The sequence below is a fragment of the Siniperca chuatsi genome, linkage group LG21 (genome assembly GCF_020085105.1).
Source record: "Siniperca chuatsi isolate FFG_IHB_CAS linkage group LG21, ASM2008510v1, whole genome shotgun sequence".
NCBI lineage: Eukaryota > Metazoa > Chordata > Actinopteri > Centrarchiformes > Sinipercidae > Siniperca > Siniperca chuatsi.
Window position 1 is genome coordinate 18,767,593 of NC_058062.1, and position 288,358 is coordinate 19,055,950.

The 288,358-nt window shown below is 41.9% G+C and overlaps 5 protein-coding genes and 2 long non-coding RNA genes across 33 annotated transcripts in view; 4 read left to right on the forward strand and 3 right to left on the reverse strand.

Annotated features, from left to right (window-relative positions):
* Positions 1-10,630: 10,630 nt before the first annotated feature.
* LOC122869330 lies at positions 10,631-12,194 on the forward strand. Its single transcript, XR_006376300.1, has 3 exons — positions 10,631-10,847; positions 11,884-11,954; positions 12,055-12,194. It is a non-coding gene; the product is annotated as an uncharacterized LOC122869330 (long non-coding RNA).
* Positions 12,195-24,196: 12,002 nt separating this feature from the next.
* nfixb (nuclear factor I/Xb) lies at positions 24,197-165,728 on the forward strand. 18 transcript variants are annotated; one of them, XM_044182219.1, is made up of 15 exons: positions 24,197-25,117; positions 33,932-34,015; positions 41,625-41,660; positions 65,097-65,628; positions 132,199-132,264; positions 134,560-134,634; positions 135,955-136,075; positions 136,384-136,419; positions 137,131-137,261; positions 140,615-140,689; positions 146,885-147,013; positions 151,186-151,361; positions 153,518-153,665; positions 155,463-155,554; positions 159,291-165,728. In XM_044182219.1, exons 1-15 carry the CDS (start codon positions 25,115-25,117, stop codon positions 159,303-159,305), a joined length of 1,719 nt encoding a protein of 572 aa, XP_044038154.1. In that variant the 5' UTR covers positions 24,197-25,114; the 3' UTR covers positions 159,306-165,728. The 18 variants fall into 18 exon arrangements, with proteins under 18 accessions (XP_044038154.1, XP_044038158.1, XP_044038153.1 ...); XM_044182223.1 differs by lacking the exon at positions 41,625-41,660; XM_044182225.1 differs by lacking the exons at positions 24,197-25,117; positions 33,932-34,015 and adding an exon at positions 36,643-38,221.
* Positions 165,729-170,380: 4,652 nt separating this feature from the next.
* On the reverse strand, positions 170,381-178,726 carry rad23aa (RAD23 homolog A, nucleotide excision repair protein a). Of its 2 annotated transcripts, none has more exons than XM_044182237.1 (9): positions 178,576-178,726; positions 176,745-176,906; positions 176,360-176,562; positions 175,076-175,119; positions 174,228-174,355; positions 173,157-173,247; positions 171,842-171,972; positions 171,410-171,571; positions 170,381-171,266 (listed from the first exon to the last, which is right to left on the reverse strand). In XM_044182237.1, the coding sequence occupies exons 1-9, from the start codon at positions 178,639-178,641 to the stop codon at positions 171,153-171,155; spliced, it is 1,101 nt and encodes a 366-aa protein (XP_044038172.1). In that variant the 5' UTR covers positions 178,642-178,726; the 3' UTR covers positions 170,381-171,152. The 2 variants fall into 2 exon arrangements, with proteins under 2 accessions (XP_044038172.1, XP_044038171.1); XM_044182236.1 differs by lacking the exon at positions 178,576-178,726 and adding an exon at positions 177,858-178,132.
* A 20,263-nt stretch (positions 178,727-198,989) lies between these two features.
* gng13b (guanine nucleotide binding protein (G protein), gamma 13b) lies at positions 198,990-215,860 on the reverse strand. The gene is made up of 3 exons (XM_044182238.1): positions 215,416-215,860; positions 204,765-204,891; positions 198,990-202,935 (listed from the first exon to the last, which is right to left on the reverse strand). The coding sequence occupies exons 2-3, from the start codon at positions 204,860-204,862 to the stop codon at positions 202,830-202,832; spliced, it is 204 nt and encodes a 67-aa protein (XP_044038173.1). The 5' UTR covers positions 204,863-204,891; positions 215,416-215,860; the 3' UTR covers positions 198,990-202,829.
* A 13,614-nt stretch (positions 215,861-229,474) lies between these two features.
* Positions 229,475-245,460, forward strand: traf7 (TNF receptor-associated factor 7). Of its 2 annotated transcripts, none has more exons than XM_044181433.1 (22): positions 229,475-229,626; positions 231,449-231,587; positions 231,756-231,813; positions 231,930-232,021; positions 232,342-232,458; positions 232,631-232,723; positions 233,293-233,326; positions 233,494-233,716; positions 233,854-233,988; positions 234,267-234,362; positions 234,628-234,749; positions 235,306-235,379; positions 235,570-235,618; positions 235,949-236,076; positions 236,548-236,630; positions 236,752-236,791; positions 236,923-237,039; positions 238,843-238,965; positions 242,940-243,059; positions 243,441-243,572; positions 244,582-244,701; positions 245,242-245,460. In XM_044181433.1, exons 3-22 carry the CDS (start codon positions 231,762-231,764, stop codon positions 245,254-245,256), a joined length of 1,965 nt encoding a protein of 654 aa, XP_044037368.1. In that variant the 5' UTR covers positions 229,475-229,626; positions 231,449-231,587; positions 231,756-231,761; the 3' UTR covers positions 245,257-245,460. The 2 variants fall into 2 exon arrangements, with proteins under 2 accessions (XP_044037368.1, XP_044037369.1); XM_044181434.1 differs by having other exon boundaries at positions 231,933-232,021.
* A 4,757-nt stretch (positions 245,461-250,217) lies between these two features.
* Positions 250,218-288,358, reverse strand: part of caskin1 (CASK interacting protein 1) — a 111,180-nt gene continuing 73,039 nt past the window's right edge. The window contains exons 5-24 of one of the 8 annotated variants that reach the window (XM_044181255.1): positions 288,068-288,163; positions 287,809-287,939; positions 284,897-285,005; positions 282,946-283,054; positions 281,993-282,087; positions 280,859-280,976; positions 277,242-277,487; positions 272,724-272,828; positions 271,778-271,896; positions 269,049-269,130; positions 268,364-268,473; positions 265,994-266,104; positions 262,697-262,798; positions 262,412-262,550; positions 260,250-260,393; positions 258,852-260,056; positions 258,401-258,706; positions 257,577-258,171; positions 256,099-256,603; positions 250,218-255,264 (exon numbers count right to left, since the gene is read on the reverse strand). In XM_044181255.1, the coding sequence (XP_044037190.1) occupies positions 255,168-255,264; positions 256,099-256,603; positions 257,577-258,171; positions 258,401-258,706; positions 258,852-260,056; positions 260,250-260,393; positions 262,412-262,550; positions 262,697-262,798; positions 265,994-266,104; positions 268,364-268,473; positions 269,049-269,130; positions 271,778-271,896; positions 272,724-272,828; positions 277,242-277,487; positions 280,859-280,976; positions 281,993-282,087; positions 282,946-283,054; positions 284,897-285,005; positions 287,809-287,939; positions 288,068-288,163 (4,524 nt within the window). In that variant the 3' untranslated portion in view covers positions 250,218-255,167. Of the gene's footprint in view, positions 255,265-256,098; positions 256,604-257,576; positions 258,172-258,400; positions 258,707-258,851; positions 260,057-260,249; positions 260,394-262,411; positions 262,551-262,696; positions 262,799-265,993; positions 266,105-268,363; positions 268,477-269,048; positions 269,131-271,777; positions 271,897-272,723; positions 272,829-277,241; positions 277,488-280,858; positions 280,977-281,992; positions 282,088-282,945; positions 283,055-284,896; positions 285,006-287,808; positions 287,940-288,067; positions 288,164-288,358 lie in introns of all 8 variants that reach the window. The other 7 variants (XM_044181253.1, XM_044181256.1, XM_044181260.1 and 4 more) reach the window with 7 other exon arrangements.
* LOC122868859 lies at positions 277,500-283,010 on the forward strand. The gene is made up of 3 exons (XR_006376192.1): positions 277,500-278,697; positions 278,983-279,091; positions 282,885-283,010. It is a non-coding gene; the product is annotated as an uncharacterized LOC122868859 (long non-coding RNA).

Consider the following 288,358-nt stretch of genomic DNA (forward strand, 5'->3'; position numbering starts at 1 on the left):
TGATTTCTATGAAATCTCCTGCCAGAAGCACTGAATATGCTTTCTTGCTGCTATATTACCAGAGTAGTGACCACTGATAAAGCAGTTAGGGATAATATGACCTTTAGAGATTTCCACCACAGTGAGTGAAAGACCGATGCTTTTAGCACCAAGAAGCTCCTCCAGATTCACCGAAAACCACAAAATTGACTGTTCGCTAAACCCCTCTCCCAAACAATGATTGTCCAATCATAGCTTAGTAACTGTAACTAGGCATGTACGGACAGACCTGTCAAACTTTGGATTTTTCTGCACGCCGAAGCTATGTGCATGGGGTGTAGTGAGATTCTGTAGAGACTGCATTCAAGGAGTTTTGGAGGGTAATGTCTTGTTTTTTAGCCTTTCCAAAATCAAAAACACAAATGTGTAAGGAATAGATTAAACAGTGTGTTTATCTGCTCTAACGTAAGCTGCAAACATTAGCATGTCTGGCTAACTCTTACCTACAGTAGTAACCAGCGTTACTTCCAAGGCCAAGGTGCATTTCACCAACTGCATTACTTTGTGGGGTTAAAAGATACATTTCCGACTCCCCACATCCATAGTGCAGTATTTTCCAACTGTGTGGAAGACGGTTCTGGAAGAGTTTAGGCTAACGTTAGCGGCTCGATGCTGCTCTTTATTGGATTTAGGGAGGTTTACACTAGCAAACCCAGCCAACATTACCCAAGTTACTTTTACGTTTGCCAAACAAATCAGTAAGTCCTATCCTAAAAGCTTTTCTCTTCTAACATTAAAAGTGAAACATACAGTCCAAAAAGTCGGCTCTTACTTTCCTTATTACATTTATAATACTAACACTAACTAGCTCTACACTGCAATACAAGAACAATGCTACATGGATCATAAACTGGTGAGGATGCTGACGTTTTGCCAGGAACATGTAGCTTTAGCCTCAGTCTTTAAACACGACAACATGCTAGTAGCTATCCAGTGCATATTTAAGACCCTTTTACAGGGTTCTTGTTTTAACAAGAGTCAGCTTGAAACATGAAAAAATCAGCCGGAGACAGCGTTTTTAACCCTTGGAGCTAGCATTACCTTAATTAGCTAGCTAGGTACAGCTGATTAAAATCTGCCAATGGCAATTATCATATCAGTCGGCAAAAACTGTCGGCCGCTGGCTAGAAATGAGAAGTCTGCTTTGGTCTGCCTCTGTCTGAAATCAAGGACCCATTGTTTCAGAAATTACTAAGATTTGTGATGGTAAATCTGCCACTGTTATCATTGTAAACTGCATATGTGCCCTGCAATGGAACGCTTAATAAGTGTAGCGTAGCAACAGTAACTAAGGGGGGTGGGCCTTGTGAGGTCAAATTGAACGACTGGTCAATTTGACCTCATGAGCTTTCTGTGACCTCCTCATGTGAGAAAGTGGAGGGAACAAAGGGAACAAACTCCAAGCTGCCACCTGATTTAGCCATGATCGCCGTGATCCAGACACATGGGACACACATTGTGTTGTAGCTGTGCAGTCCCTTGAGCCCTGACCGCAGGGTGCTGAGTCACTGCACACTGTGCACATTCACATTCAGTTAGATATTCACACACAGGAACGAACACATACACACAGCTATACACCCCTCATTTTAGGAGATTTTGGGATGGGGGACTCTGCAGTACAGAGGGGGAATGTAAGAGGGAGGGGGAGTGCATGTGGCACCAGCCTGGCGCAGACATCATTCCCGTTGCTCCCTTAGCTACGTCGGCGCCATCTGTCATCTGCGTGAACATCTGCAAACCCAAGGTGCCCTTGTCACCCAATGTTAGAGCAGTATGTTTGGCTTTTCTATTAAGGAAACCTGGAGTGATTCACCAGAACAAAACCTATTAGACTGGATGGTGTAGTGGTGAATCAGCTGGGTTGCAGAGACACATTAAATAGTAGGATTCCTCCTCAGGCAACGCCGCCCGCCTGTCTACCATGTCTGGCTAGCATGACATCTCATCTACTGGGTTGCATCTAATAACTGACTGACAATCTGGCCTGAGTCTGCCATTTCTATTTGAGCCTCCGCTCCATGGATGCGGGAAGTAGGGGTACTGAGGAGGCTGCAGCACCCCCTAAAATCAAGCCTAATAAAAACCATCAGTTAATAAAAAGGTTAAATGTATGTATTTCCCCTTTTTTACTGTTATATATGTGTGTTGTCCATCGGTATTTGTGGCAGGAAAGAGGTTTTAGGGTTTTTTTTCATCCGTTTATTATCAATATGTATTAGTCTATTTTAATACTTCCTGCAAAGTGATGCGACTCGCAGCACGTCGGACATTTTCTATTGCTCGTGAACACATTGAGGTGTTTTGGAGAGTTTAGAGTTTCCCACTGAATCAAAGTAACCAAAGACGTCAGGGCACTGATCATCCTGTCAGATAGACCCCTGGAGAGAGTTCAATCCAGTCAGCTACAGCTAGAGGATGTGAGTTAACTGTAATTACTGCCGCTGCACAGTGACACTTATAGGCCAGTTGTACAATAAGAACATTTGAGCAGTTGGAGGTTTGGCAGATTATTCTTTTAATAATGTGTAAACATCATCTAGCCTAATGTAACTATATAATTCTCAGGTTTATCAGTGAAGCGTATGAACTACACTGCAGACTGGATTGAATGCGCATCAGTAGATCCACATGTACGCTCATCTCCTGTGTGAAATGGCTGTATCCTCACTGCCCTGCATTATTATAAACTACGATGCACTGATCATAGGCTACATCTCTCATCTCATGGCGTCCGATGTATTAAACCCAACAAAATAGATAAATCCTTTGTATGTCCAGTGTACAGCTGGTGGGGCGGCCTCATAGTCCCAAGCACTGAAAGCATAGTTTTGTTCCTTTTCAGAAAGAAGTAACTCTCAGTTTTCATGCTGACTTCAGTGTTGTTGCCTGTGTAGTTGCTGTAGCTGCTTTGACATACAGTATGTTGGTGTTTGCTGTCTGTTGTAGTGTAAAACGTTCTAAAATTGATTTAAAATGTAAATAACTATTAGATATAAATGACCCCTGCCATTCAAACTAATGCAGAAACCATGAATGTTGCGCAGCATTTAGTATGACATCATTATATAGACTGACTTATTCTCCGCACCCCCAACTTTGACTGAATTCCAGCGTCCCTGCCCGGCTCCTCCAGATTTCTTCCTCTGTCTCTCTGATTCTACCGCAAAACAGATGGCTTCACCCCATCCTCATTTTTAATCTATCTCCTCTCTGTGCACTCGAGGTTATGACCAAAATTGAAATCATATTCATATTAAACTCCAGGAGACTCGAATGGCCGTACCATGTTGTGGTTTGATTTGTAGTTGCATTTTGGCATCATCCTGAATAAAAATGAACAAAAACAGATTGAGAATATACTGTAATATGCTGCCTCAGAGATGATTGTAGTGGAGATATTTTCAGACACAGAGAGCCGGTGGCAGATGGATTGCTGTGCCAAGACTGGACAGTGTATTATTCACTACTGCAGCTCTCTGGAGAGCATTGCCGTCTATTGCATATGGTGCTGAGCTGGATTACGGCAACAAGATCACAACAATATGCTCATTGTCCACCATGCAGGGATATAATCTCAAGGATTACTCTCCGATGATGCAGAGTGATATGGGAGATTTTTGGCGAGCCTTGACCGGGAGCATCCTTTTTGGAGATTCAGACTCCAGAGTTTTATTTCAATTGTGCTCCTCTTTGTTGCCTGCACATGAAGCTGGACGCAGCAGTGGGCAAAGCTTTGCCTCCCACAGCTGCCTCTCCAAAAGAAATTGGGCAAACACGCGCACACGCGAACAGCAAGCTCGCTACCATCTGCTGCAGTGAATGAGTGAGGATGCTGCTGTCGAGTTAGTTGTGAATTCGAAACAGCAGCTGAGAGGACACACTGTGTGCCCTGACCACACAGAGTGGCACCGCTGCTGCCCGGCTGCCTGGCACAACAAGCTCCATCTGACACACTGATGATTTCACACAGACACACACACACACGAGGAAAGATTGTGCGCCAAAATCACGGACAGGATTTTAATCTTGTGTGAAACTGAAAAGCTATTTTTAATTGAGATCTTAATGCAGCAGCTTGTGGAGTAAAATAAGTGAATTGTCCAAAGAATGACTTATGAAATCAGAATCATATAGATTTATAGTAATGAATTGTTTGCAGTGTGGATTTTGTCTGGGCCATGACTATACAAGGCTTGCGAAACTTGTGACTAAGTCTCCTGTTGCTTCTTTCCTTTTTCTTTTCGTGAATGGAAAAACTGACCGACGCTCTTTGTGAGCAGGTTATATGTTTTGGAAAGCCTCACAAGCGTTCTCTGAGAAAATGTGCTCTTAAGTAACAGAAGAAAAAGAGGAATAGGTATCAAGCAGGCATAGACACTAAGCATACAAAACAGAACCCAAACAAACACCCCGGGAGCCCAACATTCAACACCGGCCAAGAAGTGCCCAGCGGAGAGGGCTGCCTTTGAAAAGAGCACCTGCATGCTATAAGAGTCTCAAAAACAAAAAGTCTAGCCTCAACAACTCTTTACAGCACTGACAGTCACTGGTTTTCTTGTGAGTTTGTATGCGTGGACAGAACCTCCATCTAGGCTACTTGATGTTCGCTCTTTTTTTGCAATTTGTCACCTGGCTTGTTTACTTTTCTTTCCGCTCATTTAGAACTCACCTTTGTCCTAACGGGCTCATTAGCAGCGGCCTCATTCCAGGAAGGAACCACCAGGTTAAAGCCCCACATTTCTGAACCGAGCGACGCGGCTCAGGCGCCGCATTTTAAATGAGGCTTGGCCCCCGTTCTCATGGGGAAGCTGCAGAGAGACGAGCCAACAATGTGTTTTCACTTTTATGTATTTTCATAAGTCATCTAGTTGGCCATTAAAGTTGATGATTTTCACAAGCAATTGCATCTTTTCCAAAAAGAAACATGCTTGCGCTAAAATTGAATTCCCCTTCTCCGGGGATGCTCAGTAGCCTGCTGCATATAAGAGTTTTTTACAACACATTTCATGCAGGAGCAGGTTTGTACAATGGAACATCATTTTAAAGTCACAGAGGTTTCCCCACCTGGCAGCTGCTGTCTTTCCTCCTAGTTTCCTAATAGACAGACCTAAAATACAGTGTGGGGACAAAGAACAGTACCTTTATGTAGTGCACGGGTGGTGCATGTAAAAGCCCCCCCCCATACCAACAAATGTTTTTTTCACCATGTTAACTAAGTTTCCAGGTCACATCTAATTTACAAAATTTGTCTTGTATTTTTGTGTTAACTATTCTATTTTCACCCAGTGAAACGCTTTATCCTTTATTTTATGTTCAGTTTTGCCATTTTACAAATCAAGAGGAAAGACATAATAGAGTAACGCTGAGAAAAAAAAGAACATATACATAATTAAAAAGGAAAAACAACACACAGTTTTTAAAAATGAGTTCAAAAGGGAGGGAAGTGAGCTGTACCCATTAAAAGAAATAAAATGAATGAAATCAATAGATGAAAAATAAATATATGTGCAATGGCAATGAAGTGGAATCTAATCTAATGTAGGTTCAGGTTTTCACCAGGCAGTCAAGAAAAGGCCCCCAAACATCCAAAACACTTTTCTCCGTTTCAGAGAAAAATGGCTGTAGCCATTTGAACGATAAAAAGCATCTTGTTTAAACATGAAGAATCTGATCGTTTCCTATGTAAGACATTATGCCCCACATTAATGCTTGTTGATGGCTATACGAAAACTCTTTACCATCTCAAAATAACCAAAGATTCTCAAGAAGAGTTCTGATTGGATCTCTTTTTTAAAACCATGTGAATACTTTCAGCCAATAATCACACGAGACAGGACAAAACCAGAATCAATGAGTGACCCTTCAGCCAATTTGTGTTATGGTATACCGGGGGTTGGGCCCAAAAGCACTACCGGGACAGCGAGTGTGCAGTAGTAGGTTCCGTTTGTTTAGAAGAACACACAATGAGGAACCAGGAGTGTGGAGGTAAGGCTGGAAGGCAGGAAGGACTGGAGGCAGACAGCAGACCGCCACGAGGCTGAGCCAGGAATGCAGTCCGAGGCAAGGCAGGAGAGAGCTGTGGTGAAGTCCTCCTGGAAAGCCAGTGGGCAATGCAGAGGCAGGTGACACGAGCAAACCTGGGCACAGGAAGTTAAACAGGTCAATCAGGTGTTCTGATAACATGCAGGTAATTACTGAGAGGTGTAGACAAGAGCCGAGGAGTTATACCACTGAGGTCAACGGACGATCTGGCGAAGACCGGCGAGAAGAGCCGGGTAGATATACTGTCAGGTGTGATTGTGGATGGGGAACAGGTGAGCAGCAGTAGATGGTTTACAGGTGATTGGCAGTACCTCGCACACCACAGCATACACACACACACACACACACACACACAAGGAGACTAACAGGGGACAGACAGACAGGAACACTAGGACTGGTACAGCCGTACCATGACAATTTGCACCTAATGTGTTGCATAATGGTGACACTGATAGATAGATATTACTCCGTTTAGTTTAGAATAGTGGAGCCTGTGAATGACTTTAAACTGTGTTCAGTGTTTTGGTCATGTTGAAGAAAGTCTGTCTAACTCCTTTCCAGAGCTTCAAAAACTGAGCACAGATGCACACAGACAAACTGTAGGGCACAATGCAAAGTGAGCGACCATCGTTCTCGAAAGGTGTGGTGCAGGCTTTATGTTCTCAAAGCAGGGCTATTCTGTTGATAAACAGTGAATTTGCTTTACAATTTTACTGTAGGTTTGCTAGCCTAAATATGCACTGTGCAGCTGCATCGTATAGGAAACAATGAAGAAAAATATAATAAAAAATAAACCAAGATTGGAAGCTACTCAATATTAAAACACTCAGATACATATCAAGAGTGACCAGGACCTTGACTGAGCCTCTGACTTTCCAACAAGACAGTAGATCTTGTTAACAGTTGCTTCCAACAGAACTTAGGGACCGCTTGACCCCTTGCCCATAGAGTAAGGGACTGAAAATTATTGGGGTGGTGAGAGGGCTGAATCTTGTATTTCATACTCCCTTGCGTTATTAATTTTTTCTTTGGACCAACCCCTTGACTCGGAAAAAAACTAACAATACCCTTCCTCTAATATCTCAACACAATATATTTATGGCAAACATTAGAAAATGATACCAAAGGCAAAGAAAACTGCCACTAATGATTTTTGAAAAAGAGCTGCTAAATAAACGGACTCGCCGAATGAGGGAAAATAAAATGATCTTATAATTAAATGATTATGTGTTTTCTTTTTACAATAAACCTCACAAGTGAAGGATGAAGTATAAAATAAATCAAGGAATGAGAAAAAGTTAGAAGACTCTCTCTGGCTCTCCCAAAAATGTTTTGACTACCGTCCCTTCAACCAAAACAATCGTCATATGTGTATATGCATTTACTTGCACATTTAATACCCAATATTTCCCACAGATGTCATACCTGAAGTTACCCCCCACTTTTAATTTCTTCCAGGTACCTAAAGGGTGTGTGCCAGTGCATGATGGGGAGGGTGTCAAACTGATTTGATTGGTGGGAAAGGGAAAAGGAGAGAGAGAGAGATGGATGAATCGGGACAGTGGAGAGAGGAGGGGATCGGCTGAGAGCAGACAGACAGGGAGGTAAAACTGAAAGCAGATGGCAGAGCTGGCACCTGTCTTACACTAAAATCTGTTTGGAGCCGTTTTCCACATGTCTTTTTAAAAAAAAAAAAAAAAAAGCCAATTCTGCACATTATGCCAAAAAAAAAGACACTCTCAGGTTTTAACCCTTTGTGAACATGCCCTCCCTTAGCTTCTCACTCATAATGGGATAGTGCCCTCCCCCCGCCACCCCCTCCTAAACAGGAGGAGATACAAAAACCCTCTCAAATCCTTCCACTCTGTCTCACCCGGGCCTTGTAAGCAAACAGAGGGGGCATTCAGAACAGGAGAGAGTCTCATTTAAAGCGTTAATCTGTGGGCCACATGCTGCACAACAGCAGAGGACCAAATGAGCACCACAGTAACAGACCTGACAACACACACACACACACACACACACACACACACTCAGAGCAGCCAGGCTTGCCCAGGCTAAGCATGGCATGTATTTGGCAAGTGAGGAAGTCCGTTCCAGGTGGCTGCATATATAAGATGCGATCAGTTTGAACCCTCTTAGGTCGCTCTCCTTCACATGACCATACTGGTACTTGTACGTGTTTGAGTACTTTAGATTAGTGCCAAAACATACCATAGTTTGGGAGATTTTTTGATGTGCTTCTCTTTCCTCCCAGACAGAAAATCAACTTGCAAAGACTTCAAACTGGTATTTTTGTTTCTGTCAAAGTTGGTATTATAATGCCTGAAATGCAGACTGTTTTGAAAAGTCTGCAACTGCATTATGTGATGATAAAGTTTGACTTTAGATATTCACCGTTGATTCAGCTATCTCAAGCAATTTCAAAGTCTGCAAGCTGATGATTTTCAAACTGTATGAAGGAATGAAAACCAGCGGTGGCCAGCAACACAGAATAAAAACACTTAAAAATCTAAAAAAAACAGTATATGTTTTGCAGTGTATGGGGGCAGACCAGGTAAAACCAACATGTGGTGTTTGCTTTTTGTAGTTACATGGAAAGCTCTTAGATTTATTGTTAATGTATCAGTGGATCATTTTAGGGCTATTACTGTCAATTATGCAAACGTTTTCCAGTGTGACTTTGTGTCGTAGAACAAACACTTTGCTCGAGAAGAAGTGGAAGGAATTTTATGAACAAATTCAGTAACTCTGTATAACAAGAGTGCAAAACATATTCTTAGCTAATACACAACCAATGCATGAACACATAGAAAAGGTTATTTCAGATCCATGTATGTGATCAGTACCTGTTCCCATAGAAATATGGAGCATTTTTTAAATTTAATTTAATCAAATATGAGGATGCAGTGGGAACTATGGGTTTACTTTGTCTATGAGTGGTAGGCTGTGTGTGTGTGTGTGAAATTCCCTTTTCTGTGTAACCGGATTCCAGCTTATTTGGTGGAATAAAAAAACGAATAAAATAACTGAATCAACATCCATTAAGCGTTAATTAATCACATAATTTCATGGGGAGGTGATCATTTCTTAATGGTGAGCAACGGGAATTTGGGATGGGTCTACATCCTGCATGAATTCATACATGAAATCGTCGTGAGTCACTGAGTCTCGCATTAATGATACATTAGTTGAGTGTTTTAAAGCACAAATGCTTTAAACCTTTTCTCCAAAACGACTGAGACTCGGCATTAGCACGAGTGTTTGTAGTTCTCCAAACGCACCAGCAGAGTGCGCCAGAGGACCCGCATCTCTTATTCCATACTTAATCTGCAGCCCACAACTCTCCACACATTCAGGCCGTAACTCCAACACAAAGGTTGCAGTGAGCCAGAGAGCGGACACCTGTCAAAGGTTGTTGTCACCCACGCCTTTCAACTCCCACCAAAACTTTTATAAACTGAAAATAGCTCCTTTCCTTCCCTCCTCTCACTTCTTTAGTTTTTTTTTCCAAGGGAACCACAAATTGTGTCCAGATTTTCACACATAGTAACTTAGTGTTTTGGGCTATTTGGAACTGAAACAATTACAAACAAACCCCTTCTCCGCTAATGGCTCTGACTAGAAAAGACAAGAAAATAAAGCGTTTCTGTTTTCCCCCTCAGGTTATTTTAGATTGCGGGCTCATTTTCTAATTATGGTGGCCATTCTTTAAGCATGCAGTGCATGTTTCTCAGTCATTTTCTAGCTTTAACGAAAATCTGCACACACCACTGCACAGAATAATGCACACTCCAGATCATTCCTGATTTGCTAACCTTTGACAACACTTTGCTTTTGTATTTGGGGATGATAAATCGTGATCTGAGTAACAATTATGGGATCTTTCAGTTTCTTTGCAGCATGCTGACAGACTTACAGGCTCGGTGGAAAATTTTGTGTGTGTGTGTGTGTGTGAGTAGATATTAAATCAGAATAAAACGGATCAAAAAGACGGAGAAAAGTTCATGTTTATGTTGTATTGCAGGCTGGCACTGCCCTGTGCAAGATTTGAGCTTCTTGCTGGTGCTGGTAGTGCCCAGAGGTTGTTGCCATGCAACTCAATGTGGCAGACACACACACACACACACACACACACGCACGCACACACAAGCACCAACAATGGTCTGCTTTATGAGGTGCCCACTGATGCCATGGTAACCTCCTCGTTCTGGGCAAGACGGGCAGAGCGGTGTGCCAAAAAAATGCCATGGTTCCTTTTTTTTCCCTCTTTCTCAAACCACGTTGCCCAGAAACCTTTTGAAACTTAATAAGTGAAACCAGTGGGCAGACAAATTACGACGGGAGTGTGTGAGGGAGAGCGGGGGAGAGGGTCAACTTTGGAGTTTTAGTGTATCCTGTCTCTCAAGCATAAATTTAACCGTGAGTGGGAAAATGACGCTGGATGATCCGAAATACGCAGTGACTCCAGAAGGCCGCAGAACTCCGTTAGAACAGAACGTTCACTTCATAACGCGCGCCAGACCGGTTCAGCTGGCGTGCAAAAGCGAGAGTGCGCACAGGTAAGCGCGGTGCACGTTTCACCAGAAGTCTTCAGAAACTTCTCCGAGTGGCGCACTGCAGGGTGAGCTCTTGACCTGCGGTGTGAGCACGCAAGAGGGAATCTGGTGCAGTTACATAACGCCGGCCTTTCTGCAGAGGAGCAAGGGACAAAAGGGCTTCACAGAGGGCAGAGTGTTGCTCTGTTGGCACAGACATTTCAGGTGAAACAGCTCTGATGGAAATTTAGAGCCGACTGGCTGTGTGTGTGTGTGTGTGTGTGTGTGTGTGTGTGTGTGTGTGTGAGTAAGTGCCTCAGAGTGTGTGTGAGTGGGTCCGCGAGGGACTGTGAGTGGTGGCTGCTCTATCCATTTCCATATTACCGGGGGTCATCTAGGCATTGCGCCCAGTCCCTGTGCTTTTAGGCCCCGCTGAGGCCTGGCGAGATTAAAAACAGGATTGAATCATGACTGGAAGGTAGCGATGGATTGGGGGGGGCGCAGGCAGAGAGATGGGGTCACAACAGAGCCCCGTCTAGTGCTTTTAAATTCCGTTAAAATACGGATCCATGCCAAGCGTGGCCCGTCGAGCAGGCTATCACACCATAACTGGCCCTGTAATTGCCACTCGTCGTCTCCCCCCACCCCCCTCCTTCACTACGGTCACCCACCACGCATGTAAAACAGAGACAGAGCGCAACACTCACTGCAGGATCACCACTTGGGAATACATGCGATGTTAATGGCACTCTCCTTCACAAGCTGTCAGTGGCTGTTAATGAACCCATACATAAACATACAGGTCTGCGCTGTCTGTCTCTCTGTCTGTCTGTCTGCACTCAGACAGACAGACAGACAGACAGACAGGCTGGCAGGTACGCGGACAGCGAGGACAGCTCAGCGGACAGACAGACCGACCGAGAGGTGGAGGGACAGACAGCTCTGGGAGACGCGGAGACAGAAAGAAAAGCAGAGCGACAAATAAATAAAGACAGCGTCATGTGTTGGCGAGCGGACAGGCAAGGACAGGCGGACTGATCAAATAGATACAATGCATCAGATAAAATGTGCCGTTCCATTGGATTGAGCACAGAACTCAAACAAAAAGGCAAACCCAATTTTGCTCTCAGACGTTTCTTTTTATTTTCTATAATAAGCATGACTAAATAAAATCCACAATAATGCTGTCCTCATGTGAAATGACTAACTGTTTATACCACAGAAGAAAATGACTTTCGTTTGTTTTTATTATGTTCATCAGCAACAGATTTCCCTCTGGTTTGCATGCACACAACGAGGAGAAGAGAAACACGGTGCTTGGTGATGTGAACGGTACTGAAAACTACTTGGTGGACGGGTTTTCTTTTTTTATATATATATATATCAAACTGAGCACAAACGGACCCGTTTTTTGTTTTTGTTTTTACCACAGGCGGCCATGCTAAAAGATGACTTGCAGTCGTGCTGTTGATGTACTACAAACCACAAAATTGGTTGCAACACACAATCAGTACATGGTGGAGCAGAAAAGCATGGCAACCCAAGAGAAGGTGTTTAACCATTAGATGCATAAGTGGGTCAGTCTGTTTGTTTGTTTGTTTGTTTTCACACAAAAATCTTGTTTTTGAAATGTTTTATTTACCTACTTTTTCAGACGTTTTGGTATAATTACCCCAACTCCCAAAATGACCTAAATGCATTTTCTACACAAATCCAGAGCAGCAGTTATCAGTTATCTCTGTCAGGTACATACAGTATTACTGTGAACAGCACCTCCTGTGTCCTTAGTGTCACCACTCACCTACATTATTTACACAGCAAGACAATTTTACACTTCATACATAAAGTATTATCTATATATTTTATTTATTTCAAATGCTATCACTAAACAGATTCACACATTGATTACAAGTATGTAATCTGCTGTTACAGTTTACAAGCCAAGTAGCTGTATTCTGGAGAGACAGACTCTCACTGTAATATTTGCTTTCAACAGCAAAGTGATTCACATAAAACATAAAAAAAAACATTAAGACAAGATTTAAAAGACAATATAAAAAGACAGAAATGCAGGATTTTAAAAGAGTAAAATGAAATAGAAGATAGACATAAGCGAAAATAGACAGATTAAACAGTAGAATAAAATTCACAGCACAGGTACAGTGCAGTGTGAGATATGAATAAATACGCTTAAAAAAAGGCAGTGGCAAACTGAAAAGTCTTGATTTCAACGAACTGAGAGTTGGAGCAGACTTCAAATTCGTTCCAGATATGCGGTGCATAAAAGCTGAATGCTGCTTCTCCGTGTTTAGTTTTTGACCCTGGGGACGGTAAGCACACCTGATCCCAGACCATCTGAGAGGTCTGGGTGCTTCATAACGGAGCAGAAGATCAGAAATGTACCAAAACCATTCAGTGCTTTATGAACCAACAGTAGTATTATAAAGTCAGATATCTGACAAACAGGAAGCCAGTGCAAACATCATCACATCATTCTCTTGATTTTGTAGTTCTTTATATGTAGTTCTGACATGGCTGCTACAGTATACACAGAGCTGAAATGGTCTGATGAGGAATCAGTGACGGAGTTTAGACTTAGAATCCGACAACACGGGTGAAGGCGACCCAGCCTGTCACTGTCACTAAACTGATCGCAGTGTTTCTTCAGCTCCTCACATGAGGAGTTGACCGGAAGGCTTCACCCCAACTATCAAACCAGCTCACAGTGTGTGTGTGTGTGTGTGTGTGTGTGTGTGCCGTACAAGTGACCATAGAGTCAACAATTGTGTAAAATGAACAAATCAGCAGTACAAATCTTCAGTAATTTTTGTGGACTTATGGAAGAGTGCAGTTTCCAATAACCTATGCATCTAAGGGTTGAGTAGACATTACATTTTACTATTCTATAGTATAGTAATTCTATATTTATATTTACAATTGAAGTGATGTAACTGAGCACTATCAATGAGAAAAATAGTTGATTATAGGGTACATGATTCTGATAACCAGCTTTGTTTTCAGTCTGCCGTGTTGAGTGTCCAATCGAAGCCCTTCAGTAACCTGGCTCAGACATCTGAGCCTGGCCCGCGGCCTCCTGGAAAATGTATATCAGCACAGAGCACAGCAGACAGAAATGATTGTTTCTGAGTGGTAATGTGACTCGTAAATGTGTTAGGAATATGCATAGTGCGAGGATATGACCATACCACACAGGTGCAAGTCTCTACGTGTGTGCAAACGTGTGTGTGTACCTCAGCGTTTGGTGCAGAGTTGGTGGCTCCGTGAGTCTGCCCATGGCAGCGGGAGCAGTTGGACTGGCGAAGCGAGAGGCACAGCTGCTTGGAGAGGGCTCCGTGGCATTTCTGTGTCTGTGTCCCCTCTCCCTCCAAATACACACACACACACACACACACACACACACACACACACACCAGAGCATACATACAGTATATACCCACACATACACACACCCTCTCTATCACTCACACCGCAGCATCATCCTGGTAACAGATAGCTCCTGATTGGTGACTCCATCCGTATTTTTCCCCTCATTGACTGTGTTTTATATATTTATATATTTATCAGCAGTCCCAGGAAGAGGATTCTGGCGTGGTAGAGGCAGCGTGGCAGTGTGTGGAATGGCGTGGGAGAGGCAGAGTGACCCCGGGCTCAGGTGGCAGCTGTGTTATGACTTCTCTGCCAGGTCATGGTGGATGGTAGGATGGATGCTCCCTGTCTCAATCGATCCGTCTGTCTCTGTTCTGTTTTTTTGTTACATTCTTCTGCTCTCTTTTGCACTCAGTTGCAACCCATCTTGTTTTGGATGCAATATCCCTCTGCTGCAGAATGTGACATAATGTTTACATGTTGTGCACGCTGCATGTTTCCACACGGTGCATCTGAAATGACTGCGCTCAGTCACTTGCTAAGTGTGTGTACAAGGTGTTTTGGTGCTTAAGGCCAAAGAAAAGCCAACTGTAGAGTGAGTCAGTAGTCTACTTTTAGAAAATGAGACAAGTTAAGCCTCTGATGCAGTCGTTTAAAAATCATTCATTTATATTTGTGTAAACCTGAATGAAGTGATGATGGTGATATATATTACAATGTATTTTACATTTGGCAAATTTCTTCAAGCTATAATAGTGACGGAGATGCTTGCCCAAAAATGTACTTAGTTTTTCTTCCTAAATTCTAATCACAAGATAATTTGGGTGATTGACACCATCAAAGATATCTAGGACTTATCCCAAAGGATAGGGGTTTTTAATTAAAACCTGTTTTTGCCACCAGAGGAAATGATTCAGAATTTTATTAAGGCCATGATACACTTTTGAGGCAACATTGATAGGCCCTTTTCTCCTTATGACCAGCACTATTTTAAACCTTAATTGATGTTTTTCTACCTGTAGTGTGGGCATTGTTGCCTTGAGATTCAGACTTTTTAATAAGAAATATGTTACGATTGGTGTTTGACTTTAATTTACAGTATAACTGCAAATCAGTGCATCTGAGTTCACCTTGTGTTAAGTGTAAAAAAGTAATTGCTGTAGTCGCTGTCTTCTGACCTTCAGCTTTTTTTGCGACACAAACATCCACAGTTTGGATCAGATCAGAGAGCTAATTTATTCCAGATTTCACATATTGACAACATCAATCACTCCAATCTCTTGGTAGCAGTTGCGTTATTATTTCCTCTCATGTGGCAATCGGTGTTGATCACAGAGGTGTCTCGAGGCCTGACACAGTTTGTAAACCCGAGGGTTCCTCTCAGCGCCAGCCTGCTGCGTTCGCTGCTATGTAGGGCAGAGCTAGACCCTCTGCCTGGGTGGGAATGGGGAGGGGGATGGTGGGGAGGGAGATGCGGGAGGGAGAGGGGGAGTAAGGGAGGGATGGCAGCCAGCATTGGGGCCCCATGCAGGGATGCAGGAGATGGAGAGCAGGGAGGAGGGGTTACAGGGTGCTACAGGGGGCAGAGAGAGGGGCACAGGCTGGGCATGGCTGGCAAAGGAGCATTCCCTCCGTCTGTGGACATGTAGTGTCTCATACACAAAGCCGGGGGGTGTCGGGGGCGGGTTTCATTGGGATTATTATTTTCAGAATTTTTGTTTTCTTGACATACAACTCGTTCAATTTTTAAGATTTTCTTTGCGATTTTACTCCTGATAGAATTGCTGAATTTGTTCTGAGACAAAGGCAAGGATGCAGTGCGAGGTCAACCCATTCTATCCGGCTGTAGAGTTATCCACATTTTAAGGTTGCCATGTAAAATAAACTGATTCAAAGGGGGACTCCACCAACTGAGGCAGCAGAGGCGCAGATATCCAGACTTTATAGTATGGGTCAATCTCCAAAAACACTGGTTCCTACAATTCCCATAATGAATAGAGTCTTTCATTCGACCCTCACTGCCTCCTAAAAGTTCACCAACCCCACACCTGTGGTTTGTAATGTAGACTTTCTGTTATAAAAAATTTAGCCCAAGCTGAGAAATCTGACATCCCTACGACATCATCAGGGTCATTTTTTCAGCCTTTAGAGAGCTCCCCCCACAGCCATGGAAAGACATTATACAGCTGTTTTCACAGGCTGAGTAGTACTCCTCCTTGTGATATGTAAACTGAACCTCATGTGTAAAATTGATGGAGTGCCCCTTTAAGTTACAGGTCCTGATGAAAATGAATGTGAATCAGTGCTTTTTGACAGTGTACCCACCTTCGTTCATTTTCCTCCACATCAGCGATTTCCCAGATTCTTTGGCTTCCATCAGCTGCTTAACATCTGCTTGTGACCCTTCATCGCAGGTCTTATAGGGTGAACGCGACAGTGTGAGCAGTTCAACCAAAGAGAAATTCTTTTTCATTAGAAGGATTTTAACTGGCCTGATGAGTTCAGTCAGAAAGAAAAAGAACACATTTTGGGGTAACTGGTAAATGTTTTTTTCTTTCCTCCCTGTAATCACCTTGTGACCAGAGCTGCAGCTCCCACTGAGGACACAGTGGTCGTGTCCTTGGTGGTATTTCTGGGAAATTTTGGTCAGTAGCTTGTCAAAAGTTTCTTTGGTGGGATGAAACCTGTTTGGTACTTTGGACTGCTTGGGGATAATCGCTTCTTTTTATTCTACACGAGCACTAAAGGTGTGGGACATCCCTCCATCCTCTCGTCTCCCCTGCTGTCTCTGTACAGGTTTTTGTCTCTTATATTCAGATGCCCGCTTCTGCCTCCCTCCCTCTCTGTCTCACTCTCTCCCATCTTCTGTCAATCTGTCTCTCTCTCCATCCCCAGACAGACCCTCCCATCAGTGCCCGTTTCCCTCCGTCTGGCTCGTCCCCTTCCTTTTCACCCAGATGACCCTGCCACCGCCCCGTTCCTTCTGTCTGTCTGGCTCTCCTTTACCTAGATGCCCCCGAACCACTGCCCATTACATACCATCCTTCCTCTATCTCTACATCTATCTGTCTATCTCTTCCCCCCCTTTTGTCTCTTCATCTCTGTCCTCTTTATCTGTTTCTAACAGTGTCTCGTCGGTCTCTCTTTTCCTCGTACTCTCCCACTGCACAGATGCCTGGCTTGGTTTGCAACAGCTGTCTCGCCATGTGCCACTACCAAGTGTTGCCTTCGACTGCAGGGCCGAGATGGGGGGTGGTGTTGGTGGTGGTGGTGGTGGTGGTTTGGGGGTGGAGGGCGCAGAGTGAATTAGTCATGAATATTAATGTTCTCTTGTATGTACTACCAAACAGAAAATGGGACCACAGAGGAGACTCCACCCATCACAAAAACAAGGAGGCGGGGGGTGAGGACGGAGGGAGGAAAGGAAGGAGGAAACAGGGAGCAGGAAGGATAGGGAGACTCAGGGAAAATGATGGAAGAGTATGGGAAATGGAGGCAGACGGAGAGAGGGGAAGGGACCAGACTGAATGGCAGGGATCCATAAAATGAAAGCCCCCCCTCAGAGGTGTGAAAGAGAGAGCGCAGTGAGAGGAGGGCATGGGAGGAAGTGGTAAAGGAAAAGCGGAGTGGGAAATTTAGGAAACAAGACGGGGACATTTTGTACTTTGACGACTTTGCTTAAAATCTCCTGATGCAATCAAATATCTATGAAAAAGTTGGAGAGGCTGGTGAACCAAGAGCCATGCTAGCAGCTCTGTGAAGCTGTACTAAGCTAAATGCTAACATCAGCATGCTAACAGCTCACAGTGACAATGCTTGCACGCTGATGTTTAGCAGGTGTAATGTTTGTCATGTTGTTCACCATCTTAGTTTTGCATGTTAGCATGCTAACATGTGCTAATTAGCAATAGACACAAAGTACAGCTGAAGCTGGTGGAAATGTCATTAGTTTCGCACATATTTGGTCCTAAACCGAAGTACTGAACAAATTCAAATTTTGACCTGATTGTGGCGCTAGAGGAGAAGTCAGGGGATCACCAAAGTCAGTAGGATTCATCCTGTGGGGACCGTGAATGACATGAATTTCAGGACAATGTATCCAATAGCTGGATGGCTAAAAGCAATAACTGGGAATGTGAGAAATGCTACACGATGAGCAAACTAAATGCATGACTGATAAAGTGTGATGTGACTATAGGGAGATCCTGGATGAGCAAATAAAGCGAAGGATGAAGAGCAGGAACAAGAGAGGGACAGATAGGCACGGAAAAAGAGGGGAGTGAGGAGACAGCAGATAGAAGATAGGCAGTTGGGGTGAGGGGCAGCAGATCTGAGCGGACCGAGGCTCTGGAGGCTCTTCCTCTCTCTTTCATGGAGAGCCAGGAAAAGAGATTATAGCAGCCCTGTTTTCTCCTATGGGGGGTGACCACACTTTTCCCTTTACCACCTCCCCCTCATTTCCCTCCCCCCTCAGACGATGACACTCTCTGGTGGTACCGGCTGGACCCAAACCAGAGCAAATCACATCACTGAGCACCGCTCTGTCACATGGAGGAGTGTGTGCTCCACTCATCACGATGACAAATGGTGCAATTTGATATAGATTTTACAAAGGAGGGTGCTTTTGTTTAAATTTATTTTGGAGCTTTGTAATGCATCACAACGAGTTTGCTTTTGAAGGACGCTGTGTGTGGGTTTTTTTTTATTTTTTTTTTACGCTCAACACTCAACCCCTCGCTTTGTGTTACTTCCTGGGTGCCTCTGAGCCTCTGAAGAGCTACGATTCACTGAGGGAACAAGAGGTTTTGGGTGTGTGTGTGTGTGTGTGTGTGTGTGTCTGTGTGTCATCCTTCACTGTGTGGTTCACCAAGTGCTTACTGCTCTTAAGTAAACACCTTTCTCACACTCACATCCACTTACCCAGCCACCACTGCATACACAAACACACACACGTCTACAATACACAATAATACACCCCAGCTCTCTCTTCTTTTCTCATATACACAACACATACAAACAGTGAGTTAATCAGACCTATAAACCCTCCTTGCCGGTAGAAGATAAGCGGTGCGCTGGTAACCCTGCCCTCCTGAGAGCAGCACTCCTCTAGCGGTGCCGTGGAGCTGCCTGATAAGGCAGGGGAGTGTGGGATACCCTAAGAGATCCAGGCACACACACACACACACACTCCGCTCGGCATCAGTTAGCCAGATCCTCTACTGAGCCAATCAGCGGTTCGCAGGGCCCGAGGCTCCACCAATCATCCTTCTCCATCAGGCGTTGTTAATCTCACCGCTCAGCCTGCAGGTGGATGTATTTGCTGTGCGGGTTTGTGTTTAGCAAACACACCATCTTATGCTAATGCAAACGACTGCATGTGAGAAAATTGATTAGAGTGCAAGATCTATTTTTGCCGCCCGACAGTAAAATAAAAACCTGGTTCTCCTGTAGATGGGACGAAATTCAGAAAGAGATTGTTTCTCCTACCTATAATTATTATCAAAAACCCTAATCAATAAAAAAAAAACCTTTGTTCTCCAATGAGTAAACACTACAGTATTTGAAGTAAGTGACTTGTAATCTAATCCTTCTTAACAGTGTTTTCCTACCTTGATGTACAAAGGGCCAACACACTTTCTCATGGGTCTTTTGGTAATTAAGTACCGTTTCTAATCAAGCCTCAACCTGTATTTCAAAGGCCCTTTGGGATTCAGTTACTTTCCCAGATGAATCAGTATAAGGTGCGAAATATGGAAATACTGCATTTCAACATCACAAGTTATTTGAAAAGTCGTGTCGGTAAAGGAATCTATAGAATGATCTATTTTAATATCAAAGCTCCAACCTCTCTCCGGAGCTTTCTGAAAAGAAGATTCAGAAAGAGTGAGATAAATATATAAGTAAACTATATCGGTGATCCTGCGAGTCTCTACAGCTCTGCACACCTACAGGGTCCAGTGCAAGTTTTCAAAAGCAGAAAGTCAAGCTTACAAAGCTTCAAGTCTTTAGACTTTCATCGGGAGAAATCTCGGTCTTTTGCTCGTGTGTGTGTGTGTTTTTGTTTGTTTTTCCTCGGGCCCCTCAGCACTTCGTTGTGCAGTGCGGTGATAAAGTGATGGGGCCATTTTAGGGCCCATCAACCCTAAAATCAATGTAAAACTCTGTAGGACTGTAATGTATTGTAATCTCCAGTAGTGAGTGCACCTTACCTATGTACTTCTGTAATAATGGGAACATAGAGTGTTATGTCCATAGGGATCTATACGTTTACTCAAGTACTGTACTTTTATTTGCGTGTTTCCATTTTAAGATACTTTATACTTCATTACATGTGAGAGTGAAATATGGTACTTTTTGCTCCGCTACATTTATCCGGCAGTTTTAGTTACTTTGAAGATTTTAGATACAAAATATGTGGCGAGCCACAAACAATGATGTATTGTTCTAGATGAAACTTCCCAAATAGTTTAAAAGTCCTCCATCTCAAGCAGAGAAAACATTAGAGGAACATTAAAATGTGGTTATTAATAATGACCCAGTAATATATGCCTGATGAGTACTGTTCATTTTGATGAACTAAACTAAACATGAACTACATTTTTGCTGCTGATGCTTTTGTATTTTTAAAATTATGTTTTTTTTCTTGTAATGGAGTATTTTTTACAGTGAAGCCATGTTATTTTTACTTCATATCTCAATACTTCTTGCACTCCTATTTATTTTACTTAGCTCTATTTTTTTAATTGATTTTATAATAGTCATGCAGTGTCTTCCCAAACGCATGGAATTTGTGGTGACCTTAATGCACCTGATGGTATTTCTTGTTTGCTGGTCTTGGTTTGGTCATCATACATACACTGTACTAACAGAGTAGATGGCGAATTTCAGATGACCGTGGTATTCTTTACATCTTGTAACGCTGTCCTATGAATTAATGTTTCTACTCCTCCAAACGTCATCTCAGGATTGCAGCAGCAGCCTGTAGCTACATGGCTCCGGCATGCCTCTAACCACCGTGGCACCTCTTGGAAGTTGGCGCAGGTCAAATGCGTCTTAATTCAAACCAAAAGAAATGAGAGAATGGCCGTGAGTCGGGCCGGTTCCACTGGCCATGCCAAGGTCAGCATTCCTCGACAGGCCGTTGCCTAGTGGAACTTTTGTTTCACAGTTTGTGTAAACCTCCAGGGAGAGACGGTGTATAGGAGCGGGAGAGAGGAGAGACCAAAGAAAGGACTTTGCAAATGAGCGCAAGCTGGTGTTTGGACGAATATGGAGGCGCTTGGTGCGCGCAGGATGTATGGAAAGGTATAGACTCTCGCCACATTTTAGCCTGTAGGAAAGTCCCAATGTGGATTTGTAGTTTTAGGGGGCAAAATATCGAGATCTATTTAGAATCACATCTCAAATAAATTAAAAAAAAAAGTCCAATTACAGAAACATGTAGAGCCAGTGGACGGAATAGTTTGGTGACCATTCATCTCACTGAACAAATAGCCTAATAATATCAGTCAGTAGTGATTGTTCACTACTGTGTACCTCGGCGACCTAAGCGAGTTTAAAGGTTTTGGAGATGCAATTAGACGCCATGGCCTAGTTTTCGGTCAGTGATTTGACGCCTTGATCTTCATGCAGCTACTGTACCAAATGCGTCTGTACAAACAAAGATTATTGGTCTGTTAAGAACATAACAGCCACTTTTAGTCTTTCTAAATTGATCATATGTTCAAATGAATCCATCCTTTAATTCACAGAGATTCACAAAGATTTTCTTTCCAATAAAATAAACGGGTTTTTAAAATTCCGAGCATTTCAGCAGCACATTAACACAACGCAAAATTCAACCCAGGTCCTAAAACAGGCCGCATGTTCAAGGAAGGGCAAATAAATAAGACTACAACAACGCCTTTTTAAGGTCAAACATCAGGTCAAGTCAAAACTAAAATGAGCCAACTGCCTGAGGCGAATTTGTATCAGAGTAATAAGATGCGTGTGTGTGTATCTTACACACGTTTTAGTGCACATTTGAACGTTTATCTCGCATTACTCATCACGTAGCAGCCTTCGTGTTTAGGCAGAAATTACACAGCAGTGAAAAAGATTGTGCAGGTTGAATTGAAAGACCAAAATGTGGCGTTCACGGCGCACGTCCGCGCACCTGAAAATAACCAAACGCACCTTAGCAAATGATTGTGCTCGCACAGGCCCGAAGACAAGTCATGGTGAAGACTCTGCCTCTCCTGCAGGCCGCTCACTTGAAAAGGCCACACACACACACACACACACACATTCAAATGTCATTTATCAGACGTATTTCGTTGGGACACTCCTAATCCATGACTGAATTTGGGCCCTAAATTTGTTGCCTGATAACTAAAAAATATATAATAAAATGAAATAAAGTGACAGGATTAGCAGTTACTTCTTCCTGGTGCTTTTGTAGCCTTTTTACAAATGTTTCGGAATTTTTAAAGCCCCCAAAAAAAACCCGACATCGATACATTTGTCCCCACTGTCACATAGCTTAATTATTCACATAAGCCTATTTTAAGTTACAAGGAAAATACTTGAGGCCGAAACTAATTATTTGTCATGTAACTGTATTTTATTGTGTGCTGTAAACCCTTTAAAAACGACGAATAATCGCATTTTTTCGGTTACAGAAACGACAGTTATTGTTGTATATATGTTATAAATATCCAAGGGAGCCTGCTGTGACAACTCTGATATTTAATTACGCATTAACTGAGGACGGTTTCACATAAAATAAGGGTCAAATGTACCTGCCTGTTGAGAATTGTGGACAGATATTGTAGTCAAGAAATGCAAAATGGGAAACTTAGCAAATAGATCTGTATGTTGATGTATTGACAAAACAAATCTGGCCATTAAAACTTGAAACATTCTTGTTTTCAATCAATAGATCCAGCATTCCTATTATTACAATCTGAATCCGATGTCTTTTCTTTTTATTTATTTATTCCAAAGTCAATCTAAATCTAAATAAAAGTAGGAATTTCATTCATCTTTCCATTTTGCGTTATTGGTGAAGAAATCTGAGGCTTCAGTGAATTAAAACATTTGGATATTGAAGCTGCTTCTCGATGAACTAGTTCACCTGCGTGCCTCTCTGGGAGGAACAACTCTAAGTCAATAAGCTTTTTATTTGTCTGTTTGTAAAGTGATAAAGTTAAACCAATACAGGCTAAATTGGTGGCAGGTGGGATCCATTTTGACAGTGCTCATCATTTCATTGCATGACGTCTGCAGCTGCGCACTTCCGTGAAGTGCTTCTTTCTCCCCATAAAAGGTCAAAACGTTACTTTGGCAATTTATTCATGACTAGGCTAGTCTCTCTTGAAGGCGTGTCTGCTGAGATTCCACGTAAATTTCCGGAGTTTTAATTTGATATTTGTGGTGAATAAATATCGTGTTCATACTCCAGCCAGGAGTCATGCACCTGCTCTTTCTAACTGCCCAAACCCATTGCTTTATTCATGACAAAATAAACAGAGACGTTTTTTTTTTCCATGAGTGTGAACTATAAGGCCTGCAGTCCAGCAGTGTGGAGTGGTGGCTGTGCGTAAAAACTGGAAAATATAGCAAATACAAAGGTGTTACAAATCTGTAAAATAAGGCCAGACACATGACAGATTAATGGCTGCTGAAACCTCTCACATTATTCCCACCGCAGGCATGACATAATATAGATCTGTCCAATCATTAGCCATGAGAATTAAATCAACCGTGGGCAGTAGAGCTTTAACCCACCTAGGCTCAGTTTAATCTCTTTTAAAATTAAATATAAAAAATGCAATTTTTTTTGTTTCAATTGTCAGGTTGTTGCTGACCAGCTGGAGGTCACATTTGACCGACCTTTTCCTGCACGGCTGAATATAAAGTTTGCAGCTTCAGTCTCTTTTTATTTAACACACTCCGAACATATTTGGGTTTTATCATAACCTATAGCACCACGGCTGCCTCCCCCACCGCTCCCTCCCGCCCTCTCTGTCGGCCCCGAGCTGCCCCTACACTTTTGCCGGTGAGAGCTACTAATCCCCTGCGTCCATGGTTTACTCTGAGCCCGTATTTAATTCCTCTAAACCCCCAGCTGCCGCCCTGGTTACTCGCTGAACACGACAGACTGTGAACCGCTCTGGTTATTAATAATTCACCAGCCCTCCGCTCCGCTTCTCCGGCCGCAGGACACCGCACGTCCTCACTGGTGCGTGCGTGCAGCCACGCTGTGTTTTCACTTCTAGCATTTGTGTACTTAAATGTGGCTGCTCGGCGTCTCCACGGGGACACGCACATTTCACCTCCTTGTCACTGTGTTCAGCCTATAGGCAGTCCCGGCTGGCACTGCCAACTCAGCCCCGCTAGTCTCTGATGTTGCGACATCCGCGCTGCCGCGTGGTGGGTTTTGTTTTAGACGCCGTTCTCTCCGCAACTTTCTCCGGACACTGAGGAACAGGTGGGGTGGGGGGGCGAAGCACCGAGGAGGAACTTCACATTTTCATATCAGCAAAGCCGGAGCATGCACAAGGGAAAGGAAAGCGCGTCGTCCCCTTCTACAGGAGCAACAGCTGATTCGGTGAGCGCGTAAGCAGAGAGTGCAAGCTACTTACTGTCGGTGCACGGCCAGACTCCTGCTCTGTCACTCGGGCTCAGACGGTGACTGTGTCGGTAGCGCAGAGCGCGGCGAATCGGTGGACATTACGGTACCGGGGACAGAGAGAGAGAGAGAGAGAGAGCAGCGCGCACAGCCAGGCGATTTTCATGGAAATATCACGAGCTGAAAGCGAACATAAACACCTTGCGTGAAGAAGTCGGGAAGCAGACGACTTGGATTATACGGCTCTGTCCTCATTTGCCTTGACTGAGAAGAGTTCACTAGAAATTACAACAACAAAAAAAATGTTCACCGGGCAGCAGGCCGTGTATTAGGGCTCTTTTGCTTCCGGTATAAGGCCCAGCTGAACAAGAATCCGAGCAGTTTTCTCTCTCCCACACATTTTTTTTTTTTTTTTTTTTTTTTTTTGGGAAGCCGAACTTTTGAGAGTGGAAAATGGGTCTTTGAGAGTGTTGGCACACTTCCCTACACCACAATGGTACGTGCTATGTAAACCAATAATTTGCTCATTTATGCAGTCAGCTTTCAGATTCATTGTAGTTGTTCATAGATTTAATGATACACAGAAAGAACTTTAAAGTAAAGTTTAGTGGGCTGAGTTACCCGCTTTTAATTCATGTGTGTTATTATTTACTTGCGTAGCTAATGGGTAACAGACACCAAAGAGTGTGCCAAGTCCTTCCACCTACCTTTATATGTTTTCTGTCACAGTTAGACTTGTTATGGTACTATGGTTATTTTTAAATTAGGAGCCCGCCATGCTGAAATATTGCATGTACATTTAAATTTATGTCGCTGTTTGGAAAACAGAATGCACCTTATTTTAATAGTTAGATTCCACGTTGCCAGAATTTCTTTCCAACCTCCTGGCCAAATCAGTGTCCAACCCTCCCAGTTCACCGCCCGATGCCCACTGCCTTCTGCCGTTTCATCCACATGGAGAACATGACTCCTCACATTGCAGTGGTCTCTGATGTGGGCCAGTCTGTAGACTATTTATAGCCACATATATGATACGCGCTATCGCATATCATCCAGTGTGAGCAGCTAATAAAGAGGCGTCATACTGCACTTATAAAGGTAACATGGCGACACGTGAAGAGCTCCTAAAGGCAAAGTTTAACAGAGTGTGGAAATTTGGCTATAAGATGATGGAACTTTTTTTTTGCGCCAACATTCAATTATGTTTGCCTATTTGATGTGTGCGTAATTACGCACAGCGGTTTAGACAAATTCCCTCATTATGCAGGCGATTTATTTGTGCAATTCAGAGAAATCCTGTGACATCACAAAGCCAAAGTTTGTAAAGCTTGACCTCGCAGTCTGCTCACTTTTTGCATTCTTTTAGGATCCAACCACATTTGAGCTTTTCTTTGTGGTTTCTATATAATTTGAATTGGCTGAGCACTTTCATAAGAAAATCTGTGATTGTTTCCTGTTTTATCCCCATTTGCCCCTAACAGGATATTTGTTTAATCTGGCAAATGTATTCCATGTGAGGTTGTGAAAACATGCATTCGAATGCAGTGGTTGTAGGTTTCAAAATTAGTGATAAAACGTCTGTTTTATACAGAATTCTGATATTTAGCTCACACATCCTTGACCCTTAGATATTCTTCTTTTTTTTTTGGCAATAAATGAATCAAGTCAGGCAATAGTTAGGGGAACCTCCCACATACAACCTTGAAGCTGCTTAGATACCAGGAAGGGATCTTATTTGCACATGAATATGGAAGATTATTAGTATGAATAATTATTTGTTTACGAGCATCCTAGCTGACATGGCAGCTGCCCAAGAAGCTCATCAGTAAAAATGATACAGAATTTAGGACATGCCTCACATGGGATTATCTCGACTTGTTATTCTCCTACTTATAGCTGCAACTCACCTCTTTTTTTCTTTTTTTTTTGAAGGAAAGGCTATATTGTGAATTTGTGCCAAATATTTCAGTTGCATGTTAGTTTAGTCAAAATGCACTGGAGGCATCTGTCAGTCAGTGTCAGGATTCCGTCAGCTTCCCCCGAGGCTGATGCTCCGGCTTTGATACACAAATTAACACTTGTCTGTAGAGGTGATCTGTATCTGTGGCACTACAGGTTATCGATTTTTCCGAATATGTTGGAAACCAAAAAGGAAATGTGACCCATCATCATGAAATTGTATACATGACACATGATCCCAAATTATAGTTTACATACAGTATATTAGACCTTCATAATAAAAAATGTTAGTCATACTTTAAATATATAGGTATATTAAAATTCTCCACTGCTCTCTTATGTGATGTACAGTATGGAGCATAAGAAACAAATACAGTAATCATGAAGTGCTGTGAAAATAGTTGGGGTAATTGTATCCCGCACTGTGTGTGTGTGTGTGTGTGTGTGTGTGTGTGTGTGTGTGTGTGAAGCCTGCCACATGATGATCAGACAAGCGGTTTTCCAGTCTTGTGTGATCTCCCACTTGGCTGTTGCTGCCAGTGATGTCATCCCTCACTGTATACAGAATATTATGCTATTATGTTTGTCCTGGCCTTGACATTTCCCTGGAAAAATAAATAAGGCTTCAAGCAGACCACGATAGCTTATGTGATGTGTAAGCTTTTGCCGTAGTTTAAAGATGGAAACTCTGATATACGCTCAAACAGCGTAAATATTAGGAGAGTGAGATCAGATGGGCTTGTCAGGTTGATTGGTTTTTGAGCTGTTGTAACTATTGTAGCATGGCTTAGCAGAGTGGCTATCGAGGACACATCGAGGGGCGTAACCATGTGACGCACTCTTTGATGTGACATTCACGTTGCACTAAATGAATCAAAAGAAAAAGAAAGAAAATGTGTCACTTTTGACAGTCAAAGAGCCGTGGGCCTGAATTGTTTGCATGTTTCTTTTTTAAAAGGCAAGCAACTGGTTGAAGCAGAAAAACTTCAGATTTTAAAGGGGCACCCCAGTGATTTAGTATTGCACTTGCATAAAATTGGGGGACTTATGAGAGACCGATTAAAAGCAGAATGGTCAAAAGTGAAGCAGCAGAGGCTCTTTCACACTCTGTGGTACGGAGCCCCCTAAAGGTCACGGCGAGAATTTTTTTGAGGACTACTTTTGCATTCCCTCACAATATGTTTTGCGTTACCTCGGAATATTTTGCGTTAACTCGCAATACTTTTCTTCTTCCATTCCATCAGGGCCATATGTCTATTTCTGCTCAGCTGCTCCCTGCACAATGCCCCAGTATACCAGCTCATTGAATTCACTTTGAACTGGGCATTAAGTATGCTGATATAGTATTACTGCTCAACAGGCATGCGTGGTTATGTAATTAGTGAAAGTAAACTTAAACTAATTCTTAGATCAAGAGGTCTCTCCAGAAGAAAGCAGTACAGTAATCTGTAGGATGCTATCGGCTCTGTACTGTACTGGACCCCAGAGGGGTTTCACTGAGGAAAAGGGGGGCGTCTCCAGAGGCACAAATACAGATGTGCAGTTGAATCTACCTCATAAAGCTAATGTGCTGTATTTGTAGCAGTCAAAAAAAGCAACAAACAAGAAGGTGACTGTAACGCTGCCCTATACACACAGCTCCTACCCAGAAGTTTGATAATGCTCTATCTGATAACTTCTTTACAGTGGACATCATATAAGGCGATGTGTCCATAAACAATGCTAAATGCATTAACTTGAGAATCTTCACACTGCCTTCCATTCCAAACAGACACATGGCTCCGAAGGAATGAAGAAAGAAGAAAAGTATTGCGAGGTAACGCAAAATTTATTGCGAGAGAACTCAAAACATATTGCGAGGGAATGCAACAGTAGTCCTCAAAAAAATTCAACATATAGTCAAGCCTCTAGAACCACATTAGGAGCAGGTGAGATTACTCACTCCAGTGTTTTTCTTTTCACCACTGTTTTTCTTTTCACTTCTGTACATTTTGTAACCAAGGCTTTCTGTCAAATCTTTGAAGTCAGGCTTAATTCAAGACAACCCTGATGACATCACTATGACATCATCAAGGTTATTTTCTCAGGCTTCAGAAAGACATTATACCACTGTTTTCACATGCTGAGTAGTACTCTCAGTGATGAATAAACTGACCTTTATATGGAAAATCAGTGGAGTGCCCCTTTAATTTTCAGGTTAATGAGCGTAAGTGTCACTATTTTTATTTTTATCATTATGAGTACAGCTGAAAAAGAAACACGTTTTACAGGCCAACAAAAACACATAAGTACAGGCAGCTCAAAACTCCTCTTGGTTTTTATTTGCCAATATTCCAGGTCAGCCCTCTTCAGGGTCACCTTGAAACATTTGTAAAATAGCATGCAATATACTTTTGCATGCATTTCAATTAAAACAGACATTCTCACAAGGACAGAAAGCTGCTTTCATGAGTGGCACCTCTCATGGAGTATTTACTCTTGAAACAATGAATGGTACTTTTAAATCAAAAGTGCTGTGATGAACTTGCCAGGTGAAAGCTGCAAGGTCCCCCTCGCAGCCTGTCTTCATGACTTGTTTAAGCGAGTAGTGAAAATGTACAGAAGTGAAAAGAAAAACACTGGAGTGAGTAATCTCACCTGTTCCCAATGTAGTTCTAGAGGTTTGACTATATGTTGAAATAAAGCAGACGCGTGAGGATATGACGTACGAGGATAATTTGACTTCAGATCAGACCAGATTAGTTCGCTTTGGAAACGACAGCACACGCCAGACAACACTGACAGATTTCTCTCAGTTGTTTGAACAAAAATACAATGCTAAGTCTCTGAGGTGGATATTTTTTTGCAGTGTAAAGGAAGTCTTACTTTGTCTCATCAAGCTCAGGCTGATCGCATAACACTCCTAACTCTTCCATCTTATTTCTAACCCTGCCTCAATTACTTTATCAAGCCTTAACCCTCGCATTAATTGGTTTCACAAGACACCCCAGACTGCACACCAGCTGTGTAACCGAGTAATTTGAATCTACTTAATTTGGGAAGGTGTTGGTATCTTCTGAGTTTAATTTGGGGAGGAAAAAAAAAAAATCACAACAACAATACATGTATTTTCTCTCTTCACTTTCCTCTTTAGGGCCTTAATGAGGAATTAGAGCCAATAGCATTATTCATTAAACTGAGCTTGCCAGCTATTTATCACTGTAACAATATTAGCATATTTGTTTGAATTTTCAACACTTTTTTTTTTTTTTTTGGCGTTTCGTAACCAGGTTCAGCATTTTTAATAATCTGGCATCGAATGCATCGTACCAAATTGAATGCTGAAAAAGAACCAGTGGCAAGCCCCAGAAACATACTAAAAATCCTTTAGAAACACACACACGCATGCACGCACACAAATGCACACACACTCCTCTAATTACCGCCTCCCCTGCTCCCTGTCTCATTCCTCACCTCCTGAGATGCAGGTGTAAAATATCACATTTTTCCAGCATTTCTCCCTGAGGTGGCGCTGGCTTGGACTCACACAACGCAAATTTCCTCTTTCATATTCCCCCACACATTTTTTTCTACAAACAAGTTCCCCCTCCCATCCCTCCCTCTCTTTGATGTGCTTGCCACATCTGCACAGGTTTGTTAGCTTGTTACCAGGTGAAGAATGAGGATACAATTAAAGCTGAATGGAGTGAGACTGGGTAGGATGTCAGCTATGTTTTGCAGTAGAAGAGAAGCCTCTGCTGCTCAAGAAACTGTTGAGTCGGTTCTGCAAATGATTAGGACGCTACAGTGGAAGGATCAGAAGGTGGTTAATCAGTGATTGTGAGGATACCTGCCTCTCATGGATTGTTGTGTATCCAGAAATATGAGACCCAGGTGGTTTCTGAGCTGGTGTGTGTCTGTGTATGATTAAGAGAATGAGAGAGACAGGGGAAGGTGGGCCATATGTATATGTGATCTAATATATCCAATGCCAAGAGACAGCAAATGTGAGCACCTCCCCGTTAGATCTGACTTATTGTATATACATCAGAGAGAAGTGAGCAGGCAGAGTGCAGCTGAGGTACCGTAGAGGTCAAGATTCATGTTTATTGTCCCCCTTAGCATGCCTGTGAGAGTACATTGGTCAATCGACGGGTTTAACAACCCGCAGGGATTAGAAAACAGTATAGCAGTTGGGAAATTCCCTTATTTGCTTTCTTTCTGAGATTGAGCTTAGCCTAGCTTAGCATAAAGACTGGACATAGGGGAAACAGCTAACCTGGCTCTGTCCAAGTAAAGTTAAAAAAAAAAAAAAAGCCAACCAACAGCAATAAATCTTACTAATTAACACAGAAATGTGACAACGGCTAGATGTGTTTTTAGGGGAGATATATGCTTGAACTATTTCTTGGTGATCAACACCCAGGCGCAGTGACTGTGTGTCTTCTGAAGTCTCTCTCTGACAGGTTGCCAGGTTTGGCACCATCGTGCCTTTTTACATGCATGCTTATGTACGGGTTTAACAAACAAAATACATTGAGCAAGTAAGACAGCTTTAGAGGTGTTGGTAGTTGTATTGTTCTACTTTAGACAGAGCCAGGCTAGCTGTTTCCCCCCGCTGCTAGTCGTTATGTTTTACCCCCTGACTCCAGGTCCGTACTTTCCGTACAACGCCTCAGTTGTGACCTTATTGGTTACCAATGCAAACATTACAGGTAAAATCAAAACCTTAATTTTTACCTGTTATCCAGCAGCGTTTTACATCTTTAAACCTGTCCTTAAACCTTATATCAGTCTTCTCGGCTCACTCGCAGAAAGAAAGCACAAGGGCGAATTTCCCAAATCATTGAACTATCTCTTTAATGCATCATACATACATAATATGGAGACTTGAACTGTAGCATTGACCAAGAAAACCGATGTTCTCTTCCGTCCTTTGGCCTGGGCTTTCGCCATCCTCTTTTCCACTTTGTGATTGTTTGCAGTCATTCTCTGCACTCTCCATCGATAAAATCTGACAACCATTTCAGTGTTGTATTACATTCCGTCCCGGTCACCGAAAAAGTCAACATCCCAGACATCAAATGATTTCTAGAGCTTTTTAAGTGTTAATTACACGAGGCTCTGCGTCTATTTTAGCTCTAGGCTGGCCATATGTATTGGGCATATGCTGCATATGTATAGAAAAACACTTATATATAATTGATACCATGCTCCATAAAAACTGTCAGAGAGGGGGGAAAACGGGCCAGTGCTGCAGGGAGCTACATCAAACAATCAGTCTCGAACAAACGATGCCCCTTTCTGAGGGTTGGAGACAGTGAGAGGTAGATCCTTTCCTTATCCTTTCATTTATTATTGTTTTGTCATCTTGAGCCTGAACTCCATTGTCTGCGCCGTACAGACCCTTTTTCAACTTTAAATGACTAAAACCTGTCACAAAGAGGCAACTAGAACTACCAGCGAGCCTTGTTCTGAGCTACATTGTGATTATCAACAGAGTAAAATATATCCTTCAGCTGGAGCGGGCAGTTTAAGAGCTTAACAGAAAGCCCAGGGAGCTTGACAAGGGCACCATTTAGTGGGACAAATGGTTTCAAATGGTTTTCCTCCAGTGTTTCCCCACATATTAATGATGACAGGCCAGAGGTTGGATGCTGAGTCGTGTTTTCTTAGTCACTTGGATGACTTGAATTCTAACTTTGTTTAACCGAGTGAACGCTTCATGTGGCCCTTGCTAAACGTACTGGGAGCGAGAGAGGCTATGCTGAACAAAACCAATGTTAATCTTATGTTAATCAATCCCCCTGCTAGACCTTTTGCTACAGAGATCGGGTGAAGTCACACACACACACACACACACAGACACAGATGCCCTTCCCGTGTTACGGTGAAAGGGAAAGGGAAAAGACTCGAGCTGTAACCTCTCATTCTGAAGGATATGAATAGCCTGTGTCTCCAGCCGCAGCTTGGTTAGCCCAAGTCTGGGACTTATTATAGTGCTGTGTGTTTATGCATGTGTCTGCGCATGTATTTGTTCAAGTGCGATCCCATGTCACCGTGTGCGTGTGTGTATTTCTGTGCACATGCAAATGCTTAAGTAACCTAATGTCTGTTTGAATCCCCTAAAAAATTGTTTACCTCACCTGCCAGTTTAAATAGTATAACTTTACATTTTGTTACTGGCTACGAGCAATGTTTGTTCCTGTTTGGGGTTCATGTTTGTTTCTGCTTATGGTATGTTAAGAGATGAGAACGTAAAGTTCTGGAAAACAGGATTATTTCCCCTCTTCTCCGCTCTCCAGGAACTAAACTTAAAGCTCCTGGTCCCATTGTGAGTCAAACTTCCTTCCACTAACCCACTGAGTTATTTTCATTAACCTAGGAATTTTTAGCCCTCGCCTAACAGGTTTAGTTGATTTCCAAAACAGACATTCAAATTTAGCCTGGCAAAAACCAATTTGTACCAGTTTGGACTTAAAAGTAATAGCCACGGGCTAGCTAACCAGCCAGAACTCCCATCCCTGATCCAGATCTTCAGTCTGTGGTTCCCTCCCATCCATGTTGTCTGGCCTGGCTGCCTCAATTGACAGCAGAACAGCAATGGATGCTCATTCAGAGCCCAAGTCTCTGCTGGTGCGTCCCACGGCATACAAATGAACCGCGCTGAATAGAAACAAACACTTAGAATAAATACTTTAGCTGCATCTATCAGTGAATGCGGTGTTGGCCCCGCAGTGTAGCCACAGCCAAGGGTTTGTGTTGGTATGTGTGTCTGTTCATGTGGCCAGACGTATGGCCTCTGTATGTGCGAGTCCGTGACGAATGTGTGTAGTATGTGACTGTGCGTATGAGTGTGTGTGTGTGTGTGTGTGTGTGTGTGTGTGTGTGAATGATTTGTGCTGAATCAGTGCACGCTGACAGAAAAGTGACCATGCAGGTGAAACAGCAGGGACAGGAAATGCCATTGTGTTGGAGTATTGTGTGCGGGTCCGGCAGCTAAACACTTTGCTCCCCATTCAAGTGGTGGTGACTGGCAGGGCCGGGCCTCAGGCCTGTACAGCATATGGGTTCAGGCAGGCAGCCCACACCGTGAACTGTGTGTGTGAGAGAGAGAGAGAGAGAGTGTGTGTGTGTGTGTGTGTGCAGAATGTAAAGATGAAAGACATTGTTTCTCAAGTAGTTATCTGGTGGTGGGACTTGAGGATGACTAATAAATAGGTCAATATGAGAAGCAGCGGGATGAGGAGGATTCTCACATCCAAAGTCTGCGTTTACAGCTTTGCAGCCAGCTTTTCTGTGTGTTTTTAAATTCCCTGAACACAAAGACAGTGTCAACTAATGAATCAATGACTGTTGTGTTACATTTCAGGCAACCGAAACCTTTCTGTTGAACGAAGAACCCTCCAGAGGTCCTGGGATGCCTGAATGCTTTGTAGTATCAGATTCATACAGGGTATGCATCTATTATTATTATTATTATTATTATTATTATTATTATTATTTCATGTGTTGGTATTAAATGTGTTATTTGAGTCATTACTCATTACTATGACTGACAGTCTGTTTTCATGCTCTTGGTAATTGCACCGCAATCATAATGTCATTCACAGCTCCTCTACTCAGCTGCAAACCATTACAATCATTATTTCCACACGCACATTTAAGAAAAAAAAAAAAAAAAAGGGGGGGGGAGCCTTTGCAACTCCGCTGAAGCGCCCTCGCCTCATGGGAGTGCAAATTATGACGATAATGTGCAGCATGCCTAGTTGTATAAAAACCAAAGGGATACAAAGTTAAAGAAAGTGAGCAGATTTCCTTAAAAAAAAAGAAAGAAAGAAAGAAACATCCACCCAGCGAGCGCAGTGGATTTACGACGATCAACGTGATATAAAATGGGAATAAAAACAGAGGGGTGGGGATGGGGAGGGTGCGAGGAGAACTGGAGGGGGGGGGTGCGCATGACTGAAAATGTGATTGTTAACGAGGTGGGAGCCAGTTTTCTAGGCTACAGTCTTTGTTTCCCAGAGGTAAGACTTACGCCAGGTCTCGCAGAGAATCTGGGTTGCTACAGTGTATCGTGTGTCTCGGGGTGCAGAAATGAACCATTATGGCTGTAATTGAGTAGCACTGCTGGTGGAGGAGAGAGTTTTGGAGAGGGGGAGGAGCGTCGGTGGAGCTGTATTGGATTCCAGGGGCAGCGAGTTCAAGAACATCCACAGGAGGGTGTCCACCTCCAACTTCTCACCAGGAGGTCTGCTGTTGGAGGCTTAGATTTGTATAAAGTGCATCATAGCTCCCTTCTTTCTCTGTCTTTATTTCTGCGTGTGTGTCTGTGTGTGTGTGTGCTTGGCTCACATGTCAGGGTTCCCGAGGATGAGGATTTGAAAATATATTAAAACTGAACGGAGATATTCATTTAACACCCTGTTTTAGAAGTGGCACGATCCTAAAGAGAAGGATGTTGCAAGTCTCGTTGTTTAGTTCTTTCGGCCCCGACCCCTTTTTTGGATTGCGACTCCTTTAAAAATGAAGACGTTTGAAGGTTTTTGAGAGGATTTCACAAGAAAAAGCATCTCCATCTTATCAAGTCGTTTCTGTCTAGAATTAAATCCTAAAAAAAAACCTAATTTTCTTCAAACAAGTGACAGAAGCTGGTACGGTGAGATTTTCAATCTGTTTCCAATAGAAATCAACTTGTCTCAAAGACTGGCTTGAAATAAGTGGAACAAGACAGAGCAAGGCAGGGCCCTGCTGTAGAATGAGGGAAAGTGTAGCGTGATTTTAGACAATGCTTGAAATGGAAAGAAAAGAAAGAATCCCGCACACTGTCCGTCGCTTTACTGACGACGTCTCGGGCCTTCGGGACTTCAATCAGGCCAAGTTCCTGCAGACAGCACCACACACACCCAGGCCACAGGCCCTCACCGGGCAGACCAGAGGACTGCAGCTCCTTCCGGTATGCATGCAAATGAAGGCCAATGAGCTCTTCAAGTATAAAAACAAATGTGATACTGAGCTCTGGTAAATTTAGCAATATTATGGAAAGTAGGATCACATCATACATTTAGGTCCTCTAGTGACATTAAACTGTTTTTTGTTTGTTTGTTTGTTTGTTTGTTTTACAATGGGATCAATCAATTAACACAATGTAGCCCATAATCTACACAGCCCAACAGAAACAAAATTCATTCACGAAATGGTGACCATAAAAATACTTCAAGCTCTTTCATTTCACTGGAAAATCGTGGAAATATTCTTGTTTTGTTGAAGAACATACGACTTTAAAGACTCAAGAAGTTACACACACACACACACACACACACACACACACACACAGAGGTAGGGAACCGCTTCTCCCCTGCCTGTTCGCTGTATGTAAACTGTGGGCCGCTACAGTTGACATCTGCTCAGCCAAACAGCAAAAACCACACTGCTGCTTATCTGCGCCGTGTCCCGTCTCCCCTCTCACACTGCGCAGACAGCCAGGTGTGGCATCCCCTCCTCCCGCACCGCGCGTCACCGTTCCACGCAAATGTGCGGTTTGCTATCATTCGTGAACAACCCGTTTTGCAGACCTGCAGCTTCCCCGGAGTAGCCAGCACGGGGATGAATTACACAGCAGATCTCTCTCGGATCATTTCTTGGTGGAAGCCGAAGCTGATGGGTGAAGCCATCGCGGCGCTGGCCGCTGTGGAGCAGTGGGAAATATGTATATTCGGAGCGTGTGAAAAAGCAGAGCCGCGACAGACCCACCAACCGTAGCATATGGCTCTGCCATGTGTTACTTAATGAGAGATTTACTCACACAGACCACTAAATGTGTGGCTCATTTAAGGAGCCACGGCAGAGGAGTGTTTGCGTGTGTTGCATGCAAGTCGACTCTATAAAGGAGAGGGGGGGGTTGATCCCTGTCTAACCGCTCGCTGTAACCTTTTGCACTTGTGGTGCTTTTAATGACTCCACTGCAAAACAGCAAAGCACATCCCTCCAATGTAGCAGGCAACGGTTATGAAGTCAGTACACCTGCCTAAAGGGGAACCAAAAGGTGTGTGTGTGTGTGTGTGTGTGTGTGTGTGATATATAGGGTGTGTCTGTGTGTTTCATATGAATCACGTATCATATTCACAGAAAGGAATGCTGGCATTCGAAGCTTGTGTGGCGGTGAGGACAGGAGGTTGCACTTTTGTGGCGCACATCCACCCCTGACCACACACTGCCTCCCTCCCTGCCTGCGTCTCTGGCTCGCGGCTCTGGCCGTGTGCAGTAATTGGCCACACAGAGCCCAGATCTCTTTGTTTCGCCTGCAGAGGCTTGCGGTAGACATGCACAAGCAGTAGGCCTCGTAAATCTGTGGGACTCCAGGGTCAGGCCCAAGATTTCAGCTCCGCTCCTTTACAATGACTTCACTCCCACCCAAATTCCCACTGTACCACACTCAGGACCCAGGCCAAGAGGCTTCATCTTCTGACTTTTATGTGATATGTGTATCACTCACTTGTTTGTGTGTGTGTGTGTGTGTGTGTGTGTGACAGAGACTTGCTGTTTCCTCGCACACCCCCGATTTAGCACAGTTTAGTATTTTGATACTGCTCCGAGGCTGTGATTATATGTCTGTCTTCACTGTTTGCTAGTTTTCTACTTCATAGTGAATGCTGCACTCACTGTTTGGCTTGGACTCACTTCACTGGGGTTTTTAAAACTGTGGGTTCCAGACTGGGTCAAATATGGTTCAGTAAATAAATAGTCTTAACTTTACAGCCCTGATGAGATAATGCGTTGATTCAAACGCCTGCGAATGAATTTAAGTATATAATCCAGTGCAAACTTTAGCTTTTAATGCATGAGACTTAAGAGCTGAAATCCTCACACCAGGAGCTGTAACAGAATATTTGATTCATGCAGCTGAACTGTGCTTACAGTACATATACATTATTATCAATGTTTTAGTGAAATGAGAGACGTTCATCTCTCTAGAGGGTGGGTCCACGTCGCTGTTTCTCTCACCTTATACCCCCCCCCCGCAGCTGTTACACCACTCTGATCCATTCTGATGATGCGTTTACGTGTTTCCTTCAAGTCAAAACGTAACAACAGTGTAACTCCAAATACATCAAACACGTACTGACTCATCTACCCTCTGATCATTATTTGCATTTCCATAACACGGAACGGAAGGGTCAGTAAACGCAACTAAAGCTCAACATTACCATGTAAAGGTGTAGGGACGCGCGGGTGCAGCCTATAGGCTCCTGCGCAGCGGCTCAGATAGATTAATCGAAAGAGTTATATCATTTCAAAAGTCAAACGTTCTGCCAACAACACCTTGATGAGTCTGCAGAAAGATTGGGGGGTAAAAAAAAAAAAAAAAAAAAAAAAAAAAAAAAGGCCGCCTTGAAGGAGAATCCGTTGCAAAGAGGAGAGCGATAAAAGTCCTGCAAGAGGCGAGGAGAGGGGAGGGAGGCAAAGTTTTTTCCCTGAAAGTTTGTGCAAGCTTTCACTTTCTAGGCGGGGTTACTGTAAGCTGCAGCAGCATGGAGTGAGAAACAGGACGGCGAGCGATTGCAATGCAGCACTATACCGAGCTTCCATCCAACTTAAATAAGCTCTCCAATCCTCCTTTCTAAAAATAACCATGTACTCCCCGTACTGCTTGACACAGGTAAATTGTCTTATCTTACTCCATTGTTTTGGGTGGGCTGTAGTGGGGACGCCGGGGTTGTTTTTTTTGTTATTGCGCTGCCTCTGTGTATTATTTTACATGTGTTTGTTTGTTGTGTTTGAGCGTCTTTCTGCTCTCTGACTCAGTCTGAAACTTCGCCTCAACTCTCCGACGCTCGTCCCGTCTCGGAGCGCGTTTCCGCCGCAGGAAACGTTCTTGTGCGTTTCCATCGCACATGGTTTTGGAGAGAAAATGGCGCTTCTCCCGAAATGTATTTCATATAAAAAAAAAAAAAAGGAAGGAGGGGAGCCCGCAGGAGGAGGAGAAAGCAGGGCGCAGGGACAGACAGACTGTGGACCGGAGTTCAATATTACTGCTGGAAGATTTTTCCAAGAGTCGAGGCTCGCAAGAGTTTTTGGCCGGTGAGAGGAGTTGCAGGAGAGCAGGGCGCACCGCCGCCTTTAGGGCTGCTTTCATGTGGAGCTGAGACCGGGAAAGGAGGCATTGGAGCTGGCGTGTGTGTGCGTGTGTATGCGCGCGTGTGTGTGTGTGTGTATGTGTGTGTGTGTGTATTATATACTGTGAACAGCGCAGACGTTCTGCATCTTTTGAGATAGGTGTTTTATTGGAGCTCACTTTCTCTCACTTGAATGCAACACGTGCTCACGTGTGTGGTTACAGGTTAACAGGAGACACGGGAACTACATTGATTGTATATTTATACCCCCCCCACCCCCACCCCACCCCTCCCATGGACTGAGTGTAGACAGCAGTGTGCAGTTGCTTGTCATGGCACAGCTCATTTAGACCAACACTACAAAATAAATGTCACTGTTCTTTCATGTAAAATTGCTTCCTCTAACATCTTGCTGCATCTCATCACTTTTGAAACACTAATCTTGCCTTTTCCAAGCTATTCATATAAAAAAAAGTGGTGTTAGGTTTTAGAAAGAATTGCTCCAACATCATATTTAACACAGGCTAGTTTTATTGTCAAGGAAATGATAAGTGTCAGGGAATAACATGAGTGCGGAGTAGCCGTTTGAACTCGTTTTTGTGTGTGTGTGTGTGTGTGTGACAGTGTGTGGTGTCTCTTCAGGTGTGAGGCGTCTATACTAAATGTTGCCTTTTGACCACTTCATGTTTCAACTGTTTTTATTTTATTTGCTTTAGGCGTCCTATTAAAACCTCCATTTAAAATAAAAAACAACATTAATCTTAGCCTTTTGCAACAGAGGGGGAGAGTGAGCTGAGAAAATATAGGCTAACGCTGCTTGCAGAACTTTTTCATGCAGCTTTTTTTTTGCAGCATTTTGGTGCGTGCAGCTTCGTGAAGTGCACCACAGCCGTACAAAAAAAAATGTCCAATTTCACAATGCAAACATCCAGCACGCTTAGCAAACTGTCATTAGTCCTCTCCCCAGCATTTTGCAAAGCAATTTTAAATCCTAAATTTAAAAAAATATATATATATATAACCCTGTAATGTTTCCTTCCAGCACCTTGTTTTTCAGAGAGCCTCTTTTTCCTCCAGCTCTGTACGGTTTTTGAAGGTTTTCCCTTCATTTAACGGCAGCGACCTGCCCAAGTTATACAGCTGCTGGGAGCCTTTACTCTTATAAAGCAGACTTGTTTATCCCTCATTGGCTTCGTCTGACAGCGGACTGCCAGGGTGCGCTTGATGTGTAATTCATTCCTGATTTTTACAGTGGCTTTATTAAAAGACTTTTCCTCCCATCACTTGCCTCTGACGACTGCTACCAGAGGCTGAGGGGATGTTTTCGGCTCCTCTCGTGCGGGCCCAAGTCATGTCTGGTTTCCATTTCAAAACATTAGCAGCTAGGATCATAATGTCGTCCTCTCGTTGACACCAGAAAGGGAAAGCAGATTTTTATTATTTTCCCTTTATTCTCCATTTTATTGAAGAAACCATGATGGGCTCCTTAGTGTGTTGACTTAAGGCTCAGAGGGGTGAAAGTGACTGATTCTATCTTAGAGATGGAGAGAAAATACGAACAGATTGGTAAATCATGATTACAGTCATCACACATATTGCCTATAGATTCGGATATGCTGTGTGCGTAAAATGGCTCACTTGTGGATGTTGTTTAAAATGGCTCTGAGTTGTCCGGCCTGCACTTCCAAACGGGCCTTTAGAGTTGATGACTTTATCTGTAATTGATAATAATAATTAAAAAAAAAAAGTCTTTCACAGCAGATAATCCCTGAACAAAAGAAGCACATATTTAGCTGCATAAATTCCCCTTAATCAAAACGAATTGATTGGCAACAGACGCTCATACAGTGTAATGTAGTGCACATGTTGCACACACTGTAATGGTAACGCGCAGTGTGTCACTGGCTGGGCAGGAAGCGCGTTTGCAGCACGGAAAAGCCCCTCATACTGTTACTTGTCATTATGATTATTATTATTATTTTATTTTGTACCCTTATGTTTGTGTTGTGTAGAGAAGAAACAACTTCCCTCTCCGTGCAAACAGCACCAGCAGTCCTCTCTCTCTCTCTCTCTCTCTCCACACACACACACACACACACACACACACACACACAGACTCACAGCATTCCCTTGCAGCTCCGTCTGCAGACGGAAAGGCACATTTTGTTTATTTAATTGCTGTTAATAATTAAAAATTCGAGCTTGGACCTCGGATATGGCAACGACTGTAAACAATCGAATGAATTATTAACTGTGATAAAAGCCTTGCTGGAGAGAAGCAGCGTGCTGGGATGTGACGGACGGTGCGTAATGGAAGCAAATTACGGGGAGAGACCCTGAGAGGAGTGTGTGTGTGTTTGTGTGTGTGTGTGCTGTGTTAATTCTAGTGTGTGTGTGGTTTTTTTTTTATGCTGATCTAATTTAGGGATAAAATGACATCTATATTTAGGCCTTTTTAATGTAAAACAGATATTACACTTTTGTCAAGAGAAGTGGAAGCCATCCACTGCATTATCTCATATATATATTTTTTTATTTCCCATTCATTCTTAAAAAACACATCTGAAGTCTATAATTGCAATTGTCTGCTGAAATTGCCTTTGACATTATTTTCTCTTGTTATTTTCAATTGATGATTCTATTTATTTTGCTTTTTTTTGTTGTTGTCCGTCTTTGTTGCTTTCTCCAGACCTAGTGTCCGTTCCCTGCAGGCCACAATGACGCAAATCTGCACTTTAAAAAAAGCAGCCTTTTTTTTTTTTTTTTTTTGGTTTCATTGCATTTTTCAATGTGTTCAGTGGTACTATTGTGCAGCTCGTAATGTTGTCATCTCAGATTGTTTTCACTGGTGCGACATTTTAACTTATTCCTTCCCTCTGCCCCCTCTGCCCGCCTGGACGCTGACCCCTGCTCTCCTCGCCTCTTAACACCCTCTCGACACTAAAGTATTACCCTACTCACCTTCTAAACAATGCCTTAGTGGTAAGTCCTATTTAGTCCCTATTTATTAGGTGTATGTGTTTTCATATATTCCATCTTGAGAAAATGTTTTGGGGTTTTTTTTGTGACACTCCTGCAGGGCCTCTCACGCTGACCTGCAGCTGGAATCGTTATAGGCCCGTGCAGGAAAGAGCAGAAACTCTATGAAAAGTTGCATTTCCTCTCTGTGTGTTTTGTAGTTATTGGCAATATGGTCTGACCAGACGACACCTTTTTCCCCCTCCACCCACCCACCCCACCCCGACCTCCCTCCCTCCCTCCTCTCATTGCAATGATGCAGCGCAAACAGACCAAAAAACACACTGGCTGCAGCTCCGACCACTTAGTGTTTTACATCCCAAATATTACCTCTGAGCTAGATCTTAGGAAGGCCAGATGCTTGCCGTGTTAAAAAAAAAAAAAAGTTATACATTCATTTTAAAATACCAGCCTGCATTTGCAATGTGTCCTTTTTTAAATCTTAAATGAAATCAGACTGCATCAGAGTGCAAACTATACCTTTGCGCTGCGCTTTTCCTTTAGGCAGCGAGTTCCTATTTGCTTTGGTGTAGGCAAATTCTCGGACAGTCTATGACAAACGTTTTTTTGTTGTTTTTTTTTTTCGTTGTCTGTCGTCTTTGTCCGTCTCTAACAGCCAGCGGACACCTCTGCTTCGAGGTCACCGTCTCTGCGCACATGACTTATTGCTTTGTCCTCCCTGGCTGAGCTGCGCGGTTTTCTTTATCGGCGCTATATGTTGCTCCAAGAGGATGTATTATATTTTTCTTACGTCACCACCAATCCTTCTCACTCGTTATCAGAGAGCAGTGTTTTCAGTGAAAATATCAAAGCAGTATTTAGAGGGGGCTAGTATGAGCTAGTTTGTTTTATCTGTAAATCTGATTAAATGAATGTAATCAATTCCTGATTTCAGGCATTAACTTTACATTCACACATATTTGGTGAGGTGGCCCTTACACCCCCTCCCACCCCCTCTGCTCCCCTCTCTGTCTCTTCCCAAGGCCTGCAAAATGAGTTGGAACAGCTGTTCAGAGGATTAAAATCTGATGGAACCGCAGTCTGAATAAACAGAAAATGTTGGATTTTTCAGAATTAAAGGCACGCAGTGCACATAGACGAGGCGTGCGCGCGCACCAGTGTACACAGGGACATGCAAACATGCACCTAAAACCTTTGGTGCCATGTCTTCATGCCAATTAGGCCTGTGAGTGGTTATCGCTGGATTAGCCGGGATGCCAGTTTCCATGCGACTGTGTCTCACCTTTATCCTTAAAAAAAAAAAAAAAAAAATCACTTACAGGCCAATCGCTGCAGTTTCATTTTAAAAGCAGGCACCAAAGTCACATTGCAAGGAGTTAAGAATTGGTCTTATTGCCTGTATTACTTTTCTCAGATAGGTATATTGAATTATGGTATCACTGTGGGTTTTGGTTCACTTGCACACAAGTTTAATTGTCTAAATTCTATACAGTCCCAATGTAACTCATTGAGGCCAAACAGCAAAAAGAAGTATAGTTCGTGTGGATATTTGTGCGGAAAAGTGACCCGGCAGCCAGTAAAGCACTCTGCTTTTGGCCACCAGACAGAAGAATGAACTCATAGTACATTTGATTGACAGGTAGGGCTGATCTATTGTGCTCTCTTGTAACTGAGTGGTGTGCGCACACGTGTAAGAGGGGAAGACAAGGCAGGCAGTACGGGGTGAAATCGGAGTACCTGATTGGCCGTGCTGCTGTTTTGTGCTGTACAGGCAGCGCCGGATCTTTTCCCCTCATCACAGGACACCAGGAGGTCATAATGCCAGCCGCTTGCCTGGGACACCGTGTTCCTTTTACTTATTCATTCATACAGCGCCGCCAGTTAGCAATCCACTGCAAAAACCACCATCATCATTAGACACTCAAGTATTTTACACATTGCACTCTGGCCTGACTCATTTAAGGTGGCATTTTTGTGTATTTGTGCCCTCCTGCCAATGAGCCACCAAAGGCCACAAGCCTAAAACAAGGAGGTAGACATCCCAAAGTTTCAAATGTAAGCTTTTTGTTATCTTTGCGGCTTCAAAATTGGTAGCATGTTGTGGATTATTTGCATTCTAAGTAATTGCTGGATTTCTAAGCATATAACAGAGAGGGTTATGAAGGTTTCCGTGATTAATGTCTTTGTCAGTGATATACATTTTCTGCGTTTATTGTCAGCTGGTGACTGGGGGCCACCATGCGTCAGCGGGAGCGAATTTACAGCAATTTTTGCAAAGAAATTCAGAGCGCTCTTTGGTGGCGAGGACAAAGACGAGATGAGCTGGGCGCATTTTGGCAGCAGGCGATATAGATTTGAATTAAGTAGCATGTAGTTTTTATCTCGAGTCGCATGCAGAGAGAGGCAGAACCAACTGTGTCTCATTCAATATCAGCACAGCTGTCCCAGCATCCGTGGAGAATGGATTCCTACTGCTACTGCCATGGGAGGCTCCAGCCAAGAAGAATGGGAGGATATCCAGTGTGTGCGCTTGTGTTTTAAAAGGAAGGCGAGGAGTGAGAGGAGATAGTAATACGCTGGTGTGTCTGTGTCTGTCTGTGTGTGTGTGTGTGTGTGTGTGTGTGTGTGTGTGTGATTTTGCATGTGTGTGTCATGCTGTCTCCGCCCGCCTCACTTTTCCTTCGCTCATGTCACCTCTGGCATGGATTAGTCTTTGGCACAACCCTGGCAGTGCCCACGGCCCCAGTGCGGTTCTGTGGTCGCCGATATGTTGTGCTGTTGCCATGGCTACTGAACACACACACGCACACACACACACACACGGGTGCTAAATTACATAATTGAGCTAGAACATACAGAGGAACACAAAATACTTAGTGTACAATATGAGAGCAGAGAAAGGGAAAAGGCAGGGGGTATAGAGTGTAGTGTGTATGGGGATCTCAATTTAGAAACCACCGAGACAAAGTGTGCCTTTACCAGAACGGACCATGAGCAGAAAACAGAAATACGTTGGTGAATATTTGAGAGCTTTGTCATAGCTGAGCTTTAGACATCGGTACAGCGTGTTCTTTCCTCTGATTTTGAGTCATAAATCTAAATAACAGTGCCGCCATTATGTGGGTATTTGGAACGTTGTGACAACCAATCTGAGGATAAGGTGTTTGTGGTGACACACAAGTGGTGTTTGTGTGTGTGACAGAATGAGACACAGAGAGAGAAATCTACAGTGTTTGTATGAGGAGAGGGTGTGGCAGCCAAGTTATACACAGATACACCATGAGGCACACACACACACACGTATTTCTTTCTCTACCCCTCCTCCTTCAGTTTGTTTTAAAATAGATCTTGTATCTGTGAGTATCAGCGATATGTCAAATTTCAGCCACCATTTCTGTCACACTTGGCTTGCACTGGAGTGGGCTTCAAGGGCAAAACCTTTGAACTGCAAAGTGGCGTATCATTTCGGCTTGATGAGCCTGTTGTAGTCATTTAAAGACCCCCTCCAGAATTGTTTGAAGACATACAAGAATGCTCTGCTTTGAAAAATTATTTGTGCCTGATATGTTTTGTTTTTTCCCCCACAAAAAATTCAATGACCTTGTTAAAAATCTTTAAAATGACATCTGCTCCCTCTCCCTCAAGTTGCATATTGAACCATAATTGGCTCCCAGACTCGTGATGTCACAAAATAATGCTCATACGTACACGCTTTGAACTGAGACTTAAGGTGAGCACAGAGAAACTGTCCCGACCTGCAGCAGATGGATGTGAACGCAGGCTTTAAAACTCTGCACAGTGAAGATCAAACATGCAGGAGAAGTGACAATAAGCAAAACACCTTTTTGAGTGGAGGAGGCCCTAAAAAAAACAGACAACAAAATGGAACAATGGATCCGTAGAAGAAGCTCTACTGTGTTAATCTGATATTACCTACTACATGTTAATTCATGATTGCAAAATTAATACGAGAATCAATTATTCATTTTCACCAGTGTGAGGCCAGTAGCACACAACTGTCATTGCTATAAAGGATTTCAGTCACTAAAGTCATGTTGCGGATTGTAAAATGAATAAATGTTGTACATTTTGCAGTGTTCAGTTAGTTTTGTTCCGTGTCTAGTGCTACAGAAGACAGACTGAGAAATGTGTCAGAGAGTGTGCTTTGTTCTTGCATTGAATACATTTGAACTAATGCCAGTATCAACACACGGAGCGAACGTTGACAATAATTCATTCTCTGTTCTTTCTTTTTAATCAACAAGTAACATTTCCGTAAAGACAAGCTGTACGATATTGAATTTCCAAGATCTTTTTGTGTTCTGCAAAGAGGAACGTGAGGGCTCTAACTTGTGACCGAGCAAAACATGGAGCATGCAAAGCCATTGTATCAGTTCTGTCAGGTCAACAGAAATAGATGTTGTTGTTGCGGATCATTGACAGTCCACTCAAGGTCACTTCGGTGTGGGCAATCTGGGCATGTTGTTTGCCTGTCTGACCTACATCTCACTGCACTGGCTAAATATATACAGTAGACCCCTCATTACAAAGCTTCCAGATTAATCTGGATGAAATCTGAGCACCGTTTCGCTCTCTGTGTGTTTGACTGCAGTCTTCTCTTCACAAGTTTCCCCAGGCTGACTTTCCATCCCAGTCGGTCTCTCAGACATGCACTCACTATCCCCAAAAAAGAAAAAAAAAAAAAAAATGGCAGATGCAGCCATTCACACAAACATGGCACACACATACACATGATCATCTTGTGAATAAGACAGGAGCTGTAGGCGTGTTAGGTCTACCCATTCAGAAACAAACCCTCTCTACATTTGGAGTGTACAGTGTGTCTGTTTGAATTCAAGCCTAACTATGTATACAAGCTATATTTTGTGGTGCCTCATTCATAACGCACCTGCACATACGTAATCACATGAGGCACAGGTGTGCATTCTTTCAGGAAAAAAAAATCACACCCAGTACGACTGCGTTACAGCAAGAGAGTGTGTGTATGTGATATAGGACAGTGGTTCCCAACCTTTTTTTGTCTGATGTACCCCCCCAAGCCCTGTCAGGTGAACTCAAGTCCCCCTTCATTGACCCCACCTGTCATGTTCCAAATGTGTTTATTTGAATTGATTTTTAAATTGGATGTTACTCAACACTACTGATTTTGTAAAAGTGAGTAGGGCCTATTATTACAAAATGTTTTTTCCAGTTTGGTCAAATTTAAACTTGTAGGCCAACTACTACCACTAGGAGTGGCAGAAGTTGAACATTTCAACCATTTTTATCCATTACTGTTAGCTAACGGTTTCGACCATTTTTATCCATTACTGTTAGCTAACCGTTTCAACCATTTTTATCCATTACTGTTAGCTAACGGTTTCGACCATTTTTATCCATTACTGTTAGCTAACCGTTTCAACCATTTTTATCCATTACTGTTAGCTAACCGTTTCAACCATTTTTATCCATTACTGTTAGCTAACCGTTTCAACCATTTTTATCCATTACTGTTAGTAACCCTGGTTGGGAATCACTGATATAGGAAGCCAGCAAAACACACATTCAGCAATCCATCTAATGCCCTATGTCCTATGTTCCCTCCCTCCATCCATCCATTCATCCATCCTTTTTTTACTAGGCAAAACAAACATCTCTGCACACCTGGTGAAGTCTGGAGAGGCAATTACAATAATTTGGACACAAAGGACAAAGACTTAATCGGGCTAATTGGGAAGTGACGTGGTGTTGGGGATTGTTCTGTTGTCAAGGGATGACATCACGCAGTGATGCCACTCGATGATGTCATAGCATTCATTATCCTTTCACCGCTTCTTTGGCTTTCCTTTAAGTAGAGGAGGAATAAAGAGGCATTGATTGGCTCGTTGATTGTACCTCAAATTTCCTGAGGCTTTCTTTCATCATCACACTACATTACCTCATGCTGTAGCAGAGGCAAAAGTTCCAAGTAGAGTCCTGGCTATGGTGATCCTGCACAGGAGATGAAAATAGCGACCATGTAGGAGTATAATCCACAATGGCTATTTAGCAGATAAGATTATGATCCCGGCAATGATTATATCCATGACTTAAACTTAGCGTCAAGATTTGAGAGCTGCTTTTATTCTCTTTCACCGGGAACATGGCTTAAAGTTTGTGATTGGGCTTAATAGGCATTTATTGGGTTAATGTTGGAGGGAAAATCTTTTCCTGTCTTGGGGGTGGGTGGAGGAACGTTGACGCTCGGAGGCTTATGAACCCGCAAGTCAAACAGTAATGAAAACAGTTGTGACCTGATTTCAAGTGCCGGGGAAAAAGACATAGAGTAGATGGGGAAGGAGGATTTTAAGTTACAGACAAAGAACCACAGACAACATTGACAAAGATGCATGCTTTTCTTTCTTTCTTTTTGCTTTTCCTCGTCTTTTCTCGCCTGCTTTCTTCCTTGCCTGCTTGATTCCCTTTCATTTCCCTTTCATTTCTTCCTGTTACCTGTCCTCTCTGTTTCTGTCTGTGTATCTAATTCGGCCATCCCGTCCGGCAAGGAATAGCTGTCACTCCAGGGAACAAAGCGCTAGATCTTGCTCTTTGGAGCAGAAAGTTGGAACGGGGCCAAGGGTGGAAAATCTATACTCGGTTGCATAATATAACATATCTTTACCTCAGATGAACTCTGAGGAGGCCTGGCAGCTGTGAGCAAACAGAGCTGGAGGGCGGGAGTTTGTGTGTTATTAACTGACTCTGTTTGTGTGGAAGTGTCTGTGTATGTGTTGGGTATGAGTGCGCGCTCTATGCTGCTTGTGACTTGTGTTTGCTGGCTGGTGCTGCAGGCCCGAGGCTGTTTGAGACCCCCTTGATGGGCAAGCAGAGTACAGTAGAGTCAAATAGACCCTTGTTGAAATAAAAAGCGAGGATCAGAGTAGAGTAGAGCAGAGGAGACCGAGGCCAAGCAGGGCTCAGGGTTAGACTCAAACACAACTCTGTGGCTTCTCCTTTTGGCCCAGCCAGCCAGTAACTACTATCCCAACTACAGCTGCGCCGTACTCTGTGAGGGAATTCAGATATAAACTTTCTGCTCTGTTTAGGCTCAGAGAAATAGCTGCAGGATTAGTGTGCGTTACATGGAAAGTTGTATATTTGACTGGAAAATTCAGTGCAGGATGAGGATTTCATGTCACTGCTAAAATATAAAACACAGATGGGCCAGATTTAACTTTACTCCGCGAGTTCATGGAGTGGGATGATTTCGGCTCCTCAAACGCTCACTATGACAGTTTATAAATTCACTTCCATGCTGCACTCAACCCTCCTCTCTGCTGTTATTAAGATGTCTAGCTGGCCTAGATAGTCCCTGAATCAAAAATCTTATAGGAGCCCTTGTTGTGATGTGATCGCCTGCAACCGTAATGGAGAAACAGTGTGCGCCGCGCAGCTCCTCTTTTGTGGCTGCAGTTTCTCCAGCTCTGTCGAAACGGGACGTGGAGGGAATGGACCCAAAAGCGGTCGGCTGTCTGACGTGTCAAGCTGCTGCCGGTCTCTTCAGCACGCACGACGTCTTGAGAAAAGTCCCGTGAAACTCAAACTGGGCTCATTATGGTCATCATCTGGAATAAAGCGCAATCATCTCCGCCACCTGTGGCAAGCTGCGGTGGAGAAAAGACTCTTGTAGGCCTTATGGACCTGTCTGTTAGAGTCGCGTATCAATTCACACACATTTATTCTATTTCTGTGGGGGGTTTGTATCCCTCTGTCTTGTTTTTCCTCTCCATCTGCACACCTGAATAGAAGTATTTCCAAGCTAGAGTTAGGACTCATATGGGGACCACAAATTGACTGTATATTGCAGCCAGGCTGTGGAGATTTATGATGAAAGTGAAGAGGGATGGTGTGGGCGGGTATGCAGAGGTGCATATTATGGTGCTTTTCTTTTTTTTTTTTTGTTTTTTTTTTAATACTTGGAGGAGCTGAAGGCCTTCGGAGTGGTGTAGAGGGGTGAAACAACAGCCGAAATATTTTTCTCTTTCAGCTCAGAAAGACAGAAAGATTATAGAAAGAAATAATGCGCAAAGAGAAAAAGAAGGGACAGGGAAAGAAGAGAGGGAAATGGGCGGGAATGAAAGGGGCCATAGTCTGTGTATTGTAAATACAGTAGACTGGGGAGCACTCTATGTCCTTTTATTTTTTCTAGCAGCATGATTTGTTTGATTTACTCTCTATCAATCTGCGGAGGATGTATTTAAACGAACTTGAAGTATATTTGAGAAAGCCTCTTTATAGCTGTGGCTGTTTGTATTCTCCTTTTACTTTCCTTGGAAGCAGACCGTGATTAAAACAGACGATATAGGCGTATTGTATTTCCTAGGGGATTGGAAGGAATGCAAATGCATCATAACCATATTATACTAGTTAGGAGCGGTGTGTGTTGCCAAGCCTCTGGATACAGGAGAGAGTAGACGCAGTTACACTAAAGGGAACCGAGTCCCACAAAGAGCCAGAATCCCACAACTGCAACAACATGAGAGGATATCTGACACTGTTGGACTATATTTGACATTTCATAGGATACACACAGAACCGAAGCATCTGCAGCGTAAAAATCCAGGTTTTTCTCTCTGTGCAAAAGTTAACAGAGGAAACCCCAAAAAAGTTTTTCTGTCTCTCTGTGTGTGTGTGTGGATGTGTGTCTGAACGCCGCAGAATCCGTTTGGCATTTTTGTTGTGAGGGAAGCATGTTGCTGGTGGGACTTTGGCCTGCACAATCCCTCCTCTGTTAAAACAATGCGGCAGTTGTCCTCCCTAACCTAATTACTCCCTCCCGGGGGAGAAAGGCAACAGCACCAAATCCCATAGTTAGGAGCTCTGATCTGGACCCTGCTGTAAGAAAAGGCCTCATTCATTTCCCTCTCTCCTTCCACCACACATGCAGAGACACACACACTTTCTATTTTTCACTGCGATTGGGTTTGGCTTGATAGAAGTTAATTACGCTCTAATATATCCTGATATTTCTCTTGATATCTGTTTTTCTTGTCGTCGAAGCATTTTATTATCGTTGTAAGTTTGTTCACGCTGAGGACATAATTGCATCTAAAAGTTGGGTATTGTCGTCATGACCTTTGAGCCATGAGTTCAGTCTACTGATGTATACACTAAAAAAACTGTTTGGGTCAATATACTTGTAGCACCAACGCAATACTGGATTAACTTTACCCAGTACCAATGGGTTGTTTTGACCCAGTGTGTGATGTGTTTATATATTATATATATATATATATATATATGTGTTAAATGTATTGTTAGTTGTACAAAGCGATAAGCATGTGACATTCAAAGTACTATATTGACCCAAAATGGACCCAGTGTGGGTCAATATAACACGGACGCAATGATCAGAATCAGAATCAGAAATACTTTATTGATCCCCGAGGGGAAACTCTTTTGCTACAGCAGCTCACTATCACGTCACTGCACACAGGAATCGAAGTACCAAGCAAAAAATATAATACACTATAATACAGGTCAGAAAATAAATTAAATAAATACCAAGGGGGTATAACTATAAATAGTGGGTTAACTTTACCAAGTGGGTAGAAAACCACCCAAGACAAGGGGTTTTGATCCTGTAACCCAACAATAATATAAAACACTGGGTCAAAACACCCCATGGGCACCACTGCAGGTAAAGTTAACACAGTATTGCAGTGGTGCTTTAGTGGTGCACACTGGGTCCATTTTTAACCCGGTGATTTTTAGTGTGTAAACTGGTAAGACTACCAAAATACAACTTGTGTTTCATCTTATTACCTAATTATGTGTAAAAAAAAAAAAAAAAAAAGAAATACACAAGTTTGAAACAAACCGTCTTATTTCTGTTGATGGTGCATTCATCAGAGTAATTTGTAGGAAGTACCTTTAAACATTTAAACTTAAAAAAAAAAAAAAGCGTTCTTTCATCAAAGACTTCTGTGTGGATGATGCTTTTATAGCTTCACGTCGATCCTTTGTTTTGCCTTTCTCACCCTCCCTAACCTCTCGTCCCTCACTGCTGCCCGCCGTCACTTACTGGCACCGCGTAGGGTTTTGAAGAAAACTTTATTACTGTAACTTCAGACAGACAGGGAAGTCTGCAGAGGAAGAGGGGAAAGGGATGTGTGTGTGTGTGTGTGTGTGTGTGTGTGTGTAGTGGCATTCACTGAAGAGAGCACAAGGCGTTAAAGTCTTAATTCTCTCTCAACCAACCTGTTTGGATTTGTTTATTTGTCTATCCTCTCTCAGGAAGATTAGAACAGCCATTGTGTGGAGGCTTGGGAAATAAAGCTTGAAGTTTATATTTGGAGATTGTTGCGGTGCTACGTTGTTGGTCTAGACTGTTAGAGTTTAGACGTCTTTGTTTGTTTATCTGGAAAAAGAAAATTCCATTTGTTGCCGCTGAGATAAAGATTTCTTTTGCGAGGGAGACTTGTTCACGTATAACACAGCATAAAAAAAAAAAAAAATGATATTACTGGAGAGCATTCATTTGCATTTTCTATGTGACCTTTCAAATAGATTGACTTTGTGGCCATTTTTGCTCTGTCTATTCCACACTTGAAAGTGGAAGTGTAACAGACCACATGTCCTGGTATACTCGGGGCATATAAGGAAACAGTGTTTGTGTTTGTGTATGTGTGTGTATGTGTGTGTGTGTGTGTGTGTGTGTCTGGTCATGCAGTGTTTGTCTTAGGGCCGAGCTCCTTTCCTGTGGTGTGTGTGGGCTTGAATGTGTCCAGCTTGTGTGGACCCTGCGCCCTGTTTGTGCGGCTCGACACTCGCCCTACGGCAGAAGCGGAAGCTCTGCTTTAACAGCATTAGCAGGGCTCTTCCTTCAGCCTCCAGCCCACTCCGTTAACCCTTTCACTGTCCTCACGCTCTCCTGTTATATTCCCTTTTGTGTTCATTCGTTGGACTCCTTATCTTTTGTTCGCAGTTTATAGATTTAAATTTTCCGTATGTTTTCTAAAAAAAAAAGTCTTAATTTACGTTCGCTCAGTTCTCTGTCTTTATTAACTCTTTAGGTCCTGCCAGTCTTTTGTTCGGATCTCTGTTTACTGCTAATTTATTAACCTGTCCTGTTAATTCAGCCCCAGTGCCAACTTGTAAAACGGCAGCCAGTCAGTGGCAGCCATGATTCAGTCACATTATTAACCCCTTCGTTCCCATTTAAGCTAGCAGTACGTTTATTAAAGCCTCATTATGCTTTAGTTCAGGACCCTGAAAATGGGCTGCGGGTGTTCTTTTGTGTTTTTTACTTGAATTTGGACCCCACACGTACTTATTTCTTTACAAACCTAATCTTAACAACATCAAAGTGACCCCTTTTCTTTGCTGCGATGTGACCCTGGTGCTTAAAGGGAGCAGCTTTCACTAAATATGTTTCTGAAGAGGTTTTAAAGAATGTAAATGTAATGCAAAAAGTAGTGACTAATTGCAGGAAATTCTCCCCTTATTCTTTTATCCTTTTTGTTTTGCCTCTTCCCTGCCCTGCCTCCTGTACTTTGTCTTTATTCTATTCTTTTTGCCAGGAGATGTCCTTCTTTATCAGGGCTCGTACAGACACATACAACCACACCTCTGTCAAATATTCACCCCTGGTTGGTGCTTTCTGCCCACGGAGGGCACCAAACAAAGTACAGGCCTGAAGGCTGCGCACTGAGCTTTTCGCTTCATTCAAGAATCCATACAGGCAGGACCTCAGATCATCAAGGTTTAGTTAATAACTTATGGCTATGGCTTAAGCTCAGTTACTTGGCTAATTTAAATGGGAATGTATAAAGATAAAAAAAAAAAGAAAATATAGACAGGAGGCCATAAATGGGGGGGTGCACAGACGTGGAGGGTACGACAGTGGGGGTTGTTAGTTAGGGATTGCGGCAAAGCATTTGCATAGAGGGCAGGGCAGCATGCCCAATGGTGGAAAAGGTTGGCATCACGCCTTTCAGACTGGTAGAGAGGGGAGACTGGAGAGAGAGACAGAGAGAGAGGGGGTATAGTCAATAGTGCATCCCTTGTTCAGAAAGAGGAGGTCCCTAGCTGTTGGCAGGAGAGCAGGCTAAATCTCTAGTTTGATTGTGTGCTAGATTGCCCCTTTATTTGTCTGATTGCAAAGCGTTCAACACTGCATTAGTAGTGGGCTTTACTTTCCTGGAGCCTTTATGCAGGAGGGAGTTTTTCTGTCTTGGCCTGGTCTGTGATTGTCGCTACACATATGTCTCGGAGTTTATATTGTGTGCAATCAGCACATCGGGCAGTTTGGGGAAGTTTCTGTTTTCTCAAGTCTGCGTTGGCCTCCACCCTTCATCCGAGAACATCCAACTAAGGTTAACGACAGTGTTGATTTAGCTTGACGCCATATTCAGATGTGTTCTCAACAATTAACAATTTGCACAGGGCACACAGACAAATACAGGCCTGAAGACGACTGCAGAGAGACAGCCAGTGGCTATCTTTATCTTTTATATTTGTCTATCTGTGTGTGTGTGTGTGTGTGTGTGTGTGTGTGTGTGTGTGTGTGTGTGTGTCTCCTACCCTCTGTCTCTGAGAGCCACAACACTGCTGTTCCCCTCATGCCGGCTGTGGTTGTGGTGATGTCATGGTAGCAGGGAGTGAAAGGGACGATTATTTAGCGTGGGCCTGTTATTTCTGGCCCTGCGTTGGCCCTTGGCGCTCTCCACGTCACTGGCCACCCGTGGTCATTATGACCACTAAGAGTGTGATGTCTGCAAACTCACTGTGTCCATAAACCTTGATAACCCTTTTAATGTAGGGCTCTGTGGATGCTAACTTACAGTGGCGATGTGAAGTTACTGTATAGGGATATTAGCAGGCGTAAAGGGATTTTTATATAATGTCCACCATAATTTTGTCCGACCAGAAGTCAGAAAAATCTAAATTTAATTAAATGATATGAAAGGGAGAAGGATTTTCTTTCTTTTTTTTCATGATTTGCAGCCAACATTTTCCTAGTAGCCATCACAAAATTTCCAAAGTAACCAAATATGTCAGACTGATTTGGTGGGAGGGGGGGCTTTGTACAAAATGATGCACAAGACATCAGGAATATTTCCATTTGCTGGAAGGTTGCAGCCATGAAAAACATGGTGTGTTGGCTTCAGTGAGGGAAGAAGCATTCGAATCCTTTACTTAAGTAAAAGTACCAACACAAGAATGTAAAAAATACTCCATTACAAGTCAAATCCTTGCATTCAAAATCAGAATGAATTAAAGATAAAAAAAAGTATTTATCAGCATAATGTACTTACAATATGAAAGTAAAAGCACTCATCCCCACTGATATTATTACATGTGACATTATTAGATTGTTAATACAGATCCATCAGTGCAGCAGCAGCATTTTAATGTTGGATCTGGTCGAAAGTGGAGCTACTTTTAACGACTTTAAATGCTATTATGTAGTCCGGTGTTTCTCAACCTGGGGGGCGGGCCTCCTCCGAAGGGTCACCAGATAAATCTGAGGGGACGTGAGATGATTAATGGGGTCAGAAAGAAGAAAAAACAAAAAATTGCTGATATACAAATTTGTATTCATTTTTTGGACATTTCTCTAATCATTGCTTTTTTGTGAAATATTGGATCATTTGACCTTGCTGGCAGTCATTTAAATGAAACCATCTAAAAAGTTCAGAGGGGGAAAATCACTATTTGGTGGAACTGCTAGCTCAGCCCCAACCAGACGCTAATCTGTCACAATGCTTTGTATTTTATACATTTATCATGTGTTTTTTTTATGTAAAATCTTTATCTGCAAAATAACCAGTAACTATAGCTGTCAAATAAATGTAGTGGAGAAAAAAGTACAATATGTCTCACTGAAATGGAGTGAAGTAGTAAAAAGTGGCATTAAATGGAAATAAAGTAAAGTACAAGTAACTGTACCTAAGTATAGTACTTGAGTAAATGTAGTTAGTTACTTTCCACCACTGGTTGGGTTTGAGTATTTCACTCATGCAGCTTCAGAGAAGAGCTGGAGACGGATAATACAGAAAAAGTGATACTGTTGGATTATGTGGAATAAGAGGATTCTTCCAACTTTAAAGCTAATTAAAGGGAAAATTGAGAAAATTGTACACATGAAACCGTTGTTTCAGCACTGATCAAAAACTCAGGTCAGAAAGTGCATCACTTTGCTTTAAGATAATGTATTGTAGTGTGTCATAACACCAACTTAAGGCTTCAAGGAGTGCTAATAGAGTGCTTGTGCTCTGGTAAATCAGCGTGAACCCAAACGTCACGCACCTGGTGAGTGGAGGGTGGAGACAAAGCAGTATTACTCAACTGTACACGAAGCTCAAACCTTGCAGGAGCAAGTATGCATTTTCCAAACTTTGCAAATTGAGTATTAATTGTGATGTAGGTTTCAGACGATCAGAAGCATGTTTCAAATCTCTTTTGGTGCCACAACACTGTTTGCAGTCGGGTTTACCTTCTTCAAACGGGCAACAAACACCAGCGTTCTGTTCGAGCGCGCCACTCGTCTCGGGTTTGAAAACACACACTCGTGTTGTTTCAGCTCACTTTCTTCTTCCAGCAGTGTGTGAAAGGCTGACTTTGGCATTTCACACTCATCTCTTTGAAAAGAGGAGTAAAGCCCTACAGCTTTGTTAAGCGGCAAGTTAACGCATGAACCTGAAGATCCTTTTCATTTCAGGCGGTGTTGAAATTCTATTTCCAAATGCAAAGGGCTCTTTTCATAATGGTGTAACATCCCTCTGCTTTGAGCCTATTGATAAATCAATGCGCTTGTAACTCTGTGTGATGTGTGTCAGCCGGACTATGTAGATCAAAGATAATGTGATATATGGTGTAGGCCGCCAGGCCCTGGCTGCTTATATACTGTTATAATGATATGATATCTCACTTCTAGTATGATAAAATGCTTCTGACGTGTTCATCAAAAATGCATCACCTTCCAGCAAACCAAAATGGGAATGCAGGATCAAAGAGAATGAATTTGCTAAATGCATTTCTTTGTTGCAGGCCAGGCGCACCGTGTTTGCCGATTACAGAGCTGGTTTTTACCAGGGTAGAAAATTAACACCCAGCACCAGCCAAATGCTGCTAAAAGCTGGCTGTGGTTTTGTAAGTTTGCCTCCTCTACCTGCCACTTTGGCAGGATTATTATTTGGATCTTGGTTGATGAAATTGTGGGAATCGGCTGGTGTATTTATTTATTTTTTTTTTTTTCGACGTACGAGTTTAAATTATTTAAATTATTTAAATCTAGAGAGATAAGGCAAAGGCAATAAAAAGGGCATAACGTCTTGATCCAGTCAGTAGTATCAGTGTTACTCAGTCTGCACTGGCAGCAGTGTGAGCAGCAGTAGTCTGTTGGCTGGCACAGTGAGAAAACACTCAGTCATGGCTGTTGTGGTGCTGAGTCGGCCTGCCCAGGCATGGCCAGTCGCTCACGTGCAAACACACACACACACACACACATGCACTCACGTCAGAGAGACGCAGGGCGGTTCCTTCATCCAACAGCACATTCTTTCAAGACAGCGGCAGGCAGCTCGATGGGGGGGGGGGGGTTGAGTGTGTGTGTGCATGTGTGTGTGTGTTGTGAGGCAGAGGTGAGCCTTGATTTCATAGGTGAGTCCGGAGCGTGACGTCAGCAGCGTCGTGATCCATGTCGACGGACATCAAGTTTGGGTGGAATATATGTCAGTGTGTTCCTCCACTCCTCCCGCCCCGCTCATCGATACTGTCATCTTCATCCAAGAAGATCTGCACGCCTCAACACGTATACCTCCTTGAGCAGGAACAGATATTGTTTTCTAAAATTTCTAAAGAGAATCACCGAAACAAAATAGCCGGGTAATCTGGTTTACCTTTGATCTCGTTGCTTCTAGAGCTTAATGTGTTTCTTTTATTTGTCGGCGCACAAAACCCCTCAGCGTTTCTCATGTGAATTTGCGTCTGTGTTGCATAGTTTGATGTGAAGTGTGAGATTAATCAGTATCTGCTGGAACCAGGCCTCCATGTCATTAAAAAAATGTAATATTGTAGTTGATGTTGGTGGGAGTTGCAGGGGGGATAAACCAGGGGCTCCAGAGCCAGAGGTCGGAAGGGCCCAGTTGGTTTTGCAGTGCAGCCAGGCAGCGGAGCTTCTTTGTGGGACTGGAATGTGCCGTGCGTGCCTCTTCCTCGGCTCCCCCACCCCACCCGCCACCCCTCCCACCCCCTCCCTCCCACACGGCCCACCCTGGGCACGTTAGCACGCAGCCACCGCAAATTGCTTGCAGATTTTTCACACATAGTAACGTGCTGGTTTGTAAACTCAGAGAAGTGCAACCAACGCAAGGCGCTGAGCTCCGTGGATCTTCACGCACAACAGTAACAGAGAGTGTGGGGTGTTCTGAGGGACTGCCCCCCCCGCCTGTTTCTAATGTTTAACAGGAATGATTACTGTGTGATAACAATGGAGGGTGATGCAGCAGGCACTGTAGCTTGTTCTGATTACAGTATAAAACCACAGCAAGCTACAGAGGACATGATTTCTATGGCATCAGGAAACACTTTGGTTAGTTTTGGATGAAACCAGGGAACACACCTGCCATCTTCTAAATGGCAGTTTCATAAGGTTTCTTAATTTGGTAGAAACTTACATCAGGTTTTAAGATTACATGAGACCAGTTTTCAATAAACTATCCACACCTGGGTGAATCCGAAATCCAAATGCTTTGTTTTTGAGGTTTCACTGATCGTTTCAGCCCCCTTCACCACCACTCACACAAGCCTCTCTAGCATCTCTGCACTCTTGAGCGAATGACTCCCTCCTAACTCTGTCGTCCTCCCTCCCCCGCTCTGGCTCTCTGACAGCGGTCCGAGCCGGGGTCAGAGGGAGCCGGGGTCAGGCTGCGTCCGGGGTCAGGGACACTCAGCTGGGCAGGGGAGGACAGAGCCGAGCCCCACCAGCGCAGAGCTGCGCTAATGAAGGGCCAGGCGGCTGCTGAGGCCCTCAGGTCATGCAGACCGTGGTTTAATTGGTCTAATGAGATGCAGCATATCCTCTGCGAGGTTAGGTACCACAGGACGGAGCAGGACAAAGCAGGGCGGAGAGGCCTACTGCCGGGCATTGTGGGTCAGAAAGAGGAAGAGACTTCAATCACGGCCTGAGTTTATTGAGCTTTTCTTAAGTTAAAGATATTCGCCAGTGATGTAGAAAACTCTGGGCATTCGAAAGGGCTGACATTATTTAGATGAAACATTTAAATGTTGGTTGGAAAATAAAACATTCAAATCAAGGATTTTTCATAACAAAAAAATAATGCATTTCACTGTGCCAGAGTTTTGATTATTTGGCTTGAGGATCTGGACTTTAGAGCAGGGCTCACTTTTACCTCCATCATTTCTTGGAAAGTGAGACAAGGTTGCCTGAAAGAAAACTAAACAAATACTTCCAATTGCTCTGTCATTTTAATTGCATCCATTTTATTTGCCTTCATTTTACATGCATTGATGTAGAGAGGTTCGCTCTTTAGGCAGGCAGGACGGCCTCCTGCTCGGTGCTTTATTAAGAAACTAATACTGATTCATTTATTTGCAGCATTGCAGTATTTTCAAACAACATGAAAACATGTAAGAAAATAGAATGAGTATTTACCACATATTATCTGATGACTGACAGTCTGACGTGTAGACCTGCAGGAGTGATCCACATTGAACGGGCTGGAAAAAATAGAAAAAACTCATTCTGATCAACATTGTTAGACCTAAATTAAATTCCAATATTGTTTCTAGATCAACTTTTGATTCAAAAACAATAAAATGTCAATTATTGAGGCGTTAAATAGAAAAATAGCAACCATTAAAAAAATAGGATCATTTTTAAGGCTGTTCATGCAAAGTAATAAAACATGGCAAAATATCTACTATTTGAAACGACGTTCGCCCAAATGGAGCTGAACATGCAAAGAGTTTCACAGGCGAACTAATGAACCCAACTCCGGGGTTTCAGAGGAAAGGCTCTTTTCTCTCCTCGCTGAAAGAGTTAATCTGAAGTTGGCAGCCAACTCCACAGTCTCGCTCAGACGTGCGGAGAATTGGAAAATAAAGGACTTCAAAATCATTTCTTTTGTCTCGTCATAGACATGTTTAAATCCAGCTGAGGGTTTTAAACGCAGCACATTTTGGAAACCGGAATCGACGCTTTTGCAGTGGAAAGGCAGTTTGGGGCTTGAAATGTGATTTTTTTTTTTTTTTTTTTTGATTGAAAAACACAAACTACAGGCTAATATAACAACACACGTTTAGATATTTGGGTTTATTTCCTTTTGTTTAATAATAAATAAATACATAAATAAATAAATAAAAATCTTTTTTAAAGAACATTACTCAATGGGTGAGACACACAGCAAAGTAGAACTACTTTCATCCTTTGAACGTCGCATCTTCCGCAGCTCCCCCGGGTCATTCAGGGCCTTACAGGAAAAGTGCGCCTCGTTTCCTCCACAGAAAGCGCCTTCTACACATCTTTCCACGTGTTTGGGTCTCCTCTCCCAGTATTACTTGACGTCGGGTTTTAGTAACGGTGCAGCACAAATGTGTCGCATGTCGGAATGCCAGCCCGTCTCTTTCTCCCCCCCTCTCCTCCAGCTTTTTTCATTTCCATGTTACTGCTGGGCTGGCAGACTCCATCGATGATGTCTTCACTCTGTTTTAAGTAGGCTATTCATGTTTTAAGTGCCCTGAGAGAAGAGAGAGAGAGAGGGGGGAGAGGGGAGTCAAGAAGTGATGGTGCATTTTTAATAGTTTTGGCTGAGTTTTTCCGTCTTATTAACGGAGTCTGGATGACATTTGAGGGAATTAGCCAGAGAAAACATGTTGGTGGAAAATAATCCATGACTTTAATTGGGTGAATATCGGTCTATTAGAGAAACTCGCGCAGGGATTGTTTGGCGTTTCTTAATTTCCAGGCCTGAAATGTGACCCATAATGCATCATAGGCAGACTGGATGCAGATTGGTCGCAGCAGATGTCTTTCTTTTTTTTTTTTAATTATTATTATTTCCTGGGACTTTTAAGGTGAAGGCAATGCTATCAAACACCGGAAAACTCGTGCTCACCTTTTCTTTGAAGGTGGGAACTGTGTTTGTTTGTAAAGAACACCGGCAGTTCCGGCTGCTAATTGATAAGAAGCCCGAATTAAAGCTAAAGGCCAAGCGCGTGTGGCCTTGATTTCATTTCCAGGTAAGGAGATAAACCGAGAGACGCCTCCCATGATGGGTTTAAGGTGCTCCGATAACCTAAAGAAGCGCACTTTTCAGTCCAGCAGCCCGAGCAGTATACGGGCCGAGTGTGTGCAGACTTGCAAAGCTTCACTTCAGCTCACCCACGGAGAGCTCGAGCGATCGGTTTTCTCCCTCCAGATTTGGCAGTTTGAAAGAATCTGCATAACAGTTATTCCTGGAAAATAAATATGTGACTTTTTTTTTTTCGGCCCATGGAAGGCAAAAAGCATAGCAAAGGAAAATGACTTAAACCCCCTTGTAGTCAAATTCCAGTGGCGTTTGAATGGTGGTTTATTTGCATTTTGGCAGAGTCACCCAGAGAAGCTTAATTTCTTACTGAAAGGCAGACACACAGGATCACATTCAAGTGCCAGTTAAGTTTCCTGATTTTTGTACTGCAGGTGGTGATGGAAGCAGAAATATATTTAACTCTGATGCCTTTCACACACACACACACACACACACACACACACACCACAGTGAGATGTGTTGAATGCCTTGGCTTCCTTTTGTTGCTTTATCTAACCATACATCAAACTTTGGCCTCGGCCAATGGCACACAAAGCGAGTGGGGATGAAGGTGGAGGTGTGTTGTCCTTCACTGCGTGAACAGGTGACGGGGGGGAGTCGCCTCTTCATCAGGCTGATGTTCACGACTCGAGGATGGAGCAGCAGTGCACTGCTGTTTGGAGGGAGACTGTGATGTTTATTAGTGAGAGAGTGGTGGTGTGTGTGTGTGTGTGTTTGTCTGTTTGAGTGCCTCCACCTTTTGTTTGCATGATGCAGTTTTTAGTTAAATGAGGATTTCAATAACCATTATTTAAATAATGTAGACGTCCTTCTTTTTAAGAGTCTAATCTCTGGCGGCTTTCTGGGCGCTGCGACGGCACCTCGTCATTTTCTTATGAACAGGGAGAGAAATCTATGAATTCAAATAATTTGTGAAAACAGCTCCAACATTATCGGTTTAATCTGTCGATGACTTTCTCGATCAAACTTTTTGTCTATAAAATGCCAGAAAGGTGTGAAAACATGGTTTTACAGTAACCAAGGTGATTTCTTTGACTTCTTCTTTTTCTGACCGTCCAGAACTCTAAAGATGTTCACTTTAGTGTCATACATGACAAAGGAAAGCATCAAATCCTCATCTTTGAGAAGTTGGAACCAAGGAAATGTTTGAGCATTTTTGCTTGGAAACATGACCGAAGCGATTAGTTGCTTATCGAAATAGTCGCAGGATAATTTTCTATCGATTTGATCGTGTCAGCTCTGCACACATTCCTTGTTGACTCCACGTGATTCTAAGTGGAGCAAGTCTCTAGGTGACACTGGATAGGTTTTGTTGCCTTGGATTCCAGCATTGGCGGAGTTGTGAATGATGTGAACGGCACATGAGCTGAGGAAGCGTATGATCTGTGTACATGCAGAATTTTCCTTCTTGTCTGTAGTTTTTTTTTTTTTTTTTTGTTGTTGTTGTTTGGCGTCACGAGCCTCTGTTGCCGGTCTGTGCTTCAGCAGCACTCGCGCCTTCAGCCTGGCTGCCTGCGGAGCAGGTGCAACCCTGTGAGTGACATGCTTCACGGTGAGGCAACATGGCAGCCGTCTCCGCTCGCGGACCCAACGCCAAATCCTCCCGGGAGTTCAGGAGGAAAGCGCGGCGCAAATTTTGGGAGTGGGGATTTGGTGGGAGACGTTAACACTCTAGCTGACCATTTATCTTCTGCTCGCAGTGCTGCTCAATACATCTGAGGCGTATTCTGTTTCCTCTGCCTGCTGCCTTCCCTCCTTAAATTCTGCAGCCATTTCTGTATTTTGCATCTAAATCATCTCGTCATTGATTGCTGTGTGTGCAGCCAGAGGAGTGTGGCTGCCTGGGTTTGTTTCTCCCTCTTTGTTTGCTGTGGTAAACCCATGAGCAGCTGCCGGTGGTGGGGTCTGGAGGGATTCTGAAGCTGTGTGTCCTCTCTTTGCCATCCTCTGCCAAGGTGGCATTATGCAAGCAGAGAGAAGGGTAGAGAGAGACAGAGAAGCGCGGAGGAAGGCGGGGTGTGTGTGTGTGTGTGTGTGTGTGTGTGTGTGTGTGTGGGGCGGGTGGGGGGATGAGGGAGACGAGGTGATGGCGGCCATAGTAAAGATGGAGGCAGGCTGCGGGGATTGGTGGGTGCAGGAGAAGACTTGCTCCCCTGAACTTTGCCTCCGTGTCAGAGTGGAACTTGTCGATTTGGCAAATTGTGCGGCGTCGGACAAGGCTGCTCGCTCTCTTACACTCCCACCTGCTCCCTCTCTCTCTCCCTCTCTCTCTCTCCCCCATTGCTCCCCCTCCACACACACACACTCTCCCCTCCCCTCTCCTCTTTCTCTTTTCCCTCCCTTTCAGCTCTTGAAGCGAACGCATTGGCTGGGCTACAGGCATCTTGTTGCCAAATAGGTGGGCCCTACTCGTGTTGGCAAAGACTCAAGCAATGGTTAGGGAAAGAACGCGGAGAGGACGAGAGACGGCGAGCGAGAAACAGAAAGGGAAAGAGAGAGAGTTGGAGAGAAAAGGGGAAAAAAGAAGCAGCACTCGGCTTTGCCAGCGGTCGTATGCGCTCGTCCAACATTGATTCGGCTCTCTATTTTTTTTTTTTTTTTCCCTATTCTGTGCTCTGCTCTCCCTGGCCCCCCCATCTGTGTGTGTGTGTGTGTGTGTGTGTGAGAGAGAGTCTTGCGCCGGGCCCAGGGATCAGAACAGACACCACTACCAATTACACTTTGCCAAGGATTTTTTTTTTTTTTTTTTTCAAGGTTCATTTTTTTGTTTTTTGGAATGCACAAAGGACTGTTTATTTTAAGTGCATCTCTCCCTGTTGTTGAAGTTCTTTTTTTCTAACAGTGCAATACTGTTAATATTTCTAGTTTTACTTGATCTTTCTTTTTTGTGCTACAAGTTTTTTTTTTTTTATCTGTCTCTTTTGTCATTTTTTGCTTTTGTCTAATGAGCTGCTGGCCGCGGTCCTACTGCAGTGAATTTTCTCCTTCCTGAAATCTTGGGGTTATTTTTTACATTTTTTTTTTTTGTTTAGGTTTTAAACTTTGGCCCGCTGTTTTTAGTGAGCAGCAAATTCTGCTAATTATTTTTTTTACAACCCCCCAAGTTTTTTTCATCTGCTAATTCTCCACACCCTGCCAAACCAGCACTTGCTTTACATTGGGGAGCGCGGGAGGAAAAAAAAAAAAAAAAACTGGTGCAGGAGATTTTTTTTTCACTTTAAACGCTGTGCCAAATTTATGATGAGAGTGCAAAATGGTAACTACCAGGCCGTCTGTCTTCCTCTAGCAGTGTGGTTTTCTGTGGTGATTTCTGTCTGCTTTCAGTTTGTTGTGGAAATGTGAGTCTGGTTGGAGCTCCCTTGCATGGTAGCAGAGATAGGAAATGGTATGGCTGATCTTTTAGCAGCACATTTCAACAGTGGTCTTGTGGCGGCAAAGCTTGGCGGTGGTGAGCGACCGGTGTGTGGCAACCCTGGCACAGGAACGCTGTGGCGAGATCTGGGCTTTGTTGCCCAGAGATATGTAGTGAAGGTATTATGGTACAGCAGAATAACTTTTTCTTTTTACAGCAGAACACCGGGAGCGCTAACTTAGCTCAGCTTGTCAGTTGCTTTTGGATTTGAATTCATGCTTCTTTTTTTTTAATTTTTTAATTTTTTTTTTATTTGTTGTCTTGAATGTATTTGTGTTTTATTTATAAAAAAGGAGGCTTTGCATCTTAGAGTTAAGATTAATTTCCTTTTTTTTTTAAATTGCTGCATATTTATTTAGATTTGATCTGAATCGTAATAATGATTAAATATTTTGACATTTTTAGATGAGAATATTTATTTGAATTTTTTTGGGGGGGGGATTTAAATGTTTTAGGAAATTCTAATTACATTTTAAATGAACAATTATAGTAATAATTAACATATAGGCTATAAGTAATTAGAATTTTGATTTGACTAACAATACAATCACTGTAATATCATATTTTATTACATTTGAACTATTACCCTATTGCCTCTTTTTCATTGAAAATTGTCTAAATGTTTTAACAGCTTTATTTGATAGATTTGCATGCTTTCTTTCAAACCTTTTATTCAGGCTCCTAACACCACATCTTTCTCTCTGTCATCAGGATGAATTTCATCCCTTCATTGAGGCCCTCCTCCCCCATGTCCGTGCCTTCTCCTACACCTGGTTCAACCTGCAGGCCCGTAAGCGCAAGTACTTCAAGAAGCACGAAAAGAGGATGACCAAGGACGAGGAACGCGCGGTGAAGGACGAGCTGCTGGGGGAGAAGCCAGAGATCAAGCAGAAGTGGGCCTCGCGCCTGCTGGCCAAGCTCCGCAAGGACATCCGGCCAGAGTTCCGCGAGGACTTTGTGCTCACCATCACGGGGAAGAAGGCCCCCTGCTGCGTGCTGTCCAACCCCGACCAGAAGGGCAAGATCCGCCGCATCGACTGCCTCCGCCAGGCCGACAAGGTGTGGCGGCTGGACCTGGTGATGGTCATCCTGTTCAAGGGCAGCCCCCTGGAGAGCACGGACGGGGAGCGGCTGGTCAAGTCGCCCCAGTGCTCCAACCACGGTCTGTGTGTCCAGCCGCACCACATTGGAGTGGCGGTCAAGGAGCTGGACCTCTACCTGGCCTACTTCGTCCACTCACCAGGTATGTGGGCAGATTTACTGTAGTCACCCATATCACACACACACACACACAGGTCAGCATGTAATGTGTCACACACACTTTGGCAGGTCACAGATTAGACCCTGCCCTTCACTATTTACCAAGCTGAGCCAATGCCAGGCATTGATAAACACAGTCAGGACTAAGATAACGACAACGTCTTGACATTTGAAGGGCCAGTCTGCGCGCTCTAATCTTTAAAAAAAAAAAAAAAAAAATGTGTTTCAGATAGATGTTCCTATCTGGTTTAAAGACATTCTGAGAATTTGACAGTCAGGCTTAAAACCTGTGTTTACCTAGAGATATGTTTGCACTGGTACATTTGTTCAAGTATTTGTGTGCAAATTTGTCTAAATCCAAATGTGCATGTTTTCCGGTGCCATCTGTAAACAAAAGCATCTGCAAACCTGTTTATCTGTGTGTGCATGCGTGTGCAGACGTGTATGTGTGTGCGAGGCAGTTTGTCATGTGTCTGTAATCCATGTGTATGTTATTGTGAGATTGGTGTGTATCAATAGAAGTGTGGTGTGTGTCTGTGGGTTCTTTGTGTGTGTGTGTGTGTGTGTGTGTGTGTGTGTGTGTGTGTGTGTGGTGGTCTGGAGAGTGCAGTGACAGCTGGCCTGGTCCCAGGTAGTTTAGAAGGCAGGGAGAGTCAGCCTGTCTGCAGCCTCAGCCGCCTCAGCCTTACGCCACTCTGCGCGCGTACACACACACACACACACACACACACACACACAAGTGGACACACTCATAACCTGACGCACCCAAGCTGCCCCGTTCGTTTTTCATCTGATTGTACTGATCTCACACACACACACACACACAAGTTGAGACTTTTCTGTTTATGACAGCATGCCTCTGCCTCTGGTTGTTTATGGGATGTTTTATTTTTCCATATTCGGTACATGTGTTTCCTGCTGAGACCATAAAGTTAAAATAGAGGCGGTGAAAATATTTTAGTGTAACGTGAAAACAAACCCGAATGCATTCGTCTCTGGGGGCAATTTGACACTGTGAAATGTAATAGTCAGAATCTTCACTTTGTTAGATTTTGCGAAAAACAGATATAGATATAAATTTTATTTTATATGTAATTTCAGCAAGAATGATTATTTAGTGTAAATGGCAATACTAAAATATTAACGCTAAATTAACTACGTTTTTTTTTTTTGGATTGCTTTTGCAACAAAAAAAAAATAAAGGAACCCTTTTTCTGATGTAAAACAAGATTATATTTTGTTATAGTCAGTTCAAGCAATTAAAATGTTGTTTTCTTGGGGTTTTACTGCAGTGGTCTGGGGAGAACAGAACTGTTATTCATTGCAAATAATCCACTTTCATTGCAGCAAATCTAAATCATTAGAATCACATTTCTTTTTTTAGGTGTGCATATGTCATGTGATTTTGTGTTTTTTAAAAATGTGGGGAAAAATGGCTTTCAATCCAATGCAATTGAAAAGAGCTACTGCATCAGTGATACTGTAAGTGTGTCAGGCAAACAGTAGCACTCATATTTGTAGATGCTTGAAATTAGCTGTGTCCTATATGCGACTTATTAGTGTCATTTAGTGTCTCATATTCACTGTTGTCGCACAGCTGTACCACGACTGCTTGAACTGTGCTGTGACTCCAGTTTTAGCAGCAATAATTTACAATTTGATACAATGTGCAAATATATGTTTTGCCTTTTCGATCATTAAGCCACTTTACAGTTACAGTCCAGTTGTCTGCTTCCATGATTCAGGTGTTTTGCAGGTAGAGTCAGGTGTAAACACTGGCTGTCACACACACACACACACACACGCACACACACACAGTTACAGACCCTTTCTCTGCCCTTTACTATTATCCCGGGTCTTTTACCACAGACTAGCATACAGTTACAGGACCTTAATTCTTCTCCTTGGCAGGGAGGTGCAGCGTTCCTCTGTGACAGAGAACCCCTTGCCAGGCTCCTTTCAGCCCAGTGTGTTACTCTGCTTGAGTTTGCGGGGCCTCCCATGAGCGCCTCTTCCTGTTCCACAATGCGCCGTGGCGAACCGCGGCTCAGATTAGCTCCCAGCGCAGCCTGGTGCCCCTTGGAGTAAAGCCTTCCTTTTTTTTTTTTTTTTTTAACTCTGTGCCAGAATCCAGCAAGCCACTCACCCCCGTACATACGCTGGACTAGCCTTCATCCTGCTGATTTGTGTGTGTTTGTACATCACATTTGTATCTCTTTTTGTACATATATGAGCATTCTTGTATAAATCTGTCTCAAATATCTTTTTTTCAGTGGTGAGCACACCCTTAATTGATTATAAGCATTTTTTTTATTTTTTTATTGGAAAAGGCTTGTGTTCACATCATGAATGAAGTATTGCTAGTTGTTGTCTTTCCTGCTCGTGTCTAAAAAAAAAAAAGAAAGAAAGAAGAAGCAAAAAATGCATTTAGAGCTGCATCTGCTGACAAAGGCGCAAGTCCACTGCTGTGGGTGGGGAGACGGTTTCCAATTCTGATCCTGCTCAGCTTTTCCACAGCAACCTCAAAGGCAGTCTGTGCAGCACCTTGCACATGTGAGTAGAATGGAATAGAGAGAACATTAGGAAACAACTCAAATAAAAAAAAAAAAAAAACATCCACTTGTATAAGCTCAAATTGCTCTGTTTTCCAGGAGTCTGGCTGGGGTTAACCAGAGTTTACAGAGGACAGAGAGACAGTGGCTCCATTCTAACCTTTGGGGTGGCAGCGTTACAGTTTTATTCTTAGCTCCCCATTCCAGGGTGTCTGTGTCTTGCGGAAGCTATCAGTTGCCAGGCCTGATGATTGGACCGCAGCCGTCTCACCCGCCTGTCCCCGCCGCGGCGTTTCAGTTCTCTTGTCCCACTCATGTCACTGTCGCCAGCTGCGGGCGAGGTGGGGTGGGGGGGGGCTCTGCTTTCAAGCGCCATGATTGACAGAACAGGAGATACACCCCCCGCCCTGCAAAACACTAACCCCCTCCTCTGTTTCTGCTTCCCTACAGTACTGTATGTGTCTTTGCTTTTGTCCAATTATAGACTTGGGCCCTTCCAGGCGGGGCAGTGAGAGCTGGGACAGATCACAGCCGCTGTACTCTGATCTGCACTTCTGCTCTGCAGCTGCAAAGCAAGATTCCACTACCAAAAAGAGCCTGATCGCATTCTCTTTTGATAAATAATACCACACACACACACACACACACACACACACACACACACACACACACACAGATCACGATATAATTGTCACGGACTGATGAGAGTCGACCCTAAAAGTCGTTCCTTTTCTCTTCATGGATTCTGCTGCATCTGATGATGATAACAATAATGGTTCAGGGATGTGGAGGAAGTGAGGGAGATCTGATCTCATCTTTGATCACATGTCTGTCGAAACCAAAGTCTGGCTCGCCAGTTGGGGCGTTGAGGGCCTTCCTCCACCTAGAGACCCCGGATCGGCTCATGTTTTTCGAGCGTTGTGTTCCATATTTGTCAGTCTGACGAAGCCACACGGTTCCAGCATTAGTCATGTTTGGAGCCCGAGCTGCCTCATACAGTTTTCATTACTTGAGCTGTTATGATAAAAAGATGTTTCTGAGAGTGCAACCTCCATATCTGTTCTCTGTGCTGGAGACAGACGGACCAGAGAGGTGCCTGGGCCAGGTCTGAAAGCCAACTGTGTGTGTTTGTGTGTGTGTGTGTGTGTATATGCCAGGCTGCACCGTATCTTCATGCTGCTATGATGTTCATTTACCCATCAATGTGTCTCTGCGTCGTAGTCCCGACATTACAAATGGCCAAGAGAATATCTTTTAATAGAGGCGAACAAAGAGAGGAATTGAAAGGGAGACAGACGGCCAGACTGAGAGACTTAACGCCTTCACGTCACGCTAATCCATCAAACGCATCTTATCTGCTTTGCCCAATATCCTGAGCTTCAAAAGGAGGGAACGTTATCAGATGCAGGTACATAATGAAGAAGAGACCAAACAGGACAGAGTGGGATTTGTTTTGTTTTTTTTACACACCGAGATATATCTGTGTGTGGTGGTTTATAGAGGCTATACATTGTGGCACTATTTTAGCAGAATATATGCAGTATATCAGATTACACCAGCAGTAAAACTCCTGTACTGTCAGGTTATGTTGTCCTGTCAGTTGCTGAGTGTTTGCAGAAGAAGAAAATAGGGAATCATAAAGATTTAAAAGCAAGAAAAAAATAATAATAAATCGCCCCCCCCCCCTCAGATTTGTGCTCCAGCGTTCTGGCACCGGTCCGTTACCCGGGCCGACAGAGAAATAGAGAGTGTCTGCGCCGAGGGAGCCGCATTCATCTGGTGTGAAAAACACTGCTGGTCCGACACTTTCAACGGAAACTTTCTTACGCTTTGTTGTCATTTGAAGTAATGTGCCCAATAAAGTTTGAGCTTCGGCGAGCCCCTCTCATGACGGGACAGCGTCAGTGACACTGTGGTGTTTTTTAATATGCACTGAGGCATAGGGGCCTCCAACAGCCCCAGCTTGGCCCGTTTTCAGAGCCCCCGGTTTTTCCAGTTGCTTTTTGCAATGTGTGTGTGTGTGTCGTAGGAGGGAGAGAGAAAAGAAGAGTGGAGTGTGCGGAGTGTAAGGAATTGCTGGTAAACAGATTATTCCAGTATGATCGGGCTTCCAAGTAAATCGGTGAAAATACGCGAACCGTTGTGCTGCCGCTCGGCCCGATCCTCTGACCTCCTTTAACCGATCTCTCACAACTTTCCACCACTCTATAGGTCCGACTGCTGAGCAGCTCTATGGGCTTTGGTAGCAGGCCAACCTGCTTCATATTTACTGTAATTATCCAGTTTAGTGAATAATACTGGAAAAGATACACAAAAGACTGACTATGTGATTGAATTAAGTCTAATTTTGAAACAAAGGTCAGGTCTTAGCTTTGCAAATAGAAAAATCCCTTGTACCAGAAAGTGCCTATTGTGGGCAACATGGATTAGCTTTATTTCCTAATTTCACTGTACAGTGATTTTTAATTATTTGCGTAATTAAGGTTAATAAATAAATTTTATGGTGTCTCTTTTAGCAATTTAGCAGCCCAGCTCGGTTCACTTTTTTTTTTTTTTATACTTGCTTAGCAAACGGTAGCTGACCTTTAACACACAGAAATGTTTTTATTTCTCAAGAAATTACATTAGTTACTAATATGCATTAAAACAACATTAATGAATATAGTGAACACATGCAACAAAATAAAGGTATATCCTGTATAGAGCCTGTATATATCTATTGAGCAATTACTGCATTTATTTTACTGTATTCCTGAATTGTTTTCTCCTCTTTTAAAAACAGCAAGACAACGGGAACACGCAATAGGCGCACATTTTCACTTTTTATTTTTGGTCTCTAGCACTGTCTCGTTTCAGTGTGGGAATTAGCATGACCAGTCCTCTCTTTCTCTCTACAGGCGCCAGGCCTGAAATCTGTCTGTCCCCTAAAAACATACGTATCCCCGCACAGGAGGGGTGGCTTGGCTTCTCAGCTGCTTGAGCCGAGGGGCAAAGAGCAGGAGGAGAGGAGAGGAGAGGAGAGGTGAAGACAGCAGAGGGGTAGAAAGGAGAGGAAGAGAGAGCATCTTTTCTGGGCCGATTCCCAGCAGCCAGATTCTGATCAGTCCGCCTTGTTCCCTCGGTCCAGTGAAGCAGAGCACGGGGAGACTGCCCTGTAATTGGGACAGCTCTTTCTTTCCATACGGAAAACGGGACCGGAACACCACGACACCGCCGAGTACAGATCCCCCGTCTCCATGTGGATTTTTCTTTTGCTTTAAAACCGTCTCAAATTCAAAAATTAGCAATTAAACGCAAACAAAATCCCCTTACATTAAAAAACAAACAAACAAACAAATAAAATCCTTGAAATGAACACTAATAATGAATAGCTGAATAAATATCTCCCGTTTAATATTTCCCCTGCCTTATTTACTCTCTCATTTAATGGTAATAAATGTCAATCACTGCTGTTAGGGTGATATTGAGCGCTGATATAAAGTCAAAAGAAAAGCGTAGAATAAAGATGATGCAAAATGCCATGCTGAAAACAAAGAGAGAGGGAGGGCAGATATTCAGGCTAGTGGGGCTGGTTGGCAGCATTTGGCACCCAAAGCTGCAGCTCTGTTTAGAAGGTGCCAGCTTTTTCAAACCGACACAGTCTCTGCCAACTTCTCTCCTTCTGATCCTTTTCTTTCTCTCTCATTTTAACATTTTTCCCCCCATATCCTTGTTTTCGCTTAACACGACTTCGCCTCTGCGCGTCCCCTTACGCCCTTACCACCACTCCTATGGTTGCTTTTTCAGCAGGTTGCCCGAAAAAAGCGAGCGTCAGGATATGTAAACTTAAGTCTTATTTTGTGGCGATGCCGGCGCGTAGAATAAAATGGCTCTCATGTTACCAGGCATGTTCTTTTTTTTGTTTGGTTTTTTTGTTTGGTTTTTTTCTTCCTCCAGAATATTTTCCTCGGGCTTTAAGCAGAGCGAATATTGTTACTCGGTGTGATGGTGCTGCTGTGGATTCAGGTCCAAAACAAAATGGAGGATAAAGCGCTGCTCCTCTCCAATCAGAGGACAGAATGATTCCACATGTGTGTGTGGGGGGGGATGTCACTGGCAAATTCACAATCCTGAATGATTTTATGTAAATAGAATTTTTGCCTTTGCATATTTTTTAACGTTTGCTAAATGTCTTCATAGATGTCTTCATAGGCAGAGCAGGAAATGGTAGTCAGGATTAAGGACTGATGGGTTTAGAGGAAATGGAGAACATGTATTATACATCATTCAGGACAGAGACCTGGGGGCCCTTCGGAGACAAGAACGTGGTGCCGTGAGTGATTGGAAAAAGCGTTTAATGCTGGGTGTGGGGGTGGATGGAATTACTCAATAATGATCAGAAAATTAGAGCCATTATTGAGGGAGAGTAAACAGGCCTCTCTAAGTGTGAAAGGCCCCTATTCAACCAGGAGCAGGACTCTTTTCTTCCTTTCATGGATCCACCCATGGCCTCGAGAGCCCCGCTTTTGTTCCCTGAAATAACAGAGTGAATATATGGGGTCGCAGGGGTGGGGGTCCTGTTCCCAGTGCTAAGCACAGTATGGAATAAAGCTACTGGTACACTCCATATTTATCCATCCTTTATTTTTGCATTATTTTCTACTTATTTTAATGGCAAATTGAGCTTTTCCTGCTCTCCATACTTGCAGCTTTTAATCAGACTAACTTGTGTAATTGACTTGTCTGTCTGATGTATTTAAATATGTCAGTGTCGCTGAGTTCAGAAATTCTGGCAGAGTGCGTTTAAGTGTTTTTGTGTGTCTACAAGTGCACCTGTTCTCCGTTATCGTCACTTTAAAAAAAAAAAAAAAAAAAAAAAAAAAAAAGAAAAAGGCAGCACTTGTTTCTTCCCTCGACTTCTGCGAGAGTCGATGGTCTGGGGAAGGCGGGTGCGAACTAGGCGCTGATGCGACTACTTCCATGTTTGTCAGCGCAAAGGCTCTAATTAATGGGAAACGGATAAATAAATGAACTCGCCATGTCTCTGAGCAGCTGAACTGCAAATGCGGCGCTCAGACGGGGACAAAGAAATGAAGAGAGGGATTTACACTTTGAACAAGCCGTTGGAGAGAATAAAGGAGACTGTGTTTCGTGTTTGTTTGGTTTTTCCTCGAATTACTGTAGTCAGGGCCGGACCTAGCACCCCCCCCACCCCCATCAAATACTTGAATAAAATTTTTTGGGGGCAATCAAGTAAATGTATTACTTTTTTAAACTTTCAGATATTACAATCAAAACTTTATTTTTACTTTCTTACATCGCCTATAATTAAGCCCAGCCCCGTCGCAGCTCTATTTAATAGTTCATCCTTCAATCAGGTCTCCCTCCTTCATACTTCCTCTAAGGACACTCTCCAGGGCAGGGCTCCGTCCAGCTCTGGGCTCCTGCTCAAAAAAAATCACCAAATCACCTGACACGTTCACTCACTTTCTCCGTCTGTTTGCTTTTCATATGGACGGCCAGCTCCATTTCACAGGCATAATTTTGGATGGTAACATTCTCATTATACCCGTCAACTGTCAGCGCTCAACTCTCTCGTCTATAATTTCAGACTCATTTGAATTCTTATTGGCAGCTTCGATGCATAAATTTCATAAAAGATAGAAAAACAACACGTTTTTTTTCTCCCTCTCTCCCTTGTGAGCAATAAAAATATGGAAGAGATTAGGGGGAAAGAAGTTTATGAAAATTGCATTGTTTGGATTTTTTTTTATCAGAATAACACATGTTCAATATTATAATTTTAGTTTCATACATTTCATGTTTATGTCCTGGAAAAAAAAGTTGCGTGTCGACTTAAAGCTCACAACAAAAACATTATCATGCTTTCGGTGCGTAAATGGCCTTACTGTATCTGTGCATTGGGTAGCTGTCCAGAAAGGCCGATGACTAGAGTTGCCATGGCCACGTAGCTTTTTAATTATTTTTTTTTGCTCAGTGTACCTTTCCTGGGTGATATCCAAGGACTGTCAGCGACTGGCCTGGTTGGCACGGCGAGTGGCCATGCAGTGCTGGGCCATTTCCGTGGCACTCTGGCCCGCTGTGTAGGCAACCAGAGCACAGAGCTCAGCCAGAGGAATCCACTCAGATCACTTTCACTGTATAGAGGGCATCCCCACACTTATGCAAATGGATAAGCGGATACCTATACAGTACAGTTGAGCAGGCCTGTGCATAAACAAAGTAACGTCACAGGTAGCTGCTATAGTACGTACTAACTATGTCAACATTAGGGGTTTTTACAGTCGGAGTGTGATTTTTGCTTCAAAGGAGTCATTTGTATTCCTTTGGGGGGGAAAGGATATTAGATTTTCTTAGCGTTATGATATACTATTTCTGGATATACAAAACACTTGTCATTGGATGTGGACCAAGTGAGACATATGAAAATGTCAAACTGTAATTTTAGAGCAGATTTTTCCAATGTTATTCACACATTTTTGTTAGGCTTAGTTCAGTCCAGGGGGCTTACACGTGAGTTTTATGCTCAAAGTACCCTTTTTGAGATGGCAGCTCAGTTATTTAAAAAGCAGGGGAGCTTGGGAGGTAAAAGACTCCTCTGCAGGGAAACAAAACGGCTTTAACCCTTGTTTTTAGTTGACATTGCCTTTACTCCCTTTGCTGAATATATGAAAATAATCAAATATTTGCAAAATCAACCAATTTATTTCCCTTTTCAAATGTATTTTTTCTTTTCTTCTGACCTTTATTGAAACCCAGTATGTAGAAAAGTATTAAAATGGTAACCCTTTCATTTGCCACAAACTGAGCTCATTTGCACATTTGATGAAGGTGACAAAATGAAATGACCAGAACGAGTTGTTAGGAAGGAAATATTTCATGTTCAATTTTATACTGGCTGTGCATGAAGTAATATATATTACTTTTGTTTGCCAAAAAGTAATTGGCAGACAAAGAGGTGTACAGTCTTATCCAACACAGTGATGATACTTTATGTTTGGAGTCAGTTAGACCCCAGAAAGGTCAAACTTCCCGTAAGACCTCTTATAAAGAAATTGTTGTAAAACTCCAATAACAGAGATCCAAACACACTCATTTGGGATTTTGGAAGGATGGAGCTGCGTAAAAAGTCCTGTCAACACCAATCACAGATATATAGAGAGCAGCAGTCCATTGTACAAACAGAAGCAATGCTCAGTTTTCTGTAACAGACTTCTGAAACACGTCATGCTTATATGCAATTCTTATATAATGACGAAAACTCACAAAGTTTCAAGCTGATAAGACAATGTTTTTGAGCTGTTAAAGATGATCTGGAGTCTCCAGGACCCCAAACAGAACATTAGGGTTAGGTGAAACACTAAAATAATGGAGTGACGGCCGTGAGAAGGTTCAGATGGGCAAATTGAGTCACATCGGCAGCCTATTTAAGCCACCATGCTCACTCACTCACTTTTTTTTTTCTTCTTCTTCTTCATCTGAGGCTGCTCCACCCCTGCATCCACCTGTAGCCTGATTGTTTCCCATGAAGGAGGGTAGGGGATTTGTTATCGTCACTCCCCAGTCTTTCTCAGTGCAGTCTTAAAGGTATGCAATGGGGAGTGACATGGTCAGAGCCTAGACGGCAAACATTAAGCACAGTATACATACTCTGTATTCGCATATTAATACAGCTGTTGCATGTGAGTTGGCCGACTGAATTGTTATCATTCATAAACACGAGCCTGCATCCCTTCCCCTTTCATTTTTCAAATGCAATCTGCTTTTCCTCTTTAAAAGATTAAGCCTACATCCCCAGTGGCTGTCTTTTAAGTCCATAGGAGTGAAGTGTGTGTGTGTGTGTGTGTGTGTGTGTGTGTGTGTGTGTGTGTGTGTGTGAAGTATGTTTTTAGGTGTTGTTTGTGTATGTACTCTGAGTGTATGTGTGCCTCCATGCATATGCTCATGTGCGCCATAGAAGCAGGCCGCGCGACAACAAACGCTGACTGAAGCAGAGCATATGAGTGTCCTCACTGGACTCACCCAGCACCTGAACCCCCTTCACACCTGATGCCTGTGGGCCTTGTATGTATGAATACATGAAGAGGAACAACCACATTTGCAAGCAAGCGTGCACAAAAATGTACATGCCCTGATATGACCCAGCTGTCCTGTGGCAGGCGTGGGTCCTGGGATTAGACTGCGGGGTGCGCAGTCCTCAGAGGGTAGGTAAACCAGGCCCCTACTGGGTCCCCCCTTTACTGGTCCTTGACTGGGTGCAATCTGTCACCGCAAAAGTAGAAAGTTATAAAACCATATGGTCTTTATTCTTGAAATTTAATCAGAATCCTATTCTGCTCAGAAATTATTTTGAAATTGGGAAGTTGTAGGGGCTGAATATTGCAATTACACTTAATGGTGAATATTTTCACTTTCTCTGGTATCCCTCTCAGCAGCAGCAGCAGCAGCAATGGAGCTGATCTACTCTGTTATTTGCCCTTTGTGCGGTAACATTTGATTGGTGTATTATTAGACACAGACCACCCTGCTTCTGAGCCCTACTTGAGTTTCCATTCTTCTGCTGCTCAGCTTTAATGCGCGGCTCTCCTCCAGCAACCCAAACATACAGGGGTGCAGACACACACACACACACAGAGAATTAACATAAAGACAGAAAGAGAGAGGAGCGAGGCACAGTCCCTGCAAGTGCGTTCTGCTTCAGTGGAAAGGTGATAGAGAAGGTAATCCAAGCCTCTGTGTTTATTTTAAGAGCTGATGATCTAGAGATGGCCATTAAAAGCAGAGGGCAAACAATTTAAGAGCGGTGAATCTGAATGGAGGAGAGCAGTGGGTGTGGGCTTACGGGGAGGGAAGGAGGGAGGATAGGGGTTCTCTCTGCCACACTCTCTCCCTCCACGCAAAAAAAAAAACATAAAATAAAATACTTGAGATGACAGTGAATTAGAGAAATCTGGCCTTCATTCTGCGGTTAGATTTTTATCTGCGGTTTTGGCCCCGAGAGCATCTCCGATCCCTGCTTTCTTTTTTCCTGCCTGCTCTTTTATTGTTGTTTCTGTTCTTTTCATCTGAGTTTACTTCCCCTCAGGCCTGGCTGTAAAACGGACCCTAACAAGATACTATTCACACTGAAAGGCATCAGGAATGGTCCCATTATCCCCACTACCTTGATCCAGGGTGGTTTTCCTCCACCAGGACCTAAACACACAAGCTAATGTGATTTACTCCAAGGCCAAGTTTTCTGTTTTTGATACATGCTTAGAATCCCACCCCCACCCCCACCCCCCACCCCCCATCTCTGATCGACTGAAAGATTTTGTCTTTGGGCATGGATTCAAACTACACAATCCTGGCAGCTACATAGGGAAATCCTTATGATAAGAGCCATGATTATCCGAGTTAACGAAAGATGGCTTACACAGAGAGCTCCTTCACGGTCTTTCAGCATTCAATATCGCAACATCACTTTTAGACATAAAACGGCCCTCAGTTCAGTTACACTTTCAAGATACATCCAAGACCAGATACTGTATTTAAGTTATTCCCAAACAGGGGTTCCTGTACCCCAGAGGGTACTTCTACAGTTAGCTGGGTGCATGGTACATGGGGTTGCATGGAAAGATTGTGGAGTAGTACCACATGTTGAGAGTGCCTGAAAACTAGTTCAGAACTAGCGAGAAGACTGGCAGTAATGGGTAAATGGTGAATAGCTTAAAGTAGTTGATAGATGGTTAAAATGTCACTAAAAGCGATGAATAAACGGTTGAAATAGTTAGCTAAAAGTAATGGGTAACTGGTGAATAGCTAAAAGTAAGTAGCAGTAAGGAAATGGTTGAAAGAAATGGTGATATTGATGAAGGAGTATTTGAGTTCATCTGACCGGGCTGTGGGGGTACTTCTGTCAAAAGTTTGGGAACCACTGCTCTACATCTTTATCTCCTTGCCAAATAGTTGGCTGTAACTGTTTGATTGATGTTGATTGGCGCTGTCTTTTTGGCACTGGAGCATTTTTTTTTGGGGGGGGGCTCACATTTTTTTCACTGTGCTTTGCTGACGCTGCTGTCCCAGTGAGACACATTTGATATGTTACCCAAAACCCAACTTATAAAAAAAATTGTGGTTCCTCCCCAGCCCAGTCCCCCCCCCCAGACTCTCACCCATCTCCTTTTCATTGGGCTTTAGATGTGTGATGAAGTAATCCTGACATATTTTATATCCTAATGCAAAACAAACAGTCAGATTACACACATTCTTCCCCCATACTGATTTGTGGAAGAAATAAAGCTACCTATTCTCTTTCGCTCTTTCCATCTCACTTGTGCTCTCAGTGGATCTGTCCCGGCTAGAACTCTTAACTGAAATAGCCTCAAGCACAGAGCCTCTTTTGTGGTCAGGCTTTATTTTTTTCAACAAGGTGTTTGTGAAAAAGAACAGGATTTTCTCTCCTGGGCTCAGGTCCCTCCATTGCTCCACTGCTGCCTGTCTGGCTTTCTTTGTCCAGGTCTGCTCTGGTAAACAGCCGTGTCCTACACACGCTGTTTATCACACTCGAGGGTGAAACTTTGCTGATGTTATTTTGGACATGCTCAGGTTTTGCTTGGAATATAGTTCAACTGTTCCTTGGCTGCTTTCGTTATAAGCTCCTGTTTTTTTGGGGTTTTTTGTCCCCCCACCCCACCCCCACCCCCTTTATGTAGCTGAACCACTTGCCCTGAACATAGCCTGCATGCTAGCTGCACCAGACGTGTCTATGAAATTTGAGGCAAATCTCTGGCCTCTTCACACTGGTTGCTTCAATTAGCGTGCTATCCTCCTCAACATGAAGATACTATGGACAGGGAGAAAAGGTAACATCCATTCATTCATAGTAAAAGCCTGTCAGTCATACGTGGACAGAAGTTTTAAGTCCGCCCCTGTACCCTGGCTAGTATTTATGAGCCCCTGCTAATGCAAAATGGATTAGCTTGAACTTAATGCTGTAAAAATGTCGAGCCCACACTAGACAGCACAAAGTAGAAAACTGCTGTGCAGCTGCTTTCTATGGGCGGAAACTTTCAAGCATGTTGAACTTCTGTCCACACCCCAATCAGTGATGTCACAGCTGATGTTTGCCTGTGAGAGCTGATGGAAAACACCTGCCGTGACTGCAATTTTGCATTAAAGTGAGACTATGTCTGTGTCTGAAATCTCTCCTCGTGCACTCATTCTCTGCAACCTATGTAATGGGCACTTAATATTTTACTCTATAATGAGCAGTGCAATAGACTCAAACAGTAATTTTCGCATTTATAAACCGCGGCACATTGCATTGTGGGCACTCTTCGTTCTATTGTGGAATTTTTGAGGGCACAATATAATGGATACATTTACACGCTCAAGGAAAATGGTGGACAGTATATATATATATATATATATATATATATATATATATATATATATATTTTGTTCTGGAATCACCAGTAGCTAATGGTGGCTAATGTTAGCAACCTTTAGATAGATATTGGTGTGTTACGCACATTACTTAGTTGGATGCCATGAAAAAAGTGTAGTGCCCCACACTCAGCGCTGAGCTGTGGACTCAAACGCATTCTTGGACTTGCCGGGCACGTGGGCTTTAATGAAAGGATGGAACGAATACTTCCAGAGACTGATACATGTCTGACCAAGCCATCAGTCAAGGCTGATAAATAAGCAACCATCAAACTATGGAGAGCACAGTAGTTTTCTGTCCAATGTGATTTTTATCTTGTAATGGACGGGTCAAGAAGATGGTAATCTGGCTCATCGTATACTTGAGCTTTTCACCACCGTTCCCGCATGGACTAAAGGCTTTGACTGCCGCTAGCTGCGTTATTCATATATCTACAGGTACCTGCGTACAATGTGTGCACCTAGAGGATTAGAAATTCGATCCACAAGGATGCCCTTCAAAACTGTCTGCCATTTGTTTTTATTGTTTGTTCAGATCTTACTTCACATCCTGATATACTGCCCCCACTGTTCATGTGCTTAATTGCATTTTGTGGGTTAAATGGATAAGAGAAAAAGAACGTTCCTGATACACAAAAGAAGGTTTATTTTGCCCAAATCTTTCTTTAAATTTGGTGTGAAATGCTAGATACCGTTGCCTCCTCAAGGAAAAAATCTATTGGTTGAACTGCTCACACCGAGGCCATAACCTGTCACGAACATAAAGGGGCTGGGAGCCCCTGTGTTAGACATACAGTATAAGTACAGTTTGTAGCACACGTTGCCTGAGCGAGTGGAGAGTGTAATATAGTCTAAAGGCTGCATGTGCACACTCTGTGTCTGTCTGTTGCTTTGTGGTATGTATGATGTACTGTGCATGTGTCCATGCTGAGAATAATAATACTCTGTTAACTAAGCCATTTTTTAGCACTGACAGAAGGGCGCACACGCGTTGCGCACACAAACACACACACACACACACACACACACACACACACACACACACACACCTCCCTCACTCAGGCGGACATGTGTTCTGCACAGCCTGTCATTACAGAAGCCTTGATGTGGTCACTGGGTGGCACTGAGACCTCTTATTATTGTCGTTTTTATGACAACTTTCACTCTCTTGCTCTACACCCCCCCTCCACTCCCTCCCTCCTTCTCTCTTTCCCTCCTCCATGTGTACCCTGATCCTGCCTCTATCTATCTACTTTCCATTCCATCCCTCCTCCCTCTGTCTCCCACCTCGTCCAAACCCACATCCATTTCTCTTGCTGTTGCAATGGGATGCCTGTTTGTTTTTACTCTGTAAACCATCCTGACACACATCCCCCAGGGCAAAGGGCGGATATAGGTATGTTTTTTTGGTGCGGGGAAGCAGTAGACAGTTTGGTCTATTTGCAGAGGTATGAACTGGGAGATGGAACCGGTCCAGGCGTTGTTCCCAGCTTTGTCGATTGTGGCTGACAGTTATTGTTTTTGGTTTTTCGAATAATAGGGTTGGTAACTGCACGGTGACATCCAGCCATGGCCCGCTGATGAGCGTTCTCTGCGTATGTTTATGTGCCGAGGCCTATGTTGTAACATGTTCAAAAAGACTTGTTTACGTTCCCCTTTTTGCACCTGTCACCCTAATGTTTTGCTTTGAGGATTTACGACATTATGATTTGTTTATTATAGGTCGTAATTTATTATTCTACTGACTGAAGTTGAATAAAACAGACCGAGTCAATAGCAAGCCCCTCCCTGAGGCAAGCGGATACAGTATGGGGTGATTCATGTTGCTGTTACAGAGACCTCTTTGTTAGAGTAGCACTCTAACATATACATTTGAGAATGTTTAAAAAAAAATGAACTTTGTGTTCATGGGAGTTCACTGATTAAAGGTGAGCGTGTCGGATAATTCAATAAAAGAACCCAAATGGCGAGAGTTATATACAGGGAGATTGAGGTTGCAAGTGTGTATGCACACACACATGCAGAATGTTTTGCATATCTGCACCTTAATTAACGAGGTCTTGGGGAGTTTAGGCCCTGCGGCGGCGTTGGGTAAGTGAGTGAAGCGAGTCACCTGAGGACAGCAACAGGTAAATCCTGTTTAGATCAGCCCCAAGGCGCTACTTGTTCCTTAATTTGGCTCTGAACACCCTCCTCCCTCCCTTCTCTCAGCCTAATCGCCTCTGCACCTCCTCCTAATCTTGTGCATGCACCATCTATTAATTTATTAACCTGCCACATTCTCTCTTTATCTTTGTCCTCTTACTGCTCACCTTAAACTCTGCTTAGCGCGTGCACAGTTCGATGTACCGTGCGCGCCTCGCTATTCTCCGTAATGTTGCTAAACAGTCTGCTTGGTCAATGAAGGTGTCGAATGTGGAGCAGTAGGACAAGGTGACACTGACACTGTTATGCCAGCATACAGTGACACAATCTGCTTGTCTAGTCAGTGAACTGTGTTTAGGCTTTGGACAGGCTATATATACAGTATATATAATATACACACTCAGATGTGGGTGCGGTTGGAGTGAGATGGAATCAGGCTCTTCCCCTGACCAGGCAGTTAGCATGAGTCTGTAATTAGCACCTCTAACTTTGTTAGTGCCTAATTTCATTTTCTTTTGGAAGCCCCATGACTACCCCTGCTAACAATGTGTAGCGAAATATACAGCCCACATGGGTCATTGCCGACTCGGTGACACACAGTAGCCTACTGCCCCGGACTTACTGTTCCACTTGGAGCACCAGTGGGGGATTTCAACACACTGCTTCCATCTTCTCATCTCGACTGTGCAGGCATTGATAACTGGAACAGTGGACCTTTTTTTTGAGCTGCACTCATTCTCATTTCTTACATAGCTGAGCACAACTGAAGAATTGAATGATTGATTTTATTTATTGATATTAAGATGTTCCAATGCTGAAATTCCCTGTACCTCAAACTATAGCAGACTTTCCTTGATTTTCCTAAAAGTGAGAAACATGCCAGTGATCATCATTTTGGAACATTTACCGGAATCAACAACTCGTATTTCAGAGTTAAAGTTGATTTGCTGTGGCAGCTGCAGTGTGGCCTGTATTTTTCATTACATGTGCCTTTAGAAACCAGCCAAGCACCAATAGGATTTCAGTGTTCCTTCCTGATCCATCTGTGCTCCTGGTGTGAGTATAACTTACAGTAGCGTGGAGGGTCTCCTGAGGTCAGGGAGCTGAAAATCACAAAGACATGTGGAATGCTGAAAGTTGGCCAATACAAACAGGCAGGCCTGGCTCTCCATCCGTGCAGAGCTCAACAACCACCAGCTAGCCTACCACCATCCTCTTGCTAGGCCCAAGAGCTGCATGAAGTGAATTTTGGCCTCTAGGGGGTCGAATGTATGCAAAACAAAACACAGTTCTGAAATAGCCTACTGACAGCTTATCAAGTGCTAATAGCTAACATTTAAAGCGTCTATAATCAATATTTTTATATTGACAAAGGATCACATGACTACTTGTATGTACAGTAAAAAGGGTCGCTCATAGTGATGAGTGCCACAGAATTATTTCCTGACTGCAGTTTCCTTCAGCTCTATAGAGATTTTTAGTGAGATTTTTTTTTTCTTTCAGCTCATTGTTTTGGTTTTACAGCCCACAACTACTGTTTTGGTTCACTCTCCCCATTTTCAAAGTGTCATTTTCAGCCACAGCAGGCAGCTGTTTTCAGCAAAAAAAAAAAAAAAAAAGCTCTAAAAACCCACTGTCTGCTACTTGCGCAGCACCTAACAGCAGACAGACACAGTTAGTAACTACCTGGTGAACATCGTTGAAAATTTAGCAGCTGAAGAGGCAGATGTTTCCCTTACGAGTTGGTGGAGTCCAAAAACAGAGTGGAAAGAATACGACTCCAAATCAATGATAATGTCGCTCCGTAAATGCTGGATGTGTAAATTGCTAACAAGTTTGCATATCGGCTTAGGCGATGATATGTCAGTGTTGTTTTGACAGCTTGTTTCTGCTGCCCCCAAGTGGCCAAAATATATTTATACTGCAGGTTAAATATGTGATTTAACGGTAACTTAACTGCACCAAATCACATGAATTTCACTTGAATCAGAAGTTGAGATGAAGTTATTGATTCCCTGCTAAGCTAGGCTAGATACCTTTTTTTTTTTTTTTTTTTAAGCAGAACGAGTTTATAATTGTATTGTAATGTAATATTTCCTTCATATGTAGCTACTCTCCTTATTTAGTTATATAGAATTACAAACTGAATTACCAACATGTTACAACTATTAAAGAGAGCTAAGGGGGAAAAGTAAATTGAGCTTTAGCTAATGTTAGCTTTGGCTGTCTAACCAGCTAGCTTTTCAGGGCAGTAAGTCCCTTCTTCGCTGTGTTGTTCCGGCTGATATTTGCAAACTGATGACAAGCTGCAGCATCAGTAGTTTTGCAATAACAAGTGGTACATGAATTAGTGCAGCCACATGATTGGCTGATGAACGGATTACTCATTGTGATTGGTAAATATTGAAAACATCAGCTGAATTGGGTGTTGCACTGTTTTCCACGTGGCCGGTTGCTTGATTTGTGGATGGATTGCATCCATGGAAAAGAAAATATAAATGTAACATGTTTAAGGTTTAGTTTTCTAAGATGTTTTCATGAACGTTACAGGCTACACATTTGCCCACAAAGTCCAAAGGTTTGCATTTTGAAACAAAAACAGACTTCACAGGGAGCTGACTGGGTTTTCTCCCCCCATTTTCTAATCAAAACCATTATAAACTTCACCCACAGAGGGACGATCCACAAGGCTCAGTTTCTCTCCCCGGCACACATCCATAACAATAGAGGGCATTTTGGTCCAGCAGAACTCAGTTGGCTGCATCAAAATGAAGGGAGCAGTTAGGGTTTCACTTACAGAGTCAGAGAAAGAGAGCGAAAGGGGGGAGAGAGAGAGAGGCAAAAAGAGAAAACAAACACACAGGGATTGTTGAATTATGGGTAAAGACAGCTGAGGCTAACCAGGTTTGGTTTCCACAGTGCAGTGGGGGGCTTATTGAAAAACAAAAAGTCTATGACTCAGTCCTGCTCTCAAGGAGACTCTCAGGCTGTAGACTTTCTCTCCCCAGAAATTCAACAAAAACACATGCAGTTGAATATAAAGGGGAACACCTTCAAAAACATAAAACCCCAGGGTTCAATATGGTCACGAAAATGTTCCACGTATCCTCACTGTTAATGCCAAGGGGGCAGTGGAGGAATGGAGGGAGGGACGAGTGAACGAGGAGGGATCTGTCCTCACATTTGCTATCAATTTAGGGCACTGAAAATAAGCACCAGGTTTCACTGGAGCCGAGTAGAACACCAGGAATGTTTTTCCATATAAAACCGAGGGAGGGAGAAATCGAGAGAAATGGAGCTGGGAAGAGAGTGAGAAAAAGAGAGATGTAAGGCTAAGAAAAGGGGCCTAAAAAAAATAAGCGAGAGACGAGCAAAAAAAAAAACAAAAAAAAAAGACAATAGCACCTTGGGTCCAGATGTGAACCTGTCCACTGTAGTTTGACAGCTCATGGGGCAAAAGTGAGGCAGTTTGAGTCATGGTGACCCGTATGACCCTGTTGTGGAGGACAGGTAGACATTTTGATAACTGAAGCCTGAAAGTGACTCTGATATTCAGTCTGTGTGTTCGGTGTGTGATTATAGGGATGAAGGGCTGATGGTGGTGCGCGCGCACACACACACACACATTGTGTGTTTGTATTTCTACAAACACATAAAAAATGTACATATTTATGCACATCTGTGGACCAATAACAATCACCCCAATACAGATGTCAATGTTTTTTTTTTTTTTTTTTCTCTCTGCACACTTGCAGTTCCATTTGTGTGTGTGTGTGTGACGGTGTCAGTAGGCTTGGTGGAGACCTGAGCCTCCCTCAGGGCTCGGACTAGGCACAGCGGATGAAGGAGGTTATCTTTTGAGAAGATAATCAATACTTCTAAATTTGAGCAGCGACATGTTCCCAGTTCTGCTTGTGATGCAGTTAAAACAGATGTAGCCAGTGTTGAAGTTCCACTTTTCACATGTTTGCTGCACTGTTTGCTTCACCAGCGAGAGGTTTGGGACATCCTGTAGTTTAGTGATTCCCCAGGGGATACTTCTGCACATGCCAGGAGGTACGTGGAATTATTGCAGAGAAGCTCAGAAAAATAGAAATTGTGGATATATTTTCTTAAATCATGTCAGCTGTACCACCTGAACAGTGTGTAGCGATTTCGAAAGTGCGTGAAAAGTAGTTAGCAAGCGAGCAGAGAAATCTCAACAGCTAAAGGTAATGGATACATGCCTGAAATAGGCCAAAGATATGGATAAAAGTAATGGATAAACAGTGAAAAAGCTAAAAGTAGAAAATAAATGGTTGAAATAGCTAAAAGTAATGGACAAATGGTTGAAATGGTTAGTTAAAAAGTACTGGATAAACAATTGAACAGCTAGCTTAAACACACTGGATAAACAATCGAAATAGTTAGCTTAAACGTACTGGATAAATGTTTGAAATGTCACTCCAAATAAGTAGGACGAGTGCACACTAGACCAAACCAACCTAACCACTGACAGTTCAATTGTATGAAATAAAAATATTCTAATAATATCCACTTAAAAGAAATAACATCCAGTTTTTAAAATTCATTCAAATGAACACATCTGGAACATGACAAGCGGTGTGGATGAAGGGGTTCTTCACCTGACAGGATATGGGGGTGCATCAGACCAAAAAGGTTTGGGAACCACTGCTGTAGTTTACTGATGATGGATACATAAACAGTTTTGAGAACTCTACAAAGGCAGATTAATATACAGTCGGTTAGGAGTTTGTATACATGAGGTTGTGGGATACAGTGGTCGTCTTTCACAGCGAGTTGGACTCCAGCGTCAGTCTTAAGTCGAGTGGTTGACCCTCTAACAAAGCTCCTTCACCCGGCTCTTCCCACCAACAAAGTGCTGCTCTTATGCTGATAGAAACAGTTGAAAAAGACTCAGAGTAGAAACAAGGAGGGAGTTAAGGAGAAAGAGAGCGAGAGGGGAGAAAAGGGGGGTAAGAGACAGACCAGATGTGTCTTTTGTTTAGATTTGAACGGAGCGGAAAGGAAGGGTGTAGGAGTTAGGAGGCGAGCTTGCAAGGAAGAGAAAGAGAGAGGGAAAGCAAGTGGGAGTGAGTTTTTTTTTTTTTTTTTTTTTTTGGAGGGGAGGACTGTAATGAAACCAAAGCATTCATAGCTGAGCGCCTGTATGTGGGGAGAGGGGGCTGCGCCATACAGTATGTGATTACCTACCAGCAAAACCACATTCATTATACTAATTGCTACAATGGTCCAGGCGGTTGGGGGCTGAAAAGGGGGCGACGGCGAGAGGGGCTGCATTGTTAACATTTGTTAGGCTCATTGACTCCAGAATTCATGGTGTCTGTCATTATATGTCGCAGGGATATTCTCCAGGGCCTGTATTCATAGAGAAACTGATAATCTGGAGGTCGTAGCTGAAGACCTGTTTCCTCTAAATCGGCATCCCAGGCTCTACAAGCTTATTGCATGCATAACAACTTGCCTATATCCAGATTCCCTTGCATTATCATGAGTGCACACGTTTAGCATGTGTTATGCATTCAGGCCCTCAAAAGCAGCAAGACATTAACCAAAACAGAACCAGAGGCCAAGATTTGAACGATTTGAAAGACGAGGCCTTTCCTGCATTTTGCTGCACAAAATAGCCAGGCTTCCAGCAGCTTGTGTCAATATTTCGCTATGTGTGTGTGTGTGTGTGTGTGTGTGTGTGTGTGTGTGTGTGTGTGTGTGCGCCCAGTGTATGCAGAGAGCTCTGAGCAGATGACTGGTATGACAGTTAGAACATGTGCGATGGTGAGCACACCGAGACTCACACAGCTCAATCTGTTGAATGTCGAGCCCAAATCAACCCAGTTGGGGAATGTTGCCAGTTGTGATCACCAATATGGCCAGCAGTTGTTTGTGAAACATTCGCAGCACATTGTTGATTTCTTCAGCGTGCCTTCGCAGGAAATGAAGGACTAAGTGACTAAAATCTCTTATCCCGCCCCCTCCTCCTTCTCTCTGACTGACCACACTATCGCCTCTTGCGCTGTGTGTGTGTGTATGTGTCCTGCTTACAAACTCTCTGCATGTTTACTGCGTTTCTCCCTCAGCTGGATCTGTCTCAGACCCTCGAGTGCGATAACACCATTACAATCATGCGTTGTCAAGAACAACTCTCACCCCTTCCCTCTTTTCCTTTTCTAGCCCAGCTCTTGTATCAGTCAGCCTAAAGTAATGATCTGCATCATGTGTTTTTACTCTTTGGCTGGAGAACTGGTGCTTTTTCAAATTGTGCAGAGAAACTACGAACAGAGACGCAGCCTAGTAGGTGGTTGGCAGAGCCTCTCTTTCTCTTCTCTTTATTTTTCTTCAGTGGTGAAAGAAATACTCTTGAGCCTTACTTAAAGTAAAAGAAGGGATATCGCAAAGTTTAAATACTTAATTACAAGTAAGAGTCCTGCATTCAAAATCCTGTAAAAGTACAGAAGTATTATCAGCTAGTATTAAAAGTAAAACTAATTCTGCAGTAAAATGTCCCTGTGACTGACATGCTATGTGTGACATTATTAGATTGTTAATACTTATGCATCAGTTTGTAAGTAGCATGTTGTAGTTGCTCAAGGTGGAGCTACTGTAGTTTTAACTATTTTATATAGAGTTAGGTAGTTTAGTCCAGTGGTTTCCAACCTGGGGGTCGGGCCTCCTCTAAAGGGTCACAAGATACATCTGGGGATCGAGATGATTAATGGGGTTGAAAAGAAGAAAAAACAACGTTCTGATGCACAAATTTTCTGTACTCTTTGCTTTTTTGTGACATAATGGATGCCTCCACCTCTTTGGGCCTCAAACAGTTATTCAAATAAAAACCATCTGAGAAGTTTAGACGTGGACTCACTCTTTGGTGGAACTGCTAACAACTCCTGACTGAGACGTGACAGGGGCCCCCAGCTAGACACTGCTTTTTTGTAAGGCGTGTTTGATTGTGAACCACTGGTTTAATCCTTAACAATGTGTTGTATTGTATAAACTGATCATATTTCCTATGTCAAATCAAATTATTTTCTATTTCTACTTTCTGTTACATTCAATAGCACTCAAAATTTGACGTAAGTAAATTATCAGCAAAATGTACAGAACTATCCATTATGCAGTATATGACCCATGTCAATGTTATATTACTATATATCATATTATTGGATTATTACAAGTGATGCATTAACTTGTATGCAGCATTTTAATGTTGCAGCTGGTGGAGGTGCAGCTAATTTTGACTTTTATACATTGTTGGGTAGCTTAATCTATAATAATATATCATATTTTATAAAAGTTATATTGTATTTAGGTTTTTAGCATCTTAATCTGCAAAGTAACCAGTAACTATAGCTGTCAAGTGAATGTAATGGGGTAAGAAGTACAATATTTCCATCTGAAATGTAGTGAAGTAGAGGTATAAAGTCAAACTGAAATACTCATCATACAAGTACCTCAAAATTGTACTTAAGTACAGTACCTGAGTAAATGTACTTAGTTCCTTACCACCACTGGTTTTACTTTCCCATTTCTCCATCTACTGAAAGTGTGTCTCTCTCTCTCTGTAGCTGTTGCTGCTTTGTTTCTGCTCTCTGGGCCAGAGGAGACCCAGGAAGAGTTGGTCTGGCCAAGGTGGCTGCTGCCTGCTGACACAGCCAAAGTAAATGAGCAGTCCGCCCTCAGTCTCTTGGAAGTGCGTGCTACTGTTGTAGGAGGCTAAAGTTGGAAGGGAAATCCATTATGTGGAGTGGATCAATATTGTGCACGCAACCATTACTGTATGGTGATGTTTGTACAAGCTGTGTGTGTGTGTGTGCGCGCACGCTCATGCAGTCAGTCAAGAAGATTGATGATAGATTCCCGTCAACTGTCAGGTGGTTTTTACATAGGTCAGAAATAGCAGTGGGGCTATGAGAAGAATTGTGGGATCAAGTAGCAGAACGGGGTTGGCATGACAACGGCACTCCGGGTCCGCTTTCTCACTGGAGGTTGACGGCTCACGGATGATATCGCGTTTCCTCCTGCTGCCACATCACCCTCATCGAACTGCCTCCCCACCCACTCACCCACCGCACCGCATACTCCCTGGGTCAAAGCTAAACCGCAGGGGCCTGACTAATCAGACCACACATGCTAAGGCAAAAGGAGAGGAGAAAGACGGTGAGATGGGAGTTTGTTGTTTGACGTCTCATGCTCTGCAGGGCAGCGAGAAGGCAAAGGGAGCTGGGCTGAGGATTTGGGTGAGGGTTTATTTATTTATTTATTCAGTACAGTATGCGGCGTGCATGTGTGTGGAAATCTTTGCCGCACAGTGTGGAAATCCGAGAGCAAGAGAGTAAAAACGTTTTGGAGGGAGGAGAAGAAGAACGGCAATGAAAGAAAACACCGATTAGGGTTGTGACCTTAGGGGAAAGTGCATGGCAGGAGCGTTCACCCAGCGTTAACATCATGGAGCTTCAATGAAGAGTTAGAGCAAGCCGGTACAGTGTGGAATAAGATGACTTCTTCTAAAGCTAAAGTTATTTGGTGAAGCTACCAAAAAAAAAAAAAATGGTGAAAACTGGGAGCAGAAAGGATGAAAGCGCTGACAAATATCTGTGTGTGGCGTCAGCGGGATGCATCTGTCAAACCAGTGTGAGGATGTATGTATGGAGCAGCGACTTGTCCACAGGGACTAAAAGGAACGTGAGGCTCTGGACTCGTGGTTAACACAATCACAGAAACAGAAGCAGAAACCACTCGTGTGCTTGTTTTTGTGAGTCGATTTTAGTGTACATGCATCTCTGTGACAGCGATGACAGCTGAGACTCGCCCTCCCCACTCACTTCTCTCGTTCCTTCTGTGGCACGGGGGGGGCGGGGGGGCTCCCCTCCCATGCAGGATGCATTTGAAGTGGCTTCTGGGAGGCCATGGAGCGTGCCGAAAGGTCAGAGGTTTCAACAACTGGGCCTCCTTGGACCCCCACCCCTTTAAACACCCACAGACATACACTCCCACCCCCACCCCCCACCCCCCTGTTTTCATGTCAGATCAGTTCCAGATCCCCCTGACACATTGGGGAAAAAAAACTCTTGCTCCTGTTATCCTGCACTCACTGCTGACAAATTAACATTTGATTGCTGTATCTTTATCAAGCTAAAAATGCCTCTTGAACCCCCCCCCTTCAAAGACACGTGTCACTGTATACACACACATATCTCATGAATAGGCCATTGTGTTTTTTCTCAGGGTGTAACCCAGAAGTGTTGCAATAAAATACATTCTATTGCATTTTGTTTCCGTGTGTGTGGGGGCCACGAGCGCGGCTTCTCAGGAGGATGTTTTGTTCTCCTTCTCGCGCACACAGAGGACTCAGCGAGGTGTGAAATTGCACTGTCATCCGCTTCACCTGTCAGGGAGGGGGACGGCAAAGTGACTCAGATTCTTTGGAACATTCTTTCTCTGTTATTCTGTCACCCTCTACTCTCTCTTTCTTTTTCATCGAGTTTATAGTCGCATACACAATCGTGCACAGTGCAGTACTCTCCTCTTCTGGAGATCTGTATCTGGGTTTCGCTCTGCAGCGTTCGCCGTATCACCCACCCACCACCCCTTTTCCCCTCCCTCTCGGCTTAACATCTGTTTCTAGTGAGGGCCAGAGAGGGGGATGTCGAACTCTTCAAATTAATTAGCGCATTACCAAATGCTTGAGTTAGAAGAGGGCCTCGCTTAGACCCCCGTTACTCTCCCCACTCCACAACTCCCAGCTCCTCCCTGCTCCACCAAGCCCACATCTCCCCGTGTCCCAGGGGGCCGGTTTATCACCCAGGACCAATTAGAGTAGGAAGTGAGGTCGCTGACCCTGTGTCAGGCCTCATCAGCTCCTGTGTCACCTGACAGGGGCCATGCCACCACAAGGAGGAGAGCGAGGGGAGGGGAGGAGTCATTGACATCATGAAGGAGCATGCTACTGGGCTGTGACTGTTCTAAGGAATTCTTTGTACCTGTGGAAAACAGGGATTGTTCATTTATTCATTTCCCTTACTTATTATTTAATCTTTTTCCTTGTTGTGCTGCTGCTGCTGGAGCTTTTTCCTGGCTAACACCGGGTGGATATCAAGGAGACGTCTTGTTTCCACTCTATTAAAAGTACAAACACAGATAATGTCGACAAACTCGACCTTATTCAGTGACCTTACCTGCCGGCATTTTCCCTCTAGGAAAAAGCAAAACAAGACTAAGAGTCTACAGCCATGCTAGTGGCTCTGTGAGGCTGTTCTTAGTCACAGCAGGGCTTTAAGCTAAATGCTAATGCCAGCATGCTAACATGCTCACGGTGCCATGCTGCTGTTTTGTAGGAATAATGATTACCATGTTCACCATCTTAGTTAATTAACATGTTAGCATGCTAACATTTGCTAATTAGCGCAGATGATGATTAGGCTGATGTGAATGTCATTTAGTTTTATAGGTATTTGGTCATAAACCAAAGTATTAGACAAAGTGAAATTTTGACCTGATGAAAAGACATTAATGGGGAGGCATTAATCTCTGTCAGATTATCTATTCAGTAGTTGTTGAAACACTTCACTTATAACCACAAATGTCAACCTCGTTGTGGCGCTAGAGGAAAAGTCATGGGGTCTCCATTGTCTTTAGGATTCATTCTCTGGTGCAGACTGAAATATCTCCTCATCTACTGGATGGATTGCCATAACATTTTGTACAGACATGCATGGTCCCCAAAGCGTCACGCTGCTAGCATGGCTAGCTTCCACCACTCCATACTGCTTCCACCTCTTGAGAAGCATCTTCGTGATCTGGCTTCACACCACCTTTAGCCTGTATCCTAGAAGCAGTGCCCTAATGTCATTTGGTACTCGGTCACGCTTCCTTACGCCATACGAGTAATGCAGTCTCATCTGCATTATGTGTTACATCTTCACAGGTCTGCTGCTGCTATGAATGACTGCATTTTTGTAGATTCTTTATTTACCTGAACCAGCACTTGGTTTTGACCTTCAGAGCAGTTGAACATATTATGTTTGCACTATAAGAATGTGATACAAAATCTTTACTGTTTTTTTTTTCCAGGGAAGAAAGTTTGTATTAAAGCAACATTAATAGTGCATTTTACCTTTTGAGCCAGTTTTGTGGGATTGAATGCGATGTCAGTGTGTAGAAAGTGTCTAACTTAGACAACCATGTCATCAGCCACTGCCACAACTGCCACCTAATTAGATTGAAGTGTTTACTGAAACCATGACGCTAATTAAAGTCTTTTTCTTTCTTCCTCCATGTTGCCGCTGCTGCCCTGCTGCTGTCTCAACAAAAGGTAAGATCCCATGGTACTGATATGTGTTTGAATACGTGTTTCCAAACTCCTTTCAAATTCCCGTCTCAACCCTGAACCATATGTCCTCTCCCATCTATTCTTCCTGTATTCTTTTAAATATACTCATTCTCAAAAAAACAAAGCACTTCCTTCAACAATTTTCCCGCCACTTTTCAAGAACACTGTACTGAGACAGGGACATGTTGTGGGCACTGCTTACAATTCAGCACAGTATCCTTAGGAATTATGTTTATATTGGACAATTCTGAAGCACACAATTAACATGCATTGCCAATGTTCAGTGCCAGTACAGGAAGTGTGTGCCTGTGTGTGTGTGTGTGTGTGTGTGTGTGTGTGTGTGTGTGCTGTGTTGGGGCAGGGGTGGTGGATGGATGCGTAGCATATTCAACCCTCATGCTGACTGGAGAAGACAGGAGTTCTCATCCTGTTAAGGACCAACAATGAATGCTTTCTTAACGTAACAGCGATTTTTACTTAGCCTTAACCACGTGTTTTAGTTACCTCACCCTACCCATACCTTTTTTTTTAAAGGTGCCCTGTAGAGTTTTCTAGTAACAAAGTTATGTTTACATTCAACGTTACTCACCAAAACCATTTCGCTCCTCTTAAAACATTTGCAAAACCAATTTTTGAAATGTTTTAAATCCTACATTGTTTGCTGGCATCCATGTTTGCTAGCTAGCAGTCTTCTCTTTCACTGCCTTTGTTAGTACATTTCTGCCTTTCGTTGCATGTTACTGCTGCCAACGATGCCTGTATCCACTGTTGTCTTCTTAAAGGCTCAGTTTCTTGGTTCGGCAGCTTATAAAAACTTAGTTCTGGGTTCTTTAACCTGGTTGGTAGTGCATCCCACCACACAGCAGCTTTTAGGCATTTTTCTGCCATGTTCAGATGCTGTAGTAATGAATAATTATTAAAACATTGACACTGAATGTTTAAAAAAAAAAAAGTCAACATAATCCGAAGGTTTGCAGAATAGTCAGTGAAATTAAGGTACATGCTGTAAGCCAAATGCTTGAAATGTAAATGCTGTGAAAATCAATAAATAGGTCATTGTATTGAGGTCATTATATGAGCTTAAATAATAAATAAGATATCACTATGCTAGGTATAAAGAAAGGTTACATACAGCAACAATAGATCAGTGTCTTACACTTTTCTTAAAACTGTTGAAGTTTGCAGATTTTAATTAGATGTATTTTGTAACTGCAATTACTTTTTAATTAACTTTTTAAATTCAGAATGGTTTTATAGCATTTTGGAATGAAGCCCTCCTATTGTCCCATATTCTGTTATAATGGATACAACACAGAAAAGTGTTTGAGGCTCCCACTCCTCCTCTCCTTCTGTCAAGTCTCGACTACAACACCTTAATTTGTCACCAGACTACATTTTTGTCACCCTCTCCACCCCCCCTCCCCTCCCAATCATCCGTCTCTCCGCCTCCTCCTCTTCATCCTCCACCTTTCCCCTCTCTCGCATCCAAATTCTCCACGTTTTTTTATCCTACCAGCTCGATCTCCCGCTACTCCAACTCCTCCTCCGGCTTATCTCACCCCACCTCTCCTCAAGTTCTCTGCTCCTTTTCTCCTCCCTCAACTGCCTCTCATTCTACCCCTCCTCTTCCTCCCAGCCCAGTTCTGTTTGCGCCTGTTCATTCCACCAGATGGTTTGTGTTAAAACTCTACGTTTGACAGTTCGGCTGATTTTCTTTTTTTTTAATTTTTTTTTTTTTTTTCCTTCCCTGATATTATTGTAACATAGGGGGGATTGCTCAGACCTGGACGAACATAGAAGAAGGACAAGCAGGGGGTAAAAGGAAATTAAAATATGAAAAACCCTGATGCATTAAAAGCAATTATTGCGTCAAGCAAAGGGCAGCAGTCATCACTGGGCCCTTTTTTGGTTGGGTTCCCTGTGTTACTTTTTTTAAAAATAAATAAAGGCACATATAATGTAATATTGATTTAAATCACATCTGTTAAGGTGATTTCATCCACCCCCTCTCCCTCTGCTCCATGTCTTTTGGAAGAGAGAAGGGGCCCGGGCTGCCAGAAATAATTGCTTGTTTGCTGGTATTTACTTAAAATCTGTCAAAGACAGAGAGAGAAAAGGAGTAAGTACAAGTTAGAAAAAGAGCCGCAGATCATTATCTGCTTGTTGTCTTCATGCTGCTGACAGGGAAGTGTGTGCATATGTTTGTGTAGCTTCCCACGTATACTGTACATACTGGTCCTGAGTCGCAGCAGAATAAGATGCTTGAGAGTATAAACCTAGTTAGTTGTTAGCACAAGATCCAGGAACATCATACCGAACCTGGACAGTTCATAAAGGCGTTCATAAAAATGTTTTTAACTGAAGAGTGTCTAAAACACAAACTCACAGGGGGCCATCTTCTTAGTGAATTTTAAGGTGGGAAAAAAGCGTTAGGCGGAAAAAAACAAGCCAGGTGCATCTGCTGATGAAGACCTTGAGCTCCAAAAAAGCTAGTACGGGGACCTTGAGATAAGATTATTTTATCATAGAACAAAAGCACTTTACAACAAAGAGAGGTGTGTTCCATTAAAGTCAATACAAACCAGAGCTGAGTTCGAAATCATTTTCACATCAAAGCGTTTTCATTGTGGGATTTTTAGCAATGAGTGGTGTACATGTTCACCAATGGTCATTAGTTCCATTGTGGGAATTTTTGGCGGCATTATATAGTGCATAAAATCCATGTAGAAAATGAAAAAACTTAAATAAAATGGCAGACAGTAAATACACTTCACTAGGTAGTGAATACAGGGTGATTTCGGAAACGGCTCGTGTAAAATCAAAGATGGCGCAGGATTTCTTTCTTGCTCAGCAACCAGAGTGCTTCTCGGCAGCAGCAGTGCGGTCAGTGCTGCCACCGGTGGCCAGAAGTTATATTGATCTTTCCAGTCAGTGAGCCTGGAAGAAATCTTTTCATTTTACATAGTTTGTATTGGCTTTAGTGGAACATAATTTTCTCTCTCATAATAAATCATGTTTTTCTGTGACTTTACACCTGCCCAATGTTGTTGTTGTTTTCTACTTTAAAAGAATAGTTTGACATTTTGGCAAATTTGCGTGAGTTAGGTGAAGAGATTGATACCACCCTCAAGTGTGTACTGTAGAGCGAGGAGTCGATTAGCCTACATATAGGTTAGCTTAAAGACTGGAAACAGGGAGAAACAGCTAGCCTGGCTCTGTCTAAAATTTAAAAATACGCCTACCAGCACCTCTAAAGCTCAAGAAGTATCTAATTAGTTTAATCTCTACACAAACAGAAATATTAACATGACAACTTGTGGTTTTACAGGGATTTACGTGCTCTATTAACGTAACCACAATTTGTCATTTTCTACTTGTGTATGAATTAAACAGAGGAGATGCAACAAGTTAATTAGTGAGCTTTAAAGGTGTTGGTAGGCATATTTTTGAACTTTGGGCCGAGCCGGGCTAGTTGTTTCCCCCTGCTTCCAGTCTTAGTGCTAAGTTAGGCTAATGGCCTAATCGACAAGTGCTTGCTCATGGTGGGATTTGTTGGCTTTCTGGAAATAATATAATAAAGAGTACGGTCTAGACCTGCTCTATAGTAAAAGTGCAGTGAGAACTTCTGTTATGAATTGGCGCTATATAAATAAAATTGAATTGAATTGGCCTCCTGGCTCTTGCTCCATATGCACAAACACGAGGGTGGTATTGATCTCATCTAACTCTCTGCAAGTAAACAAATAAGTGCGTTTCCAAAATGTCAAACTATTTATTTTAAGTCTCTAAGAAGATTGCCTACCACCTGGTGAGTTTGTATTTTTCCCATAACACATTTTATGAACGAGTGTGTGTGAGTGAAATGTCCGAGTTTGTGAGATGGCTATCCAGGACTGAATGTTAAGCGCATTGCCTGGCACATATGCCTGCGTGTGTTTTGTGTGTAGTCTACGAGCGACCTGAGTGTGGAGAGTCGACCTCCTTATTGCAGAGTGTTTAATCTTGTGCCATAGCTTTGATTTCCAGTGTGCTGCCTGTCTCCTGAGCAGCATTAGTCTGATTATAGTGCTGCTTATTTGATAGGGAGGCCCCGTTCAGCAGGCTGACTGAGCAGGTCTGCCTGATGTCTGGCCTCTGCCAAAGCACTGTTCCCACTGTCTCCCTCCTCCTCGTCTCCTCCCCTCGTTCTGCTGCCTTTCCCTCCTTCGCTCGCTTCGTTCCCTCCCCAAAGAACCACAAACAATAAACCCTCTGTTACATTTAACCTCCTCACGTGTTTCCCTTTCTCCCTCAATCCCTCCCTCCATCCCTCCCTCCCTAGATCTGTCTCTTACTCACTTGTTGCTTTTTCTCCCTCCCTCTCATAACATTATAGCTGTTTGGGTTCTGTCTTTGGTCTGTTACTCATCTCCTTTGGGTGTTTTGGGACTTGTTTGTGGGCTTGGACCATATAGTAGAACAAAGACAACACACACACACACTTGGTCAGGCCACCGCTAACTCTCCCACTCCAAGCCAATGACAGCTGTGATTAGCATCTCATAACAGCTTAGATTGTGTGGAAAGTGGGTGTGTTTGTGTGCATGTTAGCTGGTACAATACCCTGGCAGTGGCATTACCACTCATCATAGCTCCACAGCTGCAGCAGCAGCAGCAGCAGTGGCATCGAGACAGCAAACAGATTTGGCCTAATCTTCCCCTAATGAGATTGGTCCCTCATTCCTACCTCTTTATGGGAGCAGCAAGCTGGCAGGCAAGCAGGCTGACACTCGCTTTTTATGGGAGAACCACCACTAAGACAGAGTGTAGTCAGTAAGTGAGACAAGTGGAGAGTTAGGCAGGCTGTAATGTAGGGAAGTAGACTGATTTAGCAGGAAAACAGTCTGTTAGGTGGGCAGGTAGTAAGCTAGTCGAGTGGGTGGATAGAGAGGCAGCCAGGCAGGATATCAGTCAGGCGGGCAGGTAGGATGGTAGGCACACCGCCTGATGAAAGGCACAGGACGGGCCTTTATCTGATGGCCTTCACTGGTCAATTAGATTAGAGCACAGTTCGGCAAAGCACAGGTAATTCTCCAGATTAACATCATTGCTGGTTTCTCAGACCACTAAACCACTTCACCTTTCCCATTTGGTGAATTTCATTACACAGTATATCAAGATCCAAGGTTTAACATTGCAGGCTGTTTTCCATCACAACAAATTAGGTTGTGATCTCAGGGTATGCATGAGAATAGGTCATTTTCTTTAAGTCTGATTTGCGAAAGCATCCGTGAAGGTCACATCATGCTTTGACTAATCTTGTCTGGATTGTCTTGTCTGGTGCTCAGCAGACAAAACAAAAGCAGGGGTATTGTGAGGACTGACACAACCTCGCGTTATCTCTGTAGCTCACCTCAGGTGTGGTCGTGTTTGCCTCTCTACCTGTGATAACCCTGTTGATGTATGGGGCCACCTGCTGGTCTGGGGCTAAGCCATCTTTTATATTTACTTTGTCTTACCCTATCCCTACCCTAGCTCCAGAAACTTATTCAGTTTTTGTGGAAGAACATTGTAACATTTTTAGGTCTGGGCTGCACACCCGATCACGCTATCCTCTCTGGACTCTGGTTTGACTGTATTTTTCTTAGTTGCCATCCCTCGTTCTGTTTTTCTTTCTCTTGCCTCTTGCTTTTGCTCTTTCTGTAACAGGAACACACACACGCACACACACACACACACACACACACACACACACACACACACACACACACACACACACACACACACACAGCAGTCATAATAGCATGGTTAGAGTGCAGGGCCGACCACTGGACAGTGTTTGTACAGAATGCTAGCATATGTCAAACCTGGCTTATTGAACTTAGACCGCAGCCTGAAACAGCCCACTGCTCAGCACAGAGCAGCACAGAAATTGCTCTGGGCCCACAGGAGAAATACACACACACACACACACATATTCACACACTTTTATGTATGCACAGACATATACAGTATATACAGATGGATGACAAATTAAAGGAAAAACCAACATGAAGTGCCTTAGTATGGAGTCAGGCCACCATGAGCCTCCAGAACAGCTTCAGTGCTCCTCGGTTAGTCTGTGGAACTCTTTTGGTGGGATGAACACCATTCCTCCATAAGGTATTCCCTCATTTATATATATATCACCTTTATTTAATCAACTAATCTCATTGAGATCAAAATGTCTTTTGCATCAGAGATCTGAGTACAGCAGATAGAAAAGAAAAACAAAAATAGCCAGACATAACAAAAGGCCATATAGCGTCAGAGACAGTCACAGACATCACTAAATTTGAAGATGAAAGTTTATATTATATCATTTGGTCTTATGGAGATGGCGGTGGAGACCGTTGTCTTACACGTTGGTCCAAAATCTTCCATGGGTGTTCAGCAGGGTTGAGATCTGGTGACTGTAAAGGCCGTAGCATTTCATTCACATTTTCATACTCACCAAACCATTCAGTGAGCCCTGGCGCACGGAAGCATCTGCATTTCATATGTTTCTCCACTCTTTTATTCAGGTTTTTCCTTTAAGTCGTCCCCTGTCTATACATGCATGCATACATATGCAAAGACACGCACACACACTGACGGGGGTTACTGGGTACGTTCTCAAAAAAAGAATTACCTCACTTGAGCCATGAGAAGGCTACAGGCAGAATGAAAAGCAGACAGGCATGGGGGGACAAAATGTCACATGAGAGAGTTTGTGTGACGCATATTAATTTTCTTGTAAGCTGATAGGCCCGCTGATGATCAGCTTTCATCTTACACTAATGACCTTAGCAAACGTACTTAACACATGTTGTTACACATGATTACACAGGCTGGGAGACAGTGCCTTTTTGTGCTCGTGTGTTTGACAGAGACAGAGTGTACGGGTCCCGGCTGGCATTTTATTCAAGACGTGCTGGTTGAGACGTTTGAGACAATTGGAAATTCGGTCATTTTGGGGGGTCGGCTTGTTCACTGTCTTAGGGGAGTTTGATGGAGGGTTGATACCAGTTTTGTTTTTGTGTGTTCAGTGGACTGAGTGGTCGGGTAGCTTGGTGCAGGGGCTGGAGGTGTGGGGAGGCGGTTAGCCTCTAACAGGAGAGGAGAAATGCAACTCTCTGTAACAAGAAATGCCTCCAAGTTACTCCAAAGTTGTCTAATTTACATGTTGTGTTCTTAGCTGGCTTGCTAATGTTAGCCAGCCAGCATCACCTGGTTTAGTCCAGATTAGAAAGGTGTGTGTGTGTGAACCCCTTAGCTTCAGCTATGAGGACGTCACTGTGGCTAACGTTAAGCTGGCTATTGATGGTCAGTAAATACTTCCAAACCGTAAGCTAGCTGCATGTTAAACCACAATGTCTTGTTTTCAATTTTTACACGAGTGAATTTCAGAATATGTGACGTGTTTGTGTGAAGGGTTTGAAGTTGTTTAAAAGATTAGTCCACCGATTTTAGCACAGCACTCCATAACATTGTTGGACTCATGATGGGACAGTTTAGAAAAAGGATCAAAATCGATGAAGCAGAACCAGAGAGATGTTTTTTTAATTTCATGCATTCTTCTTCCTTGTCAAAACCTGGCGTCTACATTACCCAGAATGCAACTTGACCGCCGACAGTCCGGCTGGAGATTGCCGTGTGCTATGCTAGTAGTGGCTATGTAGCCTCAAGCCGCTAGTCTCGAGCAGAGATGAGGAATGGGCCACACCGTAGATTTTTTTTATTTTTTTTTTTTCATTTTAAAACTTGTAGTCTTCAGTGTATGTACTTCTTCAGTGAGTAATATGTAATGAGTTTTGGTTCCATTTCTACTTTAACTTGCTCTACGCTGGATATGAACAGCTGTCTCAGTGGCCTAATGTACTCTCAGACCTTAGGCCAGGCTCTGTTAGGGATAGTGTGAAGGCTCCACACAGCACATGAACCAGTTTTCTGAATGCATCATAAATATATTTTGAGCCTTTTCCATGTTTACGTCCTTTGAATGAGGTCCAGTGGTGTTATCTCGTAAAAATAGGACATCCCCTTTCTTGTTCCTCCTTAGCCAAATTTATGAACGGACAACACAATGTTGAGGGAGGATGATGCCCAGGTGATTGTCTTTTTAAAGCACTTTAGAGACACCTCATCCAGTACTATATAGTGTCTATAAGGCCCTTATACTATCCTTAAGGGATACTTAGAGCCCCACTGTGGGTGAAATTAGCCCCAGATAATCATCTCCTTCTGGGCTACAGCCACTCTCAGCACCAGGCCTGTTTTACACCCCATTTGCCAAGAAGAGAGAGAACTTCTTGCCTCAGCGACCCCTTTGCTCTCAATCTATATAGCCTTTGCTGGTGGAATGGATGGCGAGAAGAGCTTTTCCTCTGCCATTTCTCAAATTAACACCTAAAATTAAGCATACCTAAATAAGCCTGGGAATGTAGCAAGGGAGTGTAGACGGGGAGAGGACGCAGCTGGAGTTGACCGGTAATTTTTCTTATTTATTTTTTTTCGATTTAACAGCGGGGCTTGCAGTACCCGTAAGACAAAACAGAGAGAGTGGAAAAAGTGCCGTTCTTTCTTGGGAAGTGTCTCTGTAGGATGATGGATCGCAAGGACCCTCGCATCCCCTTCCCCAGCTCACTTTCTCTACCCTGTCTGGTTCCCTTTCTCCTCAATGTATCTCTCTCTCCCCCCCCTCTCAATCTCCCACACTCCCCTGCTCTTCTCTACCCGTCGTCATTGTGTCTTAAATCTCTCTTTCCGCCTGATTTTGTCTGAAAGGTGATAGAGGAGGTTCTCGCTATAGATGAAAAGAGGCTCTCTATAGATGAAAGGAGCTGTGTAGAATCAACACATTAGACAACCTTGCTGCTACACTCCCCCTTAAAGTAACAGAATGATGCAATGCACTCTCTCACACACACACATATGTACCATAAAGACAGAGAAAGAGCACAACGCATTAAGATATCTTGCCCGTGGGAGGAGAGGTACGCCAACAAGTAAGGAGATGAATAGTGTTAATGCCTGTTAAACCACATATGTTAGAATCAGATGGGAATAAGCCTGGTTCTTTCCTCCCTTAAAGCCTAATATGAAATATATCTTCCTTAACATTCAGGCGAGATGTGTGTTTTTAAGTGTGATATGTGTGTGTGTGAGTGTGCGCACCAGTGTGTGTGTTCATGCAACCACACAGACACAGTCGGAGTTGTGACGATAACAAAAAGATCTGCCCAAACAGTGTGAGAGTGTGAGTCCATTTTAACCACAAGAGCAGTGAGCATGCATACCATACATGCATGCATGCAAATACACACACACACACACACATACACACAGAACTCGCTGTGGTGTTCTGAGCCTGTGTGGCCCAGCGCTGGGATGTGGAGTGAAGCAGGAAATGTGTGAGCCATGAAGGCATGTGTTTATGCTGGCTGCAGTCGCCCACCACCAGCCAGAGGGAAAACAGACACCAGCACCGCTTCGTTTGCTCTCCATCTCTCTCCTTCTCCTCCAAACCCTCAACGTGATCTTTTCTCACCTCTGGTTCTCCAAGATTTCTCCCCTCGCACCAGTTTCCCTTTTTATTTCAGTCTTTTTCATCGTTTTCCTTTTTTACTTTTCGACACCTAAAATAATCCGCAACTCACAAAGAAAACAAGGTTAACTCTATGTATATTAGAAAAGATAATTCCCTTTGTAACACAAAGCCAGTCTTCAATGTATTTACAGTTTAAAGAGGGACATTAGCCACAAGAAAAATCATTTCCAGAAAGAAATATTTCAGCAACTCTCCACAGCAGCAGAAGTAAGCCCAGTGGGGATTCTCTATTGGCTAATAAAGATAAGATGTTTAGATAATGACACATATAAATAAAAGAATGAATACACATTTAAAGACAAATAGTGAAGCACTGAGGCAGTGTTAATATAATGAAAATTTAATAACCCCAAATAAATAAAGGCAGACTTGCAGAACTTGGCTATATTATGCACTGTGGTTGGCCCGAGCCCTGAATCAACACTTCGCTCTCATCAAGGCAATTTTTCCTCAAGGTTTGGACAGTACAGCTTTTGGACAATAAAAAGTCCCGTCACACAGTTGAATGGCTTTCAGTATTTCTCTGTTTGTTAGACAGCTACATTAGCTTAATCATTGCCTGATGTTTCCTATGCTGTGTGTGTGTGTGTGTGTGTGTGTGTGTGTGTGTGTGTGTGTGTGTGTGTATATATGTGCAGTGCAGTGACCCGGCAGCAATGTTAGATTGGAATCTGCTCTCTGGTAAGGGTTGGTGTTAGAGCATGGTGGAGCTTATAATTGGAAACAATGGGCCTCATGCAAGAATCACTCGAATTAACAGATGCGTACTTAAGTGGCGATTTTTTAAGAGAATTCTACAAGGGGGAAAAACCACTTGTCTGGTTTAAGAATTATGCCTTCATATGAATGAATTAGTTTAAATATGATACCAACTTAACCTAAAATAAAATAAACTAGTGCAAAATGAATATTCTGTTCACCTTGCCAATTTACAGGGAGGTTTTTTTATATTTCTGATTTTAGTAACTTCGACAGCTGCCTTTGGGTCTTTATGCTGGTTGCTGTCCATGATCATCCCCCGTTGCACCCAACAGTGTAACATCACTTGCTGTAGGATACCCATCTCTGTCAGTGTCACATCCTCTTGACCACGTCACATCTAATTGACGGGCAGCTTTGCTTTTTAAAGATTTTTTTTTTTTTTTTTAGCATCTGACTTCATGTCGAACCATTCCCTTAGCTTCTGTAAGTTAGTGTAATCTCTCTTTCATCATTTCTTTCATGTGTCTTTCTGGAAAAAATTAAGCGTTTTTCCTGGAGTTTACTGTCCATACTAGAAAAATCGGCATCCGGTACAGACAGCAGTGGATATTAGAAGTTGAAACCTTCGAGATATAACAAAGTTCAACAACTACTTTTTTAACAACAGTTACTTTCTTAGCATACAAATGGCTTATGGGAAATGCTGTTCATTAAAGACAGAAATATCGAATAAACAATGATATTAGACCTTTTTTTTTAAGTGACTGTCCTTGTCTAAACATATGAAGTGAACCACATGACATAGAGGGAGGCTCTGTTTCAAGGCTGGATTTTTAGTTATTTACGTTATTACAAATGTCAATGGGATTTTGAATGAGGTTTCCTTACTTCTGGAACAGAACCTGGAAGTTCCAGTTTCACTATTTCCCTATTTGGCATTTTTAGGGGCGTCCATCTCACAAATGTTAACCTTCTCATGAACAGGTGGCATTCATGAGCGATTTACGACAAGTTTGTGCCTTTAGGAGAGTTTAGTGAATCCGACTTGGAACGCTCACACAAGCAAGCCTCGCAGAATAAAGTTAGATTAGTTCAAGAAGAACATGTTCTTTCATGAGGTCCAATGAGTCCACAGAATGAAGTAAGAAATGAGCCTTCTTATCTTCTTTCAATGGATGTCCTTTGTGTAAAGCGGAGCAGACTATAGTATGGTATATGAGTTGTGTGAGAGGAGGAGTGATGTTATGGGTGATGATAGTGATATTAATGAGTTCTGGAGGGACAGGAAGTTAACACAGAGTTGAACTTCTAGACTTTCTGATATTCTGTCTCTGTCTCTTATATCTCTCCCTCTCACGCACACACACATTCTTCTCGTTAAAAGGCACCTTTTGCTCTTTCCATCTAGTTGGGTGCCTGTGAACGAACGTAAGAATAACATAGAATAAGGAAAGTACAAAAAAAAAGAGTTAGAGGCGAGGGAATGAGGCAGCAATGAGGTTATTATATATTTATTCCGTCTTTTTAATGAAACAAGTGTGTAAGCTTCTGGCAGCACGAAGCACTCTGGATATGTTGTCTGGGGGACAGGAAAGGGAGTATAAAAGCCTGGTTAGAAGTACAAGATGCTAACTGAGAAGTTTGATGGTCTCCTTAGTAGAAAGGAGTGCACAATTACTCTTTGACGAATCCCGCAAGTCTCTTTTCAGTCTGAACAATCTGCCAATTTGTATCAAACATCCCCTCTGTTTTATGTCTCTTTTGGGTATTACAGTCAGAAAATGTGCTTTTAAAGAATGTACGGTACAAAAAAACAAAGCCAGCCTCTAATCCTTTACCTACCTGCTCTACCTCTGCTGCCCCCCCCCCCCATCTCTGTTTGATATCATCATTCATGGCAAGCTGCTGATAGTGATGGAAAATTGGTCAATACAGATAGAGATATGGTATCATCAGCGGCTGTGCGGGTCAGCTCGGGAGTCCAACCACGGTCAATGTCAGCGGGATCTGTAAGGCTAAGTCCCAGTGAGCGTGTGGATCCCGGTGATTGAGTGATTGAGCGCTTAGTGTTTGAGCCTGCGGACAGCCCAAACAAGTTAATCCCCACCCCACCATCACTAAACCCCCCATCCCTTCACTAACTCCAGATCTACAGCAGAGGGAGAGGAACGGTGGCAAATTTAGAGGACAGGGTTTTAGCGGAGCTGGTCAAAAAAAAGCTCCTTAATGATTTAATCAGCGGAGATATTCATTTGGTGCCCGCTCAGCTCTGTACACTCTGTACAGAGCTCCGAGGGCCAGCAAGGCCAGGCTGATGTGAACGGCAGAATTTGTGATTATGGAGCTGGATTAAAAGACGACGGTTGTGCTTTTTTGATTGGGGAAAGAATCTGAGCCGGAGGTCAGGCTAGCTTATTGGGAATTGGATGATCTTTTATAGAAAGGAGATCCACTTAGAGTTGCAGGCATGCAACCTAAATTATATACCACTGCATTTTCACACAATCCAGATTGAGCCTTTAGTAGGGCTGGATATCAAATCTCAATACCTTTTTTGGGGGGCATTTTGCCTTGATTTGAATGCCGACAGTAGAGAGGTGACAGGAAATGAAGGGAGAGAAAGGGGGGCGTCGTGCAACAAAGGTCCCCAGCCGGACTTGACCTGAAATGTGTTCATAGCCCAGAGTATCAAAAACTGTCCAGATTCAAAAGGTATGGAATGCTTGGTCACATTCTGAGCCTTTTTTACTTATTCTTTCACCTGATATTTAATAGACAAATCAAATAGGCAAGTGTTTTACAGCTGGTTTGGTATTGGTACTCAAACTCAGTATGGGCACCAGTATTCAAAAACCTCAAACAATACCCTTGCCTAGCCCTCAATGCAGCTCCCTCAGTGCAGGAAGGCAAGTGAGGCTTATTGTCGCTTGGCTTAACACACACATGCACAGTCATTAATGGATCATAGTCGGTGTGTCCTCTCCTCAGAATGGTGTGTAGGTTAGTCTTTATGCTCTGCTAAGCAAGCTTATCTCTTCTGTTTCAGCTGCTAAGCCACAGGTCTTAAAGGTGCTCATGCCTGGGAGGCCCTCTCAGTCTGACCCCAGAGGAAGACTGGGGGTTGTTGCAATACTGTATACAGTTTACTAAACTGGGATTTATGTCATTGGAAAACAAAAGAAAAATCGAATCGAATCTAAAATCTGCAGAGTTTATAAAGATCAACACCAGACTGCAAAGGCAGACTACACGCAGATTATGGCAGCTCAGCACAGGGCTGTAGTCAAGTCCACTTAAGTTGAGTCAAAGACAAGTCCAAGTGCGAGCAGTAGCGCTACAGGTCATGTCCTTGGGTTCACAATTTACACTCACCTACCAAATTGCTATTGGTGTGTTTAGAATCAATATCTTGAACTTTTTCTTAGGCAAAAAAAATATATATACATAATGTATATTAATGTGATTAAATCAAATAAATGGGTTTGGTATTTCTCCACCAGATTGTGGCACTTCCTGGCAGTGTAGTGAAGGCTTTGAAATTGCATTTAGACCATGTTAAAAGATATAATGTGCAGAACATATAATCGATCAGTTGAATAAATTGAATAGAAGATTTTGTAGACTTTTTTGGTGGCTGGTCAGAAATGTGTTATTTCTGTTTGTGCTTGTGGAATTCAGACTACAGTATTTCTAAAGTGTGTGTGTGTGTGTGTATCTTACATGATTTGATACATATCTATACATGGTCCACACTTTGATGCAAAAATAGATATGTATGTAAAAATATGATACACTGCAATTCCAGACACAGTACAATTCAGCTCAGATTTGATATTCGGAGGCACAGAGGAGCACAGAGAGAGAAAAAAACAATTAGACTCGGTCAAGACCAGAGACGCAACAGGCAAGACTGGGGGCAGAGACCGAGATAAGTCCAAGTCAAGTCAACACCCTTGAGCCTGAGACATCAGAGATAACAAAAAATGCCTCAAGACGGTCTTGAGAACTACTAGTCCTGGCTCACTGCCTATGAGGATGTCTACTGCAGTTGGGTCACCAGTACAGACTATTGGCTATGGAAGCAGCACAATCAGAAAGTTTAAAAGTAGAGCCCATGTGGAAAATCTCACAGGCGGTGATCGTGAATTTGCCACCTGTGTTTCTTCACTGACGTTGATCTTGGCTTTTCTGCCCTCATTTAGAACTGCGCTGACTTAACATTTTGATTGGAATAATCAGGGTCTTCCTTCAAGGGCAAAGTTGTTTTGCACTCTTGTTCAGTGTTACTATTCCCATTCTGTGGTTCCTCTTTGACTTGGGTTTGCTAAATGGAGGAGACAGAATTTGAAAAAGCCTTGCCAACATGCTTCCTGTAGGTTAAAGGATGAGGAAGAGGCGAAAGAGGAGAAGGAAAGAAGAAGAGGAAAAAGAAGAAGAGGAGGAGGAGGAGGCGGAGGAGAAGAAAGACGGGGAGAACTGAAAATGGAAAGATCCAACTTCTCAGATCTCACCAATTACAGGAACATTCAGGAGCCAGTTTCTGCAGAAAGCATTAGCAGCCGTTCCCCAATCTCTTTCCCTCGCTCGCTGTGTCCTTTGCTTTCCGTGTCTCCTCCCTCTTTCTTTCCATTTTATCTTAGGATCCCAGTGGGGTTACTGTTGGTGAGGTACTTCTGCAGTAAGTTTTCCTTCAGTGTGCAAATGCTCTCTCTCTCTCACACAACACCCGGAGAGCTGTGAACCAGCATTGGAGTGAGCTGTAATGCAATTTAGTTTTGAGTTTTTTGTAACCAAACTCAACAATTGAACATTCACTAAGCCCTGCCCCCCCCTTAATTACTGTTGCACTCGTTCGCCAAATATGCAATTTACTATGACATAACAGTGCATCAAAAGCATCACATCTAGTCGCCGGCTGAAATGACAACTGTCACAAGCAGATTTTACCAGCTGTAGCTAGCTAGCTAATTAAGCTAACGTTAGCTCCATGAGTTGGTTGAAAACACTTTCTCCAGCTGACTTTTTCATGTTTCCAGGTGACTCGTTTTAAAAAGAGACTCTTGTAAAAGGGCTCTTAAATATGCACTTGATGGCTGCATATGATATTAAAATACTGAGGCTAAAGCTGCAAGTCAGCATCCTCACCAATTGGTGATCCATGTAGAAGACAATGCAATGCTAAATAAAGAAACCGCATTGTTCACCTGTTCATCTCTATAACTGTGATTTATATTCAGCAAAACATTCAGAAAATCTCATTCAGCGAGTATCTATATGCTTTGTTATACACGTGTGTGTAAATTCTTTACATTCGGGGACTAGGAAACTCTCCTGGCTCCAATGAATGGATATTTGGCTCCGTCTTGTTTGGCTCACTGTCCGCTCTCTCATGGGATGAATTGTTTCAGCCAAAATCATCTTCCCCTGCTGAGATTTCGCTTGCCTTGAATGCATTTGGAAAAAAAAAACACATTTTGCCCAAACGGCAGTGTTTGCTTGTAACGTGAAATTGCATCTCAAGAATCGACTGTATTTCATTCCGGTTTCTAAATCCCTCATCAGAGCCGTTCCTTTTGCAGCCTGTTCTAAACGTTCTCAAGATCTTTTGACCTCGGACTCAAGGGAGGGATGCTGTTAGGACAGAGATGATTGACTTGTTAGTGTTATCTCTCATGTGCTGACCTGACCATTCTGCTTCAGCATGTTTGCACATCTGGGAATACCATATCTGTCAGGCCGCAGAGGTGGTGATTAACTCTAATGACTTAATTCTTCACTTGTGGAGGTGTGGTAACGCAAGACGAGAGGCATCACTTGGAGGCTTTTGCTGGCTCACATGAAAAAAACGTTTGAGTCAATAAGGATGCGAAAAACTTGTCCTCTGCTCATGATGTCTGTTGTGTTCAGTACCCAGCCAGAGGAGCACTCCAGCAGACAGTCCTTCCTGCAAAAGAGACCAAAAACGATCATGTGTTTACAAGAAGAGCGAGGGAGCTACAGATCTTTTTGCTCCTCTTTGTCTGCGCTGCTTAGTTTTTTTTTTATTTTTTCAGTCCAGCATTTTTGTGTAGGTGTGGCGAGCAGCCCACATCTGCAGTTTTTTTTTTTTTTTTTTTTTTTTTTTTTTATTCTGACAGCGGAATTTGAAACTAAAGCAAAATATACAGGTCCTTTCATCAAGCCCTGCCACGGTGAGGAAAGAGAGGAGGAAAAGAGGTAGAGACAGCAAGATGACCATTAGTCTGTTCTTCTCCACTCTAATTTCACTGGAAGATAAGTGAAATCACATGTTGGCAGCAGTTTTAGGGGAAAAGACGAAGAAGAAGAAAAGCGAGGCAAGTTTCAGGATGATGCACAAGACGAGGAGGAACAGAGCAGGGTAGATAGAGCTGATTTTAAAAAATGAATTTGAAATGTGAACAAATGCTAATAGTCTCACAGTATGTCTCTCTGTGTGATTTATTATTATTTTTACCAGTCACATTTGGAACTTGAAATCTGCCTGGGATTCATATGCATCTGTGTTTGCATCTACTCTAATTTAAAGGGCAGTGTTGCTTTGCACCCACGTTATTTCACATTTAGTTAATGTGGACAAACATAACATACAGTATGTAGTCAGGTGGATGCTTGAGTGCCTAAAACTCTGGGGCTTCCATTTTTTAGCATTCATATGAACTTGTTAGCAAACGGCTTATTTACACCCAGCAGATACAGAACATTAGCATTCATTTGGAGTCCACCTAATGAATACAAGTCCAATATTCGCTCTCCTTTTAGCTCTGTTTTTGTTCTCCACTAACTACTTAGTGAAATATCTGGCTCTTTAGCTACTAAACGCTCCGTTATGTTCACCAGGTAGTCGCTAGCTTTGTCGGCCTGTGGTGCTGGGCAGGTAGCGTACAGTGGCTTTATTAGTGGGTTTATTATTAGTGAGTTTCGCACTGAAAACAACGCTATGAGAGCAGTGAGACTGAACCAAAACAGTAAACTTGCTGGCCGGAGAAACTGGCACGAGCTATAGCCTCGGTATCCGTCGAACAAAGTGCTTATTGCTTGATTGTCAAGCAGCGTCCGAAACCCCCATTCAATCAAGCCCACTTTATGCAGTGAGTGGGCAGGTTTGTGGAGATGCTTTCAAGGGGAGACTGTCCGAACGTGTGTGCCATTATCCCCATTTGTACGAGTCATCGTGTTTACTAAGACGTGTAAAAGACAGAATTCTTCTTCTTCTTCTTTGAGAGAGAGATCAGGAGGAAGCCATTCGGAGGCTATGACGGCAGGCTTTTTGCCCCGTCTTTGAGTGTGGCAGTTCAGGACAGGCATTGACGCTTGTGCCTTTAGACAAGGTCGAAGGACACATTGTAGTGTATTTGAAGACATTTTTTAGTTCGCCTTTACTCAAGGATGAGACAGACCGGTAACAAGCCTTAGATTATCAACTTTGATAACTTATCCCTCAGTTGGGCCACTACAGTCCATCTGTTGTCAGTTTGTCCTGTGCCATCTGACACAAACCTCCATTGATCTCTTCACTGCTACACTGCAGCAACACAACCCAGCAGCTCATTTTACCTGACATCCCTAGCCATTACACAGCAAGTGCACATTACAGTCTCTCCTCTTTTCACAGTCCCTTTGTTGACTGGCCTTCTCTTGGATGGCAGCCAATGACACTGGCTGTGTGAGTGATCTACATGAGCGGCATTTAGCCACCCCTCCTTCGACCTTCTTCCTCTTCTCTCACTCTCTATCCTTTTCTTGAGTTTGCACTGCCGACGGACCTCTAATCCACAGTGAGGTATAATTCAGTCTCTGGTGCCAGTGGTAATGCACGCTTGATTTCATTATGATGTTTAATGGGTATAGCATCAGACTGGGTTACATGGCTGTAAGGCTGTGTGGGTCCCGCTTTGGGGATGATTCCCAGAGGCATTAGCAGTCTCAAACAATGACTTTCCTTTTTTCTTTTAAGTCTATTCTACTTGTTCTCTGTGGACTTGAGCCATGCTAGCGACATGGCTCTAAGAATAGCAGTGTTGGTCTGTGAGTTGGTTGTTCAACTGAAATATCTCAACCACCATTTGATGGATTGCCCTGAATTTTTTTGCAGACCTTCATGGTCCTCACAGGAAGAATCCTTATGATACTGGTCATCCCTTGACTTTTCCTCTTCTACCACCAGCAGGTTGACATTTTTGGCTTTTAGTGAAATGTCATGACAGCCATGGAATGGATTGCCATGAAATTTGGTACAGACATTCATGGTTCCCAGAGCATGAATCATAATGATTTCATTTAGCGCCATCATCAGGTCAAGATTTTAATTTGTACAATACTTTGTTTTATGACCAAATGACTTGCAAAGCTAATGACATTCCCATCAGCTTCAGCTGTACTTTGTGCTTATTTCTAATTAGCAAATGTTGAAGATGGTGAACATGGCAAACATTATACCTGCTAACCTATTAACATGCTGACATTGGCATTTGGTTTACCTAAATACAGTCTCACAGAGCCACTAGCATGGCTGTAGACTTTTAGTCTTATTACTCAAAACAATTTAGTATTCATTCATGTTGATTTTTTTATTTTCTCAATGTGTAGTAAAGTAACCTGTACGTAATAAAAAGGCTAAGATTTAGCAGTACCTTTTGCAACTTGAAATGTTGAAAGCCTTAATTTTGCGTCGGCAGATTTAAAGGAGATGTTTAACATTTGCTATCGCAGTCAAGTGCCTCAGACCCTATTTGCCTCCGGGCGTTGCACGCTGTAAAAAGCTCCTTTTTTTTCAGAAACTCCTCATGTGACTGACTCTAAAGCCTGTTTACATCTTCAGACGATGCATTGCATCATGCGCCCTGATCATAATGTTAACTGCCTTATCCGCCTCCACACACATTTTAGATTCATACATGCAGAGACGCACGCACAGAAAACACACAGAAAAACTATGTACAGACGTGAAGAAATAGTGGAGTTTAAAGTGACATGGATGGGGTTTTTTTTAATGGCAGTGCTTTTATAATGTCTTCTCAGGCTTGCATTTGTGTTTACATGTGTAGGCCTGATTCTCTCGGCCCCTGGAGGGTTTGGGTTGGAAGATGACAGACGATGTAAGGTGGACAGATGATAAATGCAGACTAAGTTTTATTGGATTTCCTTTTTAGTCCACGGTTTTGGCCAGCACTCTGACTTTCCCTCTGAGTGCGCTCTGTCTGCTGAAAGGGAAGAGTGTCACACAAACGGCAGAACTGAGGAGAAAGCGAGCGAGAGAGTATACATCAGAGACCCGGTGTGTCAGAGAAGTACCCTTCTCATTCTTTCCCCTGATCGGTTCCTGATTCCATCTTTCCTCTTTCCACAACTCCATCCATCCTCTCACACCTCCCTCATTTCCTTTCCTCTTCTTTCCTCCCTCCACTAGCCCTCAAAGCCCCTTGACTTTGCATTTCTTCACCCCCACCCCACCCTGTATTTTTTTCTTTAGTTTTTTTTTTTTTTTTTTTTTTTTCTCATTTGCAATTACAGTAATATGTAACATCAGGCGCGGTGAGATTTAGGGCTTTACCTTACATAACCCCAGGATTTAGCTGCAGGGTTTTAAGGCTTCTCTGAGCCGCTGAGCTGGGGGCAATCGGGCCTCTTTAAAATATTTTCAAATGGCTGAAATCCCCAGAGGACCTATGAGCATGTAGGGATAGGAAGGCTTTGTGGGCCTTGATATAGCGCAACCATCATTATTTTGTATTACCATGGAGTCTGATCCATTTAAAATACAGCCTTCTCTATTCTATTCAGTGGCAGTGTTGGCTGCGGGTTAATAGATGTGGGTCAATACACACACATACAATACACACACTGACATTCATGGTACTCCTCCACATGCAAATACAGTTACATGATGTTACTGTCTATTTTAGGTTTATAGTAAGAGTGAGTGCTCATACACGTTTTTATGTGCCCACATTTATGCTTTTTTCCACTTGATGAATGATCCCCAGTCTCTTTTTACCCCCCACACACAAGAGTTTACATGCACACACACACACACGCATAGAGTACTGCACACTTGCCAAATTGAGTTATATCCTCTAAAGAGGGCAGAGGGCAGTTCAGTGTTGAGTTGCAAGTCTGTCTGTGTGTATATACTATACGCGCTGAGTTGAGGTGTGTGTGTATGTGCTTTTGTAAAGTAGAGCCCTTGGCACGCAGGAGTTTTTTTTTTTTATTCGTTAAATTTAATTTGATATGACTTTATATTAAACTGTAAAAGGGTAGGAGGAGGGACTTTGGGTTTGGCCCCAGATCACCACGCCAACCAAAGCCTGATTTTATTCCTCCTCGAGGCAGGCCAAACGGACAGGCCGTAAATTTAAAATAATGAACTGCCTGGCCTAACTTGGTGCTTTGAGCAGGGAGGGAGGTGAATTGTGGAGAAGAACTGAGTACGACCTGGTAGAGGAGGAAAGAGTGAAAGTGGAATAAGCGGAGAAAATAACTGTCTATGGATAGCAGAGTGAAAAAAACAAAAGCAGATGAAGGGAGAGAGTGCGCATCAGGGTGTGATTTGAGGACAAGACTTTGCATGGGAAGACGCAGAAGAGCATGTGTAGGCAGAGCCAATGGTGGCTTTGATACTCAGGGATGTGCTCGGCGTTATAGGATGTGTAATGTCAGCGGGGTTAATGTTAGTTTCCATGGAAAAGCCTGCTTCTTCAGCTTCTTAGGGCACATTTTTAATTTCTCCCTGGCGCAGGTCCTGAGCCGGAGGGGGGAAAAGTTTTAAGATGTAAAGCCGCTGGGATTAGACTTGTATGAGGGGAAGACATGGGAGACGAGGCTGGGATGAGCCCCGACAGGGTCGCAGAGACCGCGGCTGACCGGGTTGCTCGTCACTTTTCAGACAGTCAACAAGGGGCTTTGCAGCAGCCCTGAAATGTTGCATGTGTCTTACTGCACACGCAATGGAGGGATGAGGGAGGGATGAGGAGAAGATGATGGGAAGATGAGTTGGAGATTAAAGTGAGGGATGGACGTGGAGGCTGATGGTGTTTTGGCAAAGTAGAAAACTGTTCCTATATTCAGAAAGTCAGAGAGAGTCAGCAGAAGAAGTTCGATTTTATGTCTCCTGTGGAAGTTTTGCAGCTGCACGAACATTTAGAGATTTTGAACAACACAATTGTAGATAAACGATTACATTTTCTAAATCTAAAGATGATTTTTTTATGGACTTTTTTGGGCTGATACAACAGTAAAAGTTGAGCAAAACATGTCAATTCACAAGCAGTACACATCTGTTAACTTTACAGTGATTGAAATTTATACCACTTTTATGTTTAGACTTTCATTTAGCATTTTTCTCTTATCAAGTTTTCTGCTCCATTCCCTGGCTCAACCAAAGACCTCCCTCCTGCTATTTTTCAATCCATTTTACTGGTCTTCCTGTGTTTTAACAGGCTTTTATAACCCGGCTGCAGCTGCAAAAGAGAGCAAGAGAGTTTGGTAGGGAAAGGGGTAGTTAGAGAAGGAGGGAAAAAGGGAGGGAGCGGGAATTGAATCATGAAATGAGGACCATATTTCCATACTGCTCTAAAATGTGGACTTTCCATTTTTGTAACTAGGGTGCTCTCCCTTTCTTTCTTTCCCCTCTTTCCTTCTCCTTCTCCCTCGCCCTCTCTGTCAGTGAAGTGCTCTGTGCAGCTGTTCATCAGTAGTTGTCTGTTTGTTTGTCTCTGCCCCCCCCCCATCCCTGCCTCCCCCTCCCTGCCTTTAGCTCATGTGAACTTTGCTTTTCGTCATGCTTTTTCCACTGCAGAGCGTCTCTGCTTTTGATTAAAGTCAAAAAAGCAGCAGATCCCACTCTCCCTCTCTCCCAACTGTAACTAACAGAGACGCCATTTCATTTTTCTCCCCACCCCTTTTTTCTTACTTTCTTCCCCCTCTCTGTTCTTTCCACAGCAGTTTGTTTAGGCCACGCGGCTCTGTGAAAACTTCACTGCCAGTGTTTGTTGAGCTTTCCTGCAAGAGCATCTTGAACTGATATGGCTTCCCCCTGTGTTATGACCATTACAAAACAACCTTTCTTCTTCTGGTGTGATAATATTGCAGGCCACAGCGAGGCCAAAGAACAGGCCCTTCCTCAATCACACGGTTCCAGCTCCTTGCTCCATCACTAGTGCCAGCTGTAGAAATAACAGTCGCTCCCTCGTAACCTCAAAATCAGCTCCATCTTCATCCCCAGATTCTATCTCAACCTCAGCAAACTTTTGCCACAGTCTGTCCCCGCTCTCATCCCACCGACCTCAGCATCCTTAGATCCTCTTTCCCACCCCTGCTGCAGCCACAGCCAGATGCACTATTGCAGCTGAGTGGGCCGCAAGCATCTGTTTACAGCTCTCCTTCTGCAGTGTGAGATAATGATGGCCAGATACAGCCCACAGTAAAATAAACACGCTGCCACCTCCCTCCTGCAGGCCTGAGTTAGTGCACATTCTCGCTGAGGGGGGTCTGACAGTGGATCCAAACTTAAGCGGAAGAGGTCTGGCTCATATTGCTTCTAGAAGTCCTTATAAATACATTGCCATGATTGTTTTATTGGATGAACGTGCCTCTGCAGAACAATGGAACTAACAGGCCACATGCAGAAAGATGGCAGCCTCTGGGGTCAAAGTCCCCATGCTCATACGACCTAAAGTTGTTGTGTGTTTTTTTTTTTTTTTGTTTTGTTTTTTTATCAGAGCTGTGTGGAATAGTATGTACAGCATATAAGAAGACTGGGCTGGAGCAAAGTAATATATAGAAATGAAGAGAATGTGCTTGAACCTGCCTCAGATACCAGATGGGTGAGGATTATTGCATTCGGTCTGGGTCAAGAAGGTTGACTGTCACAGAAGAGTAATGCAAATTGCATTTTAAATTCTTTCCAGTGATTGTCTAAGCTTTCTGGTATTGTGTTTTATGCTCTAAAGATGATAATATTCATATATTTTTACATAAACAATACACTACATATTTTTTGTCTATAATATTGGACCGGGTCTGTTTCTTGTATACAGTACAAAATAAAAATGACAAAGTAGGGCCCGGTCTCTTCAGCAAACTTAGCCTAGTTACAACACAAGTGTTTACTAAGTGGAGATTGAGTTGCACCACAGAAGCTAGTTCTTACGTAGACATTAGATACGCTCCCTTACAGATGTTTCCTAGGACTGATTTACGTGTAACTAAAGTCTTAACTACCTAGACATTTCTTTCCTTTTAGTCTTGGTGCAACCCTAGTTTGAAACCAGCTAGTAGTTACTAAGAACGTCGGAAGGACGAATTTACAATTTTTGCAAGTGTATATATCATTTTTAACGTATCTTGCTCACCTCCGTAGTAATATCTATGGTCATGTGCTCCACCAGGCAGTCACATAAAAACATAAATAATTCTAAGTACTTCAACTTAACTTCAACAAACTGTATGAGTGTGTAAAACATCTTAACCTCCTTTTTTTATGACCTTTCTTTTTCATAACAACCACTCTTTGAATGGACAGTAAAACTCCAAAGCACGTTCATCTGGTCTGCCCGTTAGCGAAAGCTGTATGGATCTATATGTGTGTGTGTGTGTTTACATACCCTATGTTATGGCTATAAATCGCCGTGTATTTTCTCAGTGAAGCTGACAGGAGGCAGACAGTGCAGGCGTGGTGACGGCTGAGACGGAGACCAAACCAAAGATCGGGCTCTGGGGAGCGGGTTTGTTGTGGAGGACTGGGCTTGACTGAAGGCAGGGCCGCCTGTCACATGTTAATCCAAGGAATACACAGGAATTTGTGCGTGCTTACAGTAACATAACATATACACACGCAGTCATGCTTCCTCGCGCACATGGTTTAAACTTGAGATTATTCATGGTTCACACGTACTGCGTGGACAATTGTGCACATGGACACATATGCACATACCATCATCCTTTGTCCACAGAGTGTAATTAGCACAGTCACAGGCATGTGTTTTGATGTGTGGCCACACCTGTTCCTCACCTGAATCCACTCACACATCCCACCGAGGGCCCTCAGGCTCCTCGGGGGCCTCAGGAGAACCCCTGCACACGCACGCACGCGCACTCGCACACGCACACACACACTGCAGGCAGAATGGAAAAAATCACATCATCATCTAAACCGGTTCCCGTTCTCATTTCAGCTGTCCAACCTCCTCCGCTCCACTATCTCTCTTTCTGTCTTCTCATGTCATCTAGCTCATTCTTCTCTTTTCCTTTGCGCTCCATCACTTCACCCCCCCTCGCTATTCTCTCCTTCCTGGTTCCTTCTTTCCCTCTGTTTTTCATAAACTTCTGGCTGAGCCTCGCCAGCGATCCCAGAGGCGTAGTGTGAAACGCTAGACATTTCTGAGCCACTGCCAAACAGATGCAGGCTCCTCTGGTCTGCCCCTCGACTTGAACATCCTCTCCATTTAATACCACAGAGCCATCGGCAGCAGGGCAGCCATTGCACTGACATTTCATCCTTTTACAGAGGAAGAACAGACTGACAGGATTTCCCATTTAAATTAATATACTTAATGGTCATTTTGCCCTGGTTTGTTGTGGAATTTAGCAGGGATGCAATGCATGAAACTGATGTGTTACCATGGCACTGGCCTTATTCGTGTGAACATTTTGGTGGCAGATGTGTAAAACATTTCATTTGCGATTATCAGGCATAGTCAACACGTGCAATAATCACCCATATGTGACAGTCAAAAATGTCTGTATTGAAGTATATACCGAGCGTTAGTCAACTGTGAGCTCGTTTTACAGAAAAGGATTTTGTTACTCTCTTTATGGATACTTGACCTAATTCTGTTTTCTTATTTTACTGCATGAAAAAGAATGTCATCTTTTTTTTCTCCCCCCTCTTTTTCCTGCTTTTCCCTCCATTATTTACTTTCAGTGCATGTCAGTTTTTCAAACAAGGTCAGCTTTTAAAACGCATCACTTCGGCAGGCAGAGGCTGCGCTCGGAGATAATAAGGCTGAGTTCAGTGATGCTTATTGATGAATATGTTTTTTGAACTCGCTAAGTGGATTGGCACCGGTCTAATCTCTTTTCGCCGTGTTGATTTTGATGAGGGGGAGGCAGGAATGTTTTTAAAGCTTTATCTGGGTTAATAAATTAATAGATGGATTGATAGATGGTCGGAATAAATCTCCAATTATCAGCTTGACCGAGGGAGAGCCTGAGTGGAGACATTAAGCTCTCCAACTAGGCTAATCCTGTATGTCTGACATGTATGGACATGCCTTTTGATTCAATTATGCTGTCAATCTGATTGTGTCAGCCCATGAAAACTAGATGTTCCTCATAAATGACACTGCAGCAGCATCTTGCACTCTACTGGTGGTCATATTACCACAGAATAATAAGAATTGTATGCACTGTATTCCTGTAATCGGCTTTCACTCTCAGGCCTGTGGCTGCAGCTGGAGCCTGGGACTCGCCTGAGTGGCTCGTCCCAGTGCCCTGGGCCTGATACTGGGGGAGCATCTGGTGAAGGCAGGAGGCTGGAGCATTAATCAGCTAGCATGTCAGAGACAGGAAGGCCAGGGCAGTTGTTTACTCACCTTATCTGCCTGAGAGATAAAGCCAGCTTTGACACAGATAGCAGCTCGTATGCATGGGCACTTACACAAACACTGGAAGACTCCGCAGCAGTGTGTGTGTGTGTGTGTGTGTGTGTGTGTGTGTGTGTGCGCACATGGAAACAAACCACACAAACACACGACTGTGCTGCGAGCCACTGACCCTTGGGCCGGGTTCATCTGGGGACACAGACTGACAAATGCGGCTGGGCGGTGACTCCCAGACAGCTGGTGGTCAAAGGTTGCCTTTCTATCGGTGCCCTCATTTGGCTGATTGTTTTTTCTCAGGCCTCATCTGCTAGTCTCGATCTCTGTGTCTGTCTGCTCCCTCCTCCTCTTCCTCCCTCTCTCTCTTTCTGTCAGCTGAAGAATAAATCTTCAGTTCATGCTGTAGGTATGCAGATCTGGCTGTTCCCTCCCCAGAAACAGTGATTTTGGACCTCTTTCTGGCTTACTTGGGAAAGCCCCCGCCATCTCAGGAGGATGTATGCAGATCAGCTCCCAAGTTTACTGTAGCATCAGTCGATGTTGAGCCACTGTCGGTGCTTCTGTGTGTGTGTGTGTGTGTTATCCCGGATCTGATTTGTTAGAGCTTTTCACACGGTGTCCTTATTTGACACACCGGTCTGAAAGGTCTAAAGAAGAGCAGCATAGAGTCAAGCACATAAATGAGTCTCTGAGAAGCACACACAGACACAGCAACACACTTACCCCTCCTCCAGCACACACATAGATGCATACGTAGAAACACTGACATGCAGACTTACTCACAAATCATGCCCATCATACGTTATGCCTCCATTGGCATCACCCAGGGAGGATGTGGAGTTTTACGCAGCCATTCATCGCTCCCCTAATTCATTAGTCCAAATGAGCATTTATGCAGAGCACACATTATTTTTACAGGCCTGCTTTATGTGTTTGTGTGGAGTTTTACAACCGTCATAAAACACGTCCTCCAAGCCCCAGATAGATTTGGGAGCATTTATTTGCATAGTTCACAAACCCAAAATAAATCGTTAGCGTTTTCGGGCCCAGGCTGGATCAGACTGAAGGGTGTGATGCAAACAGTGTTGTCTTGTAATTTGAATAATATTTTGTTGATAACATGATGACATCCATTAATGTTGTGAATACTGCCTGTACACTATTCAAATGACATTTGAAGCCTGAAAGTAAAGTCTGGCTTTGAGTGTCATGCAGTCAAAATATACATGCATATACGTGTCTTTGAGCATGCACACAGCATTAAACCTTTAGCTTCACATCTCCTCATGCATAGAATACCATTACTGTAGTGCTACTGTAGTGAAGTTAGTTTATGACTTTCAGCAAATCATATCGTGATGGTATATTATCAATTTCTGTTGTCATTCCAAGCAAGCATCAATAGCCTAGTCATTGAAGTTTTTGATTTACGCATATGAAGAGTTTGGTCTCATTTGATGTGAATGGAATACAGTTCATTGCTTTGGCATGCATTTGCCATATTGTGACATACGTTGATATTGGAAAATATCCTTATTAGTATAATGACAGTGATTTCAAACATATTGTCCAGCTCTACTGCATCTACTGTAAGTACATGTATGTGTATGCCCCCAAGTTCAAGCTGAGTCATCAAAAACGTTTTGACGTTTCACAGGAAGAGAAAAGAGAGGGATTTTGTTTTGACTTTTTTTGACATACATTTGGCATATAACAAGAGAGAACTGAACAGTTAACGCAGGGCGACGAGATTAAAACTTGGAAAAGGTTTTTTTTCATATCACTGTGTCTTTTAAAGTGCATAGTGGATTTTTTTGGCTACTTGGGGGCAGCGCAACAAGCTGGCTAACGTTTTAGCAAAGAATGGCTTATTTACACATTGAGCAGACACGGAGCAACATAAACATTCAGTTGGAGTCGTGTTTCTGGCCACCTGACAAATTTAAGTCCAATATTCTTCCCTTTTAGCTCTGTTTTGATCTCCACCGGAGGGAAATATCTGGCTCTTCAGCTGCTAAATGCTCCACTGTGTTCACCAGCTAGCCGCTAACTGTGTCTGTCTACCATTTGGTGCTAAGCAGGTAGTGTACAGTGGGTTTTTAGAGCGCTTTTTTTTTTTTTTTTTTTTTTTTTTTTTTTTTTTGCTGAAAGCTGCCTGCTGCTGTTGTAAATGAAGTTGCTGAGAGCTGTGACAGTGAACCAAAACAGTAAAGTTGCGGGCTGTAAAACCAAAACACAAATTCACTAACGCACTCAATAGAGCCAGTTGAAACGAGCGACGTAATAATTAGATTCATTGTTAATATCAACATATTGATTGGAGCAGCTTTAAAGCTCGTATCAGTTCAGTTGATATTCCCAATTTGTACAAACCAGTTACCACAAACCAACTGACACGCAGTGAATGTAGGGCTTTTGGGGACCCAGGGCCGTTGCCCGCTTTGCCCTGTTCGTATTCCTTTCGTACACTCCCCACTTGCTCTGAAAGCCTGACGATCTTGTCCACTGCGAGTTTGGTGCTGAGAATTTGTCCTGAGGGGAACTGACACAGTGGGGAATGGTAATAAAACGCCTAGCCAAAACGTTCCAGTCACAAAAGTTGCAGTTACAGTCCCCACAACACACACACACACACACACACACACACACACACACACACACACACACACAGAGTCATGGTTTGAGTGACAGGTCGCCATGATGTCCCTGGATCATAGCACACACATTTACATTCATGGTTATGTGTGTGTGTGTGTGTGTGTGGGAGAGACTGTGAGAATAGTTCAGAATAATTGGCTTGTTGTAAAGTGATGGTGCCGCCTCTTGGTGGCTGTGGTGTTGTGTGTGTGTGTGTGTGTGTGTGTGTTTGCTTTTCCGCGTCTCCCCTGTAGTGCTGGGTTTGATCGTGTCTGCTCCCTAGCTGGTGCCCACTGTAGGCTGCTGCTTTCACTCCCCCCTTGTACCCTCCTCTCCTCCTCTGCTCTGCCAACAAGTCTCTCTTTCTTTCTCATTCCTTCTTTTATTCTCTCTGCTCACGTCTTTCTTGGCAAGGCAAAACGTTCCCACAGCTCTCACAATCCCCCCTCAAACCTCCCACCCCCACCCCTTTTCTCTCCCCCTCTTTCTCAGTCTATCACAACCCCCACCTCCAACCCCCCTTTCTTCCTCTCTCTCATTCACTTCTTTTTTGTCTTTTTCTTGTCTCCACTTCTCTTCTGTGTCTGCCTCTCTACCCTTTTTTTCCCTGCTTTTTTCTCCCTATATCCCTCCCCCTTTCCTCGTTCTCTGTCTCTCTCCCCCGTTCCCTGGCAAAAACTGGCATCACATGATCCCCATTCCCACTTGTGCCCAGACCCTGCTACACACACACACGCACACACATACATACACACATACATACATACATACATACATACATACATACATACATACATACATACATACATACATACATATATACATACATATCACAACGTGGGAGCACCACAGGGTGGCTCATGTCTTTCACTCAGAGCTGTGAACCTCACTGCTATACATTTTATACTCAGTTCTGTTTGTATGAAACTTAATATACACAAATCATCAGTGCAGTTTAAACAAACCTGCCAGTCCGTATAGTCCGGATGGACTTTGAGTATTTTTCAGTATGTGTTTATTGTCCATGACGTCAGGCCAGCTGTGACTTGATGAGGAAGCACGTTTTGGGGGATGTGATCAGGAACACACACAAAAAACAGTGATCTCCTATTGAATGTTTTGTCCATGACTCCAGTATGAAAAATACTGACGGATTTCTGTTCAAATTTTGAGTTAATTCTTTGGAGCCACAGATATTTTATATGTCAGTTGGAAATTTGACTGAAGCGAGATATGCCAGCGAGCTTTCAGCTCTTACTCCCCCCCCCCCACCCCCCACCCCCAACCCACCCGCCCTCCCTTCTTGCTAAAGCCATGGCAGCCCTGCTGAAATCTTTCCCACTGCTCTCTCCTCCCCCAGCGAAAGGCAGATTTCTTTAGCATGTGTTGCTGCGTTGTGCCCCCACTGCCAACAAGTGACATCTGCTGGCCAAATGGAGCAATGACACCTCTCTCCAGATGCATTTTCAGGTTAATGTCAACGTTTGGATAGAGAGGTTTAAAGCAAAGACACAAGGAAGGGGAGTCACAAACAGGGAAGCCGCCGTTATTTTCTGACTGTAACAGTCAGAGAACACCAGCCTCATATCAATGGGTTGGTTTTGTTTTTTTTGGGTTTTTTTTTTTTACAAACTTGTTGTACAGAAAGCATTTTACTACCCTGAGAACAAGCAGGGCAGTAAAGAGACTTTGCTCTGTCTGTGTCTCCCTCTTCCTCTCTTCCCTGTTGATCGCTCCCTGTACATCACAGCTCTTCTGCATAGGCACAGATAAAAGATAAAAGAAACAGGGCAGAGGGAGAGAGGAAGGGGGGGGATACATGGGCAGCCAGCCAGCCACACCCCCCCCTGCCCCTCAAACCCCTCCATCCTTCTACCCCCTGCCCTCCTCTCTCTCCCATGGTTGATTCCCTTTAGGCCCCTCTCACCCCCCTCTCACCCCCTGGCTCCCCGGCTCTGTGTGGCGTTGGCACAGAGAGGGCGCAGGCGGCACACAGACGGCCACGCAGATGGGCAACGGGCAATGCAGGGCTGCCTCCCCACACCTGCTCCTTGCTGGCACAGGGCTCGGGCCAGGCGGCCACGCAGCACGCACACACACACACACACACACACACACACACACACACACACACACACACACACAAAAACACAGATGTGCATCTTACGCAGAATTATCTCTCTCAATTTATTGAACTTTCCCACATATAGACACAGAGTCACGGGGAGCATGCACGTGCACATACTCCCACGAGCGGTTCTACATGCTGATGCACACGCATGTTACGTGTTTTTTTTTTTTTTTTTTTTTTTTTTTAAAAGAACGCTGTCTCCCTCCTACACTCCGCTGCTCAGCCTGTCAGTCACAGATGTTTACACGCTTGTCTCCAACTGTGCCCCAACATGTGCTCTCCAGAATTTTTTGCACATATACACTATCATAAATGTATTTAAGACACAATCACACATCCATAGCCACCAACTGATGTATTTATAGTCTCACGCCCACACATTCACACTTCAGCACTACCAGCACAGAAACACATTTCACAATTAATCACATCGCCCCATGCTGTGCTGTCACATGGAGTTACATACCAGGCATTCAGTGAACTACATAGAGATGCACTATTGTCACTTTTGCACTGAATGTGGGAACAAAGATTGATTTATAAAGGTTGATGTTTCAGTGGATCAAAAAGATGGGAATTTGCAAGCCTGAGAGCCTGTAACTGCTATTTTGTTGACACCACCATAGTGTTGGAGGAATTGCCAGCATTTGAAGCTGCTAGTTTAATAGGTAGGGTGTGGATATGGAAGCCAAATAAACTTCCCAGGAAAGCGCCAAAAATAGCGGAGGGGAAAATCCATCCTAAAACAGAAAACCCAGAGTGTTATTCTTTCAATCTTTGAAAGCTCAGTCTTGATTTGTAAGCCAAAATGAGCTGCTCCATTGACCGTTAATGGGCCATCATTGCAGTCACAGAACACAGGGTACTTTTAGAAGGATGCAGGCTGTTTGTCATTATAAACCTGAACATGGACAACATGTGCCGACATAAGTCACTCAGCAAATTCAGGATCTTTTTTTATTTTTATTTTTTTCTCAGTGGACCAAGGAGGTAATTGTCACTGGGGATGGGGGACCTGTCCACCTTGCTTCATAAAATCCTATTCTTGTCCCCCTCACTTTTATTATTTCAGGTTGATTTGCTCACTAAAATCTCTCTAAATATTGTTCTCTGACTGTCCAGCTGCCAAAATCTGAATGAGTGAAGAGAAAAGTTGATAAAAAAAAAAAATGTTGATACACTCATTTGAGTCGCCTTCAATTATTACAGTGCACTCAGAGCAATGCGTTTAATGAACAGCAGAGTGGGGCAACGAGTGCTCTGGAAAACCTTTTGATTTTTCCCTGGGTTTCGCCTCTCAGGCTACATACAGTCTGCCCTACCTTCTTGGTGGAGGTTGTTGGCACCGGATGGAAATTCAGTCTACAAAAAGTACTTTCACCTCCTCTGCATGTTTTTTTTTTTTTGTACAAAACAAATCACTTATTCTGTACTTTTAGTTAATTGCAGTTAATATTCTCCGTAGAAGACGCTTGAAGAGGACATGAATCAACAATGAGGCAGTAAAGCACAGAGCTCCTCGTAGTAAAGACGCAAATACAAGATTTATCTATCATCTCTATCGAGGTGAATATGATTTTAAGTAGTTTAGTGCATGAACAGTACATTTTTATTTTTTCTACTTTTAGTTTATGTTACATTTATTATGGTATAATATTCTTTTTTTCTTTTTCTTTTTGGACTGCATTGTGTCCCCCACATCTGAAAACCAAACCTACCCTCTTGCAGCGGAATACCTTCAGTCTTTATTTTTCGTCTCCAGTGTTAGAACTTCCTTCTAAATGTGGGAAAAAAACAAACAAAGAAACTGAATAAAATTTCATGTTAGAACACAAGTAAGTGAAAGGGTCAAAGTCAAAGCGGATGACTCAGTTGTGTAGCGGCTGTTCTGGATGTTCTAATGGCTCAGCGGGAACACCGTGTAACCACAATGTGATTTGATCACGTCCCCTGTTATTATCTTGTTACACTCAACTGTACATTATCTAATGAAACAAATTCCCATGAAATATTCAGAGGCACCTTTTGGAGAAAGTGGCCTCCTGTCACAACTGTGTTCATTTCTCTGAACCTAAAGGCGAAACCACAGTGAGCCGGGGTCATTCCTGGGACAGATATACTGTACCATCAACTACTCCACGACTGCAGCAGTGTCCAATAAGAACCACTGGCTTAAAAACCAGGGTCAGGATGAGCTTTGCTTGTATAAGATTGAAGCACGGAGGGGAGGGAGGGGGGAGGAATCATAGGGTGATGAGTAGTTTTCGAAAAACCGGAAACAAATCTGCGAATGAAAACGTAGGGGTGGAGAAGAGGGACGTGGAGAGGATGAAGGAGGTGTTGGAGGAAGAGGAGGAGAAGAAGAAGAAGAAGAAAAAAAGAGGTTTAAAATGAAGTCCAATAAAAGAGCCGAGTGAACATCTGTGTGGGATAGTCGTGGGGATTAGGAGGGTTTGGAACATTTTAAGCGCATTAAAGATTAAAAAAAAAGGTCAGAATGTTTAGCAACATACCAATAAACCTCTTAAGCGAAACCCAATTGGGGAGGCTGTTAGGTTTCTTTATCCAGAGGCTGGTGGATGGGGGTGGGGGTGGAGAGAGTGGGTGAGACTGCGCAGCCACACACACTTAAACTCAAACACACTTGTGTGTGTGTGTGTGTATATATATATATATATATATATATATATATATATATGTGTCAGTCAGTGCAGTTTGCCTGTACGCCGTCTGCTTTACATCCATCTTCCGTCAGCATGACGCCGAGCGTACATGCTACATTACATTTAGTATTTCTGTATATATGGCTCTATTTGCATGTGCACTGCATTCCAATCACAGCTGCCCCCTGCCGCATCTAGAGATGTATGGATGCAACACCACAGCTGCATCCCCACATTAACCCAGAGCCCTGAGACTGAGCTGCTGCTGGTACCCACACACTCCACCAGGAATGCCTAAACGCCAAAACTCATATAGACAGAGGGGAGGACAGGGGGGGGGGTTACAGCATGAGAGAGTGAAAGGGAGAGGCAGAGGCGAGACAGAGATGAAGAGGGAGAGAACAGTGGGAGATTTGTCCGCAGAGCTCTCGAGTGGTAGGAGGAAGAGGCCCCCTATCATTTGACTGTGAACTGAACCATGTCTGGGGAGCTATCCTTAAATGACACAGCACACAGAGGGTGGAGGCAGAGTCAAAGGGGTCATGGGCTGTAGGCTGCGAGTCAAATCTGTGCAGTCACATGTATTTTATACATGGCAGCCTACTCTAGCACAAATGCTTTGCTCAAGGGCACTTAAACAGCGGTTTTAAGAGATAGTCACCTGTACATTTTTCCCAGGATTGTTGATTCCTTGTAGATCCTAGGATTCTGTGCCACCATTTTTTTTTATAAAACAATATAGGCATTTATCCCATTTGAAAGGGAGCTCCAGCAATTTAGTATTGCACGACTATAAAGTTGGGGGACTTGCGAGAAACAGATTTAAAAAAAGGGGGGTAAAAATCGATGCAGCAGAGGCCGATCGATCTTGACCCCACGTCTTTCAAATTCCATGCCCACAGTTTGAAACAGAGGCTTTCTGCTAAAACAAATTGTAGTCTCCAAGTTAAAAAAGTGTATTAATAATTTGTGCATTTCCCAAAATGTCAAACTATTGCATTAAAGATCCCCTTCACACACATTTTAATACAAGTAAAGACAATCTGCAGGGAATAACAGTTTGTCTAATATGGTTATTATGTATAAAAAAAAAAAATAAAAAAAAAAAGCTAATTAAATACTGAGAAACACTTAAATGCACATGTATCTGTATTATCTGTGTGGCTGACGTGTTCTTTGCCCAGTCAGACTCCTTTTTAGCGATATCTCCGTGTTCCCTGATCTTAGCAATTACTTTGGTAAGTCCACTGTTATTGTTACCAATAGAAACTACACAAATAAGACCCATGCTTTAATAAGCTGAAATTATCCTTAAAAAGCTCTGCTGCTGTAGTGTGGTTAGGGCTCACTTTTCACGCTCTTTGCACAGTTCACCTCAGTCATTCATCTGCCATTCTCTGCCATCAACACTCACACACTGATGCAGAATCACACGCGAAACTTAAACTTAAAATAAAGATATTTTAGCTACATCTGGACAGCTGGTGTGTGTGTGTGTGTATTTTACCCACCTTTCATCCAGGCTAAAAGTATCTGCCCAGTGTGTGTGGGCATATGTGTCTGTTTGCTTGCATTTATCTGGTCAGGGGAAAGTTCTTTATTTTTCAGATTTTGTGAACAATAGATTTTGCAGAACGATGGAACAAAAGCTGGAGAGACGCAGAGGGAAATATTAACAAAGGATGTGATGAGTTACTGATTTGAGGGGAGGTGAAGTTGTTGCATATTACTAAATGCATCTGCCTTGCTATTGAAGTTTTCTCCTTATTTTTTTATGAGAATCAGTAAGACATTTCCATGTTGAGGAAGCCAAGATGTTAACACTGAATATGTGAAAACGTATTTATGAAAATGTATAGCCACTTCCTTCCTTCCTTCCAACTGTCATCAAGTTTAACATCCAAAGCTGTTATATTTTATCTCCAGTGTTGGACTGGTGATGTTGATTTTATAGTCTGTCATCAGTCTGAAAAATCCCCTTCACTTAGTGCACATTAGATTACAGAGGGCCTGTTTGCTCATGTGTGCTTGTGATGCACAAACAAACACTCTAAGCTGCTCGGTAAATTAGCAAAATAAAAAAGTGCCTGTGTGAGCAATGTGCACTCGTATATGAATGTGCGCACGGTAAATGAGTCCATTAGCGCTGGCAATGGCCGCCTGCGTACTAAGCGAATGAGCATGTGTATGTAATTTTACATTCAAGTGTCTCTTAATGATTTCCACTTGTATGTGTGTGTGTGTGGCAGTGTGTTGTTTTTGTGTCTGCGTGTATGATGAATGGCGTGATTAAGTAAGTGTGGTTTTGAGTGTGTGTACATTAGCCTGGGTGTGAGTTATTAGCCTCTGTCTGCATCTACAGTGTGATAAATGTATAGCCAGTGTTAACTTTTGTGTGCACACTCCAGGTGTATATCAGCATACTGACCAAGAAACAAAATGAACTCACTGTGTGTGTGTGTGTGTGTGTGTGTGTGTGTGTGTGTCTTTGTGTGTGTGTGATTAGAGCGATAGCATGGTATATTTGATGGCCTGTGTGTGTCTATGCTGTATTATCTCTGGCGGGGCATGTGCAGGGGGCCTTGGGGCGACTGTGTGCAGGAGATAAGCGTGATTCATCTGTATTTAAACGTGTGTGTGTGTGTGCAAGAGCATGTTTGTGCTTTGGAGGCATGTGTATCCATGTTTGGTGCGTGCACATGCAAGCATTTGAACCAGCATGTTAATAAATGCTCATGTGGTTACATACTGTATACCCCAGACAGTGTCATACCTGTGTGTGTGTGTGTGTGGGCGTGGGGATGAGTGAACATTAGCATCCACATTAATATACATACATGTGTTTTTGTATTGATTCCAAATATATTAAAAACCATGGTAGCAGTTCCCATCAACACAGAGCTGCCAGTGTCAAAGTCTTTCTCTTCTGAGATTGAGTGGTAGTTCGAAGTTTGATCTTTACTCCTTACTGCCACTCAGTAGTAAGATTCAGGCATAATAAATAAAGAAAAACGAGAGTTTGGGAGTCTGAAAGTAAATATCACAACAAACCCATGAAGGTAGGTTTAGTTTTTCAAATGTATTTTTTAGCGCTTTGAGCACCACAAGCCGAGTGCCATATAGTCCCATTATATTAAAAAAAATAAATAAATTGCAGACATCTCTACGGCCGATATCTCCAAAACTCGGAAACTCGCACCAAAACGATCTAGATGGATCAATAGCACTACAGGTAAGAGGAAAAATATTTATTTTTGATTTTGGGGTGAACTGTCCCTTTTTAAGTTTTATCACGCCACTTCTCAAGTATTGTATGATTATGTCCATTTCTTACAATTTTGGTAGAGAGCATGTACCTCTTAACAACTTGTAGAGATCGATTTCTGCTCACATTTTGCCAAGAAAACAGAAAAGTTATGAAAGCCGAGTTTGAAAATTTGGTTGAAATGTAACTGGGGTGGATTTAACACCTTAAAATACAGAAAGACTAATATAGTGAAAAGTCAACCTCGTTATAGTGTAGCACAGCGACCGCCAGTCTGTTTGGTGCCAAGAAATACTTAAACAAAACAACACATTGAGCCCATGCCAGTAGGCTATATTATCATCTTCATTCGAACTAATTGCCAGGCCAAACAGCGACACACATGCACATACAGGCTTCAACAACCACTCATCATTAGGGACTTTAACTGTGGTGTGCCATCCCTGTTGTCATGACAACTAGGCACTGAATTTTGGCTTGGAAACTGTCACATAGTGTAAGAGAGATTTTTTTCAGAGGCATACAGGTTTAAAATGCTTTGAACGGTTTGCGCTTGTAGTGAAATGCATGATCAGGATTGTCGGGATGAGCACTACCGCGATAAGAAAGGCCTCAGGCTTCATTTATTCTTGGTTCATCTTACATGATCACCTTATTTGCCCTGAATGATTCCCGTATTTTCCAGTTTCAGCCCTTCCTTATACTTTGAGAGTGTCTGACATCTGTGAGCATCTTATTTTTATTAAACTCATACACCCTCTGTAACATGCTATTGGGTGGGCAACACGACACTTGCAGGATTGCAGACAAACATGCCTGTGGTCTTATCCTCACCCCATTTGCATTGCATATCCTCTATAGGTCTTTTTATCTTTAAGACCACTGGGTCTGTGTGTGTGTGTGTGTGTGTGTGTGTGTGTGTGTGTGAGAGGGAGTGTGCTTTGCAAGCGTGTGTGTGTGTGGGTGTGCCGTCAGCTAGCAGGAATGCATGGGTACCGCCAAAGCTAAGATGGCTGCCAAGCACTAAGATGGCTGCCAGGATTCCACAGAGCGACAGCACGAGAGAGAAAGAGAAGCAGAGACAGAACGAGTGTGAGAGGAATTGAGGGAGAAAGACATGAAGATGGACTCTCACTTCCACAGAATGAGGGAAGAGTGTTGCGAGAAAAAAGAAACTCTATCCTTGTGTGTTTTCTCGTCTTCTTTTCGACCCAGAGTGATGAGGTTATTTTGTTTGTCTCTTTTTGTTTTCTTGGTTTTGGCAACGCACAGACAGGCTGAATAGTGCAGCAGTTTGTTGGCACATCGTCCACTAATGCCACCCAAGATTAAGACGCTGATTTGGGCTTAGAAGATGTTGAGATTGGGGGGCCTAGTACTGGCTGCAAGGGGGCCACGTTCTGGCTAAGGAGACTTGGCCCGGGACGGCCTTAAAGCTTCAGCGCTGGGGTAATTTGCCTGAATGGTATATATGATACAACCATAAAACTCTACAAGGCTGCATTACGCATCTGAGGAAGAATGGCAGCCAGCGGGCCAAACAAAACTAGCTGAAGCAGGCAGATCTCTGCCTTCCTGCCCCTATAGATCTTAAGGTAAACACACACTGGAGATGCAATCCAAACAATGCCTAGAACCCAAAGTGTACATTACCCCTCGAGTTACAAATCAGCAGTGAAGAAGCTGAGGTTTCTTGGGACCTTGAACACTTTACCCAACTTACACTTACAACAAACAAACTTACAAAACAGCCTTTACTAAAGTAGTGTGTATGTTAGAGCCTGAGTCCCTGGAAAAAAAAGGTGTAGAAAAAGAGAAAAGTGGTTTTGTCAAGGTAAACGCAAACAGGACATGCAATCCAAACAATGCCCAGAACCCAGACATGTACATTTTACAAGTTACCCCTCAACTTTTGAGTCAGCAGTGGAAAGCTGAGGAATCTTAGGACATCTAGCACTTTACTTAACCTACACTGTGCAAGGCCTTACCTAAAATAGTGTGTGTGTGTGTGTGTGTGTGTGTGTGTGTGTGTGTACATTTGAGTGGGTGGGAGTCCCTGAAAGAGAGCTATAGAAAGAGAGAAAAGTGATTTTAAAGCCAAAAAGAACAAGTCTGAAAGACACTCCAAACTGAATTGTTCTTTGACGCTTTTTCTAGTAAGTTCGAAAAGTGATTTTTCCCACAGTGACAGACTCCAGAAGTGAGGATATTAACTTTTTGATTTGCCATTTTATGACTTTCAACTGAGGTTCAACCTGAGCGGAAATATGCGCCCATCTTTAATCTCAGCCCCATGTCTGTCTCTCTTCAGTGGAAAGAATGAAAGAAGGCGCCATTTCCCTTCGAGTTTCTGACTAGTTCCCTCTGAGGCTGACCTGCTCCCTCACCTTGGGTAGTGTCCAGACATCTGTTCACCTGACTAACCATCTCTTTTTCTTTTGTCTTTTCTTTCAGAACAATCAGGACAATCAGACAACACAAACCAGCAAGGAGACACAGATGTCAAGCCCCCACCAAATGGTAGGTCTACAAGTATGTCCCGTTTGCACACATGCCTGCATGAAATGTTTGACATACCTGTGCCTACATGCTAATCACACCAATACAGACGGTAACACACATGCATACATTGTATGTATGTATGTACACTACCCCTACATGCAGGCCTCTCTGTGTGTGTGTCCCACCAGAGTTGGATCTAAGTTTATTATGGTACTGTAGCATGGGGGTTGTGCTGGGATTGTGGCGGGCCACTCATAAATCACACTGACGTTATTGGAAGATGGGAACCACATGGCCACTGCCGAGCTGAGCACTGACCTCATGCGCTGTCCCCACTGTGGTTAACCCCGGACAGGGAAGAGAGAAGGGATGGACAGATGGAGAGAAGGATGAAATGAAGGAGGGAGGAAGTGTTCTTTAAACACACACCACATAGACCTGCATATTATGGATATGGACATTAGAGAGCAGAATGTCACACACTTGGGGAGGCTAACAAAACTCCAAAACAGCATACACACAAAGGTATGCAGGAGCACTAACATGCTCAAAGAAACCCTATGGTACCACTGGGCACCTACCTAAAATTGGTTTAGGAAGAGACAAAATAACGTGGTTTTGGAGTTAGGCCTTCAGTAACAGATTTTTTTGGTAAAATGGGGGGAGCAGAAACATATTATCATCTATGAAGTTATTATGGCGTACGTGTTAGCAAACAGCCGCCTACTTCCACATCCAGCAGACACAGCAACATTAGTGTTCACTTGTAGTCGTGTTTCTGGCCACCTGGTGAATATAAGTCTAATATTCACTCTCCTTTTTTAGTTGTTTTGGGGTTTCCATGAACTCCTGTGAAAAATATCTGGCTCTTTAGCTGCTATTTGTTTCACTATGTTCACTAACTAGTTGCTAACTTTATCTGTCTGCAGGCTAGTACTTGCGGGTAGTGTACTGTGGGTTTTTAGAGCTTTTTCGACGACGTTCATGCGGACGGTGAGAGGGAACCGTGAACAGTAAAGTTGCAGGCCGTAAAACCGAAACAAGTTAAACGAGACTCAAACTGGGGGACTAGGGACCTCCTGAGTCAGGTGCTAATTCTCTGTATGTTTGTCACTACGAGCGACCCCTTTTACATACAAGTAGTCATGTGATCCACTGTTAATATGGAAAAATATTGATGATAGCTGCTTTAAAGTCAGAATAACGTGAGGAAGTGTTTAGGTTTAGGGCTAAAAGGGTTGATGGTTAGATTTAAGTGTTTAAAGGATTATCCCGCTTTATTATAACTCAGCTCTTCTTTACATCCTTTTGGCCATCATTCCTATCAGTAATAAGGACGTTGTCGCGGCGACATAGCTAAACAATTCAGACGGGGCAAGAAACACAAGCAGTCAGACTATCGTAAAGGTTTTAAACAAAATCCCCAGATTAGCCAAACCTCTTTGTAAACTAAAACAGTTTTCCTCTGCAGTGAGGGATTGTTACCAAGATTTCGGGTGAGCTCACTTTGGATTTTACCTAAAAAAAAAAAAAAAAAAAAATACATTTTTTTTTTAAAAAAGTGGTTAAAATAATCTTGCTAATCTGGCTTGTTTACAACCTGTCTGAACGTGGGACCGCTCGTGTTGCTTGTCCCAAACACGCCGATTTTGTTGTAGCGATGTCTTTGTGTTCCCATATCTCAGCAATTGGGTGAGTACAATGTAATCGTAACTGATAGAGTTGATGGCCAAAGATGTGAAATTAACACCTAAATTGTAATAAACCCGGAATTTTTCCTTTTTAAGGTTTAGGTTACAGTATCAATGGACCCAAAGGAAGGTGCTCATAAAGATAGAAGTTCAAGGATGTTTGTGTGTGTGTGTATGCATCATTATACCCCTACACATGTGCTTTGATATGCGTGTGCATGATATACACATAAATATCATAATACACAACGCATGATGCATTATATAGTTGTCTATGTGGAGATTATAATCACTTGTTGGACCTGATTGGTAGTGTGTTGGACTGTCAACAGTCAAAAAAAAATTAACATGTCAAACCCAACGGCCTGGTGTGTCTTATGGAAAGCACATGGTCCCTCTGGATGACACCGGCAGAGTATCGAGCTTTTCCATGCATGTGTTTTTCAGCTCCCTCTGCGTGTGTGTGTGTGTGTGTGTGTGTGTGTGTGTGTGTGTGTGTGTGTGTGTGTGTGTGTGTGTGTGTGTGTACTGATCTATGTGTCTGTATGCACACCTAATTTTAGGCATGTTTGGTATATGCAGTCCGCTCTCACACACTCGTCTTTCTGTCTCTTTTACCCAGGCCACTTGAGTTTCCAGGACTGCTTTGTGACTTCAGGGGTGTGGAACGTTGCCGAGCTGGTCCGTGTGTCGCAGAGTGAGTCACGGCTGTAATTTTTCCTGTCAATCTCTGTGTAGACAACACATGACTCTCCCAGTCATTCCTTGTACGCTTCATATAGTCACTTTGTTTTAACACGTTAATAGTGAAATTACACACAGCAGCATCTGATACACCAAGTAGCAAACTTTTTGTGTAAGGAGAACTTACTTACTGTTTCAAGGTTAAGTTTGGCGTTTACTCTATATTTTTCTTATCGTCAACAACAATGAATTTATTCTAATAACAAATATTGTCTCTGTGTCCAAAGTTGATATATCCTATTCCTCTGTGCTGTAGAGCTAATGTTGTCCAAAAACTTTTAAAAACACATCAATGAGCCACACCGTTGCACTACGTGTCATATTCCTTTTTTTACCATCAGCACACACACTGTAGTTTAATTTGATTCAACCGCACATACACCGTCCTGCTGCCGTAAATACTCACAAGTGCACCAAATGTGGATTAATCCACAGCTGAAAATAGTTCCAAATAAAAACTTCTATTTATTCTTGTTTAAGTAATGTTTGCTTAAAAACTACAGTGGCCAGCTGTTTCGGACAGTTCTGAGGGTTTTTTTTTTTAATATAACTATTTTTGACCAGTTTTTTTAAAGATTGACATCTTCAGTAGAAACGAATGAGCTCGGGGCTAAATGCCACAGACAGGCTGTGGAAGTCAAAGTGTTGAGAGATGGCAAGAGCTCCACTGATATTTAACATATATAAGAGTAAGGTTACTCCAAAAAAGGGACAGAGGCATTGTTCCAATCTCAGGCTTTTGGTTTGACTTTAAAACCATCATCAGGAGCAGTCTAGTGTGAGGAATCAACAGCTAATGAATACCAGGAAACCAACCTGCTTCTGATGATGGCGCTATATGAAAAGCCAGTGGATTCATCCTCTGGAAACCATGAGTGTCCATACAAAACGTTGTGCCAACCCAACTAGTAGATGTTGAGATACTTCACAGGATAAGTGAAAAGTTCTAGACAAATCTGCTGGTGGTGCTAGACAAAGAGTCAGGGGAACACCAAAGTCATTTGGATTCATCCTCTGGGGACCATGAATGTCTGCACAAATTGTTCGGCAATCCATCCAAAAGTTGTTGAGATATTTCAGTTTGGACCAAAATGGTGACCAACCTACCAACAGGCCGACATTGCCATCACTACAGCAAAATAATAAATGGTAGAATAACACCAGCCTTATCCCTTAAGAAAATAAAGTCATGATAATTTATGGTATGTAGTTAAAATTTTCTGAAATTCTTCTATGTGATGTGTGTGTGTGTGTGTGCGCGTGCATTCCTCAGCCCCGGTGGCTACAGCGACCGGTCCCAACTTCTCCCTGGCTGACCTGGACAGCCCTGGCTACTATAACATCAACCAAGTGACCCTGGGACGGCGCTCCATCACCTCCACCCCCTCCACCAGGTACACATACATGCACACATACTAACACCCAAAGCACACATGCTCCAAATGTACTCTTTTTCTGTACTAATATTCTTAATTTCTGAATTCTATAACCTCTTAACACTGCTGTGTTCTTTATGCTTAGCTGGCTCTGCTTTTTGATTGTGGTCTTTCTTCCCTCCTTTTTCCTTCTACACTGCTAATCCTTCTCATTCCCTCTCATATTTCCCACTGATCTGTCCATCACTCTGTCTGCATTCGTGTCTTTTGTCTGTTATTTCCCCTTGCTCCCTCTGCCGTCCCCTCTCGCTCATCTTACGCTGCAGGACTGAAATGGAGCTTTATGCAAGTCTCCCACGGAGGTAGTTACACTCATTACAGAATATCTCCCTTGATACTAATGTAACACAGACTCCTGCATCACACTCGCACAAAAGCCACACACGCATGCTGTCACATAGATATGCACATGAGCGCACACATATTTAAACATTTTGGATCAGCAGTGAAACACTGTACGTTCACAACCCCTTTTATTTTATTGGTCACAGATGTGTGAGTCTATAAGAATCTGCAAACACACACACAAATGCGTTCCAGCATCACCATGCACACTTTCTGCACTCGTTTCTAGCGTGAGGCTGCTTTGGACCAGTATGGATACAGCATGTTGAATAAATTCTGGCCTCATGTTTGTCTCACTCTCCAGTTGTGTTGCGTTGTCCCCCCTGGCTGAAACATAATATGAAAACAAAACAGTGAAGAGAAACCTTGACATTTAGAATTTTTATAACTCTTGATTTCATGCAGACATGTGCTTGACTCCAAGGGAAATAAGCACTCACATTTGACCTCAGATGTCCCACAAGGGATATGTGTGCATTCATTAGAGCCCCAGATACTCATTGGTAGTGTCTGTTAGTTTTACTGAGAAACCAGGCTAACATGCAACTTTTTTTTAAATAGTAAAAACAAACAGGTTACTGTAATCTCAAAATAAAAAGACATCCCCATAACTCCTTCCTCTTCTTTAAGACTTAAACAAACCCCCTCCTCTCTTCTTTTTCTCTCAGCTCCAACAAGCGCAAGTCCATTGACGACAGTGAGATGGAGAGCCCGGTGGACGATGTCTTCTACTCAGGCCGTTCCCCAGCGGCTGGCAGCAGCTCTCAGTCCAGCGGTTGGCCTAATGATGTGGATGCAGGTAGTCCCCGTTACAACCTCCCCATCAGATTCTTCCCCTGGAGCTGGGCTGAGGTCCACATCAATTCAGGCACAAAAAGTTTACTGATTTTTAAGTTATAGATAAAAAAAGAAAATGATGCGTTGATGGAGGCTGCAACAGAAGCACCTCCTCCAGTGTTTTTTCTTTAGACACTGGCTTTACATTGAACTTTAAAGCCCCTGCAAATGTATTTTTTCTCTTTAACATTAAAGGAATAGTTTGACATTTTTGAATAGTTTGACACTCGCTTTCTTGCTAAGAGTTAGATGAGGAGATTGATACTGCTCTCATGTCTGTATGGTCAATATGAAGCTGCAGCCAGCAGCTGGTAAGCTTAGCTTAGCATAAAGACTGGAAATAGGGGGAAATAACTAGCAAAATCCACCTACCAGCACCTCTAAAGCTCAATTAACACGTTATATTGTTTAATCTGTACAAAAACCCAAGTGTAAAACAATATGATGTGGTTTCGGGGGGGTAATTTGCCAGACTATTTCTTGGCCGGGTGCGGTAACTTCTTCGGTTTTTGTACAGACAAAACAAATAACATAGGACATGTTCATTTGTGAGCTTTAGAGGTGCTGGTAGGCGGATTTTGTGTCCTTTGCACAAAGCCAGGCTAGCTGTTTCTCCCGGTTTGCAGTCTTTATGCTAAGCTAAGCAGTAGTTTCATATTTACTGTACAGACATGAGAGTGGTACTGATTTTCACATCTATCTCTGCAACAAAAAGAGTATTTCCCAAAATCTTGAACTATTCCTTCACATATTCATGATTAAGCAAACAACAGTTTAAGTTAAGAAAAACACATGCTTAGTTATTATTTATTAAAAGTCTAACAGTCAAAAACTCAGCTAATCTGCTTCATGACTGTGTGGGTGCGGTTTGATCATATCTGATTGACAGTGCTGGCAACATAACCAAAAAACCCTTAACCCACATCCCATTTTCATTCAAATGTTGCTAAATCCTCATTGGTGCATCGAAGTACGTGTCCCACCCACTTCAAACTAGTGAAGAGAGCCAGAGAAAAACACAAATCTAGGGATCTTTCACGGGAAATAACCAAAACTGTTGTACCTCTGGCAGAAAATTGTTTGTTCCCGTAGGAGCCTAGCATAGTAACAAACTGATGAGAAAATATGTTTTCAGGGCCTTTTTAATACAAATATCTTCAGGTGTTATTTTCACACTAACTGACTTGAAGTGAACCAGAAGCCACAGCTCACCTCCTTCCACCAACACGTCCCCTTGCCTCTGTACTGTGTTGACCCTTCTCTCCATCACTTGACCCCTTCATCATCCCGACTCTCTTTCTCACCCTCTTCCATTCACAACTTCTACTCCACTTATAACCTGTACCCCCACCCCCATCGAGCAGAACAGGGCTGTTTGAGATAGAGGGGCCGTTATGATTCCACAGTCAGGTTATAGCATCCTTTCTCACATGCAGCAGGGACTTAAAGGGCCAGTTTACCAAAAACATATTTTCTCTATTACCCCTAGTGGTTTGAACATGCAGTTAGTTTTTGTTTTATTTGCAGAGGTTTTGAGATTTCCATTGAAACTTCTGCCACCACCCCAGTACAATGGAGGTGAATGAATTATTATTTGTGGTGAAACATAACATTTGAAAAACTCTGTCTAGAAACAATGTCCCAGTTTCTGAGAATAATTTTCTGGACTCTCAAATGACACGTTACTGTCAAGTCTTTCCAATATGTGGTGGCAGAAGTCTCATTGATGGATATCTCAAAACCTCTCCAAATAAAACTGAAAACTATCTGCATGCTAACTAAGTGAAAGTGCGAAAATATGTGTCTATTTTTGTTTTGACTGAACTGACCCTTTAATCAGACCACAAAATGAGGACATTGAACCAATTTATCCTAGTGTTTGTTGTCTGAGTTGTCAGTTAGAAGAGTGAGTAAATCTATCTCTGCCAGTTAGTTCTTATGGAGTTAGCACTAACATTCATTGAGTTTAACTTGTGTGTGTGTGTGTGTGTGTGTGTGTGTGTGTGTGTGTGTGTGTGTGTGTGAGAGAGAGAGAGTGATGTCTGAGATTGTCAAAGCTGTAGATATAACACAGATAACTCAAAAGCTATATAAACTTTTGTTTGTACAAATGTTTATACCCTTTTGGGTTTAAATTTGTTCATTAGACTTGGCTAACTTTCTGAGTAAGGCCATTTAAAAAGACCATGACAGGCTAGTGTAGTGAGATCGTTATATGTTCATCACCGTATCATATGTAACAAATAGTTTGACATTTTGGGAAATACGCTTATTCGCTTTCTTGCCGAGAGTTAGATGAGAAGATTTATACCACTCTCATGTCTGTACAGGAAATATGAAGCTGTAGCCGGTTAGCTTAGCTTAGGACAAAGACTGGAAACAGGGGGAAACAGCTAACCTACATGTTGTTGTTACGCTTCCATTTTTGCACGGATAAAACAAACAAGACATAACATGTTCATTAGTGAGCTTTAGAAGTGTTGGTAGGCGGATTTTGGCACCTTACCTAACACCCAGGCTAGCTGTTTCCCCCTGTTTCCAGTCTTTGTGCTATGCTAAGCTAGCCGGCTTCTGGCTCCAGCCGTAAAACAGTGAATTGTTGTTTTTACACTGTGGTTTCTGTTCGGATTAAACTAACAATATGTAGCATGTTTATTACCAAGCTTTAGAGTTACTGATATGCAGAGTTTATTACATTCAGACAGAGCCAGGCTAGCTTCATATTACGTTAACATACAGTCATGACCGTATTATCTATCTTTTCAACTAAGTAAGAAAGCGAGTAACTTATTTCCCAAAATGTTGAACTGTTCCTTTCACATTATTCCCCAGACGCCTTCTGAGTTTTACCATCCAAATCCTTCCGTGTTGACTTCTTGAGTATTGCAGCAGAGCACCACCAGCGTAACCACCCATTTACTTCTTAAATCATAACCACTCACCCTTTGGCTTACAGCATTTTTAACCATCATGATGGGTACCATGTCACATGTATTTACAATAGACTTCATGTATATGTCTTGGGTTTGGTATTTGACTTTGGGGATTCTGTTAAATTGCTAAGTTTTCATGTGTTCTCCAATTTATAACCGTCACTCCCACTCACATGCTGCCATTTTAATACCGCCAGCAGTAATGATGTAACTATTTTATAGGCACTTGCTGCACTCTATAACATAAAAATCCCCTGTTGCCCATTATTTAACCACCCTTCTTTCTCTCTCTTATTCTTTCCATCTCTCTCTCTGTCTGTCTTTTTCTCTCCTCCCCTCTTCCATTGTTAACTCTTCCCTTCTCCCCTGTTTGGCCTTTCAGTGCAACACCATTTGGCCAGTGTGCAGGAGAGGAAGATTAAGCATGAGAGCGATGGAGTGCAGTTTCCTTACCATGGTTAGAACAACATTAAACATTATACTGTGTACATGTATACATGTTCTACTTCAGCTCACACCACCCTCAACTTGTATACATCTCTTTCTGTCCTTTTTTCCAGTCTGTTTGCACTTCCTGTGAGCTCTCTGAGCTGTTCTGCATTTTCCATTTGTCCTTTCTCTTCTCTTCACTTCTCTTCATCCCTCTCTTGTGTCTTGTTCTCTGGCTATGCTGCCGCTGGGTGGGGTTGTGTTTCTACCAGATGTCTGCTGTTGTCCATTGTGGGTTTACCAAAGCCTTTTGGTAGCCCAGTAGCTCCATAACATCCACCGCCTGTCTGCCTCAAAGATGTTGCTGTAAATCTGTGAAAGAAATCAGACATCTAGTAGGATGAAGACATCCCTGGTGCATTCAAAAAACATGAATTACTCTTATTCTGACATACACTGTCTGACAATGTGTAATTATGGGCATTATCATATCCAAAAACCACATTGTTGTGACACACCACATGCATACAAACAAAGTTTCCGAGGCGGTGTGAATTTGTCTGCAACATTCGGCTAAGTGCTTTGGGTGTTGTAATTTTGTTGTCGAGCCCAGAGAGAGAAAGCAAGCATTGAAAGACACAGAGGAGGAGGAGGGGTGTGTGTGTGTCTGTGTGTGTGTGTGTGTGTGAATGAGGGTTTGTTGAGTAGCAGCGTTAGCTGCTTCATCCAGCCGGTTGTTTAGACAGAGCTGTTGAGTGGTGTCCCACCTGCCGTAGGCCTGACTCAACGTCTCTGAAAGACAGCGCAGGAAAAACAACATACGACCCAAACAAACACGACTAAAGGCACTCAGGTGTGTCATCAATGCACAAGGCACCTTCTGTCTCTGAGACATGCTTACTCACTAACACACACATTTACAAATGGCATGCAGACACACACATACATACACACACACACACACACACAACAAAATTTAAGCTCTTCCTCTGATTTACATTCACACACACACTCCCCAATCTGGAGAGGAGCAGCGTTCCGGTCCAGATGGTGCCTCCATGTGTCTACAGCGAAGGGAGCTACTGGGTTACAGCAGACATCTGTTCTGGTGATGGTGGTGGTGGTGTTGGGAGTGAGAGATGAGGAGAAGAGAGGAGGGGCGGAGGACAGGAGGGGAGGGGGGGAGGGGAGGGGAGGGGAGGGCCTCCGCCTCTGCCTCTGCCTGCTCTGGAGGTGATCCTCTACCTGAATGAAAAGCTCTGAGGCATAGCAGGTGATCATGTAATTCATCATTAAGTCTGCTGTCTCCCGCTCTGCTCTGTTCCGTTCTCTCCTTCTGCCTGCTTGCTCCTGCTGCTCAGTGGTGGGAAAACCCACTACCAACTTTTCAGTAGGGTTTCCCAAGTATTTGTGGTATTGACAGAGAATTCCAGCTAATTATTTGGTGTTATGGGCTTAAAACTGTGATGTGTGTATGGTTGCGGTGTCCTTGCTTTGCCTGAAGCACATTACCTTAGTGTTTGAGTGCTAATGATGTGTGAGGTCGGTAATGAGGGACACAACTCTGTTAATGTACTTTGTTTCTTGCTTACCTGAATGACGAGTGTGTGAGCTCTCTCCTTGGTGTGTGTGTGTGTGTGTGTGCGTGCGTATGTGTTTGTGCACATGCTAGAGGACCGGTTCTGTGACAGTTAGCGGGTTTGTGTGGTCGCCAGCTTGTTAGCATGGCAAGACTAGAGGGTCATGGGAGCAATGGGCTGCCAGTCTGCTCGTGCAGTGTGCCAGGAGCAGGAAACAGAAATAATGCAGTACAAACAACTGTGTGTGTATATGTGTGTGTGTGTGTGTGTGTAGACTCACACACACACACACACACACACACACACACACAGATTAAGGGAGAGATCAGAGTAACTTCTGTTAGCTTTATCAGACAAAGCTTTCATTGGGCATCTGGGCCTCATTTGCTGCTCCTCACTGAGAAGCCACATAGTACCAGATATTTCAGCAAGATACCGACTAATTAGGGAATATCACAGAGACTGAAAACAATATGTATAATTTAAGGCTGTTTATGCATAATAAGCTGGTTATAATTGAACTTGTACTGTGGTGGCATGCAGTCATCGCTGTACATACCACAGGGGAACTGGAGCCAAACTGGCTTAATTGCAGGGATGCATTGAATCCACAACATGTTGGGGTTCAGTTTGTCTGTTTTTAACAGTGTGAGCGAGGAATCCAAATGGCAGTTGAAATGATACATTTGACCCTGACTCTCTGACTGTTGGCACCTCCTGTAAAATTGTTCTGCAGCCATAAATAGTAAAATAGCACCGTGTTTAACGGACTGTTTGTCAAAGTTCATTAGATAGCTAACCTAGTAGTTTTTCAAAATAAATCGCAGGTTTCGTCAAGTCATAGTAAGCCTTACTGCGTGCTTCATGAGTGAGATACTGACTGACCTGTTGCAGTGGTGAAAAGTAACTAAGTATGTTTACTCAAGTACTGAAGTACAATTTTATGGTATTCTCTTGAGTATTTCTATTTAATGGTACTTCATACTTCTACTCCATTACATTTCAGATGCAAATATTGTACTTGCATACTATATATCTATATCTGAGAGCTATAGTTACTTGTTTTGATTAAAGTTTTACATACAAATAATGTTACAGTATATAAATTAGTAACAGCCACAGCATTAAAATACTGCTGACATATTAATGCATCAACAATTATAATGTAATATTATGATATGTATATAATACATCGTATAATTACCATGTAATATAATACTGGGAAAGTGGCTTCTTGAATTCTGAATATTGAGTACATTTACTTTTACTTATATTGCACTTTTACTAAAATTTTGAATGCAGGACTTTGACTTGAGTATTTTTACAATGTGGTATTATCATATCTTTTTTGCCACTTGGGTACAGCAGAAACAAGCTGTGAACACAACACTGATATATTTTCACCTTCATGTTGTTATGGCTAATGTGTTAGCACACCTTTTCCTTTTTTACACATTCAGCAGATACGTAGCATAAATAAGCATTTGTCTGGAGTCCTGTTTCTGGCCAACTGATGTATGTAAGTCCTATATTCACTCTCTTTTAGCTCTGTTTTTGGTCTCTACAAACTGCTGGGGAAAAAATCTGGCTCTTTAGCTGCTAAATGCTCCACTATGTTCCAGCTAGTCGCTAACTTTCTCCGGATACAGTTTGGTGCTGAGCAGGTAGTGTACAGTGCATTTTTAGAGGGTTTTTTTTTTTGTTGCCGGAAACAGCTGCCCGCTGTGGCTGGAAACGATATTGATGAGAGCGGCGAGAGTCAATCAAAACAGCAAAATTGGGGTCTGGAAAACCAAAACAAGTTAAACGAAGCTATAAAGCTCAGTAGAGCTGAGGGGAACTGAAATCAGGTGATAATTCTCTGTGGGCTCGTCACTACCAGCGAGCCTGTTCATATACAAGTAGTCATGAGATCCATTGTTAATATAAAAATATTGATTATTGCAGCTTTAAGTAAAGGATCTGAGTATGTCTTCCACCACTAGTAGCTCTTCAGAGTTTTGCATTGCTGCAGCAGGTGTACTCCCGGTGCAATAAATTACATTTATTGTAATATATTACCAAGCAACATTCCAAACACACCATCAGAAGTAAAATATCAGTGCCAGATGGATGACAAGCCTATGCTACTAATGTTCTGCTGACTGTAGCAAATGGTTTATAATTTATACTTTTTTTATCTTTTAATATTTAATGAACACTTTTTTTGTTTAAGAGTGTTCAGCTGTTCTTTTTTTTTGACTAGGCTTTTGACTCAATGACTGGCCAAACACGATTCTAATTATCAATGACCTGCAATGCTACGTCACTCATATTTTAGCCAAGAATTTATTCCTATGCTCCAAATATGATGCATAAATACTACATAGTTAACTCCCTTTCTCACTCTTTGTTTTTCTTTTTTTCCCCTCTGGATCCCTGGGAGAAAATTTGTATAATTGCGTAGTTTTTCACCCAGAAAAGACATAAGCAGCCAAAAGGGTTAAAAAATCATATATGTTATCTTCTTCATTAAATACACATGGAATTAAAGGCAAAGATATACTTTTTAAACAACAAAAAATGTTTATTATCTTCTAGCTCTCTTGTAAAAATGGTTCAAAAGCATCTTGAGCCCTTCTGGCTTCACACCCCTCTCTGCACCTCCAGGCCTCCATGGTTGTAAGAAAATCTTACATTTTTTGTTTGTGTGTAGCCTCATTTTTTTTAAATAAATAAAACGTTATCTCACCCTGCTTATTGTATCCGCTCCTCCCACCTACATGTGTCACATGATGTGCCTATCTGAACATAAGTGCCGGCGCCCACCTTTTTCTATACTTATCGGTGCCCACACAATCACAGCTGCGCCCATGCTGCCTATGAGCATTGTGGGTAAATAGTGATAAAACATTTCCCAGTGTAGCATTAAAAAAAAAAGCTTTTCAGAAATCTGCTCTGTTAGACTTTATATCCTTAGCTCATAAAATCTATTTCCACATCTCTCTGGGCCATGTTGAAATTACACACGTCTTTATTTGAGTGTGTTTGTTTTATATGTGTGAATATTGTGTCGTTTAGTAGTTTTATGGGGCTTTTGCTCGCCAAGGTTGTTTATCACTGTATCCTTTCAACCAAATCTAGAGCAAACAAAAAAATGAGTCCAGTATGTTCCAGAGAAAAGTAATGAGGTCTCTGTGTCCACGCTGATGTACTTTTCTATACTTTTATTTTCATTATTCTCTGTTTTATGGATTGTTCTTTCCAGAGTTTTATTTCAGCATATATTCAACATTGCGGTTACCGGCAGAGGTCGAATACACCATTTGGCGCTGGTCCTCAAACCCTGAAAGTCTAAATTGTGCCTTTGGATTACCATACATCAAAATAAAGTCCCTCAGTGCCCACCACACAAGTCCTTGATCACAGAAGAGAGCCTCTTTTATCTGTAGCTCTCACACTTTTGGCCATGTTTCTGGTCCACTGGTGAGCCTGGCCTATACTTAGTGTGCCCGTTTTTACCAAACTGAGGGATATTTCATGCAGTCCTTTAGCCTCAGCCGACATTTATAGACAGAGGGGGACACTTTAATATGTTTGTCTATGTGCGTCGGCCATGCCGTCACCGCTCCTCTCCCGCTTAACTCCTTCCATCTTTCTACCGCTCTCCCATCCAGCGTTCACTGGCAGTTTGCCCGGTGCTCGCCACCCAGCCTGAACAGCTTGTGTATGTATGTGTGTGTGTGTGTGTGATGGTTCAGGAAGCATTTCTTTATGAAATACTGTATGTCTTAAGGCAGTAACATAAAATACCTGGCCGTCAGATATGCAGAAGGGCACTACATCAGAGGATCCGTTGATGTGTTTTGGCATGCTCTTCTGCAGCTATGTGGAGTCGCGTAGTCGCTCATGCTGGCTTTGGCTTGAAAAACACAGTCTGCCCCAGATATGAGGCCATCCAGGATCCCATTCATTCAAAGAGGCATCCTGACAAGTGCAGTGAGTAGGTTGGTTGGCGTGTTTGTTGACTGTGTTCCTGTAGCTCACTGTAGCCACACCGGGCTCTGAGATGATTGTGGTTTGGGATTAGTCAGATCTCAAAAAAGGAGTCATCTCCGGATTGATTTCAATGGTATGCCCTGTGAGTAAAACCAGCGAGTAGGACTTTGCTGTGTTGTTCATGCACTCCAGTGGTGACCATAGTTGGACCGCCATTGCCTTTCCCAGCTGTCCTCTCTCTTGACACTAGCCCCTAGCCTCCCGACCTCCCCACCCCTTCCCCCTTTCTCCCGTCACCTCCCTTCGCTCTGAACCCCTGCTGCTTCAAAACATGGCCTCTCACCGGACCCTGCCCTCAACCCCCCTCAATCTGACGGACATGGTACAGCCCGCTGACTGTACACAAACATTAGACAGACAGATTGTGAGAACCCATCTGTATGTTAAGCCAATCAACAAATCAATGAATGAATCAATCGATCAGTCCATTGATTTCAGTCAGTCATAATCATTCGATTCTTGCAATCAAATTAAAAAGTGATAAGTTTATTTTTTTCTTTTTTTTTTTTTTTTTTTTTTTGAGTAGAGTCGAAGTAAGAAAAGCAGCCATGTTTGATTAAAACCTCGTCTCTGTTCTGCCATTTTGTTGATCCCCTTTTTGCCAGGACTCTCATCGCCTAGTTCTCTTAAGAAGCCGGGGAAATTCGATTTCAGCGCCCTGTCCTCCCAGACGAGGTCCCCCCGCATGGCGTTCACCCACCACCCACTGCCAATGCTGGCGGGAGTGAGACCAGGTGAGACCAACCCAGCTCCCGATTGCCCCCCCCTTCTTCTCCCCCCCCCCCTCACCATCTCCTCCTTCCCACCCCCACTTATTCAGGGCCTTCCCCTTCCCCCTGGCGCTGAGGTGGGAGCATTGTCTTTGGGAGATGAGAGTGGCTGGGAACTAAAAGCTGGCAGGCGCCTCTGCCGCCTCCTCTGCCTGTTCTGACCTTGTAGGGTGCAGGTCAAGCTGGTGATGGAGCTTCTAGGGAGCCTGGGTGTGGTGTATGACTTTTCTGGGTCTGTCTGGTGGATGGTTAGTGGTCGTACATCTCTAGATATCATCTATATAGATCACTTTCTTCTTACTAGAGTGGAAGAACAAGACCAGGGGGTTGCGGCGGCCTATTCTATCACATCTTTTCAGTTGATTGTAAGGCTTAAGTGCTCTTATTTTGACATTTGTTCTTAATGTTGTAAATGACACTTGAATCAAATGGCATTTACTCATTGACTCCTGGCTTATCTTGTCATGGATATGACACTTGACATTTTGTTTTTAGAACATTTCTGAAACTTGAAAAAAGTTGGCAGAAAATGAAGACCTACTAAGGTAATATCTAAAAGACTAAATGAATAAATAGACATATGGACATTTAAGTGTCGAAAGTGCAACAAAACTAACCTCAAATGCAACATTTATAATCAGAAAGAAGTAGTTTACAGCTACAGATAAAAGATTAATAAGGGAAGACTGAACAGCATTGTTCAATTTTCAAGGAATTTTTGGTGGAAAAGTTGCTGGTAAGTGATGTTAATTATACCACTTGAATGCTCTACACTTACAATTAAAGGGGCACCAATTTTACACATGAAGTTCAGTGTACTTGTTACCGTTCAGCCTGTGAAAACAGCTTTGTAATGTCTTTTGCGGCTCTGAAGCGAGCTTTCCAAAGTGAATAAAATAACCCTGATGATGTCATTCTATTGTCATCAGGGTTATCTCGGCTTGATTTTGACTTTTCAGTCTCTGTGAACCCCCATCTTTATGGGAGTACAATACTAAATCACTGGGGGCCCCATCTTTAATAGGGTCCCTGTTTCAAAATCTTGTTTTAAGCTCATACTGATACCATGTTTACATGGTGCATATTCCTAAATCCATGTGTGTTTAATCAAATTACCACACAGCAAACCTAGAGCCTTGTAATATTCCAGAATAAGAATACTGAACATATTGCACAGAGAGTGGGAGGAGCGGGGCCCCAGCAAATAATTTTTGTGGGAACTCCAAATTGATCTCAATGTGGGTCAGAAGATATCTTTATTAATACTGGGAAGGGCAGAAAATAAGGCTCTGAGTCGGAGTTGCTGTGTGAACCAGCTGATCCTCCACCAGGCTGAAACAAGCAACTCTTGATAACATCAGATATCAAACAGAGCCAAAGGGGCTCCGACCACAAATCATCACTCTTTATTTTATCACCACGGTACAGATCAAAAAAGGGACTTCCTCTTCTATTTGGAATGTGCACGTCTGTGAATTCGCCCAGTGAAGGAGCTCACTGGAGATAATTACCCATGTGCTTTAGTTCTGTAGCTAGGCTACATCAAAGGCTTTTTAAGCCACCAAGCAGATGTGAAGCAATAAGGTTGACCGCCATGTCATTAAACCCTCCTGACAGACCCTATGCCTCTTGAGATGTTGCTACAGCAAATCCAATCTCCACACACACATGTTCACGCTAACATGAGTACACGTACACAATATCCCATCCTTGTGGCCAGCAGTTGTGATTTATACAGTTGTGATTTGTTTCTTTTTACACAAACTCCTACAATGCGCAAGCTGGAGCTGTTCCCACGCTGGCGTGAAAGTGCTTATCACATCACTTTCTGGAAGATTGTGGAGAAGCTCAATCATAATTTCCATCCTTCCATATGCTATACCCGCTAGAGGGTCGCGGGGGGGGGCTGAAGCCTATCCCAGCTGACAATGGGCAAGAGGTGGGGTACACCTTGCACAGGTCGCCAGTCAATCACAGGGCTGACACGTAGAGACAGACTTGCATCCACACCTACGAGCAATTTAAAAAACGGATCCGGATGGAGAAAATTCACGCAGACACAGGGAAAAGATGCAGAGTCCACACAGAAATGCTGACAGTGAGGTGACAGTGCTAACCACTGCACCGCCGCGCTACCCAGAGATCACAATTTGATTTTAAAAAAAGTATATCCACATAGTGAGTCAGCTGTAACACCAACACTACGTGTTGCGATTTACAGTGTGGGAAAACTAGTTAGCAAGCAAGCAGAGAAATTTAAACAGCTAGCTAAAACATTTGGATAAATGGCTGGAAGTGATAGCTAAAAGTTATGGATAGAATTTGAAATAGATAGCTAGAAGTTATGTATAAACAGTTGAAATAGTTGGTAAAAGTAACAAAGCAATGCTAAATGGTTGAAATAGTTAGCTGAAAATGATGGGCTAAATGGCTGGAATAGATAGCTAAATGTAATAAATAAACAATTCAAATATTTAGGTAAATGTAATGGATAAACAGTTGAAACATTAAGCTTCTGCTACAAATGCAAACTTGACCAAACAGACCTAAGCATTGACAGTTCAATTGTATAAAAAAAATTATATCACCTTTTGATATAATCAACAGTGTTAAATGACATCCAGGTTAAAATCAATTCAAATGAATGCATTTGGAATATGGTGGGTGGTGTTGATAAAGGGGTACTTGAGTTCATCTGACAGGGCTAGAGATAAAAAAGGTTGGGAACCACTGCTCTACAGGGAGACAGTAAGGGTGTAGGGATTCCCTCTGATCCTGTCTCCCCCACCACCACCACCACCACCATCACCACCACCCCATTGCATCCCCATCCCGCCCCCACACCCCCCAGAGTGTTTGGCCTTCACCCAGTCTCTAATGGGATTAGTAGGGGACTAATAGAAGCAGGGAGACAGCTCCACTGGGTAGCAGGCAGCCTGGCATGGGAGCAAGGTGTTGCTGGGCTCGGAGGCATAGGCCCCTGTCTGGGGGGTAATGCAGCGGGTTTGGCACGCTTATGAAGTACACTCACGCACACAATGTATAAGATGCGAGCACCAAAGAGTGTTGGCAGCCCAACATGGGCAGCTGGGGGGCCTAGATGGGATGGGGTGGGTGTCAGACTGGCACAGCTAAGAGGACAACAGGCTTCTAATACAAATCACGGAGATTTAGTAATGGATATAGGTCTGACAGAGAGGGCTTTGTGTTTGGTGGTAGGGTTCAACCAACTGCTCCCCTCTCACACCTCTCACATACATTCAGCCCTGTTTGGTGCAAGTTCCTCTATTTTCCTCTCTTGTAAAGCAAAAGAAAGTTACCTTTTTTTTAAGGTTACTAACAGCCGAATGCTGATAGATTTTGCATCCCCACACTTGCCGTGCACACACACACACACACACACACACACACACACCTTCAGATATGAGGCTCCAAAGCCCATTAACAGAAAAACACCAACTTAGACATACAGTGTGAACATAGAGATTAGTTCTGTCATAGAAACAAAATGAGTCAGATTAAATAACGGCTTTACTGTCCATCGATGCCAAATTGCATCAACGCCAATGAATCGCACCCTCAAAACGGCACACAGGCGTGCAGGCGTTAAGACCGGCTAAATTAAGACAGTACTCAATGATCTCTTTGTGCTTTTTCTTTTTTCAAGCTCTTTGGATCTGATTTCAAAATATAGCGCTTGCATCTATTGAATTTGTGCACATTCAGGTGTGTGCAGTGTTTGCCTGTGTACAAGTCTGAATGGTGTTGACTTAAATTGTTATGTAGTCTCTGTGAGTGTGTGTGTGTGTGTGTGTGTGTGTGTGTGTAAATCTCCTCCATTAAGCTGTATAGATTTTCTGGAGTGATCATAAAACATTATGAGTAATGCCCATAATGGCTATTAACTTAGCTTTTCTTGGAAAAACAACATTCCTTTCATGTACGACATTTTAAAACCAGAATTAAACTTTATCGTTTCCAGTTGTGACGTGATATTCTTGCTATCATTCGTTAATCACTTAATACATCTCTCCCATCTGTAAGAATGTGTAGGAAATCAATGGTTCATGTCTTCCTCTCGCTCTCTGCAGCTGTCTCCATTTGTGTTCCTCTGATACAAATGTCTCTGTTCGCAGGGAGTCCCCGTGCTTCAGCCTCGGCCTTGCACTTTCCGTCTCCCTCCATCATCCAGCAGTCTAGCCCTTACTTCACCCACCCAACCATCCGCTACCACCACCACCCTGGACAGGACCCCCTGAAGGAATTTGTGCAGTTTGTCTGTGCTGATGGCTCGGGGCAGGCCGCCGGACAGGTAAGGCTAGCCACCAGAGAGAAGGAACACTGTTAACTTAAAAATGTGCCATTTATACAGAAACTGCAGCTGTGCCACACCCTGCACCTAGCTTGCATTAGCATTGCTGGATTCTGAAAGATTTTTCTTGTAGTAACAGTCTATGAAGCTTATAAGTGTAGCGGTTATAAAATATTCTAACAGACCACTGAAAGTAGAAAAATAAAGAGGAATAGTAGTGGAGAAGGTGAGTATGGAAGCAAAAAAAGGCCATAATATTTTTTTTAAGCAACTGTATACCTAATTGTGAAATTTAACAACTACTGAATACTTTGAAATTTAAATACCACTGAATTTATTGCATTGAAATATATCTTACTTTGAAAACCATCTGTCTGACTTTGTGGTTTGATTTCTAGAAGGTTTTTCCAAATTTCGAAAAACTAGAGTTTTTTTTCTGGTTTACAAATTCAGATAATTCATCTGAAGTGTTTTTTTTCTTGGATCATGTGACTGACAGGACGTAACCTGATAGACAGCTAGGTCTGATAGATTCCTTCAGGCTTGATTGATCCTTGGTAGCCAGGATGTTCAAGTTAGAATTTTTCAATTTGAATTTCAGTGTGTGAATGTAATTAATCTGATTTAAAGAAACCTGATTTTTTGACATGGCTTGAATTTTTTTAATCAGAATTTGACTGTACTGCATTTGAGCAACTTCAATAGTTTTTAGAGTTTTTTGAATATTGGACACTTAAATCTTCTGAATTTGCAAATCCTTAGAAAAAACTTGAAATCAAATTTTGAAATTGTACAACTTGAAAGTACCATCTGAAAAGACAGGAACACCACATAAAGTCAGACAGATGGATTTCAAAGTAAAAATATTTCAATGCTGTATGTATGTATGTAAATTTCAAAAGTTAAGTTGCTTATAAGATTAAAATTGATTATAATTTATTTGTATAGCACCTTTCAAAACATAGTTACAAAGTGCTTCACAACAGCAGCAAAAACAGATTCCAATAAAATGATAATAGAATAAAAGCATTATAAAAAGAACATAAAAGTAAGAATTAAACTAAAGTATACGATAAGATATTAAAATAATAAAACAATAGAATAGATTATTAGACATAAACAACAAGGAATTAAGTAAAAGCACATTTTTAAAAGAGATTTAAAATCGGACAAAGATGTGGCTTGACTGATCTCCTGATTACGGCCTGTTTTTGCTTCCGTATTTGTGCCTTTTATAGAAAAGCCAGCAGCAACACCAGCTCACTCTACAAATCTGAAATTGTATTGAGCATGTGTTTGCATTTCTCTACAATGCAATATTACTATATTAATGTTATTACTTTTAAGTGGATAGTGCATGCCAAAAGCTTATTTTATGGTGTTATATGTCTACATAAATGCACCCCACAGCAACACAAGTGAACACACTAGACATTTGTTTATTCAGTTGGTCTACAAATCTTTGTATTGTCTTGTCGATGTCATTTTGCCGTTTGCCGTTTCAGACCCCGACGTTCCCCCTCCTCTCCCCTATACCCAACCCAACACTCCCTTTTTTTTTTTTTTTTTTTTTTTTTTTTTTTTTCTTTTGCTCCACCCAACCCCTTAGAAGTTACAACCATCAGCACGAGAGTGAATCAGTCATGGCACACTTCAGTCAAGCATACCTGTCTTGTGTTGTGTCATCGTTTTTCTGTTTTCATCTCTAGCTGTTAAGATTTTAGTTGGAGTTTGGTTGTTTGGTGCTGGTATCGTTGGTGGTGTTGTGCTTGTGTAGACGAGTATTCTCCCATGGTTTTGATTTCTTGCCATCTTCTGGACGAACCCAGTCAATAATTTGCTCACTTCCCTCCTCCACACCTCCTCCACCCACCACGGACCACCCTTGTGGAACCTCTCACCTCAAGCTCCAGCTCCCACTCCTATCAAACCCTGTGGTGATTATTTTTCACACCTCCATAAAAGATGCCGTCCACATACATCATTCCTTTGGTTGTTGTTTCCTACCACCTCCTCTCCCTCCTTCCACCATCGCCTCCCCCCCTCCGTCATGGATATTTTTTTGGACCTGGCCTCCCTGAGCTGCATCCTCTTTTCATTCCGTGTCTGCGGCTTGTCGCATGTCGCCCTCCTGACCCTATTTGTGTTGTCTGCAGCCAAACGGGAGCGGCCAGAGCAAAATGCCAGGCTCCTTCTTGCTGCCTCCACCTCCCCCAGTGGCCCGCCCAGTGCCCCTCCCTATGCCCGACTCTAAACCCAACAGCACGCCCCCTGACGGCGGACTCTCCTCGCCCGCATCTCCGTGTAAGTGACCCCGCAGAGACCGTTCTCAAAACCAAACCAACAAAAAAATAACAATCTGAAAATCCCAACCCTCTCCAAAGAAAAGACCCCTGCCATTGTTCTTCCTCCAACTTCGTGCCATCATTGTTCCTGTGTATCCAACATCTCACCTCCCTTAACCCTTGGAAGGCTATGGAAGCCAGCACAGGATAAACTGTGGAGCTCAGAGTAGATCAAGACCACCAGAGGTCTGGTGAGAAATATATTTCATAATGGACTTATGTGGTGCTCATCAGGGTTGTGTATTAGGCCCCATCAGTTTGAGTGGCTCTACATGTTGAGCCCTTTTGCGTTGTCTGGTGTGGAAGCTGCATCTCCAACCCAGTTCTTCTCCTTCTAAATCCTCCTGTCTTCCCCTGCTGGACTCATTAGCAAACCTTGTAAAAAAATGAATAAATAAATAAAACTTGAGGATTTTGATTATTAATTGATTCTTACTTGTGAAGAGCACAAATTTAGGGCAGTTAATTTATATGGACTCCAAAACATTCCAGTAGAAAGTGGAACATTGGTGGAAAACATATATTCATGCGTGTTTTTGGTTGAGCTGATTTTAGCTTCTTGGTGGGATTTTTTTGTTTTTTTTGTTTGGTGATTTGTTAAGCAGAATAGGGTGTGTTTTTAAGGTGATGTCAGTCCAACCGTGGGGCTTTTCTCACAATACATTTGTCTTCCTCACTTGTGATAGGAGGGGCACTGGATGGAGCACTTTAATTTTTTGTTTATAGCTTTCCTTCAAATTTAGTGTTTGCGTTTTACCCCCCAGTCAGCGTCTCAAAGTCTTCTATGTCTTATGTATGTTATTCCAATTCTTAGAAACACATGGATGTATACTGTGTATGTCCAACATCAAAATTCTCTCTCTCTCTGTCTCTATCCTTCTTGTTCTTCCTCCCTTTCCTCCACATATGCACAAGTCTGCACACTGCATCCTGAATCCCTCAGTGAGATTCAAATGCTGGAGTCCGTAGGGTACCTCAAACTGCCCTAAATTTGTCAGACTTTGATGCCAGTGGGTTTTAACTGTCCCTGACTGATCCTCAATGTCAGGATTCTGGTGTGCTCAGTCACTTCCAACTGAGTTTATCAACGGGATTTAATCACTCGGGGAGATCTAAGTTTGCATACCAGATTTTGGCAGACTTTTCTGTGGAGTTTTGATGACCTCAATGAAATATAGCCGTACTTTCTGTACTACTAAATTAATTTATCTGATTTTTTTGTTATTTAACAACAGTGTGTCAGTAGTTTTTACTGTATGCTATTACATGTTAAAGGAATAGTGTGACATTTTTGGAAATACACTTATTCGCTTTCTTAGCGAGAGATACCACTCATGTCTGTATGATAAATATGAAGCTACCGCCAGCAGCCGGTCGGCTTAGCTCAGCAGGAGGCAGGAGGAAAGCGCAGGCCTGGCTCTGTCTGGAGTCATTTTTACTTTTCAGTTTTTTAAACAGATTAAACAAACGAGATACAATGAGTTAATTAGTGAGCTTTAGAGTAGCAGGAAGATGGATTTTCTTACCTTTTGGAAAGAGCCAGGCTAGCTGCTTCCCCCTGTTTTAGTCTTTGTGCTAAGCTAAACTAACAGGCTGCTAGCAGTAGCTTCATATTCACCATACAGACTTGAGAGTGGAATTTATCTTCTTATAATCTAACTTTCAGTAAAAAAAAAAAGTGAATACACATATTTAAGTGCCAGCTGTCTATGTGTACGCACTGATGTCTTCTTTTGTTGTTCTTCTGTTTCTCTAGCATACTCCACGCCAGGCACCACAGCTCCCAACAGGTTTGTCGGCATCGGATCACGGGACAACAACTTTCTGAACATCCCGCAGCAGACACAGGTAGGAGTCTGGGATATACTGACAGTTTGTCTCTCTGTGTAAAATTGAGGAAGGAACTCGTCTGTTTTGACTGTGATTACCTGTCAAACTCAGGAAACTTATTAACTGTGTGGATGTACGCCAAAATATTTCTTATTCCCTCTCTCCCTGAAACCTGCTGCTGGGTTTTCTCCACCTCTCCTCTCAAAGCATCCCACAGCGCACCGTCAATGTGTGCATTTGTACATCTTTATTTTACAGTATGTGTGTGGTTTACCATATGTGCTCAACTGTTTATGGCACATATGGAGCCTACCCTTCAGGCAGCAGGCCTTCTCCCTTGCTGCCTTTTTTCACTCCCTCTCCTTGCTACCTCTCCTTTCCCTTTTCCTGCCGAACCCCCCTTCTCTACTTCACTTTCGCTCTCCTTTTAGCTTTGTCCTACTCCGCTCTTCTCCCTCTTATTCATTTTCTCTGTCTCTGCCTTTTACTTTCTCCCTCTTTCACCTTCTTCGTTCCTTCCCTTCACCACTCTGCGCCTCGTTCATATGCCTCCTCCATTACCACAGTACTTTTCTCATTAGTGTCCAACCACACTCACCTGGAGCCAGCTCAGCTCTGCTCCTCAACACATGGAAACCATCTGAAACTGCTCGGCTGATCCCCTCCCTCGTTTCTCTGCCCTCTGTTCTTTTACTTTTCCTCCCTTTCACTTTCCCCCATTCCTGATCCTTTCTGCTTGTCTGCTCGTTATACTACACTCTTTATTCCCCTTCCTCTCTTTCTCACTCCAATCCTTATCTCTTTTTGCTCCACCACTTTTCACACTGTCAGTTTTTCTTCTTATTCTTCTTCCCAATGCCTTCTTTGTTACTAATGTTCCTTTACTCTGAATAATCTACCTTAACTCTGAAGTGATTCTTTTTTGGACCCTGGTATGTTATACACAACTTAATACACAATGTTGCCAAAAGTAGGAGATGTAGATGATTTTGGGCAATAAGGCCTGACTCGCAGTCAGTGTTCCAATTCATCCTAAAGGTGTACTGGGAAAACCGTTTCTTTATGGAGCTGGCTTTGTGCTCGGGGACACTGTCATGTCTAAAAGTGGACATGGTCTTCCCCAAACTGTTGCCACAAAGCTGGAAGCACACTATTGTTTAAGAGCAAAGAAGCGTAGACCAAACCTTGAAAAATAGCCCTACACCAAAACTAATATGGGCGCGGTATCCACATACTTATGGCTACTGGCCATGTAGCGTGTCTTTATATGCTTTTCTTAAACAGCTCATTGATGTTCAATACTGAGTGCCTGAAGTATGGTTTTACTTTTCAAGGCAGAACCAAAACACACAGTATTAATTGTTTGCATGTGCCTCCCAGAGATGGACACAAAAACATGAATGATCCACTAAAGAAATGATAGATTACAAGTAGGGCTGCACAATTAATCGAAATATTATTGAAATCACAATATGGCCGAGTGCAAGCAATGTCCAAATGAGCAGAAGCTGCAATTTTTTGATACAGGTCAAATGTGTGACAAAACAGCATTTTAATGAAGAATTGTAGTGCTGCAGAGATGCCCTGGCCTACAAATCTTGTTCCCAGTAAGAAAACATGTTTGTTTGGTACAGACCCCAACAAATGTCACACCATCATGATTTTAATAGTTTTTTCAGTGAAAATGAAAATTGTAATGCAAAAATGATCATTCCTACTAATCGTGAATCATATCGCAATTGTAATGTCAAAATAATCGCAATGTGATTTTTATTATTATTATTATTATTTAACCATATCCAAAACAAATAGCATGTCAGAAGTGTGTATGTGGTGACTACAGGACAGGCTGGAGAACCTCTTACACTGACAACAGTGGGCTCTGTATGCCCTCTAGTGGCAAATGTGAAACACTGCAACCAGGGGAGAAGTGGAAACAAGATACCAACGGGGCAGGAAAAGAGGGGAGATGGAGGGAACGGAGCAACAGAGTTTCAGCCCTTATAGAAGTCACGTCCCGGCAGTCTCATTACCCCCGGCAACCAGACATGATGTCATAGCCAGTTGATCTTGAATTTGAGAAGGGGTTGTTTGAAAGGGGGCGAGGGTGGGGGGGCAGGAAAGAAAAGAGGGTGGTCACTGTCTGCTGCCAAGGATTTAGTGGGAGTGTTCACGGGAGATAGATGGATTGTGTGTGTGTGTGTGTGTGTCTGTGTCACAGACACACACACACAAGATCATACACAGAAGGAGAGAGAGGGAGAGTAACTAAGAAGGGAGAAGTCACAATGCCCAAGGCCTGCTGGGACAGTGCCCAGGGGAGTAGGGTAGCTGAGAGGTGCAGGAGGCAGAAGGGGGGTATTCATGCGACCTGTTAGAGTCAAACAAAACAAAAGGCTGCTTCCCTGGAGGCTCAGAGTAGTTTCCAAGGCTTGACTTCTAGAATGTTGGCGCACTAGCCCACAGTGCCAGATCCTGCAGGCCAAGCAGGGCAGCCAACAACAGCGACGGTGACCCACTTCTGCTCCCTGCTCACGCTGAGTGGGAGAAACCCAACGTGAAGACGGTGCAAGTGACAGGGAGCGCCAGACTGCTATCCCCCTGCTGCTGCTTGGCCATTAGTAGCCATTCACTGCGCGGCCAAATTCAAGACATACCGTGTTTCACTCCAAAAATGGACAGAATTGATGGTAATAGCTGGGCTGGTGGCCCAGAAGACTGTTCTGACACTGACTGTATTCAAGAACTGTAGGAACCTCTAGTGGCCACAGGTCAAGACAGTGTACGGAGTCATTTTCAGGAACAAAATAACAAAGACACTGAACAGTACAACGGTTTCAGCAGTTTGCATCTGTCATAGTGATTTCTGATATAGTTCCTTGTTGCCACATTACATCTTTTTACTAGCCATCCTAGTGACGTGGCTGTAGGGATGGTAGGTCGATCCACCGCTTTGGTGCAGACTTAAACAACTGCTGAGATATTTCATAGATTGCCATGCAATTTTGTACAGACATTCACTTCTGTGAATGTCTGTCGTTCCCCACTTTTGTTTAGCACCACCATGAGATTGACATTTGTGGTTCAAAATTGAATATCTTGCCAGCTATTGGATGGATTGCAGTGACATTTGCTAAAAATATTCAGTGTCCCTAGAGGATAAATTCTAATAACGTTGGTGTTCCCCAGATCGTTCATCTAGCGCCATCATTAGGTCAAAATTCCAATTTTCCCAATACTTAGGTTTATGCAAAACTAATGACAATCCCAGTCTTAGCTGTGCTTTGTGTTTGGTGCTAATTAGCAAATGTTAGCATGCAAACAGGCTAAACTAAGATGGTAAACCTGGTAAATATTAGCTGCTAAACATCCGCATTTTAGTATTGTCACAGTGAATATGTTAGCAGCTAACGTGTGTATTTAGGTTTTTCTGTCCACAGGTTTGTACCTCTGACATTTTAGCAAAATACCAGATACACTCACTGGCCACTTTATTAGGTACACCTGTACAAATTATATTGAAATGTGTTTCTAATAGTCTCCCCCCTCGTGTAAGTAAATTGTACAGAGGTACCTAATGAAGTGGACAGTGAGTGTATTTTCTAACTTAATGGGTTACCTTTTGTACTGAACCAGGAGAGTTTCATGCTATTCTGTATTGTATCGTGTTTTTTGTTATGTTGTCCACTACTTGTGTAGGCACGTTGAACTGGTTTTCGATATTAACATGATCTCTCCCCTTTTTCTTTTTCAGTCTTGGTTCCTCTGACAAGATCTGTGTACAAACCAGCAACTACAATTCTTTCTTTACAATCGGAAATAGAAAAACAGAGAAACAACCCGCAGGATAATGACTGTCCCCCAACCAACCAACCCACCGACCGACCCTGACAGTACGTCTCACCTGATACAAAATACAACCAAGCAAGGAAACGCAGGAAATTACAGCAGCGTGACGCTTTTAGAGGAACTCTGGACTCATTTAACCAGTCAGAAGGAGGACCTGTTTCGAGCAAAGATGGATAGATGGAAAGATGAATGGATGGACAAGAGGATGCCAGGATAAAGAAGGGGTAAGGGGACAAACAGCAGCAAGCAGGCATCTCTCCTGAAACCACCGAACCAGCACAACTCGGCAGCAACGCAGGAGGAGCCTGACGGAGGAAAAAGCAGTCAACTTCTCCTACTTCGTGAGGACGCATTGTGTAATGAATGGCTAAGAAAATCAACTGTCCAACAATATAAAAAGGTTTCCACACCCCAGATTTAACATTTAAGCTACAAAGCTTTGCCCACAATGAATCCACAGCCTGATCAAAGCAAATACACTATTTGGTTTCCAATGAAAGCTGCAGTCCGTGCTCCTGTGATGTCTGTCATCACCCAAAACAAAATCAAATTGACCAATGTTTCTCTCCCTCTGAATGACCATTGACTCTATAAAGTCCCTTTTTTATCCTACTGCTAACTAGAGAGAGACCATGCCAAAACATATCTTGATTAAGAGTTGCACTAGAAGCTGAATCAATTAACACTAATCTTAACGATGTGCACTATTTACCTACAAGGCATGGGAGGTAAACCACACTTGCCTATTAAGAGTTTTAAAGAGGAAAAATCAAGGTACAAGAAGCCTTCACGTGTTCTCGACCCCCATCGTTCAGTTTGACAAATCGTTGGCCTCCGCTCATTCTCACGTCTCCCCGCACAACACACACCCAGAAAGATCACAATCTGTGCCATGACCACAGCATGTATGTACAATTGAAAACAATCACAGTTGCCCAGTCGGACCTTTTTTTTAGATTGTAGTATTCATTAGGTGGTGGTGTTGTGTTATCATATTTTCATTTTATATGCACACAGTAAGCCCAGTGAACTCTCGCTACCTATTTGATTAGATATCCAAACATCACACACACACTGAAAATCACAGTGTGAGTACATCAATACTGACAGTTTTCACGACTATAGACAGCAGCTATTGGTTCCCCCTTTGCCCTCTTGTAATGTAGATGAATGATTTTGTTAACTCTTGTGTGTTCTCTTATTTGAATTTATTCCTTTCGGATTTGTACTATTTTATAATTGTTTTGTATTTGAATGACAGCACCTTATAGAGAAACACAGTAACAAGTGGGATGTTAAAGTGGCGTAAACAGGGTGGTTCGCTGACCTCGATCACATAGTACATGCAAAAACTTTAAGAAAAAGTTTGACATTTTGGGAAATACGCTTATTCGCTTTCTTACCGAGAGTTAGATGACAAGATTGATACCGCTCATGTTTGCACGTTAAATATGAAGCTACTGCCAGCAGCCGGTTAGCTTAGCATGGCATAAAGGCCGGAAACAGAGGGGAACAGCTAGCCTGGCTCTGTCCAATGGTAACAAAATCCGCAAACCAGCACCTCTAAAGCTCATGTTAATCATGTAACATCTTGTTTGTTTTATCTGTACAAGAACTGAAGTGTGAAAATGAGAAATCGCCGTTTTATGGGGTGTTGGGACCTGGCAACTGGTCGCAACACAGTTGCGCAGCCTTAGAAGTGCTGGTAGGCAGATTTTGTTACCTTTAGACAAAGCCAGGCTAGATGTTTTCCCCCTGTTTCCAGTTTTTTGCTAAGCTAATTAACCAGCTGCTTGCCATAGTTTTATCTTTAATGGACAGACATGAGAGTGGTATCAATCTTCTTGACCAGCTCCCAGCAAGAAGGCAAATAAAAGTATTTTCATGTAAAAGTTTGACATGGTTTGTTTGTTCTCGGTGCCAGATAAACCTATTTGCCACGTACTGTACCGGAAGACCACACAATGCAGGATTTTGACAATCACAGGAAGCTTATTTTCTGGGAACTTACCTGCTGAACCATACAAAAAAAAAAAAAAAACTCGCTGCATGTACTATTTGACCCAGGTACAGCCGGTGGTGATATGCGAGTGATAGAAAAACAGAACCAAGGAGGGAAGGTTGCTGAAGATGAGACCCAGAGTAAAAGAGAGAGTAGCTCTTCTTTCTGTCTCCCTAAAGTTTACCCTGTTGTTTACACTCCCAGACAGGCCGCTGCTCCAAGAGCAGAGGGAGCCACACTGTGGAGCAAAATGAATATGTGACATATCTGGCTGTTTTCGGAGAGGGAACGAGGGGCTCTAAGGCTAGCAGTAGGAGGATCGCTCATGTGCCCATTTTTGTTTTGGTGCACAGTATCAGGTTAAGGATATCGGTTGCTATGGTAACCCCCCAACACACACACACACCAGCACTCCCCCCTAGCTATTGTGAATCAATGAGTCCTTAATGATCAAAACTGCACTAAAACAATCATGCCAGCCAACCATGTGAGTTTCTTTTTCGTAAGAATTACAGTAGATTGACCACCACTTAGTGTTTCAAATCAGTGGATGTATCACTGGGATGGAAACACTTGTAGAGCACAGATCACCACTTCTTAAACACACAGACTTATAAAAGACCACTCACTATTAGCGCAAACACATCCCCTGTGCCCGACTGAATTCAAAGGGAAGTCTTAAAAATAGACAATCTGAGGAGGCCTTTATGCTTTTAATCGTTTTACATCATTAGCCCATACATATTCTGACTGATTCAGTTATTTCCTATTAAAAGTTGAATTCATATCACCCATCCAAACCTCACAAAATAACTGGACTGCCTGGCCACGTTCTTCACTGCAGGGAAACACAACATAGTTGGCCAACCGACTGGCGACCATCTCATCAGCTTCGTAGAGAGAACTAGCTCTGCTGAGTATGACGTTAACGATGGCTAAGGTGATTTCTTTTCTAATCTATGGAAGTGCCTCTGTATTCCCATTATGCAATTTGTCAAACATGAATTCAGGTTCTTTTTCTCACATATAAGCTATAGTGAATGGTGAAACATTTATGTCAGGAGAGGGAGAAAAAACGGTGACAGCTCACTAGATAATCGCAAGCATCTTTATATATAATACACATATATATTTATAGATATATACTTTTTTTTTATTTGCAAGATAAGCTCTGTGGCAGTCTAGTTATTTTTTGAAGCATGGCGTACATCGCACAGTCATAGGATGCATCTCAAAAACCGCTGATTAGAGCTAAAGTACCAGTCTCTAAACCCACACTCGTGTTAAATGACATAAAAGAAAATCCATGGCAAACACAACAATAGATACATAGACAGTGATGATAATGTAGTTGAGGGGGAAAAAAAGAACAGATTAGGTTTTGTAGTTTTCTTTCTTGTTTTGATGGGAAGTATTGTTCTTGAAACTAAATGATGTATGTTGATTGAGCCATGTGCAATGCCTTGGTAGAGGAATTGTGTTTGTTTGTTAGCGATTGTTTGAGGGTGTCACGAGAAAAGAGGGAAAACCCTCTTAAGTTTTTTTTTTTTTTTTTGTTTTTCAAGTCCACATGCTCTGGGACTCTAAATACGAGGGCAGCGAGAAAAGAATCCCAGTCTTTGTAAGTAAGTTTGGGGAAATTGTTTTTAATTTCCTTTTGTTTGTTTTTTTTTTCTTCCTTTTATTACTTTTTTAAGAAAAAAAATCATTTCTAATGATTTGTTTTCAGAATGTGGGAGGGCTGAAGGAACAATTTTGCAACTCATAAAATATATATCACTATGAAAACTGGTGCTTTCGTAAAGAGTAAAGTACATTCAATCTCTATTATACATAAATAATAAACGAAATTAAGTGTTATCATAAAAGCAAATTTTAGGAAAACATGCATTATTCTATTTCTCTTTTTGTATTTACTGAGGGGGGAGGGGTTCATTGTATGAAAAGGTTGTCGTGACAAAAGGCATTTTTCCCCCCCAACCTTTACACCATAGCCGAGGAGCGGTCGTAGGGAAAAGAATCTTGTAAAATGCAATTTTTTTTCCCAGACTGTATCATCCAACACAAGTGATCCTAATTTGTGACAAAGACAAGATCTTCCCCAATTTGGGAGATGCACAAGTATGGACTCCCGCTGCAAAGAAAGAAAGAAGAAAAAAAAGACAGTGAATGATGATATCTGGCGAGATTTTTATATTTGGTGTAAATGTCTAGTTGGTTCAGCAAGAGGGAATTAGCGGCCTCTGTCTGGTCAGCTGGTCTGCTGTCATCAATTCAAGTGAACCCCCACCCCCGAATCCCCATCTCCCACTGTAAATGATTATAAATATTTGTTTGGTGATGTAGTGTTATAGACTCAGAGCATCTTAAAGGTTGTCCCTAAAAAGTGCCTTTTGTTCACAGATTCCATCTTGTAATCCTGAGTGCCCATCTCAAATGAAAAAATAAGTCCCCTCCTTCATACTTCTATATCTTTCTCTTCCTCTTCTTCAAGCTTTTTAAAGCAGTATACATAGTACTAAAGGAAATTGGTGTGATTTAGTTCCTCTTTTTATTGTTGAATAATTAAGAAAAGCATAAAAAAGCACAAAAAAAAGATATTTTCTGTCTTGCCTCTCTTCCTCTGTATCTTGTCTTCTGTCTATCTTGGACACTGGAGTAGTCTGTAGCCGCGTAACCCTCCTCCCCTCCCCCCCTCCCTTTCTCTGAATGGCGGGGTTTCAAAAAAAAAAAGAATACGCAAAGATTTTTTTGTCTGAGCAGAATGCAGTTAGCTCACATGTTATTCTTGTCTGTACGCTTCACATTGTATTACCATACCCATCTTCTTCAGCTTCTCCATTCAACAGCTAATGTAAGTGAACAAGTTACACCACGGGGCTCTGGGCTGTGCTGAGGTCAGGGCAAAGGAATTGTTTTCCCCTGGGAGCAGTCAATGACAAATCAACCCCGGTGGAGGGAGAAAAGCACTCACGGGAACCTTTGGGTTTTGGACTTAGGCGAGGGAGATGACCAATAGGACTGCTAGTATAGGCAGGTTTGTTTGTAATCCTTGTTTCTATCTATTTATTTTTTTATAATTGAATTTGGATTTGCTTTTTTTTTTGTCATTGTTACTGCGTATCTTAGGCAGCAGGAAGATGCTGCATTGAGACCTTCAATTATGCACCTTTCTAGTGGTTGAATGAGACCAGCGATTTAAAACAAAAAAAAAAAACAAAAAAAATGAAAATGACTCGAAGCACCTTATAAGCGGACTGGTTCCACAGCACGGTGACCGAAAGGCTCAGATTTAGCACAATCATAAGAAAATGTAACACATTGCTTCACAATGGTGTATTGATTCACCACCATTCTAAATCACAGTGTTTGAGAGACACATTGACCAAAGTGATATGGTTCCAAAAGTTGTACAAAACTAGAAGACTTCGGTGACTAATAGTGAAAGCACCTTGAAATTCCACCAGCAAAATCAAGTGATTACAGATTTTTGTCCTGGAAAAAAAAAAAACACGTGTGTATATATATATATATATATATATATATGCAACTTTTTATTTTTCCTTCATCAAGCAAATGAAGCCAGCAGCAGTATTATCAATCAAGCCTCGACAAGTAAAAGCGCCACAGTTGAGAAGCCATATCAGAGATGAACAGGTTGCACGGAGGTGTATGTGTGTGTGTACTTGTACTTGCTACATAGTGAGGACTGAAGTTTTTTACCTACAGAGTGAGGACATTTTTGGAAAGTGAGGATATTTTGGCCGGTCCTCACAACTTCAAAGGGCTGTTTGAAGGTTAAGACTTGGATTTAAGGGTTAGGTGAGGGTAAGGGTTAGGCATTTAGTTGTAATGGTTAAGGTAAGGGGCTAGGGAATGCATTATGTCAATGACGGTCCTCACAAAGATAGAAGTACAAGCTTGTGCGTGTGTGTGCTTGTGCGTGTTTTGTTAAGGGAGGTTGTCTACAGTATCTGCCCCTGCACCGTTCAAAGAGCCCAGTCGGACCCTGTGGCCGAACCGTCCGCCGTTTTAAAAAAAATTTCCTTTTGTTTGTTTTTAACACGTTTAGTAGGATGCTGGGCCGTGTTGAGTGATGTGTAGACTGAGCCCCCTGGCCGGCCTAACCCCTCGCCTCTGGCCTGTATCCCCTCCCGCCACGATTGCTCCTCCTCCTCCTCCTCCACCCTTGGAGCAGCGTCCCATCCTTAAACACACCCCCCAGAGCCCATGGTGAAATGCATGTGTTAATTACAGTTTCTTTTCCATAATAATAATAAAAAACAGTTTGAAGAGAGCAACCCCTTTACTTGATTGAATAAAAGGATGTTCTTGACTGTATCCTGCCTATCTCGGCTGTGATTATTACTGTGTCATTTCAGTAGTGGACAAGCAGCTGTCTCTCAAACATGGCCACGGTCCAGGAGCAGTGGTGGAACAAGTACTCTGATCCTTTACTTAGGTAAAAGTAGCAATACCGCAGTGTAAAAAAACTCAGTGAAACTTTACCTAAAATATTAGTACTAATAAGTACTTGTTCTGCAGAAGAAAAAAGAAATATAAATTTCATTATTAAATTGTTAATACAGATTCATGAATGTGTCAGCAGCACTAAACTGTTGTAGCTGGTTGAGTTGTAGCTACTTTATATACAGTTAGGTTTAGTCCAGTAGTTCTCAACCTGGACAGGTTGCTTGTCCACAACGCATGTCTGTATGGTCTCCTATATGATACTGTGTGTCTTTGTTATATATAAGGAAACTTGTGTCAGGAAAAAGGAATATCAGTAAGCTGGATCCATTTACCCTTTCAGTGTTGATGCAAAATGAATATCACATCAGGACTGACATGAAGAATCTCCTTCAGTCATTGTGATTGTCAGCATCAAGGAAGTCTATTTTCCTACTTATTAATGAAAGGTTATTTTGATTCAAATGAAATGGCTGACAATCCAAAAAAAGGGAATTTATCAGAATTTTTTATGGGGAATATCGAAACTCATAGATAACCTCTATTATATGTGTATGTAGTTTGAAGGTGTGCTGCATATGCCTAGCTCAGCTCATAGAGAAATTCACCTTTAAAGCTGCAGTAATTTATATTTTTATATGAACAATGGGTCAAAGGATTACATGTAATGTGAAAGGGGTCGCTCTTAGTGATGAACCCCCTGAGAATGATCACTCAATTCAATTTGCAGTTCCCCTCAGCTCTACGGAGCCTTTTAGCATCTTTTTAGCTCATTGTCTTGGTTTTACAGCCCACAACTGTTTGGGTTCAGTCTCACAGTTCTCATCAGCATTGTTGCAAGTTGCAGCAGGCAGCTGTATTCAGCTAAATAGCTCTAAAATCCACTGTAAACTACCTGCTCAGCACCAAACTGCAGACAGACACACTTAGTGACTAGCTGGTGAACAGAGTGGAGCTTTTAGCAGCTAAAGAGCCAGATATTTCCCTCAGGAGTTGGTGGAGAGCAAAACAGAGCTAAAAGGAGTGAGAATAATGGAGTTACATTCATCAGATGGCCAGAAACATAACTCCAAATGAATGCTAATGTTGACCTTTAACAGCTGGATGTGTAAATAAGTAACTGTTTGCTAACACATTTGCTACAACAACTTAATAAGATGACAATAATAAAAATTAAATTAATAGAGCTTTAAACTTGTAATGTAACTAACTACAAGGGAAAAGATGTATCCCAAGGGGAAATATTTTACTCATTATTTGCATTTTGATTTACCTATTGATAATCAATTTACAAATATATTTGTCAACTCTTAATTTATGTGGCACTATATGGCACTACTTATGGGAAACTTGAAACAGATGGCAGAAATGAATCATTGTTCCAGACATAATTAATTTCTGACCACTTTAAGGCTTCAAAGGCAGGAACATAGGAATGCACTGGCTACATTTGATAGCCAATAGGAACCAGTAGCATGGTGGATTTTAACTTTTTTCTCAACTTCTCAGAGTTAACAAATTCTACAATTTGGGTCTTTTTACTTTTTCAATATTTAGGTATTTAGCTTTTATCATATAAATCCTTTCATTTGATCTATTTATTGGTTTATTGATTTTGGCCCTCATGTGTGGAGTTGTCATGTTCTCAGCAGCTGGAACAGCAAGGCTTGATTAACCCACTAGAGGGCCCCTTTTGACCTGGTGAGTATTTAGTATGTACATACAGACTGTGAGTAAGATGTGTGATGATGATGATGATGCTGCTGCTAATGAGGCACAAAGAGTCAACTGCCTGAAAGACTGCTGATATTTAATATAGCACAGCATAGTCTATCATGTGGATGCTGTAGGACAGTTGTCAGTAAAAACTGCCTTCACACATACAGAATTAGACTGGAGACATTTAGTTTTTTCTTTTACAGTTGGACCCACATTAAGCTGAGAACCTTTCAAAACAAACCGATGCCACATATCCCCACCTCACACACCACAACCAGGCCAGCAATTATCATAATAAGCCTCATATTACAGTAATCTGTAGTGGACAATCAGCCCATCTGCACATACAGTGTGATGGTGATGATAAATCAGATCTGCTCCTCATTAGCTGTTTTGTGTGTAGTTGCCTCAATGCACAATGTAGCTGTACAATTTGTGTTCCCCTGTCTTTGTTGTCTTCAAATTGAAGTCAGGGACTGGTTTAAAAACCTTTGAAGCAGGAAGCCAAACTGGCACAGTTTAATAGAAGAGGGGGCACATTTGTAAAATGAGTACTAATTTGTTAAGACTCATTTCAAGCCCTGGTTCTTGGCAATAATTAACGTACATTATGAATAGTTACATTGTTTACTCAGTGTAATAAATGAATGAATAATAAATACCTTTAAATATTCTAATATGAAACTATATCAATAACTGGCTGCTATTTGTAAGTTCAGTGACTGGCCCCTGAACACAGCACAGTATGTAAAAGGCCCACCACCCCTCCTTTACAGGAGCAAGACACCCGTAAGAGACACACACACACACACAAAAAAAAAAAAAACTATCAAAGACGCAGCTGCATCATTTTGCGTCTCTTTGAAGTCATTTCTGAGCCCGCCCATATAAGTTTAGTTTGAGTTGAGTCTAACTGGCAGCACTGGTCATATAATTCAGGACAGCATATCGAGTGCCAGAAGATTTAAAGTTAATTTAGTGTCACTTTCTTTTATTCAGAATTTAATTTAAGCTTCATTAAAACTAATTTAAATGTAATGGTTTAAATTTCCAACTACAGTTTTCCCCAGGTTGGGAAGGTAAAGGTTCAGTATGTTTACTCTAAAAAAGAAATGATTCCCAGTTCTTTCCCTTAAGTTTTTTGAATGTCTGAAAGCAATGTTACAAGGCACGAAAAAATGCTTTTCTAGACATCCTAGACATGTTAGTAAAATGTATGAGGGTAGTAACCATAAAACTATTAAGTTGTGTATTTTTAACGCATATTTTGGGACCTGTAAAGAATTGGCCTAAAGATAAAAATAAAATAACTCATTGCAATGTCCGGATGACTCAATCACGTTTCACTGTTAAAACCTCATGCAGATGGGTTTGACGTCAACAAATAGTACAGATTTATTTGCAGATACATTCGCATTTAAGACCTAGAACTTAAGAGTGTGGGCGTTTAATCATTTTGATTATGTATTTAACTTATAAAATGTGTTTTCCCACACACTGTGACTCAAAGATGTGGGCTGTCTTGATAGGAAAGTCCCTCTTCTGGTAAAATGGGGAGAAAAAATATTTTCTGTATATGAGGATCAGTTGCATCTAAAAATTAAATTTGACAAGAATTTCACTGAATGTCACTGTAAAACTTCACCTTAGTGACCAGCAGCTGCTCCCGTTTCTCCCTCTATTGTTGTGTTTTTAAATCATAATAGCAGAAGACCGTAAAACGTCCAGTGTGTAACATTTAGCTATTGGCAGAAATGGAATTTAATAATTTAAAAGTATGTTTTCATTAGTGTATAATCACCTGAAAATAAGAATCATGGTGTTTTCGTTACCTTAGAATAAGCCGTTTTTATCTACAGAGGGAACGGGTCCCCTTCCACGGAGGTCGCCATGTTGCACCGCCATATTTCTACAGTAGCCCAGAACGGACAAACCAAACACTGGCTCAAGATAGGGCTGTTCGTGTTTTTTGCGAGTTTCGTAGCCACAATAGTTTCTCCTACATGCTCGGAAGGGGAGGGTGAGTTCACCACTAGATGTCACTAAATCCTACACACTGGACCTTTCAAGTCCCCCCCCCACCCAGACAAATTTTAAAGTATGTAAAAATACTCAGCTATGATTATTTTGTTTAACAGTTATCCCACATAAAAAAAAAATTAACTTTGAAAAGGAGCTGGAAGCACATCTACTCTTTCTCCCCCATTATGAAATTCTGGATCTATGAATGCCCCGCTGCATGTTAGGTTGACCGGTGCCAGTTAGAGCACGGCTGTAGGTGCGCACACTACCATTTTTGCGGTCAAAACTTTCACTACCCTAACTTAGTGCAAACTCTCGCTCTCTGTACTGACAAGTCCGCCCTGCGCTGGAGGTTTCGGGTTTCTTTGCCGGTGGCATTGCGATTGGCTTTCGGATTTGTAACTTCCCAAATCTATCTCCCCCGGAGTACGTTTGAATCTCAGATTTTAGGGAAGTGTGCAGACACCTCTCTAGTGACAAACTTTGCACAGATACAAGTCAGTAAAGTTAAGGTCTGACATTTTAGAGGACTTAAACATAAGAAAAACACATTTGAGTGGAGGGGTACTTTAAAGAGTCTTGGAACATCTGATATTTGTAATTTTGTATGGGTAGTGTTAATTAGCACCAGAAGCTATCAGCATAGACAAAACAGTTCCACATTTGAGGAACCTAAACAGGCAGGCACAGCATTTTTAGGGATGTGGGGATTGGCTGTAACCTGTGCAGCCACCATGGAAGGATAGATGAGGGTGGTACACAAAGTCAACAGAATAACCAGATACTTATTTGTCAGTTTAGTTCCCATTTTTCCCCCCAAAACAGACTGATAGACCCCAGCAACATCATGTCAGACATACAAAGGGCAGCACGGTCCAGTCGATCTCTGCCAATTTCACTCTTGGACGTGTACGTACATCAGGCTTAGAGAGGTACACACAAGCAGTTACACACACTGATAATGTTGAAGTGCAGTGAGGAGAATGTGCTTCCATACAATCCAGCTACAGCATTAACAAACTTAGAGAATGCAAATTGATTACTTTTTCAGCTTAACTGTATCGCATCCATCTGCACAGGCACACAGACATGTACTCACACACACGCAGACACAAACACTCACTCTCGTCGCAAACCCTTCAGACCTGTTGCCCCCCTCCCATCCCCTCCCCCCCTAATGTTCACAAAGCGCGTCTAAAATCAAATTATAGATCTCCCCTAGACAAACCCCACACATTCCATTGGAATTCACGTGGATTTTATCATTCCACACGTTTTCACCCCAACCTCCGATAATCCAAGTCTGACCTTCCTGCACACAACCTCCACTTTGTGTACTTTAAGCGTGTGACCCCCGCCATACCCTAACCCACCCCGTCTCCCCTTCCCACCCCCACCCGCACCCCCTGCTGGCTCTCCCCTCTCCTCCCCTCCCCTCCTGTTGGGTTGAGCTGAGGTTGGTAGCTGTACAGTAAATTGGGGGTGCAGTCTTTATGCTGAGCTGAAGAGGGGAAGGGTAGGAGGGAGGAGCAGGAAGGCAGCGATCTCTGCTGTTCAGTCATCTTCCAGTCCCTGGTTGAGGAGAAAGTTGGCTGCCAGGTTCTCGTTCTTCTCGCAGGCAAAGTAGGCCTGGATCACCAGAGCCTCAGGGAAACCCAACGCTTTTAACTGTTAAAGAGAGATAGATAAAAGAAGGGTGGGGGGAAAAAAGACGACTTTATAAACAACAGGATCTGCAACTTTTTATTTCGAATTCAACAACAGGCAACATAAAACACATTTTCAATATTTACTCTTCATTCGTCACTCACCCTTTCGATGGCTTCCTTCTCCTGAGGTGTAACCTGGATATAGTTGACAGGTGCGCCCTCCTCCCCCGCTGCCCCCAACTCTCCAACCTCTGGCGCCTCTCCCCCCTCTCCCACTGGCTCGTTCAACATCTGGATGAACAGCTCCTGATGCTGACTGATTTGCTGTGTGAAAAGACACAGATGGAAATTAAAGCTGCGTTTCCACCACAGAAACTTTGGAGGGAGGTAATGGTTATATCTGAAACATAACAATGCGGAGATTCATCAAATGAAGGGTTTGAGTAAACAAAAATGTGAATTGTAGCCCGGCTTGCCTTGTGGCTACAAAGACTAAAGAATATTAACGAACGCATTAAAACTCATCTGCGAGTTTTACCTTGTGTGTGCCTGGCCTGAATAGTTCTCACTGTGAGTATACAGTGTGTGTGTTACCTGTAGAAGTTGAGGGTTCTCCCTGCCTAGTTGCTGGAGAAGAGCTGGCAGCAGAGCAGGGTTCTGCTGGATGGCCTGTCTCATGTGAAGAAACTGGGGCTGGGTCCGCAGGAATGCAAGCGGGTTCTCTCCTAGTGACACACAACATCAGTAAGCATTAGCAAGAGAGCAAACTAAATAAATTATATGCAGGGAAATCTAGAAGATGAATCAATACCTTGCCATGCCTACATGTCTTCCCCATCATTTTGCAAAAAAACTCATTTTCTGCCATTTCAAGCTCAAGTCAAGATCCACGGCCAGACTGAGCTAAATCCTCAGGTCATCCTAACCTACCTTGTGGTTTCAGCAATGCTTTAAGATATTAAAAGTTTTCCCCTCTGTTGTAATGAGCATGGTTACAACATATCAAATATTTGTATACACACACACACACACACACACACACAGATTCTCCATTATGATTAATTTCATTAATCTGCTAATTATGTTCTCGAATAATCGTTTAATCGTGGTCTATAAAACACCAGTAAACAGTCAAAAATGACTATTTTAATAAAGTAGCGCACAAGGTGACATCATCAAATGTCTTGTTTCGTCCTGCCAACAGTCTGAAACTCTAAAATATTCACTTTACAATCAAGACCAAGAAAAGTAGAGAATTCTTACATTTTAGAATCTGGAAAAGATTAGTTGATATCAAAATAATCATTTTCGTCTAATCATTGCACCCTGAGTCCTAATAAACAAAATGCCTTTATCCACTCAGAAAGACTTAAGCAACAATAAGTCTCCACAGAGTGATGAAATTTCAACAAAGGTGGAGGCAACTAACAAGTCTAACAACAACAATTTACAGGTGCCCATGGTAGAAAACCATTCAGTGACTAATAATGAGTCATTGCCAGTCAGTGAGGCTATGACAATTATTTACACACGCATTTTTACTGTAAACGTGTCTCGTCCAAGCCTAGCAGCAGTTACGTATTTTAAATGTTCTGGAATAGCTTGAAAAATCAGCTTGAAAGGATTGTCCAGGTTTTTGACGAAAGGTGGTACGAGTCACCTCCCAGCGTACATTTTGATGCATGCATACTAGTTGAGGCCATGAGTCCTATACATTTGGGATCTTTCCTCTTCCCATATTAAAAAGCTATGGCAGATTTATAAAAAAAAAAAAAAAAAAAAAAAAAAGGTAGTTTGAAAATCCACCACAATTATCCACCAGTACTGTTTTTTGTTTTGTTTTTACACAGTAGGGAGAGACAAATGCTGGCCGCATGTATTTTTGGACCAAATAAGTTGCGTGCCTCACCCTCTGCTAGAGATGCCGGGGCTTCTGTGGGTCCAGATGCGGGGGCCTGCGCTGGGGGATTACTCTCCTGCACTGGGCTGCTGGGGATACCCTGGAAACACAACAATATGTTGGTAATTACAACTCAATACATTTCCTTTGAATACACTTGCGCATTTAATTTGACCCTGCAAGGACTGTCCATCATAATGGACAACTGTCTCGTAAAGCCTTTAGTATTCACAGAATAACATACACTCAGTTGGCAGTTTATTAGAGTAGTAGGCTAATACAACAGCCCTTCATGGCGGTTCTAATGTTCAGTTTTTGTTTTAGGGGAGGTGTTGATTCAACTTCATGGGGATTATGGCCGTTTTGGAGGCTGCAGTTCAATGGCGTTATACTAAGAATGTATATAGTATGTAATATTTTGTCCACCTCACAGTATAATATTAATTTCCCTCACATTGTGCAGAGCCAAGCTTCTGTCAGAAGGAAGAATGAGGCATGCTTATGTCAGACCATACGCAGCATGTGTCACCATTGATCAGTTACACTAAAACTACATCAAGAAGCAGAGTGGCATCATGTTCAGCAGGTTTTTCAGCCTAGTTAGCCCTCCTCTTCCCAAATTGTGACTTCTCCACGGTACATAAAAGCAGCAACCAGACAAAGCTGAGTAGTAGCAGCTAGTGCTTGGCGAGACCTCTGAGATGTGAGAGAAAATGTGCTGGAAAGAGAAGAGCTTAGGCCATTTCTAGTACATTTTAGTATTTCTATGTAGGAAATTACAAGCGGATTACCACAGTAGACCGACACGATGGTCAGAAGGCACAACACAAATTTATCAAGCATAACTTAAGTGACAAAAGAGAAGTTGAACTACATTTGTATAAAACAATAATAATTAAATAAATAAATGAAAAAATAAAATGCATAGAAGGTCAGTCTAATGTCAATAATGGAAGACAGTTCAGTTTCAGTTAGAAAATTAATACTTGACTTGATTTTTATTAATGTTAAACCAGTGGAGCTTTTCAGATGGTAAGAACGATATCATTGTGTGTGTGTGTGTGTGTGTGTGTGTCTCACAGTGAGAAGGTACTCCACAGCTCTGTGGGGGTTGTTGAAACTGGCCCGTAGCGCAGCCACCACTCTCTCCCTTTCGTAGCCCATAGACATGATCTCTGTCAGCATGGCCTCGTATTCGGCTCCAGTCACTGAAAACAAAAACACAACACACAGATGAAGTTACTAACGCTACATATTTTGTACAGTAGTTACACAGGCATGCATTAAGATCAACAGGAACATAAACATCAACAAGAAATTGCTTTTCTAATTATTCCTCCTGTAAGAAGTATGTAATGTAGCAAGTTCCCAAATTTTTTTTATTTATTTAAATATATTTATTTTGCCAGTTATTTTCAGGGTTTACATAACTATAGAAACAGAACTAGGCCTTAAATCACCACTCAGGGATTACTCTTGCTATTCAAAGAGCAGAAAATAACAAATATGAAAAATAACCAAAGAACTGAATCCAAACTTATACACTATACAACAACATACAATATGGGCTTAAAAAGCAGCATGACTCCTACTCTTAAATTCTCTTTAACCCAACGGGAATCCCCATTGCTCTCTGTGGCACCACAATAAGGGATGGCTTACGTTTGTCACCGCCTAAATATAGGAACAGTATGTATTGCACTGCAGCCTGTCAAGCCCCTGACTCACAGCAGTAACCATTTCTGGCACAGAACAGGTTTTACACAAGACATGTACTGCTGTGATATTAACCCACTAATAACACCGTCAATTGTCAAACTGTACAATTTACATTTAACACCGGTGAGCAAATACCCTAACTACTGCTTTGAGACTATTACAACTGCAGCATATGATGCAAGTCTGGCAGGGAGCTATCCGTTACCTACCCAGTGCTGAGGAGGCATCCAACCCCTGACCCCCACCACTTGAGCTGCAAAACAAAAAGGTGAAGAGGAAAATCAGACAACATTTCTGTGATTCCAAGGTGAAGAGACAGGGTGACGGGCAAAGCAGTAGACAATGTTGACAACTGACTTTAGAAATCAGCATTCATTCCATGCAATTAAATAAATAAATATGCTACATTACAGATTACTTGCTGTGTTTTTTATGAAAATAACTTGTCTTAGATATTAAAGAAAATGGATGTTAGAATTGGCTTGAATCCTAATCACTGAATAACTCATGTTCCAAATATTCAGCATACAGGTCAACGGATGAATTGTTTTTTTTCCAATGTTGTTTCACTCTCCATGAAAACACATCTGGGTGTGGGAGCAAGCTGTGTGCTCAGCCCCAACTTCGAGGGAGTCACTGCTCCATCTAAAATACACATTACTACTTTAGTGTTACAAAATCATATAAAAATGACATGAGAATGGATATTAGACATATTACACTATTGTTTCCAATGACATTAAAGAAATTAGAACTTTGAGGAAACAGGGCGAAAAAATACAAAAAAGTAAATCTCTGCCACTGACAAATATTTCATCAAAATTTTACATGGAACTCTACTTTATACAACTTCTAGATGTATTTAGAAAACCAGACCATTTGTGAGAACAGCTACATTAATGAAATATTTAAAATTACCAAATAATTATTTAAATCATTTGTGTTAACTGCTGTGTAATTTTACAGTTATGTTAATGATAACTGCTCAAAAGTCCCTTCTAACAATTAAGGTTGAAAATTATTAATCTACAGACAGACTTATCACTTTGTTGGTGTTTCTGACTAGCAAATAAAGTCAGGCAACTCGAGAGTTTATTTCCATAACAATCCATATTTGGTCGAGCATATAGGTACCAGCTTGTAATACACATTCATCAAATAACAGCCAACAATTTCAATTTGTAGTTTGGCTAACTCCAAAAATTAACATTAATGTACTACAACTTTGAAAAAAAATAACTGAGAAGCCTGCTAGCAATATTGATTCTGCTCTTGATTTCATGGGGTACATCTGGGCACAGTGATGGGACATTTTATGTTTTAAGGGGGTCACTGTCACAATGACCTGCTCCGGATCAAACAATAAATACTGATATCTGAAAAATATAAATTTTGAATTTTGATAGATCTTTCTAGTACTACTTCCCGACTCTCTCTAGTAAGTCAAAAATGGTTTTAATAACAATATACATTGTATAATAGACAGGTTCTACCTTGCAGGTTGTTGTGGTTCTGTGGCTGCGGCACTTGGCTCCTCTTTGGCCTCCTCCAGGGGAATGGGGACAGCTGCTGGGGTTGGGGCTGAAGCTGAAGCTGGGGTTGTGGCCGGGACAGCTGTTGACGTGGAGCCAGAGTCCTGTACAGGGGGCTTGGGTGCTTCCGAGACTGAAGGCGAGGCGGCAGCTGCGGGCTTTGCCTTTAGCCAGTTAAAAAAGAAAATAATAAAAAAGGTGCTGTTAAACTAGCAACTTAATAGTGAAACATTAAAATCAATTAATCTAATTGTTGATGATAGATTAGCTCAGAACTTAAAACACCATCACACACATCACACTATAAAACCCAATGTCATCTGTAAGTATTACAATAAGATCTCACCTTGGACACCATCACTACAACAAAATTCTTCTCATCAATTTTGTAGTCCTTAATAGGTGTGTCATCTTGCAGGATTTTTCCAGCATATATCAGCTTCTGCCCAGATACTGGAAAGTTGTCTTTTCCTCTTTCTGCTTCTATCTTCTCTTTCAAGGCCTTCACCTGATAAAGCAAAGAGGAATCATAATCCATAACCATCAACATGCAAGCACTTCCTAATGGTCTACTAAGGCTTTTATTTCTACCCATTAATATCCAAATCTTTCATTGACCTCTTTGATCTCTGATCTTCAAGTCATATGACCTCGATATTCTAACAAGCGCCTATTAACTAAACAAAACTGTCTAGATGGACCAATGTCATTACAAGGCAGGGAAGTATCATAGCTGACTTGGAAAAGTAATCTGAGTCAGAACAGTGCATATGTTGTGGTTTCATTCAGATTCAGTGTATCACACAGCATGACAGTGCTTACTATAATAAGATAAAAGTGAAAAGTTACCTGAATGATATCCACTATGAGAACCGTAAGTATTATGTCAAAAACAAACTGAGTAACATAACATAATGTTCACTTAGCGTTGGCTTTGCTAGCTACTTGTTAAAAATGTGAACATGCTAACAAACTTAGCCAGCTTCTTAGTACGCTACCAATCAGGCTAATCGTAATTAGCAGTGTCATTCGCGTTAGCATTAGCAATAGCGTAGTCGGCAGCTTGGGTTCCTCACAGAAGTTACAGCATTACATACTACAGCATATCAAATATTACTGAAGAGCAGTAGCAAAAAAGTAACGCCGAAACTATTAAAAATTAGTTAGCAGTCGGGTCGCGATGACTTTGTTAACGGGCTGTTCAGCTAGCTAGGTTAAGTGGCTAACGTTTGCTAGTGAGGTTTCGCGTTGTTTAGCAGCCGTTTCATGCGGGTTGCCAAACTAGTAACACGTGCTGTTAATGGGCACCCTTTTACCAAAACTACATAAATAGTTGTTTAATTGAAAATATCAAATAAAACTGTTGCGTCTACACGTAACGTTAAAATATAACGTTAGGTCCCGTAGCTGCTACTGTTAGCTAAAGTTAGCAAGTTAGCTAACGTTAATAGCCACTCACCGTTTGTTCGGGGTCTATTTCAATTTGAATGGTCTGCTGTTGCAGTGTTTTAAGCGTGATCTGCATGGTAGCGATGGCTGACGATATGTCAGATGTGCTTCAAGTGGAGAAATAGTTGCTCCCTAAGCAGTAAATTTGTTTTAAAGTTGGCGTTTCTGGTAAGATAACAACTAGCCGAGAAATGTGTGTATCCATGAGCACTCAGCAAATCGCCATCTTTGGTGACAAGTTGGTGGTGCGGCGAGAAAAGCTCCACTAGAAGGTACGAGATCTCGTGCTGTACTACGCGACTATGCCAAGCCGTTTTAACATGCGAAAGGTTTCACATGACTTTTTCTATTTTAAATATTAACAAATGCATTTTGAATATTCATAATTACAGTATTCCCAATAAGGTCAATAATTCAACATATCTGCAATTACAGTCCGACTGGTAAGAACAATAATGCAACATACAGTATCTCTAAATACAAAGTCAGAAGTCCTTTTAAGATCTTCATGCTATTTTATCTTTTAATATAATACAATGAATTCACAATTTAGTTTTAACTATCTGAAATTTGAATTCCAAATGCTACACACTGTGACAAAATTTAAATGTATTCTGTCTTTCTGCCAAAAGAATAGTGGAAATAGTGGTGAAGTGGAGGGATTGAAACAATCTGGTTAGTTTAGCTTAGTACAACGAGTGGAAACAGGGCTAACTTAAGCAGCTAACCTGGCTCTGTCCAAAGGTAACACAATCCGCCTCCCAGCACCTCCAAAGCGCACTAATGCGTTGCATCTTGTTTGTTTGATCTGTACACAAAAAAAAACAACGTAAAAATGACACGTTGGTGTTTTACAGGGGGGTTATGTGCCGGACTATTTCTTGGCGGAGCAGTAACTCCCTGAAGTCTTGTCGTCACCTTGAGGCTAGCTGTTTCTCCGTTTCCAGTCGTAATGCTAAGCTAAGCTAATGCTAAGCTAACTGGCTGCTTGCTGTAGCCTAATATTTACCACAGACATGAGAGAGTGGTATACATTTTCTCATCTAACTCTCAGCAAGAAAGCAAATGAGAGCAGTTCCCAAAATGGAAAACTATAGCTTTAAAATTAATCTTGATTTATTTAAAATAAATCTTGATTTGGTATTTTAAAAGAAATCTAAATATTATTATTAATATGGTGTTGTCTTGCTCTTTCTTGCTGATTACCTTTGTATTAAGTGATTAGGTGTAGGCTGCTCGGTAGATACAGATAGACTGAGATTCCATTGTCCTAAATCCTGGTTGTTTTTTTTTTTTATTTTTAATGCTAAACTGTAAGCTTCAAATTCCACCAACCACTGATTCTTACCAGTCTTAACCACTGAATGACAACATCAGCAGATCTCAGTCAAAGTTTATGGTAACCTCTAATGGAATGAAAATGTTCATAATAAAACAAACAAGCTACTTATGTATGTCCTCGACAGAAATGTAAGATGTGACATCCTTCATCATGATGCAGAAAAACATTTCTTCTTCTCTTAATTGCTTCAACATACAGTCCAATAATTAAAACAAGGAACTTGATGTATGTGCTGTGACTGCTGGCACCATGGCAACCAAATATTTCAGCTGTAACTAAATGTGTTTAGATGTTGTTAGTTTAAAACATTTTTAACTGGCTCTTGAAACTCAGGGCTCATTGTGTGTGTGTGTTACCAAGAAAACATGTACATCTGGAGGGAATCTTCTCTCACACACACACTTTATCTGTGCAGTTTTCTGAGGCAGTCAGCAGGGGGCAGAGTTTGACTACTCAGAGACAGACTGCACTGCAGAGAGCAGCACAGAGCGACTGAAAGACAAGGAGAGTAGACAGCTAGGAGGAAAAATTGAGACATTTTCTAAATTATGAAAACAAATGTGTGTTTGTTTGGGATAAAGCTCTATTTGTTTAACTTTTTCTGTCAGGAGAATGGAGAGCGCCGGCAACGGCAAATTGTGATATTATACAGACGGGTGGATGCATAGGTGAACGAGTTCACTCACTTCCATTTATGCAACTGCTCCTGTTGAGAGACACGGGGAATGAAATAGCTCTGGCCCTTCACATGCTGGCCATATATGCTTATTAGTGAATGGACACTGCAGATAGCTTTTTCAAAACCTCATTTCATCCTCATCATCAGTTGCTGTGTGAGTGCTGCAATAATCTGATTTAATCCATCAGAATAATAGCCTATCTGTGCGATTTTTTTTTTTTCATTTCGAGGGACATCACCAAATTACACATGCATACACACACACACACACACACACACACACACACACACACACACACACATACACACACAATAATGTACACATGCGTTGCACCGGCTGTGACCACTAGTCAAACCTCCCAGCAAGCATTGCGACATAAATATTTGATCAAATTACCCCCTGATTCTTCACTCAATGCCAAGTTTAGCAGGGTCTCTTTATCGTTTCTCTACTTCCTGTTGCTCCTCAACCTCTTCCTTTCTTCTTCCCCTCTTTCCTCTCCTCCAGATTTTTGTTTTTCACACAACCTCGCCCACATCTCCATGTGGTCATTTTTGTTAGTTTCTCCTTTTCTTCACCACCTGATATTATCTTTTATTTTCTTAAGTAGTTCATCGTGCTTTGTAAACTGGTCTGAAATCTGGTGGAAGGAGAGCGGGCTACATGGGAGAAGAGGCAGGGAAAGAACAGAGGAAAGTGAAGAAAAGATGACAGAGAGCGAGGAAAGGAGGGGAGAGAGGAAGGAATGCTGATGGAAGATTGTCAGAAAGTGGAAGGGGGGGGTGAAGAGAGGGAGGGAAATAGGAAGGGATTGAGGAAGCACGAGAGACAGGGAATGTGTGTGTGCGTGTGTGTTTGAGAAGGGATGGTGCCCTAAATGTGTGTTCATCTGGGTTAATTCTCCAGGACAGAACTATTAAAGATTAACAACGAAGCACCATGTTTTATTGAGACAAGCTGAATATGTGTGCATATGGCTCTAAACACAGACCTACTTAAATGTCTGTGTTTGTGTGTGTTTGTGTGTGTTTGTGTGTGTGTGTGTGTGTGTGTGTGTGTGTTTGTTTCTGCAGGCTTTTATTTTGTCCAGACAAACAGACCATCTTTTCTAAAAGGCCATGGCGTGACTGTAGGCATGGCTTTTTACTGCAGCGCTGCAATGCTTATGCTGCAGCCGTACCTCAGTTGGATTGGCCTCACTTAAGTTAATTGTGTGTCCACATTTGACTATATGTGCATTATGTTGCTGTATTATGTTGGAAAATATCAGGTTCTGCAGACACTCAATATTAAATGACACGGATTGGGAGTGTGGTGGTGTTCATTGTTCATTTACTACAAGAGGCGTTCACACCAATACACCGGATCTTCAAACTGAACTGACTATTCTGAGCCACCACTGATATTGACGGAATCAGAAGCTTTTAGCAGTGACACTGTAACAGATACTTGTTCTAAATGTTTACGTTCACTGGCCGAGTGTCAGGGGGTGTGTTCACACACCGAGTCAGGCCTAGCAGTTTGCAAACAGGACAAAAAACGCACAACCAGTCGCTGATTTGTTCATTTTTAACAGGGGGGATGGCCCAATGGGAGCACCCCACGACTTGTCACTTTGAGGTTAACAAGGGGGATGTATTTTGGTCATTTTGCTAACAAGGGGGATGGCATCCCCCCTCAAATCGCCTACTACAATAAACTTAAGGATGACTTCATTAGAGGTTATGGTTAAGGTTAGCATCATTGTATCTCTGCATCGGTAAAAAAAAAAGGGTTACCTATACCTTAATTAATCACTGATTTAATGCACCACCCGGTGAGCACGCCAAGTGACCCAAATCAAACACACCCACGATGTTGCGTGACTTAACAGGTGGGTCTAGCTAACAAGCTAACATGCTCATGGTGGATCCTCCAGCACTTTTGTGTTCACTTGGGACCTTTTACCTTCAGTGAGGTGTGCACCACCTTTCTGCCTGTTTTTGACAATCTCTATCACAGAGCGCTCATTCAGCTCAAAATGCTGAAAACTGTTTGAGGAGCGTTGAGTGGACTTGTAATATTATACAGTGAGACTGAATGAGTCGAGAAGTTGAACCTAGGGGCAGATTGTGGAGGACTTAGCGGTGCACAAGGGTGAGAAGTGAGAACAACAAACTCACTGAACTCACTCTCCAGAGAAGAACGTCAACAACCACTGCGTTGCCTAGCAACGTAACATTGTGTGCGTGTGTGTGTGTGTGTGCTACACATTGTGTAAAAACTGTGCAGGCTCTTTTTGCTTTGCTTTAAATTAATATGTGCCTTTGTGGCTGCACCGCTGTCGAGTTTATATTTTCTATATAAAGTATCTCCGTGTCGTCTGCCTCTGTGATGTTTTATTCTGCTGTTATTTCTATAAGTGTTAGGGCCAGGCTATGTAGCTTAATAATGCTTGATGTATTGTCTGTAATTTTTGTGTAATTGTCTGAGTTTTGTCCTCTTATCTGGTTAATTCTAGTAAGGCTACAGGAAGGCGGTTCTATATTTAGAATCGATAATCAGTTGTGTGCACAGATTGCAAAATGTCTGCATGTTTGCATCAATAGCAAAGGAATTTCTTGTTGGTTTTTATCACGGTGGCGTGATGTGGTTCCAGTAGACATACTGGGACATTTTAATGTTATTTGTTTTGTAGCCTAAAAATGTTTTTTACATATCTTTTTTTTAATAGTTATATCATCAGATCCTATAACATTTTAACTTTTACTTGAGTACATTTTCTGTAAAGTAACAGCACTTTTACTAAAGGAAAATATTCTAGTACTCTTTCCATACCTGCTTGTTTGTTTATGACTTGCCATCACCATGAGACTCCAGCAGAAACTCCAGGAATTACCTGTGCCTGACCAAGAAAAGTGCCAGTGCTAACCAGCTACTGCTTCATATTTACCACAGATATGAGAGTGGTAAAAAAAAAACTGATGTACATACTGAAGTGCTTTTGAACGGTGATCATTTAGCTTAGACAACAAAGTGAACAAGCTACATAATCAATGACTACAAATCTTTGAACTGAACTGAACGAATCAATCAATCAAAGTGATTCATAATTTCCACCTCTAACTACCACAACTATATCCTTTGATATTTTCTTCATATTTGTTGTTGTTGGGGGAACATGAAATCCAGAATTTTCTTAGTCCTGATTGATTAGCTTAGAAAAAAGGAGCTGACATGCCTTGGCTCGTTTCTGAGAAGCTGAACCTTCGGGAAAGAGTTCTACTCCCAAAAATGCAAAACCTTTTTTTTTTTTGCTGCTACATTTTTTGCCATTGCCATTTTCTGAGCACCTTCCAACTGTTTTCTGTTAAAAATAAGGCCACTGTATGTCATTGAACACATGGCTGCACATATATAATAAATCACTTCACGGACAAAAATACAAACACACACTCAAAAAAAGAACTAAATTGCGTTAAAAATACATTTTAATTGGGGTGTAGCTGGCAGAGGAACTACCAACTGTGTCACTCCTCCTCCTCCTCTCTGTTGTCTCTCTGTCCTCCAAGAGAAATCCTTTTATTCTTCTACAGGAACACCCCCACAGCACTGTATCATCTGCATAGCCATGATATGTCACACTGCTCCGTGTGTCTGTGTGTGTGTTTGTGTGTGACGGTGCTGTCACCAGTGCAATGAGTGAGTCATGTATGCAACCCACAGGGATTCTTGTTAATATGAGACTTTTGAGACCCATAAGGGCTACACTCTTCACACACACACACACACACACACACAGACACGCACTCTCAGTAACTCACGTAACTCTAATGTGTTTATCTTGTTTTTGTATATTAGTGTCACTTCCAGGTAAATGATGTATTTGGGGGGCATTTAATGTTGTAGCTTACTTGTAGATGTATGTAGAAACTAACTAATAATAGCATTGTGTCATTTGAACAATCTCCCTTCTGGTTGTGCAGTAATATACAGTAAAACTTATAACTTTAAGTGGTACGGGCAGCAAAAGTCAGCAGAGGTGTATTTTTGAGTGTTTACTTCTACAAAATGTGCTTCCTTTCCTTTCAACACCTGGAAGTTGTTCATTTTCAAGAATTTTTAATTTGTGATGGTTCAAAACTCACATGTCCTGTATAGTCCCCACATCATGTTTCAGAGGCGAGTATGGGCAGAAAGACAACATCAAACTGCTGTTTGCTTTTGACTTTGAGTGTGTGTGTTACATTGCATTAATAAAAGCACATGTTCCTCTCCACCTCTTCCAGTTAGCCAGGTAAAAACATATGTAAGGAAAGTCTCCAACAGCAGCATTTACTGTATATCTGCAGTTTCTCTGCCCTTTGTGTGAAAATTAGTGAGGTTAAACACTGGTAAATCCTTTGCTAAGTTTATGTTCTCCCTAAGCTCTTAGCTACTAACTACTAGCTAGTTTCAAATAAGTTATTTGCTAAGTCAGATTGCACCATTAAAACTTCAGGAATGTCTTTGCTAGACCTGATGTGTATCAACTATGTAAACAGGAAGTCACTGTAGCATCACAAGCTGTAACATAACTTCCAAATATAACAATTTTAGGGGGCTTAGCAATATATTAAACTTACCTGACAATCCTTTGCCATGCTAGCGCCGTGGCTCTATGGATGGCAATGCTGGTTGGGCCACCACTTTGGTCCAGACTGAAATATCTCAACAACTACTAGACTGTCATGAACTTTTATACAGACATTCATGGATGAAGTCTAACAACTTTGGTGATCCCTTGACTTTCTCCTTAGTGCCATCATTAGGTCAAAATGTGTCCAGTTCTTTTGTTTATGACCAAATACCTGCAGAACTAATGACATTCCCATCAGCCTCAGCTGTACTTTGTGTTTAGTGCTAATAACTAAACGTTAGCATGCAAAAACTAAGATGGTAAACTTGGTAAACATTATACCTGCATGTTATGCAGGTATAATGTTAGCATTTAGCTTTTAGCTCAAAGCACAGCTGTGCCTAAGTACAGCCTCGCAGAGCTACATGGCTGTAGACTCAGTCTTTTTTACATATGCATACATGAAGAGAAACACATCCAAAAGGTCACACACACACACACACACAGTGCAGGTTCATACAGTGAAATAGTCTGTGTAAAGCAGCCGTCCTCCTGATAAATGCTGAGCTCCTTCAGACCCAAAAGTTTACTTCAGTGTCCTCTGGAGAGTTTCCTCTCACTGTCCTGTCAAGTTTATCATTACGGTGTTTAGTTATGCTGCTTAAATGTCCCACGATATTTGCTGTGACATTACTGCACGCATGGAAACGTTTAAAATGACTGAAAGCAGCCTCTAATCATTAAAGTAAATTGTTAAAAGAAAACACTCAACACATAAATACAATACACAATAAAGAAATCACCTGGAAAGCTCGACATTATTTAAAAGGCAATATAGCCTACAGGGTCCGGTAGAGATGAAGTGAAATGGTCCATGCGCGTCTCTAAATCGGAGAAAATAATTTGTTCGGGTGGGTGGCGAGTAGATGATTTATGTGTACATGCGGATTTGGATGATGTCAGAGCCAATCTGCGCATCACTGCTAATTACGCAACCTAACAGACGTTAATTGGCCGTTTAGTCTAACATTATAATGTTGTGTAATTTGAGGTATAATATGATATTTTCGTCAAATGTAATTAAAAACTTCCCAGTTCCCTGTATTAGCAAGCTAGTTTTATGGGTTGGTTCAGTTAGATACACAATAATTACACCTGGCAGTTGGTTTTAGTACAACTCATTTCTTCAAAAGAACTAGTTCGTGTGTGCAACCCGTCAAATTTCCAATTAAATTTCTAATCAAGCTCGTCATTGCCAGTCTATAAAAAAGGAAACTTGGTGGACTGAAAACAATCCAAAAAAGTAGCCAAGAAATGAAAGTAATCCTGAACACTGCAGCATTCACAATGTAAATCTTCAGTCTTATAACGTTTGTTATGCATTTGCCCTAAAACCTTTTTTTTTCTCTCGTCTGTACCCTGGAAGAAACTGTTTCATGCTGATAAATAAATTCGTCTGACTCAGGTTTTAGGATTCAGCATTTCAGTTCAACTTCCATTCAGCTGTCACCTGACTAATGTGTAATATGCTGAACAGGCTGCGTTTGAAGGTGACATCGAGGCAGGCTCGCTGCGTCTGCTGGTTGCCATGGTGATGACGGATGCGTGACTCCTGCAGTGACAGCTCAGAGACCATGCTGGGTAAACATGGACTCCCCTGAGAGCGGGACAACCGGTAATGACACCACAGAGGAAAAAACACAGACTCGAGCGCAAACACACACACACACACACACACACACACACACACACACACACACACACACACACACATATGAATCATCACATGTAGGAAACTCACAGGGGACTGGGGTGCTTTAGTTGTTAACAACCCCAGCAACTCCCCCCCCCCCCTCCTTTTCTCATTTCTATCTATATCTGTCCTTTCTAACCCCTGTCTCTTTATAGGGCCTACAGTATTCTCCCTTATTCAGCCAAAACTGGGCCACAGAGCACAACCCTATCCCAGCTGTGCACACACTCATGCACATATACACACATACACTCGCTCACATGGACACATGCTCGCACACGGAGAGAGTCGATGCTAATTAGCTCTACAAACAGGTCTCAGCTTGCTCTGCGTGTGTGTGTGTGTGTGTGTGTTGGGGTGACAGAGGGGCAGTGTGCCGTTAACTAACTAGTGTGTCGGGATTTCTTTTTCTGTCCTCATTTACGGAAATGAAGTTTGACCCCTGAGTGACCCATATCTCCCGACACAGGGAGGCAAGAGAGGAAGGCAGAGAGGAAAGCAGAAAGGAAGGAGGGAGGGAGAGATAGAAAAGACATTAAAGAACCATATCGTTTAATTTATACATGGGAGACATCAAATGGGCAGAGGAAGACGAGTGATCGCAACAAAGCGAGGCAGGGGAGGGAGATGTGGATGGACAGGACGGCGAGATTGATGAGCGATGACTAAACTGCACCAGTTAGAGTTGGACTTTTCCTTGTAAGGCAAAGAGATGAGGCCAGATTCAGTGCTCTAAAGCAGATGTCAGATGATACATGGCTCAGTGCATATGTCTTAATGAACCAGATCCTTGATCCCCTCTCCATATACAGCCATGGACATAATACAGCAGGGTTTCCTTGACAGCAGTAGCCATGCTATAAATCCTGTCCCATTTTGGCATCTATCTTGTGTTATCATTGCCATAGTTGTCAGAAACACATAAATGGGGGCGCCCTATGTACAAGGCTGAGTCCTTACCGCAGAGGCCGGGGTTCAAGTCCAACCCGTGGCCTTTTGCTGCGTGTCGACCCCCCTCTCTCTCCCCCACATTTCCTGTCTCTCTTCAGCTGTTCCTATCAAATAAAGGCAAAAAGCCCGAAAAAACAAAAATCTTTAAGAAACACATAAATAAGCAGCACAGCTGCAGTGGGTGACTTGTTCCTTCATTACCACGAACATGGGCACTGTAGTTTGTTATGAGTCGATCGCACATACCCAGATCTGATGCCATAAATACTCGCTAATGCACAAAATGTGTATTAACCTTGGCTAAAAATAGTCCCCAACAAAAGCACTATTTACTTCCATTTAGGTAACATTTACCCATTTTATGAAATTATTAGGTTTTTTTAAAAAAGGAAACTATACTTGTGACCAGTTTTTAAAGATATATATCTTCAGTAGGAATGTGTAGGCTTGGGGCTGTGAGTGCCATAGAAACAGCATATAGTGAAAAATAAAGATATGTAATGTAATGTGAAAGGGGTCACTCGTAGTGCCAAACCCACAGGGAATTATCACCAATTCTGCAGTTCCCCTCAGTTCTACTGAGCACTTTAGCATCATTTAGCTCATTGTAGTGTTGTTACGGCCCACTGCTTTACTGTTTTAGTCAGCTTTCATCAACCTTGTTTTCTGTGAAAAAGCTCTAATAAACCCACTGTGTACTAGCTGCTCAGCATCCAACTGCAGACAGACAAAGTTAGCAACATTTAGAAGCTAAAGAGCCACATATTTCCCTTGGGAGTTGGTGGAGACCAAAACAGAGCTCAAAGCAGACTGAATATTGGACGTACATTTGCCAGGTGGTCAGAAACAAACAAATGAATGCTACTGTAGCCCCATATCTGCTGGATGTGAAAATAAGCCACCTTTTGCTAACACGTATCAACTTTAGGTAAAAACATGTCACTATTGTGTTTTTAGCTTGTTCTGCTGTGTTTTGGCACACTGCCATGACTGCACAGAAGCTGCTGTAAAAAAAACCCACAGACTGCCTGCACATTAGCTCTACATAGATTTTTACACCATGTTAGTAGGTTGTCTGATTTGTTTCTTCAGTGGAAAGATGTCATACCAGAGAAAATGAGACTTGCCAGTGGTGACAAAAGTAGGGGGAAAGCCTCAACTGACCTGGTATTGTAACTGCGTAAAGGAAAGCCTGAAAAATGTCTGTTCAAATGCCATGGAGGCCATCTGGTGTAGCCTAGTTTTATCACTACCACCACACAGTATTGTATTTGCAACTACGCCATCTTTATAATTGCAGTTATTCCTCTGGACTTTCCTCTAAAAGTACAAAGATGATCATACTTGGTAAAATGCAGATAAGGAATGCCTGTCTAAATTTCTGAGGATTATCCTGGCTCAGCAACAGCTTTTTGACCTGCGTCAACTGCATTTAAAGAGCTCATGTGATGCATCTTCCTCATAAGTTTTACATATCCAATACAGCATCAACTCTGGTTCCACAAAGGCCATGATCTTGTGCACTAGATTGAAAATTTGTTACATAAAGTTTTCCGATACTGGTGTCAGACTTTTAGGATATGTGCAGTTTGTTAATATTTTTATGAAGTCTGTGGCTGGACACTGTGACCTTGTGTTTAGAACGATGATCCTGTAGGCAAAAGGTTTGTTTCCCTTAAGTCGTACTGTCTCCCCTAGTGTACTGTGTATGTCACTGCGCGTAAGACAGTGGTGGAACGTACATTTACTTACGTACTTAAATTAAGTACAGTTTTGGGGTACTTGTATTTTAGGTGAGTATTTCCACTTTGTGCAGCTTTATACAACCACTGTAATATATCTCTAATATGCTGTATATTAGAGATATATTGGAGTGGTCTAATATATCTTTCCTCGCGCACTACATTTATCTGACAGCTATAATTACTAGTTACTTTGCATTAACATTTTACATACAGAACATATTATGAGCTTATAAAACATGATGCATTTGTATAGATTAACTATCCAACAGTATGTCTAGTAGGTAACACATTAATGCACAAGTATTTTTTGCTGAAAACACTTCTGTACTTTTACTTTTAAGATGTTGAATGCACTAGTTTTACTTGTCATAGAGCATTGGTGCGAAGCTTTGGATATTATCTGTTAAAGACCGAAGTCTACTGGGAACGTTTTGGCGGGAGTGTTGGAACTGCACAGTAGTTATATACATTTTATTTCATGGTTTCAAATATATATACTGGAATACACTTTCCTGAATGAAGATGCAATAGAAATACTCTCAACAGGAAACCCACATGATCCTCCTGCTCCTTCTCTGCCTTCACAACGTACGCAGTGGACATTCTCCAAACTGTTCTTTGTTCTTTAATCTTTTATAAGGATGGTCAAGCAACATTACAGTTTTTGCATGATTTATACAGTTTGACAGTTCATGCTGCTCTGTGTGCTGAGTTGCATTCTTGGACTGTGGGAACTTCAACTTCTGAGACATGACAGTTGATTGATCAACATATTCTTAAAAAATACTCCTAAATTCATTATCTTTTGATGACAACTATGTTTGCTTAATGTTTGTTGCATTGGTTTGATTTTCTGACACCTTTGTTAAGCTGTGATTATCTGAACTGCCTGATATTTTAAGTAAACTACCAGGAAATAAAACACTACTACTACACCAGATCATCTTTGGTTTATGTTTACAAGATTATCAAATAACTGTACTTTTCAGGTTTTGAATTACTTTTATATCTGCAATCATGAATGCGTGTTTTATGTCGAACCTTTTTGTTGTAAGATGTAGGCGAACTTGATCTGTTTGTGAGAATGTAACATTATCATAATACTGTAGGCAGTAGCAGTGACATCACTTAAGTTGTTGAAAGCCCCTTTTGTTTGTTTAATCGGTACAAAAATGACACATTGTGGTTTTAAGGGTGGTAAAAGCTATGCTAATCATGTGCTAGCCGTAGCTTCATATTTACCGTACAGACGTGAGCTCTTCTCATTTAACTCTCGCCAAGAATTCTCAAAATGTCCAACTATTTCTTTAAACCTGCACTGACTGATTTTTTTTTTTTGGCCACTTGGGGGCAGCGGAAATAAGTGAACACAACATTGACATATCCTCACCTTTTGAGTGAGCAAGTTGATATGGCAAAGTTGTTGGCAAAAAACTTCAATCAACAATCTCCACTAACTCCTGAGGGAAATATCTGGCTCTTTAGCTGCTAAATGCTCCACTATGTTCACCAGCTAGTCGCTAACTGTGTCTGTCTGCTGTTTGGTGCTGAGCAGGTAGTGTGTACAGTGGGTTTTTAGAACTTTTTCACTGAGAACAGCTGCCTGCTGTGGCCGAAAATGACGCTATGAGGGCGGTGAGTGTGAACCAAAGCAGTAAAGTTACGGGTCGGACAGCTAAAGCTCCATAAAGCCGAGGGCAGCTGCAGATTCAGGTGATAATTCTCTGTAGGTGCATCACTACGAGTGACCGCTTTCACATTGTCACGTTGTTTTCACATCGTCATTTGATGCATTATAATAAAAATATTCGTTACATTTGCTTTAAATCTAAACAACTAACACCGTACAGCACGTCTGTTGTAGTGACACGCACTGTAGAAGTCATATAAACTGCGCGTTTCCTACTTTAAATCTGCTATTCTTTCATCCTTAGACATTAAAATCACTTTTTGTGAACTTTTTTCCCCGTTATGACAGCTGAAAGGAGAGCAAAAGTCAAATACTTCTCAGAGGCTGAGCAAATGTTCAGCAGCAACTGCTGCATGCAGCGTGTGCCACTAAAAGCTGCCCAGAGCTGGCACAGACTTGTAAAAACATTTGAGTTTCTTGACAGCTCCATCTGGATATAGCAGAGTGTTATGTGAGTGTCTGAGCTGCAGCTCTGGTGGATTAACCCTTGCTGCGATAATGAGTATTAATGGTAACCGAAGGACAAGAGAATCCACTGCTCCGATCAGTGGATCAGTTCAGTAATCTGCAGGACCAGGCAAGGAGGCAGATAGAGAAGCTCTTAGGTCATATCTTTTGAGAAACCAAAAGCAGAAAGAGACAGTAAACACTTTGAGTTAAGGGAGTTAGAGAGAAGGAGAGACAGAATGTTTTTGAATGCCAAAAATAGCCTTCATGTAAGAGAGGAAACAAAAAGACATTTGAAGTTACTTCTGTAAAGCAGTGACACACAAGGTTGCCTTCAAAGCTGCCTATGAGTGCTATGAAAAATGAAAATGAAAAACAAGATAATTTAGTGGATCATTTATACTAGCATAACTGCTGTTGCCATCACTCTGTCTGGAACACTATTGCATGAATAGCCCATTACATTCTCCCTAGCTCGTTGCAAACTAACAAAGGTGTTCAGCCTGAACCTGTGAAGTGAATTCAAGGTCCATGCTGATGTTTGAAAAACACAACACACAATTTGTGTGAATTTGGGGTCTTGTGTATTGCTAGAAAATCTTAGCATGCAACACACTAGAAAATAATTTACCTGTTACATTACTAGCATTTCTATTCCTCTTCCTGTGTGCACTGACATGACAGTGAGCTGCTGTAGCAAAAGAGTTTCCCCTCGGGGATCAATAAAGCATTTCTGATTCTGATTCTGATTTCATTCTATTTTTAAATAACAACAGCATGATGTAATTTATGTACTTTGTGATTTGAGATCTGTAGTTTGATGTCTTTATTATGATCACTGTAAGTATTGTAACATCTGAAAGGAACAAGAAGTGTATAAGTGAAGGAGTAGAACCATGCACAAAGATAGTTATGCATGTATGTGCTAATGTGTGTGGGAATATGTACTTGTGTGAGTGCTGTAGTGTGTGTTACTTTATTTATTTATCAGGACAACACTTACATTTATTAACTATTTATTATTTGTGCACGGAACATAACATGAAATTATATTGTTAACATTTTAACAAGTGCTTAAGGGATGTCAAAGTTAACAAGACATTGTTCAACAGACAAAATACAAAGTATATCCATATATGAGGTGCCTACAAATACTGATTTCATTTGTTTATATTAGCATCATCAGGTTATCACATTCATGCTGTCAATACTGCTTTAGTTGCACATATACCACTATGGAGACTCATGCAGTACAAATTATTAATTTGAGAGGACAGTTTAGTCATTTGTATGTACAAAATAGTATTTCTTATCCATGACACCTGCCAGGCTCCACATGAATCAACACCAATGTGGTGTAAATATGTCACTTGACTTGAAAATGTTATCAAAATCATATTGGTTGTATTGTTTCTCCAAAAACGTTTTTTTTTTAATTTTCTAACAAAAGTGAAATAAGTTAAGTTTCCCATATTAGTTGCAAGTCAATGTATTCCAGCCATGTGATGCTCAGAAAGACAAGGCTGACTGACTAAGTGGACTGGTATGATATAGTCACATAACTGTTTTGGGGGGTTTTCATAAATTCAGTTGAATGTAAAGGGAATGCATTTACATGTTTTTACATAAAAAATAGTCACCTATTGCATTTGCACCAAATTTTCCTAACTTTAAAAGATCATACTTTACTAAAATGTCACACTAAAGGCATCAGTATGCTTCAAACAAAGTGCTTGTTGTCATTGCCTAACAACATCTGAATCGCCCTACCCCCTTTCCATTGTCGGAATTTGGGGGGGGGCCTGACTCTTGAGGGTAAGACAATGGTCACGTGACCGACAGAAGTAACCAGTGTAGCACTACAGCTAGCGAGCTAATCTGCTAGCATATACTACCAGCTGACCACTATTGGCTGTGGGTTTGGTGATGTTTTATACATTTTTATATATAAAAAATTGTTGCATTATTGAATTGAATTGATTGCTGCATATTGAATATTTGCATAAATTACATTGGAATCATGGTGACAGAGTACTGCTTTGCCAAAACAAAATAATAATTTAAAAACAAGTTTGGCCGTACTTTCCCCTTGCTGTATAAATTCCATCTGACAATACAAATAAACAAGCTAGCCAGGCTATCAAAAAGAAGCTGACTGATGACCCCTGGCTGTCTCGGTCTATCATGTGACCCTCGCTTTGCAGGTCGCAGTGGTCCCTCAGGAGTCTCCCAGGGGCTGCGTCCGAAACCCCTCTCTACCACATTTTTTGCCCCGCCTTCGAGGGTGGCCATTTGGAACGCGTAAAACCCTTTTGCCTTTAGACATGTTTGTACTAACTAGTTCTTTTGAAGCTTTTGAAGGCTTAAGGGTGGTTTTACATGTCTGAGACCGACTGGTAAAACAATATGTAATGTTATGTGCAGCTTCTGCCCACAGTGCTTTCCCCATTTAAACACAGAACAGTGCATTCATGAGAGAGTGGGGGGGGAGAGAGGGAAGGTCCCCGAAAGAGTGGATTAAAGCTCTTAGATTAGATGGCATCTGGTGGCCTCAGCAGCACAGAGAGCAGTCGGCCTGGTGTGTGTAGTGGGTGTGTGTGAGAGAGAGAGAGAGAGAGAGACAGATTATCACCACCAGCAGAATGTGCATTAGAGAATCTGGTTCTCTTTGTATACACTGTGTGTGTGTGTGTGTGTGTGTGTAGTGGTGTTGCGGGTGGATTGTTAATCCTAATCCATTTGTGAATGTACATGCTGAGGACTGACAGGCCATTAGTGCCTGTTTTGTGTTTGTGTTTGTGTATGTGTGTGTGTGTGTGTGTGTTTAAGTATATGAACACATGTCCATGTTTACCAGTGTGTTTAAGTCTATGTGTGAATGTGCACATGTGCATGCGGCGATGTACTGGTATGCACGTTTGTGTGTATTCCCGTGTGCGTGTGAGTGTAATCTGAGAGTGAATAGGGGGTTAGAGGGCCATTAACCAGTGCATTAGCCCTGACTGCAGACAGACTTGGGAAACAGAGTGAGGAGAGGAGTGGTGTGTGTGTGTGTGTGGAGGAGAGCTGATGGTTTGAGGATTTCAGGGGGAAAGGGACAATGGGGGTGAGGATTTAGCAGCGAGGGTGAGGGGGATTGAGTGCATTACTGAGTGCATGTGTGTGTCAGTGTGTGTCGAAGGGATTGAGGGGAGCTGACCCATAAAAAGCAGACAGACACACCCTGAGCAAGAGTCAGCTCTCCCTCCGTCTCCTCTTCCTTTCATTCAAAATATACCTAACCAACAATTTGACGCCGAATTAACACACCAGTACCGTTGAAAACATGCGAATATCTGTGCAATAAATGAAAGCTGAGCTGTCATCCCCAGTCGCCCAAAGGTGTCTGCATCATGTTATGAACAAGGACCGTTGGGGCTCTGCTTCACGCTCCGAAGCTCCCAAAACAAATCACAGGCCACAATTTAAACTGTCATTCAAACCATTAGTTTAGGAAAGATTGGAGGATTGGTTGCATTTTGTTCTGCGGTGCCACTGTGTTGCTCTCCAAAGTTTTCAAGATTTTCCAACACAGTCACCAAAGACATGCTAACCTGCATTTGTTTTTACGAGCCAAGATGTAAGATAATGTTGCTTCACTTGGCACACAGAGTATGGAGCATTGTAAGGGAGAGGAGGGGGCAATGCTAAAGAAAAGGCAAAAGTTGAAAGAAGAAGAAAGATTGTTTGCTGCATTGGGGAAAGTAAATTAATCACTTTCTTTAGTAAGTAAGCTAAGTGAACACAAATTTTACAAAATTACTCATTAAAATTTACCAACCAGCTAAATAGAAAAAGACTGGCATGGAAAAATAGAACACATAACCGCACATACATACATTAAACTCATACTTACATTAGCATCAGCGTTAAATATACTGTGAGTTATATAGTTGTGCGTGAAAGTTAATTCTTGACTGTGGAAACTGCAGTTTGCAAAGTTTGTCAGTGAGATACGGTTATAAAAGCTCAGGAAAAAGCTAGTAAGTGGCCCTTGACTGATGATTTTTTATTTTTTTGTCCATAAGTTAAATATTTTCCCTAACATCAGATAACACTGACAGAACATTCACCATATGGTAGGCTGTTTTTGTGCTCCTGTTTTGGAAAAATAATGACTAACCACGTTTTCCAACGTTTTCACATAACACTGGTCAACTCAGTGTTGCAGCGTCGGTGTTTTAAAGCGAGATCACATGACTTTTGCTAACACCAGCCACTGTGGCCACAAGTCACAACAGTATAATGGTACAAATTTGTAGCATAAGAAAAGCACAAGAAGAGAAGAGTCATAATGTGACTCAGTAATGGCAGCTATACAACAATATCTGTCTAAAGTTAGCTAGTATTAGCTAACATTTGCCACAATGAGCTATTGGTCATACCAGACCAAAGTTATGAATTTCACTTTTTATTTGTAAGAGGAAGAATATGTTATTTCTTCTGTCAAAAGTTGCATACGGCTCACTTTAAGAGAGTGAGCTGGATCTGAAACAAGTGTATTTAATGGGTTATTCATTATGCTGTAATCCCCAGCAGTTCAGGCGATATATTTTTGGTTGTACACACTAGTTTATGTTGCTATATAAATTTTCCTCCCAGCACACCGTGGATTAATATTGGGAAGTGAGAGGGATGAGGTGGAGAAAAAGTGAGAGCCCTCTGATATCTCCTGTTTTCTATTATTCATGAGTTACAACACGCAGTGGAGGGGAAGGAGGAGAAGAGATTGTAGCTTTCCATCTTTCCCTTGAGTGTCGCCTTCTATAGAACCATCTGCCTCCTCTGTCTCAACCTCCTGTCTTTCAGTCTCTTTTATTTTCTCTCCAGGCCTCCAGCTCTATCATCCATTTCTCTCTCTCTTTGTCTTCTCTTGCAGATTTGAATTTAAAGTTACTCCAAAGTTAGAGTTTTTAACTGGTTATGAAACAATTTAATACTGAAGCCCCTATATGACCTACATAAGCAAACAAGACCATCAGCGAGAAGATTGGCTATTTTTATAGTTATTGCTAATGCATGTTACCGGGTCCGATTCCCCACAAAATCAGACGAAACAATTACAGCACGCAGACCGGAAGAGCCTATGTTTACATTTTCCCAGGTTTCCTCAAGTTTCGCAGTGAGCAGTATGCCCGTTAAAAGGAAGCAGTGGGAGATTTTTCTTTAGAGAATTTTATTTTTGACGTTATATTTTGTGGTTATGGCTGATACTGGGGCAGGATCAGCAAAAAGAAAAAGAAAAGAATTGACCGAAGAACAAAAAGAAAAGCTAAAAGGGACAGTGATAGAACACGAGTCAACCTTGGTCGGTCATTCAACAGATGGAGAGAACTTAAGGATTTGAAAGGATTCAAAATCGATCCTGAATTGGCCATCTCCCTCCTAGACAGGTATGCAATATGTCTATGCAGTAGGTGATTTGTTCATTTTTAACAGGGGGGATGGTCCAATGGTAGCGTACCACCCCCCTGCGAGGAGACCTCCTTTGTGCCTTTTTTTCAGAAGGTAGCCTATTTTTTGCAACAAGTCTTCCAACCCATACGACCACATAGGTCATTCGTTCTTACCCCCTCTAATACGACCCACACAGCATTTCCTGAATTAGCACCCCCTGCTGGTGGCAGTTGAGGACGGGCTGTAGGGTGAGGATGGGCTATGTTATGTAAAGTCACGTGACGTTAAACACATGGTTTGTGTTGTGAAATGGCCGCAGTTTGGTCAGGTTTAGGCAAAAAAACTACTTGTTTAGGCTTCGGAAAAGATTAAGGTTTGGGTTAAAAAAAAACGTTTATGAGCATTCAAGGACATTTTTAGTCCAAGCTCTGTTCTTTTCTGACCCGGCCTCTGTGATGCTGCTGCCCACTTTCTCTTTCACCCGTCTGCTGTAGAGAATATCGATAAATTGTTGAGAATTATTCAATTTTGAAGGAGGGTTTCTAATTTTACCAGCGCAGCTTTTCTAGCCTTTACGGCACTGGTTTAGTGTCCCACAAGTCAAGTCAGTGAGTGAGGTACACACACACAGGGAGAGTAGAAACGAGTCTGAGAAATGATTTCACATGGCATGAGCTATGAGCTTTTAATGAAGAATGGACAGACTCTTACATGTTCAATCAATGGATGGATTTTGGTCATTTTGCTAACAAGAGGGATGGCATCGCCCCTCGTCCCCCCTCAAATCGCCTAGTGTGTCTATGCCTACGGCTGTTAGCTAAGTGCACCTTAGCATATAATGCAAATGGCTGTGTACAGTCCATGGAGGTATAGGTCACGTTGGACATTATTGTAATACCACTTGCTTATAATGCAACATTTTATGTTGGCCTTGCTACCGAGCTATATCTTGCTCTTGGCTTATTATTATGAAGACATAACATTACTGGGTAATGTTGATAACTTTAGCTTTCTCAACAAAATTACTATTACCGAGCAACCAAATCTGTTAGTTGTAGGCTTACATGTAACCTAGGTGTATGAACGATACTAATACAAAGTTTACTTGGGTTCACTATCATCATATTAGTTATTCATCTTACATAACCACAAATACATACATTACCTCATCGCTATGCATCCTGCAAACAGCTGTTTAAAAAAGAAAAATTGTATTAAAAGTTGTTAAAGAAAATAAGTTTCTTTCACTCACTTCCAAAACAAATGCACGCGTTAGCCAGATCAAGATCTTTACGACACTAGGTGGTGGAAACACTACCGCTTTTGTCAACAGGGCCGCTACAATCAACACAGAATGAAAGTTCCTTGTAGTAACTTTAAAGAGTTTTGCATACATATCCCAGAGGCAGAGCCGCTCAGAGCCAAAGCACAGCAGATTCTAAGAAACATCATAGTGAAGTCCAGAAAAAAGGAAAGTGGCAGAACAAGATGCTAAAAATTAGAATGTTAGCACTCTTACTACTACCTCGGAAAAAAATCTGTTTCATAACAGCTGGTTTGATACATGATAGCTAGTTAGTTGGTAAGCTAGATAACTTTCCAATATCATGACCATGAATGCTAATATGGCCATGAATATCACTAACATTGATTTAATAAAAGTTACTATTTTACCTTTTGTTGGTTTGAGTGTGTTTATATAGTTCTCACTTATTTATTTATTATTTTACTTCTCTGTATATATATATTTTTAATAGCACAATTCTTGTTTATTTCACACTTGCTTTGGCAATGTAAACGTCTGCTTCCTGTGCCAATAAAGACCCATTGAATTTAATTGAAAAGTTGAAAATTGTATTTAGCCAATGTTGTCGATGGAGAAAACTACCAACTTTAACCAGCCACCTTTGTAGACTGCAGGGAGTGAGTATTTGAGTAATTTTGGATGGAGTATAACTTTTACCCACCCATTGAATTTATTCCTGCATCTAGAGCTGCTGCCTTAGTAAAACGTATGTGCGCCCATCCCTTCTCTTTCTTTGTCTCTCTTATCATATACTCTGCTAAGCAGACTGAAATATAGTGATTTTGTTTTACTTTGCTTTTACTTTACCTCATAAGCTGCGTTAGTGGTTTTTCCACAACAATTAAAGAAATATGTGAATTAAAGAGTTGCTTTTTCAACATCACAACCTGTACAGCTGTATTGATCTCATCCAAGCCTGTTGTAATTTTTGTGGCAATGTTTCTGTTGCTTTTTTTTATTAATGTAGCTATTTTTTTCTGGCAGTAGAAGATGTCATCCCCATTCTTAAGGCCACCTACATCTGTCAGTGAGCACACCAGACCTACAGTATTTAAATCACAGACTAAATCAAAGATGTAGACAGTGATTCAAAGGTCTGGAACCAGGCCACTCTTATTGTGGATCTGAAAATATACTTGTTATACTTACACAGGTGCACACAAAACACATAAAAAAACCAACCAAGACAACCACGTTGTCTAAAAATCTTCTACTTTATTCAATAAGATCAATGTTTTTGTAAAACATTCAATAAAAAATGATCTTTAATTTATTGCTCATTGTCATCTTTACACTAGGACTTGATCTGATGCATAATATTTTTTTTCCAAAGCACTCTCACAAGGAATACCTATGCTGCTAGATATTTAGACAAGATTTTATGCTGTCATTATAATAGTAATAACATACATACGTACCCACGTTCAGATTATATAAAAACAAACCAAACAAGTAAAGTTACAGTTGCAGAACACAAACAGACAAGGGACAGGCAGACTCAGGAATCGTCTCACGTACTTTTGGAGCTGGGCCGCTGTGAGACTGTAGCGGAGAGCATTTGTTGCTTTTCCAGTGGTGTTGTAAGACCTTAAAAAAAAACGTTTTTAAACCTTTGAATCGTAAAATCATATTGGAAGAGGGAATAAACTTAAGCCTAACACTGGAAAAGCTACAAACCTGAAGCTCAGAACATCAGTTCTTTGTACCGTGGAAGCCATTTTAACAGTCCCCCCTTCATGCATCATGAAATTACAAGGCTATATTTTAACACAAAGCTTTAGCATCATTCTGTCAACTAGTTAACATACATTGTACTTTCCAACACCTAAACTATTAAAATAAATTAAAACATTATGTCCAAAATAAGGGAGGTGCATACTGTACATGCCTCTCAGTGAACAATGGGACTTCTAAAATAGCTCCATTTAGAGTCGTCATGTTGCATATATACTTATTGTTGTACTGGACATCCTAAATTCACTGGCCTCACTTCAAGTACAGCGATACAGTGATAAGTGATTTGCAGTTGTTATTTTGTTCACCAAATGTATTTGAATAAATCTGAAACATGTCAGTATGATTGGATGGGATCTTTGCTTCTCAGACATGTTTTACAGGAAGTAAGAAGTGCAGTTCTAATATAGATGCAACCATGTGTGATAAAAACAAAGACAATTTATTAGCGCATCATGGACCATATAATTGTTCAAACTGAGTTTTAAAAAAGAGGAAAATTAAATATTTGTGGTTACACATATTAGGACCAAAGTCATCCAAGCACTGAGTAGCCTTTAGGGAACTGGGTCATCTTGAAGAAAATGTATATAATGACACTCATTACAGTACTGAGATGATGTGAGGCTCCCCTGTCCCAAGTCATTATTTAGAGAATCCCACATCCTTGCCACTCCTCCCCCCACATTCTCACTAAGCAGTGTGTGTGTGTGTGTGTGTGTGTGTGTGTGTGTGTGTGTTGTTGATCTGCTTGGCCTCAGGCCTGTCTGTGTGTGTGACACAGCTGCATGTGTGTGTGCTTCACAATCCACAAGGGAGCCTAATGTCCAAATTTATGCCCTTTTTTTTTTTTTTTAAAGAATATGCACACATAAACACACAATTACAGCCACATGCACGCACACGCAGGCCAGTCCTGAGGTCAGCTGTGTTCATGCCACGTATTTACATTCTTGTTTTAAGGAAACTGTGTGCAAGGCAGTAGTAGATGGTGATCTGGCAAGGTGTGGTCTTTTTTTTCTTTTCTTTTTTTGGGGGGGGTCATTTTCTGTTGTTTCTTTCAAGTTGGGGTATGAGGAAGAGGGAGTGCAGACACAGGAAATCAAAACTAAGGTGAGAGAAAGGTCTCATCAATAAATAAATAAATAAATAAACAAACCAAGTATTGACCAATAAGTTAATAAGTTAAAGGGGTCTGTCTGTGCATGTGTGGAGAGAGATAGTGTGTGTGTGTGTGCATGATTCGTTTGCATGTTGAGTGTCTGTACGTGTGTTTGTGTGTTGTCCTTAGAGGCTGTAGCTAAGGAGGAGAAGGAGCAGTGAACTCAACCCCAGAGACCCACAGCTTCATTCTGCTCTGACAACACACACAGAGCTGCTATGACACTTTCTGACGTAATGACACTGAAGCAAAACAACACTGCTTGCGGGCTCTCATCTTCAGAATGTATATGTGATAGTCATGCTTTGCAAGTTGTGTGAAATCAAAAATGCATGTGAAAACTGTAGGAGTCACACTGGGGAGATTGCTGTGAAAGCTGAAAACGCGGCTAATTTCGCCGTCATGGTGAACGTTTGTTAATTCATCCGTGTGCTTTCTTTCTGTGTGAAGGTTTCGTTCGGAACAGCAACAAACGACTTTTGTCTATCTGACGCGGTCAGGCGACACTGCATACAAACTAGTTTGTTTCAAGCATACCGACACCTTTAGACAATTAATAAGCTTTTTCCACATAACAAATCCTTGGATTTCATCTGTTTTAACTTTTGGAAGTGTAATTAGTTAACAGTAAATTCATTAATTTGTAAATGCACCATAAGAACCTATAAAGACTTAAAATTGGTAATAAGGATAAATCATACTGTTAGAATGGCTTGCAGTATAGGCATATAATGTATTACAACTGCTCTCATGTTGGATGGGAAATGCTTCGAATGCAGACAGACGCCATTTACACTCAGTCACTTCATTCATCTTGAGTGGATCAGATAGCTGTAAGATATCAAAAAGGTAATTGTAAAAATATCCAAGAGATGGACTGAAATCTAATTGGTCAAACCACTAAATATGAATTATCCACGTGTTCGTGTTAGATTATGGATAATTGTTCAGCTAGCTAGCTGAGCTGTTATTGCTGTAACTAAACCGTTATAGTTCTGAAGCTATTCTTCTTCTGGCGTTTTTGGCCAGTTATCAAACAGCTTCGGGTGCAATCCGATCTGTGATCTGGCCAATGGAGATGCATATATGTAGCTCAGTGTAAATAAAAGTCTATTAAATCGCATCTGGATTTAATCCGGATCCGAGACACTTGTAATGACAAGTGTAAATGAGGCCAAAAATGGTTGAAAAAGCTTTATGATGAAGAACAAGCATCTTACTGTACTTAAAGCAAGCAAATACACATGATCATATACACTGCAGTCATGGGTCTTAATGTCCTTTACATGTAAGTCCTACATTTCTTATAAGGCCAATTTCTAACTTTTGTTGTAAAAAATTGAAACCATAGTTGGTAAGCCAACATAAGCAAATCCTTGGTGTATACGTGAACTGTATATACTGTAAATGATCTTCATTTAATTATGAATCATCATAGGCTCTTATGGATCGTTTAATTTAGTTTTAATGAGGTGTTAACAACTTTAATGTAGTTATTTTGTCAACCACAGACTTGCGCAATCTATTAACTTTCAATTGAAATAGCACCAAAAGTTTCTTTTGGTTTTATGATGAGTCATCATTTTGTAAGAGCAAGTGGTTTATATCTCAACGTGGAACCAAATTCCCCCAGCAGATCTACAGTCAGTCTGGCAGTGAGGATGTGACTCTACAGTTTATTACAACTCATCAAAAAGAGTAGAGTGAGTAGAGATTGTAAAAGAGGAGAGAAAGCTTGCGACTAGCAGCTGCATAAATAAGTCATCATATATCCATATAGCAACATGTAATAGGAGTACTGATCATCGTCGTCATATATCATAGTAATGATGCATTGCCGTGGCAGGAATAAACTTGCAGTGAATGTGTGGCAGTCGGGGAAAAACCCAAAGTTTGGAGTGTGTGAGTGTGTGTCTCTGTCAGTGTGTGTTTCTGTGCCCTTGTTGGGGTGTGTGTTTCGGGGGAAGTTAGGGGATATCAGCTGTTGTACATTCACGGTGAGAGGTTAGGAGGCGCTGTCCTGCCATGGCCCTCACAGGCCGGGTCAGGGGGGCCAGGTTCAGGGGTCATCTGAAGGTGTGTGTGTTGGTCAGGGCGGTTAAAGTTGAAAGATCATGGCAGGGTGGTTGTTGGTTTCTTCTAGAGAAGGATGCACTTTCCTTTCTCCACCCACGGGTTGTTCTTCATCAGCTCCGGGTTCAGGAAGGGATCCTCTGGGACGCCGTCCTCTATCCACTTTACCAAGCTTTGTGGAGAGACAGAGACATTTTTCAAATTCCAGAGGAAGTTGATTTCCACAATCCAATCTCTATCCACATTTCCATACAAGGCAAGAAAGAGAGAGACAATCTGAGCGACTAGAAGCCAGAAGTAACTAATTACATTTACTTCTGCAACTGTAGCTTTTTGTGTACTTAACCAAAGTAGTGTACTTTACAGCAGCTGAAATTACATCTATTATTAAAGGCTACAAATGTTATTGGCTCTCCATAAGGTTTGATACTGGAGAGTAGCCATTCACAATATACATCAGAGACGATTAGATGAGTAATCTGACTTTAGTTTTTACGCTTTGTTGTGTAATTTCCAAATTTTTCCACTTGCATTAAAGAATTGTTTGATATTTTGGGTAATACGCTTATTCTCTTTCTTCGTGAGAGTTGGATGAGAAGATCAAAACCACTCTCATTTCTGCAGGACAAATATGAAGCTACTGCACAGGCAATCGAAGTAACTTCCTGTGCCTATAGGCCCACATATAACCCCCCGTAAAATCACAGCATGTTTTTTGTACACTTCGGTTTTTGTACGGATTAAACAAACAGCATGTTAATTAGTGAGTTTTAGATGTGGCGGATTGGGCGGACAGAGTCAGGCTGGCTGATCTCGGTCTTTATGCTAAGCTAAGCTAACCTGCTGCTGGTAGTAACTTACATATTTACAGACACGAGAGTGATATCGATATGGTATGACCAGTAGCTTATGATAGACATTGCTCTGTAACCAACTGAATTAGTTTCCCGTTTATTCACCCGCCCGAATTCAGTTAATTATCCATAAAGTAACGTTACTTGAGTAAAACAATGCACTCCATCACTGCTTCTCCTATTTTTTGAATCGTTTTTATATTCACAAGAGTTTTACGCAGGGTTTCAAAACACTGACCCTGAATACTTCTGTAATCAACGTGAAAAACAGCATTAGTCAAAAGACAGTCCTCTCTAGCAGTGCTGATGAAGCCTCAGATGGAGTGTTTCTTCTGAGTTTCCTTGATTGGCCCTTAATCTCCTGGCACTGCAGTGAGCGCACAAGACGGACAAAGAGAGTGCTGTACAGAACTTAATGACGGCTGAAGCTTCGTTTAATGCTTCGATGTGCACTGTGGCTGTGACAATAGCCTTCAAGGCATTAGTTAATGAAATCATATCACTGTTTTATTATTGTGGTGGAATGACTAATGCTGTCATATCCAAAATCATCTGTGGGTAGCGTTTATTATATTGGTGTATAATTGAATAAACCACTGAATACTTGAGTTAGCTTGGAAACAGCAGCTGGTTATCTCGAGGTACGCTTACTCACTGGTTCTGGAGCTTTCGACCATATTACACAGCCTTTTTTAGCAGATGGGGTCTGCAAAGTAGTCATGGAACTGTGATTAATGGAACATGTCTGTACGGTAAATATGAAGCTACCATCAACAGCCAATTAGCGTAGCTTAGCACAAAGACCGGGGGAAACAGCTAGCCTGGCTCTGTCCAACGATAACAATATCCACCTACCAGCACGTCTAAAACTCACTATTAACACAACATATCTTGTGCTTTTGTTTCTTTTGGACAGAGTCAGGCTAGCTGTTTCCCCCTCTTTCCAGTCTTTGTGCTAAGCTATGCTATTGTAAGTGAATGAGCAACTTTTTTCATTTTTGTGTCTGTGTACATTTTTTATTTTTTGAGTGTGTGCAGTGTATTTAGCAAAAACTTTATTTTCAACCTAACAGCTACTTATCAAAGTTGTTTTTGGGCTTGAACTCTGTGCAGATATTTGTAGAGCCACTGTGGACTAACTACTCACTCAGTCACTGTTTTGGAGGACTTCTCTCGTTTGAAGGCCAGCTGGTACTTGAGGCTCTCCACCTCCTTCTTCATCTGGGGCAGGTCCATCTCATCCATGGCTGCAGCTTGATGTAGGGCTTTTCTACCTGAGCACAGCGGGAAGGCCAGAGTTATATTTATACAGTACATAACACTGTTAAATAGTAGGCAGACGCACTCAGTGCACCTGTGCCCTGCAGCAAGAACACCACGAAGTACATCTGATTTATAACCGCCGCTAAGTGATTCCACCTACAGGAAGGGAGAATCGAGGCTGTTACAAACAAGTGCTGCCAAAACTGGCAGACCCTCTTAACACCACAGGATACATTCAGTTGCCTTCTTTTGTGTCCTCTGGGCTGCGTGTTTCCACTTTAGGAAGATTTCCACAGCTTTAATGAATATGCCCAATTTAATTACATTTGCAACCAACATGACAGCAGCACATCAATTTTATGCAAATTGTGGTTCATTTCTTGAATATTGCCACCTGTAGTTTGATCATTTCATACCCAGAGTCATGACTGCAGGTTAGAGTAGAGTTGACATTCAATACCTGAAGGGAGGTTGAAGAGAAAATGTTTTGCTTCTGTGCCCAAAAAGAAGAAAAAGGACGGCATGTACTTGTGCTGTGTCCCATTTCTGAACCATTTGCCCTCCATCCTCCCCCTCCCCCATCCTATTGTGTGTGCTTCTGAAATGTAGTGGTGCCCCAACGCAAAACTTCACTCTGTGAGACGGGTGTTTAGCCCTTCTCCTCATCTCCACACACCACCGCATCGAGGGCTATCTGAAGCAAAAAACAGTAAAAGGCAGTAATAGATCTTTAAGCTACATGTCGTCCTCTATTACAGTGATTCCGAAGCAGGGGTAGTTGTACTCCAGGGGGTACTTCTGCAGTTGTTAGGGTGTACATGGAAAGACCGTGGAGTAGCTCAACTCATATGAAAAAGTCAGCTGAAACACCAGCACACTACATGTTGTGATTGAGTGCATGAAAGCTAGTTAGCAAGCGAGGAGAGAATTCTACCTTTGAAACATGGGGAATGGTTCGGTGAGTAGTGGAACAAATCTTATGGTATGCACAACTGAACACCTAGGCTGGCCTGCGTATGCATGGGGATGAAGCAATGAAGCTAATTTAGAATTTCATCAAGATGCCACAGCCAGGATTTGGACAAACAACCTTAATCATCCTATTTCAAGTGATAGTTTTTCTGAGGCTCGGAAGTGAGTAAATTACGGAGCCGTTGTGCCGTGTAATGCATAAGAGCCAGTTTGTGTGCTTTCCACATAGCAGTCCCTTGTCATTTAATGGCCTCAGTGAGGCAAGGAGTGTAGTAGACACTTACAGCTATCATTTACAGCTGACAGGAAGAGTGTTGCAGGGAGGGAGAGGACGTAAGTTAGTATATTATCTATATTCCTCCGCACAGGTTGTTTATGATACCAGCACTTCTGAGATATTTTGAAGATTGGATTTTCCAGGCAAATCTTGTGCTAAGATCTTAAAACTGTATACAAAAATCTGAGCCACCCAGCCAGCATAATACAATCAGTACTCCCTCTACACAACCTGTAGAGATTAATGCATCAGCAATATGCACTTTAACAGGTCGTCCGCACTGCAAGTTTAATAGGAGGAAACGCAATTAGCAAAAGACTAAATCCATCCTATGGAGATTAAACTGCAGTGCATTTTATTACGTCATAGGTTAGAAGCTGTAATTGAAGTTGAAGATTGAGTATTGTATGAGAAAACTGTACAGAACATGAAATTGTATCATATATCATGTAATTTATCATCACAATATATATTATATAGCTCTGTCTGTATGTTGATGAGAGAATAAACACTAAGATATTTCTACAGTAGCAGCTGAGTGATTGAAATATTTTGGCCCTTTTACTTTTTACTTTTATTTAATGCAAAATGTATGGTTTCTATACTTACTTAACCAAAATGTGACAGGATTATTATTTGTGGAAACTAAAATCATGATGTACAGTTATATTATGTTATCAGTGTAGCCTTCTAGTGCACTTCAACCTTGGCCGAGAGGGAGAAAGACAGATGTAACTAGGTCAAAGTCATTGCAAACTACAGCTAACTGCAGGCCTGCACTTCTGTATAAATGTGCTGTGGCATTCATGTTACCTGTAAAGAGGACTGAGCCACAGATATGTTTCTCAAAATCTTTTTTGGATCTTAGAACACTCGAAGCTGCATTAAATGAATACTTCCACATTTTCTATCCAAGACTGAGACAAGAAGATTGATATCACCCTTGTGTCTGAGTTAAGTACGGAGCTAGAGTCGTGACGTGGTTAGCCTAGCTTACTGTACCATAAAGAGTAGAGAGAGGGGGAAAATAGCTAGCGTGACTTTGTCCAAAGTGAAAAAAATCCACGTATCTTGTTTGTTTATCCCTACAGAAAAGAAAAAAAAACAACAAATTATGGTTTTATGGGGAGTTACTTGCTTGAACTATTTCTAGGCGAACAACAGCCAGGTGCAGTGACTGCACACAGCTTCCAAAGGTATTTACAAACTTTGGACAGAGCCAGGCTAGCTGTTTCCCCCCTGTTTTCAGTCTTTATGCTAAGCTAAGCTAAACAATGACTCTTGCCACTTAACGCATAAATATGAACACAAATAATTGGACTTGAATTTGTAACTCAGGATACTGCAGCCAAGAAAGCCAAACATGCAATATTGCAATATTGTCTTCATTCTCTTCCGCTGCATCTTTTTCTTTGTCTGTTCCTCCCTCCGTCCCTCTCTCACTGCCCACCCACGCTCTGTATCCACCATACCCTCTCAACAATACTCTTCCCCTTTTGCGTGTGTACTTGTGTTTGTGTACCCTCGAGTGTATGTGTGTGTGTGTGTGTGTGTGTGTGTGTGTGTGTGTGTGTGTGTGTGTGTGTGTGTGTGTGTGTGTGCCTGTGTGAGTCATTTGAGTATTCGGGTGAGCCGAGTGCTTGTCTAGTCTGCACTCAGAATCGATTTCACTGAGGTGCTTCAGCACAGAAACAACAATGGTATTTTTAAGGGACATTAAATAATACTTCATATTATGCAATTGTCCTTTATGACAGTTTAGTGAGTGAGGGGGCATTTTGAGGCAGGAAATAGCAGCTCTGAATTCAACACCTACTTCACCACATGGTCAGGACGCTAATGAAGTACATAGACCATAACAATACAATAGACATTTGTTGTATTTTTATTTAAATGGCTCTGAAACTCTTTACTTCTATTTTTACCCAAAGGCAGTGTAGTTAGAATGGTGGTTAGAAAAATGGGAAAAATATACAGTAAAAATAAGGATCTAATAATAAAAAAACATACTTATAAACATGCTTTTATCCTACATACGTCACATATTAGACAGTAATCTTCCATACCAGAATACATTGTAAATTTTGCCTGTTAAATGAATAGTTACACATTTTGGGAGATGCACTTATTCACTTTCTTGCTGAGAGTTATATGAGAAGATCAATACCACTCTCATGTCTGTACAGTAAATGATGACTTCAGCCAGTGAGCTTAGCTTAGCATAAAGACTGGAAACAGCCAGCTCTGTGAAGGTAACAAAGTCCACCTACCAGCACCTCTAGACCTCTGATTAACACGTTATATAGCTGCTATAGCTTGCTGTTTCCCCTTTTTTCAAAAGAACAATCATTTTTATATTCCAGATCGTCAATATTTAAGCAACCTTAAGCAATAACTGGCAGATAATGATTTTTCCTTCCTCAAAATGGATATTTAAGACGTTGGAACAGAACTAATCAATCATCTGTCTGAACATCTAAAAGCCTTAGGCGTACATTTAAATGGATGGCTGTTTTCAACTACACACCGTAACTGTTTTTTATTTAAATGTCTTGGTCCTAACGACAACAATAATTACTGCTTCATAAAAAGTGATTCAAGACGAGAGACAAGAAAAGGTTGAGACGGGCAGTGAGAAAGACAGAGAGAAATGACGTAGTGAGGTGTGTGAATGTGTGTGTCCTTTTGTGAGTTTGAGGAAAACACCAGGTGCAGTATTACATGACAAATTGTGTGTCTTACCAATATTAGACAGAGAGGCAGAGAGAGGCAGAGCGATGTCCTGGCTGAGATCAGGCTTCAGTGGCATCCTCCAGAGACGACAGGAGAATTGAATGCTTTCCTCTTTCTAACTCTATCACTCACCATCTCCTTCATCCCTATTTTCCCCTCTCTCCCTCTTTCCCACTTTTACTTCTATTTGTCAGCTTAATCCATCTGTTTCCCGGCCTCTACCTCCCTAGCTGTCTCTTTTTCTCGCTTCTTTCTCTGCCAGTGTCTCTGTTTGTCTGCTGTTTTTTGTTCATTTTTCTTAATTCATCTCATTCTCGCTCTTTTTTTCCCCACTCTTTCTCCGCCTCAGTCTCTATCGCTATCTTTCTGAAAGAGGGATGCACCAAGTTTTAGGGTAGACTGGTCTTAGGACGTAAAGGTGGAGGGTGATGTCACACCGTGTATAGCTAAAAATCACTGCCAGAAAATGCTAAATCAAACTGAGTCAACTATATGATTTAATATTATGTAAGTGCAGTTTTTTAGCATGATATCATGTAAGTGGCCTTGACGTGCATATTTAAGTTCTAATTTTAAAATAAGTCAACTTCAAACATTTAAAAAGCCAGCTGGAGGCAGCGTTTTCAACCTACTCATGAAGCTAACGTTAGTTTAATTAGCTAGCTACAGCGCTAAACTTCACGAGCAACAGTTGTCATTTCTTAACAAAATCGACGGTTGCCAGCTAGAAATGAGAAGCATGCTTTTGTCTACCTCTGTCTGACATCAAGGATCAACTATTTGAGTGGTGAATCTGCCACCATCATTGTATTTTGCATATGGAGGGCCGAAGTCATGACGTCACGTCCAGGCTAGCCTTTGTTCCACTAGCTTGGTGGTGTGTTCATGAGGTTTACTTTACTCTTAAGGCAAATCTGCATCCAATACAGCAGTTGCAATTAGAAAGTGAAACCTTCGTGATTTTAACAAAGTTAAACAGCGTTTACAATGTTAGAACAGAAAGCTTGACAGGTGTAGCAACAGTAACAGGGGCAGGTTTAGCGAACGGTCAATTGCTGCCTGGATTATGTTAACAGGCAACCTTTTTTTTATAGAGAAGAAGGTGTTGTTGTTTTGTTACGCACACAAATTGAAGGTTGACATACAAAGCGAAAGACCGATTCACATCCTGAGTACAGCGTATGGTTAGATCTAGGCGACAAAAGCACTTTGGTTAAGGTTAGGGAAAGACCGTGCTTTAAGTTAATAAAGTAAACACGTCATGTCTTGTGCACCTGGATGACGTCACTGTTGACTTCAGAATTGAACCGAGACCGAACCTAATCTTAATCAAGTGCTTAATATAACCATAAAAAACTTTTGTCATGCCATAGTGCTGTGAGTGTATATTTTATGAAAAGAATGAAATACATTGCATGCTCTATGAGCACAGAAGAGCGCCCAAAACATCCATGATCAGAAGCAGGAAGTCTGAGAAATTCTTTACTTGTGTGTCACCATCTTGGGAGCACACTATCCATTTCTCATTGTTGACAGTCTCCTACAAAATGAGTGTGTTCCTGTAAGAGAAATTCATATGTAAATCAAAATGTGTCTTCAACAAGTACCATAAAACTTGAACTTATTTGACATTATTAATCGATAAATAATGATATTTCTGTGATCTGTGATGAAACTACTGTAATTACAATATTTGGCTATAAAAAGTAGGCTTATGTAGGTAATGTATGAATACATTAAATCAAAGTGATGTTTTTAAACAATGTTGTCCCTCCTTTTCTCCTCTCACTCATCTGTCTTCCTGCCTGTATCCATTATATTCTCCCCTTTCTCTTCTCTCTCCATCATTTACCATTTCCATTGTCCTGTCTCCCTCTCCTTTTCAAATTACTCTGTCATGTCCTGCTCTGCCTCTTAGTTTTGGTTTTTCTCAGTTTCATGTTTTCTATTAATGTTTCCTGTTTTATTTTGAAATATTCTCCCTCTCTCATGTGTCTTGTAGTTTTCCTTTTTATCTTTGATTGCTTGCCCTTATTGGTTTCACCTGTGTCTCGTTGTCTCCCCTCCCTGAGTGTATTTAGTCTGTGTTCTTCCTTTGTTCTGTGTCAGATCGTCTATGTACATGGTGTCAAGCGGCCTGGCCTTTGTTCCCCGTGTTTGTTCTTGGACTTATTGCGTGTGTTTTAGGATTTCGTCTGCTTCCTCTTGGACTCATTTACCTGTTCGGACTGCTCTCCTGTTTTTTTGTTTTTTTTATCTCTGCCTGCCTGACTTGCCATGTAAGCCTTATGTTCTCTATTAAATCATTGATCTGTACCTGCTCTGCCTCCGGCATCTGCATTTGGGTCCTGTTCCCTTGTATTCCCTGTTACCCTGCTTGACAAACTGCAACACTTTGCCTGCCATTTACTCAGTACCCACTCATGTACATATAGCTATGTTTATCTTGTGCATCTCAGCCACCAGCTAATTAAAACCTGAGCAAACGTTAAGCCTTAGACATCACTCAATGGAAACATTTTACTAATAAAAACTGAAATCATGGAAGGACTCTACTGTTGTGCAGCCATGTGGCTTACTGTTGTCTTACAGTGTAAGGTTTAAATCAAAAAGATTGGTTGAGGCAGGATTCCCCTCTGCCATATTCACACTTTCTTCCTTTCATTGCTCTCGGATATCTGTTTTACGTCTGTTTCCTGCTGTCTTCCACAGATGCCTCCTCACTAAGAGCTCCCTGTCCATTTTCACAAACTTCCAACAGCTAATCCTTTACTCCACACATTAGCGGTCTCTGTTCCTCTTTCTCTCTGCCAGGAGTTAGTCATGTTCAATTATGGTTGTTACTGATAAAACCTTCCAAAATAACATATTCCACCTAAACCAGCAGTCATATTTAAAGGTGCTCATGTAGTTTATTAAAACACCAATTTATCGTTGACACATTTATTGTGATCCCTTGATAAAATTACTATAAACCAGTCTCATAAACCCTTGTCTGCTTACGGTCACATGGACAACATTGGCTTCCTCAAAGGTTCTCTCGCTTTACTGAAGAGGATAAACATGATGGAAGTCTTCTTTCCGCTGGAATTCCATCATCTGCCATCAGGAGAAACTAAAAGCTTTGCTTTTTGTTCACACCGGATGTAGTAAGGATGTGTATTGGCTGTAGCCTGCTTGCTGGCTTTTGACTTCTATGTTTATGTGTTCGTTGGACATACGTAGAATCCACAGAAGATACACGGTGGAGATACACTGCAAGCGGTCTTAATAATAATGGGCTTTGTAGCAGTTCTGTACATACAACATTGGGTGTCCAAATTAAAATTTTGACCTGATGATGGAGCTAGATGTAAAGTTAAGAGATCACCAAAGTTATTACAATTCATCCCGAGGGGGACACAATTGCATGTGTACCAAATGTATTGTGGCAATCCATCCAATAGTTATTGAGACATTTCACTCAATTTCATGTCAACATCATGGTGACGCTAGAGGAAAAGTCAAAGGATCACCACAGTCAGTGGGATTCATCCTCTGGGGACCATTAATGTCTGTAAAAAAAAATGTCTTGGCGATCCATCCAATTGTGTTGAGATATTGCAGTCTGGAGCAATGTGGTGCACCGACTAAACAACAGACTGACCACCGTCATTGCCATCTTGAGAGCCACGCTGCTACTATGGCTAAAAAGCTTGAATGTTCTTAATCTGCTGTACTGAATCCCAGTGTACTGTGTGATGTGTTTTCCTCAGCTGAGCTGCTGAATCACTGTAAAAATAAACTTGAATTCAATTTGTACATATTCTGTTTACCATCTGAACCAGGCTTTGTCTATGCTTTCCATAAATCTGACTTAGAGCCAAGAACTAATTATTAAACGCAGTGCAGTCTTCATGGTCTCATTTTTGCATTTCTACTTACATTAGAAGTCAAAGGTAACTGATGTAATCCAGTTTAAACCTAACTTAAACCCAACTTTCAAGCACTTCAATAACTGTGTAATAAATGTTGGTTGAGAGTTCAGAGCAGCAGTGTGTGGTGTTTGGTTGAGGTCTGGGTGTGTATGCAGTGGTTGCTGTGGCGGATATGGAGCTGTAAGTCTAAACTGGGACACTTTGCCATGACGGGTTTGCCTCAAGATTATGCTGAGGTATTATGGAAGAAGAAGTTAATTACATTTGCTTTATTAAAAAGTATTCTTTGAGATCTCCTAATCAAACTTTTTCTTCTTCTGTACTTGAAGACACTTCAGGCCAAATCCAGTAGCTCCAGCGTGTTTTGCCACAGGTAATTAATAACTCACCGGGCCTCGGAAATTTGTTGTTCAGTCATATTGTGGCACGACATCCAAAAGGCTGTTGTGTATTTGTGTGTGTGCTGCTTTTAAAAGATAGGTTTGGGTGGGTGTGTGGTGGGGACTGTGGGATGGTTGTTTTAGGGGGAGGGTATGTAGGTCGCATGGTGATTTGGGTCAAAAGCATCCAGAGATTAACCTCTACCCCCTGTCTCCTCCGCTGTCTTCCCAGCCTCACATGGTCATATGCTGCCTGTGTGCATGTGTCAGTGGCGCAGGTGGCAGTTTTAGGTGAGCCGCTACCAATGCTTAATGTGCTGAACCGCTCTGTCTGGATTCTGTGATGATGGCAGAGATAGCAGCTTGAAGGAGAAACCAAAGGTGAAAGGGACAATTAAAAAAAGTGAGTGAGTGAAAGAGGCAAAGACAAAGAGAAGAGGATAAGGCAGAGAAGGAGTGATACAAGGCAAAGAGACAGATGAAGGGAAACAGTGTGAGAGACTCTTCTTGCCTCTATAGCTACTGCATTGTAAATAGAGACTAAAAATAGAAAGGAACAGGCAGAGCTCCTCTGACCAACTGAGAGTGGAGACTAAGAAAGAAAGAAGAGGCTCCTTGCCGTTAAACTGAGGAGGAGATGCTGCGGAGGATAATAAATGCCAGTCGCTGACAGAATATGTTTGAGCTTTTACAACCAGCCGATCTGCTCTGCACTTCAATGAGCTCTGAAGCGACTGGGACCGGTCCAGCTGATATCACACCAGCACGGCCCTCCCTACATGGGGAAATGTCCAGTCGATCAGATGTGATCAATATAGGCTAGAGCAGGACTGGATGGAATAATTGTTTTTTGTGTGCGTCAGGACACACTAAGGTCAGCCGTTATATATATGCCCGACTGTTAAGGAACCCAATCTGAGTTCTTTAATCTGTCCTTAAGTGTGTTTGTGGGTGTGTGTGTGGCCCCAACAGGTTGAAGAGGAGACTCAGAGCCAAGGGCGGGGCCCGAGAGGTGGCATGGGCCCCCCCTGGAATATGATTGGCCACACCTGGTGCCCCCCCAACAAGAGTCAGAAGGTACTAGGCAGTAGGCTTGTTAGTATCATGGATGGATTACTGAACGGTAGGCCCGTTCAGTAATCCAGACATAAAACAACCACTAAGAGACACAAAATGACTATAAGCACATGCGAAACAACCACAAAGACAAGCAAAACGACTACAGAGAGATGCAAAACGCCTACAAAGAGACACAAAATTACCACAAAGAGACGCAAAACAACTACAAAGAGACGCACAATTACCACAGACACAAAACGACTACAAAGAGACGTAAAACGACTACAAAGAGACACAAAATGACTGCAAAGACTACAAAGAGACGCAAAACGACTACAAAGGGACACAAAATGACCGCAAAGAGACACAAAACGACTACAAAGAGACGCAAAACTAACACAAAGCAATGCAAAATGGCTACAAAGAGACGCAAAATGACCACAATCGAAGCAGACATTTTGTGTCTCTTTCAGTCTGGGTGTGTTGTTCCTATGCAGGAGGGGTGGGGGGGCTTTTATATGTCTGTGTCTCATAATGTAAATGGTTGTAGGCTACTTGGAGTTACAAATAGCAGCTATTTATTGATATTTTATATTGGAAAGTTGTGAATTTGACATTAATTTATTAAACTGAATAAACAATGGTAACTATTAGTAATATACAGTTTATTATTGCCAAGAACCAGGACTTTAAATGTGAATCTTAACACATTTTTCATTTTACAAATAAGACAAGGATCTTCTATCCTTAAAACAGGGTCAGGTGAGGCCAGAGAAAGAAAAGAAACAGAAAAGATAGAGGAGGAGGAGGAGGAGGAGGAAGTGCAGAGGAGAAATGTAAATTTATGTAATATTCGTGGGTTCCATATGGCCCAGTATTGAGGTGTGTGTGTGTGTGTTGGGAGGTTGGAGGCGGACAGCACAAAGTGTGAAATCGTACACCCAGGTTGTTGCACTTTGTGAAGTACACTTAATAGACTACTGATGACATACCTGCATAGTGAGCACAGTCTAAATGATTATTTTTGCCTCTAATAAATGACATCTAGAAATTCATTTTTTGAGCCAGTTTGCTGCCGATCGAAATGCTTTTTTGCTGCAGAAAGGCCTGGGATTATGATATTACAGGAGACCCCACTGTGTTGGCACAACGCTGAAGGACTATAATTGTACAATGTGGCAAAAAGACATCTCTTACCTCAGTGATGCGCCGGTGGAGGCTGTTGCTCTTTCCAAGTCTGACCGGTGCAGTTAAAGCGGAGGAAGGGCAGAGAAAACAGCTGGACCGACTCTCGGATAGAATATTTTATTACCCTATAAAACAAATAACAGCAGACTTAATGTCCGCAGACTTTGTTTATCTCGGGGAGGCGGTGCGCACTCAGTATCCACTGGAAAAGATGAAGGATAAAATCCGCAGTCTCCGGAGTAAAACAGACGATGACGACCAGTCTGAGGCTGTCTGGAGTGCTGGAGGAGTCTCTTCTTGCCCCGTAGTCTGCCCGCTAGTCCGATCTGTTGTTGCTGCAGAAGCTGCCCGAGAATGAGGGGAGGGAGGGGGGTAGAAAGCGGACAAGAGTTAACGAGCCTGGCCGGTGCGCGCTCCGCCGTTCACTGCTCGCTTCCCTGCTGGGATCCTCCTATATGGAGCGTCCGTGCGTGCGTGTGTGTGTGTGTGTGTGCGCGCGCGTGAGTTAGTGTGAGAGAGAGAGAGAGAGAGAGAGAGAGAGAGAGAGTTCCCTGTGGATGCGTTTAGAGAGTTGCCCAGGCGAGGGGAGGGAGGAAGCAGGAGGAGGGGGTGTTTAAGTAGGTACCACAGTCAAGGAAGGAAGGACTGCAAACTGTCTTTGTGTGTGTGTGTGTGTATGTGTGTGTGTGGACCCTTTTTTTTGCCCCCATTGCCAGACTCTGGATTTCTTCCCTAATATGGCCACTTATAGCTCCATCTGCAAAAGGCAGATTTAGGTTCTCACTGACAGAGGGGGGAAACATATTTGGGTTTGTCTTTTTGCACATATGTGAAATACATATGAGAAGCAGACCTTTTCAGGTAGCTTCCTTCCAGTTAGCAGCAGAAACATCTCTCTTGGCATGTGGTCTTTTTATGGCGATAACCGAAACTTGATACTGCCATGGTATACAAAGTCAAAACAATCCAACTGATGTTATTCCACTGTATATTTACTGAAATTATTATATCAGTATCATTTTTCAAATATTTTTTTGATGTCCAAGGGGAATACAAGTCAGTGATGGTTTGTTGAGATCAACAAAAAGAGGACCCAAAAAAACTGTAGTTCCACCAAAACACAGATAAAAAGGTCTTATGTAGTTCTACAAAGACTGCACTGTATAACTGCGTGGCTTTTTGTTGTTTTGACCAATGACCATTGGTTGATTTTTAATTACATTTATTAATCATCATTCCAGATGTGTAATTCAACAATATTTCACTTTAATGGAGAAAAATGTATGCAGATCGTTGAACGTGTACTTTTAATGTAAATTGGACTGGAGTACCCAGAGTAACTAAGAAATGCAAAACAAATATACATTTCCGTGTCTTTTTTCTTAGCGGGGGCCATTAAAGGGTTAATAGAATTTTATATGTTTTACTCTCCCAGTCTGCATGGTGCATAATCACTTACAATTTCAATAGCAATCTCAATACGTGCACATGCACAATTCATCAGCCCAGCAGCACGCAGTTCATTCATTTTCAACTGTTCAGGTGTCCTATTGAGAGGGAAAATGCTCGATTCAGGAACAGCACACACAGAAGAATGGATGATAGATGTAGTTTGTTGGATTTTACATATTAATAGAGAACTCAATGGAGAACCAAATTTAACCGTAAACGAGAAAAGACTGAATTTTCTGAAGAAAATTTACATGTGCTTGTTGCTGAAAATTCATGGTTGAAACTTTTGAAACAGTTGAAGTGGCAGACCGAATACAAACACTCACAGTAGCGTTGAAGTGGCAGTTTAAGTGTAATCACTGAGTGAAGTTGGTGGTATCAGTTGAAGTGAAAGTGCTGAGAAGAGCTGAAGATTCAATGGCGTGGAGCACTGAAAGGAGTTGAAATGTCAGTCGAAGCGTAGGGGATTAATTGAGCTGGAAGTGTCAGTTGAGGCAGAAGTCCTGAAAGATTTTAGTGTCCTTTCAACTGAGAGACATGTCAGTTAAAGTGGTGGCTGAAGAGTAAAGCACTGAGAGCAGTTCAAATTTCCAACAACAGCATCAACAGCAGTTTGTTTGTAATAAACAGAAGAAAAACTGCCTGATATCATGGACAGTGATAGCTACCATGGAGGAATAAAGAAAATGGTGCCACCTACAGAAACTCAAACATGAAACCCTAGGGAAAAAAAGACATTTTAGCACTGCTTTGGAGGAGGTAAAATGCAAAAACATACAGATTACTGTATATTACTCTACAGTAGATGTTTCCATAAATAACATAAACGAGAATCACATGGATTAGTCCTTTAAATGGAGAATGGGAAAAGGAACTGATTTATTCACTGTATATATTTCAGCTAAATTGTGTATTCTACTGCATGGTGGCTGCATGTATCCTGTTTTCGGACTTTGCATTCGGAGCGGAGCAGCAGTCCTTCCTGGTATATCATCAGTCTGGCTATCAGCACAGGGTTCTTCAGATAGGAGTCCAGCCCAGACAGCTCTCCTGAGCAGTGCTTCATCCCTGCTGTGATAACATCACACTAAATGACTTTTTGCCCGGTGTTCCGCCTAAACTGGCCATCTCAAAATCTGGTCTGTGCTGGATTAGCAGATTTGAGTGAACTGGCACCATCTGTCAGGAGAAGTCTTGTAATATGAGACAGGACTCTGGACTCTCTCATTTAAAGTATCTAAATAAGATCCTGACTTGTCCTACATTTAAAGGAACAAATGCTTACGATTTACACAATGACATGTTGTAAAGGAATAGTGGATAAGAAGATTGATACCACTCTCATGTCTGTACGGTTAATATGTTGCTGTAGCAAGCAGCCGATTAGCTTAGCTTAGCATAAAAGCTAGCCTGGCTCTGTAACAAAATACGCCTACCAGCACCTTTAAAGCTCACTAATTAACACGTTATATCTTGTCAATTAGCAATTAGCACTGGAGCCTCTGTTGGTTGCCTGGCAACTGCTCCCAGCCAAGAAATATTCAAGCACATCACCCTGTAAAACTGTGAATTGTCTTTTTTTTTTTTGTTAATCAGTGACCTTCAGAAGTGCTGACAGGCGGATTTTGCCCTACTGACTGTTTTTCCCAAAATGTTGCTCCCAAACTCACACTCTGGGCACGCACACAAAGGCATGGTTCAGGTGTACCAAAACTCATCTCTAAGGAGCACACTCTGCACTAAATTGGTTTAGTTGATCCCACCACAAGTAGACAGCTCAGCACAGATAACACAGTGAGGAGGCACTGGCGTCCAGGTTCTGGCAGCCACATTCAGAAATGTGTACCTCTGACTACAGTGATGGATGGTCTGCCTTGTCAATGTTGCAGTGCACATAAAAAAAGCACAAAAAAAACTTAGAACCTGCAGTAAACAACAACAATTAGCTGAAAGACGCTATAAAGGTCTGTAGAGCTGATAGGAACTGCAGAGTCGATTGATAATTTGTTGCGGCTTCATCACTGCGAGCGAGCCCTTTCACATATAAGTAGTCATGTGATCCATTGTTAATCTAAAAATATTGATTACTTAAAGTTGATTTTTTTTTTGTCTGTTACACAGGGGTTGTGGTTTTAACTGTAAATGTAACTCAGAACATTTATTGATAGCATCACTGTAAGCTCTAACCAAACAGTAAAAGACTACTGTTACAGAACACTATAAAACAGGCGACCTTGTGTTTTTGAGTCTGTACGACAGGAGAGAGCCCGGTAGCCACCCAATCACCGTCACCGCCGCTGCACCTCGCTCACATTCACACCCAGCGATGTTAGATGACGTCTCAAGACACTGATCTGCTTTCAGTCCATCAACGTCTTACCTCGGTAGGGAGTTAAGGAGTCCCTCCCCCACTCCCCAGGCAAATGGTTTAAGTTAATAGAGTGTCAGGAGCTCGCAGCTCCAACGGCAACAGTCAGACTGCACTTCAGCTCAAAGACGTGGGTTCAGGCTGCTGTATCTGCAGGTATCCATTGTGCCAAAGCTGACCTTTAACCACACAGCAGTAGAAACAGCAAAGTAACAAATTACATCATTATTAACTGTGCCATACACAGCTTAAAAGCATTTCTAAACCAGAACACACATCGTTTTATCTATTTTTTCATAGCACATTTTTTTTCTGAGCATGAATGAAAGTTCTCATGTAACTATTCATTTACGTTAAGGAGAGGGAATCCAGGACGGAAGCTGCAAGAACAGGACTGGGAGAGATGAAGAGAGGAGAAATTCCCCCCTGCACACACACACACACACACACACACACACACACACACACACACACACACACACACTGTAACAGATATTACACTTTACAGGCTCCATTAAGAGCTGTGACCATCTCAGGGAGAAGAGATACCAGGATGCTGGCTAGATGAAATTAGTCCCCTTCACCTATCAGGGTCATGGTCCGTCACTCTTTAAAGTCCCCCCGGGAAAAAAAAAAAATCCATTTTCATTCAACGGCAGATGATTTCCCGTACCTGCCGTCGCTGTGCTGCTGGACCCAGAGTGCACACTGGGAGCAGAGGCGGTCAACCACTCACACAGAAGGTGTGAAATGACCAGGAAATTGGCTGTCTCGCTGTCCTAGAAAAACCTTGAAGAGTTTTTTTTATTCCTTGACACTCTATTGATTCCCAAGAGCAGAAGGCAGAAGGTCAGCTTAAGAACTGTGCTGCCCAGCTTCAGATGTACTTTCATGCTATGTCAGCAGAATGGGAAAAGCAGGAAGATGTACTGTTGTTAAGACTTTGGAGCATTCACATATTACATACTGATAAATTACAGTGATATTCCTTCATTCTTCTAGAGGATCAAGGAGACGAAGAAAGTAACTGTCGGTTGATACTTCTCTAAGAGTGACATTACACGTAGTCACTGTACACAGGCACAATGGAGCTTTGAGCTAAATGCTAACACCAGCATGCTAACATGCTCATAATGACAATACTAGCGTGTCTAGAAGCGTGTGTAGGAGATATAATGTTTACCGTGCTCACCATCTTAGTTGCATGCTAACATTTGCTAATTAGCACTAAACACAAAATACAGCTGAGGAGGCTGATGGGAATGTCATTAGTTTTGACCTGATGATGACGCTAGATAAAAAGTCTGGGAATCAAAGTTATTACAATTCATCCTCTAGGGACCTTAAATATCAGAAGCAAATTTCATGGCAATCCATCCAATAATTGAGATATAAATGAGATATTTCAGTCTGAATCAAAGTGGCGGACCAACTGACCAACTGATATTGCCAGTCAGCAAGCATGGCTAAACGTATTGATCACTGCAAGCACTGGCTGTACTTCTTGGCTTGACTTGATTCAATTAAAACAGTTATAACATACTGGATGTGACATAAAATAACAGTTCTATTGTTTCTTGTTTCATGAAACAGAAGTTCATATCATTACATGTATGTATGTTGTGTATTCCTAACAGAGATAGCAATAAAAGGTTTTGTCTCAACTTGTTTTTTCTAAAGTCAGTGAAGTTCTACGACATAAGATGATATTTTGCCCTTATTTGGTGGAAATAAATGTCAATTCCTGCATTGTGTTTGAACATAGAAAGAGTGGAGCAAGTGTACTGATGCAAAATATTTCTGTAAGTGGATCTTGGCCCTGACAATAGACCTTTTTTATGGCAGACATTTTGATGTGACATCACAGGAAAAGCACAGGTAAAACAATTAATATTAACGATGGCTCTGTTCCATTTAAGGCGGTCTCTGTAACAACCAGGCCACCCTGCAGTTTCTCTTTCCACAGAGAAGGCTCTGGAAACACTTCCTGGCTTTAGGCTTTTGACGAGCTGTTTGTAATCCAGGAAGTCTCCACGCTTTCACCCGTTCCCATTAATCTTATATTTGATGAACGGTCACAGCCAGTAAAGAGGGTCTGGATTAGATTAGATTACAGCTCTTTGTGTAAATGTGCATGCTGATGTGAGATTGCATACTATGTCTTTCTGTATGTGCGTGTGGGTGTGGGGGGGGGAATTAGACGTCCTTCAGCAGACTACCGATGCTCCAAAGTCTGTTGGTTTAAAGCCAGTTCACCAAACACACTGGTGATCAGGACCATGACACACTGTAACACCAAACACACAGAGACACACACACACACACACACGGTTAAAAAATGTGTAGGATATAGTCATGACAAGTAGAGTAGACAGGTAAAAGGTTGTCTGAGAGGAAACATCAACACTAACTTAATGGTATGAGTTTATTCATTTGGCTTAATTAGTGGGTCGCTGTATTTAAGTCTCAATGAGAAAGAACATAAAGTAACACAATTTTAATGTTCTGTCATTTTGACAGATCCTTAGACTTTTGACTGTCTTGTATTAAACAGTGATAAAGGGACATTTTATTTTGGCGGCAGTGATGAACTGGTTATAAAGAATTATTCACTTTTGACACGAGTGAGTTAAACGTTTTGAGCGAGTGACAGCCTTTCCAGGACAAATCAGTATAAAATGATGTAGTGGTTGCGCTTAATGTCAAAATCCACCTACTAACACATCTGGAGCTCACTAATTAACACATTAAATCTCTTTTTTTTGTTATCTTTGAACAGAGGCAGGCTATCTGTTTCCAGTGTTTGTGCTAAGCTAAGGTAAGCTAACTGGCTGCTGGAGGTTGCTTCATATTTAAGTATTACCTTTTGTATTTTCCAAAATGTGAAACTATGCCTTTAAGTGACAGAGAAAAACTGTAATATTTGTAATATATAACAGTAACATCTGGAGCATTACTGGCTTGTTGACTTTCTGTCAAAGAAAATCAAAGCTGAAGTTTCACTTTCCCTGTCAAGATGGATGCTGCATCATCATTGTTTTTTTTTTTCCTTTTGGAAAGCATTCCTTTGTTTTTTCTTCAAATGAGACAAATCATTATTGATAAATCTGCAGCACTCCTACAGATTATTCAGTTGGAAAAATGAATTGCATTAGATTCATTCACAGAAAAACACTTTTTGTCACTGACTGTTCCGCTGTCTCTCTCGCTAATGTGACTGAAAGATTCAACTGGCAATATCTGGGTGTGAAGGGTTAACCGCCTCTGCTTGCGTGCAGAGAGGTGAAGCATATTTAAAACTGGAAAATACACACACACACACACACACACACACACACACACACAGATGGGCAGCCGTGGTGATGTGAGCACCAGCAGCACTTAGAGATAGGGTCTTTCTCAGCACTGATCATTAATTCATGAGGCACATCTCAGACAGAACCTCAGATCAGAAACCTCAGCCTTACATTTCATATGTTGACAGACAGGAAAAAAATGGATGGGGTACCGGGTGACAGAAAAGAGAGAAAGGTCCATTTGGACCAGCGAATGAGAGGAGTGCCTGTGTGTTTCTAAAAACATCTCTTCCACATCATGTCCTGTAAAGGGAATATTCCATTACAGCTTTAAGCCTTTCTCATATTTCCTCTCTGCACTCAAACTTTGAACTCCCCTGACCTCTGCCCATATCTGCCAACACTCAAAAAAAGTGTTCATCTCAACAAATCAACAAATAATGTCCTACTTTGATGAGCAAAGCTGAATGGAGGTTACATTTTTGCCCCATCTGTTTGTTTGTCTGTGTCTTTGTTGCATATTTCACATCACTATGAATAGATTCTGAGTGAACAATCAATTGACTTAAATGACAGTTTCATAGAAAAGCCAGCTGTTAATATGTTTATAATATGAAAATGGAACCTTTATGAAAAGAGGTTAAATCCTACTCTGTCTTTTCCGCCTCTCCATCCTCTGTCCTTCTCTCCCTCCTGCTGCTTCCATCATCCAGCCCCTATTGTGTGCCTGCCTGGCTGTGTCTCTGTAATCCAGTGTGTCTCTTTGTGGCTGTACAGCATGTGGCTCAGCTGCACTTTGGCCCCTAATGGACCCAGTCAATAGGGAGAATTGCCACCCTGTTGTCTCTATCAAGGTCAAGTGTGTGCACATGAGCGTGTGTGTTTGTGTGTACTGTATGTTTGGTGGGCGAGCAGCCTTGTAGATTGTGTGTATTCTTTGTTTGCATGTGTGCTTGGTGGCAGGGTCACGCATGTGTGTGGAGAGATAAGTATCCATGTAAGGGTGCAACTAATATTAGTTGTATTTAAATTTCAAATTAAAGATTTGACCTGATGATGGCGTTAGATGCAAAGTTAAAGGATCACAGTTAGTACATTTCATCCTGAGGGGGACATGAATGTCTGCAGCCAATTTCATGGCAATCTGTTCAATAGGTGTTATTCCATGCTGCTAGCATAGCTAAAAAATAAAGAGACATTTGCCATTAAAGCGCCTGAATACATGGTTTCAAATATAAAGTTTTTCTTGATAACATTAAGTATGCATGGCTAAATAAGCAACAGTCAAAGTTGAAGTTTAAAAAAAACATCCTTAAGAACTATTTATTAGGACTTTAACATTCAAAAACTCTAATCTGTGTCATTAGGACCGTGTGGGTGTGGTTTGTTCAGATTTGACTGACAGTGATCTGGCAACATAAGCCAGCAAGTGAAGGTTGAATGTGGTGGAGAGACAAAGAGAGTTCAGACTAAAATAGAAGGGCTGTACCAGACAAGACTGACCCCGCATATGGCTAATTTTATATACAGTTGCCCTGAGTCTGGCCTGTATTTGGTAATGGGTTTTTTCACTGTCTGGAAATCTCAGCAAGCTGGAAGTGTTCAAACTAAAACAAAACATAGAGTCTTTTGAGTCCAGTCTTCCACTGTTTCCAGAAAAAAAAAAAACACTCACCAACAATGGCTTAACTTCTTCACCTTCTCCAAACCCACCAGCCACTTAGTGGTATGTGAGATTTAAAGTCAGAAAGTTGTAAAATGTGACTTTCAGAACACCTCGTCAAGTCAGAAATTCAATCAGGAAGTAGTAGTACGTTACTACTATACAACAATACTGTATATACGCTTCCAAATATACTCTAATATACTAATTGTACTTTTTGCATTGTGTGACCTATAATATGTTTTTACCACCAGTTAAATTCAAACTTATTTTTTGGGCCACTTGGGGGCAACAATGATATATTATCAACTTTGATGTTGATGTGGCGAACTTGTTAGCTAACAGTTGCCCATTAACACTTGCAGCAGACACAGAGCAACATTAGCATTCATTTAAAGTCGTGTTTCTGGCTTTCTAATGAATGTAAGTCCAAAATTCTCTCTCCGTTTAACTCTGTCTCCACCAACTCCTGAGGGAAATATCTGTCTCTTTAGCTGCTAAATGCTCTACTACGTTCAGCAGCTAGCGAACTGTTCAGCTCTAACTTTGTCTGTCTGCCGTTTGGTGCACTCACTGGTTTCGCTTGTTTGTGTGTGTGAGAGACAGGTTGTATGCCATCAGCTGTTTCTTCTTAGCATAAAATGAGACATTGTATTAGTAGACAGACGACAGTTACTATGACTCAGTACAACATTTCAGTGTCACATCCAAAGCATGTTTTATGTGTGAGAGAGGAAGACAGAGCTTTGTGCGCACTGTCAGCTGCTGCAGGCATGGTTACCTGCACAGAAGGAGACGAGTGTTTTGTGAATGAAGACTCACCCCCGACGTGCACATTCAGAGCCACTGGCAAAGATATTTTGTACACGCTGTCAGCTGTTTGAGGCATCTTATCAGCGTGAAAGGAGAGACAGCCTTTTGAAAATGAAGCTGAATCACTCTCTGTGGAGAGCCTGCACTGCCGTTATGACCGCCATTAAAACACAGTGTAGTAACCCATCTAAAACATCTGCATCAGAGAGACAGAGGGGGGGCTGGCTGCATGTGTGTGTGTGTTGGGGTGTGATTATGAGTGTGTGCTGCAGGGGATGGAAAGGGGACTCTTGTCAGTGCTGTCCCACACAAAGAAGATAAAAGTACTAATGGCCTGGGCTTCCTCTAATGGAACGCTGAGCCGTGTCTGTGCGCGCGCGTCAACAAAGCTGCATTTAAAACATCTCTTATTCGTGGCTGCATTACGGCATTCAGGCCTGGTCTTTCTCTCTTTCTATGTACAGCTCCCTCCCTCTTTAAGCGCATGTGGGCATCCAGTCACATGCACCTACTGTTTCCAGGTTGCACAGCTGCACGGACCGGCCCCATGTCTTCCTCCAGCGTCACACTGCCGTGAAAGTGAACAGAGGTTCATTTTTCTGTTTTTTCTGCCCTGAGATGTTTGACACCATAAATATGTAATTTTGTCCGAGGCCAAGGTCATGAAACATGTTGTGTAATGATGGACAAGTTTAACTGTATAAAACATCTACAATGTATTATTTTAGTCAGTATATTTACTCAAGTACTGTAGTCCGTGTACAGTTTTACAGTTTTAAGGTACTTTATGCTTCTACTTCAGTATAATTCAGAGGGAAATATTGTATTTTTTACTGCGCTACATTTGTTTGACAGCTATAGTTACAAATATTTGACAAATAAATCAGTGGTTCCCGGCCTTTTTGGCTTGTGACCTCTTACAAAAAAAGCAGTGAATAGTCGGGGCGCTTTGTCACATTTCAGACGTCTGTGAGTTGTAAGTTCAACCAAAGAGAGATTTCCCTTCAAACCTCTCAGGTGGTTTCATTTAAATAACTGATCGGGGGGGCGAATGAGGAAAAATGATCCAATAAAAAATAATAAAATCAAAAATGTATCTAATTTAGTGTATCAGAACTCCTCTTTCCAACCTCATTAATCATCATAATGTCATATATAATAATGTAACAGGGCCATTTTCCTGTGTCTGAGGCAGTGTAATTAGCTCTACGCCAGCTGCAACATAAAATACTGCTTACATATTCATGCATAACTAATTATAATCCAGTAATATAATACATAAATAATAATAATATTAGACTGACAAGAGACATTTTTCTGCATTAATTACATTTTACTGATAATAATTCTGTACTTCTACTTCATTAAATTAATGCAGGACTTTTACTTGTGGAGTACTTTTACCAAGGTAAAGGATCTGAGTACCTCTTTCTGTATATATATGGAATTGTATGTATTCTATGTATGTATTAAAGGCCCTGCACACCCACACAGGTGTTTTTAATCATTCTGGCTGATTAGACCTCTGCTCAGGTCGATGGTGGGTGGAGCTACGGTGGGTATTACGTGAGGTCACCGAACTCCACGTACCAATGAGAATGATAGTATGATGAATAATTTGTCCCACCTTAACAGGCGCAACAAAGCCAACAGGAGAGGCAGAGCGATATCAATCAAGCCCAGTCTGTATACGTCCGCACAGGAGGTCTAATCGGCCAATAGAATTCAAATCACCTGTGTAGGTTTACCATGGGCGACATTTTGACTTGTCAGCACAGGTGTTACTAATAACATTAACGAAGGCTCTGTTCTATTCAAAAGTCCCAGTAAGCCATGACAGTGTGACAGAGAGCCAGCATGAACAATACCAGGACCCTGAAACTGCCGCAGCTAAATGGAATTCAGCCATCATTAATTGTATTATTTACACCTGTGCTTTTCCTGCTGTAACATTTTGAAATGTAGTCCCTGAAAATGTCTGGAACATTATTTATTAGTTGCGGTAACAGTCAATACATTGTTAAATTTTAAGTCAATATGGATGAAAATTCTGCGTTTTTTTGTGTCACTTTTACATTGTCACCTCTGAGCCTCTTAATGAAAAGGGACACAGACAGCCATGAAGAGGGGATTTTGGTCCAATGCTCTGACTACATCTAGATAAGCAGCGCCCCCTTCTGGTAAAAACAAGGTAGCATAACATCAGTGGTAGAAGAAGAAGCATTCAGATCCTTAAGTAAAAGTACTAATACCACTCTGTGAAAATACTCCACTACAAGTAAAGCTTCTGCATTCAAAACCTTACTTAAGTAAAAATATTTAAGTATGATCAGCAAAATGTACTTAGGTAAGGTAAAAGTACTCATTCTGCAGTAAAATGGTCCCTGTTAGTGTTTTACTATTATATCTGATGTTTCTGGATTAATATTACTGCTGCATTCATGTGTATGTTGCATTTTACTGCTGTAGATGCTTACGGTTGAGCTAATTTTAACTACTTTATATACTGTTGGGTAGTTTAATCTACAGCAATGCATCATATTCTATAAAGATCATCATATGTTTGTAGCGTCGCTGTCCTGTGAGAACCACGTATCTCTAAAAAGTCAACTTTTCATGAGCTCAGAAAAACAGCCGTTTTCGGCTTTGTGAGAGCGCATTTTCCGGCTGATCTGAGGGGGGGTTTTAAATAGTTTATTTAGCTTAAGTAGTAGAAGAATTTTCTCAATCCACAAAGGAACACTTAATCCTTCAGTTTATCAGGAAAATTCAAAATCACCAAATATGGAGTTACACGGTTCTCACTTGACAGGAAGGGTATTAAAAACTGTAATCTGAAAAGAAATGAGTAACTACAGCTGTCAGACAAATGTAATGGAGTAGAAGTGTAAAGTTGCATAAAATGGAAATAATCGAGTACGAATTTGTACTCAAGTACAGTACTTGAGTAAATGTACTTAGTTACATTCCACCACTGCATAAAATAAAAAACACTACAACATGTACTCCTTATATACTTTCACCAAATACCCAGACATCTTTAGGCTGAAGTGAAAAATTGGGGAAGCAGAAAACTAAATAATAAAAGAACAAAGATCATACGCCCTCTACATAACTCTTTGATCAGTTTGTTCCCCTTTATACTTACACAGACACACACTCGTGCATACACACATTTCTTGTCATGTGCTGACACAATTGAGGGAGGGAGGGATTTTGATCAAGTATTATATTTTATTGTATTTCTTGCACAGTTTGGTAGTTTGTCAGTAGCGTGCTTCGTGTCAAAGCTGTTTGTTAAAAGTACTTCAGAATAACACTTGATTAACTGCCACCCTCACCAAGTTCTCAGTATGGGGTAATCAATCAGAGTCAGTAACAGAATGACTTCATTTGCCCAAGTGCAATGAGTGCATGAATTTATCTAGATGGCACTGGTGTAGAAATGTCAACAAATGATCAAAAAACACACTAGTCTATATACTTTTGCACAGAATCAAAAGCATGTCAACCAGGAGCCTATCTGTAGGAGAACTCAGTATTTTCACAAACTATAAGCACAACAAAAATTCAACAATCCTACCCAAGCCAAATAAAAGCAGACATTATGTGGCCCAATCTTTCACTCCATGGGTGTGTACTATAGGCTATATTTGACTGCAATGCTAAAACATAATTAGGTAGAGCTGATGCTGTCTCGAGTCAGAGAGCATCATTCATGACCTGAAGGAACAGGCTGACACATAGGCTATACTGCTAGACAGCGAGCCATATTACATGTAGACATGCTGACAGAGCAAACATACAGTGGACTCAAACTCGACGTAGCTGCCGTGACTGTAAAACGCTCAAAAATCTGAAAGATTTGTCCTGTGTTGTTGGTGAAGTAGGTTGTGCATGTAGTGTCTACCCAATTCTAAGTTCATTTACAATGTGCAATTGGGTATGGTTATATTACAGTGTAATTTGTATATATAGCCCTTGTGTAGTGTTATCTTAAAGGAAATGGTGCAATATGTTCTATGGATTTACTGTGAAACTGGCAACATAGATAACATAATTGTTGGTATATTTTATGCACTATACTATAACTGTCACCTTCCTATATAAAATCATGGAGTGTCTATGGTAAAGCATCCGTATGGATTTCCTTTTCTCTTTTGGTATTACAATGATATCTTTTAACCTTACATGTAGCTGCATGGTACAGTATTTTACAGTTTCTCTGTGATGTTGGTCAGTATCTCTCTACATAACACCACCGTGCACGTGCGTTCATCGTAAAACGTGATGGTGGCTGTCGTATGATGGTTCGGTCTCTGCAAGAACCAATAACGACGCGGAACCGGAGGAAATGTGGATATATTAGGGAATAGTGCGCTTTGCAGTTGGTTTGCGGAATTTACTGACAGCACCGAGTCCAATGGCAGCTCCGCGAAGTGGATTGTGGGAAGCCTAGTCCGACAGCGGAGAGAAGGATACTCATCAAGGGACAGCGGTACGCCCTCTACTACATGTCCCAGAACACACTGCGGCATATGAGCTGTGTGTATGTGAGGCAGAGAGCGAGAGGGGAAGATTTAGGAATTCGTCTGCAGACTTGGAGCTGCGCTGTTGTAAAAATAATGGTAAGTCCTCAAACGACAAAAAAGCGATTCTTTTAAAGAATTGTCTTACTGACTATAAAATAACGTAGATTTCCCGTTAGTCGTTAGTAGAGTTTGCCAAAACCGCTAGCAGCGATTGCTAATAAAAAAATGTAACATTAGCTAACTTAAGCTAGCAAATAAGCCACTTTAGCTAGCTAATTACCGCAGTTTTAAATGGTTGTTGACAACATGACGGTTGATAAGAAACTACATTGTGGGCTGTTGTTTATCGTAGCTAACACGCGTAAATACTAATATATTTGGCGTTTGAACATTTACCTAGCTAGGTTAGCTGTCAGTTTTCAACTTTGGTCCGTTGAATGTGTGTTCCGCCCCCCTTTTCTGTGTCGAGGCTCCTCTTTACGGGAATCTCCTGGCTCGTGAAAAGAGACAGTGGTTGGAGCGGATTAGAGGTCCTGGATAGTTTCATCGGCAGATTCTGCAGTCTGTTACCATATGAACTGACAGACCGCATACCTTTCTATTTACATCAGTATCTAGTTATCCGGGTCACTGCTTTTTGGCTGTCACTTGTCCCTCTTCCCTTTGTCTCTGTGTTGCTCCCTCCCTCGCTGCCTCTCAGCCTTCCCCTGTGTGTTTGAGGGTTTGCAGATGCTGGTCACTTTTTACATCTTCCGTCATGAAATTGTCGATATAGACTTGGGGTCAGTGGTGCCTTCAGTCAGACAGCTGTGTGTTTTTCCTGCTGCCTCAACTGTGTGTATGTCTCATGGGGAGGATCACTAACTTCAATAAGAGAGCAAATATCATCTGTGTAATGCATAGATATGTACATTTGTACAATCGTAGAAAAGGTTTCAGTCGTAGTTATCTCGACGCTGTTTTCAGAATCAATACGTTTCGGCTCCCATCCGGAAGTCATTCTCAATTGTGAATGACTTCCGGATGGGAGCCGAAACGTATTGATTCTGAAAACAGTGTCCAGATGACTATTACTGAAACCTTTTCTTCGATGGAACACTCCTGGACGAATGAGGGACTACACCGTCTTACATTTGTACAATGTAGAATCCAAAAAGAAACCCAGTTATATATGCAAATTTGAACTTCCTCTGTTGCGGTCATACATTTCTATCTCACTTCTAATTAATGCAGGAAGTAGTCAAATTGAGCAAAACTAAACCATAGCAAGCAATATTGTGACATGTCTGCTTAGAGATTTTTGGTGAGAATTAATGTAGCTTTCAGAACACAAATATGCTATTGATATGAAAATATCCTTTGACAAAATACTTATGAAAAAATCCTGGACAGTCAACATCTAGTCTCATCACAACGTCATTATTTGATGGATATATTGCCCAGTTCTAATTAACCTCATTTTTTTAACTGACTGAACTTTGAATTTCCTCTATTCAGCCTTTGCTGACTGAATATGCGCTTGAAGTGGAATGATCATTATGTTTGATTGTGTTGTTGTGCCTGAAGCCAGTAAAGTACGTCAAGCATCTGTTCAACAACAGTAACTCCACTGTACAAGTTCCATGATGCAATTATTCCTCACTGCGCTGCCTCTCATCTTAAGTAGCTTTTAAGCTGCACTCTAGCCACTGGCAACAATGCTTGGGCAATGTAGGTTTTTCTCTGTCTCTGTTAAAACATAGAGCCAACTTACGGCTAGTGTATTTATCCTGTTTTCAGTCGGGCTCCTGCAGTGCTGCTAAGAGGCAAATCACCAGACTTATTATTATTTTTGGACTATGTATCACCACATCTTTCTCCCACTCTCCTCCTCACTCCATTTCTCTTCACCCCTCCTTGTCTTCTTTCCTCTTCTCAGGCCTAGCAGTCCAGCTAGCTGCTAGCATTTCCTCTTGCATTTGTGGGTGCTTTGGGTTATTAGCAGTGGTGGGACGCCTCTCTACAACTGATACTCCGGAAGAGCAGCAGCCGCCCCCCCAGCAGACTCCAGCAGTGGGGTGAGAGACACTAGTGTGACATGGAGCAGGATTTTAATTAAATACCCAGGTTTTGCTTGTGTTGTGTGATGTATTCCTGCTGTAATTTTTGTTTAAATGTCATAGTCTAACTCCATACTGTCTCTTACTTGTCTATCTATCCATCCAACCCTCCTTTCTTCACTGCAGAGCAAGATGGAGGCCTCATTTGGCCCTACCTTCTCAGCCGTGGCTGCTGGAGCTAAAGGTGATACACAAACAATCTTCCCCTCTATAAATGCTCTCTTTTTCTGCATTACTGTTTCTCTTTTTTGCTTGATAGTCACTCAAGTGCTGGCATTATTTTTGTGAATTTGTTTTCAGCAGAAGGGTCCAGCACCTACAAGCAGCACAGAAGAACTCCCTCCACCTCCAGCACTCTAACCTACTCTCCCCGGGATGACGACGATGGAATGGTACACTCTCACACACACATCCTTTTACATTTTATGTTTATCCAACCTAGACTAATAAATTCAACATCTCAAAGACATCAACATTTATAATAAAGATTACTGAAGCTGATCATTTTTGAAGAGTTCCACCCAACTGGAATGGGTAGATAAAAGTGTCAATTTTTCACTCCCCAGTGTGAAACCTCACATTTCATCTCATCAATTGTGTGAACTAAATGATGGAACTTGTGGACAAGATCCCACACATCTGTACTATGGTACTATCAGTGTATGAATAGGCTATGACCTCTTCTCTCCACTGCTTCCTCCCATCCCCTCAGCCTCCCATTGGAACTCCTCGGAGGTCGGATTCAGCCATCTCAGTCCGATCTCTCCACTCCGAGTCCAATATGTCTCTGCGCTCCACTTTCTCTCTGCACGAAGAAGAGGAGGACACAGTATGACGCCCAGCACAAACACATATACCACATATATGTCAGCAAACATAAACATATGCTCACAAACACTTAAACATGTCAAAACACAGTCACAGGATAGTTTTGGAGCTGAAACCACACCACAGGCTGAGCAAATTAACAAATGATTGTGTGCGTGTGTGTGTTTGTGCAGGAGCCCCAGGTGTTTGCTGAACAGCCGTCAGTAAAACTTTGCTGCCAGCTGTGCTGTAATGTCTTCAAGGACCCCGTCATCACCACATGTGGGGTGAGTTTACTTCTGTCCTTTCCAGCCTTTCCTCCAACTGTCCATCTTCCTCATTCTTTCTGATTTTCTTTTCTCTTTAAGCTCTGCTCACCCTTCCTGTAAAAATCTTTCACAAAGTTTTTAAATTAACAGTTTGTCTATTGAGATTTGCATCACAATTGCATACATATGTGGCCCAGCATTACTTTCAAGGCCAGTAGCATTTCATACTACATTATTTTGTGGGGTTACAGGTTATGTTTTAAAAAAAAAAAAAGTACCCCTCCATCCACTGTGGAGGCTAATGTTAGCAGCTCTGTCCTGCTCTTTAATGGATTTGGGGAAGTTTACATGCTAGCAACTCCAGCCAAATTTGTTATCTGAGATAGCGTAACATTCGCCAAACACATTGGTTAGTCCTCATCCTAAAAGCCTTTTCTCTTGTAATGTTAAAATTGAAACATAAACTGTTTTAAGAATACGAACAATGAACGAATATGAACAAACTCTGTCTTGCTAGTCCATGTATACACTGTAAGCTAAACATGTGGACTAATAAAATTTCATTATGCCTGTTTTTCCTCCATCAGCACACCTTCTGCAGACGATGTGCCTTGACTTCAGGTGAGACTTAAAATGTGTTGGTGAGAGTAATAGACCTAACTCATGATGGACATTTTTACTTGTCAAACACATGTGGCACTAATTAACATTGTTGCACTACAACACAACAGCTGTAGTTAACAGCGTAGTTTATTATAACTTTAAGTTCATGGTTGTTCTCCTCACAGACAAGTGCCCAGTGGATGCGGCTAAGCTAACGGTCGTGGTGAACAACATTGCAGTAGCCGAGCAGATCGGAGAGCTGTTCATTCACTGTAAATACGGCTGCAGGGCCACAGCCAACGGTGCGGCCGCGGCCGCAGCCCCCACCTCCACAGTGGCCGGGAAACCTGGAGCGTACGAGGTGGACCCACTGGGTTGCCCGTTCACCATCAAACTGTCCACACGCAAGTAAGGACCACAGAAGGGGACTTGATAGGATGTTGTATTTCCACTGCTTCCCTATGATGTAAAATGACAACACATTGCAAAGCTGTTACTGACTTATTCTTCTCGTCTCCTCACCCCAACTCACCATACCTCTGCAGAGAACATGAGGCCAGTTGTGACTACAGGCCAGTCCGCTGCCCCAACAACCCCTCCTGCCCCCCGCTGCTCACCATGAACCTGGAAGCTCACCTCAAAGAATGTGAACACATCAAATGTCCACACTCCAAATATGGGTAAGTCCTAAAAACACACATAAGCGTGTGTGCACACACATTTACAAATATTTTCCTTCACCTTTTCCCATTTCTTATACAGTATATGAGAAATAATAGAACGCATTTATTTGTTTTCCATCTCTTGCTCATTTGCAATCCCTCTTTTTGTTTGTCTATTTGGTTTTCAGTACCATTTTTTCATTTACTGTCTCTTGAAGTCAGTCAATTTCTTCTAATCAAATATAACACAGTCCTTTACCTCGCACTAATCTGCCTCTCCTCTTCCCCCCCGACAGCTGTACGTTCATTGGTAACCAGGACACGTATGAAACACACCTGGAGGTGTGTAAATTTGAGGGTCTGAAGGAGTTTCTGCAGCAGACTGATGATAGGTGAGCAGACATACTCAAACTACACACATCACAAGTGGAGCTATTGATTGTAACAAAAAGACTTTATATGCTATCAGAAGAGTTCAAATATCCAAATATTTGTTAGATTGATTGGTTTCTGTCTGTTAACCAAGTGTTCAGCATACTTTTCACAATTTCAATGAACTTTTAAACTTAATAAAACTCCTCTTAAATATAATGAACTCATCATTGTCTCCATCTCTGATCTATCTGTATGTTATCTCTGACCCTTGACCCTGTTTAGGTTCCATGAGATGCAGCTGACTCTGGCCCAGAAGGACCAAGACATTGCTTTCCTGCGCTCCATGTTGGGCAAACTATCAGAGAAGTTAGATCAGTTAGAGAAGAACCTGGAGCTCAAATTCGGTAAGAATACATTCGGTCAAGTTGAAGGGGTACTCCGGCGATTTAGTATTGCACTTCCGTAAATTTAGGGGACCTGTGAGCGAATGTATTAAAAAAAAAAGAATGTTCAAAATCTGTGCAGCAGAAGTTGAGATATCCTGACTTTTAGTACTTAGAATGGATCAAGTTCAAAAACCCTGGATCCTAGGACATCTCTGTGGCATCATCAGGGTTATTTTTTTCATACTTTCAAGCCACAGAAGACATTATACAACTTCTTTCACAGGCTGAGTAGTACTCCGCGTGAGGAATAAACTGCAATTCAGATTCAACACTAGAAGACATACTGAATGAGAAAAAGTGCAGTTTGTGGTAGTTGCCTGTTTTTAATCAGATCACATCTGACTCCTGCACACTTTAAGAAGAGTTTAAGACCACAACATGGCTGCTGATGGATAAATATTGTCCGCAAATATTGACTGGAGAAAGTTTTATGACCCTAATGGGCCACCACAGCGTCCTTACTGTGTTTTATTTCCTTTTTCTTAAAGTTATCGTGCCTGTGTGTGTATTTCAGATGTGTTGGATGAGAACCAGAGTAAACTGAGTGAGGACCTGATGGAATTTCGTAGAGATGCCTCCATGCTTAACGTAAGTGTGTGTGCACCTTGCAAAGAGACAAAGACAAGTGCATGTGTGCATCTGTGTCTGATAATAAAAGTTTAAATTAGGTAGCCAGAATGAGAGGATTGGAGTTAGGTGTGTTAGTGTAGCTGTTACTTGATATTCATTTGCACACAAGTAGAATAAATCCCCTAATCTATTGTCTGTGTCTCTGCAGGATGAGTTGTCCCACATCAACGCCAGGCTCAACATGGGAATCCTGGGCTGTAAGTATCTGCTTGTCTGTCTTCCTTTTTAAAAATCCCTTTTTTCTTTATTATTCTTCACCTCTCTCAGGGGTGAAGTTTTAAATGATTTAATCATTAAAGTTCTGTTCTGACTCTGACTGTCTTCTCTGGCCTTTCCTTCCTCTTCTCCCTCACTCTCACTCACATTCCTTCACCAACCTCCGTCTGTCTCTTCCTTCCTCCTTTCCACATCTACCTCTCTGCCCCCCTTTTAATCCTCCTGTTTCAGCTTCAATTATACTCCTCTCTTGTTTAGTTTCCAATAAAAAATACATATCCAGTCTTACCCGTCTCTGTGCCTGTGTGTAGCATACGACCCCCAGCAGATCTTCAAGTGTAAGGGGACATTTGTTGGCCACCAGGGTCCTGTTTGGTGTCTGTGTGTCTACTCCACTGGAGACCTGCTCTTCTCTGGATCCTCAGATAAGACTATCAAGGTAACATCAACACACACACAAAGGAAATGAATGGCTGACATTAGCACTGCGTAAATAAAACCACATACTCCCAGTTTCATTTTCTTGACACCCACTGTTGACGCAGTAGAGGGACTTCAAACTCATGGATATATTCAAACTGGACTTCATGGATTTCATCTTCTCCCGAGTACCTGTAGCAACACGCCCACACCACTACAACCCCTTATGGTCTTTCTCTTTTTTTTTGACGCAGTGCTATTTTTTGCCTAAACACAAACTTTTTCCCACCTACTTCCGCCCACAACCTTGTTTGTATTGAAAATCTGGAATTATAGATTTGTTTTAATGCTAGAAGACACGTGAACTGAAAAAAAACCCTTAAAAAGCTCCACCTGAAGATGCACACACACAATTATACATGGTGATTTCTACAGTTTTTCTTTTTAGCCTTTTATAAGTATGTCAATCTATCTCCTCTCTTCCCCTCAGGTATGGGACACCTGCACCACCTACAAGTGTCAGAAAACCCTTGAGGGGCATGATGGCATCGTACTGGCACTGTGTATCCAGGGGTAATAAAATGCACACATGCACATAAACAACATACGCTGTGATCATAAGATGCATGGCAAATGGGAATGACCAGCCCTCCCCCCATAGCATGACTCAGTGAAATATTTTTTGTCTCCATAGAAACAGGCTATACAGTGGCTCTGCAGACTGCACCATCATCGTAAGTAACATTCACTTCCCTGCTTCCTCTTTTTAAGGGCACCCTTGCACAGTTAGAATTGTTTGCATATGCTACAGAAGTTATGTTTTTGTCTTTCTGTTGTGTGTCTTGCCGCTGTGCATCCTGCGTAGGTTTGGGACATCCAGACCCTGCAGAAAGTCAATACTATCCGTGCCCATGACAACCCTGTATGTACACTGGTCTCCTCCCACAACATGTTGTTCAGCGGCTCCCTCAAGGCCATTAAGGTACAGTTATGAACATGATGTGTCATCCAATGTATGTTGTGGCGTTTCATCATTTTAAAACTTTCTGCACAGACATGAGTTTATTTTCCACTCAAGTCATGGTTTATTTAAAGTGCGTTATCACATGAAAGTGCCTCAGCACACTTTACACCCATGAAAAAGAACTAGCATGCAGAACAACTGATAGATCACTCAAAGAAAGACAATAAATAAAAATAAGTACTGAAAAACATTTAAACCAATGACAACAAAGTGCGTTGTTTTTTTGTTTTTGTTTTTGTTTGTTTTTTTGTTGGGACTGATAAGTAAGCTGAGGCAAAAGAACATAGGAAGCATGTTGGTGTATATGGTAAAATAAGATCTCAGAGGTATCAAGGTGCCAGCCCTTGTAGTGCTTTATAGGTTAAGGTGAGTACTTTTTATATCAGCTCTAGTGTGTTTGGTCTTAGTATGAAATAAATAGAGAAATGGACAGATTCTGGCTTCATCGCAGAGATGGTGAAAAGCTATCTTGACAGTAGATTTAACGTAGGATTCAAACTGTTTTGCTCTGAGAAATTACACAACCATCAAGATCCAGACAAGTCATCTTTAAATAAATGTGTGTGTTTGGCTGGTCCAACAATGATCATGATAACCGATAAATTCACTGGGTTAGTTTTGGCATGTATAACTGTGCATCATCAGCAATGCAATGAAAATGGACCCCATAATTACAAATAAAATCACCTTATTGCAACATGTATGTACAGAAGAGAAGAAGACCTAGGATGGAGCCTTGAGGTACACCAGATGTAACTGTGGAAGAGTCAGAGAGGTTATTATTAAGAAGTACACGAGTTCTGTAAGAAAAAAGAATGAAACCATGTCAAAGCACTGAGATCAAGCAGTAAAACTATAGAGGATTGGTCAATAGCAACCAAAATATCATTTGTCACCTTGATCAAAGCTGTTTCAGTGGAATGGAGTGTGTGGAATCCAGATTGATTATTACTGTACAGATAATAATTGGTGAGTTGACTTCTTCAAGTAGTTCTGACATGTGCAGAATGTTAGAAAATGGTCTGTAATTGCTGAGGATGTTAGGGTCAAGATTTGATTTCTTTAGAAATGGTTTAAAAATTGCTGTTGCTTAGCCTGACTTCACTGCTGAGATATGTCATAAAGAAGAGTGTAAAAATGTGGCTCAGCGGGGAGAGGAGGAGAGGCAGACAGTAAGGAGCAATGGCTGTAGCCTTGTCTTTGTTACCATGGTTACGAGCGAGCGAAAGAAAGGAAGGGGATGATTGCGGTGCTGTGTGTGTGTGTGTGTGTATATGAGTGAGTGTGAGTGATGTCAGTCCTAAACAGGGACTTAACTTTCTTACCCAACTCCATTCTGCCTCCTCCTCCCGTCACCCAGCTTCTCCCTATTTCAGCTCAGTGACATCATGCATTTACTGTTACTGTTACTCAGTTCAATGTGCAGCATGTGTCTGTTTGTGTAGGTGTGTGTGTCGAGTATTTAAAAAGACAGTGAAAGTACATTATTACTCAAGTAATAACATTAACATAATAAGTTTTACAGAAAATGTTTTGTAAAACTTTTTGTGATAGCAGTCATGCCAATATTGTTGATTTTGTTTGTATCCAAAAGAACTGCAGCTGTTATTTTTTAAATGAACTGTTTTTATCAAGTCTAGTCTCTTGAGTAGTTTGAACTCAGTAAAGGGTATTTTTTTTCTTTTTAGTTTCAGTTTTCATCATCTCCATAAACCTTGTGTGTGTGTGTGTGTGTGTGTGTGTGTGTGTGTGTGTGTGTAGGTGTGGGACATCGTGGGTACGGAGCTGAAGCTGAAGAAGGAGCTAACCGGTCTGAATCACTGGGTTAGAGCACTGGTGGCTTCCCAGAACCACCTGTACAGTGGCTCTTATCAGACCATCAAGGTAGGTGGAGGGGTGGGGAGATATTAGTAATTTACATGTCCATTCATAGCTAAATAACCATAACTAGGCACGGCAGGCCTGTCAAAAGCTTTGGATTTCTCCACATGCTGAAGCGGTGTGCATGAGGCTGTAGTCAGAGAGATACTCCATATATAAAGAGTTTGTAGGGTGGAGTATTTTTTTTCAGCCTTTTAACAAGAGCACAAATGTAAGGAATGGATTCAACTGTGTGTGTTTATTTGCTTTTAAAGCTCCAGTGTGTAACATTTAGGAGGAGCTATTGGCAGACATGAAATATAATATTTATAAGAATGTTTTCATTTGTGTATGGTCACCCGAAAATAAGAATCATGTTTTCATTAGAATACCTTACAATAAGCTGTCTTTATCTACATAGGGAACGGGTCCCCTTCCATGGATGCCGCCATTTTGCACCGCTATGTTTCTACAGTAGCCCAGAAGGGACAAACCAAACACTGGCTCTAGATAGGGCCGTTTCAGGGCCACCATAGTTTCTCTTATATGCTAGGAAGGGAAGGGTGAGGCGAGCGATTTTCAAATGGTTGCAAACTGCAATTTCACCGCTAGATACCACTAAATCCTACACACTAAACCTTTAAAGTAAGCTTCAAACGTTAGAATGTCCAGCTAACTAGCTACCAACAGTTGTAACCTAGAGTTATTATCAAAGGCAAAGCGCATGTCATCATCTTACTACATTGTTATGTGGGGTTACAGGTTACATCAGAGAATACCTGTTCAGAACTGAAACATCCACCTTGTGGTAGCCAACGTGCTATTATATTTTGATTTGCTTGACGTGATAGTGAGCAGCTGTAATAAAAGAGTTTCCCCTCTGGGATAAAGTATTTCTTATTCTGATCTGATATCAGAGTTTAGCTAACATTAGCATCTCTGTCCTGCTCTTTATTTGGTTTTGTCTGAAGTTTACACTCTAGCTAAACTTGGGTTAGTGTTATGTTTGCCAAACTCATCTGTCATCCCGCAACCTCAAATCCTTTTCTCATGTAAAAGTGAAGCATACTGTTTGAAAATACAAACATTAAAGCTCAAATCTAACCATTGCAAGCTTTCAAACCATCCAAGGGGTATGTTAGATCAATAACATCTCAATTACATTTTGATTTAAAATGCTGGTCTATAATACAAGGACTAAATAGCTCTACCCTGCAATACAAGAACAGTGCTGTTTTCTTTATTTCTATGTCTTCTACATGGATCATCAGCTGGTGAGGATGTTTACTTTTTGCTTAGGACATGTAGCTTTAGCCTCCATCTTTTAGTCAGTATCATGTATGTAGCCATCAAGTGCATATTTAAGACCCTTTTACAGGCTTCTTGTTTTTAAAAGGTATCAGCCTGTAAACATTAGAAATTAAATAAATGGCCTGGAATTAATTTTTGTTTTTTTTACCACACAAAATAACTGTGGCTGTTGCACCCTGAATTTTTCTACTCAGATGCAGTTATTAAAGTTTTAGTTTTGTCATGAGGTGCAGCAGAATGAAGATTTGAAAGTGTTGTGTTTGGCGGGTGCTACAGGTTCATCTGCCAGTGGCAGATTTGAGTGGGATTTGGAAGGTGGCTGTTGTTAATTTTGGAGTCAGAGCATAAAAATAAAAAGCTGTAGGAAGGAAAAAAAGAGTTCACACTGACCCAATGGTTTTGCCCAAGCAACAAAAAATAAAGCTCCACATGGTTTAGCACAGTTAGAACACTTCTTTGTCGAGTCCTCCTGGTTGATACATAAGTTTAAATACATGCATGTGAGCATGTGTTACTATGTAAAGCTAGATCAAGGCCTTCATGTGTTGTTTACCCATGGTTTTAGCTATTATGTACATCAGTGTGCCCCTGTTGTTGTCACCCCTGAGCACAATCTGGGTTAGTTAGTTGGAGTACAGAAATATTGTTGCTGTAACTGTGGAGTTGTGTGTGTGTGTGTGTGTGTGTGTGGAGTGTAGTGTGCAGTGAAAGCTGTTCGTATATATTGTGGTCAGTAATTGGGTTATGTCCTCTCTATGTAAAAAGGACTTTGTGTCTCTGTCTGACTGTCATCTTCATTCACTGCCTCACAGTTGAAAGTACTGTGTGTGTGTGTGTGTGTGTGTGTGTGTGTGTGTGTGTGTGTGTGTGTGTGTGTGTGTGTCCTGCTGTCTTGCTCGAGTCGGTCGTTAATGAATACCTCTGGGACGCTGTAGAGATAAAGAGAAGGACAGAAAAGAAAGCAGAGAGAGGACTGGTTGTGGGAATATGGGACGTCTGGAAGAATGAAGAATGAGGAAAGAGAGATGAAAGGACAGACAAAGTCGACTGTGCCCCTTTTAATGGTGCTTGTAAGCAGAGCAGTTAGTCTCTAGCCAGTACTTAACCGCAGAAGTCGTTTAAAATATGTTTTGCTGCAGAAATTGCCTGACAAATGTTGACAATGTTCAGTGAAAACAATTAAATAACTAATTCCTAGTGTTTAAACATAAAACTCTTTTTGCACTGATTTATTTTTTTAAATGCAAGAAATTAACTTCTTTTAGTTTGTATTATTAATGTCTGATAAATTGGACTCATTAGCTTGCTTGTAAACTGTGGCTACCAGTGTACTGTATATAAAAAAAACAGTTGGCTCTATTTAATAGTTGCCCCTGTAATTGATCAGACTGCCAAGTATTATCTGTTGGTATTTTAGCCTTTATTTGATAGTATAAAAATAGAGACAGGAAGCATGGAGCAAACAGAAAGGAAGATGCCTTGTGAAAAAGCTCATAGGCTAGATTTGAAACCAAGATGTTACATCTATTTTACCTGCCAAAGTATTTTATGCTCACAGTGTTGTTTGTGTGCAGTGGCTGAACTGATCATCGTTTTAATCTAAATCAAAATACATACCTGACTTATGGAATTAGGGTCCGGTTGGGGTTATTATTAAATATTCTCTTGATTCAGTTAATAAGTCAATAGAATATCAATATTGACAATAAAGACATTTATGAAGCTGTAACCAGTAAATATTTGGTTTGTGTACTTGACAAACAATTAGAACAATGGATTTCCTATCATAATGGTTTCATGTAATATTGATTAAAGCTGCTATAATCAGTATTTTAATTTAATTTAAGGTGTTGCTCATAGTGACGAACCCACAGAGAATTATCACTCAACTTTGCAGTTCCCCTCAGCTATACATAGCGTTTTAGCGTCTTTCAGATCATTGTTTTGGTTCTCTGGCCCGCAACTGTTTTGATTCACTCTCACCGCTCTCATTGGCCACAGCAGGCAGCTGTGTTCAGTGAAAAAGTTCTAAAAACCGAATGTACTCTACTTGCCCAGCACAGACAAAGTTACTAACCAACATAGTGCAGCATTTAGCAGCTAAAGAGCCAGATAGACCACAACAGATCTAAAAGGAGAAAATGACACTTACATTCGTCAGGTGGCAAGAAACTCATGAAGAGAAACAAATGAATGCTAATGTTGCTCCATTTCTGCTGGTTGTGTTAGCATGTTCACCAAAAAAACTTTATCTGGTGATAATATGTCCGTGTTGTGTTTCCAACTTGAAGAAGTAGTAAGAATACATTTCCTGTTTACAGCTTCTCTGTCTTTGTATAGTTGTAAATTAAAATAACTTTGGATTTTCTTGCTGTTGGTTAGCCAAATAAGTAGTTTGAAGACGCCTCTAGAAACTTGTGATTTTTAATTATTTATTAACTATATGATTAATCCAAATATAGCTGCAACTCATGCTCAGTGCCAGTAGCATAAGCTATGCCTTGTCATGTATATTGGTAAATGGGAAGCTTGGCCTTGTGTGTGTGTGTGTGTGTGTGTGTGTATGTGTTTTTTTTTTATCTGTCCCCTCCCAAGATACTCAGTCGCTCACACGTCCTCTTCGCCATCTTCCACTTTCTCATTTAAAGTTTCATTTTTTTCCTCTCTGAACTCCCTCTTTCTGTCAGATTTGGGACATCCGGTCTCTGGAGTGTGTTCACGTCCTGCAGACCAGCGGCGGCAGCGTCTACTCCATCGCCGTCACCAACCACCACATAGTCTGTGGCACCTATGAAAACCTCATCCATGTAAGGGACACTGTTTTTAGTTTTTTCATTTCCATTTAACTTTTCTTCATTCGTTTCTGGCTCCATTTATATTTAGCTATTGGGTTTTTTCTCTTTTATCTATTTATTCTTTTTTTTTTGCCCCTTTTTAAGTATTCAGATTATATTCACATACTGCATATCCACTATGAAGGCAGGGTTAAATGCACTCAAGACACATTAACACCAGATTCAGATCCAGTGTGTCTGGACCAGATTGTGCACCAGACCACAATTAAGCAGCAGCTTACCTCAACTATCTTCCAAGCCAAAATGCTTACTTGGACACAGCGAGACTACTGTGATGCTGTTGTTTTAATGATGGTGATTGTGATGATGAAGGTGTTTGTGTCTTCTCTCTAGGTGTGGGACATTGAGTCTAAAGAGCAGGTGCGGACCCTGACAGGTCATGTGGGAACAGTTTACGCTCTTGCTGTCATCTCCACCCCTGACCAGACCAAAGTGTTCAGCGCCTCTTACGACCGCTCACTCCGGGTGAGGACGGACAGTGTGTCCATTTCTGTGGAAAGACAGAATACACTTAACTCATACACGTATGATGATGTGTGTGTTGTAATAAGCATTTAAAGAGGAATGATTAAACTGTATTATATTAAACCACTTTTTAAGTGTGGCAGTGTCAAAAAGACACTGTAGCATACAGCAATACACAATGACTCATAATGATGTTAATTAGCGTGCATTATCTCCGATGAATAAAACATTCAAGTCCACTAGTATCAAGTCATAAACTGCATTAAAGGAATATTTTGATGTTTTCTGAGAGTCACATGAGAAGATTGATACCACTCTTGTGTTTGTACGGTGAAAGTGAAGCTAATAGCCAGCAGACCAGTTAGCTTAGCTTAGCACAAAGACTGGAAACAGAGGGAAACAGCTAGCCTGGCTCTGTCCAGGTAACAAAATGTGCCTACCACCACCTCTAAAGCTCATTAATTAAAACGTTATATCTTGTTTGTTCAATTTGTACAAAAACTGAAGTGTTAAAGGGACAGATCACCCCAAAATTAAAACTACATATTTTTCCTCTTACCTGTAGTGCTCTTTATCCATCTAGATCATTTTGGTGTGAGTTGCTGAGTTTTGGACATATCAGCCATAGAGTTGTCTGAATTTTTTTAATATAATGGGACTAAATGGCACTCGGCTCATTTTGGAAAAACTCAGCAATGTCTCTTTCCAGAAATCATGACCCGGTTTCTCAAAATAATCCACATATTTGTTGTGAGCAGTTTCATGTAGGAACTATTTTCTTTCGACCGATAGTTCCTACATGAATCTGCTTACAACAAATCTGTGGATTATCTTGAGTAACCGAGTCATGCACCACAGAACCCAAAATTAAATTTAAAAAAGCTAGTCAAATATCAATACTCATATGATGTTAATATCATGGAAAAATCTTTAGAGCAGAGGGTAGAAGTTAAGTTTGTGTAGAAAATACTTAGTGCTTATCATAAAACATAGTTCAATTGTTATCTAGGTGTGGAGCATGGACAACATGATCTGTACCCAGACCCTGCTGAGACACCAGGGCAGTGTAACAGCTCTAGCTGTCTCCAGAGGGCGCCTCTTCTCTGGAGCTGTCGACAGCACCGTAAAGGTACGACAGATGATGTCTCCATCAGCTGCTCCACCTGCTGTGCATCTCTATCTGCCTGTCCCTCTATTCTGTTGCCCTCTAGTCTGTTCATGCTGCAGGTTCACTAACATCTTTCATTACTACAGTGTTTTCTGCTTTTTCCATCCAGCATTGTTTATTCATCCACCCATTCTATACATGTTATGTATGTCAGATGTCTGTCCAACCATACTGCACTTCAAATTTTCATTTCTTTAACCTTTGTTGTTTTTCAAATGAGATAGAAGCATTAAACAGAACCTTATAGAAGTTGTAGCCCAGCATCCTAAAAAAGCGTATCAGAATAAAAGCATTTTGAAATAAGTTCATATCACAAAAATGTGTTTTTTATAGCTCTTCTGACTACATCCGATCATCCTTCATCTTTCCTTCCCTATCCTATTCTGTGTTATGTTACATATTTACAGTTTGCCTTTACTTTATGATGATATGTAACTTCATTTTATGATATATTGTAAATTTGTGGGATCTTCTAAAGTAATTTCTCTCTCTCTCTCTCAGGTGTGGACATGCTAAACAAACAGTTTGCTCTGCAGGAGTCCAGTCAACACCTCTCTTTGTGTGTCAGAGAGACGCTATGAACTGTAACCTTTCCACATGATTTCCTCCTCCGCACCCGTTTCTTTGATTGTGATTTAACGGCCGCAGGCCGATAATAACCGCCACTTCACAGTCGAGCTGCATCAGAAACTATTTTACTAAATGTTGCTTTTAAAACTTCAAACAAACACTCACACCTGGACCCGGTCGCCAGGGTCGAGGGTCAACTTGGGGTCATGCTCCTTAGTGACCTCATCACCAGTGCATTATGAGGCTAAATAAGATAAGCTTGCCTTACAGTTGCACCGCACTGCGCCAAGACCGAGATTGACTGGATGCTGCACCTCTGTATTAAGAGCAGGGAGCAGAGAGATTTTTCAAACTCTAGATGGTCCTGCCTGTTTCCTGCGGACACACCTGCCATTTAAGAACTGTACTGATGATGCATAATGCATACTGTTCACATAAGTCTAAAGGCTGGTTTCACAAACATGGAGTGACACCACACTCGCTCCAAATGTATTATGTATGTTATGTTAATCCCAGAATGCACCAGAACAAAGAGAAGAAATAGAAAATGGGACTAGGTTATTTTATGCAGATTAAGTAGCAGCAGTTAAAGTTCATGTGAAGACTTCATTGACCCCTACCCAGAAATTCTCTTTCCACATTTTTACATTTGACGTGTTTCTCAAAGACATATCAGCAAGTGACCTACTGTTTACTCCACAAGTGCACAGTCAAGGCCACAGATGAACTCAGTTACAACAACTTCATATATTGTGATTCCACTCTGAGCTTTAACTTGTGACTGGATCACCTAAGACACCGGCTAAACATCTTTTCAGACGTAGGGTGCTTTCACGCCTAAGCTGTTTGGTTCAGTTCAATCAAACTCTGGTGGTGCGTTTGCCTGTTGGGTTTGGTTCATTTAGGCTGGTGTGAAAATCTGTCAGTCGAACTCTGGTGTGGACCAAAGAACTGTACTGAGACCGCCTAATGAGGAGGAGTCCAAGCCAACTCTGGTGTGTGGTTCGTCTGTCGTGTGAAAGCAAAGCAGACCCACCACAGGACTGTTTATGTTAAAAAGAATTACTGTCGGCTCATAAATCGTTATCGGATTTTCTATTCTCCCAATTATCTATCAGTATCACCCTCAGAAATCCATTATCGCTCAGGCAATAGCAACCGTGGCGACATGGAGGTGGCGAGGTGCGTTGTGTGTTTTGGCAGTTCCTCATCAAGAAGTGAGTGAATCGTAGTGACCACGCAGTAACTATCCTCCCCTTAATCTTACTGTAAAAGACGCCTCTTTTTTCGTCCGGTTTTTACCTGGTTGTCTTTATTCATAGCTTAAGCTTAAAGTCTCGATAAATAATACTCATAATCAGTTATTTCTTTTGTGAGTTCTTTGTGACACCAGAGAACATAAAAATACACATACTGTAAGAAGCATAAAAGTGCTACATGACTTGCTGTAGTCACCAGAATTTGATTTCCCTCCGTGGGTCCATGTGGCACTGATGACAGCGCTGTCCAATCAGCGGGTTCCCCTTCAGTCCGTTGAACTGTCATGTTTATAAACAGCCAGTGTGAACACAAACCGGACCAAAACTAAAAGGCAACAATGTATAATTCTTTCCTTGGTCCAGACCAAATGAACCAAACTACAGGTGTGAAAGCGACCATAGCTTAGGTGCCCGAGAGTCAGTTTGATCAGCAGCAAAGATCTGCATGTACAAACCAAAGACTGTATATAAAGATGGACGACGTCTCTCCACTTCCTCCCACTGTACAAAAATGACGTCAAAATATCCCGGATACAGGAACTGCCATCTTGCGCTGGTGATGTCATTTGGAGCCAGAGTCTGTGCAGTAGTGAGCCACGGTATCTAGGTCCCGCCCATACACCCGGCCGACTCAATTGCAAGCTGGCCTCAGCTGTCAATCATGACGTGAAACCATCTCCGCCAACCTTGGGGAAAAAGACTTTATAGCATCAAATAACTGACATATTACTTTATATAAACTTATATATATAAAATATAATACTATGAATATACATCAGTCGTGATAAGAACTCACCTCAAACTGGCAAGGATGAACCCTGAAAAGAAACCATCAGACCAGCTAGTGTATTGGAAAATTTATTTGAAGTGAACTGACATTTATTTTGCAGCTCATCTCCATTTCAGTTCTAGACTGAAAAAAGTGCACACGTCAACATGGACGGACGCAGGTGTAATAACACATTTCCTCTTGGGGTGTAAATCCCAAGTTTTAATACAGTACGATATTATATCGATTCTTTGGACAACGATACGATATTTGCTGAAGTCTGCCACAATACTTTTTCGATTCAATTCAGGGGCCTGCGATTGTCATATGCCCATTTAACACAATCAGTTACATTTATATCAACTCAAAAAGCAATTAAAATATGATTTGCCCATTTTATTATTGAACTCTTCCAGACATTTAAATGAAAAACAATTATTCTTTTTAATAAAAATGAAATATGAAATGGCAGCTGTGATATTCATCGCTCGCTGAGAGTTGTGGTTCAGTTTTGCGGATAAAAAGCTGGTGAGCACGCGGCATCTCGACACGTTAACGCTAGCACGAGGGTCAGTGGCATGTTTCTTTTTTAGGTGCCCGGGCCAGGTTCGTCGTGTTTCCTGAGTATATTATCTCGTAACGGCATTGTTTGCATATGGCATGTGCTTGTCTGTCGACCCGTCTTTTCTCTGAAATCCAAAATATTTCCACGCTGCTGATTTATTCCGAGAGTGGAGTAAACATCCTCATCGTCTTTTCTTGGCTGCTTGCCATTATCTGCCTGGTGCTAGCACTGTTTGAATGTTTAGGAAGGAGGCGCGCTCGGACAGAAACGGTGACACAGACGTGCCATGGGAATTTCACAATAAAGGCGTATCTTAAAGATGATTATGGATTGATGTTTTCACATCGATGATATTGGATCGTTGATCATTGAATCGATCCAGATCGATGGATCGTTAACACACCTAATTTCCTCCCTCCTTGTTCATTGTGGTTGTCACCCGGTTGAGCTCTGTGAAACCAGCCTTTTATAAAACACCTTGTAATAAGTGAAGACTTTAAAGAGAGTGACAGATCTATAGATTTACTGAGTTTTATATTAGTGCCATGATAGAGCTGTATTCAGAGCCACTCAACGGTTGTACAGTTGTGTAAAATAACAGATAGTGCCGAGCCTGGACATGTGCCCATGAGAATGACTCACACTGGCCTACATAACCGAGAGGGACAGGGAGAGAGGAATACAGTGTGTGTGCATGTATGTGTCTGTTATTGTGTATATGTGAGTGTGTTTCAATGAGTGCCATATGTGTGGATGAAAAGTAAGGAACGACTGTAACGATGTGTCTTTTTCTCCCCTCTGTCTCCGTCTTTCCCTTCTCCCCCTTTTCTCTATGAACATAACCACAGATTAACAGTGATTGTTGTTTTATGACTGTAACACTCGACGGACTTACAGTGAAGGCAAGGAGTTGATTATGTGTAATTAACCTTAAAACCCCCCCAGAGGCAAATGCAGAGAACGTGCCATTGAGCTAAAGTGAAGTCCTGCTTTCCTAAATTATGTTTCAGGACCCATATTGGGTTGAAAATATGAAGAAAAAATAGACCAAATATGCCTGGGAGGGAAGTTTTTAAGTTCATGAGATCATGTACATCCATACCAAATTTAGACACATGGGCTAAATTAGGTTTTTACAGATGTTCAGAAGTATTTTGCCTTCATTTCAATGCAGATCTGGCCACTACTTACTGTAGCCTTGGTGAGAAAGGTAGTGGGAAAGAGAGGAAGTGTCTTCACTGGTCACAGTCTCAGTGATTTCTTGTATACTTGTATAATCATGTAAGCCTGAGTTGATCAATAAAACTGTTGTACACTTTGAGAGCTGTTGATCTGATTTATTTCAACAATGAAACTCTCTGCGCTGATGCTAAAGAGTATATGGAAATCAAGCATAAAAGTTGTTTTGTTTTACCTTGGAGTTGGTTGTTTGATTAAAACAAAAAAAAAACCCTCAAGGTTCACTTACTAGCTTTTTCAGGACTTTCAGCCGCATCTAATGGTCTTTATCATTCACATGTAACACCAAAGACCGTCCTTGAACATAGGAGTTACAACCTCCCCCCATATACAACCACCTATTATCACATGAAACAAAGTTTCATAAGTCATGTGATGAAGACCATGGGATACTTTTTGAAAGCCATGGAAAAAGCTAGTAAGTGGACCTTGAGTTCAGTATTTATGTTGTTACTGGATAAAAAGTATGCAGGAATAAACCGTGATGAAGGGACGCAAGTAGACGTAGCTTTGTTTCAAGGGGTAACATGCCCAAACAGTTGGGAACAACTGACCTATTGGTTTGTTTGTGTGGCCTCAGTGCATAATCTGTCTCCAAATATTCATAAAGGTGTAAGTTATCCCGCCACAACGCTCACAGCGGAGTCAGGGAGGTATCAATCAAAGGAATAATTCGACATAATTTGCTTTTCTTTTTTTTTTTGTCGCTTTTTTAAATTTTGCTTTCTTGCTGAGAGTTAGATGAAAATTGATACCACTCGCTGTAAACATGAGTGGTATCAATCTTCTCATCTAACTCTCAGCAAGAAAGCAATTATGCCAATTACCCAAATTGCTGAACTTTTAATTTAATCAAGCACATTCTGTACATGTCTTAAGATCTAAATAGCCAAATTAAGTGAAAACACCTGGGTGAGAGGAACAGGGCTGAGAAAGGGGCTTTAAAAGGCGTCGTAAAAAAAATAAATTGACATTGACATTAGAGTGCTGTATTGCAGTCATGTGCTGCCCCCTGGAGGAGGACCTTGAAAATACAAAGTTCACATCACAACACAAAGAGAGGCTGAGGACGGTGCAGTTTGTATAGAACATTTATTTATTCAGAGCAGATGGCCATAAGATGCAGTCACTGCAAGCACACCACTGTCCAGTCACTACACACACTCACACACACAGGTTTCATACAGTCAATAGCAGAGCAACACGTAACACACACGCGGCCTCTCACAAGCACTCGCATACAGTCACTGCAGAGCGGAGGAGACACCGGTCCGGTATCCGTTCAGATAAGCACAGGCGGAAAATCAAATAAAAACAGCTTGGCTTTTTCTTTTGTTAAGAAAGAAAATGAACAGTACTTTTGCTCCACAACATATTCGACCATCTGTGTTTTTTTTTCACCATCTGCAGTATTTCAGCTTTGTAGCCTGACCCCAATCCCCACGCGCCCAAACACACTTCGAAGTAATGCCTGCAACATGAGAGATTACCAAAAGGACACCCAAGGAAGGAGGAGAAAAGGGCAAGATGTAGCACGGCCGAGTTTACAAAACAAGAATGTCTGGCTGTAAGCTGCAGCCGTGAGGGGAGGCGACCGGGGGCACGTCTGCATTGAGAACTAGAGTTGACCTTTGACCTCTGTACAGCCTCAACAGTCTTGATCAGGGGAAGTTGCCATGGAAGTGATGTTACCATGCGTTCACGTGCTACAAAATAGATGAGAAAAACGTCATTTCTGCTTGGAAATTTCACATCAAGTTGGAAAAAAATCAGAGAGTAATTTGGTACCTGTTTTTTTTAACGCAACGATGAAATCTGACCTACGCACCAGATGTAAGAAAATAAAAATATACACCTACATTTATTACACATCTGGTAACAGCTGGACCAACCATCATAACTGACATTTACCTGATTAGTGTCCATTACAGGCATGTTATTAATAAATCTACAGTTAAAAGTAGTAGTTTGACATTTTGGGAAATCTGTTTATTCTCTTTCTTGCTGAGAGTTAGATGAGATGATTGATACCACTCTCAGGTCTGTACGCTGTACGGGAAGTTACAGCCAGCAGGCAGTTAGCTTAGCTTAGCACAAAGACAACACTAAAACACTAAACAGCTGGCCTGGCTCTGTCCAAAGGTAAGAAAAGTGTTGTTTTTACACTTCGGTTTTTGTATTAATTAAACAAACAAGATATAACACTGTACATTCGTGAGCTAGCTAGCCCCCCCCCCCCCCGTTTCCAGACTTTATGCTAGGCTAAGCTTACCGGCTGCTGGCTGTAGTTTCATATTTACCGTCTTCTAATCTAACTCTCAGCAAGAAAGAAAATCATTTCCCAAAATGTTGCACTTTTACTACCTTTAATGTTCTGACAAAATAGCACAGGAATGCAACAGCTGACCTGGGAGACCCAGATGTTGCACGTCCCTGCAAGCATGTGAACACATTGTGTGAATCTTACTGTCGTATTGTCCAATCAGATGGAGAAGACTCAGTTTTAAAAGGACAAAGACTGTGTGTTCATTTCAAACACTGATTGTAAACAACAGAAAAGCAAGTAGGAAAAAGATGTCCCTTGTGGTTACCTGGCTTTAGTTTAGGTCTGATGATTTTATGTTTCAAATATCGCATCTCATTGGTGATGGGGGGCCGGGGGAGGGGTGTATTAAATAACTAAGCAAAACAGAAGAGAGAATCCCCATATATTGTACATACCCATCTACTGTATTGTAGTCAGACCAAAATCACAAAGCAAGGCACATGTTTCAAAGACAAAAAACTGAACATTGCATTTAAAATCATACAAAAATAATAAAACAGAACAACAAGAATTGCTTGTATTATACAGATCGCCACACCTGGACACATGTACACAAAAAAATTAAAAAAAACAGAAACGCTTCCTGGAAATGTCCCAACATGGTATCCTACAATGATTCATCAGCTCGGACCACTTAAGCATGGAGAAGCAAACTGATTCAACACTCAGATTAGTTCTGTTTACTTTGAAAAATAGTCTTCAGGATGACACACATATCATAAATACACTTCTTTTTTTTTTTTGCAAATATCCATATATATAATCTCTATGTGATCATAATTTAAATACCACAACTATTCTCTGAATTCTTATTCATTTATATATTGAGTGTGGCTGCTATGGGACTGTGAAACCTAGATTTCCTTAATGGACCGAGGTGCAAATGGAATATCGGAGTGTTGCACCTCGCTGGATGCAGCTTCTGGTTGGTTCGAGGAACTTAAAGGGGCACTCCACCAATTTCACGCATGAAGATCAGTTAACTTGTCCTGGCTAGTACGGCTTACAAAATGGGGTCATGGAGTTTGAAAGACACGGGCGTTTACCAGGCAGAACGAGTCTAATGAAAGACACTTTTTTTTTAAATGATTTTATTTTTTGCCTTTATTTGATAGTAACAGCTGAAGGGCCACAGGCTGGATTTGAACCCAGACCGCTGCAGTAAGCACTCAGCCTTGTACATGGAGCTCACACGCTACCAGCTGAGCTACTGGGGCTATTGAGTTGCCCCATGGGAAGTGTAGAAGTGCTTTTGACGCTTGACCCACACCAGACCCCCCCAGCTTTATGGAAGTGCGATACTAAATCACTGGAGCGCCCCTTTAAACACTGCCCTGAAACAAACCATCCAGCTTCACAGATCTCTGCTGCCGCTCGCTCCATCTTAGCACATTGTTTTTTAATCCCATGAACACGCTGTCATGGCAACACACCGTGTAGTAACCATGGTGATGCCGATGAGGATGGTGAGGCTGATGATGTAGATTGTCATGGCAACACGGGGTGGGTGGTTTGGAGAGTGTGGGATGAGAGAGATAGAGCTGGAAAGGTGTCAGGAGAGGTTTGGGTAAGTTACTTTTTATTTCCTGGTGGAAAAAAAAAAAATCAGGGATCCCACGCAGGGATTCAGGAAAGTTATGGATCTTAAAAGTATGAATTAATATAGGGTCTTAAAAGTAGGGATGCATCAGTATCGGGCCGATACTGACCGTATTAACTGGATCTGGTATCTGCCAGATATGACCAATCCACATTAAAAAGAGTCATTTCATCAGTGTTATTTAAAAATTCAGTGTCTCCGCTATCACTTACATTCACACACTCAAGGATGCGGCTGACTGCTCAGGTTTTATGTTACATCACATAAAAATAATTCCAATGAGTTTTACACATTGTAGTATATATATATATATATATATTTTAAAGTCCCCCTCCAGTCCAAAATGTGTGAAGTAGGAGACATCTTGTGTTCAGCAGTTAAACTCGTAGTGAGAATAAAAATATTAGCATGTATTCATAGATTCTGGATTTTTCAATGAAGGAGAAGACACATGTAATTTTAAGATTTTTTAAGTAGGTAAATGAACTTTTTTGTGGAAAAACCATATCGGACGCAAATCCCTATTCGGAGTAATCAGAGTATTTTAATATGTCTTAAAACGTGTCTGGAGGGGATCTTTACATTTTGGATCAAAGAGAGCACTAATACTGGATCGGGCGTTTGCATCAGTATCACCCTGAGTCAAGGTATCGGAGGAGAAAAAGTTCAATGCATTCCTACTTAAAAGTGTTTGAAAATGGATTCACAATGAAAGTACTCCGATTTTTTTTTAAACGTTTCACAATTTGACAAAATCATGAATCAAAAGGTTTCTATAATAAACATGATTCAGTTTTCTGAAGGTGGGAAACCTGACGTTCGTTGCTACACCCGCGTTTATTTTTCTGAAATAACAGCAGGTATCAGGAATGATTTGAAACTGTGGTGCAACTGAGCCCAATCTGACCTTTGACCCCAAGACTCATCCTCCTGAAAAACTGGCCAACTCTATTACCTCAACCTTGCCTTTTCTAAAACCTCGCACCCCAGCCCCCTTTAACGGCATCCTGAAATCCTTCTCCAAAACTTTGCCAACTTAATCCCCAGGACCTAACGTCTGCCTCCAGACAACCTGCTGTCGCCTTACTGCAGCCCCCCACCCCCCTTAACCTGATAATGTGCGGGCTCCCTCCCGTGTGTGTGCAAGCTGGCTGCATGGGTCATTGTGCTTCTCCTAAGTGTGTGTGTGTGTGTGTGTGTACGTTGAGGGAGATTATGAGGATGCAGCAGAGTGTATGGATGCAGCCAGGACAGGAAACTGAATTGGATCCTGAAATTCCAACAATCCACAAGCTCACATACACACATCTGTCACACTGTCTCTATCTCACACACACACACACACACACCTCAGGAGCTAAATAGTCTCGTTTTGGTCACAGATAAAAATCTTTCCACCAAGTCATTTACATCGTCACAACACCAGAGGTCACCATTCCACACAGAACCAAGACATCAAACCAAAGAGCTAGAGATTCATATTTATCGGTATATTATATATTACTGTGCTAATGCAGGACTTTTTCAGTAGATATAAACTCTCCATGCTTAGAATGTACACATACCATACTATGATTCATTACACAGTTGGTTTTTCAATCAGTATTAGTTTAGTTTATTTGTTCGCCATGATAGCTTCAAGAGTCCATGTGGAGTTCTAAAAAGACCCACGTTTTGATTGCAGTCTCCTTCCTTTTGTTGCATTTCTTCATCTCTCCATCTTGTGATTTATTTATTTTTGTTAATTTTCTCTCGACATCAGTCGTTTTTTGGTCCTTTTTTTTTAACCCTTTCTTTTAGCGTCTCTCTCTTTATCCACTCTCTCTGCCACATGTCTGTCCAGTTCTGCGGCGCTGCTCCATCATCATTTTCATCATCAGCGACAGGGGATGAGAGGAAGAGGAGGAGAAAAGAGGTTTTCCAGAGCAGCGACGGCTGGACGACAGGAAGAGTGAGAAAGGGATGAGCGCGGCAGAGAGAGAAGGATGAAGAGAAGGAGAGAGAGATAGAGAGAGATAGAGAGGCATATTGCCCATTGTGCCATCTGAGTCACTCTTGGGGCAGCGTTGACGTGGAGACACGCTGACTGGTTTCTATGGTTACTCCAACATGGCGTCCAGTTGGTCGGCCAGGTCATCGAACATGCTGCCGATGTCATCGAGGATGCTAACCGTGGTCTTCTGCTCAGCCACAGAGCTAAATGTGTGCACACACACACACACACACACACACACACACACACACACACACACACACACAGAAGCATAGCATTATATCAACTGATGGGGAATACTTCAAATCTTAATTTAAAAGTTTTCACAGTAGTACGTGCTGGTGGAAAGATCAGCAGTGATACTGAAAATGTGGGGTAAACTCCACCCTCCTTAGTTACTGTTGCCACACAAGCTTTCTGTTCTTGCATTACACATATGCAGTTTACAATGATCATGATGGCAGATTTACCATCAAAATTCTTTGTAATTTTTTGAAACAATGGATCCTTGATTTCAGACAGAGGTAGACAAAAGCAGGCTTCTCATTTCTAACCAGTGACTGTGAAAATGCGGTCTTGGCTGACTTTTTAATGTTTACAGGTGTCTCATTTTAAAATGAGAACCCTGTAAAAGTTGTCTTGAATACGCACCTAATGGCTACAAATATGATATCATGCTAAAAGTCTGAGGCTAAAGCTTCAGCATGATTATCTACCAAATTTAATTGGAATCCATGCAAAAGTTGTCAAGACATTTCACTAAAAGCCACAAATGTCAACCACATGGTGGCGCTAGAGCGAAAATCAGGAGATCACAAAAGTCAGTAGGATTCATCCTCTGGGAAATATGAATGTCTGTACAACATTTCATGGCTGAACTGAGTAAGCGGACTATTCATACCACACCCAGCCCTGTGATCTATGGCACAGCAAACCTGAAATCACACGCTGCCGCAGCGTTATTGGGCATTACCGCCAGTTTACCACCATGAAAGTAGAAGCCTTGATGTATGTTTGTGTGTGTGTGTGCTCCTTACTCCTCCTGCCGCAGTATCTTATCCTCCACGGCCTGCAGAGCCGCGGCCAGCGACGCACTCGTCTCCTCCAGCTTCTGATGCACCAAAGAATCCACACCGAAGTCTGTCGTCGTAGCGGCTGGAGCCGTGATCCCACCTCCCGCCATCCCACTGTCCACCGACACACCCCCAATGGAGGAGCGAGGGGGCTTGACAGGTGGCGGGGTCGGGCTGGGAGTGGCAGGAGTCTGGGGCGTCTGTGGTGTAGTGGGAGTCTGTGGGGTGTGGGGGCTCTGGGAAGTAGGGCTCAGCGGCTTGGCGTTTGGCGGGCTGGGGATGTTGGAAGGAGGAAAGGAGGGGGGTGAGCTGGCCTGTCGGGCCACCGCAGAGTGCAGCTTGACCGGGGCAGGGGCCGGGGTCGGGGAGGGGGGGCTGGTCATGGAGTGGATGAGCTTGGCCGGTTTGGGTGCCGTGGGCGGGGGCACCGGTTTCGGCGAGACAGGTGGAGGGATCTTCTTTCCTTCCACTACAGAAATGGAGAGAGAAAATAAATATGGCAAGGCTGGATCGCTGACAGCATCTGCATCCTGATATATTACCTCTTTGCCAGGTTTTCCCTGCTCTGATTAGCTGTAGTTTAGTCATCTCGGTTGTGACAATGTGAGGTCATATGCTTTAATCAAAGTGCTTTTCAGATGGTCGAACAGCGTCTGAAACCGCTTCCCTAACACCTTTCTGATGTTGTGTGACCTTGTGTGTACAACCGAGTGAAACACCATTAATGCCTTTGAGGACAGACTGTCTGAAACTTTGCGCCGTTATCCCCATTTGAAGGATTACCGAGTCTAGCTCTTCTCTATGATAGCAGCCTTTCACCCCAACCTCAAGTGACTCTTCAGAATAGCTATGAACACTTTTGTTTTCAAACGTAGTTGGACAACACATCAAATGAATTATGTTGTTTCTAGCATATTGACATATTTACAGGCTAGGGTAGCTCTAAGGCGTCAGTATTCTTTAAACAAAGTGCTTGTCGAATGGTGTCTGAAACCCTTTCCCCCGACACCTTTCCGACGTTAGAATTGGGGGGGGTGTTATGTGTCCGAAAAGAGTTTTTCTGAAACCAACAATCCAACATTCACACCTACTTTTTGTGTGACGAGGTCAGACGACAACGAGTTACCTTTGAGCATAGTGACACCTTTACAGGCTTGGGTAGCTTTAAGGCGTCAGTATGCTTCAAGCAAAGTGCTTGTCAAACAGCGTCTAAAACCCCCTCACTCGAACCTTTCTGCGGCCTGTGTAACTTTCCGTAACCGACAATTTGTACAATTCATCGTGTCTCTTTATGGCGGCAGGCTTTTTGCCCCACCTTGCAGTGTGGCCGTTCGGAACAGCCATAAACACAAGATGTTGATTTTACTACAAAGCGCCTGCAAATTTTGACCCCCATCCTCACCCCCACCTGACACAAACACACAATCATATATTGAGAGTACCTGGGCTTCCAGGCGTCCCAGGGCCAGGCAGGGGGACTCTCTTGTTGGAGGCAGGCTGTGGGGGGGTCAGTGGGCCTCCCTGTCTCTTTATCTGTGCCACGACAGGCTTCGGGGAGACAGGTGGCTTTGGTTTTCTCACCGGACCTCCTTCATTGCCCACTGGAGCTCCTTGGTCCACACTGTCCCTGCGAGGAGCAGCAGTCACTTGCGGTTGAGGTTGATGTTGGGGTTGAGGTTGAGGTTGTGGCTGCTCTGTCACTCCAGTATCAGACACCGGGCGGCGTTTCATGGTGGCCGTGCCGTTCTGGTAGGGTACTGGCTGCGTGGTGTTCGGCTGCCCAGTCCCCACGGGCTCTCCATTAGCCCCAGCCAGGTCTGCAAAGCCCTCAGGCTCCTTGTCGCGGCTCTTGGGCCGTCGTTTGACGGTGGACGACTCCTGGAGGGTGAAGTCGGAGCCGTTGGGGTGGGGCTTGGAGCTGCGGGGCCGTCGCTTTAAGGTCGCTGTGGCCTCAACCCTGGAGACGTCCTCTTGCGTGTAACCTCCGTCTCCCTGGGGACCCTCGCCGTCACCCTGCAGACAAACACAAAATACACACTAACGGAAAATTCATACATTCATGACAAGAGGTAATTTTTGCACAAACAGTCAAAAACATTGACAAATATAAATGAATAACACAAATAAAGAACACAGAAGCTTCACTATGGATTTGTAATACATTCGAGCACATTTGATTTTAGCACATTACATTACATAGATAGATAATGTAGATACAATAGATAGACAGATAGATAGATAGACAAACATATATATAGATAGCTACCTGTCCTTCTCCTTCTCCTCGACCCTGGCGGCGGATGGTCAGGCTTCCCTCCTCTGCAAACGGCAGGTTCTCCAATGAACTGCCGCTACCTCCCGAGCTGGGGTGGGGGGAGGACGGAGTGTGGGGGGAGGAGGAATTTACAGGGAGAGGGGAGGTATCAGGCTGGGCGGAGGGAGAGTGGAAAGCAGAGGGAGCTGGCTGGTCACGCCTGGCAGCCGCGACCAGCTCGGTGACAGGGCCACTAATGGTCCGCCGTCGGTTCACCACTTCACCGTCCAGACCAATGGCATCACGTGTTTTCCCCACCTGGTAAACACACAACCACACAATTGGTTGATCATGCTTTAGCTCATTAACTACATAAATAAATTTGTGTTTTACATTTTAGAGAAGCAGATGTATACACATATATACGGACGATTTTTCAACAATGACTCGTACAAAATGTTACCTGCAGGAAATTCTTCTGCAGCGCCATGCCTTTGGGTCCCCCTCCTATAGAAGACATCTCCAACATGGCGGCAATGCTCCTCACACTACCCACGCTGCTGGTCTCAACAACACCTGTCTCCACAGACACCCCCAGGTCGCTGGCCCGCCGCTGTTGGTGGTAAGGCACATCCAACATCCCCCCCGTGGTGGTGAGCGCGTGCGGCTGTGCGTTGGCATCTGTCAGGTTGGAGTTGGAGATGGCAGAGCTAGAGCGTTTGGGTGGCGGTGGGGGCGGGCCTTTTTTCTTCTGACGCAGAGCAAAGGACTGCGTCTGGTTGCGGTTGACATTCTTGTCCTGGTTGCGGACGGAGTGGCTGCGGCTGACTCGGTGGGTCACTGTGGCGTATTTACTTCCTTCCCCTCTGACGACAGCAGAGCCCTGACCTCCCACTACATCTGCTTCTCCTTCTCCTCCTCCTCCGCCTCCTCCTGCCTTCTCCTCGCACTCACCATCTGAGACGGCGTGTCTGTTGAGGCTGTGGGCGCGTTTCTTCTGGAGCGCAGAAGGCTCGGCTCCTTCTCCCTCAGCCAGCTCAGCCTCTGGTGGCAGGCAGAGGAGGGGGACCTGTGGTTGTTGGCTCTCCCTAACCTCCATGACCTGTGTCTGCGGATGGTGCTGAGGGGGAGCCTGGTGCTGCGGCTGGACTTGAGGCTGTTGTTGCTGGGCCTGAGGCTGGGTACATGGAGCTCCGCGGTGGGTTGGAGACTGAGGGGGGTGGGAGCGCGGCGACTGAGGTCTCTCCCCCTGGATGAACTGGGGGGACGGCTTGTGTTTGGCCTGCGGGGAAGCTGTGCTCTGGACGGAGGAGGTGGAGGAGGAAGATGAGGTTCTAGTCTTGGTAGGGGTGTGAGGGGGCGTGTAGGGAGGCGCAGGCTGGGAATGGGCATGGGAGTGGGAGTGACGGTGTTTCCCTTGAGAGGAGACACTGCCTCTGTGAGAGGAGGTGTTTCCCTGGCTGCTCTGCTGCCTCATAGTCCGCGCCTCCTTCTTAGGTGGCCCAGCACCACCACCTCCTCCTCCTCCTGTCATTACCTCATCATGGTCTTTGCTGAGGGTGCGTGTTCGCTGAGCTTTGACCTCTTGACCTGTCTGGGTCATGGCACTTTGTAGCTCAGTGCTCAACTCGCTGTCCTGGAAGGTGCTCATCTTTGGAGACATGACCTCTGAAGAAAGAGAAAGAAACCCTTAAAATTAATATGAACATTAATCTTAATAGGACAGGAGGTCATGGCTGTACTGAAATAAAACTTTGAGGGAAAAATATTTGACGATTGAGAGATCTCATTAGATAAGGCATGCTCCAGTAGATTTAAGTTAAACCTCATTCAGAGTTTATCATTATCAGACTCAGCTCACCGTCTAGAGGTGGGCTGTCCATTGACATGACTTCCTGCTGCTGTGTGATTGGCGGGGGCTTCTTTCTGAGGGAGCCCCGTCCATCTGAACTGCGTTGTATTTCAGCCAATCGCTTCACCGCCAGCATCAGCTTCTTCTGGTGGCCTGAAACATTGAAAGATTGGAATTACGGTTTTTGTTTAATTAAGATAATTAGAAGAAATCCAATTACTTTAAACAAGATGTTTTATCAAAAGAAATCATATTTTCTATTATTATTTCTATTGTTATCATTTATGTATGATCTTCTCTCAGCTTAGAATGTGAACAAAGACTGCAAAAGTTTTTTTTCCCCTGGAAATACATCTGGAACAGTGGGGTCGGCTTATATTTGGGGTTTAGACTTTTAAATGTCAATATACATCCACAACAACAGATGGTGGCAAATGTCTGAAAGATGGAGAGACAGTGATCTTCTCGAACAAAGTAGCTCAAAAGTAGGCCAAGTTAACCAACAACTGAGGAGGAGTTACGATGCCAATTTTAATATCATGGTGATAAATGCAGCAGAGTCATCAAACAACTCTCGAGCGGCCAAGAAATATGGTGTCACAGAATGTAATGTTAGAAGATGGCGAGCCCAAAAAGACTAAAGTCTTAAAAATGCAAACAGTCAGAGAAAATCTTACTGTGGTCCTCAAAGTGGCCGCTTCCAATAGACTGACAGGAGAGTGTGTGAATACGTGACTGAAAAACGGGATGATGGAATGCCAATTACCAGAGCCGTTATTCAGCTGAAGGCCTTAGAAATCGCCAAAGAGCTGAACATACCCACCACCGCCTTCAAAGCTAGCCTTGGCTGGTGTAGAAGAATGATGCGGCATAATGGACTATCATTGCGACGTAGGACAAGTCTTGCCCAGCGCTTTCAGACTTCAGAGTGAAGCTACTGTCTTTTCAGCGCTATGTGATTAACTTAAGGAACAAGCACTCATACCCCCTGGATCAGATGGGCAATGCTGATCAACAAGTTGTCAACAAGCCATTCAAGGATAATTTGCGCAAGAGATACACAAAGTGGCTCCTGGCAGGTAATCACGCACTCATACCATCTGGAAAAATTCTGAAATCTGCTCTGCTGTGAATGGATCCTCCAAGCATGCGATGCAGTTTCACTAGAGAGCATCATCAACAGATTGAAGAGATGCTGCATATCAAATGCCATGGGTGGCAGCAAGGATGCCGTTCTATGGGCGGAGCCGGTGGAGCCGGAGCACGGGAGTGACGATAGTGAGAGTGAACACAGCGAGGCAGAGCCACCTGAGAGGCCAAGTTAGGCCAATTTGCACGACCGTCTTATTGTAGTCTATCCTGGGGTTTTTCTCTCTCAGTCAGATTTGTTTCAAGACTGTTCTACAATTAGACTTCACTTTGATGGCTACATGGTTGTTTTTTCACTATGAGATGGATAGCCTAATTGGTATTAGAAATAACAATATTTTCTTTTTTTAAAACCATAAGTTGTTCATTTAAAAATGTGATTACATATTATTTACTGGTAATTTAAATGACAGTTTCATCTAAAAGATACTTAAAACATGTTAACATGTTAAAAACAACAGCCTGTCCTGTTTTATTCAATGTGTTTTTATTATCATTATATTCGGATAAAATTATTTTCTTTATAAAAACAAGATTTGGTCTTCAAAAAGTCTTTTTCCAAAAATGAGTAGGGGGTTGTCGTCTTATAATCGGGGCCGTCTTATATTCGGACCAATACGGTATGGTAAAAGGTTATCAGACAAGTCAAAAATATAATTTGATCACACATCAATAAATAATATTGTTAGTCGAATATTTAAAATGGAGTGTAAAAAGAAATACAAAGCTTTATACTTTTCTTTTAACCTCCAATTAGTTGATTAAAACAAAAGCAAAAGCTTTTTTTTGATTGATTAAATTTAACTTAATAATCAGCTCATCACCTTCATTTCCTATTTTTTGGTCTTGCCAAACATTTATCTTTTTATATTTTCCCTACACAACACATCCCTTTTCACAACCAGCAATCGAGAGCACTGTGCAGCTAGCTTTGAAGGGGATACTGTAGCTATAATGGTGGTCATCTGTTCTGATTGGTCATCAATACATTTTCTGATGAAATACATATCTGTATATCTTACCCAGTTTGATGATGCCTATTTCCTGCAAGTCTTCCCAGGTGATGTCCGTGATGAATTCGATATTCTCGTAACCATTCTGCACTAGCACCTGGTGGTACTGGCTTAGACCAATAGCAGACAGCCACTCGCCTAGACTGGCCTATAGGAACACCAGAAACATGACTGCTCACACAAGACTAGCCAACACTGGTAACGCTGGTAGCTTGCCAGGCTTAATATCTAATTGGTCACTAAACCATAGTTTAGTGACCAATTAAAACGCTTTGTGTGTTGAATTTTACTCACAGGTTTCTGCTCAGGCAGCCAGTCGTTAACACTTATCTTGTTAATCTCTGACGTCATCTTCTTTCTGTGACCAGGTTTAGTTATTCCAATAGCAGTCAGATCCTACACACACACACACACACACACACACACACACAAACAAACACACACACACACAGATAGATACAGTAAGATACAGTAGTTCATGGCATGTTCAGGCTTTTCCTCCACAAAGTGAAATAAAATCTCCCCAAGACTCCAGCAGTCTCTCTCACTCTCTCACACACACACACACACACACACACCCAGAGGAACACTTGCAACACAAATAAACAAGTGACAGCGTGACATCTGATGAAAGCTTCTGCCAGCTGAGGAGAATAGAGCAGAAATGTAAATGTCTCAAAATCATAAGAAAAGCACGGTAAGCAAAAGCAAATGTCTGCAGTGAAAAGGAAGCATCTATGAAAAAGAATCAGCTCGATTCCCCATGATATAGTTTAAACTCAGCTCTTTATACTCATTATTTCTGTCATAAGTAAACAAGCTCATGCTTGAATACAAGCTAAGGGAATTAAAAATTACAGTGTGCACATTTATTTGGAACTGTAATTAATGAACAAATACATCATCCTGTCAGCGTCTGTTTGCTCTTGTTTCTGTGTATTTCACACACAAGAACACACTTTTACAAACACACATGAACAAACACTCACACACACACACACACACACACACACTTGCATAACTTATCAATTATATGCAGATGCGACACAAACTATTCTACGACATATCTCTGATTACAAAACCCTTTTAAAGTCAGCTCAGCTCTGAACCATTCAGCATGCACAGCACCGGAGTGTATGTATATATACAAATAATTTATGTGTGCTATAAATTATTTGTATGTAGGGGAGCGTGGCAGAGAGCATCAGTCTAGTTCCTCAGAACAGCAGCAGTGTTGAAGGTGATGGGAGGGTCAGGAGGTTGTGTGGATATGTGGATATTTTATTTTTAATTCTTGATTTTTGTATTTAATTTAATTTTTCCCTTTTTGAGCTCCAGTTTGTAATTCAGACTGAATGTATTTTTTGAGAAACTTGCCTGGTGCTATTTGAACATATGATGCAGTTACGTAAAAGAGTATCACTGGGCTGATGCAATATAATAATGTGAACATATATTTACTCTTCTGAATATTTAGTTTAAAGAAGTACTCCAGCGATTTAACATTGCACTTTCATTAAGCTTGGAGACTCGCAAGGGGGCGAAATCGGCTCTCAGATGGGAGCCGACTCGTTCAAGGCCGACACATCACTATTAAAAAAAGAATGGTCAAAATCAAAGCAGCAGAGGCCGAGATATCCTAACTTTTAGTCCCTAGTATGAGACATGCTATAAAAACAATGGATCCTACATCTCCCATAATGCAAATCAATAGCATTTTTCATTAGGCCCTCCCTGCCTGGTAAAGGTCCACATCTTTCAAACTCCACACCCCGTGTCCGTAACAAAGGCTTACTTTTAAAAACTGGAAGTCTCAAGCCCAACCTGAGATAACCCTGATGACATCATATCTCTCTTTGAAGAAACGAATTGTTGGAAAAATCTGACAGTGTAGCATAAGTCACTTTCATGTCCGAGGTCATAACAACCCTCTGGTGTCTTGTGATTTCAATTGACAAAAATTCATCGCTTTCAGTGGGTAAACATGCTTGTATTTGTTACAGGAATTCTAGCAATAGACAGCAGAGCTTTAGATAGAATAGAGCTTTTTTTGCTTTTCATTAAAGCAGACAGGTCCAACTTGACTTGTTTTCCTTGATCAGTGTTCCTTGTTAATTAAAGCTGCATTAAGGGATTTTTGACCACTAGGGGGCAGAAAGACTCACCGTAACCCACAGTAACACAACAATCATCCTATCTCGTTGTTAAGGGCAACATGTTAGCAAACATTGGCCTTCTAACACACCTGGCATTTAAGGAGCAATATTAGCATTCATTTTGAGTTGTGTTTCTGGCCACTTGACTAAAGAAACTCGTGTATTTACTGGCCTTTTAGATCTGGTTTAGTCTCCACCAACTTCTGAAAAAAATATCCATGTCTTTAGATGCTACATGCTCGACTTTCCTCACCCGCCACTCTTTTACTTATGCTTCCTGATTTTTCTTGCTAGGCAGATAGCATACATTCAAATTGTCAGAGCTCACTTGAAATTGCTATCTAAGGTTTTATATTATGGGGTTGGGGAGAGCTATCAGACTCAACTGTACACTGTATGCTGACAAACCAAAACGCTTAGCTAAAAGTGGTTAAAATGCAGAGGTGGGTTTGGTATTACAAGTGACCTTTTCATATTATAGGGAATCATTTGATTTTATTATGATGATTCATTTTATCTGAATAACAAAATATGCTTAGTATGCTTTAAACCACTGAAGGTGCTTAGGCATTACTTTTATATTGCTTTCATATATTATTCAAATTAAGTTATTAGGATTTCAGCTTTGAAGCCACAGACTGAGGTTATTGGAAATGTAGCCTTTTTAAAGGAATAGTTTTAGAAAATACACTTATTCGTTTTCTTGCCGAGTTAGATGACATGATTGATGCCACTCTCACGCCTGTACGTTAAATATGAAGCTACCGCCAGCAGCCAGTAGCTTAGTACAAAGACTGTAAATGGGGAAACAGCTAGTCTTTGTGCTAAGCTAAGCTAACCGGCTGCTGGTGGTAGCTTCATATTTACTGTACAGACATGAGAGTGGTATCGATCTTCTCATCTAACTTTCGACAAGAAAGTGAAAAGGTGTGTTTTCCAAAAGGTCAAACTACAATGTCAAACATTTTAGCTAAAGTAGACACGGTCCTACTCCAGTCCTGCAACTTGACAAAATTGTGATGCTTTAACAGCCATGCATTTTGAATTCAGTCAGCCTTTTAAATATTTTGAATCTACTTAATTCACATGTTAAAAATACATCATTACCATAGGCATATTTTTAGTAAATTTAGTCATTTTTAGTCAATAAAATGTTTTTTTAACAGGGGTACAAGAGAGACACAGGTCAAGCGTGAGAGGTGAAAGGTTCAACCAGGACAGGTTTGGCAGGAGGCAGGGAAAGGATAGCTGAGATCAGTTTAGTTGAGTGGTTTAATTGTGCTCATTTGAGAATTTGTAAAGGAAATTATATACATGCATCTTGAAAACGTCAAGGACAGCACAAATCAAAGTCGTGCAGACTTGTTTCCATTGTGGTCCTTGGAGGTGCCTGTGACCTCTCTGGGGTTCAGGGGTCAGGGTTCAGTTGCCTTACCTCTGGGGTCATTCGGCTAATGGTGGGCAAGTCATACCCAGCGCCCAGGAAGTTTGGAGCGTAGACCTGCAGCTGAAAGTCGCTCAGCCATTGGACAACGGCCTCTGAGCTCTACGGGAGAGAAGACAGGGGGCATGCTGTCACTGGCTACGTGTCTCCTTTTTCAACAGCCACTTTTTCTCAGCAGGGCCACGTATAGCCAAACAGGGGCCACAGTTTTGGTTCTGTAGCAAAAAACTGTTTACCATGTCTATCAGTGTATCCTGTTATCAGTATATCTTAACTAATGTCACAAAGATAAATTCTTATACATTTATGGATGATTATAATGATTCAGTGGCATTATAACCCAGCTGGCTCCTGATAAAGTTAATGAATAGCCCTGGTTAGCCCTGCATGGCCCAGTAGTGAAAACCAGGCTCAAGTTAGGAAGGAGAAAGGCCCTGCCTACAGTTTATCAAATGCTACAGCAAGAGATGCAGCACACTAATCTGCATTTGACACAGGAAAGTAAAGACAAAATAGAAGTGATGTTGTTTCTTTTGCTCTTGAAGGGGAGAGGCCAGAAAATGCTGTATTGCAGTGGTGACAGCTCTAAAAAATATATAAGTACACACACCCACAAGAAAACTCTTCCCTCAACTATTCTCACACAGCTACGCTAACTGTGTCTGTCTGCCGTTTAGTGCTGTAGAAGCAGAGTAGATCTCTGGCACAACTTCACCTACTGAAAGGTGCATGGAGAAGGGAAGAAGTCTGAAGAGGCGAACACTCCAGCAACACTTGTAATATAAATAACAACTGTATTGTCAGACCAACGTGTTTCGGCTTGTGGCTTTCATCAATGTCATTATAAAACACATTACAAAGAGCATTTAAATAAGATGGGTATGAAGCAAAAAAATATATATATATAAATAAAAGTTAAAAAAATATATAAAAGACAACCAATAATATACATACATACACATATGTATCAGCCAATGGGCACCTACAAATAGATGGGTCTGGTATATGGTCATGTGGTGTTAGGCCACAGTAGCTGGTGCAAACCAATCCAATCCATCAGCTGAAGCCATTCAACCTGGCTGAAATAGTTGTTGATTTGCTGCAATGCCCTGCTCTAAATGCTGATGGGCGACAGCAGGGAGCAGAGCTACAGGACTGAGTGTAACTGTAAAACCACTGCATGACAACTTCCCACACATTCTGTTTCCCACATCCCTTCTGTGTTTCTCCATTCTGCTTGTCTCTTCTTCTTCTTCTTCTTCATGTTCCCCTGTGACCCCCCTCCTGCACACTGTCCCTCAAAGATGATTGGTTTTCCCTCCCGTCTTTCATCCTTTTTTACCCTGTCGAAGGAAATATTAGGACGATGGGTGCTGAAGAATCAGGACTCTAGCTAACAGATGGCCGTGAGAACATGGCTTACATGACAGCACACACACACACACACACACACACACACACACACACACACACACATACATACACATACTGTAGGCGACGCACACACAACCACCACGACCACCTGCTATTTAAATATGCTCATTTGTTTATCAAGTTTGAAATTATTATACAATGAGACATGAACTTAAATGTGGGCCCACACATGTATACAAACACACACACACACACACACACACACACTCTACAGTAAATAACAGCTTACTGTACATGGTGTAAACTCAGATTTCACACATCTTGTGCCGAGCTAGTCCACCCACTACATGCACACTGCTGGGCACCTGCCAGACACACACACACACACACACACACACCGATATCTTAACTAGAGTTACGCTTGCCTGAGGCACACCTACCAACCAACAATTGAGAGACATTTATCTCTGCAAAAGAAGAAAAATACCGCAATGGAAGAAGAGAAGCTGCAACTAAAAGGAATGAATAACGATGGATAGCAGGTAGCAGATAAACAAAAGGACAGGATTCTCTCTCTCTCACGCTCACACACACACACACACGCACACACACACACACACACACACACACACACACACACACACACACACAAGATTTCTTGTTCAGATTCATACAAAATCAAGCCAGAGATCTTCCATTCACACACTCACCGTGTCATGGCTGCATCCGAACACTCGCAGAACGGACGAGGCCAGTTGCGAGAGAAACCGCTGGGACATCTTGGTGTGTGTGTGTATAAATATAGAAAGTCTGTATGTGTGTATGTGTGCGTACAAGAGCGCGAGGGTTGTGGTTAAGGTGACTGAGGAGCTACATTTTCATCATGCTGCAATTAGATGTTGATAGTGGTGAATGTCTGTATGTGACTCGTGTGTGTATGAAAGAGGCAGAGAGGTCTGAATCTGTGGGAATTTGCGAATGTCCTACCTTCCCCTCGCCCGGCCCCTCCCCCTTCCTGGTTGCTGTGGCGTCGTAAGGCGGCGCTTCGTGGAGTGGACAGCCCAATTGGCTTGTTGTCCGAGAGGAGCTGGCGGAGCCTGCTGGGAGAAATACCATTGGCCAGTTTCAAGCTGTCGCCCTGTCACTGTAAACTTCCCATCGATCAACAGATGAGTTTACTTGTCTTCCAACCTGACCTCTACCCTTTTCCAGCAATTGATGTGAGGTCAATCTCCTTCATTGCTTTGATAATTCTTGCTCTCCAAGATATAACAAACCTTCGTAACCAATTACACCCTTCTACACATCCTCCTACATCCCCTGCCTTGGCCATCTGTCTGTTAAACCAGCCAAGATCTGTGTGTGTATAAGTCCGTGTGTGTGTGTGTGTGTGTGTATGTGTAGCGATATGACAATTTTTTTAAATACCAGTGGATTATGACTCCTATTTTTCTAACCCAACTCTCTTCTCCCTGGTTTTAATCTTTTTCTCTCTATTTAAACATTTCCCTTCCCCTCGTTCTCTCCAGTTTCATAAAACACTTGCAAGTATGGATGCTGTGAAATCATGTCATATAGAGAGTCTAAAATCCTACTGTAAGTAAACTCATTAGAGTGAAACACAGTAACTGGGTTGAAGAAGGATCACCCTCCGTGCTGGCCCCTCTCCTACCTGCAGGCTGGTCCACAGACTTGGACTGCTCCAATAGATGCTCCTTGGCTTTGGCAGACTGGGACAAGACTGTGGCTAGAAGCTGCAAATACACAAACACATACAAGCACGCACAAATACAAATGCGTCCACATGAACAGGCATGTAGCAACTGACATTTTGTTGCATTAAAGCAGCAATCATTTATTTTTTTGACCACTTGGGGGCAGTGAAACAAACTGTCAACACAATATATTGTCACCTTTTAAGTTGTTGTAGCTAACGTGTTAAGCTGGAATTGCTTTTCCAGGCTGCAAGTAGGCGTATGTGCACAGGGGTCGCTTGGATACGTATGCGTGTCGGCTCCTCTGTGAGCCTCTGCGACCTACAGTTACCCATAACACCCTTCTCTGCGTAGGTTTGCAGAGACATTTACATGTATCTTCTGAGAAGCATAATTCCAGCTTTAGCAAAGAGTTGCCTATTTACACATCCAGCAGATGTTGAGCAACATTAGCATTCATTTGGCGTCGTGTTTCTGGCCACCTAATGAATTTAAGTCTAATATTCACTCTCTTTTAGCTCTGTTTTGGTCTCCACTGGCTCTTTAGCTGCTAAATACTCCAGTATGTTCACAAGATAGCTGCTAACTTTGTCTGTCTGCCGTTTGTTGCCGGGCAGGTAGTTTACCAGAGCTTTATCACTGAAAACAACTGTCTGCTGGGTTGATATGAGCAGTGAGAGTGAATCAAAACAGTTAAGTTTTGGGTCGTAAAACCAAAACAATGAGCTGAAAGATGTTAAAATGCTCCATAGAGCTGAGAGGAACTGCACAGTTGGGTGAGAATTCTCTGTAGGTTTGTCACTACAAGTGACCACTTTCACATTACACATTGTCATTTGATCCATTGTTAATGCAAGAATATTTATTAGTGCAGCTTTAACAATCTTATGTTTAAGGATATTTTGGTCCTTTAAAGCGAGACTATGTACAGTAACTCTTGCTTAACAGCAGCCACTGTGGCCACAGGTGTCAATTACAAGATAACGGTAAATTGAATTTTCATTCATTTTTAAAAATCTTCTTGAGTCATTTGTATTGAAGACATCATGATTAGGTGACCTTACTGAGAGCGGGGCCAATAGAACCACAAGCAGGAAACGGTATGCTGTCTTCTTTTACTTTTGTGATAAATCCATTGACATGTTTATCTGTGACATGTTAAAATGTAATGCTACAGTAGCACAAGTAGAGAAGAGTCATAAAGTCAACAAATTGCCTCAGTAATGAGTTACCAAAATAAAATGCCAATTCTAAAACCTCATTATCTCAGATAAGATCGATCTCTGAAGGAAAGTCTGTCTGGGGGAAAAAAAGAGATGTGATGTATGCTGACTATTGCTACATTAATTACATTTAAAAATCGGCTGCGAGAACTGCAATAAAAATCTGACTAGCGCTGATGAGAAGTGAATGGAGTGAGACGCAGAGAAGACAGTTGCTACCAGTCAGTTTGGGCTGCAATTGGGTCTAATTTTGCTGTCTGGATGTTTCAGTAGCTTTAAAAAGTGTCTCACTTGCAGTTTCTTTTGGCCCAACATGAACATTTTCTGCCAAAGTTAGAGCCATTTTGATTATTTATATGATTTCTATTTTTTTTGTCTGTGCTCTTCTAATTAGTTTGAAGTGGGCAGGATTAAATTGGGAAAATGTGATGCAACAAACTTCTATGCACAAATCAGGATTCAGCAGCATTTGAATCAAAATGTGATGACAAGTTGGTTGTTGCTTATGTTGCCAGGTCACTGTCAATCAAATCTGATCAAAGCACATCCACACGGTCCGGATGAAGCAGACAACAACTTTAGCTTTGATTGTTGGTTATTTAGCTATGAATAGTCAATGTTACAGAGAATACAAGTCGTCAGGGGCTTTAAGTAAAAGTTCCAATACATTTATGTAAAAAAATACTCCTTTACAAAGATAATGCATGAAAAATCCTATTCAAGTAAAAGTACAGAAGTATGCTCAGCAAAATGTATTTAAAGTATGCAGTGCTGTTGTATCTTTAACAATGCATTGTATTTTCAAGTTTTTAAGTTTATTAAAATAAATAAAAAATCCTAATCTGAAAAGTAACTAGTAACTGCAGCTGCCAGATAAATGTATATTTACATATGAAATATAGTGGAGTAGAAGTATAAGTAGCATAAAATGTAAATACTCAAGTAAAGTAAAAGTGCCTCAAAATTGTACTTCAGTACTTGTGTAAATGTACTTCCACCTTCCACAGTTATTTCTTTATTATTAGAAACTTTATTCTTCTTATACGTTGAATTGTATGCTTTCCTGTATACACAGTTTATATTTTTGCATGTTCAGCTGACCTGCTGTGACTAACTCTAAATTACACTAGCAATTCATTGAAATTAATGAATTGTGTACCAGTTGAGCACCAATTTACGTAGTTCTTTACAGGAAACCTCCTAGGAAATAATTACAGACCTGTAAAATAAACCTTGACATCTCTTTTCAGCAGTATATAAAGTCTTTTTAATTTCCCAGCAGTGGCTTTTGTCATTCAAACACTGCCTCTATTGTTGGTCAACACTATTTCAGGTTTCCTTTGGTTCCGATTAATATGCACCTCTTGATACACTATTTAAATGAACTAACAAAACAAACCTGCAGTGCATATACACGCATTTGTTTGTGGCAGTATTTTATAGTGTGTATGTGTGTGTCGTACCTTAACCCCTTCAGCCTGTGCATGGAGGATGTGTGCGGCGCTGCCGGCGCTCTGACCACTGCCTGACGACCTCACACTGGTCACACTGCCAGAACTACCCACACTGCTGCGGTCTCCACCTGCAACACACACACACACACACACACACACACACACACACACACACATACACACAAAAACACACATTCACACACGCATGCAACCGCCCAAACGATATGTATAGATTTTGTGCATACAAATGCACGCATGCGACAAACAGATGGATGTATACAGTCACACAGACACACGCACACACACACACACACACACACAGGCACACACACATTGAGTGGTTTAGCTGATATCCAAAGCAACGTGGTAACAGGTGTGACTCTCCATTGAAATGCACTGGGCAGCATGTGGTTGGATGGACAGCACAGTCAGACAGGGTGACGGACGACTGAACGACAAACACGAAAGTGGAGTAAACAAGACACACCTTTCGCTTTCACACACAATACATACACACACACACACACACACACACTTTTCTCTCACTCTTCCTGTCTCTCTTTCCTAAGTTTTCTTGTTCTCTCTCACACAAAAACATCTCCATACACCCAGTTGGAAAGACAGACAGACTGTAGACCGATGCAGATGGCTGCAGTCCTACACATAAGGCCACTGAGTTCAGCTAAGCTTTAGATGGAGGGATAAGCAGGATATGGGGAGCTGTCAGGAGCAGGTCAAAGAGTATCTGAAAGCCTTCAAACAACATCATTTTTCAGCTCAAAGAACTGGATGGATGACGGATTCTGCTCTTGGGGACATTTGAAATACCAAAGACACTTGAAAGGCAGTGCCAGGCAGAAAAGCCTTTTTTGAACGAATGTCAGATACTGTTTGACCCCTGGTCAGAGTTTAAGGAGTCAGGGGTTGAGGGCTCAGCGCAGCGCGGCTTAGTTACCTGCCACTGGCTTGCGCAGTACCCAGATCTCTTCGTTGGAGCCTCCATGGGGCCCGCTGGATGGGGTGGGAGAGCTGTGAGGACTTGCCTCTGAGCCGCGACAACCTTTAACACAGAACACCACCGTTAGCCGCTAACCGACCCTAAACTGGCCTTGGAAGCATTGCTGTCCTTTTGCTATCAAAAACGAGCATTTAATGCAGCAACAATTTATGTTTTTGTCGATGTTTGTTGATAGGGCTAACTATATAATTAGCATTAATTTGAAGTTGTGTTTCTGCCCATCTGGTGAATGTTAGTCCAATATTCACTCTCCTTTCAGCTCTGTTTTGGTCTCCGCCATCTCGTGAAAAACATATTTAACTCTTTAGCTGCTAAATGCTCCACTATGTTCACCAGCTAGTCACTAACTTTGTCTGTCTGCTGTTTGGTGCTAAGTAACGGAAAGTAAAGGCCGTAAAACCAAAACAATTAGCTAAAAGAGGCTCCAAAGCTTCATAGAGCTGAGGGGAACTGTAAAGTCTAGTCATAATTCTCTGTGGGTTCATCACTAGAAGCAACCCCTCTTACATTACACTTAGTCATTTGATCCATTGTTCATACAAAAATATTGATTAGTGCAGCTTTAATTTTAGGCTCAAATCAGCTTTTATGTATCCCTAAACCTGAGTTTGATGCTATAATAAAACCACTGATGTAAAGAAAATAAAAAGTATTTAAACATTTATATTATTTTGACTTAGTTTAGGTTTTTCTAACATAGTTATGTCAATCTGATATTAGATTAGTATAGTGGTAAAAACAGGTTTATATCAATTTTTACCTCCACTGCATCTAAATTCATCTAAAATGTGGAATATTGGAAATTTCTGCTGTCAATGCTATATACAGTGTTTGTCCACTACACTAAATACACTACGCGAACTACCTCACTTCACTAACGACTGACACTACGAATGACATATGAGTGATATTTTAAGAAGAAGAAGAGTAAAGTTGGGTTAATTAAATAAATTACAAACTTATCCGCAAAAAAGACAAAAATTACCAGAGGGGCCAGTAGGAGAGCAGGGTGATGGGGTAAAGGCGGATAAGGGAGGTTTTTTAAAAGGATAAGTTTCACACTCACTTACACGCCACACTTTCATTCTCACATACATGCTCACACACATACACAGAAAAAATACAGCATATATATATATAGATATATGAAAACATTTATATACCCATAGTACATAAATAAATCCATAACATGAGTATCTGCGTAAATACACATATATGCCATAATGTACATACACATACATATATAATGCAGCCATACATGTGTGATTATATATGTAAGCCTTGTCAGAATGGGGCTGCTGTAGTGCATTTGGAGAGTGTCATAAACCATTATAACCATCTTAATAAGGGTTTATAAATGGTTTTTATATGTGTGACCAACAGTGCTCCAGAGAAACACATACATTAAAAAGTTCCATTTGTAATGTCGCAGCTCCTTCTTGTGGCCATTTTGCATCCCTCCAAGTAACCTCAAACAAATGACTGAACAGTCTGTTTTCAAAGACTTTGAAAAGCCTCAGTTTTGAGTTCCAAATATTTGCTGTTTTCAACCAATGTCATCAAGGCTTAGGGAAACAGTACTGACTTGATGTAGTTATAAGTAAAAGCATTATGTATTTTCTTTATTTGGGTGTTGCATTCTCATTTTTCTCAGATTTATTGTATGCCAGGAAATTTGTCTAAATAGATTTATTCTCCTGGAGGAAACAAAATGGTGTCCAGTGAAGGCTCCCAGTCACAGAGTAGAGTTTACAGTTTGCAGTCAGTGAATACCTTACCTGCATCCTGGGTGACATTTTCTAACAATATATAACTTGCAAATCTTTGCATACATACAATACATAATTTCAGCACATATTTAACACATTATGTTCAAGAACCCAAGAATGACTGTACAAAAGCTAAATACTGTTAAGAATGGATTAACATTATTCCAGATACAATATCATATTGAATATTTTAGCTAAAAAGATAATATAACCTGTTAATGTCATAAAAGCTTGTCTTTTGAAGCAACAGCTCCAACTAAAACTTAACAACTCCAATCTTTCCAGGAAACAACTGTATATTTTTATTCAAAGTAATATGATAACTTCGCTGAGGCTCATTGGTGTTGTTTCAAATTATGCTAAACTGTGATTCAGAGCATTCATAACAGTTCTAGACGTATTCACCCATCCACAGCCTGGTATAGAAGCTCAATTTTTTGTATTCCCACCCTTCACCACCACCACTCACACACACACACACACACACACACACACTGAGGGTATAAGTGCAAGGTGGATAAAAGTAGTGTTAAAATGATCAGACGTGACAGTAACACTCAGGACAAGGACAGAACAGAAAAACACGCTTGTACACACAGTCTGGTCAGGAGAGAATTGTGTAAGATGTGTGTGCGTTTGTCTTGGAGGTTGGGACACTGGTGATATACAGGGAAAGAGGAAAGAACAAAGAGGAAGGAAGGGGGAAAAAAGAATTGCAAAAAAACAAGGAACCAAGACAATAAACTGAAGCACAAACCAACTCAGGTGAACAGAGGTCTGTGGTAAAATGGTGAGCTTTCCTCCCGCTTGACATCTATTATTCCTTACTAGCAAATAAATTCACAAAAGATTCCCCCCTGGATCAAAATGTCAGCAGAACCACTTCCTAAAAAGCCACACCGCTGCATTAGCATTACTTTATCAACTGTTTAGCTGTTTTCTCCTTTCTTTCAAAGCTGTTTTTTATTAACAGAAATGCTAAAGCAGTGACTAAACATGCATGACTTTGCATTATTTACATATAGACATGTCTTATTACAGACCAAGCCATGAATACATTCAAATAAAGTGCTTTTAGATGTTTTTGTGGTTGACTTTGGCCCTATGGAGGGTCAAAAAGGCCAAAGTTATGATTCAGCCTTAAATTAGAAACTGTAATGCTGTATTACATGCAGGCAATTTGAATCCAGCGAAGGAATGGCGGACTCCGCCACTAACAAAGAAACTACTAAATAGAGAGGTAACTACACAATGTAAATACATTGAATGTCCATTACTAAAAAAAATGCAAACCGTAAATCATCTGTATCAAAAATGGGGTTTGACTTTATGAAAATCTTAAGGACTACAGCTGCAATAGCCCATTTACACTTAGCCACTTAATGTGTCTTATGTGCTGATCCAATAGCTATCTGATCTCTCTGAGCCCAGAGAGCACCTCCAGTGATTTCAACACATACAGTCATACAGAGCCTATTGTGCTGTTGTAGCTTTTATCTGATCAGCACAACTATTGAGTGTTCTGTGTGGGTGAGGAGAAGTGATCTGTATGGGTTTTACTGTTGTAACTAAATTGGATAACTGCACAAGTTTTTGGCAGTTACCAAACCGCTTCAGGTGTATTACTCTACCACCTAGGGACGTGCCGGTATCACATTTTCTTGCTGCAATTATTGTGGGCAAAAATATCTAGGTGGACAGTAGGTTGTATAGCTACTGTTAGCATAGCAAGTCACGGCTACAGTAGCTAGAGTTGTCTGGTCCTGCTGTGGCTACTCTGCCTCTGTTTGACCAGTAGGAATATGCTTGCTTGTGGCTAATAAAAATAAAACTGCTAATGAAGATAAGAGCGATGTGCTGTGTTCATGGTGCCCTCTGCCAGCAATTTCTATCACCGTCATTACCATAACCACTGTCATTTTCAGTGTCGTTATCATCAGTAAATACTAAAATGGGTATACTGGCACATCTCTATTACTACCACCCTCTTGACTGGAGTAGGGCCTACCCTGATTTACATGTAGCCCAGGAAAACTAAAATGGATGCAATCAACGGAGTGGCATTAATTATACAATATATGTGGCTAAGTGTAAATGAAAGTGTATTAATTCACATTTGGAATGTATCCAAATATGAAACACTTCAAATAACAAGCGTAAATGGGGCCTTTTAAAACAAAAGTTTATTCAAGTGACCTTTTGTGGGATATGTTTTTGGTCATATGTTGTGTAACTGCATGTTTTTCACATTTTAAGCGCAATGACCGAGAAATATTTCTCTTTTCATCTTTCATCGCATATATCCAGTAAGCTCTCATTTCTATGATAATGATACAAGGAATAGCAAGTGGCCTAAACACTTTTAGACTCCTGTCTAAAAGCTGACTCTGGCTCTCAGTAATGGAGATGACAACAGCAAAAACAGAAAAACAAAAGTTATACAGTATGACCAACATAATTACTTAAAATTACATAAATAATGATTCATAACAGAAAACTTCAATGGATGCCTTCTTAGAACATTTAAAACAGTAATTAGAATCTTACATGACCAATCAGAAACAGAATATTTATACTGGCAGATACTTAGGAAAACATCCCTTGAAGCTTTAATAATAATAATAATAATAATAATAATAATAATAATAATAATAATAATAATAATAATGAAAAAGGGGGCGTGTACCTGGGGCAGTGGGTGTGTCTCCCTGTGGGCTTGTCACGGGCGACTTGTTATAGCCAAAGGAAGTGAAAAGTGGAAGCAGTGGCTGATGAGAATGTGGTGGAGGAGGAGGCGGTGGAGGCAGGATATGGATCTGATGGAACGTGGTGTCGTTGCCGTTGACTACCGCGTTGGCAGGGGCAACCGTCGCCGGAGGAACCAGCGGTATCTTTTGAAACTGTTGAGTGCAAATGACTGTGCTGGCCAAACCTAGATTACACCCACCGTGACGACACACCGACACACACACAACCAGCCAACAGTGAACCACCGCCACGTAACAAACAAACGACAAAACAGAGAATTACACATAAGAAAAGGGGGGAAAAAAAGAAAATTAAAAACAAAGGCTGAAGTTACAAAATTAAACAAAGAAATCAAAGGTGGTGAAGGACACAGCTGATGTTAAAGGCAGGAGGACAAAGAGAAGGAGAGGACAAACAAATATGGGCATCGTTGAAATGAAATGTATGGAGAGGTGAAAAGGGAAGTGATGGATGGTGAAAGTGGAGATGGTCTCAGGGACTGATACGCATTAGCTGATAATCTAGAGTGACCTTTTTACTCTTTACATGTGTTTGAATCTTATTTTGTGACACAGGAAATGACTAAGAACATCTATTCAGTATGTTCTATTGCATGTCATTAGCTACTAGCAAACAGCAATACGCACATGTAACAGGATTTGTACTGTGCTGTGCAGCAACATTTACTCAGACAATCAAATATGTGTTTGTAGTTACAACAATATATGCAAGCTAGCTCAGACATTCAACTCGTGTCCCACTCTACACTCACATGGCATACTTAACATTTATAAAATGCGCTCTTTGGATCATGGCGGCGTAACGCTGCTTAAACTGTCAGTGCTCTGCTCACTCTTTTCCATGCCTACTGCCACGCACATGGGAGAGGTTTTGCCCTCAGGGCTTTCTGCCAGAAAGCCTTACTACTTGATTAGGTGTAGGAAAAAAGAGGGGCAGCTGCTGCTGCTTCTGCTGTGTTATCATCACTCCTGCTTTATAGTTGTTGTGCATTAAAAACTATTTATGTTTCATATTAGCAAAGTCTACCATTGCCTTTGGGCAATGACAAATTGCACATTTTTACTTTAATTGGGTTCCACTAGTACTTTGCTGACAAGTGGAACTGTGCCAACAATATCAGTGAAGTCTTTCTCTTACTATAGCCTTTTAGTTGCCTAGCTACACAAAGATGGTTATTGTACAAACTTTGGAAATCAGACAAACCTTTATAATATCCCAAATTCTGCACTGCAACATATTTCTATCTAGTTGATGTCCTAATTGGCCATTTATGTTGGTTGAAAAGAAGGCTAATGTAGCATCCCTGTTAGAGGAAAAAGAAGGAGCAAATGAGAGGTACACTACATGTAGAAGAGACTGACTGGGGAAGAATGGTAGGAAAAAAGAATAATTAAAAATTGATGAAAAACAGTAAATGAAACCTCTTGCTAAAACAGCTGCTGTAGCCCCACGTGTGTGTGTGTGTGTGTGTGTGTGTGTGTGTGTGTGTGTGTGTGTGTGTGTGTGTGGCTGTGCCCTGGCAGTGATTAGTCAGTACGGCTGTGTTAGCGAGTGGGGGTGCTCCACCGTAGTTTTGTACTGTATCCACAGCTGCTATATAATGCACTGTATGTAAGGACAGATGCAGCAAAAATGGCATTTTCCTTGATTTGGAGCAGGTTCCATAGTGGTAAATGGACTATACAGTATATACAAGTGATCAAAGAAGAGAATGATGACCAGAAAAGGTGACAACATGAGAGAGGAGAGATCATGTGAAAAACAGAGGTGAGTGACAATTTTATGATCACGGGGGATGAAGGCAGATAGAGAGAAAGGCATACTAACTGAAACAAGTAGACATAATACTACAGAGAGACAGACGAATGGACAAACTGAGATACCAGACCTACAGACAGACACCAATAGGCAGTAAAAAACATCCAGGCCTCTTTGTGACTGCGCAATGACACTTTGTGATGATGGGATGGATGTGAATGTACTCTGCAGATCTCACCAGAAAGGTAAAAAGCTCATTATGGTGGTATAAAATGGAAAAAGGAGGTTAAAATAGTCTTTGGGAAATTGACACATTACTCGGTCAGCTTGCCTGTTAAGTAATGAAAACAGAGATTACACCAAAATTAGACCTATAACCCTGGCAGGTCTTTGACGTGATTATATCATTATCATACATCTCGTTGTAAGTTTACATGATAAGCAATTAATTTGATGAATTACGCTTATTAGCTTTCTTGCCGAAAGTTAGATTAGAAGCTTGAGACCACTCTCACATCCCGTTTGGTAAATACGATGCTACCAACAGCCGTCGGCTAGCTTAGCTTAGCACAAACATTGGAAACAGGTGGAAATTGCTAGCCTGGCTCCACAACGTGTGGTTTTTAACACTTTTTTATTTACAGATTGAACAAACGAGATGTTAATTAGTGAGCTTTAGAGGTGCTTGTTGGTAGATTTTGTTACCTTTGGACAGAGCCAGGCTAGCTGTTTCCTCTTGTTTCCAGTCTCTGTGATGCTTCATAGCTTCATATTTACCGTATAGACATGAGAGTGGTGTCAATTATTGAAGTATTCGTTCAAGTCTGCTTTCCAAAATTAAAAGCTAGCTACATTAGCTATATTGAGTTAATATTACAACTTTAACTTCTTCAACCACACAGGCATTTTACCAGTTGGTCTTTCTGATCCACACATTTATTTTTTTAATTCTAGTCTAGTATAGTTAAAATGTCATAGTAGATGAAAGAAAAATGTGATAACAATGCACAAGACATAAAAACTATCATTATAAATGTGATATACATAGCTAGTGTCAAACAGTGTGGAATCTTTTTAAAACTAAATTTAAAGCAACTTCAGAAAAAATTGTAAGGTCCAAATTGGATACATTATGGTTCAAGTGATTAATATTTATGTATCTGCAGAACATGTAATATGACCTGTAAAAAAGTTTTTTATGGCTACACATGCACACACCTCTGAGCCATGGTGTCTATATTCACATTACTTAACAGGAACTTTCATTATCAGGCTGAACTCCTAAAAACTTGTGAAAACCTGTGTTTTCATACAGGAAGAGTTGTATACAGTATACAGTAAAACCAAAATGGATCATTAAGCTTGGATTACACCTTCATTAATGCAAGGTTGACAGCTGGGTGTTTGGTACCACTGTGCTCTCTCAGTGTGTGAGATGAAAGAGATGAAATTCTCTGATATGTTTTTATTCTAACCTGTATTCATCCAGGGAACGTTAACTAATGAGATGGTAAAGTTAAGTGCCTTCCTCAAGGGTTTATGAGAAAGGCTAGAACATTATTCATTCACTTATCTTCACTTTTCTTCATCTTCTTCTTCTTCTTCTATCTTTCCCCAAGTTCTTCTTCTGTGTTTAGTCCAAATGTGTGTAATATATTCCCATGACACTAGGCTGACACTTTATCCAGACAGTCAGCTTGGTCATGATTTGAATAGTAATAGCACAACACACTCACATACACACACACACACACACACATAGCAGTGCACACACACCTGTGCGCTTGCTGATGACCTCCACCATTGTGGAAGGGAAGTAGCCCACCCGGTCATTTCCTGTTCGGTTGTCATGGATACAGCCTTTCCAGCGTCCGTCAGGGTGCTGCTCCAAAACCTGTGATGTTTATAACAATAATATTGAGGTTCACAAACACATGAACTACATACACATTGATTCATTTTTTGTGTCTTGAAAAATAATAAGAGCATAATTTGCATTTGTGTGAATTTTACACCCCAAACTGGGTCTACTGGTTTAATAATATTATTTAGAGCTATTTTTAGCTTTCCAAAAGTTACTGAAAAGCCTCCAAAAATCTCAAAGAACCATCTTTCCGAGTGAAATTCTTTTTTTTGTTCTGTGAAACAGAAATGCAAAACTGCATTTAGAGCTGCCTGTGTCAGACAGCAGCAAAGCCACATTGTTTATTCAGATCCTGAGGGAGAAGGCCTAGGCACTGCTTGGCTTGTTACTGTAATAAGTACCCAAAGGCTGCATACATGTTCATGAGTGGTGGGTGCACTGCAATGTAGCAAGTGAATACATGTTTCTGTAAATATTCGTAAATGAGGGACGCCGAGTTCACCGAACTATGGAAGTATACTGACGACAAAAGATTTGAGAGAGCTGAACTAATTAACTAACTAACTAATTCTGAGCGCTACTCAGACAAATATGTCTGAGTACGCACATACTCTCCACACACATTTGCAAATAATATAGCTCCAATAATACCCCCATACTTTATGCCTTAGATTGTTTCATTTGAACAATATTTTTATGGGCCTGAAGAGGTAAAACTATACAGTATTTCACAAAAAAGCAAAGATTAGAGACAAGACCAAAAAAACAGCCATAATTTTGTGTTGCAAATTTGGTTTTTTATTGTTTTGTACTACAGTAACGATATAGCCCTAAACTAACAAAATCAACTAACAAACTAAAATAAAATGTGAACGCCTCAAACCTCACTACAGTCAACAAACAGAGCTTGGTTAACATCACCTTTCAGCCTTTGATGCCAGAAATGATCAGTATGTGTGTCAGACCATAATGACATGTTTTTTTGTGTGTTGACATTGAGCATAGCCATTTTGGGGTGTGTGTGTGTGTGTGTGTGTGTGTGTTACCGTAATGACGTCTCCTGCTTTGATGTTGAGGCTGGTCAGGTCGTAGTTGTTGCAGTAATCCTTCAGAGCCCGAACCTGAAGGGCCGCTGACGCATCTGAGAGACAGAGGGAGACAGTAAATCATACTGTACACTACAGTAAATGTACATTATACTGTAATTCACAATATCACCATGGGCAATAAAATAATTCCAGTTATGGAGAATCTCTTTAAACCAGAATGAATAGCATTCTTTTACCATACCATTGCATACCATCACTTCTCAAAATGTAACTTTTCAACATAATGCCATTACCTCATCATGGTATCTTTCCCACTAAGATAATGTAAACATTTCATGTATTCTGTTAAAGGAATAGTTTTGGGAGATACCCTTATTCGATATCTTGCTGAGAGTTGGATGAGATGATCGATGCCATTCTCATGTCTGTATGGTAAATATAAAGCTTCTGCCAGCAGACGGTTAGCATAGCTTAGCACAAAAGCTGGAAACAGGGGGAAACAGCTAGCCTGGCTCTGTCCGAATGTAACAAAAACCACAATGTGCTGGCTTTACACTTCAGTTTTTGTACGAATTAAAGGTGGGGTAAGCAATGCTAACCCAATACACGTCTTTTTAGCAAATTCAGCGATCATCTCTTCACCAACAAGAATCTAAAAACAAATAATTCAATGTGTAGTTCCTCTTTAACTTACCTTTCTATCATTTGTACCTTGCAAGATAAGCTAACTTTCTCGGTCACTCTTTCCTTCCATCCATTTCTCTCAATTTTCTGACTTACAGAAATAAAGTGACTTGCTATTATCTCTTTTGCAAAGTGCAATGAGATAACTTCTGTTATGAATTGGTGCTATATTAATAAAACTGAATTGAATTTTTCCTCTTACAAGTTTCCTTTCAGGCTACCCCCACCACCCCACCCCCCTTCATCCATCCATCCATCCATCCTACCCCTCAGCAGTTGTTTGATCTCCCTGCTGGCTTGTGTTGCTGTGAACTGGTAGACGATGTCCAGCGCAGTTTGGCTGTAGGTGTTTCTCACTGTGGCATTGATACCACTCTGGAGAAGAGAAGAGAAGAGAAGAGAAGAGAAGAGAAGAGAAGAGAAGAGAAGAGAAGAGAAGAGAAGATGGATTTGCTATGTTGAATATTTAATTACATTTTTGTTTCAGACATGCAGACACGAAGGGAGAAAACAGAAAGTGAAAACAGACTATTGTCAATTTTACATTTAAGTTTGTAACAAAAAACTAACTTTTCTTTATTGTATTACCTTACAAATCATTACATTATATAATATGTACCTGTTTATACAAGAAAAAGCAAAACAAAATTAGTCTCTTCATAATAATTAAACACCTCAGGGATGTAATAATTTACCATAATGACATCTACAGAAAATAACCCATGCTTGCTCATTCCCTGCAGCTGTTCTACTAATCACAACCACCTCTTATTTTTCAACTGAGACAGCTAAAGAGAAATATCACATTCAGATCTATTGAATCAAATGTAGGCCGAATAACAAAGATGAATTCAGTCCAAAGACACTTCAGGGCAAAGACTTGTAACCTTTCACAGCCGGAGGTCTAAATGACAGAGTTAGTTTCTCATGCTGGAACACACACGGTCATTAAAACATATTGCCTCTCTTGTTTTCATAAGCCTTGTGGCATTTTCACCAGCACAAATGGGTCATTTGCATCATCTCTCGCTTGCATTGCAGTTTCACACAATTTTTATAACTGTGCCTCAATTTTATCACATGGGGATGAAGAGATTTTCCATACCTTTTCATAAATAGGCAATAAGCCTCAGCCCCACTACGTTGCATTTAACACTTCCCAAGGAACCCTATCTAACAATATTTTCGAGACTGTTACAATAGGAGCAGCACAACAGTGCAGAGTAAAATCTTTCTCTGAAGGAAGTAAAACCTATTTTATATTAACATTTTTGCAGCTTTATTTTTATTGATATTTTCAGGCAAACAGGGTCCTTCAATGAGATATGCACTGAGTTACATCTTATAGACACAAATGTAGTCATAGAAATGATTCAATCTTTTCCAGTATTTCCCATATTTCCGTACTGCAAACTTAATGTAAAGTTTATTTCATTCACAATTACAGTCCAGTTGTAAGTATCTTAAAGATCCACTCCAGACATGTTTTAAGACATAGACTCTGCTTTTGAATAAATATTTCTATCTGATGTGGTTTTCCACACAAAAAAAAGTTCAATTAACTAGTTAAAATTTCTTAAATCTGTTTGATAACCAGACATTTTTATATACAATGTTAATGTGAAATGTAACTAGTAACTACACCTTTAGTATTGTGTAAATGTAGTGAAGTAAAACATACAGTATTTCCCTCTGAAATACAGTGGAGTTGATGTATAAAGTAGCATAAATACTTGAGTAAAGTACAAGTACCCCAAAACTGTACTTAAGTACAGTGCGTGAGTAAAAGTACTTAATTACCCTCTGCCACTGATGCATCTATAAACTGTTTTTTGAGTTTTTTGAGTGAAATAGTAAATCAGAAATAAAAATGATAGTTCTCTTCCTTTTGCTGGTTAACCCTTGTGCACTGCAGGGATCCATGCTGTCATTTAAATCAATCTTTACATTCTCTTTGATATAGAAAACATCTTCCACAGTCTTGTCATCCATCACAGAAAACAGGCAGCCTTATTGTTTTGACAAAAAAAAAAAATCTATTTGTTTCATTGTACTTATATGGAAATAGAAACTGTTATTTTATATTTTACAGGAGTGGAGACAGCAGTTAAGTTCAAGGGACGATTCAGCCTTGAAGTGTTCAAACCCCTTATGTTGGAAAGTCGAACTGAAGCCCAGGCATCAGTGCTAGAAAGTTTTCAGTAAAGTTCCACTTACGTCCAGCAGGAGTCTCACTGCCTCGGTCTTTCCACATAGAGCGGCTTCATGCAGGGCAGTACCCGCTTTGGTCTGTCTGTTGATGTCGATACCTGCCTGGATCAACAGTCTGACAGCAGAGGGCGGAGGGCAGAAGGAAGTTGGAAGTGTAGTGGGAGATGACAGAGCAAGGGGGAGGGGGGTGAAATTCAAAAGAAAAACAGTGTGAAGAATTGCAAAGGAAAGAGTATGAAAAAGTGAGAGGGTGAGAAAGTCAAGAGAGGTGTCAAAAGAAACACCGATGTAGAGACGCAAGGATGCAGAGAGAAGAGTTGAATGAGGTGGAGTCGAGTAGGAGATATAGAAAAGACAGGAGAAAGAGAAAAAAATATCTTTACCATGAAACACCAACGCAACAAATCATGGTGCACCTAAAGGATAAGGCTGGCATTGCTCTATAGTTCTCCTATTGTCAACAAATCCCATGAAATGACCAAAACCAACAATGTGTTAGTCTCAACAATGTCTCTCAATGCTTTCTGACTTCTCTGCCCTCTCTGTGATTATCAACCCCAAGCCCATTTGTTCCTCCTGAAGACGGAAATCCTTCATTTTTAAAAAAGCCTCAGTAATTTCCTAAAACAGCTGGGCATTGTAGTTTTTAGCAAATGTTATTCAAACAGGTATAAATAGTGCATTTATTGGGGACTATTTTCAGCTGCGGATTAACACACATTTGGTGAGTTAGTGGGTATTTACAGCACCAACACTGTGTATGTAGGATCAACTCAATATTTTCATCATAATGAAGAAACATGTCTTCCTTCTGCCGCACTTAGGTCTCTCTTGAAAAAGAGATCTTGATCTCAATGAGACCACTAATTAGATTTGAATTATTGTGTTACAGATTGAATTTAAAATGGATTACATTTACTTTTCTGGTCATCATCATAAAATAATCAGCTTGGTAATGTCTGCTGGTCAATACACTATTTATGAGCCGCAATCACATTTCATACTCGTTCCATTGTCTGACAACAGAAACAGAAAAACAACTGGAACAACTATAATGTGAATTCGGCTGCGTTAAAACACTCCCTCCCTCCCTTCTCTCTCTCTCCCACACTAGTTTTGCTGTGTGTGTGTGTGTGTGTGTGTGTGTGTGTGTGTGTGTGTGTGTGTGTGTGTATGAAGACAAAGTCAATTACCAGTAAATACCGGCATTTATATACATTCACAAGTGAATTTCACGCTCAGAAACGTGAGCTGCTCCGTCAAAAACAGACCCGAAGCGCAAAGATAGCAGAGCAGGGAAATGAGACGCTCCAGGAGCGGAGAAGGTTTGCAGTGGAGAAAACACAAGCAGCCAATCCCAGTTCTTGCACTCCCCATGAGGTCACTGTAGCCGCCACAGACCCAACGTGTAGTTACATTTTTGAGCAGGTGCACATTAGCTATGGCATAGCCTACAGCATAGCTTTGGTGGCTAAGTGTATAGGCTCCATTGCTATGGCATAACTCTTTAATGTACAACTATAAATCAAGCTTCAAGAAGGCCATCCGGTCAAACTCAGTAACCAGGCAAAAAGGGGCCTTAAGAGGGAGGGGTACCAAAAACCCAATGGCCATTTAACAGAGCTTTAGAAACTGGAGAACCTGCCAAAAAGACAACCATTTCAGAAGCACTCCATCAGTCAGGCCCTTATGGTAGAGTGGCTATGGAAGCTAACTCCTGAGAAAAAAGGCATATGATCAACAAGTTTGCCAAAAACCACTTAAAGGACTCTAAGAGCTTGAGGAAAAATATTCTGAATTTAGCATGCTAACATAGAAAGGTAAGATGTGCTAAATGCTAAGATGTTGACAATGGTTAACATTACACCTGCTATACATCAGCATGTTTACATTGTCATTGTGAGCATGTTAGCATGCTAACGTTAGCATTTAACTCAACGCACAGACTATGCACACAGCCTCAGAGCTGCTAGCATGGCTGTAGACTCCAGAGGAATAAAATACTTGATTGTAGGATCAATTCATTGGTTGTTCATTTGTTGACACTAAGAATTGAATATCACCAGCCTTATACTTTCTATGTCAGAGAAAAGGATGTAAGGTTGAAAGAAAATATAGCTGTCAAACGCACATTTAATTTTCCTCTAACTTCTACTGAATTAGAGTCAGTTTGTATGTGCGCGTGTTTATGTGAGTGTCTTCCACAGACTGCTGGCCATGCCTAATGAGCATCATTTATCAGTGTCACTTCTAGAAAGGAACGCTCTGCTCTATCAGCTATGACAGGCTTTAGTCTCTCTTTGTCTCTCTCTTTCTTTTGAACCTCTCTCTACTTATTTTTCTACCCCTCTCTCCCCATCTCTCTCTTATCTTCCCCCGGTTGCAGTCTTCTCTCATCTTTCAAAGTCTCTCTCCTTCCCTTCGCCTCTCTGTCTGTGTCTGCCAGGCAAGCAAACTTCTGCACCGACACGCACATATATAGCCCTGAGTTACTTAAAAGTGGTTGAGAGTGATGAGAGGAAAAATAGACTTTGTGGTGTGTGTTTATTTGCAGTGGCACACATTGTGCCTGGAACTTTCATCCCGAAGCTTTGTGCTGAATGCTGACATCACCACGGCAACAAAAGTCACTTTGCCGTGATGCTTTTTTGCAAAAACATAAACAAAAAATTAGACGCACATCCTCGTCGAGATGAGATTCTAATGACTTGACAGTTAGTGTGACAGAGGGCCATGCAGATCTGCAGTGTTTTCCCCTTTTCTCAGCAAGCTCAGAAGGACATTTAAACCCAGTGATAAATTAAAAGTGGTGTGTGTGTGTGTGTGTGAGAGAGAGAGAGAGAGAGAGAGAGAGAGAGAGATGAACCTCATTGCATTTGTGGATGGATCTGGATGTGGAAGCGCACGTGTGTGTGTACCTGATGATGTCTATGTGTCCGTTCTTGGCGGCCAGGTGGAGGGGAGACGTCCCGTTGGGGTCGGTGGTGTCTCCTTTTTTGGGCTCCAGCAAAGCAGCGCACATGTTACTGGACAGTAACAACTGGACCACCTACACACACACACACACACACACACACACACACATACACAGAACACAAGCAAAGCATTCGATCATTTCGGTAGATTGTCTTCAGTTGCTGCTGTTCTTGAATAATGACTCAAACCATAGGTTCTTACCCCAACTCTGCCGAACTCACAGGCCAGGTCCAGAGGTGTTTTCCCTGCATTATCAACAATACATGGGTTGGACTGGTGCTGCAGCAGCATCTCCGACTGGTGACGGGAAACACACACAAGCAAACACACACCGACACATGAGAGAAAAAAAACAGATATTAAAAAATCCATTAATCCGATATTGAGGTAGGGCACACACCCTGGAAAGGTCGCCAGTCTATCATAAGGCTGACATATAAAGACAATTCACACTCACACCTACAGGCTAGTCACCAATTAACTGTTAACCCT

Bases quoted from the DNA above. Each gene is read 5' to 3' on its own strand.
- nfixb (XM_044182216.1), top strand. From the start codon at position 64,337: ATGGTAGCAGAGATAGGAAATGGTATGGCTGATCTTTTAGCAGCACAT. The intron at 65,629-132,198 runs GTATGTGGGCAG...CTTTTCTTTCAG, and splicing joins CTACTTCGTCCACTCACCAG to AACAATCAGGACAATCAGAC. The intron at 134,635-135,954 runs GTGAGTCACGGC...TGCATTCCTCAG, and splicing joins GCTGGTCCGTGTGTCGCAGA to CCCCGGTGGCTACAGCGACC.
- rad23aa (XM_044182237.1), bottom strand. From the start codon at position 178,641: ATGCAACGCATTAGTGCGCTTTGGAGGTGCTGGGAGGCGGATTGTGTT. The intron at 176,907-178,575 runs GTTAGCTGCTTA...TTGCTTTATCAG, and splicing joins TTACCTTTGGACAGAGCCAG to GTGAAGGCCTTGAAAGAGAA. The intron at 174,356-175,075 runs GTAGGTAACGGA...TTTTGTTTTCAG, and splicing joins GGATGCCTCCTCAGCACTGG to TGACTGGAGCCGAATACGAG.
- gng13b (XM_044182238.1), bottom strand. From the start codon at position 204,862: ATGGATGAGATGGACCTGCCCCAGATGAAGAAGGAGGTGGAGAGCCTC. The intron at 202,936-204,764 runs GTGAGTAGTTAG...CTCTCCACAAAG, and splicing joins TCCTCCAAAACAGTGACTGA to CTTGGTAAAGTGGATAGAGG.
- traf7 (XM_044181433.1), top strand. From the start codon at position 231,762: ATGGAGGCCTCATTTGGCCCTACCTTCTCAGCCGTGGCTGCTGGAGCT. The intron at 235,380-235,569 runs GTAAGTGTGTGT...GTGTCTCTGCAG, and splicing joins GAGATGCCTCCATGCTTAAC to GATGAGTTGTCCCACATCAA. The intron at 237,040-238,842 runs GTACAGTTATGA...GTGTGTGTGTAG, and splicing joins GCTCCCTCAAGGCCATTAAG to GTGTGGGACATCGTGGGTAC.